General features: G+C 40.9%; 3 protein-coding genes and 2 long non-coding RNA genes across 6 annotated transcripts; 4 read left to right on the top strand and 1 right to left on the bottom strand.

The window, feature by feature from the left end:
- Window positions 1-73,547: 73,547 nt before the first annotated feature.
- On the bottom strand, window positions 73,548-151,644 carry LOC146973168 (contactin-associated protein-like 4). 2 transcript variants are annotated; one of them, XM_085799431.1, is made up of 24 exons: window positions 151,155-151,644; window positions 122,899-123,009; window positions 117,257-117,450; window positions 114,054-114,201; window positions 111,417-111,620; window positions 101,969-102,144; window positions 101,713-101,859; window positions 99,739-100,006; window positions 98,729-98,875; window positions 98,373-98,544; window positions 95,046-95,152; window positions 93,097-93,216; window positions 92,676-92,876; window positions 91,432-91,594; window positions 91,104-91,231; window positions 90,725-90,895; window positions 87,850-88,068; window positions 84,691-84,930; window positions 83,388-83,624; window positions 81,315-81,448; window positions 80,002-80,089; window positions 77,714-77,929; window positions 76,865-76,936; window positions 73,548-74,792 (listed from the first exon to the last, which is right to left on the bottom strand). In XM_085799431.1, the coding sequence occupies exons 1-24, from the start codon at window positions 151,237-151,239 to the stop codon at window positions 74,596-74,598; spliced, it is 3,945 nt and encodes a 1,314-aa protein (XP_085655557.1). In that variant the 5' UTR covers window positions 151,240-151,644; the 3' UTR covers window positions 73,548-74,595. The 2 variants fall into 2 exon arrangements, with proteins under 2 accessions (XP_085655557.1, XP_085655558.1); XM_085799432.1 differs by lacking the exon at window positions 151,155-151,644 and adding an exon at window positions 124,683-124,819 and having other exon boundaries at window positions 122,899-123,007.
- LOC146973169 (uncharacterized) lies at window positions 131,604-132,635 on the top strand. Its single transcript, XR_015037810.1, has 6 exons — window positions 131,604-131,697; window positions 131,786-131,892; window positions 132,035-132,154; window positions 132,242-132,289; window positions 132,377-132,460; window positions 132,550-132,635. It is a non-coding gene; the product is annotated as an uncharacterized LOC146973169 (long non-coding RNA).
- On the top strand, window positions 133,707-134,738 carry LOC146973170 (uncharacterized). Its single transcript, XM_085799086.1, has 4 exons — window positions 133,707-133,765; window positions 133,849-133,957; window positions 134,285-134,347; window positions 134,430-134,738. Exons 1-4 carry the CDS (start codon window positions 133,707-133,709, stop codon window positions 134,736-134,738), a joined length of 540 nt encoding a protein of 179 aa, XP_085655212.1.
- LOC146973171 (uncharacterized) lies at window positions 135,705-203,674 on the top strand. The gene is made up of 3 exons (XR_015037717.1): window positions 135,705-135,809; window positions 136,164-136,276; window positions 203,561-203,674. It is a non-coding gene; the product is annotated as an uncharacterized LOC146973171 (long non-coding RNA).
- A 4,056-nt stretch (window positions 203,675-207,730) lies between these two features.
- Window positions 207,731-210,395, top strand: ciao2b (cytosolic iron-sulfur assembly component 2B). The gene is made up of 5 exons (XM_085799422.1): window positions 207,731-207,977; window positions 209,101-209,180; window positions 209,345-209,470; window positions 209,622-209,667; window positions 209,817-210,395. The coding sequence occupies exons 1-5, from the start codon at window positions 207,851-207,853 to the stop codon at window positions 209,918-209,920; spliced, it is 483 nt and encodes a 160-aa protein (XP_085655548.1). The 5' UTR covers window positions 207,731-207,850; the 3' UTR covers window positions 209,921-210,395.
- The last annotated feature ends 37,105 nt before the right edge of the window (window positions 210,396-247,500 follow it).

Raw genomic sequence — 247,500 nt, forward strand, 5'->3', positions numbered from 1 at the left:
TTTTTAAATTTGTTGTGTACATCGAGCCAAGGCCGTAGCTACCATTGAGGACACCGAGGTCATGACCTCGGTATTTTTTTCGGGTATTAGGGAGGACAGATGGAAGGTGACTGAGTGACTCCTCTCTTGTCCAAACAATTCCGGTAGGCCTATAATGCTCTTGTTTATTGACGCCCTCACGTACGCTGGTGTTTGTTTACTGGTCGCGGGAAAAAAGGCGATTCATTCGGAAAAAGCGAGTGATACAGCGCGTCGCGGAGCCTGTGTGCATGGAGGAGAAGGCTACTGAGTGAGTCGGCTCTAGATAAACTGCTCTTTCCAACCAGTTGTTACACTGTAAAAGTTTCGTACATACGTGCACTTGAACCGCTGTATTATTTCGGGACGGAACCTCATGTATGCGTAGAAAACAGCTGTTTAATAGGGTCAATTCAGCGCCGTTTACTGTCTGTGTCCTGCACTATGCACTAGTTGAGCTACAGTAAGTGGGGGAGAGCAGAGACCTCTTTCCTGCAGATACTACTGAGGGGGCATCTACTGCACTGTCCATTCTTCCATCAACATTATGTGAAAAGCACAGTGACATGATACATTTTATGTTCACAGACAGGGGCGTCACTAAGTTTTAAGGACAGGGGGGGCTTAGCCCCCAGGAGATGCACAAGATGTGGATGTGGTGCACAAGCACAAATATTTCACAAACAAAGACTGTGAAATTGTTTCTAAAAAATCTTGGACAGATTTAACAAAGAGCATACGGTGTAAAGTTTAGGCAACCATTAGTTTTATTTCAGTCTTTTTTATTTATTTAAAGAAAGCTAAGACCGGTGAGATTACTACAGACATGTCTGGAGTAGGCTTCAGTAGAAAATGTAAATTTTTCATCTCTGCCTAGTAAGAATACTAACAAAAATCACATTAGAGTAAAATCTACCTTTGAATCATGGGATATCAGGCAAATGAATAAGTAATGTGTAGGCTAACTGTGTAAAAGTAGATGCTAAAAAAATGAACCTGAGCAATTTTGCACCTGTTTTATTATCAGAGATACGTATGTCCAGGTGGAATTTGACCTTTGGAAAACTAATTAGGCTATATTTCACTAATAGCCTGTGTAATAATATTCACTCCATCCAAATACAACTGTTTTTGGCTCATTTTGATTTCACCTAGACCTCTTCATATTTTCCCATTCAAAGAAGACCATACAACCGAAATGAAGTTTGACACCAATATTTTACTCATAAAAAATATGCATAGAAATGTGAAATACTACACAAACCAACAACCAAAATTTGCTGCAACAAGGAGCAGTCAGATGTATGTTTGTGGTAACTATAAGCATGGGCGTGGTAGTGGGGGGAAAAGTGGACCTGACTACCCAGGGCCCGAGTAGAGAGAGGGGCCCATGAAAATCCTGATTTTTTTTTTTTTTTTTTTTTGTGATGTTTTTATTTCGAATGAATTGGGCCCTCCAATTAATTGGTGTCATGATTTATTTCAAATATATTGATAACATCAAATGAGAGAATGAACTTAATGTCACAGTTCTCCCAACATATTAGACATTCTGGGGCCCCCCTCTTGGAGATGCAAAATGGTTTAGTCCGCCCAACAGCGACCGGCAACAAGTGTAAGGTCAGACAGTGCACCCAGATCAGAGACCTGTGTGCAGGGCATCATGCTGCCCAAAAAACATAAATCGGGCTATCAGAAAAAGAAAGAGAGGAAACAAAAAGAAAGACGGCAGAACGAGGGGAGGCAGCTGCTGACTGCTTTCTTTCCCAAAGGTGAACCAAGTTAGCTTGTCATGCAAAGTCCAATTAAAGTTAACATAGTCCACTCCAGACAGCTGCTGCTTATATTTGTATGCTCACGTGAAGTCTTTAGCTTAGCTAGCTGCCAACCAGGCTGCTTGCGGCTGTAAGTATAAAGACAATTACAGGCCAGTTAACGTTAGTTGTCAATATTAACCAGTTTCAGAAACAGAGAGTGGCGCAGCCGCAGCAGCTGGAGCAGCAGAAGCAGCAGTGGTCAGTCCTGGCAGCTCTTCTGAAGATGAGATTAGAGATGAGCAAAGACAAGGTGAGATCGTTGTTCAAGTATTCAAAGGCGAGCTCCCCCCTCCGACCCCCCCTTACGTTGGTATATTGGTTCGCGAGGTGGAGAGAGAGAAAGAGAGAGAGTGGTGCTGACTGGTAGAATTGCTGTCTAAATATGAGTTGTTTCCTGAAGTTTAAAGTAAGTTAGCCTTTTGGTTCAGTGTGTGTGCTATAGCATGTTGTCTACTAACACAGCAGAGCTGAAAGTGAAATCTCCGTGCTGAGATTTAATGAATGATCCATCTAGCAATATTGCTGCTGCATATAGCAACATGTAAATAACATAACCAATATCACTGTAGGCTCAAGTGCACACTAGTAATATATTAATTGAGCAATAACGCAATTTATTATTTTTGTCTGGTAAAAAAGCCTTAGCATTGCGGTGCAGTGCTGTGCTTAAAAGCTATTGTCAATGTTCAATAAATTCATGATGTTACCAAAGCCAATGAATAATCATGTTAAATAACTGTGATCTCACTATCAATCAAAAATGATTGTGATTCTGATTTTTGCCACAGATAGATAGATAGAGAGAGAAAGAGATAGGTCTGGGTGGTGAGAACATAGAAAAACAATTAGCCATTTTTCTCAATCTTGGCTGAAAAATGGCTTAAAACATTTTTGCCTCTGCAACTTATTGAGCATGATGAATACTGTGTGTGATAGCAAATAATTAGGAGCACGAGTGTCATGGATCAAAATGTTAGTACACAAACCAGATGTAGCCTAATGTTTTAGGTATTTGAGCACAAGTAGGCCAAATGCATCAATTCAGAACCACTCATCAATATAATCTGATCTGATTGTAGTTGATTGTAGTAGATTGTATAAATACACCTCCCCCCCCCCCCTTTTTTTTCTCTCATGGATAGGGGCCCACTGACATTGAGAGTGTACAGGGCCCAGAATTTGGTGCTACACCCCTGACTATAAGGAAAAGCAAACAAACTTCCTGGGCCTGTTTCAAAGTGAGGAACACAGCTGACGCTCCAGAAGGAAGTCACCCCCAAAATAGTAGGCTATAGCTATGGTAAAAAAAGAGTGCACACTTCACCCTAGAAACCTGTTCATCTTTATGTTAACAACCAGGACCTTCACATTGCATTTCAGACTTTTTTTTTTCGAGCTGGAATTAAACTTTATAATATAATATTTTTGCTACTCTGTGGCTGCTATGAGTGTGAGGAGCTAGTCTCCTGTTTGTAATAGATGGTGTGTTCTCATCAGAATTCAGTGAAGTTGGGTCTTCTCTGGATGATCACTAGTGATGATAATATCATTAAAAATGGCATTAATCTAATATGATGTGTGTAGTTTTTATCTGTCAAAGTGCACCAGATTGAAGCCTTTTGATATAAAATTGCCCCAAATTTCTGACGCCACCCCCCCGCGCACCACGACTATGACCTTGGTATTTCAAAAATCCTGGCTACGGCCCTGCATCGAGCTAAAACTAATATAGTCTAATGGGACTGTCCTGTAAAGTATGATGTTGATTTAACTGTTTGATCTTTAACCTTCCCTCACTGATAAATTGACTTGAATGAGCGCTGCAGATGCTGCAGGGGTTAATGTACGTACTATGTCAGGTGAGATGGTGAACATTTCTCTGACATACAACAAGCAAAGACGTTTTAGGTTGTTTTCACAGAGCTGAACATTGTTGCATTTGTCACTTGTTTCGTTTCTCCTTTCACACTGCCACTGCACGAAACTTTCTAAATAAGGTCATACTGTAGTTGAAAAGGGCGCTCGTAGATTGGAAAAATTTGCAGGGGAAATCCCTCCCTCCTGACCCGCAAAAACAAACAGCAAGCATAGATCACCATGTTAAATTAGCTGTTTGTTTTTTTAACTTATCAAATAATCGTGGCTCAGCAAGCCTTTAAATATAACCGTCAGGTCAGGCAGCGAGGCAGAGGACATTTTACTCTCACAATGAGAAAATGAAAAGAAAACAGCACCGGAGGAAAATACGATTGATAACGGACTATGAGGTGTTTGTGTTGCTAACGTTACAGACGCACTGTGTGTAGATGCACAGTGTATTGCGATACTTTCTACATTTGGTCCTGTGAACAAACGAAGCAGACTATCCCAGGAAACGAACCCTGGTCTGTTTAACGTGGACGAAACGACTCTTAGAAATAAGACGCTCCACTGTCTCAACAACACATAACGTTCGCAAACGCGAACTAACTAATTTTCATAATGCCAAATATGACTGTTAGCTATCATATAAAAACATAAACAGCTGACTTGCCGCTACCGACAACGTTTATGAATCCACACACACGTCCACAACACAGGGTGGGAGTAAATATCATATAATTGGCACAGCTTGTAAAGAGCCAGCTTGTCATTGTAGAGTATTTTTGATACTATTTTGAAGAACATTATAGCTAAAGGCTCCAGTGGGTTACGGCTAACAAAGCTAACAGCATCGCACCTCAAATCTAAATCACCAGCAGTAGCCCACACAGCTCAGGTGTTGCTGTAAAACTCAGCATTTCTTTACACGTTATTTTTTACCATTAGCAAACAACTCTGTACTGTTGCAACATTTTTGCAATATTACGTACGTTCATTCATTAGCTGCATTGAAACTGGACTTTATGGTTCAGCTGTGTATCAGTAGTGAGTCAGTCAGACTATGCAGTCAGAGCTGAGGGATTCGGTGAACAAATCTTCTCAGCACACCTCAGCTGGTTATAAGGATTTAAGTGGCTACATTTAATAACCACTTTTCCACTGTGCAGAGAATAAAATATTGATATTATATTATACCATATTATACTATCTCTTCTAAATATAGTAATGAATTTATGAATATTTCACTATAAATAATAAATATAGCACTATACAGGAAGTGTGATTCCTGTATAGTGAAGAGAAAGAAACAAAACAACAAGGAATGATTGTCGCTAGCGAGGAATCAGTGTGATAAATAGTCATTTTTAGTGAGGGGGGGTTGGGTCTTTTTTTTTAATGAATGAATCATGTCATGTACAGTATATATATCTGCCTTATGATTAATCATGTTACATTTTACTTAATGTTCTACTTTGACTTTGTAACTTGCTTTGCAATTAAAAACAATCAAAAAACATGAAAATCTTGTCTCAAGGGGATTTTGCTTTCATTTTTGCAGACAGAATATGTCAACAATGCAACATAAAAAGAACACACCCTAAACACAAAACTAACACACAAATTGCTACTTTCTGCTTTTTAAGAGTTTGTTTCTATTGTTGAGAGGCAGCATGGTGAAAAACATAAGGGGGGGAAATAGATTCAATAATGCTGCTGGCGGCACAGGAGAAGAAGGTGCACAGCCATCGACGGCTGCAGAGCAAACACTGAGGAAGTGATGATGACTCATGGGGGGGGTTTCTACTGGGAACAATCAGTAACTCTGTTGTTCATGTGAACACATTTTGCAACAAGACGAGCAGACACATGCAGCTGTGCACAGATAATCTTTAAATGTGTTAAAATAGGATAAATGGTGAGGAGCTCTGTAATAATAGTTAAGTAGAAAAGGAAGAAAAGTGCAGACTGCCCGTTCAGTGAGTAATCCCCTATGAAAACATGACATCACCTTTCACATGAGCGTAGGGGCAGGAAGTTGTTAGTGGGCAGTTGCGTGGTGAGGAGGAATGTCAAGCATGTTGAGACAATATTTGCATAACCCACAGACACAGTAACATTATAAACAGCCGTTCGCTGCACAGTTTGTTAAAGCAGTACATGTTAAGTTTCCGAACTGCAGACGATCCTACGTTAGACTTAGTACCTGTTTAATGTACCTTCAGTGTGTGGGAACTGATGTTAATAAAGCAGGCACGCTCTTGTTGTGTCACCCTTCCTTCCTCTCTTCCTGTAGTAGCTACTTCACAGAGCAACTATAATGTCACAGCAGAACTTTCTCATCTGTAGGAACAAAGTTGCAAAGGGACTTTCTGTCCCTGTCTGACCCTGATGACTTCACATGAACTTTAGACTAGTTGGTAAAACAGGAAGCATGCATAAAATGCTGACACAGTAACATTATAAGCAGCAGCAGGAGACGTCTGCGCAGTTTATATAGTAGATAAATAGTACATAGGTTACCTGACCACGTTTCCAGACTGGAAACAAAGAGTCAAGTCCAAATAGGCCAGTTTAAGGAACAAATTCTTCAGATGCCACAGCAACATTCAGAGATTTCTATTAGTGGGATTCAGATTCTAGTCCGCTCCTATGAGTTGCTGTATGCCATATACTGTACACTGTGCAAAATGTAATTGCCCAGATATTTCTGTCACCCTAAAAGTAAGATGAAACCTGGACAGGACGTGCTTCAGTGGGACTTTGTAAGATGTCATATCAAAAAATATCCAGATGTGAATTGCTGTTTTGTAAGAACTTAATAAGTGCATTCACTCTTACGCAGGATGTGGTTTTGGCACAGTCAGGTTGATCTGGAAACTCCTGCATGTGGCTCAACTCCAGCTGAATAGAAGCTTTGAATAGAAATTCCAATCATGTACGGTAATATGATATCCTGTTCATTTCTCACAGCCAGCCTCGTGCCTCGAGTTTTCACCACAGATGTGGTTTTACAGTGTCTTGTGTTTCCACTGCTTCAGTGTAAACCAGAAGACCACATATATAATCCACCTGCAGCCGTAGTAACACGCGGCCTATCAGTCACAGATTGTGATTAATCCACCTGCAGCCGTAACACTGATCAGTCACAGATTGTGATTAATCATTATGCACGATTGCACAAATGATTGTACTGAGTGTACAGAGGGAGAGCGTGGGAGAACATTTTCTATTAAGTGTCTATTTTTGTAGTTGTGCATGTTTGTGAGCCACCTGTGCTGTGCTCAGCCACACCCTGGACAACACGAAAGTCCCCTTCACACAAACCAGTTCCCGTTATTAACCATTGTTTTTTCTCGCTCTCCTTTTTTCCCCCCACCACCACACTGCATATCATCAAACCATATTTGGAAATTTCTTCTCCTCTGCCCTTCACTTAGATGCAAAACACATATAAATGATCACACACATACACATACATACATTAGGTGTTTATGTCCTGAAGCTGTGTTTTATTAAAGGGATAGTTCAACATTTTGGCAAATTGGCCCATTGCCATAATTGCTATAGTCATAGCAGTAGGTTCGTTACCTTTAATTGTAGGTGTAAGCTATTTTTAGTACAGCGGAGCGCAGCAGCAGGCTGCTCAGAGCTACGCTATGGAGGCTAAGGGAATTTCTTGGTTTCCCTCATTAAACTCATCAAATACAAAATCCCAAAACTCCACAGTGCTTTTGTAGACAAGTTGTGAGCTGCACAACCACCACGCTATGAGATAATGACGGAACGATACGAAACGGAGCCGTTTTCGAGGTAAATTCATACAAAACCGCTGATGCGCGTTGCGTTCAGGGACAGTTTTTCAGCAAGCAGTCTCCGTATTTACCCTGTATTTACCTCGAAAACGGCTCCGTTTCGTATCGTTCCGTCATTATCTCATAGCGTGGTGGTTGTGCAGGTCACAACTTGTCTACAAAAGCGCTGTGGAGTTTTGGGATGTTGAATTTGATGAGTTTAATGAGGGAAACCAAGAAATTCCCTTAGCCTCCATAGCGTAGCTCTGAGCAGCCAGCTGCTGCGCTCCGCCGTACTGAAAATAGCTTACACCTACAATTAAAGGTAATGAACCTACTGCTATGACTATAGCGATTATGGCAATGGGCCAATTTGCCAAAATGTTGAACTATCCCTTTAAGTGTTTAAATTTCCTCCAGTCACATACAGATAACACATTTATCAGCTGTTCCTTGAAGATCAAAACATTTGATGAGCTGATTAAATGTAATGCACTATTTTACATCCAATTCAAAGTTTGAGTTATCTCTCCACTATGCCAACAGTTTCCACTTTACCATTTACATTAACAGTTAACAAGTACCGGTAATTCTGAACTTGTGTAATACAAAGTGGTCAGACACTGTTGTGCTGAGTAATGACAAGTTTAGTGTTGATAAACGTTCTGGATGCCGATGATGAGGTCATATCTTCCGTCGTGCCGCTCAGACACTGTGTGTACATGAGGATCATGTGATTTACAGGAAGAGTTGGATTTCTAGTAAATTGGGTGGAAGTGATCTGAAGTAACCCCGCCACTCTGAACCGATGCAGAGACATGCAGCTGCAGCAGACTATTATATGTTTCATACAGAGGGGATGTGAACACAGTAGTATGCTGCTGAATCAGTGTGATCTTGCTTTTATCTGCCTCTGGGGAATCCCATTGGGCCATGAGCAAAAGAAAATGTGGTGGAAGAAGGGAGGAGGAGGGAGGAGGGGTAGATAGTGTGTGATATGTGCACACATCTAGTTTAGTAAAGCCATGGTAACAGGACACAAACACACTCTGCTACCCTGTGATCCTCCACGTAACGTTCACGTCTTGTAATCTCTGCAGAGGTGGGGGTAGGCATTTCCTCTCTCACTCGTTCTGTGTGTGTGTGTGTGTGTCTGGTGAGGAAGTGAGAGTCAACAACACACTCACACAATGCGTGGGTGGTGAGGTCGGAGTTTGTTATTTTTGACTCCGCCATTCCCTCCTTTTGTTTTCTGACTTTCTTTTATTAGGAGGATTCAAGGTTAATCAAACTTCTTCCTTCACCGTGCGCTGTGGTTTCGCGCTGCGACTCCACCTGAGCCTGTTTCAGGAGGCTGCGCCATATCGGTGGTGGGCGGCTGTAGAGAAAGAGAGAGGGGGTGGGGGGTAGATGGGCAGGGAGAGATAAGCAGCACCAGTCCTGCTCCTCCCTCCTTCTCCCTCTTTCTCTAAAGCCTCTCATTTACCGTGAAGACACCACCCACATCAACCCACATCACTTTTCTCACTTTTGTGGTCGTATGTTTTAGATAAAACAAACTGTCACTCTCAGTCTCTCTCTGTCACCCTCCATTTATAATAAGTGGTCTATGAGTTTCTGTCAATCTCTGCCTGCGATGATTTGTGCATCTTTGTGTGTGTGTGTGTGTGTGTCCATGCCCCACTTCATTTAAAAGGTGCAGGGTTCAAGGAAATCAGGTACCACATGCATGCATGTATCCGTGTCTCAGTGTGTGTGTGTGTGTTTTGATGTATTTGTGTCTTTTGTGCAAAACTGCACTTGTTTTTGGACGCATTTAAAAGATTTTTAACACAACAAGATGTCAAGACAGAGTCACAGTCTGTGTGTTTTAAGTTAACACACAAGTAATTTAGTGTCACTGCTTGTTATTCCCAATATTTTTATAGTTATTATAAAATGTTATTAAAGTTCAGTTAATTTGGATCTCCACCACCAGCAGTTTCTCTTCCTGGGGTCCACATAATAATAATCACACCACATGACAGCAGACAAGGCAAGTCAAAACTCAAGATAAAATTGCGTTGTTCCTGTAATATACACTGCATCAAAAAAACAAAACAATGTATCAACAACACTATAATAATCTCCCACATGTAGAGAAACAAAACAGTTCTCTATAAATACCTAGAAATCCAAGTGTTATGAGAGTGTTTTCACACATTTGTGAAGTGAGAACAGAACCACACATTCACAGAAACACGCACACACACTTTAAGGTCCTGTCTCACGTTCTCATGCCACTCAAACAATTCTCACGCCAAAATCAAGTGATTTGGTAAATAAATAAATAAAATAAATAAAAAGGAAGGGCTTTGGCACTCATCAGTAGGCTCTCTGATTGGTGTGTGCGATGCTTATCCGCGTGTTGATTGGACGGCTGCGATTCGAAGCCTGTGATCACAGCACAGTAGGTCAGAGAGTTGTCGATCCGCGACTCCCCAACCCAACAGTGGCACGGTGCGCACTGCGCAGTGGCAACTGGCATTTCTACACTCTACAATCACGGACTTGAAAGTTAAAGCAGAAGTAAGCAGAATGTTTGTGTTAATATAAGTCTTAAATAGTTATATCTTCCGACAGCAATCACTTATATAGAGTGTTTGGTCTGAAACACGGGTCTGTCAGTCACTCTGCTCTGCTGTAAGCCGAGGAGAAAACTTTCCTTGTATCCTACAACCTTTATCCAATGAGGAGAGAGAACGGCATAAAGGGGCGGTCCTCTCTGTGTGTGCAGCCAAGGGATGCGCGTGAATGTGGTGACGTAGGGACGAGGACCAATAGATCCATGACGAGGGCGGGGACTGCTAACTCCATCGGCTGACAGGAAGTTAGCCAAAACGACCGGATCGCTTACTTCTGCTTTAAATTAGGGACGTCGGACGCAAATTAGCCGCCTGGCTATAATCCGGCATATTTACAGCAGTATTTCTTTTAGTTATACTAATGTTCATTAATATGCACTGTCCCTATTCAAATAAATGCTATTATTATTATAAAAGCTGACCTGGGCCGACCCGCGGGTGTTGAAGCCTGGACCCGACTTGGTCCAGGCTTGGTCCGACCTGACCGAGTTATGTTTCCGTTGAAAACTAAAATCATCAAGATGCAGACTGGGTAGCCCAAAAGTACAGCCAGGTAGCTCAGTCCAGAGAGCAGAGGAGAGAGAGACAGCACAGCAACAGGTGTGTGTGTGTGTGTGTGTGTGTGAGAGAGAGAGAGAGAGATAGACAGAGAGAAAAACTACATTAAACATTACTATTATTATTATTAGGCCCGAGCGGCGAGTAGCACTCGCCCGGCGAAGGCCTATTGAAATCGCGCTGTTTTTTATTCTTATTATTCCGTCACCTAAATGCCCCAATTTGGCCCCTTTCCCGACTTCGAAAATGCGTGAACTTTTGCCCGGACGTCCGGCCTGATCCGAAATTCGATATATGTGGTGGTCGCACATGTCCGACGCGACATGGCGAAATAGCGCCCCCTACAAATTTTGAAAAGTCCCATAGACAATTTTGCTTACTTTGGCGTAGACCTACAAAATTCGGTACACATATGTACCATACCCAGATATACAAAAAAGCCTCTTAATGTCATGGTGAAATGTCAACAGGAAGTCGGCCATTTTGAATTGGTCGTTTTTGGCGCCAAATTAACTCGTCCGAAACGGTTCGCACGACACGCTCCAAATTTGATAGACAACATCTTCAGACCTAGCTGAGTACAGCTTGTGCTCCGTAGGTCAATACGTCAAAGGGCGTGGCTTCCAATGGGCGCCAAACATAGGCTCGATCGCCACCAACATTCGGTTGGCTGTCACGCCCACATGCTTTATCCTATCAACTTCAAACTTGAAGGAAATTATGGGGGTGAGTCACTGATTCGCCCGATATATCAATATCTCACTTTACTCAAAGCGCCCCCCGGTGGTAACAGGAAGTGACCATTTTTTACATTAAAATCTTTAACTCCTCCCACTAATTTCGCCCGATCTACTTCAAATTGCCTACAGGTTATCGAGATGCCATGCTGATCCAACCTTGTGCTCCATAGGTCTCTACGTCAAAGGGCGTGGCTTCTGCGGCCTTGCCAATTTTTGGCGACTTCATGTTTCCTCGCCATTTCACCTTCTAACAGCTCTAACGCCCACATACTTCATCCTATCAGCTTCATACTTGCTGAAGATGATGATGGCTCCACCCTGAACGTTCCGCTGAATGGCACGCCCACTTTACTCAATGCGCCCCCCCCGGTGGTAACAGGAAGTGACCTGGTTTACACTTAACTTGTCCGATCGACTTCAAATTTTACATATTTTATGAGCCACTGCCCCTAAACACACCTACCCACATCTGGGTTCATACAAATGCGCCCCCTGGTGGTAACAGGAAGTGACCTGTTTTACATTTACATTGTCCGATTAACTTCAAACCTGACATGTGTGATCCTGGTCAGCCCCTGATCACACCTACCCACATCTGGATTCATACAAATGCGCCCCCTGGTGGTAACAGGAAGTGACCTGTTTTACATTTACATTGTCCGATTCACATCAAACGTCAGGGGCTTGATCCCGGTCAGCTCCTGAACGCCGCTACCCGCTTCTGGCTTCGTAGCGCCATCTAGTGGACGAACCGCACGTTGCGTTTTTCCGCTCCCGCAGCGCTTTTTCGCCATTCTCGCTTCGCGCCACGGCCCCCGCACGCCTCAGGCCCCCGCAGTAGCATGGGTCGAGCGAGGGCCGATCATCGCCGCTTGCGGCTTTAATTATTATTATTATTATTATCTCACTCCAGCCCAGGACCAAAAGTTGGCAACCCTCAGCATGCTAGGTCTAGCACGTAGCTAGCATGCCGACATCATTACGAAATACCACATGATTGGCAGTTGAATGTTGTTTTACTGGAAATTTCAAACCATGTGCCTTTTGTAAAAGAGATTTTTAAAATACCGTTAAGTGAGTAGGCTGATGAAGAAGTTGTTGTAACACTGACTGGTTTGTCAGTCAGCACATTTTTTCCAGCTTGAATTACATATCACCAAGATACGAGAAATCACCCGCTGGTAACTTGTGCAACAAACTGCAGCAGAGACAGACGAGGCTGTATGGTGTTAGCAATCAGATCATGCTCATTTTATACAAAGCAGAATCACAGCCTGGTTTGGCAACCTCACAGTAGGCCTACAAATGAAGCTTAGCGAAAGTTCAGACAGGAAGACTATCTCTTTAAGCACGCCTCAAAGCCCTTTCCCTGTTTTCCCGCTATCCTCTCGCTCCACCCTTATTCTCATAATTCAACCAATCACAGTCTGCCATCCTCTTTCTCTTCCACCAATCAGTCATTAACGTCAAATTTAAAAGTTCTCTCTCTCTCTCCTGTCATCCAGCCGTCATTTCAGCAAACTCTCAGCCCACCTCCACCCCGGCACCACCTTCATCAAGATACAGACTGTCTTAAAGGGATAGTTCACCCTAGAATGATATTTCGCTCATTATCTACTCACCCTCATGTTGACTAAGGGCTGGAAGAAGTTTCAGATTCCTCCGTGGCTTCTCTGAGTTACAGGGGGTCTTGGCGTAGCAGTCCATATAACGGTTGCAAAGGGACACCGGAGCTCTTCGTAAAAAAACACACACAAAAAAACATCCAAATACCTCCATGATGCTCGTATGTAATGTCCGTCTTGTGCTGAAGCCCCAAATTGCGTAATTGTCCCGAAAAAAATTAAATAAGTCTATATTTTAATAGTAAGGGCAACATATGAAAATCTGGGAACTAAATCCTTACCAAGAAATTTCTTCACAATTGTCTTTAGGAACATGCATAATATGATGTCTTAAAATGTTGAAATTCAACTCCCGTGGGAAACCCCCTAAAAAACTACTCAAAGTTGGGGTACCCGTAACTGGATTTTTGAACATTCCGTAATGTTAAATTTGGCCGTAAGTAACTTGTGAGGGGTCAAACTAGGGGTTTTTCATGATTCTGAGTTGATCGCAAACATTAGTTTTACACCCAAAACACTCCTTGGTGGAGAAAAAAACAACCACACCCACTTTTCTTGTTCATCGGAACCCCCATCACCACCACCACCACCACCAGAAGCCATTCCTTAGCATGGCAGAGGTTGTGTCACTACTAAATACTCAATATAATATAACTTATATTCTATAGCCTTTTTTCTATAGGACATTATACACACCCTCCAGGATTTTGTGGTGTCACGATTGCAACTATTAATGCAAATTCAATCATGAATTCTTTGGCCTTGCCACTGCAACTTTTCTGCAAATTCGCTATCATAGACCGCTGTGGCTACTAGCTGTGGTCAGCTGTGGCCACAGTGTTTCCATTACTTTTTTTGCATGTGTTTTTATTACTAGTTATTGTTTTCATATAACATTAAGTTTTATGCGGATCGGGAGCGAGAGAGAAGGAAAGACATCAGGTGCACACCAGATGTCACATACCAGTAAAAACGGAAACATACACACACACACTTCTCACTATTGGGTACATGTACATTAAAATGTTGCTTTCTTCTACTTTTTATTTATTGCCATGGTAAATCGGCCTAAGTATTGTTTAGTGGTAGTTGTAGTTGGTTAGCATTAAAAGTGAGGAATTTTGGAGTTAGCTATAGTGCTAGACATGTTGAAGCCATTTACAACCTTCGACCATTGACAAACATACTACTTTTTACACCTTTGTGTTATCTCCTTTTTCTTTTAAGAACTTGAAATATGTCATGTCATTACGTTGATAACATGCATAAGAAACTTAAAAATTGTGGTAACACTTTATTTGATGCCTATCTCTATAATGCATAATTATCATGCTTATAATGGGTTATAATAATAAAAGTTATAATGCAGTTATAGCACTGTATAACTACAGTTATAAACACTCATAAATGATCATAATGCTTTATAACAATAATCATAACACACTATAAAGCATTTTATCTTGACTTATAAGGTCAGGTATTAAGTAAGGGATAATGTATAGTTCGGAGGTTGTTATGGAGAAATAAACCCCGACAGGTTGTAGGAACCCCGACGCGATTATAATATATATAATATGTTATAACTACTAGGAACTCGCTGACAATGCCCACATCGATAATGCATTAAAAATATAGTTATAATGCATTACAATTGGCTCATAGTCGTGTATAACTATCATAATAAACACTCATAAATTATCATAAGGCTTTATAACAATAAGCATAACACATTATAGAGCATTATAACTCTATTATAATACTTGACCTTAAGCCATTATAAAATGCTCTATGATGTGTTATGCTAATTGTTATAAAGTCTTATGATAATTTATGAGTATTTATAATGATGGTTATACACTTTTATAAGCCAATTATAACACATTATAACTATATTTATAATGTATTATCGACATGGGCATTGTCAGCGAGTTATAACGTATTATAATATCTGACCTTATAAGTCATCATAAAATGCTTTATAGTGTGTTATGATGATAAGCCTTATGATATTTTATGAATGTTTATAATTATAGCTATACAATGCTATAACCACATTATAACTCATTATAAGTATAGTTATAATGCATTATAGAGATAGGCATCAAAGTCTTACAAAAATGGTTGTTAGTTGGCTAACAGTAAATAATATGGTTAGTTAGCCAACTCCTATGTACGACTGAATCTGATGACCATCTGACCATTTTATTTTCCTAAATGCTAGCTGACTGCTCCATTAGCTATCAAGCTAGGAAAACATGGTGTAGGCCTAATTGTCATCGCGAGAATTTTTGCAGTTAGGTTTAGGCTATTATAATAAAGGTGATCTACTGTACTCAATAGAATACATTAGAGATCAGCTATTCCTGTGCATGACAGAGGTTTTCTTTAATGTCACAAAAAAGCGTCTACTATTACTACTGAATACTGAATATAACTTATATTCTACCTTTTTACATTATTGGACATTAATCTAGCACACACGTCAATGTCATGTCAAAAACCTGGGGGCCAGATCTGTCCTGCGATACACTTTTATATGGCCTTCAAGAAAAATATTATGTTAATAATGGCCCACCAATATAGCATTCACATTACTCACATTACAAATCCCATAATACACTACAACAGCTACCATACGGTCATGACCAAGCAATAGGCCCAAGCTGGAATGAACAAGTTTGTGACACACTGCAACATCTATCTTTTTCCATTCTTCAAAAAGAGCCTGGATGCTCGATGGAGATTGATGCTCAGTGTGTGTGCAGATTAACATGATCATGTTTGCAATCAATGTAGCACCACTGTGTATTTTTTGTGCTTTTCCTATCTTCATTTCGAACAAACTTGTTTCAGTTGTTGCTGGTATGTGAAATCTGGTGCATGTCCACTGTATTTTCTCTCTCGCTGCTTGCTACCGGTCCGCATAATAAATTACATTTATAATAACTTTTTTAATAAATTTAGCGACACCACAAAATCCTGGAGGGTGTGTATGTCTTATAGAAAAAAGGCTATAGAATATAAGTTATATTATATTGAGTATTTAGTAGTGACACAACCTCTGCAATTATAAGGAATGGCTTCTCTGCAATGCATTCTATTGGTGGTAGTGGGGGTTCCGATGAACAAGAAAAGTGGGTGTGGCTGTTTTTTTCTCCACCAAGGAGTGTTTTGGGTGTAAAACTAATGTTTGCGATCAACTCAGAATCATGAAAAACCCCTAGTTTGACCCCTCACAAGTTACTTAAGGCCAAATTTAACATTACGGAATGTTCAAAAATCCAGTTACGGGTACCCCAACTTTGAGTAGTTTTTTAGGGAGTTTCCCACAGGAGTTGAATTTCAACATTTTAAGACATCATATTACGCATGTTCCTAAAGACAATTGTGAAGAAATTTCTTGGTAAGGATTTAGTTCCCAGATTGGTCAAATGTCTGCTAAAATGCCCTTACTATAAGCTTGTTTGTAGCGGAAGCTTCTCAAAGCTCCTCTTCCTGGTCCGTCCAAATCTCGCGTGATTTGCGCCGGCGTCAGTGCGGTTACTGCGAATCACGCGAGATTTGGACGGACCAGGAAGAGGAGCTTCGAGAAGCTTCCGCTACAAACAAGCTTAAAATATAGACTTATTTAATTTTTTTCGGGACAATTACGCAATTTGGGGCTTCAGCACAAGACGGACATTACATACGAGCATCATGGAGGTATTTGGATGTTTTTTTGTGTGTGTTTTTTTACGAAGAGCTCTGGTGTCCCTTTGCAACCGTTATATGGACATGCACTGCTACGACAAGACCCCCTGTAACTCAGAGAAGGGACGGTGGACTCTGAAACTTCTTCCAGCCCTTAGTCAACATGAGGGTGAGTAGATAATGAGCGAAATATCATTCTAGGGTGAACTATCCCTTTAATCTGGATCTTCAACCGAGAAGTTCCCTCATCAGGCGACTTCAAGCTTCCCTACCACCACCAGTGTCTAGGCCCGGGGGGGATATAACTTAACAAGCTTCTCATCCCCAGATCAGTTTACTCGTCTGGTCTACACCCGTGGTCTAAGCGCCAAAGTTTATTTTGTTCACAATAAATGTAATTTCATCTTCATCTTCAAACCTGGCTCTCTCGTCGTAAATGGTCTATCCTGATTGAACTGAAAAACAGATTGGCTAACATGCATAAAACGGCAATGAAGATAATTGGTATAACAATATGAGTCAGTTATGGATCAAGAAACAATCTCCTCAGACTCCACTCCAAGAAGATACCGCAAAATGCGAAACAAACTGTCTCTAATTATCATTTGTTCCAGATTCTATTAAGCTGTTGAATAATGTTTTTTTTTTTTAAAAAACAAAAAACTAGTGCATAGAGCAACGTGCAATGATAACACACTTGACACATATTCTGGCACTTTGAATTGTGTAGTGTCTCTGTATGTCTACGTGTGTTTTATGTGATTGTATGTCTGTTTTTATGTGATTACTGATGTAGCATGATGCCCAATACAAATTTCCCTAAGGGGAAAATAAAGTTTACCATGACCTTGAACACTTGAATTGCTTTTTTATTGACATTAAATTAACAAATAGGTCTGGTCTAAACTAAACGCTAAACAAAGGCACCTGCTGAGCCACAGAGCAGAAACATCTGGAGCTGACCACAGAGTCACAGCCCACACACACACACACACACACACAGGAACAAATGGTAAGTATTAGATGCAAACTGGAGTTTCCCCCACAGTGCAAAATCTGTCCTGTAGTTTATTTAGTTTTTTTTACGAGAGTGGAGGCTCCTTCCACGGCCGGTACGATGTAAACAGGAAATCATTGTCGATACTTGAATTCTGCACCCCTCTAAACTCCCCATGGATGTATTTTTTTTTTTAATATAGCTTTTAGCATTCTTCATATTCAACCTTAATATTTTATTTACCCACTACATTTTCATATTTGTGAACATATTAACAAAGAGCTGAGGGTGGGTAGTTCCCCTGTGCCAATAACTCTTTTCTCCCCATGTGTGAGTGAGAGTGTGTGTGTGTGTGTTTAGTTTCTGTTTAGTTACTGTTTAGCACAATGCACCTGAGACTCTTCAGGGGAAGATACACAGCGCTCATTGTTGTGCAAGGATGGACTGGCACAAAATAAAACAGTGACTTGGCCCCGCCCTATTCACTGCCCCATTGTCACTGGGCCGGGCCAAGTCAAAGGACCAGGTCAAAGTCCATGCCATAATATGATTATTATTATGCTGTTCAACAATAGCTGTAGTAGGCTATTACTAGTGGCAGTATCATCAAATTTTCTCTTTTACGTTTTATGTTTCTTTCATGTGAAACTCTGAGTGAATGTCACATGACTCCCAGTAGTTTATTGTAGCACCTGCCTCTGTCAGCTCAAATTACATATCCCCAAGATGGGACTGAGAAAATACTAGATTTGCTATAGATAATAATAGCTTTCATTTGTGATTTGCTTCTGCTCCTGTCACACATAAACAGGGAATCCCTTCAGAGCAACTGAGCAACAGTGAAGATAAAAGGTGTGTTATGTCTGTGGCACGTACCCGTGTAGTGGTATGTACAAGTATGTAAACCTACAGTATGGATGCATGGCAACTCTCTCTGTCTCTCTCTCTCTAGTGTGGATTCCCCCTGGTATTCCCCCTGAGGTTTGGATTGGGAAACACTTGATGTAAAACTTGCAGGACTGCTTCAGGACTCAGCTGGTTACTGAACACTGTAACCTGATGAGCCTTGTTTGTAGTAAACTCCTGTCTTACAGTAAAGGCTGAAACCCGGGAACTATTACAATAACTAACACGATGTTTATTTCCATGCATTTATAGATTAGACTAAATTAAATCCTCAAATACCTGAGCATGGAGCATGCGGCATGCGCTATGAGATAACATCGCCCTCCATCGCCTTGTCTCTTCCTCCGAGGTCATGTGATTCCCGGAGATTTGGCACTTGTTTGTTCACCCGCCGTCCCTCTCTCTCAGTAGTAGCAGAGCTGTTGAGGACGCGCGGCGGACGCATGTAAGAGATGTGGTTCCACATATTTCCCTTGTGCCTTACACGTGAGTTCAACTTCAACTTTTTTTTACTGTATAAAGTTAATTTAGCAGCGGTTCATTTGCACCGAAACTTTTTCATCAGTGAGAGATGCAGAAGCAGAGCAGCGCGGAGGGGGGAGGCTGCAGCCTCCAGCGAAGGATGCACAGAGGGATGAAGGGATAAAGACACGGATGGGAAACCAGGCGTTAATGCGACTTTTATGAATGTTTATTACGCTTAATAATGACACATATGATGACACATGTCTGTCATGTTCCTGCACCGGTCATGTCGGTAGGAAAGCACAAGAAAACTAAATCCGCTTTACGTCGGTTCTTTATCAGTCGTTATATGGTTAAATACTAGTTTATGGAGCAACGACTGAGAAATATTTCGGCTGACCTATATGATTGGATAAATGAAGGAATTCCCGGAAACAGCTCCCTTTCATGTAGAAACACTTGTGGAGGAGCGTGTGCCGTCTGTCTGAGCCACAGGGAGACTTTGACACACGACACGAGCAATAGAAAAACGATCAGGTGGAAGGAGCCCATTGTGGTTTTGGTTTTTTTGGTTTTCTTGCAAGATGCACAAATCTATCTAGTGTAGCTATAGATTCATATAGGCTAATTTTGGCTATTAAAAGAGACAAAAGCACTTCATTAAGAAAAAGACACTGGAGTTTAGTGATGTCCCACTCATCACACACAGTGTTGTCTGATATGGGCAACACGTGCAACTTGGAAGAAAAAAACAAACAATCCATAACATTTAGCTACTTGATCGTTTTCCTATTGCATAAGGTCAGGCTGTGAGTCAGAGCGTGCGCCTTTTCCCGCTTGCAGTTCAGGTTTCTGCAGAAGAAAAGGGGGTTCTGAGAATTTCATATAGTCTCTAAGTAATAGGCTGTATACCAAATAGTTTCACAGAGAAATGGAATATGAAAGTTATTGCACAACACTAATTTGACTAGGTAGCTGTGGCAGAGTTTGAATGAGACAGAAGTTCATGTTGTAATGATTAACCCAATATTACTGAAGGATACTTATCAGTGTTTGGGGAAGGGGAATGTAATGTCTTTGAGTGCACCTGAAAAGGAATTTATCTGTCCTCAATGTTTAGTGTTTAGTGGAGACGCCTGTCAACTTGTGTGAATTATCTGTTAGTCACAGGGCAACAATGGAATCAGGAGTCCTGTTATTCAACACCTGCATCAAGAAGACTAAATGTTCTGACTATTACAATCATGCATTTTTTTTCCATCCTCAGTGACCCTTCTGGGGCTTTCTACTGGGCAAGATGACTTCGAGTGCAACATCACTCAGGCTGGGGGGCTGACGACATACAGGGTCCCGGATTTTAAACACAACCAGTGTCAATATTCGTGGTCCAATGGCACGGTAAGTCAGAGAAGCAAGAAGAAACTCAGTGTTTCCAAGTTTTGTTTTGCTTTTTCTGTGTCAAGATGCATCTTGATAACATAAACCTGTATTTAACACACACGTAGAATATGTCACATATAGGTCTGTTAATTCTTTGTTGTATCCATGTGAAGGTCACTAAAGTTGCTTTGTTTTGTCTTCAACATACTGACTTAAGGACTTTCCACTGGCAAACAGCGGACCAAAAACCGACGACAGGGTGGTGAGCAAGAATGTCACAACCCTGATCACCAGTGAGTGCGTAGAGAAGATTTTGTACCGACGCAGCTGCATCTCTGAGGTAAAAAGCAAACACAGCAACATGTAAAACTGTCTGAACAGAGGCACTGAGCTTTAGAGCTAATCTACTGAGCTCCGCATAACTGATCAATGATCCTGCGCTGTTCTTTCCACAGAAAATAGACCGTAAGGCAACCTGCAAGAGTGAGTATCTGTAAAAGTCTGCTTCAAGACTGACTTCAAGTGATTTATTTTACACACAGTGATCTGAAGTATAAATATCTTCTTTTTACAGCCAACTGCACTGATAACCCTGGCCCATCTCCACGTAGGGATACGTTTTATTTATATATATTATACAGTATTGAATGTTTCTGGAGGAGTTTGATGTTTATTTGTGAGGCGTATATGAATTTAGCGAAGGCGTGAATGATAGTGTGACTGCTTGAAAGTTGACCGGATACAACCACAGCAATGGTTCCTTCACATTCACATTCTTTTTCTTTTTAAAAAAAAAGTCTGCCAAGTAAGACAGAAAGTCCCGGTAAGAGTCACTCTTAACTTCGTGCTCCACACAGCTGAACATCTGTGATCACATCTGTAAACACTGTACTTATCTTCAAGTGTCGTTTTAGCCTACTTATTTATTTGACTTAACCCTAACCCAGTTTTAATGTAATACTTCTACTACTAATGATAATAATTATTATTAATGTAATAATCAGCTCTGACTTCACACTCACTTGCCCTCACCCCGTGCTGCTCTGCTTCAGGATGTGGTTGAATGAAGTGTTTGTGACACACACACCCGACGTGTGCTGCTCTGTTCTCTGTTTACTTTCAGGAACTATTGACCCTTCTGCTATCTTGCCAGAAAAACCCCACGCAGTCTGGCCTGGTGTTGCCATAGCCGTACCACTGGCGGTGGTGTTGATGGTGGGCGGGTTTATCCTGTATTACAGGCGCAGAGGTCGAGGTTCCAGGTATTAAATATAACCTCATTACATACAATCACAACAATTTGAGTCATCCAGAGTGTTTTTTCTTTAATGTGTGTTGTTGTGTTTGTTGTTAGAAGAAGAGCAGAAAACCCAGACCGTGCTAACTCTGTCCACGTGCTGTGAGGACTCAGAGCGACCAAACGCAGCGCCTGGATCCTGGATCCTTAGTTCCTCTGCTGTTGCTTTAAATCTGCTTCTGCACATCAGCATTTTACTTTCTCGCTCGCGTTGTTTCATCAGCTGTGTGCCTACGTGTCTCAAAGCCACCACCATCATCCCCGTTCCGAAGAAACCAGCGCCATCCTGTTTCAATGACTACCGTCCAGTTGCACTCACTCCCATTCTCATGAAGTGCTTTGAACGGTTAGTCATGGAACACATCAAGTCTGTCCTCCCCCTCTCCCTGGCAGAGGTTTTGTTAAACAAAAAAAGTTCAGACAGAATAATCAAGATTGAACTGACCAGAGGCAGTGTTTCCCATCGTCTGGGCCGCCACAGACTCTCACAAAATAATAAGAATAAGAAGAAATTTTAAACAGCGTTTCATCACCTCTCATCTCTGCCAGTCAGTCCACCTGCCGTCTCTCTCTACACGTACACGTATGCACACACACACACACACCACATGCAGGCGCGCGCACACGTACACACAGACACGGACACATGGACAGGTAGCGCTTTGCCGCTCGTAAACGGTAAATGCGCTATAATGCGCCCCCCCCCCGTCGGATAGTCCGACCACCACCATCGCTACCTCCCTACAAGTTGGTAACTCGGTTCTCTCTCTACCGCCCCCCCCCCCCCCTCCCTCCTCCCTCTTCTTCTCCCTCTTTCCCTCTCTAGTTCGTCACGTCTTTTACCGGTGCTTTTACGTCGTGTCAAAAAAAAAAAAGTAACAAGCCTGTTTTTACAATGTAAGGAGTAGAAAGTACATATTTTTGCGTATAAATGTAGGGAGTAAAAGTAAAAAGTCGTCAGAAAAATAAATACTCAAGTAAAGTACAGATACCTGAAAAATCTACTTAAGTACAGTAACGAAGTATTTGTACTTCGTTACTTGCCACCTCCGCTCCCTGGACCCCTTTCAATTTGCATATCGGTCCAAACGCTCGACTGATGATGCCATCTCCGCTGCTCTTCACCCAGCCCTCACACACCTGGACTCAAAAGACTCATACATCAGAATGCTGTTCATTGATTTCAGTTCAGCGTTCAATACAATCATCCCCCAACAGCTCATCATCAAACTGGACCGGCTCGGCCTAAACACCTCGCTGTGCAACTGGCTGCTGGACTTCCTGACTGGGAGACCCCAGGCGGTACGGGTTGGCAGCAACACATCCAGTACCACCATACTGAATACAGGGGCCCCCCAAGGATGTGTGCTGAGTCCCCTCCTCTTCACTCTGCTGACCCATGACTGCACACTGCTGCACAGCTCAAACCTCTTCATCAAGTTTATTTGTTTATTTGTTTATTTGGATCCCCATTAGCTGTTTCAATTGCAACAGCTACTCTTCCTGGGGTCCATGTTAAAAACATGCAATTCAAGTAACAATAATATTTTACATGAATACATACATGAATACAGTTTCAACACTAATTTCAGATTTACACATGCTCACACACTCACACCCACATATACAAGCACACACACAACACCTGCCTATGAAACAAGTTACCAAAAAACACTGAGGTCAAATTTCATAAAAAGAAAAATCCAAACCCGCAAAACAGGTCACAGAATTTCCAGGCCTTTACCCAAGAATAACCTTTTTAGCTGTTTTTTAAAACATTCTTTACTTGTTGCTTGAGTTATAATTAAGGGCAACTTATTCCACTCAGAAGTGGCTCTGAACATGACTGTCTTTTTCATAGCATTAGTTCTTGGTCTAGGAATCATAACATGACCCTTTTTCACCTGTCTTGTTTCATGACCATGTCTGTTTTGAACAAATGTTATTCTTGAGTAAAGGCAAGTCGGCTGTTTTAAAACACAAATATTTCTAAATAAAGTTAGAAGACTTCGTCTTAATCTGTCTTCCACTTTCAGCCAGGCTAGGTCCACATGCATTTTGTCTATGCTTTTCCTCATTGAGCACCGAAGGGCAAGACGTGCAGCTCTATTTTGCACCAACTGCAGCTTACAGAGTTCTTTACTAGCTGCACTTGACCAGACAGGTGAACAATAATCCAGATGAGAAAGTACTAAAGCTTGAATAACCTGCAATGTGGTGCTTGGACGGCAAGCACGACTGTGGTGGGCCGCATCAGTAACAACGATGAGGCTAACTACCGGAGCGAGGTGAACCGCTTGGCCTTGTGGTGCAGAAACAACAACCTCTCTCTGAACATTGAGAAGACAAAGGAGATTGTTGTTGACTTCCGAAGAGTGCACACACAACATGCCCCTCTGACCATCAATGGTGCTGCTGTGGAGAGGGTGAGCAGCACCAAGTTCCTGGGCACATACATCACAGAGGACCTCTCCTGGACCAACAACTCCTCATCACTGGCCAAGAAAGCACACCAACGTCTCTACTTCCTCCGCAAACTGAGAAGAGCCAGAGCCCTCCATCACGTTGTGGTACGGCGCCTGTTCCGTGTCCTGTCGGAAGTCCCTGCAGCGCATCGTGAGAGCAGCCGAAAAAATCATCAGTGCCCCTCGCCCTCCCTCCATGACATATATCACACCCGTCTCCTCCGCAAAGCCCTTTGCATCGCTGGTGACCCCACCCACCCATCACACAGCCTCTTCAGCCTGCTGCCATCAGGGAGGAGACTGCGGAGTCTCCGAGCCAAGACCAGTAGGCATGGAGAAAAGCTTCTTCCACCAGGCAGTCAAGATGCTGAACTCTCTCCCTACACTAACCCCCCCCTCCCCGCTCTGGCCCCTGCCCACACAACCTGAACACTGAACTACATGCACACATTCACTACATACACATTCATCTTATTCCAGTACAGTACAGTACTAAAAAAAAAAGGCAATACTTGCACAACTGTCTGTTTGCACTTGACTGCTGCTGCTACTGCTATTGTGCCTTCTATTTATTTATTTTTATTACTTGTTTGGCTTAGTTTTTTATTCATATTTATTTTAGATTGGTATTTTAGATTCACATATTGCTTTATTGTTTTTTAAAAATGTTTATTGTCTGTCTGTCTACTGTTTGCACTGAGGGTCTGAGAGTAACACAATTTCGATTCTCTTATGTCCCGTACATACTGTGGAATTGACAATAAAGCTGACTTTGACTTTGACTTTGACTTTGACTATATTATCATGTTATCTCAAGGTTGATTGGTGACTAGATGCCGGCATGTGTTTTAATGAGATCATAAAAGTCAGTCAATGTAAACATACGAAACATGTAAAACTCAAGGTTTAGCTCGGCGTCACCGTTGTATGAATTTAAATAACTGAGTTCCTGAAACAGGAAACTGAAACTAAAAAACAGTGACAGTGTAAAAGTAAAACAGAAATGAGGGAGAAATCTGAAATGTGACTAGTCGTAATACCATAAATGCAACTGTTGTTTCCTTTTGCAAAATTTATTTTTAAATTTGTTGTATCCATCGAGCTAAAGCTAATCTAATCTAATGCGACTGATCTGTAAAGAATTATGTTGATTTTAACTGTTTGATCAGATCTTTAACCTTCCCTCACTGATATATTGAGTTGAATGAGCTCTGCAGTTACAGCAGCGGTTACGTCAGAGAGGTGGTGCACACCTTTCTGACAAGTACATTACAACTAAAGGCTCAAGACCAAAATCAAAACAACACAAAATGTTTTAATTAACATTTAAATGACAGATAGAACCAGTTAGATAGTCTGGGGGTCAGATTGTAGGCCCCGACAATGGTGACCATTTTGATCAAAAGTCCTCTTGTGTGTGGGGGAGCCGACAAAGTGGAATGTGACTAAAATTGAGTTAATTAACCAACAATTAACCAAAGAAGTGAGCTGACTGAGAGCACCTAGCATAACAAAGCAGTGTGGCTACAGATCATTGATCACACAAGATTTCTGGCTTGGGATACGAGATTCTAGTGTAAATCTTTGTGTGTGGTGTGCTCACAGTGTCTCACTCTTGGATTTATTATAATACATCCATGGTCTCACTTTACCCCGCAGCATTTGTCTCACTTTACCCCAACACCCCCATTTTAGAAAAAACAACCTCTCTTAGAAATTCAGGCTAATTTTCAGCCAACATCATCACATGGTTTTATGTGTTGGTAGTTTATCATCATGTATCATATAAGTTTTTCTACCTGAATCAATTTGCTTTCGCACAACAGCTGATTAAATTGACACCAAGAAAATTTACTTTTTCATGCAAAAATTATATTTTTGTGAAAAAAACATGGTTTCCACAGCATCATGAGGTCATCTCCTTCATGACCATGGGGAAATGGAAGGGGCTTGAAAACATAATGGTCAGATGACCATAAATGTGTTACGTTTTCTAGATACAGGGGGTGTCTCACATTACCCGGTGTCTCACATTACCCCACTCTCCCCTACAATGTAATGCAAGGCTATAGGTAGTAGTCCATTAATATGCATGTTTATGTTAATTAGGTTACTTATGCATGTCCGGTCCAAATGAAATTTATTTTCTTTAGTTATGTGTCAGGGTGCTCTCATCAGAATAAGTCTGTGATGTTTGTGTTGGAGTGACGATGCCGTCTGGACGACAAGGAAACATGAAGCAGATCAAACTAAAGTTCATTCCAGGTCATTTCAACAGCATAGGGGATGTAAACAGTCTGTGCTCTGCTTCTGCTCCTGACACACATAAACAGGGAATCCCCTCACGAGCAACTGAGTAACAGTGAAGAAAATATGTAAAGTGTGTCATGTGTGTGGCTTTTGTAAACCTGCATGGCAACTTTCTCTCTCTCTCTCTCTCTCTCTCTCTCTCTCTCTCTCTCTCTCTCTCTCTAATCTCTCATTACTCTACTGGTTGCCATTAATTCTCTTTCTCTTATTTTTATTCCCTAGTTATTTGCACTTAGTATATTGTATTGTATTCAAACTACCTCTCTATCTATCTAGAAGTGCCCCCCCCCCCCTCTCTGTGTGTGGTTTGGATTCCCCCCGGAGTTTGGATTGGGAAAAACTCGGTGTAAAACTTGCAGGACTGCATCTGGGCTCAGCTGGTTTCAGTTGAACACTGTAACCTGATGAGCCTTGTTTGAACTATTACAATAACTAACACGATGTTTATTTCCATGCATTTATAGATTAGACTAAATTAAATCGTCAAATACCTGAGCATGGAGCATGCGCTATGAGATAACATCGCCCTCCATCGCCTTGTCTCCTCCTCCTCCACCTCCTCGTCCGATGCAGGTCATGTGATTCCCGGAGATTTGGCACTTGTTTGTTCACCCGCCGTCCCTCTCTCTCAGTGTTAAGAAGCGGAGCTGTTGAAGACGGAGACAAGTGCGGCGGACGCGTGCAAGAGTGGTTCCAGATGTTTCCCTTGTGCCTCGCAGGTGAGTTCAAGCTTCAACTTTTTTACTGCATGAAGTTAAGCAGCGGTTCATTCGCACCGAAACTTGTTTCATTAGTGAGAGATGCAGAAGCAGAGCAGCGCGGAGGAGGGAGGCTGCAGCCTCCAGCGAAGGATGCACAGAGGGATGAAGGGATAAAGACACGGATGGGAAACTTCTACATAGGCGTTAATGTGACTTTAATGAATGTTTATTACGCTTAATGATGACACGTGTCTGTCATGTTCCTGCTCCGGTCATGTAGGTAGTCATGCCTGCAACAAGAAAACTAAATCCTCTTTACTGTCGGTCCTTTGTCAGTCGTTATAGTAAATACTAGTTTATGGAGCTACGACTGAGAAATATTTCGGCTGACCTATATGATTGAATAAATGAAGGAATTCCCGGAAACCCCGCCCTTTCATCCCCACTCCTACTGTACAGAAGCACTTCAGGAGTCACAGGATGACAAAGAGTCTTTGACACACGAGCAATAGAAAAACGATCAGGTGAAAGTAGCCTATTGTGGTTTTTGTTTTTCTTGCAAGCTGCAGAGACTCATAGACTAGACTCTATGTTGATTGTTCTTTGTTCTTTGTGCTCTCTGCCAGCAAAAAGGCTCTTCACTAAGAAAAAGACATTCTGTGTTTCCACTGGAGTTTATTGTCTCAAACATCACACACAGTGTCTGAACTAGATATGGGTGACACCTGCAGCTTGCAAGAACAAACAAACAATCCATAACATGTATTTGATCTTTTTTCTATTGCTCATTTTAATGCCAACTAGACATACTTTAAGGTCAGGCTGTGATTCAGAGCGGGGGTTCTGAGAATTTCATATAGTCTAGTCTAAGTAATAGGCTGTATACCAAATAGTTTCACATAGAAATGGAATGAAGTTATTGCAGAACACTAATTTGACTAATAGGTAGCTGTGGCAGAGTGTGAAGGAGACAGCTCTGTGACAGCTGTGGTGTAATCATTAACTCAATATTACTGAAGAATACTTATCAGTGTTTGTTTAGAGTATAAGGGGAATGTAATGTCTTTGAGTGCACTTTAAAAGGAATTTATCTGTCCTCAATGTTTAGTGTTTAGTGGAGACGCCTGTCAACTTGTGTGAATTATCTGTTAGTCACAGGGCGGCACTGGAATTAGGAGTCCTGTTATTCAACACCTGCTTCAAGAAGACTAAATGTTCTGACTATTACAATCATGCATTTTTTTTCCATTCTCAGTGACCTTTCTGGGGCTTTCTACTGGGCAAGATGACTTTGAGTGCAACGTCACTCAGGCTGGGGGGCTGACGACATACAGGGTCCCGGATTTTAAACACAACCAGTGTCAATATTCGTGGTCTAACGCCTCGGTAAGTTAGAGAAGCAAGAAGAAATTAAGTGTTTCCAAGTTTTGTTTTGCTTTTTCCATGTCAAGATGCATCTTTATAAGATAAACCTGTTTTTAACACATACGTAGAATATGTAAAGTATCTTGCGTATCCATGTGAAGGTTGCTAAAGTTTCTTTGTTTTGTCTTCAACATACTGACTTCAGGACTTCTCACTGGCAAACAGCGGACCAAAAACCGACGGCAGGGTGGTGAGCAAGAATGAAACAACTCTGGTCACTCGTGAGTGCGTAGAGAAGATTTTGTACCGGCGCGGCTGCTTCTCTGAGGTAAAAAGCAAACACAGCAACATGTAAAACTGTCTGAACAGAGGCACTGAGCTTTAGAGCTAATGAAATACAACTCAAAATAATTTTAATCTGCTGAGCTCCACATAATTGATCAATGCTCCTGCTCTGTTCTCTGCACAGGGAGGAGAACGCCCTAAGGCAACCTGTGAGAGTGAGTATCTGTAAAAGTTTGCTTCAAGACTGACTTCAAGTGATTTATTTTACACACAGTGATCTGAAGTATGAATATCTCCTTTTTACAGCCAACTGCACTGACAGCCCTGTCCAGTCTCCACATGGTAGGGATATGTTATATCATATTATCGTTTGTTAATGTTTATTTGTGAGACCGATATGAATTTAGTGAATGAAAGTGTGACTGATTCATGTCTGTTCAGTCTCTCGTGTTTTTATCTGATCATGTTATGATGAATCAACTTCCTGTTGTTGACTGATCCTGGGTGCTTGAAAGTTGACCAGGTACAACCACAGAAATGGTTCCTTATTCACATTCGTAAAAAAAAAAAAAAAAACATTTCTGCCAAGTAAGACAGAAAGTCCCGGTAAGAGTCACTCTTAACGTCGTTCTCCACACAGCTGAACATCTGTGATCACATCTGTAAACACTGTACTTATCTTCAAGTGTCGTTTTAGCCTACTTATTTATTTGACTTAAAGCAGAAGTAAGCGATCCGGTCGTTTTGGCTAATGCTGTGTTCCAGGCAGGCTTTTGAAACCGTAAATTACAGCTTCAAGTCACAACTTACGACTTTGTAGCGTTCCAGGCAACCCACTCGTGTTTTTCCGACCTGTTTTACCTGTGAAAGTCACTATAACGGCCACTCGTAACTTCCGACCCGTGAACTCGTACCAGATCGAACTGGTACGACTTCATAGGTCGGAAAAACACGAGTTACGAGTTTCCTTGAACGCACCATAACAGTCCTCGTCCCTACGTCACCACATTCACGGCGTTCCTTGGCTGCACACACAGCCCTGCATGCCGTTCTCTCTCCTCATTGGATAAAAACTGTAGGATACGATAAATGTTTTCTCTTCGGCTCAGAGCAGAGCAGAGTGACTGACAGACCCGTGTTTCAGTCCAAACACTCTATGTAAGTGATTGCTGTCGGAAGATATAACTATTTAAGACTTATATTAACACAAATATATCACTTATTTCTGCTTTAACCCTAACCCAGTTTTAATGTAATACTACTACTACTAATGATAATAATTATTATTAATGTAATAATCAGCTCTGACTTCACACTCACTCTTGCCCTCACCCCATGCTGCTCTGCTTTCAGGATGTGGTTGAATGAAGGTTAAGTGTTTGTGACACACACAGCCGACGTGTGCTGCTCTATTCTCTGTTTACTTTAAGGAACTATTGACCCTTCTGCTATCTTGACAGAAAAACCCCACGCAGTCTGGCCTGGTGTTGCCATAGCCGTACCACTAGCGGTGGTGGTGGTGGTGGTGTTGATGGTGGGCGGGTTTATCCTGTATTACAAGCGCAGAGGTCGAGGTTCCAGGTATTAAATATAACCTCATTACATACAATCACAACAATTTGAGTCATCCAGAGTGTTTTTTCTTTAACATGTTTGTTGTTGTGTTTGTTGTTAGAGCTCCAGCAGGAACCCGAGACCGTGCTAACTCTGTCCACGTGCTGTGAGGACTCAGAGCGACCAAACGCAGCGCCTGGATCCTGGATCTAAGATTAGTTCCTTTGCTGTTGCTTAAAATCTGCTTCTACATTCCAGCATTTGACTTTCTCTCTCGCATTATTTCAGCAGCTGTGTGCCTTTATTATCATGTTATCTCAAGGTTGATTGGTGACTAGATGCCGGCATGTGTTTTAATGAGATCATAAAAGTCAGTCAATGTAAACATACAAAACATGTAAAACTCAAGGTTTAGCTCGGCGTCACCGTTGTATGAATTTAAATTACTGAGTTCCTGAAACAGGAAACTGAAACAAAAAAACAGTGACAGTGTAAAAGTAAAACAGAAATGAGGGAGAAATATGAAATACCATTCTCCAAAAGCAACTGTTGTTTCCTTTTGCAGTTTAAATTTTATTTTTAAATGTGTTGTATCCATGTGTACATCGAGCTAAAGCTAATCTAATCTAATGTGACTGATCTGTAAAGAATGATGTTGATTTTAACTGTTTGTTTAACCTTCCCTCACTGATAGATTGAGTTGAATGAGCTCTGCAGTTACAGCAGCGGTTACGTCAGAGAGGTGGTGCACATTTTTCTGACAAGTACATTACAACTAAAGGCTCCAGTGTCTTAGCAGGACTAACATATAGCTAACAGCATGCACCTACACCGACACACTGCAGGCTACATCACATCTAAATCACCAGCACTCACTGCATGTTTCATTACAGCTCAGGTGTCGCTGTAAAACGCTTCTGTTGACATAATTTTTTTGCCATGAGTTGCAACATTACTAAACATTCATTCATCAGCAGTGTAGAAACTGAGTTCCCGAAACAGGAATGTTAAACGTCACTCAGTTACAAACGGTTCAGCTGTGTATCAGTAGTGAGTCAGTCAGACTACACAGCCAGAGCTGAGGGATTCGGTGAACAGAATCTTCTCAGCACACCTCAGCAGGTTTTTTTTTTTTTGGACCAGTGAGACTTGTTGTGTACGATGATGACGAAGCCCTTAGGATAAGAGGCGAAACGTCTTCCCAGACAAATACAAGTCCAGTTGCTTACGATTCAATTTGCCCAGAAAAGATGAATGAGAATATGCATAGACACTCAGCAGGTTATGGATTTAAGAAGCTCATTTAATAATCACTTCATCATGTGTTGTTTTTACTCTATAACGGCTTAAGTTTTAAATTGCTTTCTTTTTGCTAAAAGTTCCACTCTGCAGAGAAATAAAAGTTATATTATATATTATATCATAATATATTAAATTATATTATAGTGTCACGTACAGTACATAAATATAGTATAACATGTAATCATGAATTTATAAATATAATTATTCAATATAAACAGCACTATAAATTGTCACTGGTAATAAATTGATATGGTAAAGAGTCATTTTCAGTGAGGGGGGGTTTAGTATGTTTATTTGTTTGTCCGTTTGTTTGTTTTACATCTGCCTTATGAGTAATCATGTTACATTTTTATTCCTAACCCTGTAATGTTCCACTTCTTCCTTTCGCTTTGCAATAAAATAAAAATAAAAAAAACATGAATCTCTGGTGAAAACGTCCGATTTCCTTTGAACCAACAGCAGCAGCTAGAGTCCTGACAGCTATCTTGACAACCACACTTCCCAGAACTAATGTCGGACTAGTAGCAGAATGATGGAGATTGGTGGCACTTTTTTTTCTCAACACAAAGTGACTCAAGACCAAAATCAAATACAACACAAAATGTTTTAATTAACATTTAAATGACAGATAGAACCAGTTAGATAGTCTGGGGGTCAGGTTGTAGGCCCCGACAATGGTGACCATTTTGATCAAAAGTCCTCTTGTGTGTGGGGGGAGCCGACAAAGTGGAATGTGACTAAAATTGAGTTAATTAACCAAAGAAGTGAGCTGACTGAGAGCACCTAGCATAACAAAGCAGTGTGGCTACAGATCATTGATCACACAAGATTTCTGGCTTGGGATACGAGATTCTAGTGTAAATCTTTGTGTGTGGTGTGCTCACAGTGTCTCACTCTTGGATTTATTATAATACATCCATGGTCTCACTTTACCCCACAGCATTTGTCTCACTTTACCCCAACACCCCCATTTTAGAAAAAACAACCTCTCTTAGAAATTCAGGCTAATTTTCAGCCAGCATCATCACATGGTTTTATGTGTTGGTAGTTTATCATCATGTATCATATAAGTTTTTCTACCTGAATCAATTTGCTTTCGCACAACAGCTGATTAAATTGACACCAAGAAAATTTACTTTTACATGCAAAAATTATATTTTTGTGAAAAAAACATGGTTTCCACAGCATCATGAGGTCCTCTCCTTCATGGCCATGGGGAAATGGAAGGGGCTTGAAAACATAATGGTCAGATGACCATAAATGTGTTACGTTTTCTAGATACAGGGGGTGTCTCACATTACCCCACTCTCCCCTACAATGTAATGCAAGGCTATAGGTAGTAGTCCATTAATATGCATGTTTATGTTAATTAGGTTACTTATGCATGTCCGGTCCAAATGAAATTTATTTTCTTTAGTTATGTGTCAGGGTGCTCTCATCAGAATAAGTCTGTGATGTTTGTGTTGGAGTGACGATGCCGTCTGGACGACGAGGAAACATGAAGCAGATCAAACTAAAGTTCATTCCAGGTCATTTCAACAGCATAGGGGATGTGAACAGTCTGTGCTCTGCTTCTGCTCCTGCCACACATAAACAGGGAATCCCCTCACGAGCAACTGAGTAACAGTGAAGAAAATATGTAAAGTGTGTCATGTGTGTGGCTTTTGTAAACCTGCATGGCAACTTTCTCTCTCTCTCTCTCTCTCTCTCTCTCTCTCTCTCTCTCTCTCTCTCTCTCTCTCTCTCTAATCTCTCATTACTCTACTGGTTGCCATTAATTCTCTTTCTCTTATTTTTATTCCCTAGTTATTTGCACTTAGTATATTGTATTGTATTCAAACTACCTCTCTATCTATCTAGAAGTGCCCCCCCCCCTCTGTGTGTGGTTTGGATTCCCCCCGGAGTTTGGATTGGGAAAAACTCGGTGTAAAACTTGCAGGACTGCATCTGGGCTCAGCTGGTTTCAGTTGCCTTGTTTGAACTATTACAATAACTAACACGATGTTTATTTCCATGCATTTATAGATTAGACTAAATTAAATCGTCAAATACCTGAGCATGGAGCATGCGCTATGAGATAACATCGCCCTCCATCGCCTTGTCTCCTCCTCCTCCTCCTCCTCGTCCGATGCAGGTCATGTGATTCCCGGAGAGTAACTTGGCACTTGTTTGTTCACCCGCCGTCCCTCTCTCTCAGTGTTAAGAAGCGGAGCTGTTGAAGACGGAGACAAGTGCGGCGGACGCGTGCAAGAGTGGTTCCAGATGTTTCCCTTGTGCCTCGCAGGTGAGTTCAAGCTTCAACTTTTTTACTGCATGAAGTTAAGCAGCGGTTCATTCGCACCGAAACTTGTTTCATTAGTGAGAGATGCAGAAGCAGAGCAGCGCGGAGGAGGGAGGCTGCTGCCTCCAGCGAAGGATGCACAGAGGGATGAAGGGATAAAGACACGGATGGGAAACTTCTACATAGGCGTTAATGTGACTTTAATGAATGTTTATTACGCTTAATGATGACACATGTCTGTCATGTTCCTGCTCCGGTCATGTAGGTAGTCATGCCTGCAACAAGAAAACTAAATCCTCTTTACTGTCGGTCCTTTGTCAGTCGTTATATAGTAAATACTAGTTTATGGAGCTACGACTGAGAAATATTTCGGCTGACCTATACCATTGAATAAATGAAGGAATTCCCGGAAACCCCGCCCTTTCATCCCCACTCCTACTGTACAGAAGCACTTCAGGAGTCACAGGATGACAAAGAGTCTTTGACACACGAGCAATAGAAAAACGATCAGGTGAAAGTAGCCTATTGTGGTTTTTGTTTTTCTTGCAAGCTGCAGAGACTCATAGACTAGACTCTATGTTGATGGTTCTTTGTTCTTTGTGCTCTCTGCCAGCAAAAAGGCTCTTCACTAAGAAAAAGACATTCTGTGTTTCCACTGGAGTTTATTGTCTCAAACATCACACACAGTGTCTGAACTAGATATGGGTGACACCTGCAGCTTGCAAGAACAAACAAACAATCCATAACATGCATTTGATCTTTTTTCTATTGCTCATTTTAATGCCAACTAGACATACTTTAAGGTCAGGCTGTGATTCAGAGCGGGGGTTCTGAGAATTTCATATAGTCTAGTCTAAGTAATAGGCTGTATACCAAATAGTTTCACATAGAAATGGAATGAAGTTATTGCAGAACACTAATTTGACTAATAGGTAGCTGTGGCAGTGTGAAGGAGACAGCTCTGTGACAGCTGTGGTGTAATCATTAACTCAATATTACTGAAGGATACTTATCAGTGTTTGTTTAGAGTATAAAGGGAATGTAATGTCTTTGAGTGCACTTGAAAAGGAATTTATCTGTCCTCAATGTTTAGTGTTTAGTGGAGACGCCTGTGAACTTGTGTGAATTATCTGTTAGTCACAGGGCAACAATGGAATCAGGAGTCCTGTTATTCAACACCTGCATCAAGAAGACTAAATGTTCTGACTATTACAATCATGCATTTTTTTTCCATCCTCAGTGGCCCTTCTGGGGCTTTCTACTGGGCAAGATGACTTTGAGTGCAACGTCACTCAGGCTGGGGGGCTGACGACATACAGGGTCCCGGATTTTAAACACAACCAGTGTGAATATTCGTGGTCTAACGCCTCGGTAAGTTAGAGAAGCAAGAAGAAATTCAGTGTTTCCAAGTTTTGTTTTGCTTTTTCCATGTCAAGATGCATCGTGATAAGATAAACCTGTTTTTAACACATACGTAGAATATGTAAAGTATCTTGCGTATCCATGTGAAGGTTGCTAAAGTTGCTTTGTTTTGTCTTCAACATGCTGAATGCAGAACTTTCCACTGGCAAACGACAGGCCAAAAACCGACGACAGGGTGGTGAGCAAGAATGAAACAACTCTGGTCACTCGTGAGTGCGTAGAGAAGATTTTGTACCGGCGCAGCTGCATCTCTGAGGTAAAAAGCAAACACAGCAACATGTAAAACTGTCTGAACAGAGGCACTGAGCTTTAGAGCTAATGAAACACAACTCAAAATACTTTTAATCTGCTGAGCTCCACATAATTGATCAATGCTCCTGCGCTGTTCTCTGCACAGGGAGGAGAACGCCCTAAGGCAACCTGTGAGAGTGAGTATCTGTCAAAGTTTGCTTCAAGACTGACTTCAAGTGATTTATTTTACACACAGTGATCTGAAGTATGAATATCTCCTTTTTACAGCCAACTGCACTGACAGCCCTGTCCAGTCTCCACATGGTAGGGATATGTTACATCATATTATTGTTTGTTAATGTTTATTTGTGAGACCGATATGAATTTAGTGAATGAAAGTGTGACTGATTCATGTCTGTTCAGTCTCTTGTGTTTTTATCTGATCATCAACTTTCAAGCCTGGGTGCTTGAAAGTTGACCAACCACAGAAATTGTTCCTTATTCACATTCATAAAAAAAACAAAAAACATTTCTGCCAAGTAAGACAGAAAGTCCCGGTAAGAGCAGTGTTTCCTCCAGGATTTTTTAAAAGAGTGGCGGCGAGGGTGGGGGGGGCGGGCTGCGCGGAGATGCGGGGGCATTTCGGCGTCCAATCCTCCGCGGCATGCAGCGATCATCATCATCATTTCAGCGTTTGGTCTATTTTGTGCCCGAGCCGCGAGCCATCGTGTCAATCTTGGCAGGAAGTCACACAAAGAAACACGAGAGAATCCGGTCAATTTTCAAAATAAAACACCGCGAATGACAAACACGTGAGGCCAATGTGTGTACGTTTGTAGCCTATTTAATAATCGAAACAGAGCGCGACAGATGAACACACACAGAGCTGAGATGCGAAGCGCTTGTCCCCTGGCCGCCACAGAGTCGTTAATTAATGGTATAACACTGGATGGCTGGTTGATACGTTTCGTTTTTAATGAGGAGGAAATAAAGAACTCAGCTGTGATTGAAAAGCATGAGTCGAAAGTTGTAACTGTGTAGTGGAAAGGGCTGCAAAGTAGCTACCTAATGGTAACTGGTTGTGGAAACCCTGCTTAACATTGTTTTAACATTAAAAAATTTAAATAAATAAAAAAATCATCATTCTGAAGGTGTGGCGGCTTTTATTTTGCCGTGGCGGTGCGCCACGATCAATTACATGTAGCGGAAACCCTGAAGAGTCACTGTGCTCCACACAGCTGAACATCTGTGATCACATCTGTAAACACTGTACTTATCTTCAAGTGTCGTTTTAGCCTACTTATTTATTTGACTTAACCCTAACCCAGTTTTAATGTAATACTACTACTACTAATGATAATAATTATTATTAATGTAATAATCAGCTCTGACTTCACACTCACACTCACTCTTGCCCTCACCCCGTGCTGCTCTGCTTCAGGATGTGGTTGAATGAAGTGTTTGTGACACACACAACCGACGTGTGCTGCTCTGTTCTCTGTTTATTTTAAGGAACTATTGACCCTTCTGCTATCTTGACAGAAAAACCCCACGCAGTCTGGCCTGGTGTTGCCGTAGCCGTACCGCTAGCGGTGGTGGTGGTGGTGGTGGTGTTGATGGTGGGCGGGTTTATCCTGTATTACAGGCGCAGAGGTCGAGGTTCCAGGTATTAAATATAACCTCATTACATACAATCACAACAATTTGAGTCATCCAGGGTGTTTTTTCTTTAATGTGTGTTGTTGTGTTTGTTGTTAGAGCTCCAGCAGGAACCCGAGACCGTGCTAACTCTGTCCACGTGCTGTGAGGACTCAGAGCGACCAAACGCAGCGCCTGGATCCTGGATCTAAGATTAGTTCCTCTGCTGTTGCTTAAAATCTGCTTCTACATTCCAGCATTTGACTTTCTCTCTCGCATTGTTTCATCAGCTGTGTGCCTTTATTATCATGTTATCTCAAGGTTGATTGGTGACTAGATGCCGGCGTGTGTTTTAATGAGATCATAAAAGTCAGTCAATGTAAACATACAAAACATGTAAAACTCAAGGTTTAGCTCGGCGTCACCGTTGTATGAATTTAAATAACTGAGTTCCTGAAACAGGAAACTGAAACAAAAAAACAGTGACAGTGTAAAAGTAAAACAGAAATGAGGGAGAAATATGAAATACCATTCTCCAAAAGCAACTGTTGTTTCCTTTTGCAGTTTAAATTTGATTTTTAAATTTTTAAATTTGTTGTATCCATGTGTACATCGAGCTAAAGCTAATCTAATCTAATGCGACTGATCTGTAAAGAATGATGTTGATTTTAACTGTTTGTTTAACCTTCCCTCACTGATAGATTGAGTTGAATGAGCTCTGCAGTTACAGCAGCGGTTACGTCAGAGAGGTGGTGCACACCTTTCTGACAAGTACATTACAACTAAAGGCTCCAGTGTCTTAGCAGGACTAACATATAGCTAACAGCATGCACCTACACCGACACACTGCAGGCTACATCACATCTAAATCACCAGCACTCACTGCATGTTTCATTAAAGCTCAGGTGCCGCTGTAAAACGCTTCTGTAGACATAATTTTTTTGCCATTAGTCGCAACATTACTAAACATTCATTCATCAGCAGTGTAGAAACTGAGTTCCCGAAACAGGAATGTTAAACGTCACTCAGTTACAAACAGTGCAGCTGTGTATCAGTAGTGAGTCAGTCAGACTACACAGCCAGAGCTGAGGGATTTGGTGAACAGAATCTTCTCAGCACACCTCAGTAGGTTTTTTTTTTTTTTTTTTGGACTAGTGAGACTTGTTGTGTACGATGATGATGAAGCCCCTTGGATAAGAGGCGAAACGTCTTCCCAGACAAATACAAGTCCAGTTGCTTATGATTCAATTTGCCCAGAAAAGATGAATGAGAATATCCATAGACACTCCGCAGGTTATGGATTTAAGAAGCTCATTTAATAATCACTTCATCATGTGTTGTTTTTACTCTATAACGGCTTAAGTTTTAAATTGCTTTCTTTTTGCTAAAAGTTCCACTCTGCAGAGAAATAAAAGTTATATTATATATTATATCATAATTATATTATAGTGTCACATATAGTACATAAATATAGTATAACATGTAATCATGAATTTATAAATATAATTATTCAATATAAACAGCACTATAACTTGTCACTGGTAATAAATTGATATGGTAAAGAGTCCTTTTCAGTGAGGGGGGGGTTTGGTTTGTTTATTTGTTTGTTTGTTTGTTTTACATCTGCCTTATGAGTAATCATGTTACATTTTTATTTCTCACCCTGTAATATTCCACTTCTTCCTTTCGCTTTGCAATAAAAAAAACAAAACAAAAAACATGAATCTCTGGTGAAATGTCCGATTTCCTTTGAACCAACAGTAGCAATCAAGCAACCTTACTGGTTTGCAAGGTGACAAATGGGGGATTTCTTCTCAAAACAAACAGTACCACTGTTCTGGTATGTGAACACATTGTGCAATAAGACAAGAGCAGACACTTGAATGTGTGCACATTATGTTTAAATGTTCTCATCAGGTTCACATCTGTAACATCCCAGTGAAAGTGAAATTAATAACTTTGTGCGAGCGCACAACTTCTTTCAGTGGTGACTGACTGTTGTTACGCCCCGGGCTAGGGGAACAGGGGCACAACATAAATGATGCAGAGAACGAGAGAAAAGCTGTAATTTATTATACACAGCTTTTACTCAAGAAAGAGTATTGTACAATGAGGTGGACACAGTCAAAACAGAATAAAACAGAAAACAAAATGAAGTGTCTCTTCGGGGTGAACCAAGGCCAAAATAAGAAACAAAAGGAACTGTCTTCTCAACCAGTCACTAACTTGCCCTGGGAGGAAAAAAGAAATAACAAATAAAACTACAATGCTTATGCCTAACTCACTAACTAACAAAAACAGGAGAAAAAGGGGAATTAAGAGAAATAGTTACACCCCTACTGCTTCCAAACAACTAACAAAAGAGATAATGGTAGAAAGGCTACCAGAAGTATCTCACAGTACCAATAGTGAACACTCACACACTGAGCTTTAGAGCTGATGAAACACAACTCAAAATACTTTTAATTTGCTATAACTGATCAATGATCCTGCTCTCTTCACTCCACAGAGAAGACCACATGTAACAACCTGTGAGAGTGAGTATCTGTAAAAGTTTGCTTCAAGACTGACTTCAAGTGATTTATTTTACACACAGTGATCTGATCTCACCCTGTAATATTCCACTTCTTCCTTTCGCTTTGCAATAAAAAACAAAACAAAACAAAAAAAAACATGAAACTCTGGTGAAAACGTCCAATTTCCTTTGAACCAACAGTAGCAATCGAGCAAACCTTACTGGTTTGCAAGGTGACAAATGGGGGATTTCTACTGAGAACAACCAGTACCACTGTTGTTCTGGTATGTGAACACATTGAGCAACAAAGACAAGAGCAGACACATGCATGTGTGCACACATATGTTTTAATGTGCTCATCAGGTTCATAGAACATCTGCAACATCCCAGAAGACATTTTTTATCTGGATAAAGATAAAGGATAAAGTTACACATGAACTGAGCAAGTGGTGAGAACTGAACTGAGGAAGGGTGAAGAGCTTTAATGGAGCTGGATTTTTTTTTGCAAAGCTGGATTTTTTTTGTTATTTTAAAATGAAAGTGAATGTAGTTCAGTAGAGTAGGAAACACAAAACTGCAGTGTAGTTAGATGAGTAATTTCCAAAGAAAACTTGACCTCACATGAGCTTGAACCGAGCTAAACAGGAAGTGTAAGACGGTGTGACTGCACAGTAATATACGCCGTAAATGTTTATACCTTTTTCATGACAAAAGTCTCCAGAATCCTGCATGTGCTCTGTGAACTCACTCTGTGACTTAACTCCAGCTGAACAAGGACTCTGAATAGGAATTTCAATTTCAGCTTCAATGTAAACAGTCCATATCTAATCATTTAACCTACCCGCAGCCAGGAAGGCATGAGACACTGTGGTGTTTCAACTGCTAAGTGGCACAAAACAGAAAGTAAGAGGACAAATTTAGACTGTGCAGGAAAGACAAAGGGCACAAGCATCCATGGCAACACACTTGATATTTGTCAAAACATTGTAATTCATCCACCGGCCTCAATCATTCCCAGAGGCTGTGATGAAATTGATGAATCATTGTCCAAGACTTCACAGACAGTGTGAAGAGTGTGTGGGACAAAAATGTGTGTTCTTGCCTAATTGTGCATGTTTTTGTGCCACCTGCAACCACACCCTGGACAGCAGAAAATCCCCCTTCACACACACAGAGCAGCTCTCTAACTGTTGCTCCCATCAGTTTGTATTTACTTATTTTCTAGGTATTCACACAGCTGACTGCACAACTAGGGCTCATTTCTGCAGGATGTTGCTCGATCCCATGTTCACCCACACTCCTTCACCTTGTACCTACATTACTGTCATCACCACAGTGCTTCCTCTGATGTTTCACAATGTTATGATTAATTGAGAATTCCCCATCTCTCAGTGTGTCGACGCCTTGTCAGACGAGATCAAAAACAGATTGTGTATAAGACACGGTATGGATGCATGTTTTTGTACGATTGTGTGAACATGACAAGCACGAGAAGAGCTTGTAACACCAAAGGTCAAAGGTCGAAGGTTTCTTTATTTGTCACCTGTGGGAAAGTTGTGTCTCAGATCGAGGGGAATTCTGCACATACGCAAAAGACATAAAGCCATATAGAAAAACATGTAGAAGGTCACGATGAAAACATAATAATAATAATTCATTTATTTTGTATAGCGCTTTTACAGTGACCCAAAGACGCTTTACAGATACAGTAAAATACATACATATGGCACAAAAAAAAAAAAAACCTTAAGGGTAGGGGATTACTGTAAATGCTTGGGTGAAAAGGAAAGTCTTCAGTCGGGATTTGAAGAGTACGGAAGCCGAGAACGGCCAGGTCCGTAGACATTTTTTTTATTACCGTTTTCTCGTGATAACGACTTCTTATTTCGTTATCTCGAGATAACAAAGACCGTTTTCTCGTGATCACTAATTAATTTATGGTAAAATGTGTTGACATGGTTGCATAGCAGCAGGAGGCTACTGTTCAGCTCGAGCATGGGGCAGTTAACTTTTCTACTCTAGCCTACTCACTGGTGTGATTATTGTCCACACACCAGCTGTCAACAATAACTTACCAGTAAGTTACACTTAACGTTAGTTTGTATAACGTCACTGTGCTGGGTTTATTTAAGGGGCTACCGGCCGGTGGTCCCATCTATCCTGTTTCAGCTAAGCTAACGTTAGCTACTGGCTGCTGCTGTCAGAAATCACAACCTTATCTCGAACCATCAGACACCTGTTGCCTGCGACCACTGACATGTAGGCTAATGTTAATTTGGCAAGACAGCAGTGTTCATATGGTGTTCATAAGCTTTATCTGAGCAGCAACTAGCTAACATTACCTTAGCTGAAGCTGCCATAACGCAGTCAACTCTCATGTGTTTATGCTAACCTGTAGCCCCTTAAATAAACCCAGCTCAGTAAACAAACTAACGTTAAGTGTAACTTACCGGTACTTCATTGTTGACAGCTAATCAGAGCAGACTAACGTTAGTGGCAGCTCTTGAAGCTGAAATCAGGATGATGTGCTCACATAAATCAGCTCACTGATTTGAGTTCTACACATGGTTTTGGGCAACGACACATTCTATGATTATTTCGTTATCACGAGAAAACGGTCTTTGTTATCTCGAGATAACGAAATAATAAGTCGTTATCTCGAGATAACGAAATAAATGAATTCGTTATCACGAGAAAACGGACTTTGTTATCTCGAGATAACGAAATAATAAGTCGTTATCATGAGAAAACGATAATAAAAAAAATATAATGGACGTGGCCGTTCTCGGCTTCCGTAGGGAAGTGATGGAAAGTCTCTGATGGGCTGGGGAAGGGAGTTCCCCAGCCCATGTAGTAAGAGTTAACAGGAGGTTGTATTTAAAGAGGAGCTAAACAGGATTATTCCCGTGGCTATGCTACATTTTTAACTTAACTAAAAAGGCCTGGAATAATTGTGATGGTTAACGACATGATTAGCAGAACAGAGGAAAAGCGACCAGACTAGCATAGTTCCTCTTTAAAGTGCAATATTCATACTGAACCATAAAAAATAAACAAACAAAAAAACTGCACCATCATGCACTACTATACTACTATGACTCACATGCTTGGTTAATGTGTCACACAATTATCAGTAGCTCAGAGCAGCTGTTTATTTACTGCTGCCAAGTTTATTCTTGCACAGTTGTTAAGGTAATCAGAGACTGTTTTGATAAATATGCTGGATATCGTCTCGTATAGAGACCACGTTTTACCCTGGTGCCGCCCAGCCACTGTGCATCAGGACCACGTGATTTACAGGAAGAGTTTGATTTACAGGTATTCATTATCACACCACATCAGAATAAGTCTGTGATGTTTGTGTGGTAGTGACGGTGCCAAGGAAACATGAAGCAGGTCAAACTAAAGGTCATTTCAGGTCATTTCACAGTAAACAGTCTGCTGTATGTAAACTGTCTGCTGCTGATTTGGTGCACCAAAACAGGGAGTCCCATCATGAGCAACAGAGTAACAGTGAAAAGTATGTAAGGTGTGTCATGTGTGTGATATACACGTGATTTGCACTTAGGTTATTGTATTTTTATTTAAATTACATCTATCTATCTATCTATCTATCTATCTATCTATCTATCTATCTATCTATCTATCTATCTATCTATCTATCTATCTATCTATCTATCTATCTATCTATCTATCTATCTATCTATCTATCTATCTATCTATCTATCTAAGATTAGTTCCTCTGCTGTTGCTTTAAATCTGCCTCTACATTTCAGCATTTGACTTTCTCTCTCGCGTTGTTTCAGCAGCTGTGTGACTTTATTATCATGTTATATCAAGGTTGATTGGTGATTAGATGCCGGCGTGTTTTACAGTAATCAGATCATAAAAGTCAGTCAATGTAAACATACGAAACATGTAAAACTCAAGGTTTAGCTCGGCGTCACCGTTGTATGAATTTATGTAAATAACTGAGTTCCTGAAACAGGAAACTGAAACTAAAAAACAGTGACAGTGTAAAAGTAAAACAGAAATGAGGGAGAAATCTGAAATGTGACTAGTCATAATACCATAAATGCAACTGTCGTTTCCTTTTGCAAAATTTATTTTTAAATGTGTTGTATACCTGTGTACATCGAGCTAAAACTAATCTAATCTAATGCGACTGATCTGTAAAGAATGATGTTGATTTTAACTGTTTGATCAGGTCTTTAACCTTCCCTCACTGATAGATTGAGTTGAATGAGCTCTGTGGTTGCAGCAGCGGTTACGTCAGAGAAGTGGTGCACACCTTTCTGACAAGTACATTACAACTAAAGGCTCCAGTGTTTTAGCAGGACTAACATATAGCTAACAGCATGCACCTACACCGACACACTGCAGGCTACATCACATCTAAATCACCAGCACTCACTGCATATTTCATTAAACCTCAGGTGTCACTGTAAAACGCTTCTGTAGACATTATATATTATATCATAATATATTAAATTAGATTATAGTGTCACATACATAAATGTAGTATCATGAACTTATAAATATAATTATTTAATATAAACAGCACTATACAGGAAGTTGAAACAATTGTCGCTGGTAATAAATTGATATGGTAAAGAGTCATTTTCAGTGAGGGGGGGGTTGGTATGTTTATTTGTTTGTTTGTTTTACATGAGTTATCATGTAACATTTTCATTCCTCACATGTTCCACTTTTGCTTTGCAATAAAAACATGAATCTCTGGTGAAAACGTCCGATTTCCTTTTAACCAACAGTAGCAATCGAGCAACCTTACTGGTTTGCAAGGTGACAAATGGGGGATTTCTTCTCAAAACAAGCAGTACCACTGTTGTTCTGGTATGTGAACACATTGTGCAACACGACAAGAGCAGACACATGCATGTGTGCACATTATGTTTACTGAACTGAGGAAGGGAACTCTCTTACATGCTGGATTTTTTGTTATTTTAAAATGAGAGTGAATGTAGTTAGGTAAAGGTAAAGGTAAAGGTACTTTATTGGTCACATATACAGCTAGTACAGTGAAATTCTTAGAGTAGGAAACACAAAAATGCAGCGTGCTAGTTAATGAGTCATTTCTAAAGAAAACTTGACCTCAGATTCAGATATTTTATTCATGTACTTAGCAAGAAAAGAATGTCTTTCAGATGAACAGTTATGACAGATGTACAAGGGAACCCCAAAGAAGCAGAAACTGCTTATAAATAGGGGACCCAAGCATGAGCTTGAACCCAGCTAAACAGTGTGTAACCAGGAGACGACTGCACAGTAATAGATGGGCAGTATATACCTTTTTAATGACAGAAGTCTCCAGACTGCAGACAATAATAATACACAAAGGGTTGTGTGTGGACACTGGGCAGATTTCCTCAGGGACAAGTCAAAGACCAGTTGAAAGAACAAATTCTTCAGATAAGATGCCACAGCAACATTCAGAGATTTCTATTAGTGGGATTCAGATGAGTCATGTGTACCACATGTGTTGCAGGGTATCAACCCTGTACACTGTGCAAAATGTAACTGCCCAGATATTTCTGTCACCCCATAATAGGATGAAACCTGGACAGAACCTGCTCCAATGAGGCTTTGTAAAATGTCATATCAAAAAATATCCAGATGTGAGCCACAGTTTTGCAAGAGCCTACTCTCAATCAGGATTCCTGAGATTTTGACACTGTCAACTGGTTGATCTGGAAAATCCTGCTTCGGCTGAACAAGGACTCTGAATAGGAATTTCAATCATTTAATATGATATCCTGCTAATTTCTCACAGTCAATATATCAAGATATCCTCTGAGACAGTAAACATGTACAGTAAACAGTCCATAACCTACCTGTAGCTGAGAAGGCATGAGACACTGTGCTGCTTCAACTGCTACTGTAAGTGGCACAAAACAGAAAGTAAGAAGACATTAGACTGTGCAGGAAAGACAAAGGGCACAAGCATCCATGGCAACACACTTGATATTTGTCAAAACATTGTAATTCAACCACCGGCCTCAATCATGCCCAGAGGCTGTGATGAAATTGATGAATCATTGTCCAAGACTTCAAAGACAGTGTGAAGAGTGTGTGGGACAAAAATGTGTGTTCTTGCCTAATTGTGCATGTTTTTGTGCCACCTGCAACCACACCCTTCACACTCACACAGAGCAGTTCTCTAACCGTTGTTCCCATCAGTTTGTATTTATTTATTTTCTAGGTATTCACACAGGGGTTCATTTCTGGAGCCTGTTGCTCCATCCCATGTTCACCCACACTCCTTGGTACCTACTTCACCGTTGTCACCACAGCTTCCTCTGAGGTTTCACAATGTTATGATGAATTGAGAATTCCCCATCTCTCAGTGTGTCGACGCCTTGTCAGATGAGATCAGAAACAGGTTGTGTATAAGACCATGTATGGATGCATGTTTTTGTATGATTATGTGAACATGACAAGCATGAGAAGAGCTTGTAACACCAAAGGTCAAAGGTCGAAGGTTTCTTTATTTGTCTCCTGTGAGAAAATTGTGTCTCAGATCGAGGGGAATTCTGCACATACGCAAAAGACATAAGGCCATATAGAAAAACATGTGAAGGTCACAATGAAAACAAGTAATAGGAATTAACAGGAGGTTGCAGCTATATGTATATAAAGTACAATATTCATACTGAGCCAAAAAAAAAAAACACACACAAACAAAACGCACCATTACACACTACTATGACTCACCAATGTGTCAGGTTAGTTCACACAAAGTTCACACATTATCAGTAGCATCAGCAGCTTTTCATTTACTGCAGCCACGTTTATTTATTTAGTTTAGTTTAGTTTAGTTTAATTTAATTTAGTTTAGTTTAGTTTAGTTTAGTTTAGTTTAGTTTAGTTTAGTTTAGTTCATTGAAACAGTACAGTGTACAATACCATTAGTCAACTGAAAAAAAAACAATGAAAGATGGTTGTACCAGATTTAACCCTCGGGCTAATTCTAAATCTGTAATCCCGACACTCACAATACAAAACACAATAAAATACCGATTGCAAAGAACACAACACAACAAAGCCCAGTTGTTAAGGTACTCAGAGACTGTTTTGATAACCATGCTGGATATCTTGATCAGGCCGCGCCTTCCCCTCGTGCCGCCCAGCCGCTGTGTGTTAGGACCAGATTTACCAGAAGAGTTTGATTTCCAGTAATTCATCAATCTATCTATCTATCTATCTATCTATCTATCTATCTATCTATCTATCTATCTATCTATCTATCTATCTATCTATCTATCTATCTATCTATCTATCTATCTATCTATCTATATATCTATCTATCTATCTATCTATCTACTGTATCTATCTATCTATCCATCTATCTATCTATCAAGTAAGTCATTGGGGAAGTCATCTTTCACACCATGCACACAGTTTTTGCATGGGTGCTTCAGGAGTTGTCGCTTCTTGTTACTGTATTTTTGACTCTGACGATTTCCTCTCTTTGTTTATGACTTCCTTTTAGGACTCAAGGCGAATTACTGTAATCTTCTTTCTTTCTTTCTTTCTTTCTTTCTTTCTTTCTTTCTTTCTTTCTTTCTTTCTTTCTTTCTTTCTTTCTTTCTAAATTTCAAAATTTCTACATTTCTACATTTCTACATTTCTATATTTCTCCATGCTGTGCTTTGGTGACTCCACGTGAACCTTATTGTTTGTAATGGGAGACTGTAAGATGTTGGTGGTGGCACTTTGTGGTAACTGTAGAGAAAGAATAAGAAGAAGGAGGGGTAGATGGGTGTACTGTAGATAGAGAGAGATCCTCCTCCAACCTCAATATTTCTCTAAAAGCCTCATTTACTATAAAGACACCACCCTCCCCACTCTGCTCTCTGAGAGTAGAGAGTAGATGCAATATAACTGTCACTCTCATTTTCTCTGCCATCCTGCAATTATAATAAATGCACTCTCTGTTTTTTTTCTCTGTATGTGTGTGAGATGACTGGGTTTTAGAAGTATCATATCAATGAATGAATGAATCAAAAGTAAAACTGTACATTTTTGGTATATGAAAACAGATTATAACCACCACAAGATGTCAGCACAGCTTCACAGTTGTTCTGCTTCTGTGTAACACACAGATCATTGAGTATTACTGCATGGTTTTCCTACTTTATATTTACTAGTTTGATAGTTGATTCCCATTAGCTACCAGATCAGCAGCAGTTACTCCTCCTGGGGTCCACACAAGAAAAGCACACAACAGCACACAAGACGGTCAAAAGCTCAAAATAAAATTGCATTGTTCTTGTAAAATACATAGCGTCAAAACAAGATGTGAAACTAATGTGGAGAGAGTTCATGTGGTCACAAACTCTCTACTCCGGTCCTTAAGTTTGTTTTTTATGTAATGTTATTACTGTAACAGCTGCCATGTAAACAGTGACACACACACACACACACACACACACACACACACACACACACACACACACACAACACACACACACACACACACACACACACACACACACACACACACACACACACACACACACACACACACATCGTCATCGTTCATCGACTCGCATGTTTTCACTGTGATGCCTTTCACTGGTACGTAGTTACGTAGTTTACAGCGGTAGGCTACAAGAACTTTTTACATTTTACATTTAGACTCACAGCTTACTACTACTACTACTACAGTAGATACTGCATTTACTGTATATAAAGACTTGCTATATTTACAGTATGGTACTTACTACAGCATTTTGCAGCAAGTGAGAAGCACTATACATTACAGTAATATGGGTAAATGCAGTATATCTCATGTTTACTGTACATGTGGTTTTACTCTGCACCACATAGGATTACAAGACAACCTCACAGAGGTGGAAGAGGAAGCCATTTGTGCAATGGTGACTGCAAACAATGACATGAGGTTGAGAGCGATACAAAGGATGACAATATCTTTGGGAATATTGAATCCGTTTCAATCGTTACAATTGATGCTGATGATTATGGACTGCAATATTGTTTGAAGTTGTGCACAGTTCTACCCAAAGGGTGTTTCTTATGTTTGTTGTAAATTGATGAGTGTGGTGTATTTTTCTTTTATTTATATGAGCATTTTCAGATAGTGTCACTAAGATCTGACTTTGTTGCATTACAGTAACTGTTTAGCTGAGATGCCTGATGGAAATGCTGGCTGTATTACGTAAGAGTTTTGAACATGTGACCTTTTCACCACTGCTTCTTAGCAATGGAAAAAAAAAACATGTAAGACTTTAAGCTTTAAAAGTGAACTGTCATAATGAAAACATGGGTTAGGATTAGGGTTAGGGTTAGGACTTCTCATTTTGACACTGACAGTTTCATTATGATAAATAATTACAGTATATTTTTGAGGGATGAATGATCCATTGTGAGCAAGTGACAGGCTTTTGCAGGTTACTACAGTAATTGTTTTGAGAAATGCACCAAAGCGACTGAGAAAAACTGTAATTGACTCTAGCTCAACATGTGGAGAGGGAAGTCACATGTCATATGTCAGATTTCCCATCAACATGCTAACTCTTTTGCAATTTCTGCAAAATTTCCTGAAAGAAATCCTTTCCCAATACCACACAATTGACAGTTGAATGTGTTTTTATAACTGGAATTTTCAAATCATGTCCTCATTTGCAAATTTAAAATACTCAGCAAGGAATGAAGAAGTTGGTTTGTGACTGCCAAGTGTGACGTCACTGCTGCTGACTGATGTTCAGCTTGAATTAAATATAAGATACGACGACAGGGAAATGACTAGATTTGTTTTTTATTAAAATGAAAGTGACAAACAGGTCTAAACTTCCCACTGAGTAATAAAATAAATGAATAAGACAACAGAGGCAGAAGTACAGAAGCACACACACACACACACACACACAGAGGTACCAAGGGGGAAGTACCGGGGACAAACCGGGACACAGTGGAGTTTCCCGTGCACAAACAATTTTGCACAAATGTAAAAGTTTGAAACACTGATAAATGTCTTCTGATTGACACTCATGCTGTCACGGTGAAGTGCAACACCTCACGCCTCTCCTCCTCCTCCCTGCTGCCCGTCAATCTCCTGCAGACTGCTGCGATTATCCGCCATCACTTCACCTCAGGCTGCAAAACCAATTAGTGGCCGATAGTAAAGCAGTGGCCGGCTCCCATGAGATACCGCTTATGTTTTTATACCTACAGTAAAAAAACAAAACAAAAAAAACCTCCTACCTTTATTGGTGTTTTCAAAATGCTCTTTTCTGGCCTCCTGTTGAAGTACTTTAATATTTACCCACTACATTTTCATATTTGTGAACGTATTAGCATAACAAATACTTTCTGCCAGCTCTCTAAATAAAGATGAAACCAAATAATAATAATAACGACGGCCCTCGTGAAACAGTTTGTTTGCTTTATCTGCATCCATTTGCATCCGAAATGTGCTTTATTGTTTCTTAATGAGACAGAATGTGTGTTTGTGTGTGTATGTGTGTGTTTTTGCATTTGGCTGACGGGGTGAGATTCACTGCCACGAGTGTTTTAATTGAACAAAACCCCAACACGGGCAGAAACAAAGGAAACAACACCGTCCTCTAATGTCTCTGTCTGAATGGTCTCATCAAGAGTTCCCACTCGTCTTATTGAGAGAGGAGCTGGTGATTAAAAGCCGATCTATGTCTCTGCTCAGTGGGAACATTTCAGCTACAAAGAGCTGAGCGAGGGTGGTGGAGTGGTTCACCTGCATCAATAACTCTTTTTCTTTCTTCCCCAGCTGTGTGTTTTTGTGTGTGTGTGTGTGTGTGTGTGTGTGAGTTGGTTTCTGTTTGACTGACAGGCAGAGCAGCTGAGACGCTTCAGGGGAAGATAGACGACGCTCATCGCTGTGAGATAAGGAGGCCTGGAGGTCACTCTGAAGTGTCTGCGAATAAATCACATCAGCTCGGACAATGAGGCCGCCGTATTATTTTGATAGCTCTGGACTTATGGGTGATGATAAGGTGTGTTATTATGGTGTGTGATAATAATAATGTGGCAAGAAAGAGGTCAGAGGTCAGGCTCGGCTGAAAGGACTCAGTAAAATGACACTATAACCCGGGTCATAATGAGCTACTGGAGGGTTAGATCAATACATTTTTTAAATAAACTCATGTCTGGCAAATAATTAATATCTGTGACTATGAAATCCATATAAATGCACATTAGTTGTACAAACTTTGATCCTGAATTTGTAATACTTTAGGTTTAGTCACTACAAGTGGATACTGTCCTGCAAGACTGGATATAGTTTCAGGAAAACTGTGTTTATTTAGTGCAAATCATTTACTAAGATGCTCAGTATCAATGCATTTGCAAGTTGCATCAAATCACTTTATAATGAGTACACACTATTAAGCATTAGTTAAGCATTAATAAACAGTGAATTCTTAATTTATAAAGCATTAATACTTGTTAGTATGTAGTTTATAAATAGTTAGTGCTTATCAATGATGAGTAAAACATTTTTAACTGTGTTTACAAACTACATACAGTACTAATGAGTATTCATGTGTTATAAATGATGAATGCAGTATTTAATGCTTAACTAATGCTTAATAGTGTGTAAAGTGTTACCAAAAACGTACATCCTGATTAAAGCAGAAGTAAGCGATCCGGTCGTTTTGGCTAATGCTGCGTTCCAGGCCGGCTTTTGAAACCGTAAATTACAGCTTCAAGTCACGACTTACGACTTTGTAGCGTTCCAGGCAACCCACTCGTGTTTTTCCGACCTGTTTTACCTGTGAAAGTCACTATAACGGCCACTCGTAACTTCCGACCCGTGAACTCGTACCAGATCGAACTAGTACGACTTCACAGGTCAGAAAAACACGAGTTACGTTCTGCCTTGAACGCACCATAACGTCTTGTCAGCCGGTGGAGTTAGCAACCCCCCGCCCTCGTCATGGATCTATTGGTCCTCGTCCCTACGTCACCACATTCAGGTGCGTCCCTTGGCTGCACACACAGCCCTTTATGCCGTTCTCTCTCCTCATTGGATAAAACTTGTAGGATACAAGAAAAGTTTTCTCCTCGGCTCAGAGCAGAGCAGAGTGACTGACAGACAGACCCGTGTTTCGGTCCAAACACTCTATGTAAGTGATTGCTGTCGGAAGATATAACTATTTAAGACTTATATTAACACAAAAATATTGCTTACTTCTGCTTTAAGTTCATAGAAAATGTGGTCATGGTTATATTTCCTTTTCATTTGCTGTTGCATAAACAGGATTTCAGAAAGACAGGCTTGTGTGCATGTTATGTTTAGTTTAGCATATGCATGCCTATTAAAAGACACCTGCAAGTTAAGTTACCTCTATAGGCGCGTTTCCACTGCAGGAACTTCGGGGTAATTTTATGGGGCCAGCCCCGTTGGTGCGTGTTTCCACTGCAGGAACCTCCCCCACAGGGCCATTTACAGGAACTTTTACGGGGGCCAAAGGAGTACCTACTCCAGGGTAGGTACTCCGTTCGGCCCTGAAAAGCTCCTGGGTGGGGCTCGAGGTTAACCCGGCGCTGATTGGCTAAAGCTAGAGCAGGCTCTGACGCCACCAGAAACCACCAAAACAACCGGCATTTTTAAAAGGCGGAGCAGAAGGTGAGCATTAGCCTAGCAGACACCGCTGTAAACAACAAGAAAACAGCAGGAAGATGTACACAAATGGACCGACGATGAGGTGCAGGCATTGATTGTAGTCTATGGCACCGAGGAGATTCAGAGGGGGTTTGAGTCATCGCGGCGAAATGAAAATATCAGCGCACCTCGACACACTGGGGATCCATCACGCCGTGAAACAATGCCGTGAAAAGTTAAAAAAAAAAAAAAACTCAAGCAGGATTACAATCAACCGCCATGTGCACAAACCATAGGCACAAACACAAATCAGAAACGCGCCTACTGTACCACCTCAGCTCCTTCCATCCTTCTTCGTTGTTGTTATGATTTTTGTTTGTGACCTGCCTGGGTGACGTCACGGTCGAAACTGTCGCACAGCGATTAAGCGGCGATCGAAACTCATGACGTCGCCGCGGGGTCCTACTCTGCAGTGGAAACACGGCCACTGAGAGGGCCGAGTGAGAGGACGGTTCCTGTAGAAGTTCCTACCCCCTCCCTTTACCAGGAACTCCTGCAGTGGAAACACGGCTTATATGTGTATGTATGTATATATGTGTTACTATCAGTAAACCACATCACAAACAGCTGCAACTGCCACAAACCCCACTCTATCTGTCTTCACAGTGGAACTTCAGCAAAAAAAAAAAAAAGAAGTTTCCCGGTGACCCACCCATTTCATGCTTTTGTCATGATGCTGGTAAATGAAGGCTGGCTGAATGAAGTTTACCGTCAATCATCTTAAAAAAAAAAAACAAAAAAAAACTTATGGGTGATAAAGTGTGTTATTATGGTGTGTGATAACAATAATGTGGCAAGAAAGAGGTCAGAGATCAGGCTCAGTAAAATGACACTATAACCCGGGTCATAATGAGCTACTGGAGGGTTAGATCAAAACATATTTTTTAAATAAACTCATGTCAGGTAAATAATTCCCTTGTTTTCACCTCAATAGTTGGTTATAAGTGCAAATAATTAATATCTGTGACTATGACATCCATATAAATGCACATTAGTTGTATAAACTTTGATCCTGAATTTGTAATATTTTAAGTTTAGTCACTACAAGTGGATTATGTCCTGCAAGACTGGATATATTTTCAGGAAAACTGTGTTTATTTAGTGCAACTCATTTACTAAGATGCTCAGTACCCATGCATTTGCAAGGTGCATTAAATGAAAACTTGGTAACACTTTATAATAAGTACACACTATTGAGCATTAGTTAAGCATTAATAAATGCTGCTGTCACGAACAAATTTCCCCTTGGGGATGAAATAAAGTATAATCTAATCTAATCTAAACAGTGAATTCTTAATTTATAACGCATTAATACTCATTAGTATGCAGTTTATAAATAGGTAGTGCTTGTCAATGATGAGTAAAACATTTTTATCTGTGTTTTACAAACTACATACTAATGAGTATTTATGTGTTATAAATGATGAATGCAGTATTTAATGCTTAACTAACGCTTAATAGTGTGTACATATTATAAAGTGTTACCAAAAACTTACATATATACTGATTTTATACTTTATAAAATGTGGTCATGGTTATATTTCCTAGACATTTGCTGTTGCATAAACATGATTTCAGAGAGACAGGCTTGTGTGCTTCTTATATTATTTAGTTTAGCATATGCATGTTTCTATTTAAAGACACTGTACAGATAATATACCATAACACCTTCAAATTAAGTTACCTCTATATGTGTTTATCAGTGTGTGTGTGTCCTGTTACTGTCAGTCGACATAAACCACATCACAAACAGCTGCAACCGCCACAAACCCCACTCCATCTGTCTTCACGGTGGAACTTCAGCAAAAAAAAAAAAGTTTCCCGGTGACCCACCCATTTCATGCTTTTGTCATGATGATGGTAAATGAAGGATGACTGAAAGTTTACCGGCAATCATCTTAAAAAAAAAAAAAAAAAGATAATATCAGCCCTGCTGATTTCAAAGCTGAGATTCTGTTACTTCTTCAGAAACACAACTGATTTACCACAACCCACACAGTTCCCGGCCTCAAGTTCAACAGCGCCATCCCGTGTCTATAAGCTGAACATCTATTTGATGGTTTTTACTGTAAACTGTTTGTTTTCCTCATGTGCATCAGTGCCGGGTCCCATTCGACACTTGGCTAATGCCATATTGACTTTAATCTTAGGGACATACTGTATTAACATAGTCACTCTGTTTAAAGGACACTTGAACCCACACTGATGCTGCAGTGAAGTGAGCCAACACATCAGAAAGGCTGAACTCACAACAAGCTGACACAAGTGTTTTTGCAGATGTGCGTGTGTTTGTGCCCCATTTCATGTAAATTGTGCATTTACAGGAACGCATCGACCTTTTGAGGAACTACAAGTGCACTGTGCATGTGTGTGAAGCACAGGAAGTGGGTTTGACTGACTGATTTACCCTCATAAAAGCCCCTGGTCAGGTGAACCTTGGAGGTGTGGTGTGGGTTTGCACATGCAGCTGAAACAAATTTCACAGTTTATCTGGTGCTGAACGTCACATCATTGCTCACTTTTATAAAACAATGTCATCTGTTCCCACAGATGATCACGCACGCACACACGCACAAACACATTCCTTAAGAAATACGAAATAATGATTCATCTGACCTTTGTTAATTGTCACCATGGAGATGAAAACATCCCATACCAATGTACCAATGTACTGCATGAACAACCTCACCTGTGAGTCAGGTGATTTAAAGAGAATCACAAAGTTGAATCAGCAGCACCAGTAAACATCTCTGTGGTGAACCCACAACAGAAAAGAAGAAGCGGACAGACGGCGAACGAGAGAGAGGGAGAGGTCAGAGTTGTCAGGGGAAACAAAGGGAAGAAAGAACAAACAAACTTCTCTCCGTTCACCTTTACTGTCTGTCTCTCTTCCTTCCCATCACAGCTCTTTCTTGTGAAATCATGATAAAAAAAAAAAGGGGGGGGGGGGACGCCAACGCTCGCTCAAAGCTGCCAGGAATATATTCAGCTTTTCAGCGACGTCTCAACCGGAGTTCCTCTTTAGTGTTTCCTCTGAAGGCTAAAAGACTTCAGGTCAGAATATCAAACATTTCTTCTCCTTTTTCTTCTTTTTCTTCTGTAGTATCACACTTCTCATTTCCCTGTTTTGTGAGCAGCTAACAAATGTCAACAGGATGTGAAATCACTGTAATTACAACTTATATACTTAACAGCAGTGTGTGCGTTTTGTTGTCTGGAAGGATCAAGATGCAACAGCAGCTGATTCAGCAGGAGCTGTCTGAGCTTAGAGAGAGACGTTGTGCTTACATTGTGATTAAATGTAAATAAACACGTTTGTGCTGAAAGTCACTGTTAATTTTTATGTATTAAACCAAAGCACAACTTGCCTCTGAAAAAAAGGAGCTGCCAAATTAGAGATTAGTAGCCTAACTCTTGTAGATAAAACTTTATGCACATATTTCTCTATTCAGAAAATATATTTGTCAAACTCCTTGAACTTTAATCAAATTTTAAAAGGTTTATAAACAAAAGATGGCTGCATTTCTCTGTCTTGTTACTAAAAACAACAGTGAGAACAACCGATTCATATTTCTGACTGTGAAATCCAAATTAATGCAAATTAGCTGTGCAACCTTTGATCCAGAACTTGTAATACTTGAAGTTTAACAATGGTTTAGTCCCTATAAGTGGATTCAGGCCTGCTAGACAGGGTATTTTTCAGCAATCAATGCATTTGCAACTTGCACAATATAAAAACTGATGTTTACCCTGATTACGTTTATAGAAAATATGGTGACAATCATATTTCCTGTGTATTTTCTGCTGCATAAACATAATTTCAAGGAGACAGACTTGAGTGTAGGTTATATTCAGTTTAGCATATGGATTATTTTATCTATAACAAGTTTTTACAAGTAACATAAAAGAAAATACGTTGGAATCAAGGCTGTATTTATGCATGTTTCCACATAAACCTTCAAATTAAGTTACCTCTGTAAATGTAAATGAGCATGGCTTGGTGTGTACATCACTCGGCACAAACAGCTCTGTATCCGTCTTCACGGTGGGTTACAGACGAGCTTCACCGAAGAGGAAGCATTGTGTTTCTGCAGAGCCTCCCTAACACAACATTAATCCAAACTAATAAGCTGTTCACGCACTAATATCCCCAGTGGAGGAACAGCTCTCAGCTGATTAATGGCTTTAATGGGATGCTGCTGTTTTAACTTGCCGACGTCTTTATGAGAGGTGAGACAGAAACAGATGGAAAATCACAATTGGTTGCAAAGAAAGACGAGCAAGGCATCAATTTATCCCCATCAATTACACTGATTTAGTTTCATTTATAGCCTCTCATGCCTGTGTGAGTTTAGTTTATAAACGCTGCTACAGACAATCAGAGGAAATAAGATGTGCATGCATTGAAAAAGACAGGTACAGTTGCTTCCAAGTAAGTGTGTGGGAAATGTGTATTGTGGCTTTGCATCCCGTGGCTCCATACAGTACATGCAGAGGAGTGTTCGATATTTTTAGACTGAATGACAGTGTGACACATTCTGGCTGCTGGCCACAGGTGAACATGCAAACGCGAGGCAGAGATATGACTGTAATTTAAATCGTAGCAGGACATGAAAAGGTTGATGTAAAAAAGGGTTTCACACTGAGACGGAGGGAAGAAAGAAAAGAAAAACACAGCTCAGGCTACAATCAAGACACGCTGATGGAGGCGGTAAGGACGAAGGCTGTCGTTTCGTCTGAACCTCGTGACACCAACCGGCGTTCGTTCGTCTTCTCCTGGCAGCAGAAACAACTCTCTCCTCCTCTCCAAAGAGAGGCCGTGCATCAACACAACACGATCCTGTTCACAGTGCCAAGCATTTCACACAGAGAGAAGGTCAAAAAGTGGAAATTTAGATTGTTATATTATAAAGGAAACATGCTCTTCCACTGCTGCTGATGGATTCACTCTGGTGGACGGACGACCCTGACCTCAGCGACCTCACAGTGATTGGAGTGGTGTCTAATAGTCCTCCAGGGATCCTGATTGATCACTGACAACTAACACTTACAACTCATACACAGAAACGTTACAAACTCAGCTTATGAAGACACACATCTGGCATCTTATATTACATTTCTGCTCTGTAAATTGATTTGCATCAGCATTAAAGGATAATTAACGTTTTTTTTTTACAATCTGGACCTTATTTCTAGCATAAAATACCATCATTTAGCTTCTCACCCAGATAACTTTGGTGTCATTATGAGTCGTTCCGACGAAATTAGATCCAGCGGAGAGCCGCGTATATCCGCATAATGCGAGAACACGGGGCAGCGCAATGCAGCCTCTAAATAACACATTATCTACAGAGAAACTTGTTCATTTCACCAATATTTTGTTATGATACGCTAGTGCTATTCCCCTCCGAGCCCGTGGTGGCATGTTATCAACATCCGGCATCTGTAGGTTGACCTACTGACCTCTGATCTGGATGATGTCATCTCCGACCGCTGCCCGGCTCAGTCTGATAATAATCATTCCGCTTCGGCATTCGGGTCCATTTTTAGCTCAACTAGCCGGAGCTTTAGTGAGTCCAGGTTGCGGAGAGGAAGCCTGTGGAAGCTCATTTTGTTCTGACAAGTCAGAAACACGCAGAAACGAACCGTAGCATTAGCGGTAGCAACAAGCCGCGCAGGGCAGCGGTCAGAGATGACATCATCCAGGTCAGAGGACCTACAGACCCCGGATGTTGATAACATGCCACCACGGGCTCGGAGGGGAACAGCACTAGCGTATCATAACAAAATATTGGTGAAATGAACGAGTTTCGCGGCGGATAATGTGTTATTTAGAGGCTGCGTTGCGTGTCTCGTGTTCTTGCATTATACGGATATACACGGCTCTCGGCTGGAGCTAATTTTGTCAGAACGACTTGTAATGACACCAAAGTTATCTGGGTGAGTAAATGATCGTATTTTGTGCTAGAAATAAGGTCCAGATTGTAAAAAATGGTAATTATCCTTTAAGTCCAGACACATAACCCAATGGTGCCAATTTAATGGTCCTTTTGCTTCTAATCCAATGCTTGTGTCCAAGAGGCTACAGAAGACACAATCAAAATGTTGGGTCCTAAACAGCGGAGGATCTTAAAACCTTATTGAAGCGGAAGACGATTAAGGAGACGTCAACTTCTGGACTCTGGTTCCTGTCAGTTTTTGTTTGTTTATGCTGATCACACAGAAATTTGGATTAAAATGTGATTGTGGTGGCGAGAGCAAGAATGTGAAGTCATATGTTTTATTTTTCTCTGTGTGTGGACATCTAAACCTTGAGAATCAGAGTCACCAAGGTGGAAATGATTCATCCCGGCTGACAGGATACAGATGTGTGGTCATGTGTTTCCATCTGGTGCAAATCAGTGTGTGAATATTTAATCCTTTTAATACAGGCGTGTGAAAATGCGGATGACTATCCAGCGCTTGTTGTATGTCATGTGGGAGATTTCTTACCCCTCTCTCCTGAGCTATTGATCACAACTGTACTTTAAAGCACCGATATAATGGGTCACTGGACTGCTGCTGTCAGTTCAACCACGCACACGGGAGAGATTGACAGCTATGCACCTGCTCTTAGTTGATTTTCCTCACTGGTGCAGTTTACAATGGTGATTAAAGTTAATGAAAAAGGGGATTGGAGCAATTAGCAGCGAGCAATTTGCATCGGTTTGTCTTAGCGGCCGAGCATCAGTGCAGATCGACACCTCTTCCGTGTCAGAGAGGAGAGGAGGTAAACTGTTCTTCTGTTGTTTCAGATGAGATGAAACAAGATCTACGTCATCTAATCTGAGGGAAAAAGTATTATATCCTAGGAAAACTCTCACACATGCTTGTATCATATGTTTCTGAATGTATGACTCTCAGCCTGTGTTTCCCATCAGGGATCTGTGATGTGTTTGATCAGAGGGATGTGTGAGGAGGATGAAAAGATGCGAGGAAGCACTGCAGTCAGCTCAAACACCGCCGGCCTCTGACTGACGGCCTCAGCTGCCAAATCTATTGATCTGCTGATCGGTTCTGAGAGGCAGAAGTGAGCCACACAGGCTAACAGCGGCCTTCAGGGGATTGAGCCCTCTGTCTCACTGTAGCCTACTGTAAAACTCAACTCTCTCTGCACATTAGAAATAAAAAAAAAAACTGAAACAATTAATTGGAATTCACTGGAAATTGTCGAACAGATCTGTTTTGATGGCGCTTCGGTTATATTTTCTGCGGGTGTGTTTCAACATAATTGCAATTGACTCGGAGAGATAACTACGCTCATTTCCGCTCGTATCTGCTTTAATTTGTTGCTAATTGTGGCGCTCTGTTTGGACGGCGGCGCTCTGCTCTGAAATGCTCGCCTGCTACTCGTCAGGCTGCTCAGATTCATTTGTAGTCGGAGCAGCAAAGCGACACAGTCATTGCTTCAGCAGCTGGTGCAGACATGCTCGGGAAAATGGGAAAGCGCTGATTTGATCCTCCCACTAATTGTGAATACATTTTTTATATTTGACAAAGATTGTTTGGCACAGAACAAAAAGAGTGGCTGTTATTGAAACATATGCTGTTGTGGGTTTTTTTTTTTACTGTCCCAGCCTCCGAGGGCTTTTAATTGGAGCCGTGTGCACCACTTTTTTTTCTCTTCTCGATTTCACTTCATATTAATCCTCAGGAGATACTGACTGAAACAACGGTCTCACCACAAACTGTAGAAACTTAGTCATATATATACTTGACTTGTGTATAAAGAAGATTGATGACAGGTCTCATGGAAAGTTTTGTAGCAGGTAGTCTGACTGATTTAATGTGGAAAAATACTGTAAGTGTGCCGCCTCCTTGCTTAACTATCTCTGTTTAATCATCTCAGCTTTGTCATGTGGTTTCAGATGTGCACATCAGCAACAATAATGTAAATTCTTTGAGGTTCATAACAGGTTCAGCTTTCAGGACTCGCCTGCTGGTTTTTCTTCCCTTCACACTCGGAGGTTACAGCACTGGTATATTCTAATATATACAGCTATTTTAGGCAAACTTCCTTCATACCTCTGCTCAAAGTTTACCGCTGTTCAAATCACACATGATCTTAGATCTAATAGTTGGTTGCGATTGAAGGTTCTCTTAATGAGGACGGAGTTAGGGATGAGGACCCTCTCCTACTTTGGGCCTTGGGCTTGGAATGACCTGCAAGTCAGGATGAGGATGGGATCTCTCATCCCTCTTTCCGGCTTTAAAAAAGCTCTCTCTGAACTATTAGTCACCAGTTGAACCTGTGACTCTTAGCTTTCAAATTGTATTGCACTTTTAGGGTCTCTTTTATTGTATTTACTATCATTGTCTTTTTTGCTACCTTGCTTTTGTTATGTATGTAAATGTATGATTGATTGTTTTGTAATGTTGCTCCTTCTGACCAGGACATCTTTGGAAAAGAGATTGTTGAATCTCAATGGATCCTTCCTGGATAAATAAAGGTTAAATAAAATAAAATAATTCAGAATCAGGAGTCATCATTGATTTGCAACCTTTAACCTTTGTCTTGTGTCAGCTTTCTGCTACCATCTCTTGTGTTAGGGTGAGGGTCAGTTTTGAGTGAGTTTTAGATCAGCTGTAAAAACTTTTTTTTCCATCCAGTTTATTTTGTATTTCTCTCAGTTACATTGTTAGTCTTCCTTATCCATGGAAATATAATTTTTAATATTTTTTGGTATGGGCCCCTGCAGACTTTTTGTCAGCTTCAATTTAACCTTCCTCTTGTAGCTTTCTGCTGCCATCTCTTGTTGTGTTAGGGTTAGTTTTGACCCGAGTCTTAAATCAGCTGTAAAACACACTAAAAACAATTATTTATCATCCCATCTTTTTCTCATCTCTTGGTTACATTATGATTTCAGTTTTCAACTCTAATTGTTATAACCAGGTCAAAATTGACCCTAACAACACAAATGTCATTATTTTAACCAGACCATTTTGTTTTATTTTATTTTGTTTAAATAGAGGTTCCTGACAAAGTCAAAAAGCCTTGATGCAATAAACAAATGTGGTACTTTTATGTATTAAAGACCTAAGAACGGGTCACTGGCCAATCACGACCCTAACACAAGAGAAAAGTTAAATGAAAAGTGGCTGCAGTGTGTCCGAGCTGTGACAGAGACAGCAGAGGAACAAAGTTCGAGGTGCCGGCTGCTGCCGAGGCCGACAAATCAAAAGTCAGATCATGACACTTCTGTTTACATGGAGTCAATGGATGGAAGATTACCCATGAGCCTCTGGGACCGCGCCACGGCATGCAGACGGCGTCCATGGATTTGACAAAGTGGGAAGCTCTCGGTCTGTAGCCCCGAGGGAGCAGGACGCTGCGACGGACTGAATGCTGAGTGAGATTCACAGAGTCAGACACACCTCAACACTTCACCCACTGATGGCTGAGCAGCTGCTGGTGTGTTAGTATCACATCACACCGACGAGTGCATGTAGAGGCGCTGCAGCACATTGCTCCACCTACACACTGAGCACAAAACCACAGATAAACTTGTTTAACCACAGGTTTTTATTGTGAAGTGCAATATCAACAAAAAAGCCACAGAAACTAAATGGAAAAACTGAGTGTAAGGTTTAACCCATTTACTTAATTCCTCTGCTATGTCCATTTGTTTCCTGTGGTTCACTTTATTTAAAGTAAAATTATCCATGAAGGAAACTGACCTCAAATCACCACAGATACTTTTGTCACATTGTTTATGGCATTTTAATGACATGACGTGATTTGATTTCTACTAACGGAAGCTGAGTAAATGTGAAAGTCACAGACAAAGTGGATGTTATGTGGGGAATTACTAACTTAGGTGACACTGGAATTTGCATTGAAAGTTATATTTTGCATATTTGTACTCTTTCAAAGCTGGAAAGAAATTATAAAGGTACTGTAGTAGTTCAACATTTTGTTGTATATTTGGGAGGATGATGAGGTTTTGTTAAACCTGTCCTGAAATGGCTGTCAGTGAGTGATTCAATGTTTGAAATTGATTTCAGGGAAGAGAAAATTTTGATGTAAAAGATATTCAGATAATAACTTTTTAAAGCATTAAATAAACAATGACCGCAGGGATACAGGATTATTAAAGGGACTATGAGGAGTTTCAGAAAGTGAAGTGTTTTCACACTACATTTCCCATGAGACTCTGTGCGAGTGGTGAAATTCTTGGACCGGCGCAAGACGGACGAAAGCGAAAACATTTGCCAAGAATGTTTTCATTCATCAAGAACGAAAGTCGGGGGTTAGAAGACGATCAGATACCGTCGTAGTTCCGACCATAAACGATGCCAACGAGCGCCCATGAAACCGAAACTAGGAAATGCTGGGCGAGTCGACCACAAAATAATAATATCAAAATAACTATAAAGACAAAACGGTATATTTATCGAAAATGGACCCATTAACAAGTGGGTAACGGAGATTCATCCACATTTTGTTACGCTCCTCTCGCCCATGTGTATCTGTTTACAATGAAGCCGGCGAAAAATCAATAAATGGAGCGGTGGATAACGTTACATAACATATACGATATTGTGTTTGTGTAGTCTTAACTGTCATGAAGGTACAGTACTACACTGATGTTGCAAGGTTGGTTTTCAGCCGTGAGACAGCAGGTGGAAGACAGAGATCCTCCGTTGTCACTCGTAACAAGTCACAAGTCATGTACTGTAGTTAATGATCACAATTATTCTGGAGCTTTTTAATGAAGGTAAAAATGTAGCATGCCATGGGAGAAATCCTGCTTAGTTCACCTTTAAAGTACTTATACATCAACATCTTGGTTAATTATTCAGCACTTCAAGCTTAATACTAATATGCCACCACAGCCACATTACAGTATTAGACTATTAGCATGTTAACATTTACTGTTTACCATCTGTGGACAGTATTGGACAGGCTTAACTTTTGATCAGATAGTATTGATCTTCTTTAATGCCAGTTCATCCAGTGGTCGTCAGGTTAGGTATTAGACACCAACGCTGACGTTGACATCCGGCTCTGTGTGTGTGCTCCACTCCTGAGTTTGTTCGGGAGTTTGGAGAGATGACTCAGCTTCAGCAGCAGTTTCCCCTCAGAGCCCATCTATCTGCCCAGAAAGAGTCAAAAAGGAAATGACAGCACCTCTTGAAAATGTCTAACTTTGAAAGTCACTCACATGTACTCATCATCTCGTCTGTCATGTATTAGTATTTTAAAAAACTTTCAAACAAGTAAATGCAGTGAGTGGTGCTTGTAAAGTAGCTCAAATATGTCCTGAGGCAACCCTGGTAACCTGACTCCTCATCTGCAGCAGACACATTTTCAAACAAAATGAATTTGGAGATGCCCAACCAAAAAAAAAAGAAGAAACAAATAGAACAATTGAAGCTTGGGACCAAAAACATAACCTCCTTGGAGGAAGTAATAACTGTTCAGTGTGAAAATGGCTTTATGTGATTTTCTTTTCTTTTTGGTTGTCGCAGCCAAAGAAAAAAAAAACACAAAAAACAGGAGATATCTGAAAATGTGCTGACGTTCTGTGAACGGAGGTGATTGCTCCTCCATCCTTTATCCCCCTGTGTCCAGACACACTTATTAACAAACATGACACAAAACTCATATCTGAAAGCAAAATAAAACTCTCGCTTCTAATTTCAAATGTCTGAAAGTCTATTTTGTTTTTTGCTTTTTTGTTTTTTTACCATAATGAAAAATCTCACTTGTCTCTGTAGCTGTGATGATGGATGTGTCTGCAGCTGCCATCCTTTAGCTGGGCACGAATTGATTTACACTAATTTTAATGTTAGTGTGACCGAAGTAGGAATTATGATGCCTTTAATTTTAATGGGTGGATTTACAGAGAGTTCAGAAAGTTTTCAGACACCCTCTCCTTCCTTTTTTTTTAGTTTGTTAAAGCAGAAGTAAGCGATCCGGTCGTTTTGGCTAACTTCGTTAGTTAGCAGCCCCCACCCTTGTCATGGATCTATTGGTCCTCGTCCCTACGTCACCACATTCACGCGCATCCTTTGGCTGCACACACAGCCCTTCATGCCGTTCTCTCATTGGATAAAGGTTGTAGGATACAAGGAAGTATACAAGACGTTTTCTCCTCGGCTTACAGCAGAGCAGAGTGACTGAGAGACCCGTGTTTCGGACCAAACACTCTATGTAAGTGCTGTCGGAAGATATAACTATTTAAGACTTATATTAACACAAATATTCCATTTACTTCTGCTTTAAGTTGCGGCCTCACACTTAAAATGAATGTTTTCCCTCATTGATTTGCACTCAATAACCCATGACAAAAATGAAAATTAAATTTTAGACATTTTTCAAATAGTATTTAAGTAACACTGACATAAGTCTTCAGATGTTTTGCCATGACACTTGAAATCGAATCGCATTGAGGATCCAGAGAGACATACAGTATAGGAGGCATCTGAGCTCAGACAATGAACTTCCTTTTCAAAGATGCAGGTACATGTAAATTTTTTTCCCCTTGTGCAGCAGTGTTATAAAATCTTTGCTGAGTGTGAGTTTCCTGTGTCGTATGTCTGAATCCCGTTTTCTTTTGCTTTTTTTTTTTTAAACAGTAACCTGTTAGCTGATAAAAGCGCCCTCAGTGGAAGCCCACCAGTCGTCTCCCTCTGATCTGCACCACTTTTATGTTCACATCAAGCTGTCGTGATGTTATGGAAACCCCTGCGGAGCTCTGAGCTGTAAAGAGAAATTGAAGTAAAGAAGAATAAAAATAAAATAAACGGACACACACATCCTTGTTTTAGTATACGTCTGTGTGGACCCGTCACATAAACCCTAACCCTCCATAAACCTCAACTCAAAAGTCTAAACACTCAAAAAGTCATTTAAAGGCTCAACATTTTTTATTTTTGGTCATCAAAAAGCTGTCGGACCCCATAAGTATAATTTGGATCCTGGTTTTCAGATCTCACAAATACAATAAAACAATCCCACGCAGAGTTGTTGATATAACAGGAAAAGACACAAACAGATGGCACAAGGCTAATAAAGACTCCCATCTCATGCTGAGCGCTGCAGAACACAGTTAGTATATCTTACCGCCGCCTTCTCTGGACTCTGAGGAACTGGCTGACATCATGTGGTGGCGCTTTGATCTCACCGGTTCATTGAGCTTCTTCTACCTCGGCTCCGCCACTGTTTCACCCTCTTTAATCACAACCACTGGAGACTCTGTGTAGGTGTGCACGGCTTTCATATGTTCAATCAACGTTGAACTTGCCGGTAATGATGATGCAAGTTAGTTTACCAGCAGCACATACTGTAACATCTCCTGCTAAACTTTTCCCACCACCTTCATTTACTGTATGTACGTATACACAATTGGCCAATTGGAAACAAGTTTTCTTGGTGATCTAATGCAGACTTCAGGTAACTGGCAAGTTTGGATGTCATGGGTCCAGGTGGGTCCTTGGTGCATGGCTGAGGGTGGTGACTGCTTTGTTGTGACATCACAAAGTTACAGAAGTCCTGACAGCTCATTTTAAGGCTCAGTTTCTAAATACAGGCTTGTCTGTATTGTCTGTCTACTTTGACACTTTCACAGTAGCCTATTAATAATGAACCTAGGCCTGCTTTATTGTCAAAGAAGACAGAAACCTACCTATGTTATAAGGGACCTTTAAAAAGAAAGTAAAATCGAATGTATTTAATTGGGAACCAAATGATGGAGAAAACATATTTTGAAGCTGCATTGATCATTTTGGCCACTGGGAGGCAAGGAAACGCCAAAACAACTTAAATCACACACACAAAAAAAACTGTCATCATAATAACATTATGTTTGAAGCTGATTTTTTTTTTTTAACTAAAAACATCTGTAGGTGTAGTGAGATCAATGAGACCAAAAATAACGGACCTACTGTAAGAGGTTAATAATTTGCTTGTCATGGTTCATCAATGTGAGCAACTGGTTTCAAGCTACAGAGGCTAAAGGGTTAGCATTAGCTGTCATGAAGCCTGCAGTCACACGTGTCAACCTTTCTGTTAAAGCAGAGAAGGAGGAGGAGGAGGAAGATGAGGGTGTTTGACTGACGCACTTAGGGTAAAGTTTTCCTTTTAAAAGCGCTGAAATTGTAGAAATTGCCGCTCCTCAGACGGACACCTTCCACTTATCCTACAGGATGGTTAAGTGTCCACATCGGAGCATCACACACAGGGAAACTCTGGGGCTATTTTCCCCCCTCAGACCTCAGACGTCAATAAAGACTCAGAGAAAATGTTCTTTCTCTTGATTTTCTGAAATCTGTCACTGTCCTGCAGGGTTCAAGGCTCTGGAAAACAGCAATCCATCACTGCCTCTGCTCTCTGGACACTCTGCTCTGACCTTGAGCCAAAAACAGCATTACTGATGTATTACAGCGACTGAATAATTACACAGGAGAGCAGAGGACCTTTAGCTCGGTGTCCGGCTCGTTCGTAGATGGCTATAAATATGGATAGAGAGCTGTGATTTGCTGCTAAACTGATTATTCGCAGTGAAAAGCATCATGTGGGTGGTGATTGTGATGTAGGTGTTCGAGTGGCTTCCATGTAGACCCCCCACCCCCCTCTACCTGTTTTTAATGGCTCTGCAGCTATAAACTAGGAGTAATGAAAACAGCGTGGTGTTCTTATGAAACTATGTGAAAGAGGAGAGGTAATTCACAAACATTTGGTTTGTCACATGTGAAGAGGAGAGAATTATTCATGTGGGAGTTGCTAAAATACCAAAATGTTTCAAGTGCATCATTTTCAGTTTGCAAGAATATTTAAATCCACAAGTGTGGTACTTTAATTCACAACTTTTCCACATTAAAATGACACACCTATGTTATATATTTTGTTATATAAGATGCTGTTGAGCCCCCGTAGACTAAATGTTGTAAAATGTTTCCAGCTATTTAAATTATGGTAATGCTCCCTCTTCCTTATGCAGACTGGTCAGCATTATGGTCATCAGCCAGAGGCAACTAATTAACTTTTTTTTTTTCTTGTTTATTTGGTTATTTTCACTTAAAATCATCAAATTTTCCTTTCTTCTTTTTCATTAACATAGAAAAGACAAACATTATAAAGCTCAGTTTCCAACCACTGGAGACCTTTACTGCTGAATCAATTAGTTTTCTTTTTCTTTTAGTTAAATTGTTTTATAAATTTACCAGTCTTAATCCTCTGGTCTGTTTGTTATGGAGTGGAGGAAACCTCTGGATAATTTGGCTGCTGTTAAAAACCGGATGAATGTCTGGTTATTACAGAAATAAAAAAGTTAAACAGTCTCAGTTTCCATCTACTAGGGTTTGTTATTTGTTTGTTTCAGTCAGGTATAATATTCAACTTCTGTGTGTTACATCACTTGGTTCGTAGAAACACAGCAGGCCAACATGTTTAAAAAAAGAAATCAAGTGTAACGTGTTGTTAATACACAATAACCAGCAGAGACAGTTATTACTACAGTGAAGGCTGATGAAATCTGCTCGGTAGGGAAACCAAACCGCAGTTATCAAACTAGCTGCTGGGAGCTGTCTAAAGAAATAAATGTAGGAAACTCATCTCAGCTCATATAGATCCATTTGCGAATGCATTATACACTTTTTTTTTTTTTTTAACTTAACTCCATCTTTAATTCATTACGTCTTGCTGGGTTCATACAGTACATTGTCCTCCTGCAGAGTGTTTCATTACTCAGGTCAGGACTTGACATGAACACGTCTTCAGATCCCGCTGCATCTCTCAAAAGTGATTTTGCATCTTTAAATACACTTTCGCAGTTCAATAATGTAAGGAAATATACGACTGTTCTTAGATGTCATGCTGGTGTGTAAATTATCAAACATGGAGGAAAAAGGCACATTTCCTGTTATGTTTGATCTTTGCATTCAAGGTTTTAACATAGATTTTTCTCTTATTTTTAAACAGTGCAAGAACTGATCTCTTCCCACACATAATGGCCTTGGAAAAATATAAAACAATAGACATGCAAACAAAGACACAACCCAACGGCTGAAGGCAAGCAGCTGGATAGGAAAGTAGTGGGTGATGCCACTGACTTTGGATTGGGAGGCTGGGGTTTTAATCCCAGTCAGGGCTCTACGGCCCTATGGCCAGCATGTTTCCTGGGTCAACAGAGGAAGAAGAGTTTATTATTGGGCTCGGCCGACTGGCAGCTTATAGGCCGAAGTCTGGCTTCCTTTGGGTTTGGTCTGGGTCGTGTCTCTTCTTGCAACATGACTCTGGCTCTGCATGTTAAAGAGCTGCCTGGAGAGACAACGGCCAAGCTGGTGGATGGATGGGGAGTCCCATCTCTGAGGGAGACAACGGCGGAGGGCTCGATAACATCCAGCTGGATAGATCAGTGGAATGGCATTGACTGTGGATTGGGAAGTCCCAGTCATGACTAGTATGTTACAAATGCGAGAGATACTGTATAGCAAAAAGAAGAGGTATGCTGGGCCCCTATAGTCCCCCAGAAAGCCGGACACAGTGTGGCCTTGGTTCAGTGGGTAGATGAGGAGAGAGAATGGGGAAACAGAGTAAACGACCGTCCTGGTTTTTGACAGTAAAGAAGCTGATAAACACCACAAACATCCTGGATGTTATAATCATTTCATTCAAAACACCTGTGAACTTAGAGGTTAGTTTTTATTGAGTGAGATTCAGTTGAAAACTCAAATCACGTAGAGTTACCTCGAAGCATTAGGCCTGTGGCACAAATGAAAATGTAGTCGTTTAGAAAAATGAATAAAGTAACATTTATAAAATAAATTTACTGCAGTGAGAAAAGACAAATAATGTGAAAAATTGCTGTGGAAAAATATTATTTTAATGTGGCCTCAATGGGAGGCTAGATGAAAACAGCACAGAGATGGACTCAGTGTCATCTTCAGAGAGTCTGTGATTAATGGTTGTCCTCTAGAATTGTTATTATGGCATTGCAGATTAGCCCCAACATCCTCTGGGTGTGTTCATTCTTCATCAGACAGGCTCAGTATTATCTCAATTTAAGGCGACCGAGCATCAAGTATCGTCAGTGAAACTGCATTAACCTCCCAAATATTCCCAGCAGGCCCGTGGCAGTCTGGGACCATTTAAACCGCAGTTCTCTCAAAGGGGCCACTTGAATTAACCCTCAATCAGAATGACTCATTTTAAAAGCATTATGGTTTGAGGAAAAGCAGAATCCCAACAAACCGTGTCTAAATGCAGGAGCTGCAGTTGCATCTCAGTCTGCCTTGACTTTAGGTGAGAAAACAAGCAAATGCATCTGTTTAGAAAATGCAGATGTTCAGATATAAACTTTGTTTTAGTATCAGCTGCTTGTGCAGGTGGTTGTTTGATATTATTCTAAATTAAACCATACATTTGCAATATTAAGATTTCATATAAAGGTAGGCTACATTATCTGTTAACAGGTGGATCTATGTCATTTGGATTTTAATAACTCAATAGGCCGCTGATGTAATATATTCCTTTTTACCTTGCATCTGAAATTGCATTGTAAGATTTTTCCTTTAATGGATGTACTGAATGAAATTTCTCTTGTAAAAGGAGCTATAGGCTTTTAAAAAAAGTTTTGTTATGTAGCTGAGGCTGCCATTAAAGCAGAAGTAAGCGGAATATTTGTGTTAATATAAGTCTTAAATAGTTATATCTTCCGACAGCAATCACTTATATAGAGTGTTTGGTCTGAAACACCGGTCTGTCAGTCACTCTGCTCTGCTGTAAGCCGAGGAGAAAACTTTCCTTGTATCCTACAACCTTCATCCAATGAGGAGAGAGAACGGCATAAAGGGGCGGTCCTCTCTGTGTGTGCAGCCAAGGGATGTGCGTGAATGTGGTGACGTAGGGACGAGGGCGGGGACTGCTAACTCCATCGGCTGACTAGAAGTTAGCCAAAACGACCGGATCGCTTATTACTTCTGCTTTAACAGCTGTTTATCAGTCTAGAACAGTGGTTTTCAAAGTGGGGGCCAGGGGGCCGCCAGGGGTTCCTAGGGGGTCCTCAGAAAATGAGGGAAGATGAGAACAAATGCAAATAACAAAATAAAATCTAATTATTGTATTTTGGGCATTATTATAAAATCTCATTCATGATAATATACAGTAACATATCGAAACCTTATTTGCCATGCTCATCTTTCTAATCGCCTGCCAGACAAATTATCATTCATGACATCATGACCATTAACTGTTTCAAAACGCAGTGGGTTTGCAAAGGGGGTCCCCGACCAGAAGCTAAGGAAAAGCTAAGAGGAAAAGTTTGGGAACCCCTGGTGTAGAAGATAAGGTTGGTGATCACCGTCCTAGAGCAGCGGGGATCAGGTTGGCCCCATGAGGATGATGTGGCCTGGGTTCGGACTGAGCGCATAGGCTTTCACACCGGCCTTCGCACCACCAGCCCCATCCTCCCCCAAGAGGGTTGAGAACCGTGTGGCCTGGGGCAAGGCCCGCATGAGTGGACCCATCCCCCCAGAGAGCGGTGAGGAACACATGGCCTGGGGCTCGGCCCGTGCACAGGTCTTCGTACATTGATTCCTCTATTTAATATGAGGTTTAGGTGTCAGAATAACCCGTGCATGTGATTTTTCCCCACCAAGATGGAGAAAACAGAGGTTGGAGCCAGAGCTGACAGTCATGCTGTGCTCAGTGGCTTGGTGTAGGAGGTTAACGATCACAGCGTGGCTCTCTCACTCGGTATAAAGTTGCAGGAAAAAGAAAAAAACAAAACAAGTCTGCAGCAATGACGGCTATAAAAACTGCAAAAAGGACCAAGTGTTCCTGTGATTCTGGTGTCGTGTGGCGAGCCTCACTACCACTGTGTCTTTTTCCCCGTCAACATCAGCACAGCAGCCACACAAAACAAGAAAAAAAAGTTGTCATGAGCTAAATCTGACTCAGCGGGAGTTTGGCTGCAGCCGTCCACCCTGTGGCCCGTACGCCGCTGACCCCTGACGACGACTGTCCTGTCACTGTGAAAAACAGAGGCGGTTCGCATGCTGTCAGCCGGGCTTTTTAACAGCGCCAGCCCGGCTGACACCTTTGGGGGGGGGGGGCGGCAGAATCTTGACTCTGACACCGACAGCGCAAGAAAAGTCTTTTAACATCAATAAATATCACATTCATATTCTGGATGCATTTGCCTGTGTGATTATGATGGATGCTCAGGTGAGACAGAGCCAGAGGTCTGTGCTGCCGTCGTTCATGTGACTCTAATCGGATCTTAAATCTTTAATCAGATACCAGGCCGCTTGTTAATTGCTCACACCACATAGTCGAGTGATTGTAAGGGATCCAAATATCACAAAAGCTTCTCTTTCTTTCTTCTTTTACTCCTTAGATTTCAGCTCCACCATTCAGTCAACAACCCACCAGCCTCCCACCACCATAACTTTTAAATCTTTGCAGGAACAGTATAATTTGCAGGGCAACATCTTCACCTTTCATCACATTTATCAGATGCAAAGCTTGTGTGTTTATTGCTGAAGTTCGATGCCTACACTGGCTTTTAACTAAATGTGAGATTTATCTTCAGGCCTTACCTTAAAATAATAATAATAACCATAAAAATTGAAAATAAAATAGTTAAAAAGAACAAAATGGGTCCATTCACTGTTTGGTCTCAGGCTGTGTGATGTGCATGTCTACTAACTTTAATGTGGTCTTCTAAATGCCCTTTTAAAAACATTTATTTAACCAGAACATGTCTGTGCATTAACGTCACATTTTGTTTTTGCAGAAAGGTCACAGCCAACGAGCCTCGCCGTCCCTCTGTGGGTAGTTCAGGTGCCACTCTGTTGTGACCTCGGAGTAAATTGAACTTTAAATCTTCAGTCCTACAGCAGGGTTCTTGACTATCGTCCCATGTCCTGAGACCGACCTGGGCCAAAAAGCCTTTAAAACCTTTTCTCCTCTCTGTGAGGTGACGTTGCTAACCACCGCTAACCGCCTGCATTTGTTGGCTCTAATTAAACGTAAACATTAGTTAACATTGCTACGTCTGTGCTCGTTTTCACCCCTGCTCCTCAGAGAGTCTGTTCACGTCCGTCTCATTGCCTCATAACAAGAACAAGAACAATTTCTCAGAACAAATGACATCCACATTTTTGGTGTCACTTTTCCCATTATAATCTAACTTTAATAACATTATTTATGATGGCACGCCGTCACATAATCCAGGATTTGTTGGGGGGAACATCATATTTCATAAAACTGTCTTCGCTTCAGATAAGAGAAGTGAGGATGATCTTGACTTATGATCTGAATTGTTTTCCTCTCCTGGAGCTGCAGCGTGTGTCTTTACAACCAAGTCCTCTTGTCGTTCTCCCTAATGAGGTGTTATTAGATGCACGGATGCATCCCTCTTTTGTAAATAATACCTGCTGACAACCAGCCAGCTGCTGTCATCTGGATCGTCACAGTCCTGTGCATGCGTGTGTGTGTGTGTGTGAGAGAGAGAGAAGGAGGGGTTGATGGGCCATCACGTATCAAAGCTGTGTCTGTGTGTTATCGCTCCAGCTCGGAGAGAGGCTACAGTAGGTGGGCCCTGTGACAGGAATTAGCTTGACATCTCCAGCACCTGAATGCATCACAAAGCAGCAGACGGAGAAGTTATCTCCCGTCTGCAGACAGATGCATATTAATATCCATCAGAAATGCCACCCGGCGAAGAAAAGAACCGTCCACCAGCAACTTTTAAAGTGCCAAATGTTCACTGATGTAAACACACGGTGATTAAATTTGTCGTTTCGGCTTCACGTTACAGATAAATAGTCGAGTCAGCCATTAGGTTTCTAAACATCAAATGATGTTGCTTCTGCCATGAGTTAAACGGTGTTCACCTCCGCTCCACACAGACCGGAGGCTGTCGGAGTGAGAGATGAAACATTATGTATAATGGAAGAGAAAACAGAATAAAAATGCATGATTCAATAACAATACTTCAGCTAAAAGGAAAGATAAAACCACTCGAGACGAAAAAAAAAAGATCAATCATTTTATTTTCACCGAACAGAAGTGTGTTTGTTACTAAAATATCTGTACAAATTAAACTCTAACAGCAGATCACTCAAACCTGTTGACATTACAGTAAAACTCAAGGACTGTATAGATCAATGTGTCGAGGTGATGCAGCGTCAGAGGAGAAACAGAACCGACTCCTCTCAACGCTGTTCAGTGAACAGTCCACACTGTGTGAAGCTGCTCCGACAGAAGCTGATCCATTATATCACTAGTTTGTTGAATTGTTGATTCTTTCTCAATCTTTGCAACTTCTGACTTGCTTTAACTTCTCTGGCCTTTCAGTCACATTAAAATGTCAATGGTGGAAACAAAAAGTCTGGAAATACTTTGCCGACCACAGTACAGTAACAGCATCTGTCTCATCATTACCAAACCAGAAACCAAACAAAACATACAAAGGAAAATAAATAAAGATACAAAAATCTCAAATGAGAAATGTTCAGTGTGAATAGAGACATCTAGAAACATTCCTGCAATTCATTCAATGGGCGCAAAGTAAAAAAAAAAAGGAACAAAAACTCATAAAATAAGGGCAAACATTCATTATCTGTGTCACACCAGCTCCATGAAAAATACATTGCTCACTTAACAGGCTGGGATGTCTCAACAGAACAGAAAATTGACCCATTGGTTGATATAAAGTCATCATTTTTTAGATTTACATCGTCGGGTATTTACAATTATTCTACTGACAGGATCCACGCGTTATAAATTAAACACTTTGATTTTGTGCATCTATGTACAGTCTTTACAAAAATACAACCACAGGAACAAAAACAGAACCAAAAAAAAAGCCAAAAGAAGAAACAACGAGTGTGTCTGAGTCTTCTGTTCGTATCTTCCCACCTTGTTGAGCTCTTGTTGCTACTCGGGCTCAGTTTTTTTCTTTTTTCTTTTTTTTTTGGTGTAAAGCACTGAGTCTCGACAAGGCATCGCTGTCTCTGTCTCCGTCTCCATCTCCTCAGCTCCGACACCTCGGGGGTCGGCAGCGGGTCAAACCGCCGCCCGCCTAAATAAAATATTCCTTCTGACTCTCGCTGGGACCGTTGTGGGAGCTGCTCTGGCTGCTGAACGGCAGCTCGGGGCTGTCTGCGGGTTTCACTGTTTTTATTTCCCGGCTGCGACACATCCCTGTCCTCCTGTAGAGGAACCGGCCCGTTACGGCTAACGCAGACACAGTCACAAAGATCACCACGGCTATCACACCTGGGGAGCAGAGAAACAGCAGAGGTTTAGATCTACAGTACGTGAGGGGAAGTCCACTTTAAGAAGTAAGTTAAAGCTGCTAGATTAAAGGGATAGTTCACGCCAAAATTGAAATTTCACTCATTATCTACTCACCCTCATGTCGACTAAGGCCTGGGAGAAGTTTCAGAGTTATCTGTGGCTTCTCTGAGTTACAGGGGGTCTCGGCGTAGCCGTGCATGTCCATATAATGGTTGCAAATGGATACCAACTGTCTTCGTAACAAAAAGACACACCAAAAAACATCCAAATACCTCCATGCTGCTCGTATGTAATGTCCGTCTTGTATTGAAGCCCCGAAATGCGAAATTGTCCCGAAAAAAATGTAATAAGTCTATATTCCAAGCTTGTTTTGTAGTGGAAGCTTCATGAAGCTCCTCTTCCCGGTTCGTCAAATTTGGACGAACTGGGAAGAGGAGCTTCCACTACAAAACAAGCTTGAAATATAGACTTATTTAATTTTTTCGGGACAATTTCGCATTTCGGGGCTTCAATACAAGACGGACATTACATACGAGCAGCATGGAGGTATTTGGATGTTTTTTGGTGTGTCTTTTTGTTACGAAGACAGTATCCATTTGCAACCGTTTTAAGGACATGCACTGCTACGCCGAGACCCCCCTGTAACTCAGAGAAGCCACGGAGGACTCTGAAACTTCTCCCAGCCCTTAGTCGACATGAGGGTGAGTAGATAATGAGTGAAATTTCAATTTTGGGTGAACTATCCCTTTAAGAAGCAAGTTAAAGCTGCTAGATTAAATACAATGGATCAGTGAAAAAGTACCAACCTCTCTTTAGACACTCGTCTTGCTTTCCTACTTTTACTTTTTTACACTGAACAACACATAAAAGAGTTTTTCTGCACAAAAAACACTACAACACTCAGTAAATATACAAAAAAACCAATACAATTGATTGTATAAGTGTTTACTTCTCCAAATCAATATTCAGTGGAGGTGGGCTTGACAGTAATTACAGCCCTGAGTCTGTGTATTAAGGTAAATATCAGCTTCACACATCTGGACACTTTTCAAGCTTTTTCCACCTTCTTCTTTACAAAACTAATCAAAGTCTGTAATTGCTGGTAAATGGATACTCTCATATCGACTGCAGCAGAACGACTCTGTACGTTTAATTTAGCTTCAAGTTAAAAAAAAAGAAAAAGAAAAAAGTTTCAGTTGGAGATATTCGGCTGCAGGGCACAAGCATATCACTGATTAGTTGATTGCGTTTAGAGACAGAAGTAAAGGATGGTGTTTTTCAAAATAAAAGCCTTTACGTAAATCATTTGTTTGTTTCAAGCCCCAACATCATCAGCCTTTGTGTTTTTTGTTTTCCAGAGAAATTTAAGTGCAGAAATGATCACTCATAGCCCGGACACAAAAGAAGAGTCGTATTACTTTGAAAATTGAGTTTGTTAAAAAAAAAAATCCTATTTCGATGCATTTTAATTTCAACTGTCTGGATATTTTAGGCTCCAGGTAGCAAATGACAAATCTCTGACTTTCTAATAAGCCTTGTTTTTATAATGGGATGGAGTAGAACTGGGAAAAAAACTGAATTAGAGACAAAACATTATGAAATAAAACTCCTGCTTTAAACAAAAACAACTGATAAGAAGCCAAACCAGCACGAGAAATCTTTTGATTGCTTTTGCTCCATCATTAGCAACTCATTTCCTTCAGGCTCCCGGGGCAATTTCAGCTATTAGAAGTTCTCTGCACCAATATTGGCCAATAAAAAGATGGGCACTCATTATACGTGGAGTATAAAGTCATTTTAATTCTAATTAGTTGATGTTTTACTTTGAGTGCCCAGACAAAGTTATGTAGTCTCAGGCTTTCAATTCGCTCAGCCTGTAATTCAGTGTCATGTCCTCTGCAGAGGTGTGAGAGCAATAAAATAAATCAGAGTCTTCCAGCGTCATAAACTCTTGAACATCGCATCGCCAGTTGTTTGCTTTACGGACGATTTCTGTCCCGTGATTGACGATAATGGCGCGGTGACGGCGAGACATGTTGCTGTTACAGTACCTCCAATTAGAGCTGAGTCACTCCTGATGGCGTTGACCAAAGGCTGACCCGTTCCCACGGATCCAGCCTGCCCTGCAGCACCGAGAGAGAGGGAGAGAGAGGGAGGGGAAATAGGCAGGAGAGATAAGAAGACACATGTACACGGGGGAATAAAAAGAGTGATGAGAAACAAATAGAAGAAATGAAGTCAAACAGAAGAGAATAAAAGAAAGAAAGAGCCGGGCGGGGAGGTCATCAGTGACATGACAAATAGAAATGGAAGAACTGCAGAGAGAGACGCTCGGTGCAGGAAATGTGGAGGGAAGCAGGAATCATCATATAGAGTCGTGCCATCAGTCAGAGCAGATAAGGCATATTGGAAACAATAGTGCAGTTCACTATTATCTGCATGACTGACCACAAAAGGGAAAAGACACGGTCAATTGCTTCATCTAGTAGCCGTTAACCCAGAGTTGTTACATTATGATGAGCCCAGAGGTTCGATCACAGAGCAGAGAGCTGGACATCACTGTGTACGATAACCCTCAATGATAGTTATTAATTTTAGCCTCTCCTGAGAAAATGGCTGCTCTAATAGCAGTCTTACACCTGCAATGTGGGTTAACTGAGTGTTTAAGCCTGTGGGTGAGAGTTTTCCAGTAGAAGCAGCAGCTGACTGACATTTGAGAGGCAGAGTGGTTATGAGACTTTGTAGCAACGATACTGACAGAAGGTCGCACATTACAGTATAAACTATGAATGTTAAGAGAAATGTTTTATCCCCTCTACAACGAGACGATCTATTGTGCAGAGAAAGAGGAAGCTGATATGCTCGGCTTAAAATGTAAAAGACAAACTTTCCCCTCTGACCTGATTGGTGATGTGTGGTTTCTGGTGCAGAGGGATTGGCTGAAGTGGAGCCGCACACGGACTGGACCAGGGGGCCGGTGATGACGACGGGGCTGGTGTCCGGGTGGAGCAGAGCTGCTTTCAGAGGGCTGATGGAGTTAAAGAGGACCGAGGACAGGCAGCCTGTGAAGCCCAGAGAGGCGAGCCGAGCCAGGTCCGGATCCAGCTCGCCAGAGTCTGGAGAGAACAGAGGAGAGAGGTGTTGTTAAAGGGATAGTTCAACATTTTGGCAAATTGGCCCATTGCCATAATCCCTATAGTCATAGCAGTAGGTTTGTTACCTTTAATTGTTGGTGCAAGCTATTTTTAGAACGGCGGAGCAGAGCTGTGAGCTGCTCAGAGCTGCGCTACGGAGGCTAATGGGATTTCTTGGTTTCCCTCATCAAACTCATCAAATACACAATCCAACAACTCCAAAACGCTCTGGTGGACAAGTTGTGACTTGCACATTCACCACGCTATGAGATTATAACATACGACAGAGTTGTTTTAGAGGTAAATTCATGCAAAACCGCTGATGCGCGTTCCTATTGGAGGCAGTTTTTCAGCAAGCAGTCTCTGCATTTACCTCAAAAACAACTCTGTCTCGTCACGTTCCGTTATTATCTCATAGCGTGGTGAATGTGCAGGTCACAACTTGTCCACCAGAGCATTTGGGAGTTGTTGGATTGTGTATTTGATGAGTTTGATGAAGGAAACCAAGAAATCCCATTAGCCTCCATAGTGTAGCTCTGAGCAGCTCGCGGCTCTGCTCCGCTGTTCTAAAAATAGCTTGCACCAACAATTAAAGGTAACAAACCTACTGCTATGACTATAGGGATTATGGCAATGAGCCAGTTTGCCAAAATGTTGAACTATCCCCTTAAGAAGTAGGAATAAAAATCATTTGCACATGCACTTTCCCTGGTTATAACGTTTCCCATGAAACTCTGTCTAACTGGGTCTGTTTTTACTTTAACATCAGTGGGTAAATCAAAAATTGCTGACGAGGAAGTGTGTGACTTTTTATAGTGGTTTTGCTGCACTTGGGTCAGGAAGTCCCATAGCCTCTCATCTTATTAACAACCTATTTCTTTGTCCGTCTCCGAGGACTCAAGAAGAACATAACTGGGTCATGACAAAGCAAGTTACAGCGCTGACGTGTCTCTGTTACACGTCTGATCTGTTTAACAGTTGCACCACAGAGACAGAAGACAGAGCAGAGCAGATGTGTTCTGGTATGCTGTTTTTTTAAGGCTGAGAAACTCCCAAGTTTTAGCTGAAGTTCTGAAGTTCAGTTCATGCAATTGCTAAATCATCACTATCTGATTTGTTTCTTGCTTTTTTATCCTTCGAACAGTCTGAGCCTTGTTTCTGTCCATATTTGACCAAACTTCATTGTTCAATACTGTGACACACCCTATTGAAAGCACAATAGCAATGTGTACTGTACTGCCACAGCTGTCCAGAGCAGATAATATTGAATACCATGGAGGCAACCACAACCTCCCACGAGGTATACTGTGCTCTGTTTGGAGAGTTGTTGTGCACGAACAACAGAGAGGAAACCTTCTTGTTGGCAGCATCAGCAGCAGGGAATTATTGACACATTAGATTGTGTGGTAAACACAACACAACAGTATACAATATGCTTTTATATAATGAGCAGTGAGCTGAATGCGTCCGTGCAGAGCCCTAAAAGTCTGGTGCAGGTGAGGCCCGGTAACACCTGCTGGAGGCTGTGTCTTTAATATTGATAAAGTAGCTTCATAAATCTCTAACTGTGTGTTATTAAGCTGCTTTGTCAAGAGGTCTGACAGTGCTAATGGTGCTTAACCATCGTTGCAGGCTTTAATTCCAGTCCTGTTGTTTGCATCATGATGATTATCATTGTAGGGTATGTTTACATCCCACTGACGCAGTCGGTGTATAATCAGACCTGTTGCTGAGCAGCTGGTATTTCTATTTCCAGGTGTCTCATTTAATGGCATACCTATGTTTATGTGTAATTTCTTATAATGAATCAAGGATGTGTTGAACGATCATTTTAGCATGTTATTAAGAGTGTTTATGTCTGAACTGTGGTGACTTTAATAATGTAATGTGCTGAGAGAGTATTTCAGTCTCTGTTTTCTACCTGCTCCATCCTACATGACATTAATACCATTAATACCCTCCTCCAGCGTCATGAGGTAAAGTTTCCAGTGCCTCGTAGAAAATCTCTGCAGCTTTAAAGGCCTCTCCTCTGGGTTTTTGTAGCCGTCACTCACCGTGCACTCTGCCGAGAACCAGCGACCTGATGCCATTGAATTCTACATCGGATGTCAGGTTGAAGTCCTCTTTGGTGTTCTGATCAATCTGAAATGAAAAAAAAAAAAAATCACCAGTAGAAGGAATATAAACTTCACCCAACTAAAAATATTAGTAGCTAACACGGCAAAGGACCTTATTATTACAAATACAATGTAAAAGGAAAAGGATGCAATAGACCAGTGATTCCCAAGCACGTCACTGGTAGAAACATTTATTCATTTATTTCCAAAGTGATAAGTAAATATTGCCAGTCATTTCATAAGCCTACTAAGATGGTACTGTACTTGCGTGCCACAACTCATGTGGAGACACATGCTGCCAAGGCTACGCCAAACATTGATAAATGAGTCAAACATCCAGTTACTGTTGCTGCGGACTTAGGGGAGAGGGTTCAGGGGAGCTGAACGTGACATGTTATGAACGTTACAAGAGTTTGACAGGACAAAGACCGGTTGACTTTTATCTATTATGTATTTTATTTTGAAGGCAGACAGATTCTTATTTATTTTTTATGTGCAATTTGAGAACAAAAATGAAGGAGGATTATTATTTAAAATACAATAGATTGTAAGCGTAAAATGCCGTTGTACAAATTAAAGAGAGAAAAAATTGTTTAAATTTCATAATCAGTTGTGTTATGTTTTATATGACCACTTCTGGAGAACACATTCTGCATGAGTGAGGAGGGTGTTACTCATGGTATGAAAAATAGGCTCCAGAAGTACACAAGACAGAAATTCAATAGACTAAGATAACAGAAATCCTGGAGATTGCACAACCAGGACAGAATCAGGATTGGCTGAATGTTTAGTCACCAGTGCTGTAATGTTTGTTTTGTTTTGTCAAGTCATGGATGGAGTGATGAATTGAGTTATGACTTTGTTCCTTGGAAAGTGAGTCAGAGCAACAGCTATGTTTCATCAGTGTGGGTAAAACTTATGTTTGAACAAACATCATGACTTTGAAAACAGTTGCCCCAAGGTTACACTTAAACTTACGGGAAACCCAACTGAGCCGGCAGAGGGAGTGCTGTTCTGAACAAATGAGGAAAAAAAAAACATGGAGAGTTTTGACTGCAGCTCCCACTTTATTATCTGCGATTCCTGCAGCTCGTCCCTGTCGTCTCCCTGTTGCTTCTCCTGCTGGTTATTGAAGTCGACTCACAAAGTGGCTGCTGAGAGCACGGGCCCGACTTGTGCTTTAAATACAGGAGAGTAGTGCAATCGTTTATGTGTATCTGTGTGTGTGTGTCTGTGTGTGTGTGTGTTACCTGCACAGAGACAGCATCTGCTATTCTGCTGATAGAAACAGCGTGTAGCTGTCCATTGGAGAGGTTTCTCACTTTGCTCCTCAGGATTTCTGCGTCTTTGCCGCTGTCCAGTTTGAATCGTACCTCCAGCTTGTCTGAGCACACGAAAAAACAAACAGAAAACAGATCAATCAAGAGAACTGCATCAGGGACAAATGATGCTGTTTGGCACACAGACGTGTATTAAAGTGGCAATGAGTCGCCGGGAAAGTATTCTTTTCTTTTTTTTTTTTTAGAATATCAAAGTGCTTAGTCCTGGTTGTTTGTTGCAGTGTTCGCACATTTATTGTATTAAAATCATATTATCGTCTCCACAGTGATTAATCTAGGAAAATAAACAAAATCCATGCTTGACAAATGAGTTTTTACTAATGACAATTTATCATTTCCCACCACAAGTTACTTCAGTTCATGTAAGCCTAATGAGCCCTTGATTATGAAAACGACTCGGTGGGGGAAATGTGAACATGACAGTATTTGTTATCCAGAAAACCTGCAGCAGGCTTATTCATTTGCTTGTTTACAGGTCAGTCTTGTGTCGTCCAAAATGGCCGACATGTTGTAAAACAGGTCGAAACTTTTCACTATTCTGCACATCTAGAATAAACATTTCAGTTTTATTGTAAATGCTTAAGAAAAACACTGAATTACATGTATCAGAAACAGACCCGTTGAAATTCTCTGCAGATATTCTCTATCTGTCCTCGTACCCATCATCTTCATTAATTGAAATGTATTTCAGTAAGTATTAATATGTATCAAGAGAGGTCTGGATGCTCCAAAGCAACTGCAGCTGAATAATAAAGTGCATTAAATTCAATATTCAGAAAATTATGGCCAACTGTTGCTGCTGCTGCTGCCTCACAGAGCCCTGTTCATTTTGAGGATTTTCATGGTGCTCCATGTGAACAAAGTTGTTGGACTTTCCTGGATATATATTTTCTTCAGTAGATGATGATTTGTAGAAGTTGATGAGCATATCTTGAATAACTGAGTGTGTGTAGGCCACCGAGTAATCTGAATTATATGTATTCAGGAGACACAGAAGGAGTGAGAGGAGAAAGAAAGTTCTTAGGCCATGCATTATTCATATTTTTCTCAAGCCCTGATAATTATTTCTAACACTTAATGCTTACCTTTTTTTTTGTTTTACCACATTTATTAGAGGAGAGGAGACATGGGGGAAGTGAGAGGCAGTCTCACAGTGACCACAATTAACAAGTCACAGGAGGTGACTACAAAGCTGAAAGAGTCGGGCGGCTGCAGTGATTGTCAGCGAGTTTGTAGGTGGTGAAAAGTTTGATGTCGGAAATTTTCACCTTTCAAACAGTTGTTAACACCATCAGATTCACACACGCCTCTGTTTCCCAACTAAAGCCTTTCAGTTTCAAAAACAAGAGTTACATCCAGTGAATCTGTAAAGGTGGATTTGTTTATAGTCATTCAGATAACACCGGTTTTATTGTAATGTGGCAGCTGAACAAGTTGATGCTATACAGACTATAATGTCCAACGTAGGCTCCACTATCGTCTTTTAACTGAGAGCTCAAGATCAAGGCAGGACTAAATGACTTTAAACCAAACTGTTTATTAAACACTTCACATTGTGGTCACATTAAGATCTGCAGATCGCTTGTTATTAGACATTTCTACTTCAACACAACCGTTAAATTGTGAGTTTGTTGGAATAGCTTTTTAATTGTTGCAATTTCCAACAGTTTAGTTTCAGAAAAAGAGGCTGCAGTGCAAATCATTATTTTTGGCAGACTGTGATATGAACCATGATCATTTTAAAATTTTATTTTCACCGAAATAAATTATTTATTTTTATTAAATAAAGTAATGCCCCTGCGATTTGGAGATTGCACTTTTTCATGTTGAAAATCAGTAGTTCAGCTACTATTTATTGGACATATTAGTGATCTGAGTATACTTCCTAAATGAGTAAGTGTATATTTATATATTCAGATGCCTGTGTGTAAGCAGGCAGGTAAAATAGGTTTTGAAGTTTTTATGGTTCATGTAAGCGCTCACCGTGCTTGTTGAGCAGCAGAGCCAGGTACTCTCTGTGGGAGGAGCCAACGTAGAGGAGGAGAGCTGGACTCTGGCTGGTCCTGAAGCTCAGCGAGATGTTTTCTGCTCTCAGGGTCACGTCAGAGTGAAGGGAGGAGGACGCAGCTGCAGCACTGTTGCTCCTGTTTGGCTCGTTCGCCTCCTGCTCCTTGAAGATGTAGCTGATGGAGGTTCCTGATTTTAAACTGGCTGAAACCTCTGCAAGAAGACAATGTTAAAGAAAATCATTTCGCTTGATAAACGAGGCCTTTTTAAGGTTTTATCCTGTGCTTTCACAGAGAATTTGCATGTAGGTTTGCATTAAGTATGACAAACTAACAGCTCATATCTCACAGTGGGACTGAAGGAGATTCATGCAGCACTGACAACACCTAATTAGTAAAATGGTGAATAGGCAGCCATAGAAAAAAAAGAAAGAAAAAAAAACAGCTGACAGGTGAAAGGAAAAATACAAAAATCTGGCTGCTAATTCTGACACAGTCGTGACCGGAGTTGTGACTTCAACTGCAGATGTAACTGTGGGGCTCCAACACACAATACAGCAGGGGTTGTTAATTATTGAACACACATGAGGCTGCATGACTGTGCCAACACCATGACTCACGCGACGACTGAAAAAAACAAGACTGTGTGGTCTATAAGAAAACATATTTGCGCCATGCAGAACTTTTTTTTAAACAGGAACGCCCAAATCGGTCTTTGTGCAGAGGCTTTACACAATTATATTAATCTTTTCAAAAGGACCAAAACGGTGCACCGCAGGAGACGGTCATAGCTTTTAATTGCAGCTTGTTAACATTAGTGTCCTCCTTTGGTGTAGGAAAACAGACAGCAAATATTTGGAGAGTCAAATTTATCACCCAACCACAGATTGTATAAGAAGCCTCAGGACAGAAGCCTCTGACAGGATAAAGATGATCGGCGACTGTGTACAATAAGGATTTGCTGTGTTGAGTACAGAGCAGCACAGTGTGCACCTGGACTCTACTTTATTTGTGACCTCCTTTCAGTATGTATGGTCTCTCAAAGTGTGTGTGTGTGTTTTATTTATAGACCACTTTCAGGTGCTGCAGTGTAACAGCGTCTTAGGAGCATCAGTCACTGTTGCTGAATGGCTCTGTCGACATTCTTGCTCAGGTTTGCGTTGTTTGACCGAGAGGCTAATTATTAAACACTCGGAAACTTGCAGTGCGCCTGTAGTTTCACGATAGCCCCCAGGCAACCGAAAAAAGGCAGATTAAGGTGACGGAGCCTGCTGCGTTACCTCTGTCACAGAAGGCTCCAGTGTAAGCAGACGGGCCGCAGTTACAGGAAAAGCTGCTGGTTCTCTCCACACAGAGTCCCTGGTTCTGGCAGAGGGAGCCGTAGCTGCTGCAGTGGCCTGGACACCCGGCCTGAACGCCGGGGGTGATCTTGGCTCTCTCCTCCAGGTCCAGAGTGACGCCATTCAGCTGCAGGGAGCGGATGCAGCCCCGAAAGCCCTTCTGCCTGGAGGCCGTGCCTCCTGGAGACACACACCGAGGTAAAACTTCAGAGTTTGTTCTGTTCTTTCATTTTTCTCAGTATAATCTATCCTGAATTCATCCTTAAAGGGATAGTTCAACATTTTGGCAAATTGGCCCATTGCCGTAACCAAGAAATCCCATTAGCCTCCGTAGTGTAGCTCTGAGCAGCTCGCGGCTCTGCTCTGCCGTTCTAAAAATAGCTTGCACCAACAAATTAAGGTAACGAACCTACTCCTAAAACTATAGGGATTATGGCAATGACAAACTATCCCTTTAAGCTATTAAAATGCACAAGGTGACATGTTAAAATTGCTTGGCCAACAGTTCCATAATAAAAGATATTAAAGTCACAGTGACATAAAACATGGAAAAGCAGTAAATCCCCATATAGATTGCTGCAGATTCATTTTCTTTTAGTAAACACATTGATTCATATAAACTACTAAACATCATCATTTGGCAGCACTCATACTGTGCTCTCTCTCTGCATCAGACCTTACTTCAGTTTTGAGGGCAAAGGATCTGGCTGACACAAAAAGGTTTAATTTTTGAAAATTCAAGTGGCAATAATTGACATTTTATGCACCGTTAGCCTATTCAGTACCACAATTTTGACAATTTAAAGTCATTTTAGCCACTTTTATGTTCTCTCTCACAGAATTTCACCGATAAGCGGGTGAAAAAGAGCTTGAAACGTTTTGATCTCTGGACAATATAACTATAATGAAACCGTTGGTAATGTTGTGGGTTAAAGCATGTCATTATAAGACCATGGCAGTTACATATTCCTTAATGGATCTTTACGGCATTTTCCATTCAACCTGTCATTATAATGTGTATTTAATTCATCACAATGAGGATCTTTGGTGATGGTGATGCAGCTTGACTATTAGCCTCACTACATGTCAACGACAATGTCCTCTGTAACAGCTGGAGTCTGCTCATACAACACAGAAATGAAAGAAAGGGAAATCACACGATGTCTGTGATCAAACTGGACGGTGACACTGACTGATCTCTGATTTCATTATTAACAGCTGAGCAACGTTTGAACCTCCACAAACAATGCTTCGTCACCATGCTCATACCGAATTTTATTTATTTTTTATTTTTTTTACCAGTGATGAGGTGATGAAATGCAGCGAAACACAAACTGGCAGGCGAAAAAATTCAAGGAGTTTTTAGGAGCTGTCTGTCTGCCAGCTGAGCGCCATGCTGATTGTTGATATCTGGGAAGTTGGCGAGCTGTCAGTCTCTCTGACAGTCTGCTCGTCCTGCTGGCTGACTGTGCCTATGACAGGAAAACATTTTTTTTTTCCTGCTTTCCCTTCACCGGCAGAATTTAAACTCAAGAAGTTATTGTTTTCTGACTTCTTGCATTACAACCTCCAACTGTCCTCGGAGTTCAGGCTCCGCAACATTATAATTGTCTCAGCATGCCAAACTGGCAACCTCTAGACTGTTATGATGAGATAAACAGCTTTCCAGGACTGCGAGGTGATGATGAGGCTCATATCAGGGCCCAGAGTTTCATCAGGAGCTGTCAGGGACAAACTACCTTAAGAAATGGACTGGATTCAAACACTGTACCAAGGTGACTGCAAGGAAACTGACCAGTACAAATCATCGTCATGAGGACATTTCCAGCAATTTGTGGAGATTTTATCTGATTCTTTAAATTGTGTAACAAGGATATAAGCTGATTGAAGTGGCTTAAATCTGTCCGTTTCAATTACCAGAGACAGCACAGCAGTATGGTCCCTGTACACTGTGAACCAGGATGGGAAGCAGCCCTATAGAGGGGATGTGTGGATAGTTACTATGACTATCGGCTTATTTCAGGAAGAGCACAGGAGACAAAGATGTATAATCACCAGTTTCCCTAGGGTCAGTGAAAATGTACTATACAAGCATCGTTTTGTATTGTATTGTGGATGTGTGAACAAAGTGAATAAAAGAAAGAAAGTGAGAGCAAATGACTCAGAGAGGGCTGTGGAAGTTAGTGGGGATTTCTAGAGCTGCTGGATTGAAATAATGTCAGTAAAACCAATTATCTTGTATGAATATTGTGCTCTTTTTTTGCTAATTTCAGTACAAGGGAAACAAAACCTAACACTGGCATTGAGTGTCCACATGCTAGAGACAACTCTGGATGTGTAAAGAAATGAATTTTGATGCTGAGCTCTAAAATGTTTCCTCTAGACTGGAAGGTAAAGCTGTTAATGCTCATGTTGACTGTGAAGCAATAATAATGATTAAAAAAAATGTACAAAAAGTATGTTGAATACCACAGTTTCTCATAATTTCTCTGTCAAAGTTTTGAAATGTAAAACGTATGGATTTTCATGCACACTAAAAAAAATCAATGTGAATGCATTTGACTGAAGGTCTAGCTCCATTTTAAAACTTTACCAGCTCACTAACAGATCTAACAAATTCACTGATATCTCAAATGAAAACTCATGTGGCTTTTTTACAATAAAAGTAGCTGGTTATCTTGTTTTTTTTACTCAGCCATTATTTGCATGTAGCTAATTCTGCAGGATGGGAAGACGCCCTATAGTGGGGAAGGTGGATTTTTTGACTCTACTGTATGCGTTCACAGGAGGAGCAGGAGAGACAAAGATGTAAAACTCACCTCCCTGGGGTCAATAAATGATGATTATGTGTGTGTGTGTGTGAGTGTGTGAAAGAGAGAGGGACAGTACATAAAAGAAAGAAAGAGGAAGAGAGTATTGTGACAAGGGGGAAGTGAAAGGAAATGTGTCCAGAGCTGCTGGAGAAAAATAATGACTGTAAAAGAACAAAGACTTTGTCTGAATATTGTACAGTTTTTGTCTTAAAAAGGCAAAGCTTTGCATTTCAATCACACACACACACACACATACACACACACACACACACACACACACACTCACCTATGAATAACTGGCTGTTGAGCTGCAGGTGGATGTGTCCATCAGCAGGAGCCTCCCGCGTGGCGGCGGGGAGCTCATTGAGGCGAAGCGACGCCTCTTTAACGTTGCGCTCGGCTCGAATGCGATGCCACCTGTTGTCATTCAGTGGGAAGTCGGCTTTGACGGCTACCTCCAACGGGCCGTTACCCACGTCGAAGGAGAAGAGGACCTCGGTGGAAGCTGCATCGGGGAGGAAAAAAAGGAAAAACAAAATCAAGACGTACTGTAAAGTAGCCAACAACAACATCCTTCCTTCTCCACACCCATTCATCTTGTCTTCTCTTTCTCCCTGCAGCCTGCTTCCACCTGTGCATGCCAGGTGTTGGCCAGCAGCGCTCACACACAGGTGCACTCAAGGCATAAATATAATGTAGTATGCACACAAGCTCCTGCAGCAATTCACACAGTAGTATATAATTGAATTGTTGTAGCTGCTGTTCTCATCCTCCTCCTCCAGATCACAAGCTGGTTTAATCTGCATTTGTGAAGCAAACTCCTCAGCATTTAATTTCCAAAAAAGAAACATAGAAAGGAGAGAACAGAGGGAAATATGTACTTTAATAATATCACTAATGATGTCGCCTTATTTGCATGACAGAGATCTGTGCACATTGCCCTGCTGGGCTCCTGTTGAACCTGTGAGGTTTTCTCATTAATATTCAGACTACAAAGCGTCCTTTATGTTCACAAACTCTCTCTCTAGTCGTGCGTTTTTTTTATTTCTTAGCCTCTGACCAAAGACCACTCTGGAGCAGCTCTTATTCCCTGTAAGAGTTTCACCATCTGTTGGTGGAGGAAGATGAAGTGATTCTGCTGAAGGAGTGCACAGCCGGTTGACACGTGAGCTTCACTGACACTTTGAAAAGAAAAAAAAAACCAAACTATTTTCAGGATAAAGTAATGTGATGCAAACTCCTGACATAGCCGCTGTCACTCTGCAGTTGTCCCAGCAACCAGATACAATTACTGCTGGACATCTAAACTGCTGTAGTGGTGACAACAACCAGCTACAAACAAATCTCTACTTAAGGTGGTTTTCACATCAAGATCACAGCTGCTGTCCGTGTGTTTACATGCTTTGTTAACCTCATTACTGTCGGCTTCCTGCAGGAACCTCACCCTTTATTCTAACGGCCACGTTTTTGCTGGCGATATGGAAATGAATGAACGCTAAAGTTAAAGCACAGTGGGAAACCTCGGTCTGAGTTTTAAGTACAGCTATTCAACAAGGCAAACAGATAATAAACTACACACAAGTGCAACAATACAAATACGATAAACCACACAACACATCATAATTATCTTCATTGCACATGGGAAGAAGCAGTTTTTCGTTTTGTTTCTGCTGAATCTGAGGAGCTCTAAATCTCCAGCCTGAGGGAACGGCTTCAAGCTCAGACTGAAGAGCGTGATTGATGCTTTCCGATATACTGTAGATCGAGGGGGCAAGTGTGGGGCATCTGTCACCTTAGCAACCACCTATACAAGAGAGAGGTAGCTTTGTGTACAGGGACAGCAACACCAGACAATGGACAATGGTCCTTGGATGACATCTACTTGGTGTTCAAGTAGATTGGGTGCAGAGCCAGATTACACAGGGAAGGCAGAACAATGTTTCAGATTTTCATTTCATTTATTTGTTTATTTTTAACGGGACTCTGCATATTCATGAACATACAATATGTAAATATGCCAGATTTAGCTCTGAAGCTAATTTCCATCTGCAGTTCCGTGGTTCACACTAAAACAACATTCCTTAAGACATGAAAATGGCGATTTTGGGAGCGTGATGAAGAGAATCAGCTGCAGCGGTGGTGGTGAAAACGTATGTTTCATGAGCCACAATTTGAAAACTTTACTGTGCATAAAATGTTAGAAAAGATTTTTTGGGGGAATACAATGCAGACTGTTGAATGTGTAGCAAAGTTAGTAGATTGAAAATACATTTGTGACCACTGAATTGAGACAAATCCTAAGAGACATTTAATTACTTGTGGATTATAAGTCTTGAGGATAATTTCTCTCCATACGAAGAGAATTTACTTCTCTGTCATGTGTGTGTTTCGCTAGGTTTTTTGACAAGGGTCTTACACAGACGTACATGCAGGAAAGACTTGGAAGAGGGAAACGTATTACTGTGCACAGCACTGTGACTGAAGTAATGGAGTTACTGTCTTCATTTTGTTCTTTCAGTCCAAAGCTACAGCTTGGTGCGATATATTACTAACAACAAAAAATATATATATGGTGCCACTGGTTCGGAGGAAAGGATCAGATGTCTGGCTGCAGCGTTAAACCTAGTTTCTTCTGTGGATATATTATATAGTCTGTCATAAAGAGTTACCTGTACTTCTGTTTCTATCGAGACAAGCTACGATGGTAGATTAATTTTAATAAGTCACATAAAATCATACAACACTTAATCAAGAGCTGAGAGACAGCTACAACAGCCCACACTACAGTATGTGAACGACAATGGAGTGTTTCAGTACGATGATATTTCAACACCGGTACAATATAATGATACAGAGAACTATAAACTCTGGTGGTTATAAAGGAAATGTACTGCATCGGACTGGAACAATGACACTGCAGTGATTTCCCAGAGGAAGAAAAATAAATGGTGGGGTTGCAGGAGAGTTATATATATATATTTTTTTTTAGGGTATGGACTGGACTGGAGGCCCTTGAGGTGGAGCTCCATCCAGGTCCCATCACCCCCCCAGCTGAGTTTGGTCCACGTGAAACTTTAGCTACCAGGATGATCCTTCGTGCTCAGGCGGTACGTTTTAAGTGCAACCCGGATTAGACGGCAGATCTGAGAGGCTTTACTTACAGCTCAGTTCGATCCGAATGAAGTCTTTGATGCCAAGGTTTTCCAGGAAGACGCCGGAGGATGATGTGGTTTTAAAGAGGAAGGAAATGTCTGCGCTCAGCTCTCCCTGGAATGTGGGAAAGTGGAGGTACGACGTCTCCTTGTCAAAAAACGCAGCGTTCCAGACATTTTCTGCAAAATAAAAAAATAAAAAAACATCCTTAATGTGGTTTTAACAGCAGAAAATTAGAGCAGCAGGAGAAATGAGCTTGCAGAAAATTGCAATCCATCAACGCTGCTGACACTTGGCCAGAGTTGTATGTACCCATGATAATGTAACAGACCTTCAATTGAAAAACATGTGCACAGGGTGACATTGGTGGCTCTGGACTGGACTTACTGTCTCCATGGCAACGCAGGGGTCCAACCTTGTAGGCGCTCTCTGAGCCAGGCCTTTGGACGTCACCCAGCACCAGAGATCGGACAGGGAGGTTCTCCTTGTGGGTCAACAGGCCGGAGTCGTTAGCCCTGGATTGGTGGAGTGACAACAGAGAAACAAAGAAAATGCATCAAACATCATGAAGTCACATCAGAAAAGTGGTATTTTAGATGTTTACTGAGAATACCGAGCATTATAAACATGATCTTTACCCACAAGGGCATTTCACTTAGTAAACTATAGTGTTCAGAGTCAAATCATGTTGTCCTGTAAATAACCAGTACTGTACCATCCAGTGTGGTCAGCGTCACAGTTGCAGTGGTGTTTGGGGTCCACACAGTTCTCCTCTCGTCCACAGGCACACTGCTGGCTGCCTGGTGAGGCCCCGCCCCAGTAGGTTTGCACCTGTCCGTCACCTGGGCCTCCCACCCACCAGCTGAGTGGAGAGCCGTCTGAAAGACACACACAGATTTTGTCTCTGAACATTTTTGAACTATGAACTATGCAGGTCCAGTTGCTTTTCCACTGTTTTGCTGACCCTTCTCTCAGCCATGTGCATTTGTTTGCAACGAAGCCAGCGAGAAAGCAATCCATGGAGCTGTGGATGATCTTATTTATCATATATGCATTGCGATGTGTATATTTGTGTTGTCTCATCTGTCATAAGGATGAGATTACAGGTTCTGGGGCACGTTTGTGTCGCCAACCCGGTGTCCAAGGTTGATTTTAAGCCAAGAGACGCTAGGTGGAAGGCAGAGAGCCTCCATTCTCCCCATAACAAGTCACAAGTAATTTATTTAACCATCACAATTACTCCGAAGCTGTTTAATTAAGATAAACATGTGGCAGAGTTGCGCTAAAGATCCTGCATAGTTCCTCTTTAATTTAGTTGTGCAGTTGTAATGGTGAATGTGTGAATGTAAAGGTGTTCATAAATGGCCATTAGTCCTATTTGTCCCGCCTCCTACTGTACCACGAGTTTCTGCACGAGTTTACACAATTAAGGAAAACAAATTTGATTGGGCGTTATCGAGCAGGCGGGATATTCAATGTTTGGGGCGGGACCGGGCGGGACACAGTGTTTCACTCTCTTGCAGCTGCACACTAGATAACAACTCTCTCAAAACTCAAAACCACTACTCGCTGTCAAAGCTTGGTTTTTCTCAGACATTTGATTTACGGATGACAGATCCTGATATCATTGGCTGATGAATCATGAGCAAAGTGACGCATACTGTACTTCGCACGCCTGCATTATCCATATCCAATGCGGAAAAAAAACTACCCCACTTTCATGATTTTGCGAATTTTGCACAAAGTTTGGGCTACATCGTCTGACAGATGAGTTATTAAACAAATTTTAAGACCCATAGTGGGATTGAATTCAATTCAATTTTCTTTTCTGAATAATAATAATAATAAATAATAATTAAGGGAAAAATCCCACATAGTTCCTCTTTAAATGGAAAATGCTGAATTATGGGTTAATTGTGCTTCTACTGTATGTGTTGTCAGAGAACATCAACACCCCACCTGGTGCGTGGAAAAGACGTGACTTCCTGCAGCGGTAGGTCAGCTCCTGTTCGCAGTGCTCTGATTGGCTGATGATAGCCGCCAGCTGCTTTTCTTCAGATGCGTATTCAAAGTGAACCGAGTGCTGACTCTTCCCCATCGACGGTCGAACTCTGGTCAGCTCTGTGTTGTTGTGCTGAATCACCACCCACGTCTTGTCCTCTGGTGTCGAGAGAGAGAAGAAAGACAAAGAGTGTATTCTTAATTTATCCATTTCAATCTGTGTGTGTGTGTGTGTAGGAAATTCAGTTTGAAGACGCGTCACTCAGCTCGGGGGGGGGACTGACAGGCAGAGACAGGTGAGATAAAAGACACTATGGACATGAGAGCGTCTCCGTGGTGTGTTTTGATGTGTGTATGTTTTGATGTGTGTGTCAGCTACCTGTCATGTTGCAGTATATTAGCTGTGGTCTGATGGGTCCGCTGCCATCCACATCAATGTAATAATAGCCCGATGTGTTCCCTTTGTGTTTGTATGCCTCGCAGGACTGCTCGTATATCGCTGAGGAGAGAGGGACAAACATCACAATCATCATCGCCATCATCATCATTATTACTATCAATAACGCAGCCATTTAGGTTATCTTCACTTTTTTTTTTCCTTCAGATGTTTTTATGAGCAGTTTATTGTCATATGGATCCATCCACGCAGGTTTTAAGTCTTCACTCTCTTTTTGTTAAAGAAGGGATTAAAAGACAATGGACAAAGAAAAAGCCTAAAGCTCCTGCGCTGCTCATTGTCATTTTGTTTCTCTTTCAAAATGTGATCACACTCGGCTCTTTTCTGCAGGTTAACTGCGACTGCAAATTGCTGTTTGTTGAAAACGGTTTTGGAACTTCAGTATTTTGTTCACAAGTAGAAATGATAACTTTTTTTTTTTTTCCCCAAAGCTTCTTCTCACAATAAAGCCACAACATGTTCCACAGTTATTACTCCAAATAACACTGAACTAAATGAAAGGAAATCTGTAGTTTAGTCTTGTGTATACATGTATTTTTAAGCAGCTATCAAACACACACATCTTATCATCTCGACAGTGTAGCTCTTGTGCAGGTATGCAGGACAAATCAGATGAATACACACTTCATTGTGATAACAACACTGCAGGAAGTCGCTGCTCCACAGAGCGGAGTTTGACACTTTATCCCTGTGAAACCGCGGTGTGATTTTTCACAGTTTGGTGTTTCTACCAATTAAACATACGAGACATAACGTGTTAATTAAAGGTGCTGTTAGGTGGACGCTGTTAGTTTTGGGCCGAGCCATCTGTTTCAAGCCTGTGTCTCATCTTTCATGCTGAACTACGTAAGCTGCCGGGTTCGGCTTCATATTGATGCGGCTCAGCTGACTTATGGCAAGAAAGCGAATAATTATATTTTGCTATACTCTTCCTCTAAAGGAGGTCTTTGACTTTCTCCAGGAGTCTTGCTAAAAGTAATTAAAGCAGAGGTTCTGTTTTTAGAGCCAACTCGGTAAAACACCCAAGCTCCTCTGAAGTGCTGAGATTTGCAGTCAGGACCTCTCTCACATGGCTGCTAAATATTTCTGAGACTGATGCTTATCTGATGAATTGTAATTGGAAAATAAGTTAAATGGTTTGGAACACATCACTCTAGACCACAAAAGTGTGTAATAATCAAATTCATATAAGTCAGCAGCTCCCTCTGCGCTCATTGCTTATTGCTTATTGTGGGAACCACTGAGCGACTTATTGATCTTTCTTGCTCCGTTTTTGATTAAATTTTGATTAATTTCAGCTTTGACACGTCTGAATACTGTAGTAAATGGTGCAAACATCTTGTCTGTAATTTATAGTTTGGGCACAGGGTCGCAGAAGGAGCACTTTACTGGGTCTAAATACAAAATACTTTACTGCACACATAAACCCAAAGGAAGCAGATGGTGAAAAATGTGAAAAAGGAACATATATATGTCCAAAATGCCCTAGCTGAAATTGTGAAACTAATGAAAACAGGCATGCTCTTTGTTGTTTTAAGCTCTTTTCATCTTCCTCCCTTGTTCCTACTCCTCCTCCTCTAAATCCCTCTCTTTGTGTTGATTGGTTTTCCTCTGGACTGAGACTCCTCAGCGCCCACACAATGATGATTGCAGCAAAGGTGTTTGATCTCAGCCTGACCTTCTGCTTCAACGGCGTCTGCAGGGACCTGACATTAAAAGCAGCAGGTTGTCTCATTACAGGAAACAGGTGAACACGAGTGCAAACATACACTCAGAGACACACTCACATACACACACACGCACACACACAGAATCCATATTGTGTTTCTGACCTCTGAGGAACAATAATTGCCAAAGTATCAGGCCCTTACAGCTGTGACAGGTTGCTCCGCTGTAGCTGGTGCTGGAGCAGTTGCAGTGAAAGGTGCTCCACGACTGAGTGCAGCTGCCTCCATGTTCACAGTGGTTCGGGGCACACCTGAGAGACGGGGACAGGAAGGACAGACGTCTTTTATAGTAACTGTGTGTTGTGTTCGTCCCCTGGAGATATTACAGTAACACATTCTTGCGGCTACTGCAACATGAACGTTATTCAAAGATCAAGTTACTGAGAAAAATCTGTGATTGTGAAGGGAACACAGACTCTAATACTCAATAATACAGCAAAGATTAAAAACACAGAGCTTCATGGCGGCCCTTAGATTTAAATGTATGGAGGTGAAACAATTACGTTAAGGTTAAAGTAAAAGTAAAAAATAAGGTTTTCTGCCTTAGCTGCGGCTTTAACCCAGTAAATGTCCTAAAAATCACCCTCTGCCTTCTCCTACAGTAAACACCTTGCTTTTTATTACACCTGTTTACAGCCTACCTTACCTTAATGAAACTATATATCACCCATTGGGAGGCTGTGGCAACAACATGGCACAAAGTCATGAATTAAGCCAGATAAGACTTTGTTTATCAGCGCTGTTTTTCTTTTTGTTGATAACAATAAAACAATGATAAAGTTCTTTGATTATAGCACCAACTACGCACACTCACATACTCACATTTCTGAATCTTTAGCAACAATTGACAGCATTAATATTGTATATTGACTGGAAAAATCTTGGCAGGAGGTGTAAATAGAAGAAAACGGTCTTCCTTTCTCTCCCCCCCTCTCTCTCTACGACAGCTGTCATGGTGCGTTGGGAGCACGGCACCGAATCCCCTTGAGTGCATATATTCAACCACGTGTGAGTGAAACGTTCAGAAACATATTTCCAAATTATTTCCTGTTGAAGTGAGGGCGCTCACTTCAATGGGGAAATGTTCCTGTCATCTGAAGCGACGGAACAAAGCTCTGAAGTCAATGCTCAAGTTGTTTTTATTCTTTCATAGATGGTTGTAAGGATACTAATTAGAAAATAATCCAGTTGTTTTTTATATCCAACTATAAATTGTGGTATTCAAAAATAATATACAGTATAAGCCGTCTCTGCTGCACCTAACTGAGATTTTTTTTTTTCTTCTGAATGTCAGCCATGTCTCAGAACGAAGCTGGAGGTGGCAAGCAAAACAAGAAAGGGAGGAGGAGGAGGAAGAGGAGGGTAAGAAAAAAGGGAGAGTGAAAGGAAAGAGACAAAATGATGGAGAAAAAAAAAACTGCAGGGAGGGAGAAATCCAGGAAGGGGAACTGAGGTTGAGAGAGGGATCGTAGCAGAGGAAGGAGGAAGGCAGCAACAAAGCGGATGAAGGTTGGGATGAATGGAGCTCAGCAGCGACTGGGTAAACATATTAGGAAGGGGAAATGAGGTCAGTGACTGCAGAGAGACTGAGAGAGTAAGAGAGAGGGAGTGCAGCATGTATGTTTAATCTTTTAGTTGGTGGGAAATTCACTGCTGGAAAACGGCCTTACTCAGCATGCTTGTCAGATGGTGAAGTTTGTTTTTTTTAGCACCACAATTCCTGCCTTCTTTTTTTTTTAATGAAAAGTAAGTTTGGATGGAGGCAGGTGCAGTAATTTGTATTTACTCCACTGCTTTGTGCTTTTTAAATATATGCATTATGTATTCTGGCAGACCTCTGCTACCTTGTTGCACTGATAAATTCTGCATATGTATGATCAGTCAAGCAGCACATAATTCAGGAGCGTGTACTGTGGGTTGAAGGTAAAGGGTTGGAGAGGTGTAAATCAATTTTTCAACTTGACATTTTATTGAAACAAAAGCTGCTGTGTGGATAATATGTATGCCATTTACCATATGGGCTCTAATGATTTGGAAAAAGGTCTAATGTCATGTTCTGGGAGCAATGTGTTATAGCTCACACACACACAACAACACTGAACTGACACACTGGCGCTTGACTTGACATTTTCTGCATTACAGAGTGAGAAAAGAGACATATTAGAGGCCATGGTTTTGATGGGAAGGAAATGTCCAGAGTATTGATTCTGTCCAGTGGTTGTAATGGATTTTACACACCCACACATATTGATATGCTTCAACACGATATAGATAACAAAAAATATAAAAAAATAAATCTATTCGTAGGTTTTTCTCTGCTGCTGAACATGATGCCAGCAGTGGGTTACTGAGACAAAAGCTTTGGTGAATAATGTGCCTTGACAAGAGCTTCAGCCATTGCTGCGTTTACAAGACAAGAGGTTACAATACGCCCTCTGAGCAGCGCGACCGTGACTGGAGGCTGCAGTGAGTCGTGATCGGAAAGTGACAAGATGTGAGGGGGGGAAAAAAAGAGGTGGTATACACATGGGTTAACACTGGTGTTGTTTTCCACCTCTTGGTGTGTAAAGAAACTAAGTTTGATGCGGAAGGATGAGTTTCTTTTGGACTGAGCTGCTAATTCTAACAATAGCTATGTAGCAATAAGACATTTAGGGATCATGACTATAGTTCAGAAGATACAAAACAATAAATCCTGCTTCACACATTGCAGTGCAAACAACACTTTCAATTTACTTGAATTGATTGGGCACAGTCGCTCAAAAAAAGAAAAAAAAAGAAAGAATCATTGAGACAACAACAATCTGAACAGACACGGGGGCGCAAACCAGGAAAATTAGAAATCTTATTCAATCATGGCAATTTTCTCAGTCCACTAACAATAACTTTGAGACATAATATCCCAGATTTTTTATTTTTTGCAAACCCACACACTGAGACACAGTGGCAGTCAGGGCCGAGCAAATAAAAGAGCAGGGAACAAGGTGACAACTTGGCAGAAAGAAAAAAGGTTTTCCCTCTCTGCTCATTTCACACTGGTCTCTGCTGAACAATAACTCTAAATGGTGTGTGTGTGTGTGTGTGTGTGTGTGTGTGTGTGTGCGAGGTGCATGTCTCCTGAATGGTGTGTCCTCTCCACAACAGACCCTCACAAGTTCACTGCCTGTCACAAATAAAGAACCAGAGAAGGTGAAAACACATTGAGGTCCAGTGAAAAGAAGCTATGACGCTAAATGACAATGAAAAATACACAGGCTTTTTTCAGTGAGGAAACATTTTGAGAGACACTGAGACTGGGAGACTGTTCTATATCCAATCCACGTCTGTCAAATAATCCTTATGAGAGAGATTAACAGGATTTACAAAGAGAGAGTCAACAAAAACAAACATCTGAACATGATCAAATCCTCTTTTCTGATAACGTGTCAGTCCGTGCTTTATAAATCTCACCAAAAACAAAACTATGCTCACCTGTCGATGATGCCACACATGTCGACCTGCAGGTGACTGTAGTTTCCGATCAGTCTCTCCTGCACCTTGATCAAATCCACCTCTTGGTTGTCTACGATCAGCAGACGCATGCAGCCCTGGAAAGCTTTGAAAGGGTTCACACACTCCTGGCCGCTGCCTTCAGCAGGACAACCTGAACAGAGGAGGAAAAACCAACAACAATGCAGAGGAAAACCATGATGTTCAACCTGAAAGACTGATTTGCACAACCCAAGTGTCTTCTTATTATTTCATTTATTATAATATATGATCAGAAAGTCTCAAGAACAGAGACCTCAGCTCATGTGTATGTGTTTATATGTCCGTCCGTCTCTCACCACCGTAGAAGAGTTGACCTGTGGTAATGAGAAACGAGGGACTGGCGTGAGCAGTGGCTCCTTCGTCTCCGTCCACTGCGATGGTCAGACGTCCTCGTCTGGAGATCAGCACCACAGAGTGCCACTGGCCGTCATTCAGACCTGAACCTGAAGACACACACACACACAGACACACGTCTTTATCTTGATTTGAATTCAATCCTTCAGTATGTTGCTTGTAAACATTTTGCGTCTCCATCTGCAGTGAATCTGAGTTACTCAAAGGTCAGGCTCAGTAACAAAAGAGAGACTTTTCTGGAGCTGGTGGGGACTGTCAACATATACATCCAACTCTAATGGCTGAAGTCGATCGCCACCAGATTGTTCTAGGTTTCAGAAATTTTGATTCAAAAAGAAGGAAGAAGACACAACACTCATAAAAGAATAAAGAAAAAAGAAAAAAGTCAAGAGGTGCTCGGCTGTAGAGAAACTCAGTACTTGGCTACTACTACTTAGCTACAACCTGTAGCCAAGTAGTATTCTGTACTGATGTTTTGTGGATGTTCTTAGAAAATATTTATTAGTCTCAGGCACTTTATTGTAAGTTTGTTCTCTGTGCAATATGTATCTTATTTCTTATTCTATTTGATGTACAGTATCTCTGTTTGGATTCTGCCTGTTGCTTGTCCTGATGCCAGACAGCTGTGAGGATGTGATGCTGGGCACTCAGCAGTCTAACAGATACACACTGAAGAAGACAGCCGTCGAAACCGGTCTGTGTGTTTACAGTAGTTGCCTGTACCTGTGAGTAATTAAAGTTACACGAAGTTACTCTGAGTGTTGCTGGCTTTTTTTTGTATTTACTCTAGAAATTTTGATGCCAACAACAAGTGATTTTATTTCAGCATTTTCGTCTCTTGAAATCGGTGCAACTCTGTTTCGCCCTGTCATCATTTGAGCAGTAATGTTACAGCAGAAGAGCTGGGGTGGGTAAATAACAGTCTATGTTGGAGGTCAGTGGTCAGGCTGACCTGCGGCGAGCTCCAGCGGCGCCCTGCCGGCTTTGTGGATCTGAAGATGGAGCGTAGCTTTGCTCAGGTACAGCCAGACCGCACCCCCTTGGCTCGGGAGATCAAAGGTCAGCAGCAACCCCGCCTTGTTCCAGGTCCGAAACTGAAGCCCCACTGACATGTCCGTTAATGATGGTTCGGTCATCCTCGGCAACCAGAGGAAGCTCTGGGGGCTGGTGAACGTCACGGCGACAAAAACGGGTTCAGCGCAGGAAAAGGTCACATTGCCCTGAGATAGATGGAGAAGAGGAGAGAGGGGGGAAAAAGATATGGGAGAGAAAGAAATTATTATAGCCAAAGAGGGAAAACACGATAACGTATGAATATAAATTAATTTCCAAGGCTGTGTGGCGGTGCCCTCATGCACAGAGATCTCATCAGCAAGTCTCCTTAAAGAGCATGAGAGCATTACCATAATGATAATAGCCAGGCTTAGAATAAGCAGCAGCAGCTCAAACTGAATGCACCAATGTCACCCAACAGCTACGTAAGGTCATAGAGGAAGTACAGACAAGCAGACAGAGCGACAGACAGAAAAAAAGTGAGGAGGAGCGACTGAGGAATAAGACAGACTGGGAACAGTTGGCCTTAAGTGGTAACTGCAGTCAGTCCATTGCTTAGGGCGGTGATATGTTACATCCCAGGTGCCCAACTGGGAATACTGGGTTTCTATTTTCAGTGGAGTATGCAACACACACAGACACATGATCATATCTAAAAGCTCTTTGCGGGGTAGTTAAAGTGATAAACAGTAAAGCAGACTGAAGAGGAGAGTGCCGCTGGGGTTCAGCCGAGTCCACGTGCACACCATCGCATGCACCCAAGCACACCGACAGAGACACATGCCTTCTCATTAAGAGCATTTACAGTGAAGGGGATTTTATTGAGGAGACACTTCCCCTCATTTACGATGCAGCTCAGCAACAGCAAAAGAAAATGTGTATTCAATAAATATCTGGTATTGTAAGCTGTCACACACAGTTAGGTGACAAAAATAACAAAAGGAGGAGACAAAGAACACAATGCAGGCAAGTCCTGACACTGACACTACTCATCTTGTGACAGGAGGCTTCAGAGTGTATTATTGTGTTTATCAAAGTGAAACTAAGTACGCTGTGTTGAAGTCACTGTCCATCTATCCATCAGTTTTACAAGTGGTTGAATAAATTCCATTAATGTCTAGTGTTATCTGTTACTGCAGCTTCAAACACAAGTATAGTTACCTGCAATGTTAAGTCTACAATATCTTGCACAGTCATTTGGACTTGTTGACCCACTGTCTGTCAGCAGGGAATGAATATTTTTCACAGCCAGTGGGTGAAATTTACCCAAGCATACGTTCCTATCGCTACTCCACTGTAATTTAAATATTACACTTCTTACTGTTGCTACTTTTATTTTACGACTTTAGTTATTAGTTAGGCATTAAGATTATTACCACAGAATGAATCAACTAATAAATTCCAATGAGTTTTTATAGATCAACAGAAGGTAATTAAACTAAACCCTCTCTTTACCAGCTGCAACATTAAAATTATGCTTACAGTACATATTCCTGCATCACTCAACTTGAATGGTTGTACTGCAGTATTCCTACTTTTACTTATGTAAAACATCTGAGTACTCGTCCATGGTCATGGTCATGGACATAGTGCAGTGTTATAGTGGTTGGTAAATGTTCTTTTACATATTTGCTGGAATAAAATCTACTCTACAGTTGTTGTCGCCAATGGATTCGAGCTAAAATATAAACGAGATGAGTCTCATTTCAGGGCCCCATGTTACTTATTCCATTTACCAGCTCTTTAATAGATGCCCCAGAGGACAAAACCATCAAAAGACATTATGTTCAGGGTCACCATGGTGCAAATGTGGTGACATACAAACATGAACACACACAGCAGCTTTTCAGCAGCAGACTGTGAGCCAGGTTACCTTCACAGAGACCCGCTGGTCTCTCTGTTTGGCGAGGTTTACCAGGTTCAGTCCGTTGTAAACAGGGTTTTCCAAACAGCCGTGGAAATTTCTGTTTGACCCGATTGACCACAGAGAGCCGCGGCTTTGGTCTGCTCCCACACTCATCTTTACGGGGGGAAAACACAAAACACACAGACAAAAAACACACAAAGATTTGTAAAAGAAAATAATAAAATATGTGTTTTCTGTCACCTCCACTCACACATCAACACACCTGCTCGTGGTCCCAGTGGGTGAATCGTGGTGGAATCTGCACCCACAGCGTGCTTTTGTCCACAGTGAGGTTCAGGTGGCTGCTGTGATGCTCCACGGCGACCTGGTGCCAGTGTTGGTCGTCTAACAAGCTGCCCAGAGACAGGACGTGCCGGCTCTCAGGTGAAGAGCTCCTGTCTGCAACGTGGCAAGGAAGACAACAGAGATGAAGATGTGGTGATAGTAGATAAAGAGCAGAAAGAGGAGAGACTGAAGGGAAAAGTTGATCTCTTAGAATAAGATTCTGCTCCGATTTGTCTTTAGTTTGGATTGAAGGAAATTAACCGGTATAGCAGTTACAGTCCCAGTTTTCTGTTGTGGATGACATCTCAGAGCAAATCTACATTGACAACTGAGAAAAAGCCAGACGACAGGAGATGATAACACGTAATTAACACTAAAAGGAGGAGAGAAAGATGTAGACAGGCAGAGAAAACAACAGAGGAAATACTGCCGGTGTTCTGCACTCCCTTAAGTCTTGGCGGAGCGCAGAGTTGTTGTCGAGACAAAGAGGTGAAGACAGAGCTAAATGCGGTCGGTCATTGAATATGAATTAGGTATCGTTTGAAAGGAGGCAACGTTGTCTACGTGGGAAAAGAGAGAATGAGTGGAAGAGAAAGAGGGATAGACAGAGTTCGAGTCGAATGTGTTCAGTCATCAATCACCATTGATCTATCAGACGGATACTTGGCATGGCAGAGAGAAAGAGAGAGAAGAGAGAGGGAAGAAGACAAGAGGAAAGAGTGGACTGTACTCAATCATCATTGATCAGCAGACTGATGTTTACACAGAGAGAATGAGTGAGGGGAACACAGAAATTAAGGTTGAGTGTATTCAGTCATCATTTACACACATCAGCAGCTAATTCACAGCAGCTATTATTATCTGAATGAAACAAAATAGCATGGAAATCTTTATTAAAATGACAAAGCACCTATACCGAGACAGACGAAAATGTTCACCAGCAGACTAGTGTTTTGCCACAACATCAGCTCCTAACAACCTTTTTTACTTCATCAATATTTAAACAACGGAAGCACAATCTGGGACTGAAGCCTTTGCCCAGAATCAAATAGATAAACCAGAGAGGAAATAAGAAATAGGAAATCAGTAAAAAAAAAAAAAAAAAAACTTGGATTGAATCAATTTATTTCAGTGGAGTGAAAAGTGAATTTCCTTGCTGATGTGTTTGACTTTGATTAACTTTGACAGGATGCTGACTAACTGCAGTGTGACAGAGGACCAGTATTAGTTTTGTCTTGCCATTCCTATTTTATACAGCCTTACCAAAAAAATAACTTTCCTATCCATTTTGATATGAATAATACCGTACAAGACAGCATGAAATCCAAGTAAGTAACACAGATTTTGCTGTGAACATGCACCGAGTGGAGTTAAGCCAACAGGAAGATGCCTGATGTTGCATTAATTTCTTTTATACTCAAAGTTATTGAAGGTTCTCTGTCAATGTGACGCAATGCACAGACGTGACCATGGTTTGAAACTAACCATCCCTCTGATCTGCAGCAGTCGTTTCTGTGCAACAAAGGCAGCGAGGAAAAACCACTGGACATTAGTAAACACCTGAGGTTTCCATGTGTAAAAAAAAAAAAAAAAAAAAATCAACTTTTCAAATGTTTTATTTACTTGTTGGACCTCCAGGATACACACAAAGTGTTTCTGGTATAAGAAAAACCCTGAATGTAAACATAACTTCAGTTCATAACCGGGCACCTTTAAATATTTAAGAAGGACAAGGTTATAAAAACAAGGAGGTTGTAATAAGTTTCAGATTACTTCACAGCCGACAGACCGACACAAAGTCAAAACTCTAGAGCTTTAGGTTTTTTTTTGTTTAAACTCCCGTTAGCGTTTTTTAGTGTTGAAGATCCATTATCCACAAGGTTAATAAGGTTTGTTCTGCGAGTGCCCTCCGTGTCTTCAGTGCTTCACAAAACTTTTGGGTTGTTTCCCTCGGTGGTCTCCCGAATCACCAACGGTTCACAAAGGTCATCCTTCTCTCTGCAAGTATCCCCGGGATTCATTGAGCTTTCTTGGAGGAACTCTGTGAACTTCTCCCGTTTTATGACCTGAGGAGCTGCTGAAAGTTTCTCACATCCTTTTTTTTTACTTTTTACAGTGTGGGCTCGTCGTGTGTTAGATCATTCCAGACAGCTCCCCACGGCAATATCACCTAATCATCTTCTGTCTGCTTCTGAATTACAGCTCTTCGCTGCGACTCTAAATCTAATTTTGTCGGAAGACATTGACAGGTCTTATCAGATGACAGACTGCTGTAATTGTGTCAGCATTTTCATTTTATTCTGTTCAGTTTAAATGACTGAGACGGAGCGCACAATCAGTCAACACAGGTGTAATGTGTAACCTGCTCTCGATGAATGCTCAGGGAGGACATTTCTGAAATCTTGTATATTTGAAGATGTTCGAAAAACCAAATGAAAGACATTTGAGGTAATAGGATTTAGATTAAGTTTTTTCCTTTGGTAAGCCTTTTGACGGGGCAATTGTGAGTTACATTTAAACTCTTTATTCTGCTACAAAACTGCATTTCGTAACTTCCTTTTCCTTTTCATCGTTATAGCTGTGATTGTCCACAAAGTCCATCAACACAATGAGCAAATACCAAAAACTTCAGCACCAATCAGCGATCTCTAAACACATTCACCATTACAACTGCACAACTATATTAAAGAGGAACTATGCAGGATTTATAGCTCAACTCTGCTACATGTTTAAGTTAATTAAACAGTTTGGGAGTTATTGTGATGGTTTAATTAATTACATGTAACTTGTTACAGGGAGAATGGAGGCTCTCTGTCTTCCACCTAACGTCTCTTGGCTGAAAACCAACCTTGCAAGTCCAAAAGCCTCCAACCTTAGCTCTTGTCTTGGTGGCTCCATGACACAAACGCGCCCCGTGGACGGATAAGACGACACAAATATACCTGTTGTAACATGTATAATATGATATGTAACATTGTTATGTACCGCCCTACCTATTCATTTCTCAATGGCTTTGTTGTAAACAAATGCACATGGCCGAGGGGAGGGTTAGCAAAACAGCGGAAAAGCGACCAGACTTGTATAGTTCTCCTTTAAAGTTTGATGTGAGGTGTTTGACAAGCGGCTCAACGCGGGACCATTTGAGCCTCACAGGTTACGTTGCTAATCAGTTTGACATTGTGAGTCATCACCTCGATGCTCCCACGGCGAGTCAGCTGACGGGCTGCAACATCAAACACCACTGGCTCTGCCTGACGCGAGTGTGCGTCGCTTCTCGGATGAAGGCTAAGCTTGTTGATTTACAAGCCTGTCAGACTCTACATAACTGAGAGACCTTCTATAAATCACTATGGATAGAGCGGAGTAACAGGGCAGGTCGATACTGTGGTATTGAACACAGCCCGCCGTTCACCGTGACAACTGAGCTGACAGACTGTATCCAGAATGAGTCATCGTCTGCGTCCAACAGGCGTCTGTTTTCTCAGCTACAGTACACACAACAGCGACAACTACACGACAGGATTAATTTGAATATTTTTTCCACCTGCAACAGTGCTGAAAATAAGAAAAATCTCAGTTCTGTGAGATATACTGCTAATCCTTAAAGGGTTGGATGGGGTAGGGTACAGCAGTCAATCCCAGCTGACACCGGGTGAAAGGCTACCCACCCCGGCCTCGAAAGATCTCTAGTCTATTGCAGAGCAGGGCTGACATATAGACACAAACAACCATTCATGCTGAACCCCGAGCAGTCCAGACAGGCATGGCGAGAACATGCAAACTCCACACAGAAAGCTACAAAACCCACAGCCTTCTTGCTGCGAGGCAACAGTGCAACACTGTGCCACTGCCAACTTTAAGAAAAACCAACCACGATTAAAATAAACCAGAGCAGAGCAGAACTGTACTTTTGACACATTTCTGCTGTTCTGATGCTGTGTCTTACAGTCAAGTTACTATATGATGGAGGCTCCAGCAGGAGCTGAGCCTCCAGCCCATGCAGTTTTAATACAACCACAAATCAATCTTCTCTATTTCAGCAGCTTCTACATGAAACTGTGAGCTTCAGAGGCAGCGCCTGTCAGCTCCTCGGGGATAAACCTGAGCCCTCTCCTTCAGGTCATGAGTTAACCTCATGGACACACTCCAGAGGTCCAGCTTTCAAATTTACTCTGTGTGCTGTAAACCTGCTCAGAAATGAAAACACATGACCTCGACACCCCAAGAGTTCATTTACAGTACCTGTCTGTTTTCTCTGTTTCTTCTTTTTGAGTCACGTTGCAGGCATATATGTGTGTAAACTGTGTACAGGCCATTTCTTTGCCTTGTGCAGAGAAATTTCCCATTTGAGATTAGCTTTTAAATTGAGTTTAAGCTGTAACATATGCATGAGTGTCAGCAAGGCAACTCTGTACTTCAGCAAACTGCAGAGCAAGGACTTCACCTGTGTGTCATTATACATAATTTATATCCGGACTGCTTTTTATTTTTTTCATTTTTTTTTATCTTATACTGGGGGGAAAAAATCCCTTCGTTTGATTCTGTCTGCCTTTATGACACCTCTCTCATAATTCACCTTGAAAACGCTCAACCAGAAGGTACAAGATTAGTGAGTATTGATCTATGGTCTATTTACTTTAACACGATATTAAAAAAACAAAACAAAAATTAATTATGAAACAGTTAGCTGCTGAAGAACTATCACTTGATGTTTAGATGAATGTATAGTCACAGGGAATTGGGATGCATTTGGAGCAAGTGCATGCATCTTAATAAGCTGGTGCATTCATTCAAACAGTTTGGACAGCTCCTGGCAAACATGGTGGAACTAAGTGTCTTCTGTTAAGTGCTGCTGAAGCTGCTTAGTGTACACAGGGGAACAAAACCCTCATAAAGGGTTGTTATGCCAGCGGTGCCAGGCTCGTGCACACAAATTGGAATCTAATGCAAGTAAAGGTGCAAATCAGTTAATTACCTTTGTTTTAAAAGTTTAACTTTCTACAGACCGGCCTGGGATTAGCAAAAAAAAAAACACTGCAACTTTAGTGCCACAGATAAATGCACTGGAGCAACACAACACTGCAGGTAACTCCTCTGTGTGTGAGTAAGAAGGGAGAGACATAAAACCCAAATGATTTAATTAAGTATGCACATTGAAAATAAAGTTATACAGTATAATGCTTTCATCTCTTTACCTGCAGTGATTTTTATTGTTTGGTCGGTTACGGCTGCAAACACAGACTCCTCATTGGGAGCTTGATGCAAATATATTCCTGCTCTTAACAGTGATCAGTTATAAGTTCTTTGGCATCTTGGACAAATGTAGGACAGACTGATGTTTATTCATATGTGCACGATGTGACGGATGAAGCAGAGGAGCTGAACTCGGCACCTCCGTACCCCAAATCCATCACTGTGTGAAGGAACCAGTTTCAGGCTGTGAGAAAACAGCAGTGAGAGAAGTTAGCCTTCAGGGTTTTCTGGCAGAACGCCAGAAACACTTTTAGTCAGAGGATTTTATAAAGACTGACAAGGTCTACTTTCTGAGGATGAACGGGTCAAACACAGGGCTTTCATCCAGACCGGGGCTCATGTCCCATTTGACTTTTCTACCTTGGTAACTTATTATTTAGATTTTCTTTTTAAACTTTTATTTACAGTTTCTGTTTCACCTTTTCTCAGTGATATTTTGGTTTGGTTGGGGCTCCAAACCTGATTGGTCTGGCCATGTTTCTAGTGAACAAAATTGGAGGCAAAGTTTTTTTGACACATGCAAAGACGTATTGATGTATTAACTGATGCATTTTGAACTGCGGTTGACTGCATGGGTGGAGTGCAAGAGGAAGTGAGAGATATTGTACTTCCTTATCGTCAGTGAGTTTCACAGCTGAAACAGATATTATGTTTTGCACGGGCGGCTGAGCTCTGTTTTCTTTTTTTTTTTTTTAGACCAGACAACCACATCCCGTGTCTGATCGGTTCATTCACAGGAAGTGGGCGTTGTCGAGGTTTTTCAAACCACAGAACGAAGTGCAACTCTAAACATTGGTTGCTCTTTAACATTTCCACACTAGATATAAGTTTACATTGTCTTTTGATGCAAGAAATCAAATCTAAGTAATATTTTATGACAATCTGTAGGGTGGTGAGATCCAAAGTTGAACATATTTTGCTAGGGCAAAACGTTTGTGTCTCTGTTTGACTGAGAACAACTGACCTGTGAGAAGAAAATAATTTGAAAATAATAAATAAAAAAACCTGCAAGGACATCACATCTTAACTGAACTTAACAATGTTTACAGATTTCTCTCTGGTAATGGAAACAGTGTTGGTGTCCTAATTTAAACAGTTAGCTACTAGTAGAAGAAGAAGATCGGATAGAAGATAGGATAAATGTGTCAAACCGGGTTAAGTCACAGTTTGGTTTGGTTCAGGCTCCAAACCTTCTTGTGCACAGAGGTATTGCGGTAACTGATGACTAACTTGATGATCAGAATCAGAAGAAAGAAGTAAAACCAGACACGTCCTGTGTTTGACCTGTTCTTTCTCGGAAAGTGGTGCTTGTCAGTCATTTTCCAAACCACAGACTAGTGTCACTCCCAAATATGCCAGTCTGTTCACAGTCTTTTGATGCAAGAAATCAAATCTAAGTAATCTCTTATGAGAATCTGTAGGATGGTGAAAGCAGGTGTATGAGTTGAACAAACTGAAACCCTGTTTGAGCAAAACTTTTAAAAACACTCTGTTGCCGGCAAGCACATACTGTAGCTGTACAATTTTAAGCAGCTACTTTAGGAAGGAGATCAAATAAACTACATCTCCTTCTAAAGTTATTTGACTAAAAACACTGCACACGTGAGATAATTAGTGCAACCCTGTTGTGACAGAGGTGGTTCCCGGCCGCCGCTGTGAGGTTTTAATGACACGTAACATGGTGACGCTCTGCAGTGTTTGCAAAAGTCGTGCAAAGTTTATAAATAGCCTCCACCGATTTAATGTCAACATGCATAATGGTTAAAAAGTCAGCACTTTTTCTTCTTTCATGTGTCAGTTTTCAAAGGGAAGACACAAAAAACAGCTTAGAAATGCATTTTCCCATTTTGAATTATATGAACCTACACATACACACAAACTCTTACCAACATGTGATTAAATGCTGTTGTGTTATGATCATCTGACTGATTTGCATCACATTTAAGTCTAAATTCCTGAAGGTCCAACTTTGGTACTAATTGGTTTATTTCAATAGAAACTTAATATGCCTCTAAATGTATATGTCTTTGCCATTGCCTTTGCCTTTGCATCATGCACGGGAATCACTGTCGATCATCAACTGTACGTGTTTTGTTCAAGTTGAGACCTATTTTATGTCCACACAGCCCGGCAGTGGAATTTGTTGGTATATATGAAATCCGATCTGACATTTACAAAACAGGAAAAGAGCTGGATGAAACACTGAACATACAGCTCGCACAAATAACAGACAGATTTGTGTGCCACACGATATGCATTATTAATTCCTGCTCACAGAAACACAAATATATGTTCTGATGTCTCGTGGCATGGTCCTTTGTAATCTATTGAAGGCAGATACACAAAGATAATGACAGCAATGATAATAATGATGGTTCTCATATAATCAGGAGAGAAGGAAGAAGACAAGGAAGAACAAAATGAAGAGAGAAACATTGCAGTGGGAGGTAAATAACCCAGATTGTTGTTATTAGATGGAAAGGAAACCAGAAAATCAATATGCTACAATGTTAATATTAATAAAAAGAAAATTAAGTGAGCATTGGAAAGGAGATGGAGGGAGGAGAGAATAACAAAGAATAAAGATGGGAAGAGAGGAGGAAAATGGGTTTTAAAAAGGGTGAAAAGGGAGAAATGAGGTATGGAGGGTGGAAGATGAAAGGAGGAGAAAGGAATAAGAACAACTAGGCTAGGCTATATGTTTTAAATTGAACTAAACCTATTTAAGTTCACTTACTGGCTTTGCTTTTGTTGTTTACTGGGGAATAACCACGATAAACTATAGGGGAATGCAATTTAACAAATAAGGAGTATATGAATAAATAACTCTGTTTGAAAAAGACAAAATATAAGACGAAAGGCAAGAAGAATTGGAAAGACACATTCAAAGGATGGTGATAAACTACAAATACAGAGCCATAAAATCAGAGAGGAGGAAGAAGAATGTGAGAGCAGAGGCCAGAAAGGCAGCGAGAACGGTGACTATACAGCTGCAAATTAAGTCGAGGGGGAAAAACGGAAAGAAATAGAGCACAGGCCAAATAAAATTCACTCAGCCAACAGAATATATAAAGATTATATTTTAAATTTATGCTGAGGACTGGGGCATCCAGTTATATACTGTGTGAACCAGGAAGTGACCATCGACTGCTGTTCTGTGACACATGACAACAAAGCCTTTGAGCTGAAGTGGTTATCTAATTATTCTCTGAATATTAATTATTCCACTACATTAATCAGCAGCAGGAAAAAAAAACACAATGTCTGAAAGAGGATGAAGTCATGCAAAAGAAAAAGAACAAGTGATGAGTATTAACTTCCATGGAGAGGGAGAACTAGATGAAAGAGCAGTCAGCAGATATTACAGTATGAACTCAAGTCCATTGAATGGTGCAAACACCAAAGACTTCCCATGATGCCAATGAATACATGCAATCCTCCTCCATCCACACCTCCTGCATGTAATGCAGAGTGCAGACCGAGATGACCCTGAGGGCAAATAAGTAACCCATCAGGGGTCTTTTGTCAAATGTCTGAAAGCCCACTCAGAGGTCAAGAGAGGATATTATACAACTGATTTCAAAAAAGGTTGAGGAGTGCTGACGAGTCACCTGAATGCAATGTGTACTGTATAAAAGCAGAGGAATGCCCCTTTAATTCCCTGCAAATACAGCACATACAGTAGCATAAGTAGATGGCATCAGCATAAGAGCAGAAACTTGTGGTCAGCAAACACCAAGCTACTTAGCTCTCTGCCACTAAACTGCAGTGAGAGCAGTAAAAACAACCACCTCATAGTTTATTGAGACGTCATGCCAGACTCACAACCACCAGACTAATCACAACAAAGAAATGTTATGTTATCACAATCAGTGAATGGTCGCATGCTCCCCTGCCTCTCAGCAGAGACTAAAGAGTAATGTTTGATATGGCTGATGTTATAATCACTGAACATTTTCTACAAAGCACACATTTGTACATAAATAACACATTTCTAAATGAATAAAAGAAAAGTCCACTTGGCTCGTTTAATTAAAAAAAAAAAAAAAGGCATCTGTTTAATAATGTAACGCAGCATCAGTATGACTTTGAGTGCTTATGACATTGCATGTGCGATGTTTTCAGCACTTTACCTTTGCGGAGGACGAGGAGCAGCTTTCCTTTCTCTAGCTCCAGGGTGAGGCTGTGCTCGCTCTGTCCCTCTGCATGAAGCAGCGTCCCACAATTCCTCAGGGTTTTGAACTTGAGGGAGATGCTTTCCCTGGTCGGCTGCCTCGGCCTGGTTCTCAGCCTGTAGAGGAGGCTGCTGTGACCGTCGAAGCTCACCACGTCAGAGTCTGAATACAAAAACGACAGAACCACACAGTATTAACTTTAAACAATAGATATTATACATAGTCAGAATGTCCTGCTTGTAGACTTTTCAATTAAATGAAGAGTTTACTTCTGGTGCAAACGAATGAATCTCCTGACAGAGAAATATCAAAGACTGACAGAAAAAAAAATTTCAATTTCATATTTTTAAGAGTGTGATGACAAATGTGCATACGCACAGATTTGAGAAGGGACTGTGGGAAATGTTTTGATGACTGATATAAAAGAAAAAAAGCAATGATGAGAACACAACTTAAAATCAAATATCCGTCAAGATTCAGTTTTTGAATAATAAACATCACTCTCGCCTTGCTCCGGTGCAGAAAATGTTGCTTCATAGATGCAACTTGGACAAGAACGTTAATCAACACAACAGCTCCATTCAACAGAGTAAAAGCCTGATGTAGATAAATGGTGAAGCTCTGAACAGATCACAGGAGGTGAACAGTCATGCATGTTCACAGGAGCTAAGACTCTTTCATGTCCTTGAAGATCTGCAGTTATGTTCTCAAATATTTCTCCAAAAGAAAAAAAACCCATCTCCCTCCAGAGGAGCTGTCAGTGTATTATTCAGAGACGACGGAGTGAGGTCCAACTCTGATTTCATCATAAATAATTTCTCTACATCTTCACCTCATAATAAACAAACAAAGATGCCTCTCCTCTGAATAAATGACAGAAAGCCGCTACGACACAGAGTAGTTAAAGAGTTGGACTGATTAATAAAAGAAAACCTTTTCAACTTTTTCAACTTGTATATTTTTGTGCATATTACTTGGTGCTGTGATGGATTCACTTGGTGGATACATTTATAACAACTCTCCATAAACATCTTGAGAATGGATTAAAAAAGTTTTCCGAAACTTCAACGAAACTGTGCAATCTAATGGACTGAATGAGTTTTTGCATTTTGCATTTCCTTTATCTGTCTGCATTCTCATCTACTTTGTTATTCTGGTTTAAAAAAAAAAAAGATTGAACATGTGGAGTTGTGTTATATTGAAGTTTGGACTTAATTTAATTTCTGTCCAGAGCTGAGAACCAAATTAGGTTTTCCCAGAAGAATATGAAGTGAGTGAGTGAGTGCACATGAACTAAAATGCAGACAGTTGACAGTTGATAGCGATGCTGGTCTTTGAGCTAAATGTCTGGACATGAGAAGCAGATTACAGACCATCAGAGCATCTTTCATATCAGTCTAAAAAAAAAAGAAAAAAAAAAAGATACACTACTGTCGCCCATCTTGGTGGTGAGTGTTGCTGTGCTGACACCACAAATCTGCTGCCTACAGTGTCGCTATTGAAGCATCAAATTAGAAATGTCAGCTAAGACGCAACAATTATTATATTCAGAGCTTTTGGACCTGAAGCGCCGACAGCGATGCAGGAAACAGCAAAAATCCCCCAAATTTTAATCATTCAAAAGTCAAAGTCAAAGAAGTTATTTTCCCACTTTTTCATCACCTTTTAGAAGTATCACCAACATCCTAAGAGATTAATTCAATCCCATTTCCCTGAACTGTTAACACATATACAGTATTTGTGCAAATAGCACTTTCAAAGATAATTGGTTCTTGCACAAAGGTTATAAAAACAATGTCTTTTCATCATTATGTTTCATGCATTGAGTGTCATAACTTGTTTTTCTTTTCTAAATGTGAGATATTTTCATGCTAATTGAATTAAATTGTTTTACCTGTGCAGTGTGTCGTGCCTCAAGTTGAAATTATAAAACAAAACAACTGCAAAACAGCTTCGATGTTGACAGAGGATGCAAAAAAAGAGATGATGGAGGAACATCTTGTGAATAAACAATGAAATTCTAATGTGTTCTTATATTGTTGACCAAGCACCCACACCTCACTGTTAACACTTCCCCTGACCAGAAGGCTCGAAAAGATAAACACCAGAAAAGAGGAGTCTTTGGGTAATCCAGTGATGCTGCACGTCACCCTCCTCCTGCTTGTGTCAGCCTCGGTGACTGATAAAAATGCCAAATGATATGGATGGATGAGAGATGACAAATTGATTTATTAAAATAAAGCAATGTGAATGCCAACTCCAATTATGGAAATGCCATCATGTATCACCAGTGGTGCTTGACTAATTATGTAATCCTGAAAGCATCTAAACTGTTTGACATAGTCATAAAACTGTGGGAAAATAGCATTGTTGTGGGATGAACAACAAATCAACAGGAATGAAATGAAAACAGACACAAGCTCATAGAAGATAATCCAAAACACCCACTGGGATGGAAATAAAACAAAACAAAACACTGGGCTAATTCCAGTTTTGCTATAATGCTAACTAATCTGTATTTTTCTAAGTATCCAATATAGTTTGGTTTATGCCTGTGAGTGGGGGATTAAAAAAGAAAACAAAGGCAGAACTGACTGTAAGGACATCCATAGGTCTCCAGCCTGAGTCCGATCCGACCGTTGGGATTCCAGTCCAGGGGGAGGAGGCGGACGTAGCGAGCGATCACCGGATGCTGGAGCTTATGCTGCACCACACTGTCTGCGTTGCTGTTACCTGGGAAAGCCTGAAGGAAAACACATTAGCAGCAGCAGAGTCACCTCCTTTTTCTGGCTTTCTATCCATGCATCTGTCCGTCATTAGCTTGTGAGGCAGCACCGCGAAGATAACGGTGAAATTTCTCCCTCTGGATCTTCATTGTAGTCGAGCTTATGACTAAATACGCGAACATGTTCTTTCATCTGTTCACTGAAGTTGAACCGCAATCCCCAAGGTCTCTGTGGGAAGTGATGCGTTTGGCTTTCCTCTTAATGAAGGGAATATGGTGGAGATAGGGCCATGCTCCCAGTGAATGCTTTCTCAATCAGGTAGAAAATTAGATTTGTGAAGCGCTAGGTGTAGTTTTATATGTATTAAACCTTTAGGTAAACACCTGGTCTGTGGAGAACAACATTTATTAAGCTCACACTCTTTCTGGATATTTTTTCTTTTACCTTTACTATGGATTTGATCTAAAGCCTTTCTTCAGATCTTTCTATATAAACCAGATAGCCTTTCTCTTTGAGTCCCTGGTGGTTTTAGGCAATTCTGCTTCTTTTCACAGTTACAAAGAAGTAAAATAATCTAAACTAAACATAATAAAACAACATTTTTGTTTGATTTGCAGTCTCTGTAACTAATCTTTTCCCCTGAATGAACTCTACTTCTACATTTTCTTTCCCTTTCTTTGCTCTAAAACCTTAATCTATGTGGTGGCTCATTATCTTGTTTTTAATTTAGATGCAAATAAACTCATCCAACAATTAAAGTGCAGACTTTCTGCACTGGTAGGAAGGAAAGTGCCTGAAGGACGGCACTGAGACCGATGACTCTCTTAAGATGGAGGATGTTGACTCACTCATTTGCTCCAGCCTGCTGTGCTGTAGCCCTCCCTGACCTCTGACCTCTCCACTGTGGTGGGAAAAGATAAGCATTTCAGTTTGGTACTGTGATGATAAATGAGCCTGGAAGTTATCAACAATGCACATGTTTTGTATCCCTATTTTTAAAATGTTCTGACAACTTGGAACAGCCGAGCTTGTCCTAACCTCGACAAAATGTCCATTTCCTTCAGAGGAGGATACAAAAAAAAAACAGTTTCTCATAAAGTTGAGACACATGGCTTTTGAAATACGACCTCAGTCGGAGAGGTATTAAATCCTCCACAGAGAAACTTTAATTACAGAGAGAGAGAGGGAGAAGGAACATAAGACAGCAGTTGCAGGTTTGGGAGAAAGTCTGAGAAAAAGAGTAGAGAGTCAGATACAATATGACAGTACACTTTCTTACAGTATAGTGCCCCAAAGATACAAGAAATATCAGGTTTGTTTAACCTCATTAGGATTTTAGAAAAAGCAAAACTGCTAAGTCCATTTGAATCATATAGATCAGCTTGAAGAGGCAAATCCACATAAGCTTCAACTTTCGTGAACTTTGATATGAGATAGTGCAGCACTGCTGATCTCTGAGGTAAAGAGAAGAAGCTCCTGTAGCTTATTAGCTCTGTTGCAACCAATCGCTTTCATTAGCCTCCTCTGCAAGAGTGTGAACTGCTCCACAAAAGAGAAGTGGTTTGAAATGGACAAAAAATACAGGAAAGTGAAATCTGGTGTGCGTCCTCCACTTAAAGCAACTATCACAGTTTAAGTTTGGAAAACATCACATTGCTAATTATTAGGACTATAAATTATCTCCTTGATTTCACTGTGCGGAGGTGTTTTAACACTTCCTGCAACTTACGCAAACAAGTGTCATCTAATTCTGATTCAGGTGCTGCTAAAAATGGGTGCTGGTGCATAGACACATGTGGCATCTTCTACCTCATTTGTATGAGGAGGAAAAATAAAACAGGGATCAGTGAGGGTAAATATATCCAATATGTATAATCTCAAATTTCACACCTACTTTCTACCTCCAGTTTCCAGCTGTTCTCATTGAACCCATATCTGCTTTTCAGGATGATGCTCATTATCAGAATCTGCACCTTCTCCTGTCCTAGGGAAACCTGTGATGTCCCTCCAATCCCTTTACCTCCATTGACACTTAAGGATGCTATATCCCCTGGTGAGAAGAGGATATACTTCCAACAACATTTGCCCTTTTCACATCCTTTGTAGCGGACATGAAGAGAGAAAGAGGAGAGGAGAGGAGATGAGAGAGGAGGAGAAAATTAGCGGACGAGAGCATTACTCAGCCTCACTAACTCTGGCCCCTGAGCTTACAGGAAAGAGCGGTCCTGGAGGAGTTGTGACCGACGAAGCAGCTCAGCAGTCAACTCTGTTCCCCGAAAGCCATAATAAACTAGGCTGGCTAATATGTGGAGCTTCACAGAGACTTTTGAGGCATGCGGCGGATTTATCCCGATTTATGCTGAGTGTGAAATCAACAAGCTTTTAAGCTGTGAAAAGCCCCTTTCTGTTCTTTCTCAGAAAAAGTCTTAGCCTGACATTACTTTTACCCTCGCTGTGAGAGTCTTACGTCTCATCAACTTTAAACTGAAGCTGTTTGTCACAGTGCCACTGTAATAGGGAGAATTTTCCGCATGTGTCAGGGGCTGGGAGGTAATGCTGCTTCGACTGCCTCTTCCTACCGTCAAAATATAATGCATTTAACACAATGGGTGAGAGGGTTCCCACAGGAATAAAATAACATGTAAGCAGAATCGTATGTGTAAAAGAGATGCTAATTCCTTTAGATTTGGTGGATTTGAATAAATCGGAGGGTTTTCCTTGACATACAGCTGGTGGGGCCGTCTGTACAGTGAAAGATCTTGTTTGGAAATATACAGAGTGATGATTTTTTTCTTGTCAATTCTACTTCTGTTGTGTCGAGCTGCGCCCACAGTGTCACACATGCTTTCACAACTCCCTGGCACACGCAGATATCAGTGGGCTAACGTTATTAAATTGAGCTGTCTCTTCTACGACGAGTCAAAATACAAGGCCAATTGTCTCTGCTGGCTGCATCTGACAGAACAGCAGCCAAAAAAAACGCCGTCCAACTAACGCTAATGAATCAATAGCACTGATTGTTTGTTACATCTACAACACAGCTGCCAGTTTTATCTTACATGGCACACTCACCCCTATATTGTCCTCCTGTCGATACTGTTTCCAGTTGTGTCCTGTGTCGCTGAACATCAGCAGGTAGGCCGTCAGCCAATCGGAGCTGCCATAGCGACCTTGCGTGGCAATGGCGGTGATTTGCGTCCGGCCGCCCAGGTCGACTTCCAGCCACTGGTACTTGTCTGAACTCAGGGGAGACCAACCTCCAGCGCCTGGTGCAGGGAGACAGAAACACCTTTGAACCCACAAACAACAAAGTGCTGACTTTTATTTCTTAACATAACATAAAAAAAAAAAAAAATCATATTTGGGTGCTTTGAATAAAAAAAAACTGGATTGGAATGAACAAACACTGATAATAATTGTAGAGCACTTTTCTCAGGAAAGTTAAGCGTGCAAGAAAATCAAAGGGGAATAAAAAAAAATTAATTAAAACATATGATCTGCTGAATCCTTTAAAATACTATCACCGCATTAACAAGGATGAAAAAAAAAGTTTTCAGACATGCAAATCCATAGTTTTTCAACTGCTTCTTAAAAGAAGACAAATCTTACTATCTAATGTCTTTCATCAGACACAAACTTTTCCATAGTTTAAAAGCCCTGAGCACAAAGGCTTTATCAACGTCTTTCTTTGATGTTCAATTTGGAACCGTCAAAAGGGTTTAATCTGTAGCTTAAGGACTGTTCTGCACATAATATAAACTGCAGCTGAGGCATTTATGGCGGACAGTGCCAACCTTATACAATATTAAAAGTGGCCAGCTCATAGCAGACCTTCATATAATCTGAGTACCGGAGCACAGGACCATAAAATGAAGATGTGTTGAATAATTAAAACACCGAAAGCTCCGTGTGTGTGTGTGTGTATTTATGTGCATGTCAAAGTGCTGAGTCATATCAAAGTGACATTTCGCTGCAAGAACACCTTCCTATATGATTACATTACGGCTTCTACCTTTGTGAGGATGTTCGTGACCCTAAGTAATTTCGTGACGGTGATAGGAACATTTATGGCTCTTATTTTACCTTCTCCGTCTCTAAATTTTATTAATTCCATTAACTTCTCTAATTTCCCACAGTTTAGGCACCCAACCTTATCGGTATCGTGAGGGTTTTTTTGTCCACTAGTAGCAGAATGTTTTAGTAGGTGGGTCCTTGTTTGTATCTATCATGGACATGCATGTGCATTAGCATGTGGGCAACGTGACTCACATCCTGCCCTTGCTTTCGCACTGTTTTGCTGATTGACACTTGATGATGCCAGCAAACTTAGCAGGAGACCACTAAAAGCAAGTAGAGGACTCTGAGTGGGGGAAAAATGGCCGTGAATAATGGTGGAGTGAGTATTCAAAAAAAAACAAACAGTCTATTGAAAAAGAAATGCACAACATATTTGTTTGACCTCGAAGATACAAGTCAAGTTATGGTTCACAAACACAATTCATAACAGAATTTTTAATTGTTTGCAAGAAACCGCCACAGGGCATCTCAAACTAGTCCCCGGGCTTCCCTGCACAATCTTCTGAGCTGCTGTCCTTAACAATTGTTATTTAAATGCCTCACCATTAACATCTAACCCATGGAGAAATGCTGAATCTTATCTCCATGAACACCATTTGCCTTCACTTCCACTATGGCTGCCATTGATGGAGCGGAGAGTCTGGGTCCAGGGAAACAATAAGTTGACGCTAAAACTTCGTCTCAACTAATAAAATGCCTGGAGAAGAACTATGGGAACCATCATAACAAAGATAAATGTACTATATGTATGACAATAAGTCTTGACAGGCCATAAAAGTTAAGATGTTATGATGATTTTAATCACTTTTGGGTGACTTTCCAGACATATTCAATAATTTCACCCCCTGATCCGTCTCATCCTTTTATCATTGTAATTTCTTGTTTGGTGACAGCCATAGATTAGAAGAAGGAAAATACCAATGTCTATGACAAAAGCTTCTTTTAGAAATTATTCTTGAATCTGGGCTCTCTGTCAGCTTCTACAATTGGTATCAGCAGGGTTCGAGGTTGCGCAAGAGCCTTCGGCATAACATAAAGAGAAATAACCTGGTGATTGCATAAGCCTTTGTATCTTCTCAGAGTCTGAGCAAGAAGTTTCACTTTTTTGCCAAAAGGCCGAGTGCAAGAATCAGACCTTCAGTGTCATGGGGAAAAACTTTTACTTACTTCACAAGCAAGGATCTATAGAGATAGAGACTCATAGTCATTAGATGATGTTGTTTACCCTAAGGCAGATGTCAGATTACACAACTGAGAGTCTGAACCTCAAAGTTGTACCTTAAAGTCTCTGTCGGGCCAGAATTAAATAGTCTTCATCTAGTAAATTGTCAACAGGCAGTAGAAAACAATATGCACAATAATGAGACTGACAGTTTTTGTGAATATTTGATTATTTCTTTGACTTGGTACATACAGTAGCTTGTTGAACGGCGGCTGAGATAAATCAATGCAATGCAACTCAAGGGCATACATGCTAATAGACAAAACATGTGCAAATTAAGAAAGAGACACTCATCAATTTGACATCAGCAAATACAGAAATGTACCGCAAGCTGCTGAGATGAGTGTGGGGACACAAAAAATTGATGTGGTTGTTGTTCAATACTCTGTCTTCTTCTTTTCTTTTTTTTTAAACAATACACAAACAACAAGGGGAAAAAACTTTTCATTTCAGCTCATTTTCCAGAAACACTTGTGAGGAGGTGACTCCAATAACTTCACAGGTCACAAAAGCATTGAACAACCAAGGCAGAGGTCAAGGAGTCAAAATAATCTCCCTTCAAAACAACGTCTCCTTGACCTCGATGGAAAATGTCAAGAGGTCAAGGGAAGATGTGAAGGAGAATTCAGAATGACAACCACGCTGCAGTGAAAATCCAACAGCACTTTTTTTTACCGCCATTATTATTTGTAACACAAGGATAATATGTAATGCAGTGATTTTGGAAATGGATTCACATTGTTCTGAAGAAGATTATTAAGATAATATGCTGGCTCTATGTGAGACATCTAACCAGATGAAGATGTTTTCTTTATTTGCATGTGTGCTCTGAAGTTGCAGGACAGTGTTGAGCTCTCTCAGCTACAACCAATGATTTTCAATGCATATTTAGTCTCACTGAATTCTCTACATGTTTTCCTGAAAAGTCTTTTCTCATTTTGTGGGCCATTTATTTACTGCTGGCAGTGCTGGAGCAGAGGCAGCAATTGCAATAAAAAAGGGATTTCTTTTTTCTTTTTTTGACAAAGCACTCTAATCACAATTTATATATGATTACAGCATTTGCCAAATTAGTCTGATTGCAATGCCTTTTTCTGGAAAAAATATGGCTATGATTTATATCATAGTCAGACGTTTCATCCTACACATGAGGGCTTACATTTCTGATTCAAATAAGTAACTTGAGTCATGCTGTACAAAGCACATACACTGTTTTAATTCAGTTTTAAAAGAGTAAAAAAGAAGCATGCATCTTTTAAGCTTTCAATGAGGAATCAATAATTGATCAAGGACAGTCCACTCCAGACTATCAGTTGAGGAATCTGGGGAAATTTGCACTCCATCAATTGTCAATGTCACAGGTTAATGTGCAGGCTAATAGTTCAACGAGACTGCAGAGTGCTGAGAGGAAGCTTGGTGTTTCCCTTGAACGAAGCAGTGCGTTGCGTTGAGCTGTGCGAGTCTCTGCTCATTTTGCTTGTAAATTAACTCTGAATGAAGTAATTCCTCAGAGATTGACTGTAGAGGATGAGGAGTATTAGCAGCAGCTGGAGGAGGCGTAAATGAGCAGCGGTCTGATTTCTACAAAGAACAGCTGGGATTCAGCAGTCAGAGCACTTTTTTTTTGCATTTTTTACAGCAATTAAGCATTTTGTTACATTGTGGATTCCTTTTAAAGTGTGTGTGCTGTTGCTTTGAAAACTGAATTCGATTTACTGGTCGGTCCAATTCAGTTCTAAGGCAGAGAATTAATAAGGCATTGTAACCTGCGAGGTGGTATTGTTAGCAAGAAATCATTGATGAGGCTCAGTAATGAGCTAAAGCCTCACCAATTTGAAACGGAGGAGACTGAGGTTTTGTTTCAGAGAACAATCTTAGCTCAAACGTTACATCTGATAAGCAGGTTGTTGCACCGGCTCTCTATCACACCCCATGCATGTTTAACTTTGCATTTGTATCAGCTGCATGTTTGTGTGCGTATACTATGCATAAATCCATACAACAACACACCTTTAACTTCTGAGTGATGCTGACAGAGTACCAACGGTGTTACCATCATCTTTTCTTTGTGCGTGTGCCAGATAAAACATGCACAAAATCAGAAGCACATCTTCAATTTCCATCTTGTTTCATTACTTCCTCTCTTTACTTCTCTATTTTTGAACTGGGGGGGGGGGGACAACTCATCCTTTGCCATTCTGATGCATCTGATCTTTCTTTAGAAGCATCTGATACTCCTTTACACAGATCAAACTCAGATCGGTAAACAGACAGAGCAGGTTGACTGAAGCGAGGGAACACAGCGGGTGTGTTTGCTCACAGCTTTTGCCATCAAACACACCAAGGAAACAGCATCCTGCTGGCTGTGCTTCCTGCAGTCTCCCAGGTGGTGAAAATCATTCAGATCCTCTGTCGCGTCGAAGACAAAGATATCACAGCGCTTCCATCCGATACGTGTCTCTGGCATTAGTGGAAAGCAGCCAACTCTTCATGCCAGAGTGCACAAAAAAGAGTGCTATTTCTCACACCTCTGTGTATCAGCACATAAGTTTGTGTTTTTTTCACAACTTGTCAACTTACTTGTCAGTTATTTCTGTGACAAACACAAGCCTTTTGCCGAGTATGTGATGCTCTCGTCTAATATATTCACCTTAAAAACAGCACAAAAAGGAGGCAAATAGGCAGTGTGCTCTCCTCTCTCTGCACAACCGGTGAAAACACAGGAGATAAAAGAAAAGAAAGAACGAGAAGAAAGGAAGACAAGGATGCGGCAATAATTTATTGATGTTAAACTGCTAAATTTTATATGTGAATACTGGGGAGTATTGCTGAGGTAGACATGGAATAGTTGAAAGATCCCACTGTGGCCTCGCTGACATGTAAGAACGAGGAGTCATGTGTTTCTTATGAATAGTAACATCTATTCCCTGGGTGATCAGTGAAGCCAATTCTTAATTTACCTTAAAGCGGAAAATCTGAACATCAGTATGTCGTCAAACATCGTATGGCGTGTTGGCATCCTGCTGTTAAGATGTGGAGCAACCTGGTTCAAGGTCAGCTATCATTGCAGTGTCTCTAAGTAATTCATGAGCATAACTCACAACTGCACTAGTGAAGTATCTGCAGTGAGGAGCATTGGCTAACCATTTAATTAGAAGTTTGTATGGAAAGCATTGTTATATAGTTCAATATATATAATTTTGATAAGTAAAATCACCAATATTGTGTAAAATGTGATCCGGTATTAAAAAGATTTGCCAATAAACAAATAATTTGAGGGGTGTATCCCCCTGCCATAATAAATGTGCTGGTGTTGTAAATGTGTTGTGTTTTATAGTACCTCACAACACGGATTTATGGACTAAAAACTATAGATATAACACGATAACAGTTTGCTGTAGTTATTGTTACTCACCTTCTCTCCGGTTCAGCTTGGCAAAACCTGGCCCGTGGCTGCTGGACAGCTGTGAGGAGCTCCTGAACGAGGATGGCAGCAGATTCGACACCAGCGGACTGTGACACGCCTCTGTAAAGCGCAGACAAGGAGGAACAGCTGATTAAAAATCAGGACATAATTTGCAGAAAATGAGACGCTGCTGCTGAAAACTGTGCTCCTTCGCTGCACAACGAGTTGCCTCACAATGAGAATGGCCCTCTTCAATTTCAGCTCTGAAAATGAGAATGTCTGAGATTCCTGGAGCCTAATCCTCCATTATCAGGTCTTATATTAGCCTTGTGTAAACAGCTTTTTCAACTATAATGAGAAACTGCTGCAGAGTTAATGCATTGTGTCCTAACTGCCGGAGGAGAGGAGGCACATTAATGAGACAACCTGGCCACTGGTGGAGTGGATCAGTGACATCAGAGGAGGCTTTTCATACCTCTTACACACGGATGGTTAATGATTTTGCAGTATACCATACTGTATCTGTGCCCTCTTTTGAACTGATTTACTGACACAACTGCACATATCCAAAATACAAACCAGATATGTGTAGTCTTCAAAAAATATATATACATTTGTGAGCATCATGTTTGATTTATCAAATAAATGAATTATTCTTGTAATCCACTACAGTGCCAACTTGAACAAGCCAGTCGAGTCTTCAGCTGAATCTTGCCATTGATAACAGATGCTTAACTGAGAGCTGAGACATCTCTTGGTGAGATTATATAAATGAAAGATCTGATGCTGTCTTTATCTTGTTTAGTTGAGATTTAATCAAACTTGGCCTCACTGCTTTGATCCCATTTTTGCCCATCGAGGGGGACTTACAGAAAGTCTGCCTTAATGAGACTTGGCTTTTATCTGGCTTTTGTTCATTGTTGTGTTTTCTTTGCACAATGCTATGAGTAATAAATCATTGTTACAGTAATAGCTATGGATGGACTATAAAAAGTTGTTCACAGATGCTTTGAAAACCTGAAACAGCAATGTTTCAATTAGAAAGTGATATGTTTAACATTTGTTTATACTTGGAAAATCAAAGTCCAAGTGCTTGTCCAAGTGCTTGATGCTATGAAAAAGAAAAATAGTCAGAGGCATTATGCAATGACAAGCAAAGCATAGCCTACAGTAAGATTGGCCAGTAGCCAAATACATCTAAATTTGCTGTAATGACAAAATAAAACAACATATAAAGCTTATGAAAACTGAAATTAGTAGCCTAACAGCTTGAGTACCCTGCTGTAATTCTGAGTCCTTGTTAAAATTTTAATATCCTGGTCTGCAAGCCTTCAGTAGGTCAACATCTGAGCATTTTATCTTCAAACAAAACACACTATTCAGGGAAACAACTGAGGATACTAAAGAGAAAAGTTGTCACTGAGGATTTTCATTTGTTGTCATAAGCCAATAACGTAACATTATTAAAAACAGGTCTTCAATTTTTAGTATAGGGAAGCAGAGGGTTGGCAGGAAAATTTGGGGGAGGAAGTCAAAGCATGGTAAGTCAAAGAACAGATTTGTTTACATTATTTTAACCACATACTGTAAAGGTTTACACCTTCACCAAAGGAAACTTCACACTCTGCAACATCTGTAACATCAAACCCCAGCGAGACAGTTACCGTACACAACCATAGTACACAACTTAAAAACTAACCTAAACTGGTAAGAAAAAAAGGAATAAAGTTATAAACTACTCAAGTTATATTTCCGTTTCTTGACTTAACGTTAGCTTTTGTTTCATCTGTCACTTACTGTATTTAACACGGCTTTTTGCGAGCGGTTGGTTGCTCCGTGGTCCACAGAGCTTGGCTGGATACTACATCAACTCAGACCTCGAGTTTTACTGAATAAACCGTAAAATAAAATATAATATAAAAAACGGACGTGCAGAGAGACGTCAGACCACCGGAAGTAGTTACACTTGACCTGCTAAATTCACGAGCTTGCTTCTTCTCAGCTCTTTGCTAGTTTTGTGTTAGCCTTTTTTCTTTTCTTTTTTTTACAGTCTATGGTGTTAGCATAGCAACGTACGTGTAGCAACCTCGTAGCAACGAACGCGTAGCAACCATAGACTGTAGCAACGAAGCGACCTCTCATGGTAGCATGGTTTGGGTTTCTTTCGAGAGGCACCTGGCTGCAGGCCTCCGCTGTGAGGTCGCTTCCGGTGCAGGCTCCACTGTCAGGACGCCTCCACTGTCAGGACGGGAAGTACGGACTTTTTTGGGGGGCGGGGCGGGGCGGGGCAGGGGGGAGTGAGGAAGTTTAATGTCGATTGCATCCGCCATTTAAACCGAGTGACACCAGCGTGTCAGTCAATGTCCAGAGGAGCGCCCAGCCCCCCTGTAATCCTCTCAGCAGGCACGCCGATTTTTCCCAGTGGCCACCCGTGGTACTGCAACAAAAAATCCCATGGGGCCCAAAAAGGATTTTTCCCATAGACCGCAATAGTAAAAGAGAAGCCTGTAAAACTGTTCACAGGACACCTCCGGCTGTAACCTCCGTTAATTACTAATCTTTGTATTCTATATTTTTAAGTCATGGACTTTTTATCCGTCAAAATGTTTTCTAACGGCCAGAAAAGCCACAGAAAAGTCTCATTTCTGGCTGTGACGTCACGGCTGTGTCCGTGCACCAGCAGTGCGCGGTCGTGTGTGTCTCGGGACCGAGGATGCCTGAAACTAATGAGACGCTGTCCGGTGCTAAAATCACTCAGAAAAGTGGAAAACACGGCTCAAAGGTGAGTTTTTGTTTGGTCACATCAACTTTATGATATTAATGTCTGTTATTAGTCTCTTGTCAACTCGTATTCTTAAACGTAACGTTTTAATTGATGAGATCGCCTCGTAATGACTGCATTTACTGACGTGAAACCGGACTGTTTTACATTACTGCTCCTGTAAAACTCATATTTTTCAGTAATTTTAGCTTGATAAGTCATTTATGCTGTCTGTATGTGTCTGTGTGTGTCAAATGATGTCTGTATGTGTCTGTATTTGTGTGTGTCAACAGTGTCTCATCGCGGCTGATGTCCAACACCTGTTGCTCCGTTCACAACGTTCACGTTAATTTATTTTACGGCTTAATTAATGCCACGGTGGTAAAATGTAAACCGAGACATCTCCTCCATGGTCGGTGTGTGTCGTGGTGTCCTGACGGTGCAGCTGCTCCCCGTCTTCCACCGGGGCCGGAGGAAGAACCATGGACGTCCTCCTCCTCCTCCTCCTCCTCACCATCCTCCTCCTCACCGTCGTCAGTGTGTGTTTGTTCAGTGTCAGTATGCTAAATGATCACTTAAACTTATAATCATATTATTAAATTGTTCGGAAAAAAACAAACATGCTTGTGACATTTTTCTTCTTCTACCAAATCCAACATCAACTGTGTCTGGGGCATCGTGTTTAATTCAAATGTCTGGTTCTGTAACAGCTGTATTTAGTGGACACTGATATTCTGCGTGTTGTGGAAATATTGTAAGGCTAAACTGTTGAATTACAAAGAGTCTCATCCACCTGAAGGCTTAATGATGATGATGATGATGATGAAACTATGAACACAGCCAGTACAGACAATTATTAAAAGGAAGATGCATTTGCCAAAGAGCTCTAACTTTCTTTAATCACAGTGTGGTTGATAAAAACAAAACACGTGTGACTAAGTTTATAATACCTCCACCAACGTCCTGTAACAACTGGTGAACTGTGCAGCAAGTTAAATATATAAAAAAGGTAAGAGTAAAGCCCTCATTACATTATTTGAGGTGTTCTGTGGTCATCTCTGTCATGTTTAACAAAAATACAGTTAATTATGATTTATTTTCCATTGTGATTTAAGCTTACAGGTTCGGACTAACTTGTTTTCAGTGTAACATCGTATATTAATTAACTGTCAAAACGATTTAACGATCATATAAACGACCGTAGTAAACCTACGATCGGCCGTCTTACATTTTAAATCATTATCTTTGTTTTAAAGTCCGTGTGAGTCTGTAAAAGTCTTAATACTCATTCCTTAAATCCACAAGTAACACATACATGAACGCGCAGCGCCAAAACTAGAACGGCGGTTGCTCGTTCTCATTGCCCCGGGGCATGATGGGAGACCGCAGAGCATCATGGGGGGTGACTCAACTGCGCATGCTCTATGGGCCCGATAACGCGGAAGTAAACCCGGAAGTCAGAAACTTTTTCGGCGTATGCGCCAGGCGAGCAACTTTCATTGAAATGAACGGCGGCCATTTTCCGGTCCGGTATCCAGTTAATATAATACATCCATGGGAGCGCCGGTGAGTTGCTGATTTTGCGTACACAGAGTAAGTAAATACATGATTTCTTGTGTTCTTCATCAATATCGGTGCCGTAAAATAGTAACGTTATAGAAGTCATTAATGATGCAAATTACTGGATGTTACATGTCGGTTTGTGTTGTCGTTTTGAAGTTAGATAACGCCAAAGTTAGCTTTCTCCAATGGCGGTTAGCATCAACACCGTAAGTTCTCAGGGACCCTTTTTTTTAATGTGTCATGTGTTTTGTGTTTTTGATACTTGAGTACATTTTGCTTCTAACATAACTTACTAGATTAAGTGTCTTGTTATAGCCACTGTCACTTAACTACGTTTTTGAATGCTGGACATTAACCCGCACTGCAGCATTTTCTTGGTCATTATTAATTCTTCTACAGAAGTAAGGCCTCATTTACACTACCTGGTGCAAGTGGCCATTTTACCTGTAAGCAAATACAATCTAAGTTTGCAGGCTGTATTAATTAATTTGAATTGAAGTTCACGTACTATCATTCAAACACATGATGCATTCTATATCCTTTTTAGATGCATCATTCAATCATCCTGCGTGATGAAAAGCCTGCAGTGGAACGCTGCACAACATGCTGCAGTCAGTTTCACTGCCCCCTTTGCCCCAAAGGCATGTTCAAGCCAAGCCAACCAGCCAGACTTCAGCGGCATTTGGAGGCTCATATTAAAAATGCTATTGCATTTCAAGGTAATGCCATTGCATTTTAGATTAAACATACACATGTGTGCACACACACACACACACACACACACACACACACACACACACACACACACACACACACACACACACACACACACACACACGTATGTGTGCGTGCGTTCATGTGCCTTTTTTGACATTGTCTAATTATAAACATTTTCTGGACTTACTCTTAGATAAGAAGATCTGCCGCTGCAATTTGAACTGCAGGAATGGGGGACATTATCATTGTCCAATATGTGACAAAACTGTTGTTAGAAGGACAGACATGCAAGCACACTTAAAGTCTTGTCCCATACAACCATCTTCCACCTCAGCTGCTGCCCAGTCCAAACAGAGTCAGGATTCATCCTTGCCCTCCCTGCAACCAAGTTCGTCTGCTGCATCCATTCCTCTGCTTCCACCAACCATAATATCCCCATCTCCAGACCTTCTTGTGCAACAGGATACAACCACATGTACCATTCCCTCTGCCCAATCAATTCAAACATCTACCATCCACCCCTCAGCAGACCCACATATGACATCATCTTCTCCTTTGGTTTCCTCTTCTGTTGTACATACCACCCAAGAGACTCAAGGTCCAAAATCCAAACTGAAACAGGTCCAATGTCCCCTCTGTTCAGTTATTTGTTTGAAGAGAAACTTGGCCAAACACATCCAGAGGAAGCACCCCAAGAAACCGAAGGATGTAACAGAAAGTGATAATTTAAGGAGTGTCTGTGTGGATGCCAAAAATGGGATCTCTGCAGTCCAAAAAGGAGGACATGGCTTTTCAATCCCCATACATGTACAGAGCAAAACCTGGGGTCGAGTACACAAGGTTCAGTGTGAGTTGGAAGAATGCAAGCAGTATTCCAAAATGGCATCACGAAGTGGATTAATTTTTACACACTGTGAACACATCCGCTCTTTGCAATACAGTACAGACATAGCCACTGAAGAATGCCTTAGAGAAGATATTTTATCAGAGATGGTGCGCTTAAAATTTTTTGGTGACGCAAAAAAGTCAACCTGTATTAAAAGGCAAGAAAATGCACAGGCAGCACATGTCCCTCTCTGTGTTCAGGTGTCATTTGAGGAAAGCTCAAAGCACTTTTGTTTTTCAGTCCATGAGCCAACTTTACACTATTACAGTCGCCTCGGGAGGATATTTGTAACATACAATTCATCAGCAAACACATGGCATTGCCCTTGTGCCAAACCAAGGATGTCATGTGTCCACAAAAACATAAGCAAATGGCATTTATTTCAAACCAACCCCGATGTGTTCAGAACAGAGGAAACCAGCACCAGTACACCAAAAAAGCACCCAGATACTGTCTATCCACCATCAGCAGAAGTCTTCAAACGACTTGTAGAGTATATATACGGACATAAAAAACTTCCAGCTAACCTGCCAGATGACGTTATAAAACCAAAAGCACTCACAGACTATGTCACAGAGTTGCAGCCAGCAGAGACAGTTTGTGCACTCTGTCCAGGACCTGTAAATCTTGAAGAGTCATCAAGAATCTCCAGAAAGGCCAGGATAATCACCATGAATGGTGTAATTGAAAGTAAGTAATTTGTGTTTTGTCTGCTATTATGGCAGTTTGTAGAGAATGTAACAATGCTAATGATATATTCATGATTTATTTACACCAGATGTATCGACCTATTTCCGGCGATGTCCAGTGTGTCACATAACCTATAGGTACCAGGAATGGCAAGACGGTCTACATAACTTTGATGACCATACAATATTGACCCTGGAACTTTGTGTATACCTGAGACTTAACCTACAGGTATGTACAGTATATTTTTTATGACAAATACTTAAATATGTGTGTGGGTATATTTGTCTTCATAAATCTTACGTAACATGTTTTTTTTGTTTTGTTTTTGCCTCTTCTATAGAACAACGTCTCAGTATCCAAGGTAGTAAATGCAATTGAAGGCCTAAGAAAGGTGACAATTCCTGACAGAGATGCAGTTCTGCATGCATACTGCCACTTTGAGGCATTGACAAGCCATGACTACTCCTTTTCTTGTGTTTGCTGTGGCTACTATCCTCCAGTAGTTGTTATGGACTTACACAAAAAAGGAGTGTTCAACTTCCCTGGTAAGTCACAGTGTCTTGTGTGTTGGGTGGGAGTTATATCATAGTATTTTCAAAACTAGTTAAATTAATTACTGTTTTTCAGTGAGTGACATTAAAGATGCCCCAGAGAACTTCACTGGTGAAGTCACCATTGAAGAGTTCTGGGACTCTGTACAGCTGGAGATGATTTCCCGTGGCTTTGTCCAAAGTATGTACATATTAATGTTTCCTTAAATTAGTAATTACCCTAACTTAATGATGCAATGCACTGTAGCATATTAAGAATGTAACGTGTACTTTTCACAGGTCGTGCAAAGAACAGCTTCAGTGTAAGACCTAGTTATGAATACTGGGGCCCATGGATAGGAAGGAACACACGTAAATCGGAGATGGCATTAAACACAGAATTTGAAAAAGCATCCTCTGCCAAGTCCTCCACTGAAGCTGAAGTCAGTATGGTGTCAGAGGACCGGCTGGTGGATGAGCTCATGAAGCAGAAGGTAGAGTTGTTGTGTATGCATGTATGTTTGTTTGATTTGCATTGTGCAGTAACATCTTACTTTTATTTCTTGTCTGTATTTCAAAAGGTTTCAACTGTGCGTAAACTGTGCAAGGCCTGTAATTTGGATGCAAAGGGATCGCGGATGGATCTGATTCTTAGACTTAGGCAAGAGATGAAGACACGACACTCATACGACAAGATATTCCAGAAAATCTGGGGAGCATCTGGTAAGGGTCACATTTAACTGCACAATAAATACCTACGATGAGCTACTTGCTCATTTATTATTAATTTTTTTTTCTTCTTCAATTTTCCATTGAAGGTGGGTGGTCAGTGATTCTCTGCCCACATGGTGTGGTGTACAGTTTAAAGTTTAACCTGCGTGCAGAGTCTCCACGAGATTTTGCTGATCTCCTTCTATCCTGGAAACATCTGCCAAATGTCGCAGTTTATGACTTTGCTCGGGGTCTGGCAACTCATGTCAACCTACGTTGTCCAACTGTGATACCTTTCCAACCACATGAAGGGAGATTGGCTGCATCGACACCACAGAACATCACAGCAGCTCAGCAGAACAAACTCAAGATCTCCCTACCATGGCTGACTGAAATGTTGCAGAATCCTGATAAAGATGGGCATCCATGCACTGGCTCCCCAGACCACTATGTCTTGTATGACAAATTCCATGAGGCCAATACCAAAGACCCACAGGAAGTGTTGAGGAGGATCAACCTGGTTCCAGAACTTCAGGGTTCATTGAATAGCCAAGTGGCCGAACAACTTTTTTCATGTATGCGCAAAAACAACTACTTCCTCAATAACATGGCATCCTCAACACACGTTTTTTTGATGAGAAACCTAATACATCACAGAAACAACAAAACGAATGTACAGCTTTTAGAAAAGCAACTACAGAGAGGACGTGAGTCGCATCGTTTGCAAGACATCACACTGGACAAATTTGGACAAGCAGTATTTGGTAAAAAGTATTTTAAAGACATATGTTTTGTTTCTTTGTGGTAATTGGAAATATAATGCTTATGTTGCCTGATAATGATTTCTTAAACCTCAGGACCCCCAGCACCTGATATGCCTACACAGCATCATCCTGCAGTAGCTGGAACATCTCAGCAGCTCCATGTGCTCCCCACTGACCCAAACACAGGTAGGTGTTTTTTTTTTTTGGTTGTTTTTTTTAAAATCAACACAAAATAGTATTGGCAAGATTTTATGTTAATTCCTTTTTTTGATAGACACTAATGCCTGTGGACCACATTGTGAAACGATCACAAAAAGTGAGAATGTGAGACCATGCCGATCATCATGGTCCTTCAAGCTTCATCCTGCCCAAGAGCAGCTGGTATGTGTTCTTGAAAAAAACAGCTGTGTGATATATTAGACAGATACGTGCTTCTCATCTTGACGCCCTACCACCCATGTTCCTATGTTTATAAATTTAAATATGCTTGCTATGATTTTTTTTTTTCTTCTTCAACAATCAGCTTAAATACGTATTGGACACTGACAACCAAGCGGGCGAGCTCATTGTAAAAACAAGAAAAAGTTGCCTGACCCGAGCTGACTTCTGGGGGCTTGGATTGAACAAGGAAATGGAATCAACCGTGAGTTAACATTTGAACCCATTTTAATTGTGAGCTAATCATGTTTGTATGTCACTGCCAAGTTTTTGTTTTTTGTTTGGTTTGCAGATAGGAAATGCGTGCTTTGAAGTTATTGAGAAAATTGCTCAATCACAGGTATAAAACATAAATATTGTTTTCGTAGTATACTTTTCCTTTTTATATTTTATGGATATTTGCTCACATTTGAAATGTATTACACAGGGGAAAACCATTTTTGTTGCTGACCTCTATATTGTACCAACCTGGCGAAAACCAACATTGTGTGATCCACTTGCAAGCTTACCTGTAAGTGCAACTTATCCTACTGAATTTTATTCAGATTATATTTCTTGTGTATTTTACCTGTTTGCTTTTGAACTTTTCCTTTGTATTAGAATGATGCTTCAATCAGAGATGCCATTGTCATTCCTGTGTGGAAACCTGGGCATTTCCTGCTCTCTGTAAGTAGTGATGCTTACTGTCACAGGTGGTTTGCATGTCACAGAAAATTTATATCAAATATTAACAAAAGTATCTTCATTTTCTATTGCAGTGCTGTTGTTGTATTGTGTTGTGCTGCACTTTCACACAATGTTGAGTTCAAATGTCACTAACTACAATTACAGGTTTTGAAACCAGTACAGAGAGAAATAGTCTTTCTTGACTCCAAATGTGCTGAAGCACCATTAGGATTTGGTGATAAGGAGATGAGGGAGCTGATGAGGTCACTAACAAAAACTTTTTTTGTGTGTGCTTTTTGGAGTTCATGTTCCAAAGCTGTTCTAAAGAGTTCCATATTTAGTTTTTTAACCAGGTCATGTTCAGATCTGTGTGACAGCCTTTTTATGGTGCAACATAAGTACAATTGTAGTTTTGTGTATCAAATCATGCTTATAAATCTTATATTAGTTTTACAGATTTACCAACATTAACGTATTTCATACAATTGAGTCAAGAAACTGGCACCATAAAAAAGCCTTTTGAAATAATGTGTGGAGTGTGACTGCATGGAAAGGGATGCATGGATGGTCTGTCTGAATCGGAACCAGTGATGCATGTGAAAAGAGCCCATATTTATCATTATATTATTTACTATTATTTATCTTTTTAATGCAACTGTTTTAGAAACCTTTCCCAGTCACTAAATCCTGGCAACTGGACAGAGAAAACTGGATTACAAATTCAGGTAAGAGTATAAAGTATGTATATATTAATAGTTGAATACTTAAATACTGTAAAACAATAATTACATAATTGACTTCTTTCTGATATCTAGGGTTTTCCACGACAACCATACGGGATTGACTGTGGCATCTTCATGTTGATGGTATTAATTATTTGTGCAATTCTGTGTGCGTTACAGATATCAGCATTAAACTAAAATTACTATGTTTTATTCCTAGAATGCCTTTTACACCACACTGGATGCTCCCTATGACTTTTCCATTGTAAGTTCATTCATGGAATCAAAGTAAGCTCAAAATTACAACAACAAAACATTTATGACATGGTGTGAGGCTTTTGTTTTTTTATCTTCACTTTTCAGATGGACATGCCACTTTTGCGACAGTGGTGGTGTATCATCCTTATGGAAAACTTTGACCTTGGAAGGTGAGACTGCAAAGATTTTGATATTGACTTGAAATTGTTGCAAGAAATGTTTTATTTATTTCTATTGTTTAATCATTTTTGAGCCATGGAAAGCTGTTCGCCCACTGGACAGATGCATCAAAAGCCCTCCTGCGAGGTGAGGTGCCACCAGTGTTTAGGCTGATGAAAAGGAAGGTGGATGACATAACTGAGGTCAGATTTAAATTTTGTTTGAGTTCCATCTGAGTTTTTCTTTTGTTTCAGGTCAGAAACCAGCATTTCTATTTCCCTATTTTTTTTTACCAATCTTTTTTCCAATTTTACTGCAATTGTGGGGTCGCTTTAAAGAACATGCCATTCACAAGTTGAGGTTAGACCTTCTGTCTGCAGTTTAAAAATAAAGTGTCTAGATCATGCATGATTGGATGATTGCATGATCTCTAATATGTCGAGGAGGGCACTGCTGGATCTTTTCTTTTTTTCTTTTTGGAGCTTGTGTTTTGAATATTACAACTGATCATTTTGCCTATATATTTTCAGGATGAAGAGCAGCAGGCTGAGGTCTCAGTCAGACCTGCCGACAAGGACACACCAGTGGAATGGGTAAGCTTTTTCACAGTATCTATTGGTCAGATACTGTTGGTGCAGCAGCTATGGTACAGACATCTTTCTGTCTTTTCCATAGGACTCGGTTGAAGATCGTATTCTCCATGATTGCAGACATGCAGCAGAGTGGGTTGAGGCCAATGAACAATTGTTCTCTGCCAAAGTGGGCCTGCCTGATATTCTGTGCATGGGGGAGGAGAACCAGGCTGAGGCTGCTCTGCAGTATGGGAGGATTTGGACAGAACAACTGGACGACGATGAGAAGGAATCCATCCTGGAGCCCTTCAAATTTACATTTTTCTCCCCTGAGGACATGTGGACATTTTGTGAAGAAATTATGGACAAAAGAAACTGTATGGCCTACTGTGAATGTCACACAGATGAGTGACTTGTGTTCTGGAAATAAAGGGCTACAGAACATTGATCATGTTGTGACTTGGTGTTTTTTTAATGTTTTTTCTCTTTGATCACTTAATAATTCACTTGGATTATACTGTAGATATCAAGAGGGTTGTATCTAGTGGTACTTAGGTGTTCCAGCAGCACAAGAACATTAGCATAGACATAGAACCAAACTATTTGAAACTATTCGAAATGTATGGTGGTTATGAATAAAAATACAGAATGATACAACAGAAAAACAAATTGAAGAAAAAAAAGTAAAACAGCAGTGCAATAAAGTCAAAGTTAAATGATATTGAAAAGCCAGTGAAGTAATAGTACACAATAAAACTTATAGGCCTATGACAGCTTATGAGATGTTGGCTTATGAATATGAGTAATAACTTAAATTTGTGCACTGACCTATGTTATTCCTGCCCTACATTGTTTTCATTGATCAACTATTTTGGCCTCTTTTCAAGATCCTAAGCTTTATAGTAGGCCACAAAGACAATTGAGCCCCGATTATCACCCACCGTTTGTTTTTCATAATGATAAGTTGTACAGTTAAGCAGCAGTGTATGCTATAGAGTCTACATAATATGGCAATCATTAATGAGAATTGTTTTGAAAAAGACAAAGGCTAATGCTTCAATTGTCCATATCAAAAGATTTATTTTATATATACTATAGCAATTGATCGATTTTACATCATATTTTTACTAATTCATGCTTTTGTGAGGAGAGCGATTCAACCGGAAGTGTACTTGCGATTTTATTTTGAAACGTATCCCGTGCATTTCCTGTCCTGATAGTGACGGTGGCTTGTGAGTAGCCTGCCGCGGTAGCGGCCTCACAGTGGAGGCGGCTTGAGAGTGGAGCCTGCACCGGAAGCGACCTCACAGTGGAGGTCTGCAGCCAGGACCTCTTGTTTCTTTCTGGTTTCTTTCAGTTGCCACTGCTTAAAATGTAAGTTGTATCGTAATATTTGCCATGTTACTGAAAGAGAGTAACTATTTTAGCTCAGAATAGCAAAACGATTGCTCACTCAGTTGTTGAAATTTTATGGAAACATCATGTAAGTTTGGTTTTACTGAGATAACGTTAGGGTGCGTAGGTTTAATATTTAACAGGCTAACGTTACGTAGCTAACTTAACGTAAATAGGATTTCTTGTTGTTCACCCAAATATTTTCTAATATAGAATTATTTTATGGGATATTTGTATGTGTGTACAGTATGTGTCAAACATTAACCTTATTTTTGTTAGAACAAAATAACATTGGAAGTTGAACTAGAGAGTAACAATTAGGCCTATATTTTGGAATTGTATCCTCACTCAAATTGATGTTGTACAGCATAACTTCAATAAATATGAGAATGAAATTTAATGAAAAGAAAAACAGACAATAACAGCCTGTTTGTAAATGCAGTGCAAGTGAAGAGGATCCAACAAGTCCAGCAGATGATCAGACTTCCAGCTCCATTTCCAGCAACCTGAACGTACATGGTCAGTGAAACAGACGGATGAACTATCTACCTTGGGGTAGGGTTGTGCCAGTCTTTTGGATTGGCACCGACTTGAACACACATCATACACACAGTTCACTCTGACTCATCAGACTCTGACAGATCAGTGCTCTATCTGATCTGCACGAACACAGTTGACTCTGACACATTCTGGACTGACTGCAAATCTACTTGAACTGTGGGAAATCCCAAACAAGGGTGGTTTTCTTATGTTTGAAATAATTTCATACTATTATATTGTTTGGTGCTCACCAGAGTGGCGTTTACTCACACAGCAGTTGGTGCTGCTCACATGAAATTGCAACTGCCAATATTTTTATGAAAGAAAAATTTTGTTCTGCCCCCAAACCATTTAAAATCAGGGCCAGTCTGTTAACCCAGTCTATTTTGTGTCACCAGGGCTGTGCAAGTTTTCTTTCTCCCTTTTGAAATTGATTTATGTTTCTCAAGTTCACCCTCTTCCTCTTACAGCTGTACGTGCACATTAACAACACATTGGGCCAACTTTAGACATCCCTCTGAGCCAGTGTCCACTAGGGTCAGAGTGACATGAATTTTAGTCATCATAGTGTGTGAGGCTCTGTGTGGATACACGGTCACAATTTCAGCTGCAGTACAAGGGCACTGTGGACTAGAAAGTAGTACAATAAAAAAAAAAAAAAGATGTTCGTGGTGAAGGAACGCAAAGTTTGACGCACTCAACTACTTGACCAGCCAAAAATGGGGTTAGGATTCTGTTTGTTACACTAATATAAGTACCACAGGAATGATAAAAGCAGTAAACATGATTTTGCAATAAGAGAACCTGTTCTCTTTCACTGTGCACATGAGAAATTATCTTTTTATGAAAAGATAATCTCCCGTAAAACCATGACCTTATTCTGGTGCAGTGGCTGACAGAAAGAGGCGAGTTATGTTGAAAGTAGTGCTGCAACATGCTCCTGTAATGAACTTATGTTACTGTAGCTGCTGAGATGCGCAACGCGAGCAACTATCTAGGAAATTACACACATACTACCCGACGCCGAGCTGTGCATAATCATGTGTGGAAACGCAAATATTATGCAGTGGATAGTCAACTGCCCTTGGTTTGAATTGTTGGCTCCATTTAGCTTTTTCTCTGAGATATTTTTAAGCACTCTTAACATTTTCGCATTCAGCCTGCCAGTTTTAACACACTCTTAACATGCTGCAGAAGCATTTCAGAGGCGCGCAGAGGACTGAGTGTTATGGTTGCTAATGGAGTGTTAGGCCAACAGCCCTTGGCCTAAACACAGATATTGTGAATCATTAGTCTTCCCCACCTTGTCAGCTTTCACATTCAAAGCTCTGCAGGTTGGAAAGCATTAAGGACAGAAAAAATGCTCTGAGGACTCTCAGTATTTGGAACATGCATGACATGTGTTTTAAACATTACTCATCCAGAGGAGTGAGCTCCAGCAGTATACTCTTGTTTATCTTCTCATTCCCTTCCCATATCTCTCCATCCGTATCATCTGCTTCATAATCTCACTGAAATAGCAGTCCCCTCAGAGTTTACAGTTAAATCAAGCTGATGAGCATCTTCCTCCACTTCAATAAACAACAACAATGAGACAATTTACAGGTTCACAGTTCCTTCAGAGTCATGGACAGCCATGAGCGTAATCATCACACCTCAACCAAAAAAGGTTGTTTCAAACTAGCACAACCTCAGTCCACATTTTGAACAAGAGCTGCTCATTGTACATTTGCTCTGCCAAGGTGACTAGATTTATACAGTACGTGTATATATACAGCAATGAATTGTGGCTTGTTTCCTGCTGCCAATGCATCATTTAAGTCAGATTTAATAAGACGAGGATGAGGGTAAGAGTGAAGGAGCAGCATCAATAGTGTATGTCCTGTACATTTACCTTATATTTTTGGTATTTGGATGACGTCATCCAGAGTGACATTTTGAACAAAACCCTCATACTCAGGGGTGAAGAACTTCCTGATGTTGCATGCAGTAATAATAATACAGGGATCTATAATTAAGACCATGAAAGCAGTCACGGGTACAGTAACTGAAATAATTAATCTGTGAACCATGCCTCCCACTCCTCAAGACCTTTGTGGACCCAGGAGAGTCTTGTACATCTTGTGCTGCAGTGTGTTATGTTGAATTTAATTTCCTCACATTGGTTTTGAAGCAGAAGGCTACCAGACTGGTGGCTCGTTCAGCTCAGGTTGTCGGTGATAATTATTTAAGTGATGAAGAGAAAATAGAAACCGAAATGTTCTCTGCACCAGCACTTTGACGGAGGATATTTTAGACGTATGTTGCCTGACGTTAATGGGGCCTCTGAATTGACCTGGTGCCATTTATCAGAGTGTATTTCATCAGACAGGTCTGGCTGTTTTCGCTCTGAGCTGCCTGCCTTCCTCCCAGCATGCCTCTCTGGCAAGGACTGTTTGTCTAACAGCTGCTGAGCTGTGAGGATTACTACATGAATGCTGAAAAACAATGTTTCCAGCCTGTAATCTGCCAGTCTTAAATGTACCTGTGCATGTTGATATTTTTGTCGGTTGTGTGTTGGTACAGTATGTGCACGGTAATTGGTTACGAATTATTACCCGGTTAACCTATAGGATTAAAAAATGGCACGTTAGAGCACAGTCTAGCGTCGGATCAAACTATATAATCATGCCATGGTTCGGGTTTTTCGTAGTGTTAAACAGTTTGGGATAAAACAACATGGTTTTCTGCTGTGTAAAAGCATTTTTGGATCGAGCCTCGGACTTTCAAACCTTTTACAAGAATCTGTGGTGGTTCCCTTGGGGTAAGCCGTAGGGAGGGAGACGATAGGTATCATCAAGTCTGCTAGAAAATACAAACATTCTGAAACCTTCCAAGTTATTTCCTGAGACGATGCGAGGCAGAGAGGAGCGTTGTCGCCAAAATGTAGTGTGGACTAATAAATAAGAACCGCTAATGACTGAAAAAAAAAAAGTTTTCCTCTCCGCGTCATTATATTTTTGATTAAAGTAGAGTAAGACCAGGTTAGGTTACTCACTCAAAATGCCCATGCCTAGTTGTGTGTTGGTGTTGGCAACAGCTGTAGCCACAGGCGTTTTTTATGTTATCAGGTTGTCTGCCCAACCATCCCAATATCATGAAGGAGATACCTTGGTAACACCTTAAGGGAATTTGGTGCAAATGCTCACTTGGACTCAAGGATTAAGTGATTAAAGTTTAGTGATAAAAGGTCAAAAGTAAAGGTCGACATGGCCGTATTTCCTGTAGCTTGATCTGGTGGAGGTCACTGAGGTGTGCAACCACAAGGCAGAACAGTAGTTCTAGTTGTGAATTAAGGATTTCTGTAGCTTGGCTTTTCAGACAATGGCAGTCAGTAACTCAATATATCATTTGCATAAAATATACAGTACATAACTGAACACACATATCGTACACAGAAAATAACTAAACTGCCCTTAGAGCAAATTCCAACGTACCAATATAGGTGTGTTTGTAAACTCCCTGATTACAAGCAGCAAAACACTCAGAGAAACCAAAACCAAAAAGGAAAAAAGTCCAGCTCAAGTTCCTGATGGTGTGGTACACAGATTTAAAATCCACAGAGCTTCTGGTCTGTGCGGCCGGGAACTCTCTGTAGTGTCCTCCCCTGCTGGGAGGCTCTGACCTGATCTGTATGGTGGAGAATCTTAACAAACGTGTCAGCACTCCATGCAGGAAAATTGTAAGCAACAAGGGAAGGCATCAAGTGCGCTTGTGTTCACTGATGCATGTCCTACTCAATGTGTACTCACTGGCTCACCCACATTTAATTTAGGACAAGGGCATTCAAAAACATAAGTAGCACCTTGAGAAGCACAACCACCTTTTATAGATTTAAGTTTAAGCATCTGGCAGCGTGCCTAGTCTACCCTCCCCCTCTTCTCTTTTAGAGGAGCGATAACATTTAAACTTCCTGCAGTTTACTTCAGATCCACGGCAACATCAGAAACTCCAGCTTCATTCCAGCTTTTTTCCCCCCCTCATTTCCCCTATATTGCGCAGATTATTCTACCATTTTGATCACCAAATCGGAGGCTCTCTTTTGGAAATCTCTTCTACTCTGAAATTGCCAGGTTTAACTTTCATCCCATCTACACAGGCAGAAAACTGAAACCCCCATGGCTGCAATGCTGGAAAGGTTAGAGAATCTGGCTGGTGAAGAGAAAGTCACAGACTTTAATCACCAGCCTGGCAGGAAAAGTACAGCAGATATTGTGCCCTTGAACAAGCTATTTGAAAACTTTTCCAGCAAACTAGTGTTGGAATAAAAAGGAACAAAACGACTGGAAGAGCAATGCATTATCTGAAAGACATTAAATCATTTTTATAACAGTGCATCCAGTGCATTTATTGGTATAATGTCTCCAAAAACTGCTGGTATAGCTACTGGTTAGTGAGATTAACAAGAATATGATTTTATGTCACAGCAGGTGACTAATGCTCATTTCATACTCATTTTACGTTTTGTCATTTCAGCCAAGAAACTCCTCAGGCTCTCCCCATTAAGTCCAATCACAGCAGAAAACATTGTCCAGCCCCTTGGTGAGAAAAAGTGAGATAGTGGGTTCAACAAGAGGAGCCTAATTATTTCAGATTCACTGCAACAGCAGAAGAACACTTGCTCTTCACAGTGATGATGACTGCATCTCTTTACCCGTGCTGTTGCCATCCTGAGGCCAGCTGGTTCTTTGTACAACACAGATTTTTTTTTACAACAACCCATCACGTGTGCTCATTTAACTTTAACTGGCACTGCAGTAGCCTAAATTATACATAAACATCGAAGACAGACGGTATGTGTGTGTATGTGTGTGTGTGTGAGGGAGTGCCCGTGCAGGTCAGTGACACGTGACCACTTCACTGCCAACGCCACTGCTGCACTCACAGTTCATTGCGTTACAGCTTCTGCCCCGATGAGTTGTTGAAACAATCACCTGTTGGAAAGTTTTCCACAAGTTTCACACAAACACATTTCCGAAGTGGTGACTGAAGCTGTGTGTGTGTATGTGTGTGTGTCTTTGTGTGTGAAGGACAGACTCCAGTGCTTCAACCTGCAATCTCAAGTTCACACCCTGAGTCGGCTATGTCTGCTTCACTGATCTTCAAAACTTAGATTAAATACTGTGAAATCTTACACTCCCTTAGCTTAGGTGCTTGCAATACATTTATGTGAATTATAGCTGGATGTTTATTTTCTCTTTTTTTTAGAATCAGCATGTAAAAATATACTACTGACCACCTAGTTTATGATGAAATTAATTAGGAATCAGGACACCACTTTAAGAAACTGCCAAATATTCTCACTACCGTACAAGTTATGTTGTACGATTCTAGCTGCAGTCTGTGTTTTGATGTGTTTGAGCTCAGCACAACACTTCAATAAATATGCAGAGCTTTGCTTGTGCATATTTCACAATGTTTCCTTCCACGGAGCAACAAGAAATTAACGTGTAATGATGGTGGCAGTGATATTTTTTATTGACATAGTCATAAAGCTGAGCAGATGTTGCTGAAAAATCATCTTTATCACATTTAACGTGATCTGCATTAGTTTTTCTACTACTGCAAAACACGACCCAGACGATGGAACACGTTATGGTTATCGTCAATGTGTTAACGATTTTTCTCTCATTTGTGATGTGACAAATAGATGTTTTTCTCAGTATTGTATTGGGGGAAATCGTTAACTTGTTAACAGCTGTGACATTCACCTGGTATGCATGAGACTACAGACTTTAAAGATCCTTCATTGTTACATAGTGCAGTATTTAGAGATTTACTGCCATCAACAGTCAATAACTAGACTCAATATTATCAATATATTTACAATGTGGGGCCTCATTAGGGAAGGGTTTTCTCACCTCTAACCTGTGGTTTTGTCACTGCGACGGCTCTTTTATATATAAGTGTGTGAATTTGAAAACAGTCATTAATTATACATTCAGTACAGAAGTAGAAATTGATTTTTGATGCTTTTTTAGAATTGTCTTTTGAGTAGATAGATACCACATTATCCTCTCTCTCTCTGTTGAGGTCACAGTCTCCGCTTTTAATTGTTGCCTGTGAGCCTCTGTGAGGCTGCTAGTTCTCATTGTAAAAAAAGTCTTTGTGTTGTAACAGTAATAACCTTAATGTGTGTCTAACTATGCCGCTCTGGGTCATTGGATTGGAGGGAACTGGGCCTGGAAAGTCCTTGAAAAGTCTGGTCAGCGAGTCGCCGCCAGCTGCAGGGCTGCAGTTTTGTAAAACGACTCTGATCCAAAGTACCATAAAATTCAGGTGAAGTGGGAAAAAGTTTTAGAAATGGTTTGGCACTGGAGGAACTGCAGGTGTGCTCCACTCTTCCACCTCATTAACTGAGTCGTTAAATTGCTCGTCAGATGCCTTATCTCTGTTGCATCTTAAAGTTTTGGCATGGACTGAGCTTTGTCCTGCCTGCGGTGTTTCAATGTCAGCTACCATATTTAACAGCAGTGACATTTCTTATCCACTCACATTTACCTAGACAATACATTTGATCTAATTACCCCTTGTGGCTGCCTGGAGAGAGAGAGAGATAGAGCATCTGGTCATTTACAGTCTAAAGAAATGTGGAGGCAGCTCGGGTATGTAGGTGTTTTGTTAAATTATGCCCAGTATACTCCACAAGAAGAAGTAGATTCCTGCAAATACAGAATATCGTATTAGCTGAATTGTGAAAGCACCATCTCGGCTCGGCTCCTCTTGAAATGAATGTTAGGAACAGTATTCAACAGTCAGCAGCCTCCATTAGAGCTACATTAAGTTAATGTATTACACCCAAGACAGTGGCAATGAATAACAAGTCATTCACTGTGGCACAATGTGTTGCAGGATAAATGTAAACAGCAGCGAGCACAGAGGGAAAACGTCCATCAGTCAGAAACAGCTGTAGCATGAGAGGTATGGAGTGTCCTCCTCTTCATCACAGTTTATTTCCTCCTCTTCAGCTTCATCATCGTCCTCATCTTTCTCTTTTTTTTCCTAATCATCATCATCATGATCATTAACATTATCATAATCTTATTCTTCCACATGTTCTTATCCTCATCATCATTAGCTACGTTTTTTTTCTTCACCACATTGATCATCATCGTCCTCCTCTGTGTTTGCTCTTTCTTTCTCATCATTTTCTTCATCATTTTATTTTTAGTCATCATCCTCTTCTCCACTTTTATCTTCATCATCCATCCTGTACTACATCTTCAGTCGTAACATCTTCATCATCATTATCACGTTCAGAATCACAATTATCTTCTTATTCTTTTCATCTGCTCCACCTGCATCATAATCACCCTCTTCTTCACCTTCTTCTTCCTCTTCTTCATCCTATTTCTTCTCGTTTTCAGGCATTTTTTCTTCCTCTACATCCTCTTCATCTTCTTCTTCCTCCTCTTCAACATCTTCTTCGTCATCCTCCTTCTCTTTTTCATCTCCTACTCCATTATCTTCCTCTTCCTGTTCTTTTCCCTCTTCTTCTTCCTGTTGATCCTCTTCTCCTTCCTTCACGTCAACCTCTTGATCTTCTTCTTCCTCTTCATCTCCATCATCTTCCTCCTCCTGTTCTTCACCCTCTTCTTTCTCCTCTTTATCCTCTTCACCGACTACACTCCTCTTCCTCTTCATTTTCTTCTTCATCAACCTCATCCTCTTTTTCATCTCATACTCTTTACCCTCTTCTTCTTCCTCCCCTTCTTCATCTTCTTCTACATCCTCCTTTCCATCAACCTCATCCTCTTTTTCATCTCCTCCATCGTCCTCCTCCTGTTCTTCACCCTCCTCTTTTCCCCCTTCATCCTCCTCTTCATTTTTCTTCATCTTCCTCCTCTTCAACATCTTCTTTATCTTCATCTTCGTCATCCTCCTTCTCTTTTTCATCTCCTACTCCATTATCTTCCTCTTCCTGTTCTTTTCCCTCTTCTTCCTCCTGTTGATGCTCTTCTTCTTCCTTCTCTTCAACCTCTTGATCTTCTTCTTCCTCGTCATTTTCCTCCTCCTCTTCCTCTTCATTTTCTTTTTCATCATCCTCTCTTTTTCATCTCATAATCTTTACCCTCTTCTTCTTCCTCCTCTTCTTCTGCATCTTCTACTTTCCATCAACCTCATCCTCTTTTTCACCTCCTTCATCTTCCTCCTCCTGTTCTTCACCCTCTTCGTTTTCCTCTTCACCATTCTCATCATCTCAACCATCGCTCCTATGACTACACTTCTCTTCATCATTCTCTTCCTCTTTTCATCTCACACCCTTCTTCTTCATCCTCCTTTCCATCAACCTCATCCTCTTTTTCATCTCCTTCATCTTCCTCCTCCTGTTCTTCACCCTCTTCTTTTTCCTCCTCATCATCTCAACCGTCTCTCCTCTGACTACATTACATTAGAGAGGAGCGTATCCACGGTAATGATGATTCTCCTGCATCTTCATCATCGGTGTTGGTGGTTTCTCTGTGATCCTTCATGAGGTGCTGCTCAGTGCGTCTGCAGTGATTCTTGTGTCTCCTGTCAGTCCAAACCTGGACCCACGATGAGTGACGGCGTCCTCTGACCTTAGCGCGGTTTGACAGATTCTTGAACCGACTACAAGTCATCTAAGGTTATGACAGGACCATGTGATAAACGAGTGTGTGTGTAGTGAGCCGGAGCTCCAGTGGGACTGGCCTTGAGCTCATATCAATGCATCACAAACTCAGATGGATGGACTGCAGGCCTCTGTCAGTTTTATCACTTAACTACTTGTCCCTGGGTTAATAAATCTAGATTCCTGACTGATGGCTCCAAGTTTACCCCGATGGCCGCCGCCGCCGTAACGTAGCCTTGACTTCATTGGATCGCATTTATGGCTCTCCGTCTCTGAACACACATTTTCATAAATGACACTAAAGAAGAAATATGAGAGGGGCTTCCCCCCTCAGCTTCCTCTCACTTTCCTCATCTCCGCTGTCACAAACTCCACTGTCTCATGAATCATAAATGACAGTGGGATCTTTGCAGGGAAATGCGTGACTCATCCAGACTAATTAGATTATATTCACATGTTTATCTTCCTCCTCGCAAGACATCAAGTTCATTGAAAAATAGCACATTGTCATTGTCCCTGAAATCAGCAGCACAGTCAATTTTTTTTTCCATCACCATTGTCATTTATTTATTAATTTCACATTTTTTAAATGCAATTTTTTCCACCACAATATAAAATGTGATGTCAAATAATGTGATGAGAGCTTGGGAGCCACTGTGCTTTTGTAATTATAGTTGAATAATACACAAACTCAAAGGTTTTTCCCTCATTGTTATTACCACATGTTGATACAGGACAGCTTTCAGCTGCTGTATGGATCTAACAAAGAGGTCATGCCACTTAAAGGCAGGGTTGAGAGCCTATTCTGGAGCATTTTTTTTACACAATTGTTTAAAATCCTCTTCGTACTCCAATTGCAACCAATTAATTGATGCTTTTTCACAAAAATGAAAAAAGGTCAGTCACCTGTGCTACCGACAAAATCCAATCATCCAATCATCTTGATCTGTTCAAGTTAATTGGATCATTATGTGTCAATCAAACTGCCATCTCTGTCCCTCCCTCCCTCCACATACCGCTCTTGGTGTGCTAATCGTATGCACGATCAGAGTCTTCAACGAGTTACAATGCGGAAAAGACAACGGCAGCGATACAATTAATGTTCCACAGTGAAGTCTGTTAGGTGGCGATGTAGCTCTAAGCTGGATGTTGGATGGTTTATTATGATGTCAGGTGTTTTCTTTAACGTGATTGAGCCACGAGAAAAAGCTGGCAGAACGTTAGCGATGCTGCACAGTGACACCCGACAGTATCGCGGAAAGCAGCGTCACTCACATCGGGGTTTTGCAGCTTCACTTCGATGTGAACCCAGTGCTGAACGAGTGTTGCGTGTTCCTGCGCTCTGGAGGCGTGGCTTCAGAGAGATGTCTGAGGAAAGGGGCTTGAACTCAAAATGTGGCCTGCTAGAACTGTTTTTCCAGGATCTCCAACCCTACTGTACCTTTAAAACCATAGTAAAAGTGTGTCTTACATTTATCCCATTGCTGTATATAACCTAATGCACCAGATTCGACAGCCCAGCCTTCATTATTAGCTAACAGTGCCCACTTCTCCAACCAGCTCACTGACAGGACCCCCACCTCCTCTGCCTCGTCTCTCCAGGCGCAGCACCTCATGACACATTCAGTTTTCAACTCGAGAACCTCTCTACTCGAAGACTGTGAGACGGTGAGTGGTGAGTCATTCGTTATCTAAACAGAACATGTGCGCACGAGCACATTATCCACACTTATAGGCATTTTGTGCACGCACAAACAACCACCACCGTGCTGCCTGGCATTCCCTCGCATCACACTCACTTGTGGCTACTTGCTTCCTATCTCAAGATGCACACACACAAGCACATGCGTCTGCACACACTCAGGGACACATGCACAGCCACACAGGTTAGGGGAGCGGCAGCACTATCAGTCATTAGGCTGTGATTAGAACAAACACTCCACTGACTCCAAATCAGCTGAGAGAAGAGATAACAATCCCTCGGGGGTCTTATGTAAGCACACTGGAGAGACAGAGAGACAATTTAACATCATGCGCCTCCTGTGTGTCTCCAGCTGTGTGTGTGTGTGTGTGTGTTTTTTTTCCTTTCTTTTTTTATCAGACAGACACAGCGTCCTGGAACCACACTTTACCTCATCACAAGCACTCTCTGTATGTTAGCCGTGACGAGCGCTCCTGCCTATTACCTCCTCCAAGGAGGTAATGTTTTTTTCGCTGTGTCTGTTTATTTGTCAGCAGGATTGCACAGAAAGTACTGGACTGATTTTCACCAAACTTGGGCGACGGACAAATCCGTTAAATCCAGAGGCAGAGGATTGTTGTTTGACAGTGGCATTGGCTCACAAGTAGATGCTGCATGCATTTGCATAGAGATGTTTTTGCAGTGTGCAGGTAATTAGAGGAGATATGACAAGTTCTTGTGCGCTGGACTTAATAGATCCACACTGTATGTGAGGGCCAATTATGCATTCACAATTGTACGCCTTTGTAGAGTAAATGCAAACAGAGTGCATATGTTAAGTAGGAAGTCTGTGGAAGGAGAATGAGGGAAACTTTTACACCCATCATAAAAATCATTAATTAAGAGCCCTTGTCTGACTTTACTGCCCCCTCATGGTTGTATCAAAAGAACAGTCTGGTAAGAACTAAAAGTACATACAGTACTGTCTCCAAAACCACCCTCCACTCACTATGTTGTACAATGTGTCCAGATTTATTGGCCACATTCAGACATACATTTCCACAAGCGAACAAAATGTCACTACTTTTTTTTACTAACAATCCCATAATGCAGTGCAGTGTATATTAGAGATTAATGCATTATAATTAATTCGAAAACTGTTAATGGTGATTATTGAGATTTCACCCTGAAATTTTGCCTTTTAAAATGCAGATACGTCTGAGCCTCTTGTGTGCAAGAAAATTCTGATTATCATTGTAAATGAGATCATTGTGACTCCCTGTTTAAACCAAGTATGTATCAGTTTGCTGACCTCATGCAACTTTGAGTATGACCCCGTCCAACTGCAGCCTGAGCTAAGGCTTAATCAGCCAGAATAAGTGGGAACATCTACATAGGTGTAGCAGACATTTACATAATGGATGAAAAATAACTTTTTCATCCACTATAAGACCAAATCAGAACTTGTGGTTTTTCCCTCATTGAACCTGCCGTAGATTTCCTAAAATCGCTGTTGGCAAATCAGTGCAATCTTTCAATAAGTGATGCTGCATTTACCTCGGTCTTCTAATGAGACATCAACCATATCGCCACCATCTCCTCCCTCCACCTGCTCCGCTCTGAGCTGCTGCTGCTGCTGCTGCTGGCTTTACATGCTCAGTCCTGCTCAGCTCTCTCTGCTCTGATGCTCCACAGCCGTAACTTCATTAAACCGCATTTCTATGCAGCATATCATTCCCTCTGTGAGCTCAGCGATCGTGGACAAATCCCACCGCTAAACTGCAACCGAGCTCTGTGTCACACACGCAATCACCTGAAGGCAGTCACAGGTGCCGACTGAGCCACTGCTTCAGTGTATCAGGACAAAATGACACAAAGTGAACCGAGCAGCACAAATTAGCTCTATTTGTTGCTGTGTTCGCATTTAAATATACAATATAGTATATCTACTGTTTAACTCATCACTTTTAGATTGATGAATAAGTAATTACATTGAGTCATGTGATGGGAGGCAGGTGATACAGTGTCTGCAGGAAAAGGTATCAATAGATAATGAACCTGTGAGTTGCACTAACTGTTCCTTCATTACCATCCACATTTAATTAGCTCCTCAGCTTGCTGACTCAACCACTCTGCACATCTGTACAGTATCTATTGCAGGGACATCAGCGCTCCTTTAAAAGGTAGAATATATGCAACGTTCTGCATATTTTATCTGCAGCACAGAAAAGACAGTGTTTGTTGATCCTCTCTAATGACTCCACAGTGGCTTTTGCCAAGTGCTGGAAGTTCTGGCTCTCACCTGCAGCAACAGTATTATATGACTTTCCATCATGATATAGATGTGTCTGTTGAGTATCTAATGCAGGTATCTCTAGTGTGATACCCCTGTTCATAATCAAGCAAGCAGCAAAGGCTCAGACCATTTATTTAGTTTCAACAAACACATGACACTTTTTTTCCTATATTTTGATTTTGATCTGAAGCATCTGACCTGTATCTTCAGCAGGTAAACAGCTGTTCCTGATAAAGTGCTCAATACGTGTAAATCATCCACAATCCACAAAGGATTTATGTAATTTACAAAAACATTGCTGCCACCCATGCGTAATATAATGCAAGTTATATAATCATACGTCTTTTTTTGTTGACATTTACCTTTATTTAACTAATGTCTAAAGAGTCGTATGCAGCTCTAACTCCACATGAACTGAAACGCTCTTTCTTTCTTTCTTCTTCCTTGAGGACTCTTCTTGGAGAAACAATACTGTCCGTGGTAGATTTGTCAGTTAATCAGTGGGCTCAAACATCCTGTCAAACACTGGCCTCCAACCACACCACCCACCACTTCCCCTAAATAAGCACACGGCCGTCTCAGTGAGCGAGCGGGGGTCACTGCGACCGGCTGCAGAAGCAGCAACAGAAACATCTGCCCTCTTGTGACGTTTCTTTTTTCTTTCTTTTTTTTTTTACCTCCTTTGTTCACTCTGACAAATAGCTGGAGTCAGACCTTGCCTGTAGCACTGGCTCAGCACTAGCACAAAGTCAAATAAAATCTGGAGAGAGGTCTGGGCATCTGAGATTATTAAATGGATGATGTAGTGTATGTTTGCTCTCTTAAGAGGAGGAAAAAGGGTTTCGAGCAATACTTATTGATTTGAGAGAGACAGCGGCGTTTTCTTTTCTTTTTGGTTATGGCTTGTGAAAGGCACTCTGCTGAGTCCTAACCATTTCCTTCAGGGCAAAGAAATCTCTTCATCTCTCTTATTTTACCCTTTCAAAGCCCATAATGCCAGTGTGTGTCTCTCTCCAGCAGCTGTTGTCTGTCGAGGGGAATATGAGCCTGATGAGGTAATATCTACCATCTATCTGTCCCCCCACTCTCCTCACCCTGACTCACTTAGTGGTGTTTTATTTTCTCAACTATTCAATGAATATTATTTGCCCACAGATGTTGACTCCAAAATTCAATTGAGCACAGCATCAGTCTCATCCTGGATAAACATTTATCCTCTGACAGCCACTTTATGAGGCTGTGTTAGCAGCATTTCCACTGTTTTGACAGTGTTTGGCACATGCAAACGGCTCCAATGTAAAATGATCTCTCTGTTGACATTTCCATCAACACAGTGTACGATGCAGGATACCAAATGTGCCATCAATCATGTATGAGCTTTTCGGGCGGCTAGTTTTTTTTTTTCATTCTTCATTTTCAATTGCAGTTGAAGTGATGACAGTTTTTATACATAATTATACATGTTCCACATTCTTTCAAATCCCCGGTAAAGTTCATTATGCAGGGAAATTAGTGGAAAAATATGAAGAGGAAAATAATATTGAAAGTACGAAACATCCCTCCATGAAAGAATATGAGGAAAAAAGAGGAGTTGTTTTGATTATGAATTTTTAAAAAATCATCTTTTTAGCCCAGAGTTTGATTTCTTAACCCACTGGACATTTTCTGTGCACAACAACCATCAGCATCAAAGAGAAAAAATAATAAAAATACAACATGAAATAAGAATAAAATCATGAAACTACTCCAAACTTCTCCAGTACTGATTCCCCTCCTTCACCTCCAAACACTTTATATTGCAGCCACTGACTTCTGCAGCCTGTGCAGCTCCATTGGAGCAGGTGGGGCTCTGAGTGCCTTGCTCGAGGGCAACCTTTTAAATAGGCTCAGGAGGGAGAAATGTTTTTCATTCAGCTTCCCCACACACATGCTCTTCTACACCGGCTCCCTCTGCTTCATTAAAGTGCAGCGTGTGGGAAATCTCTGCATAAATGTATGAAAAGAAATCAATGAACACATGTTGTTGAGCATGTTTCCTCAATCCGGATGCTGTTGGAAAAAAAAGGCTCATTTGCATTAGTTAATTCACAACATGCTCAACTAAACACTGAGTGAATTTTTGCATGAGCTCAGGAACTTCACACTTGTTCCTGCTGCACATGAGCTCCACTTTCTTTTTAAACATTTAAAATGAACATAAACTGAGCAGCAGCGGCTCCACAACTCCACATCAGATCCCCGCTGTCACACAGAGTACAAAAAAAAAAAATCCGACCACACTCACCTCCTCTCGTTTCCCCGCACGAGCTGAAAACTATCAGGGCGACTTGTGTAATAATTCCCAGGACTTTGTTACTCCAGAGATCCATGATGAAGTGGAAGGATGCTGCAGAAAAAGCCCGCCAAGTGCAGGAGGGAGACGGTGTGCCTCTCCTCTCCTCTTTACTCCCACCCCACCGCCGCCGCCGCCACCACCTCCTCCTCCACACTCTCACACTCTCCAGATCCCTGATGAATTTTTTTTTTTTTTTTGCACTTCTGGGTCCGCAGCACTCAGCAGCATCCGCCTGGTCCACAGCGATGACAGCGGAGGCAAGAGGCTGCTTTCTGTTTGGCTGCACTCTGCAGAGTGAGGGGATAGAGGAGGGAGAAGGAGAGCGAGAGAAGGAGAGAGAGAAGGGGGGGGGGGGGTGAGAGAGGCACGAGGAGAGGGGCTTTCACTTCTGTCACTGCTCGAGTGAAAGGTACTTTAGTCATTAAAAGGTCTTGATCCTCCAGAAAACCCACTGCAGGCTACACTCTTCTGCCCCGACAATGTTTGAGAAAGAGTCATCTCAGGTCCCATTAGGCTCCGAGCTGCTGCTCACAGTCTGTTTGTCATCATGTAATCCAGCAGTTCAGGTCCGGTGGTCAAGGAAAAGATCCCCAGCGCACACCGGCTTAGTCATAGCAAAGCAATTGAAAGTAGCCCACAGAGAGAGGGACAGAGGAATTAAAATGACTACCCCAAATATAATTAAAGATTTAGCCCCATGTACTGAAGCTTTATCTCATCTTATATATTAATTTACAGGTTTAGAACAAATTAAATAAAACTTCCATCTCATCCTATTGAAGAAGAAACCGGTTCCTTTATTCAACCATGTAAAAGTGCGATTAAAATCTCTTTCAAGAATAAAGCCTATAGTGGCAGTGAATCACAGACACTGCTAAGACACACTGTTAAAGTACAAAGACAATGTGCAGTTAAGAAACTATGTGTGGTCGTTTTTCTGCTGTTTTGCTAACCCTCCTCCTGGCCATGTGCATTTGTTTACAACAAAGCCACCGAGAAATCAACCAATAGAGTGGTAGATACAGTAACCTTACATATGATATACAATATTACGACGTGTATATTTTTGTTGTTTAATCCGTCATATGCAAGAGATTATGGGGCGCGTTGGGATATCTTGCCAAGTTGTTTTTCAGCCAAGAGAATGTGACACACACGTCAAAGGCATAGCGCCTCCATTCTCCCTCGTAACAAGTTATGCCATTTATTAAACTATCACAGTCACTTCAAAACGGTTTAATTATGTAGCATAGTTAAGCTACAAATCCTTCACAGTTCCTCTTTAAGTTGGACATCCAAGTATTCTGATTTTCCAAAACAATTTAGATAAATTGGAAACAAACTCGATCACTCAGAGTGCTATTAAATAAGAGCTTTACACCTGACTAGAATTTACTCGTATGGTTTTAACATCCATGATCCAAATAGAAAGTTCATTTGTGTTTAACAGGTTTTAAAAACATTGTCAAGGCTATAAATGTAAAAGATGAGGAGAAGCAGATTTATTCTTCTGTTATGAGAAAAAGTAACAATTTATCATAACTACACACTGTTAAGGATTAAGGATTACTAATTCATCATTTATAAAACATTCTTCCTACACTGATACTAATTCACACACAAAACATAAATGTTATACTCTGGATTGATAAGATCATCTAATGAAGATCATCACTATTCTAAATATTTAAGTAAATCTATCTTGTTTATCATTTACTTACACTTTATAAATGATCTATGAACCACTGACATCTCCTAAATAACTGACTGGTAATTGATATAAGATCTAATTTATAAAATGGTTCATTAAATGGTGGATAATAATGTCCGTAAACCTCCACCAGTGAAAGTCTGCAGTCCGACATGATCCACTCTCCACCCACAGAAAGTTATAAATTAAAATTTAGGAGTGAAATCTCTTTCACAGCAGCGGAGGAGCAGTGTCTCCAGAGGAAGCTGGATCAATCGTCGGTCTCACCCCCGTTTTTTAAAAAAAAATATATATATATATATATATATATATATATATATATATATATATATATATATTTTAGCACAACTCCACTATAAATTCAGGAGGCTTTATTGCTATACGAGAGGAGAATTCAAAGCATTTAGTGTTGCAAACTGACACCAACACGCCTCAGCTAACCTTTTGACGGCCGACATCTCTTTCAGTAGTTATGGTCTGATCTATAAATATATCATTGTGAAGACAGATGGGATGTCTGTATTGGAGAGGTGTTACAATGTCTCTTTATTGATCTGTGATTCCTGCAGCGCCGCCTTCCTCTTCATGTCTCTTCTTCACACTCAATTATGACCAATCCTGTCCCATTCAAGTGTCTTATCTTTTCATTATTGATCAGTCTGCCTTTTACTTCGTCGATCAAGTCAATCCATTTGGTTTGCCTGTCGTTATTTACATCATTTCAAGGTGCTGTCCTCAAATAGCATCAGTTTTATATCATGTGTTCGACAAAGAGACGAATCAAATCTGCAGCTGTGAGTGGGTGATATCAGCAAGTTTTAGCTCAAAGAAACGCCTGAAACAATAATTCAGATACGTTTGCCAATTAACTTTCTGTTATTGACTCGTTTAATTGCATCTTTATATCAATTACTGTAGTACTGTACTGTACTGTTTTTATTCCCTTTCTGTGATGAAGACAGACTCTTGTTTGCTTACATTTTTGACGGTTTTTGTTGTTACAGTATAAGATCTTGACATAAATTTATGATATCTTATCTGTAGATGTCATTCTGCGACATTTGGGCATTTAAGTAAGTAAAAATACAAATGAATTCAATTATATTTCTTGGCTCTAAGTGTAATCACATGTGGGAGTATAATCAAACCAAAAATGCATTTGATCAGTATTTTTAAAATGCACAAAAGATATTCAGACTACTAAACTAAACTAGAATACAATTTAAAAGCCAAGAAACAAACAAATTAGAATTGAAACTGGAAGGGAATAAGAAAATATCTGTCAGAGAAATATAACTTTTTTCTCTTTCCTAACTTGAGTTGTGTCATCCAAAAACCAGAACTTGTGTATACTGTACCTGTGGGGTCCGATGGGTTGATGTGCTGCTCCCCACTAGTTTAAATGGCTGTTTGGAGGTTTAGGGTTGGTTGTCTGGTTTGGTGTGCAGCTGTGATGACTCAGTTTAAAAGGGCAAGGAAACATATTATGTGTGTGCATGTGAAAATCTGACACAGTCACAGTCGTCTGTCATTTGAAACCCACCACACAATGTGAAGGTGAGAGAAGTAATTTCTCCGTCTAAATTGGGTTTTCACACTCTTATTTGAATGCTGGGCAAATGCGTCTCCGTTCTGGTGAGCGAAGAAAAGAGAATGTACCGCAGCCTTTATTAGGACTATCACAGCTAATATTACCAGTGTGTTCCCGGTTCATGTGACTGTGCTTGTTTCATCTGCCACGATGACTTATACCGTACGGCGGCGTGGTGGTGATGATGGTAGAGAGGCTTTTCAGAGGCAGAGATGTGGACGGCATGTGAATGAGGGAGCCTTGTGTGTGGAGGGACGGAGAGGAGAGGAGGGGGGGGCAGAGATACCAGCTAATCCTGCCTGCATCGCACTGGCACCAGAGTTTTTGTTTTAAACACTTTGGAAACTGTGAGAGGAGCTTTGGGGGAAAGTGTGTGTGTTTTGTTCATCTGTTTGGAAGATTTAGAGGAAGCAACGACAAAAAAAGACCCAACAACACTGAGCTGTTGGACTTACAGCACGCTCCTCGTGTCAGTGCCGACATTTGAATGAACTGTTTACTCTTCCAAAAGGTTTCTTCTTGCTTACCCTTTGTCTAAGTGATAAGAAGATTGTCAATACTACAGTAGATTAGCGCTCGGTGCTGCCAGTGAATATTTACATGGACAACATTTACTCGGCATTCGCAAATAATTCTGTGTCATCAACCGCTTCACTGTCTAAATAGAGATGTGGAGCTGAAACCAGCCAGTTAACTCAGTGGTGTTGTTCGCTATTGTATCTTTGCCTAAGGGGGTTGATAAATAGGGGCTTCTTTGCTTTATCGCTGTGCTATTACATGAAGTCTGTTAATGTCAGTGACCCAGCTGTCAAATTGAGTGTCAACATTCATGATACAGAGAGGATGAATCCTTTCACCAAGTGTTGTGATGAGTCCAATACTTACCTATATCACTAACAGCATTCCCATCAGCCTCTGTTGTACTTTTTTGTGTGGGTTCAATGTCAATTCATGTTAGCTGCTTGTATGGCTGTTGTATTTGGTGTGGGTGTTCATGCAAACCCACTGATGCATGTTCCTGTCTGGGGCAGTTTTTCAGAAAGCAGTCTCTGCATTTGCCTCTAAAACAACTCTGTCTGGTAACGTTCTGTTATTATCTCATAGCGTGGTGAATGTGCAAGTCACAACTTGTCCACCAGAGCGTTTTGGAGTTGCTGGATTGTGTATTTGATGAGTTCGATGAGGGAAACCAAGAAATCCCATGAGTCTCCATAGTGTAGCTCTGAGCAGCACCATGTGCCATAGAAATAAAGTTATTATTATAAGTTACAGTTTAAAAAAAAGATTATTTGCAATTTCTTTGTGAGAAGAAGCATCAAATTATGAATTGCATCTCTGACCAGCTAAACTCATGATGACAATTTCTTCCTGAGAGTTTACTTCTGCTTTTCTGAATGGAGCATAATGTTGCTGAGGAGACGAAAGTAGGGTAGGGTAGAAATTGCCCTGTTGCCCTGTTCCACACTATTAATGTCTACATGAAAAACAAATATAGATACAAGAGAGTTCCTTGAACAATCTCACATCTACATTCTTTTCTTGCAACCTTTTAACATAAACATTGTTTTCAATAAAAAGTTTCAACAAAAAGTTTTGGAAAGTCACAGAAAATCCAGCTGTGATGTCAAAGGACTTTCACACAAGTACTAGACTCAGTCCTTATGTAATATAGATTTTGGGTTGACTATTATGAATAATTTAACTTTTATTTTAAACACCTGGCTTTGGTTTACTTTGTCCATTTTGCATCCAATTAGCTTGTTGACAGCTGAACAGCTGACGAAGTCATTTGACTGAAACAACTTGACTTTACTTTGACATTGTGTGTTTTTTTCCTTCCCTTTTTTTCCACTCTGGACTTGGTCACTCTGCTCTGCAGCTGTATTGAGCCCGTCTGCAGCCTCCTGCCAGGCCTCGTTTTGTATAACTCATTTTTATTTTGCATACCAAATGAGACCGGCCAATGACTGATGCACTCCCACTCTACTTTATATTCACAACACCTGCTGGAGGCTGTGTAGGGCTTTAGCTTTGGCCAGCCAACTGGTCGACTGAAAGAGAAAAGAGTTTTCTTTTTTTGTTTCTTTTTTCTAAGAGATTAGAGTGAATGTTTTCAACTTGTTGAAAAGGAGGAAAACTAAATATGGAGAATTTGTTCTGTCTCCTCCACCATGAGTCAGTCCATTCCTCATTGTGAGAAAATGTCATCATGTTGTTGATCCTCAGACACCTGAGCAATATGTCACTGTCACTCCTTCAGGCCAGAGTTTCCTGTTGTCATTAATACTATGAATACCTGCCTCTCTCACACCAGCACAGTAACGTCTGTTAAACCTGTCAGCATGCATCATCATTCATCATTCATTCATCATTTAGCTGCAAAGATAAGAATAAAACTTTAATATTTGTTTTATGGTTATTGACATGCATGAATATTTTCCTGAAAAAAAGAATATTTTTTCACATCATGTAATTCTAGGTAAATCAAAGTCTGTGGAGCCGTAGTCTATAGATCTGATCCTGTGCAGAGGCCTGACCCACAGTTTTTATGCCTTTTGCTAAATCTCGCCATAGCACAGGCTTAAAGTGGGTTTGAGCTATTATTAATTTCTGCATCCACATTGTTTTGGGAGAGCATCGGTTGGAGCTCCTCCAAACAAAGACGAAGGTCTCCTGGCTTAATCGTCCGTACCACAAATGAGCAGTTGCACTTGTTTTTGAGGAATATATCTGATTATTTCATGAAAAGCCGAAGGTGAGAGACCTGCTGTGACCTTCGAGGAGTATTTCCATAAGAAACTTCCACCGAGTATTGAATATCTGTGCTTCATGTGAAATATTAATAAGTAGAAACGAGTCCACTGTCTGGGTCAGTTTTAGAAGAATTCATCAACCCTGTCAAGTCAGCTAGGATTCGTACCCTCTGACTGTTTGCTTCTCCATGATAAAACAGCTAAGGCTCATGGGTATCTCCATTAAGTACACTGAACAAAAGTAGAAGTGCAACACTTTTGTTTTTGCCCAAGGTCTTCAACCTTTTGTTGCAATAGGAGGTTTAAGACTTACTCTTAAATGTTCTCTCAGACACATCTCAGACATACAGCACGATGCTGATTACGCCGCATGAGTTCTGTTCAGGTCAGGCCACTTTAAAATGCCGGTTATATGTCGTAACCACGCTGTGCAACACTTTTCACTTTTGTGTTGCAGTGTAATACTGAACTGATTTCTGTACATGACTGAAGTTCCTCTGAATGCTGCAGTTTTAGCCTCAGTAATCATGATCATCAATCTGCATCTTGATGTGCCACACCTGACAGGTGGAGGGACGATAAGAGAAACAACGTCTTAGATGTTTGAGTGTCCTATTCTTGTGTTATACTACACACATTTTAGAAACTCGACCTTTAAACAAGCTGTGAGGACTTTTGTTACTTTGTGATGTCATAACGAAGCAGGTTTTTCCTCAAGCCCCGCCCACTGAGACCCACCGTCTTTACTTCAGATGTGATGTGTTTTTATTTTATCACCCAGAAAACAGTTGTTATTGCTGAAGCTCCAGAGAGAGGGGGTTCAAGGTTCAGGGGAACCTGTATTATCCCCGAGGGACAATGTGTTGCACAGCCGGTAGTAAATACAACATTACTGTATGGAGTTATCACACTACACCAGCCTACACACAAACAAATCTGCACAGAAGGAAACGAGTTACACAAAACTGTTCAAAATCTATTCTATTCAAGAAAGAAATAAGTATGAGAAAGGAAATGTAAAACTACTGCAAGATGTTTTTTTGGTTCTTAGAGCCACAAATATATGATTTCTCAGACAAAAAAAACCTACAGCATCATTAAATTGTCGAAGAAACTGTAGAGTTTTATGTCGAGAAACATCGCATATGTCATTACAAGAAGACTGCAGTGGGAATTAAAGGTGGTAAAAAATACTTTTGGGCGTCTCAGTAATTTGATTAGCTAGTATGTGAAAAATGAAAGTTGTTATTCAAGACTCCCCCCCCTTTGTTTTTAGTGGCGATAGATACACTTTTTTTTTTTTTTTTTACTTCTTCCACCTCTTAAAATGCTAAAAAGAAAGAGGAAATGAGATGCTAGTGTTCAGGCTTTGGTCACCTTGAATATGAATGAAAGATTATCCAGCAACATGCAGACTGACTTGTTTACGAGAGGTCTCTGCACAGCACGGGCTTGCTTTGTTTATTGGGCCGCCTGAAGCATTACCCTCCCAGAAAACTGCACCCTCATGCAGTTTGGAAGCAGGACTTTTTTCTTTTTTTTTTCTTTTTCAATTAATTGCACAGCCTGCACCCTAAAGAATATGACAAACAACAGAGCTGCTCTACATAAAGACTTCTGGTTTATGTGCAGCTTCGCCTTGTGCTGCTCATTTCGCAGAAGTGGCTTCGTTTCCATTATCGACGCCAGTTTTTTTTTTTTTTTTTTTCCCTCTATTATTGACCCCGAGAAATGTTTGTTTTCTTTGTACTACAGCCAACCTCCACACAATTACCTCGAATACAATCTCCACATGAATAATGTTGAGAAACATCAATGAAACGGAGTGATTGTGACTCTTGCTCCCTGCCTTTTTAAAAATCCATCAATGAAAAACGCTGCACATGATTACTGGAGCAACAATTTGGAAAATTTCAGTGCCTGCATAGCAAGAGTTGGTATGCAATGAAGAGTTGGAGCTCACTTTCTCCTCAATCTGTCTTGAAAAGTTGCATTTCACACTTTAAGGTTAGCAGTGCAGACAGCAGCAGTGTTGTGGACTGGATGGAGTTGATCAAAAACACAGTGAAACCAGAGAAGCTGTGGATGGATTTCATGCCAACACCAGTTCCCTGGAGATATGAGCTGTGGCTGTGTCGCATTCAAGTCATCTCTGGCTGTTACCAGTGAAGTTATTATCTCTGTATCTCTCTCTGACTTTCAAACGTGGATTGGCCGCGCTCAAAAAATATCACAGATTTCTGGTGTTTGCCTCTCGCGTCAACAAACGGGGCTCGGCGGGGTTGTTTCTCAGCCTCAGCGTGGTCACTACGCCTTTTGCTGTCAAAGCTCCCAAACTGTGCAGCTCTCTTTAAATAAAATCCAACTTCCTTTAAAACATCAAAACATATCAAAACTTTTCTGAAAATGTTCCTTTTCCCTGTGTTTTATCTGATTATGATTGATTCAGCTGTTTACATAGATTGTTATTTGAGCTAACCCGATCTATAGATAACTTGTACAGATGCATTTAATCAGAATAACAGTGTGAAAGTCTTGACTACATCATGCTATTTGTCTTCCTCAGTAGCGATTGTACCTCTGTGGCTCCATGGAGGAAATAAAGTATTCAGGTTCAATCATTTATGTCAAGCACAAACTGTCCCTGTGCAATTGATTTCAATTATTTCAATTATTGATTCAGGTCAGTTTTATTCTATTAAACCAATTATAATCTGAAAAGGCTCCAACAACACTCTGCTTTTACTCCTCCCCCTGTAAACTTGTAACTTTTTCTCAGAAATCATATCTACAAATAATATCATATAACAAACACATGAGACAATGTTTATTTTCTGCCAATTAGAATCAATAATGGATGGTTTTGTTGATCATATTCAATGCTGATAAGTGCAATCAAAACATATCAGCATATGTTTTAGAAAATAAACTGTAATATTTATGTTTTCATTTCCCAATATTAGTACATTTAGTAGATTTTTCCTCTGCAACCAATTATTTTAATTGTGAATGGTTATATAGAAAGATCTGTTTCATTAGCCTTGATAAAAAAAAAAAAAAAGTATTCAAGTGAATCTCTCCAAAGATCTTGTTTTTATTTCCTTCAGAATCTGCTCAGGAGCATTGTGGGTAGATTAGTTGCAGTTGTTTTCAAACTGTGCGGTGAACTTGAACCAGACACAGCAGCTTGTGAGATGTAAACAACTAAGGATATAACCAGTTGTTTGCGGCCTGGATGCATGAAAACTGTTAACTCAGTCGTGACTCTTTAACTAAAGTGACTGCATGACTAGCTAAATGGCTCTCAGCCCGGCGGAGTGTCTGACTGCCTTTTACATTTCCCTCCAGACAGATGACAGCTGATTTTCTTCTTGGTGGCTTTGACCCGGCTGGGCAGCGGGGGTGAATGATTGTGTGTTCTTTGGTGTTCTGGGAGCACTTAGGCAGCGCTCGCCGCTTTCCTTTTTTTTTTTCTCTCTCTCTCTGGTGGTGCTGCAGGGTATTGACAGGGTTGTGGAGCGTGATATTAGGTGCAGGTCTTCGCGCCAGGATGCCTCAGAGCCTTAACGATCTCGAAGCATCGCTGACCGGCCGGCAGTGACTGACGGGAGTCGCTCAGCTGGAAGAAAACGTTGCTCTGGGCTACGACTTCCACTCGTTGGACAACGGGAGGAGAGTCGGAGGGTAAAGCTGCCTTCAGAGGATCGAGACACATGCAGCTCTGTGCGGTTTGATGAGTATGAACTACATGTCCCTTATTGCTCAACACTGAAATGGGACGAGTCATCCTGCCTAAAGGAACGGAAAAAACATGTTAGTGAAGTGAAGGGCGGTGGAGCAGGTCGTCCACTAAACAGAGGGTCAGCAGTTTGATTCCAGCTCATCCAGACTTCAGGTCGAAGTGTCCTGAGGTGTCTGTCTGAGTGTGTGTGCTAGAGTGATGTGTGTGTGAATCTGTGAAACAGTTTGAGCTTATGCAGCCAGATGTGCAGACGATGAACCAAATATGATAAAATGCATAAAACAAATGAGACTGGATGAGACTATAGTTTCAGGTTAGGTCACTGTTTATCTAGAGTCATATGGAATAGAAATATATGTGTCAATATTTGTCATAATTGCTTTGTGAAGTCTTAAAATAATGACTGAAAAAGAGCGTTTTCTGAGGTCAGTGACCTTTGACACCCAAAGGCTTGTCAGTTCATCCTCGTGTTCAAGTCAATGTTTGCTCTGAGATTCACTGGAGGAATCTATACTGTAGGGTCAAATCCTGTTTTTTGTTTGTTTTGAAAAATCTGTTTATTGGCATTTTTTAGTTAAAGAGGAACTATGTAAGTCTGGTCGCTTTTCCGCTGTTTCACTAACCCTCCTCCCGGCCATGTGCATTTGTTTACAACAAAGCCAGCGAGAAATTAATCAATAGAGTGGTACATAACGTAATATATCATATAGGATGTTACGACATGTATTTATGTAGTTTTATCTGTCATAAACAAGAGATTACCGGCTATGGCTGGCATTTGTGTGGCGGTGCCTCAGAGATGAGAGCTGGGACACCAGGGCGGCGGCTCTGATCTTGAAAGGTTGGTTTTCAGCCAAGAGACACTAGGTGGAAGGCAGAGAGCCTCCATTCTCCCTGTTACAAGTTTATTAAACCATCACAATTACTCCAAAGCTGTTTAATTAAGGTAAAAATGTAGCATTGTGAAATCCTGCATAGTTCCTCTTTTAACACACGCACAAATTGAATGAATGTGTAAGAAATCCTTCCATTCCCTCCCTCACCACCCCATGTTCCCAGATCCTCTAAAGGAATAGAAAATACAAAAGAGTGAGTCTTGTAATAAAAAGAAATAGAACAAGGTAAAATAACTTTTTGAGCTTTTTGAGGTCATCTCTATCCTTTACCTTTGACCAACCAAATCTAATCACTTTGTCCACACGAACTTTTTCACCAAATTTAAAGACGTTCTCTTACAGTATATCACCTTCACAAGGCCCAAAGTAGGTTTTGTGAGCTCAGCATGATTTCAACCTTTGACCCCCCCCCCCCCCCAAAAAAAATCGAATTAGTTCATCCTTGAATCCTCGAGAATATTTGGGACAAATCTGAAGAGGTTTTGTTACAGTATAACCGAGACATCACGTCCACCAGAAAAAGGACACAGAGACAGAAAGCCATGAAAACAATAAGCCTCTGGCTCTGGCTGCCAACAGAGAGGTATAAAAATAATCGTGCTGAAAAAAAACCTACAAGATGAGTTTACAAAAACACAGTGATGTCTTTTTAATATTTTATGCTCAAAAGCAGGATTTAGGGTTACAAACTTACATTTGTATATTTATGCATGAGACTCTGGAAACTGATAATTTAATGCATTAGTTTTTCAAATGCTCCACTCTGAGTTCAGACCAGAATGAAATGTTAAAGCATGTAAGACTGCTCTTACTTTTAGTTTTTTATTTCTTTTTTTTTCTTTTTCCTGATTCGTTTTAAAAACCCAGAGAGAGTGTGCAGACAAAATGTCTCAAAAAATCTGATTGATACACATGAGATTGATCTGCTGCTTTTTGGGACACCGTGATTGATTTACTTTGCATTTTAAAACAGTTAGGAGATCTGCTTTTTCAGCCAGTGAAACCCAGGACACCTTCAGCAGCTCCAGCACTTCCTGGTCAGATTTGATGTGTCTATTCTAGCTATATCCTCACACACTCAGTGGTCTCTTTACTCCTCTGTGGTGTGTCAGCGCTACATTTTTATAAAACACACGTCAAACAGATGTGATTATTTCCCCCAAACACGAACACAGAATCGAATCGTCCCCCAGCGAAACAGTTTTAAAGATTGATATCTCTCGGTCGGACCAGTATCTCTGTTAACAACATTACACTCTGTCAGTAAATCAGTTGCAGCGCGGACCTCTGACCCTTGTAGTGGGGTTATTCTGTGTGTAATCATTCTGTGAGTTCGACCCCATGGATTTCTGTCTTCTTCCTTTCCTCGTCCTCAGGTACAGCAGTACTATAAATACCACACCTCTCTGGCTGTTATTCCATTTCTCTGTGAGCACTGCGCTAAATTTATGGAGGCAGTAAAGATCTCTGTGCGGCTGCTCTGCTGATTTCTCCAGACAGCATGTATCTCTGCAGCCGAGGCTCGGGACGCCGTGATCAGGAACAGGGGGGAATTTATAACGGAGGCAGCGATAACCTCTGCTCTCCCGCCCTCCCTCCATCCATATCCACGCTAACGATTTTCTCTCTGTCTGCCTCGGCCCTTTGATGTCGCCTTTTTCTCGGTTGTTTCCACGACGCCCATCTTCCCTGTCTCTGGCAGTGGCAACACCAGTCAAGAAAAAAGCATCAATCTGGAGAAAATGCCCCATTTTTATTGAAAGTTGAAATGCAGGAGTAATCTTTTTTTTATCCACGTTGAGATATTTAGCTCTCGTGTGTGTGTGTGGTGTGAAGAAAAATCATAATTCTTGCAACTCAAGTCAATTTACAATGAATATTTCTACACTTTTTTTTTTCCATTGGGCTTCAAATGTTAAATGTCCCATAATTTACACTTTCTCCTGTCGAGGTGTTGATCCATAAGAAGATCCATATAACACCACCGCAGTGTAGTTTTACATCTCCTGTCTCTCAGGCTTCTCTCTGCAGCTCTGGTAACAACAGGTTTGTGAGCCAATCAGGAGAGAGGAGGCTCTTAGCTTCATCTTATATCATACTGTATATGATATCTGTAAATCGTGTTGAGTTATTGTTGGTTGGTTTTATCTAATTGGTCATAAAAGATGGTCACCCACTGAAATGAAGACGTAGCTCACGAAAGATCAAAGAAAATGAAAGCTGTCAAAGTAATCATCATTTACAGTGAAACTAAACATGTCAGCAAAAACAACAAATACCTCAGAAACAGGGTTAGGTTTAAAAAAAAATTGATTTTCCGATTCATATCGATGTTCAGATCCGATATCGAATCATAAAATCCTTTGATCGAGGTTGAGGTTGGATAGTTCCATCTTTGTACAATTTGCAGCATTAGTTCTGTGTCCTTAAATCTCTTTCATAACCAAGCAATATTGGTATTAAAACTGAAATATCTCTAAATGAATCAATATCAAATCAAATCAGAATCAGAATCAGAATCAGTAAATCAGTAGCGATGCCCAGCCTTGCTCAGAAATAACCTCTGTAATGATAATCATCAATCTGTTGTGCTCAGCCCTGCTGACAGGGGGACAACAGCTCCGTTTCTCTCATTAAAGTCCTATATAAAATGTAAATCCCCTGCACAAAACTTAATCTAACGCCTCACATTTCTTCCTCCCAGTCCACAAAATCCACAAACCCTCCCTTGTTAATGCAGCATTTTGATTCTCCAAAAGCTGCTGCCTTATGAGGCTCTGCTTCGGTCCTCTGAAACGAGATCCATCTGCAGATTTGCACCTTTAATCAGCGGGGCGGTTTGATGTGCCCACTCCGCTGGCAGTTTTTATTGTGGTAAACAGGCCGGGGTGCGGAGGGGACAAATTAATAGAGAGCCCAACAACGGTACAGGCTGGTATAATGGAGCTCTTTGTGCATCAGTGGCTCCAGGTTCACGGGGTTAATGAGGTATTACAGTGATGGCAAGTGAGCTGCCACAGGAGAGAAGAGTCAAAGGGATGAGGAGAAAAGTAGGGAGGGAGGGAGAAAGGGAAGGAGAGGTGTGAAAGTAGGAGACACTTGAAACCTAAAAACCTCTGAACAGACGAGAGGAGAAAGTCTGACATTGATAACTCTCTTCATTACTCATCCATCTCTCTCTCTCTCTCTGTGCTCTTATACATTATATTACAAAACACTCACTTTAGACTCACATAATTGCTTTAATGGACCAGTTCAAATGTTTCTCACCGTTTACATTGTTTTTTCTCCCACAGTGTAATTCAGGTGGAAGTGAATGCATAAGTATTTGAATTACAATGGTTTTAATGAGCTTTCTATTTCTGGACAAACTTGCGAGACATACTGTACAGCCTCCCACTGTTGCACACAGGGGTCACATTACATGATGAACATGCCAATATCCATATGTGCTGTTTTATTCAGAATATTTTCACTGCTTCATCTTCCCGTTAAGAGGACGTCAAGTTTAGGTACGTAAACAAAGAGCACTACACAGACGGATGTGTGGTTGCATCTTGAATCTAAAATCTATTAAAGGGACAACGAGGAGTTTCTATTTGGTTATAAAAAAGTCTCACGTTAATGTGGATGAATCTACGCTACCCACACTTGTTAATGGGCCCATTTTCGATAAATATATCGTTTTGTCTCTATCGTTATTTTGTTATTATTAGTGGTGGCGGAAATGCTGGTCGAGCCGAGTTATGAGAATAACGCCGCAGAATCGCCGTTTATGGTCGGAACTACGACGGTATGTGATCGTCTTTGAACCTCTGACTTTAATTCTTGAAAAATGAAAACATGAGTCCGTCTTGCACGGGTCAAAGAATTTTACGGTGCGCGCAGAGGCTCATAAATGTAGTGTGAAAACGCTTCGCTTTTCCAAAACTCCTCGTTGTCCCTTTAAGTGAATTGAAAAAATTGTAAATCTGGATTAATATCTAGTATATGTATAAATCTATATGTGAGATGTGCAAGAAGAATCTGTGTGTACCTGTTCATATACACTGTAACTGCTGCAAAACTACGTCTTTTATTTCTTGAGATTCAACCTGAAAGTTTTGGGTTGCATATGTTAAATACAAAGTGCATTTAATGTAACTGCTCTGGGTCCATTCATAATGTTTTTGAATTTTGAATTTACAGCATCTGAGAATCTCTTTCACATCCAGACAAATAGACGTTGTAAGTGAAACATCTCTTGTGAATCAGAAAACTGGATTAACTGGGAGTTTGGCAAAGTCGGATCATATAACCACAGTTTGATTTCACTGTTATATTGTTAGACTGGCATATGTTGACCTTAAGCGAGATAAGTTTTCAAAGTTTTTCAAAGCTGCCGTGCGTCACTTAGTGACAGAATAATACGTCTTGAAAGTCACAGGCCAGACACACAAGGATTAATTTCACACCTGCAGTTTGTTTCCTTTGTTCAGACCCAAGAAGAAAACAGTCCATGCAGAGCTTTGTGTGAACGAATCCAAACGCTGCCACTTGTAATTAATGAGATTTGATTTCTTCCTTCAGGAAAGAAAACTCCACAAGGTTCAAACCTTCAGCCTCACTTTAATTAGATCAGTGGCTCTAAAAGTGGTTTTTTTTTTTGTTGTTGTTCTCAAACACATATATGACAGTTCCGTACTTGACATTGCGTTTCTGACTCACGGTTGCACTGAAGGTCGTCACGCAGGGCAATTTTTCATCGGTGCTGAAATTAATTTTAACCGTCTGACTCTATCTCTGTCTCTCTCTTTCTGTTTGGAGGAAGGAGACGATCAATCAGATAAGTTAACTTTTCCTTTTGTCTCCAGGGGAAAAAGATCTGCAGAAATGAAGCGAGGGGGGAAAAAAACTTAAGTTTTGCTGAATGAGACATTGCAGTGTCATTTTATGTGGCTTCTGCACCGACGTTCTGAGGATGGATTGTTTTTTGTTAATTAGATTCAATGTTACGAGCCTGCTTTCAGTGTCAAAACTTAGATGTTGGAGTTTTGGACCTGATACAGATATGGTGCTACAAATTCAGATTTTCTTCATGTACATAACATACCGTACTTTGTTTTTGCAATGATTCTTCAAATATGGTTCAAACAACCTATACCCTCAGACATATACAGTATATATTAGATCAAAAATATTTTACTGTTTAACAATAAATTACTTTTATTGTTCAAAATGGCTGCAATGCTGGAAAATGTAAGGAAAAAAGAAAAAAGATAACTACAAAAAGTCCTATAATGAATAATGACACCCTATCTTCTCATAGGCCCCTATCAGTGCATGGTTGTCTGGAGAAAATCTGTATGACATAAAACCACAAACTGAATGAACACAACACTAACATTGTTTTTCTCTAGTGGATCAACCAATGATCTTCAAATCAAACCCAGACAGTTTGCAATTCACTTGCAAAGTTTTGAAGGCACAAAATGTTGACATTGGTTCTTATTTACCAACACAGACACTAATACTGATATGAATTAGAGAAGCTTGAATCAGCAGATTAACCTTAGAAAGTCCAGACACCTCCCAAATAAACTCTGAATCCTAGTTGTTGTGAAATAATGACCATAAATCATTAATAATCAGCTTCTTACTCTCATTTATTAATGTTAAAGTTAACATCACACTATAGGAAAGGTAGAAATGGCTCTTTGAAATCAAATTTCTTTGAAGTGGATTAATCTGTCACTGTTGCTTTTGCACTATTAATGACTACTTTTACCTGTGCGTGTATGTGTGTAGAGGACATTTTGGAGGTCCCACATTGTTCATGCTGTAAGTCACATCACAATTTTAGCCTTTGAGTGTGTTGCTCCTGCAGATTCATTTATTAATGCATTAATAACCTACCTAATGCACAGTTCCCTCTTCAATGCAGCATGAAAAAAAAACCTCCTATTGGTCCAAAGTGCAGCTGCCAGAACTCTTACAGGAGTTAGACCGTCAGAACTGTGTGTACCGGCCTCGGGATAGACCGGCTCTTGTCTCCTCTGGTTGGCTGCACTTTTCCTGTCTTTTCTCCAGGAAGTCGTAGGGTGGAGCTGAGACCTTGTCACAGGTTCAGTGCACCTGAATGGGCTGTGCTCACAAATCTATAAATCAGTCCTGCAGGTCCCGCGGTGACTCACCTCGTATACTTCACATCCATTCGCTCGCACGCGTTGCTTCATTATAACTGACCTGCTCACAGATGTAACCTTATTTGTATTACATGTATAAATTCGAAAACATTATGGTTTTTTCAAATAAATTCAGTGAATATTTCAAGAAGCACGCGTGGTCAAGCACCTCAGAGCCGGGTTGTGATCTGTCCTCACTTCACCGACTCCCTATTTCATTCAGGTCAGAGCACAAGCAGCTCGCTCTCACCTACAAAACTCTGCTATTCTTCCACCTTGGAAACAATATGTCTTTATAGAACTTTGTGTGTGTGTGTGTGTATATATATAGAGAAAAAGTATATGCCCTTCAAGAACCTCTGTATAGAAATATAAATCATGTTGGAGGTTGTGTATTTGACTGATTAAAGCTATGGCCACACACTCACAGCCAACTGAACACACACACACAGACACACACACACTAAACCAAATAACATTTTATACACGGTGTTGGGCTGAAAGATTTATAGCCCATAGGAACCAGGTACTGACACTCCACTGGACTTGAACTGCTTCAATTAAAAGAACAAAAATGGAAAATGGGAGGAGAGCAAAAACATTTGGTATAAAAACAGGTTGATTAGGTAAATAAATTACTAAATGATTATATATACACTTAATGAAAACATTGGGAATAAATGACAGTGTAGTAGTCAATACTAATTTAGTTGTTATGCATCTTTTCATCTCAAAGTAGTCAGTCTTATCTGATAGTTGACATTGTGAGATCTAATAACACCAACTAACTAAATCAGAATTGTGTTATGTATGTAGCCTATATATCGTTATATAAAAATTAAAGGGCATATACTGTATGGTATTAAATCATCATCAAAAAGTAATCAAATGTAATACAAGCTATGTTACTTTGGTCAAATTAAATCAATTAACAGGGTGACTTCTAATCTGCAACCTTGTGTAACGTGTTGTAACTTACGTAGTATAATGTGCCTCCCAACATGTTATGTATGCATACAGTATACATACATACATACATATAAGTTTTGACAACCAGTGTAAGTTGTTAGTGGAGTCCTTGGAAGTTCTGAGGGTGTATGCTGAGTCCTTATTACTCACTGAAGTCAGAAGTTCACCACTCGGAGACTTTTCTAAGAAGTCCAGCTCATAAGTGTCTGACCAAGAGCCCTGGGCTGTTAGGAAACTGTTCTGAAGATTGAGGCTTTGGGTTCAGTCCATGGTGGATTTTTAAGTCCGGACAAGTGTCCAAGTTTGTGTTTGTGCCCAGCCAGGTCCCCTGTCGAGTCGACAACTCTTAGAAGGAAAGTAAAGAGGCATACTGTACGTCTGAGCTTGCATGTATGTGTTTGCATTCATAAACCTGTGTGTGTGTGTACACTCAATTATGTCCTTCAGTTTAATTGCAGTTTGTGTTTTTTTCCATCTCTTAACATTTCTGCCAAAAACCAACATGTACTTGAAACACTTAGGAGGAGACGAACACAAATGACTGAAAATTGGCTCCAAACAGCGGCGACATGAAAGTATTAAATCATCAACAAACCTCAAATTGGGTCCTTCATGTCCATTTAATGATAATCAAGAAGTGGGTGACAAAGCCCGGGCAGATGAAAGGACCGCATTCAGCTCGGGCCATGCAGCGAGCAGCCAGTCTAATGTATTCCTGTCCCTTTGTAAAATTTGTCATTTGTTGCATTTCAGTTTGTCGCTTGCGAGCTCTGATAAGGGAAATTAAAAAGAGAGGCTTGGATCTTCTCCAAGTTTTTAAAAAACGATTTTCCCCCCTCTCCTCGTCCTTCGTTTTGGAAGGTCTCGCGCACTCAGACTCACACTCCACACAACAGTTTTTTTTTTCTTTTTTCTTTTTTGAGTAGCTACCGATTTCATTTCGCTTCAATAAATGCAACCGCACTAGCTTGTACCGGTCTGACCATCCTCATATGACTTCCTTCACCAACAACAACGTGTCTTGTCTGTGTCTCTTTGCAGAACTGCTGCTGCGCTGGTCTTTTGTTTTGGCACCATTCAGGGCGAAAACTCTCAAGTTGTTTGTGTCTGTAAATCCAGGGAGATCAGCACTCCCAGAAATACAATAAGCCCGTCTGGCACCAACAGTCACACCATGCCCCAAAATCACTTGGATCACAGTTTATTCCCCCCACCCACATTCTGGTGTTTGATGTAAACATTACCTGAAGCTCCCCGACCTGTATCTGCAGCTACACGGCGATTGGATCGTCGCATGAATAGGCAGGTGCACAGGTGGTGTGGTTGCGTGCTTTGAGAGCAGGTTTATGTTGGTAATGAGCAGCAGTGATGTAGAACAGAGCACCATTATAACTGGTTATGGAGAGGGCGCCACAAAAACGCTATTCATCTCAGTAGCTCAAATATTCCTGGAGTTAACCTTTAAGAGCTCTTACATATCAGACGATAACAGTCAAAGAGGAGCGAAGCATCTAAAGGACGTTTCTGGGACTGCCTCTGGTTCGCAATCAGAAAAAAAAAACAGCCTCTAAATGTTCTTCAAAGCCTTTTCACTTTCAGAGTGCAGCTGCTTCACGCTGCCATTTGGTATTCTGTTTATGACTGTGGAAACAGAAACTGTGTCATTTGAGCTGCACAATCAAAGCCGATCCCAGAGCTTTGATTACATTTTAAAAACAAAAATTACAGTTCTCGTCAGGCCGACGGAGGAGCTGCCCTGTCTAATCGAGATTTAGCTCCTTTTGTTCACTCAAAGGAGTCTGTGATTGTGAAAGTTTACCTGTCATCAGCTACTTACAAACACACACACACACATACACACACATCCAGCCAATCAGTATTCGCAGCTGCCATCTGCACTGCTCCATTAGTGGACTATGAAATGGAAGTTAACAGATTCATATCATGAAATATGACCAGCAAAGGCCAAGTATGATAGAGCTACACTGTAAAAGCTACAGTACATCTAATGTTTTGTCATAAATAAAAGTTTGATGAAGCTGGGATTCAGAGACAGTTCTGCTAACTGCCTTTTAATTATCACAGTCTGTAATAATCATGAAATTGATGGACTTTTTTAGGAACGTTGTTTGCATCTTGACATATATTTAATCTGAAACTCATCTGGAATTCCTCTTTTTTGAGTTGAAAAATTACTTTCTTTTCATCTTTTTGCCTTTTTATACATGTGTCTCCCTCTGTGGAAAAAGAAACAATGACTTTATGAAGATACGTTTGTAATTCAGACTCTTCAAACAATGTCTCTCTCTCTCTAAAACACTGGAAGTTATAATATTAGTGATTTTTGAAGTATAAGGTCTCAAAAGTTTGACACAATCTAAACTCACAGCATTTTAAAGCTAAACAAACTCAAATTCTCACTGAACTTTTCGAACGTTTTTGCTCTGAATGTTTCTGGGTTGTTTTTTTTACAGTGTGTGATGAGGCACAATGCTGCAACCACTCAGTGTAACTTTATCTGACTTGCTCCCATCTGTGCTCTGTATCTGCACCGATTTGCTTGTCCCTGATGTAAATATTTCAAACTGCAATGGGGGGGGAAAAAATTGGAGTAATTGAACAGCAGCGAATCGTGAAGCAGCTGCAGCAACAAAACTGAGCAACTGCTTTACATTAAGACTTCAAATAACATGGCTGTTTTGTTTTAGCAACTGCAAATCATTTGTATGCACATACAAATGGTGACATCACACTGAGCCACATGCTCGTTAGAACTGAGTTTATTCATGTCAGTAACTCAATTCAGAATGTGAAACTAATACATTATACAGATCCATTACACACAGAATGAAACATTTCATGTTGTTATTAATTTAATTTCTTTTAACTGTAATGATTATGGCTACATTTAATGAAGACCTAAAATTCAGTATCTCATAAAATTTCAATATTACAAAAGACCAATTTTAAGAAAGCATTTTTAATATGGAAATATTGGCCTTTTGAAAAGTATGTCTACAGTATATGCACTCAATACTTGTTTGGGGCTATTTGTTTTGAACGGAAATGGACTTTTCCATGATATAATTTATTGAGATACACCATAAAGACCACTGTATATTTGCATATTTCTGGTTTCGTACCTGCAAATAGTTTTAGTCATGATGAATCTACACATCTGGCCCCAGATGTTTTTACAGTTGTGCGTCACTCCAGCTTCAGGCCTGCTGCTGTTTCAGGGCAGATGACTGCTCGGTGATCGACAGGAGGGATGTCGGCTACTGAGGTCAAGTGTAGCAGGACTCACGTGTTCAGATGTTCAAGGCAAAGAGTTGCATAAAAGTGCTTTGATCATAGTAATGTACTTCAAACTCGTTTTCCTCCTGGGAGTTCAAAGGTCAAGGTTAGAGTAGAACAGCACCACCAGAGCTGCTGGTATCGTACTCAAAGACACTTCAGCAGTGTGTGTGTGTGTGTGTGTGTGTGTGTGTGAGAGTGAAACCTCTGTCCTCTGCCGAGCTCCAGCTGACTCTGGTTGACTTTAAGGTTTGATTTCTTGCTGCTGAATTAATAACTGGATGTTCCCCAGTGCACGTTGCAGAACTTTCATCATCCTTTAGATCTATATTCAAAGCTCTTTCACATGGGTCGAGTATAGAATGAAGATAAAATGAGATAAAGCGTCGGTTTCAGGGGGACTCCTGCCTTATTATCACATCAACGTCCTTCTGTTTGGCTACAGTACGTGTCGAGTATGTGTGGTGGAAATCGCAAATATGGATTTGCTTTCATTGTGGAAAAAATAGGTTTTTAAAGAAATTAAAAACAGGCTTTGATTCATTAAACCTCTTTATAATTCATCTTAGATCTGTTTTTAATTTAATATTCAGCAAAATTAAACAGTCACTGCTCAGTATCAATAACACGACTCGACAAATTGATACTGATTTTTTCAGATCTCATGCATCTACTGTAACTAGCTTAATACATTTCAGTGAAGCCATTACGACACAGGGTGCCATGGAAGTTTATTTAATTTAGTTTCCCCAGTTGAGTAAAGGAGATGTTCTCTCTTTATTCCTCCCAGCAGTTGAGTCAGTCAGCCAACAAAACAATACAATTTTACGTTGTTGCCAACTGGAGCACATTATATATATATAATAACTTTATTTATATAGCACCTTTAAAAACACAAGTTTACAAAGTGCTTCACAAAACAATGTAGAAGAGACAAGTCACAAAAACCGCCATTAAACCATAAGAGGTGGACCACCCAAGCGATACAGAAACACAGGCAACACAAGAACCCAACAACAAATTGAGACCTGGGGGACTCAAATTAGCGTGCAGGATGCAGTTAAGGGGGTATACATGATAAAAACAAATAAAATGAGATACAATAAGATAAGAAAAGAAGGGATAAAAGGGTTAAAACCGAAGAAAGTGTAAAGTAAAACAAAGAGAATCTGAGTAAAACTGTAAGATAAAACAGTTCATAGGATGACATCACATAAAAGCAAAGTAAGTCTGTAAAAGTGGGTTTTAAGCAGTGATTTAAAGGCTGACTCATAGTTGATCAGCAACCAGAAGAATGAAAAGACAGATGGAGAGCTGATAAACTGCTGCCTCCTTTTAACCTCTGGTTGTGGTGTGGTGCTGGTGAACAGCTCCTCCAGCTCCTTCAGCACCTCCAGTGTGGACAGCTCCTGTGTCAGCGACTGTGGAGCTTCCCACATGTTTCCCTGCTTTCAGTTCACTCCTCACAGTGTTTGATTGTTTTCATTAAACTAAAACACACTCTGGGAACACATTATTTTGGCCCCATGCTGTCATGGGGTCGGATGTGGGCTGAGAGGTTAAAATCTATCCTGTTCTACTTTTCTCCACCTCCTCCTCCTCTTTCACAAACCCCTGCATTCGCAATTCAGACGTCACCACCACACAATGATCGTCTTTGGATCTTTGGATGCCGTTCTTTAAACACCTCTACATTTCTGTCTTTACAAACGTCTATACTTCATGTATGATGCTTCACATTAGTTCAGATGAATTAGCAACTATCAAAAAGTTGTTATTCAGTTCAAATCTGGACAACTAATCACTTGCAGATAAGGAGGAACAATCGGGAAGGTTACGGCTCTGTAATGCAAAGTTAAAATTCACGTTTAACTTTCTAAAGCATTCATTTAAATTAAACGATAACATCCACTTATCACCCAGCTCCTATTCTATTTCGGTTTGTGTGTTCTAATTGAAACAAGCCTCACTGTTACAGAGTGATGTGATATATGTTGGATTTTGACACGTTCCCTTCATGTGCATATTTTAGCTCACCCTCCTTCTCACACTTCTTTACTATATATAACTTAAAGAAGTCTTTGCCACACACTTGTTGTCACCTGTCATCCTTTCTCTTCTCCCTCAGAGACCTGTAATAACTGGCAGCTCAGCTCAACTGTTAATGGTAGCTACTGTTCACAGAATTACGATCATAAATATGACTATGAAAATATTAACTTCCTAATTATCGTATCAGGATGTGGGGGAGCAGCTGGCTGATTGTGTTTCGATGCCTGCTCCTTGACTGCGCCCCGCACATCTGATGCCGTTTAATTAATGATTTGAGAAGTGTTGAGGTGTTAAGAGGAGCGTAGGAGCGATGTACGGGTTGAGGAGCGGAGCGGCTTTTTCTCTCCACCTGCTTTTCCATATGCTCCGCATCTCGCTGCCTCCGTCACTCCTTGTCTTTTGTCCTGCTCTCTCTGTTTTCCATCTGTCTCTCAGCATACAGTACATCCCACTCCCTCGCTTTGCCCGACACACACACACTCACACATACACACATCTCAAGCAGCGGGAGATTGGTTAAGGTCTCGGCAGGCTCTTTTCTGTAGGAGCTAAGAGGATATGTGGAGAAGAAGAGAGTGTTGTTTCGTCTCATTAAAAAGCAGCAGTGGTGTCCTCTTGTATCAGGGCAGTGTCAACAACAGCGATGCTATCTGAGAGTCGGGCTGGATGAAGCAGCAGCAGCAGCAGCAGCAGCAGCTCTGCACAGTCACAGGAACAGACGATTAGCGGCCAAGCGGCTGAATCGGACCTTATCAGTGTGCAGGCGTGGAGCGTTAAAGAGGCCTCCGCTGTTGGAGGTAATAACTGTCTGACTCAGTGTCTGAGGACGCACATGTTGAATTAGTGTCACGCATTGTTGTCACATTCACGCTGAGCCTCTCACTCTTTAAACAGGAAAACTTTGAAGCCCAGATTACAAGCATGATAACTGTCTATACACACAGCAAGAAGAGTTGGAGATGAGAAGGATGATGAAATATTTTTACAATCCTTGTGTTTTCAGAGTTGGTTGGTGGTTCAGTCAGGATTTTGTTTACATTCAACCACTGATGTGTTTGCTTGGTGTATATCCAATAATAAATACACTTCCAGGGGATGAACTCCACATTATATATTGCCGTTTTATATCTCAACTTTTATTCATTATATTAGATTGATGTGAAATTTTCTACCAACCTTCATGGTAACTATTGAATGGATTGCAATTAAATTTTGGAGCAGATGTCCGTATGACCCTCAGGATGAATTGTGGTGCCATCATTAGGGCTAAAAATCTGTTCATCCAGTACTTTGGTTTATGATTAAACACTTAGGCCCAATCTTATTGTTCATTCATACCCAATATGGGACTGTCGTGCAAATCAGTAAAAGTAATGTTAGCAAACATAGCAAACAGCAAGCTAGTTGTGAGTTTGTTTTAAAACTTTTCTATGATGAACGTGATTGTGATATGGATGCAAGTAAAAAATAAAAATAAAATAAAAACTATTGCCACAATTTAAAACTGTATGTGCCCTTTTGGTTTCTTGTGCAGCCAACTAGCAGTGTATTCTGGGAAATTTGTGATACCCCTTCATTTGTAGTGAGATCCTGAAAGATGTTCATATGAAGGGCTGTGTATAATAAAATCCAAAACGGAGGGAGAGGGCTAAGGAGTAGATTTATGGATTATGGTAGTTAACTACATCTTCAAAACTGACCTGTCTGTGTGTGTTTAAACTGCCTGGAGCTGCAGTATTTATATTACTGTTACGAATCCCAGCAGGTTACTTTCAAATACTTGTATTTGCCTTATGGCCTGTTTGCTGTGTGACTAGGACTTGATGTCAGTGTGGTGTGAGGTCACTGGGCGGACTGGGGGGCCGTATCCTCCAACCAAAGAGGATAGATACTGTAGCTCCAAAAGGTTTGGAGTGGCAACTCTAACAGCTACTACATTCTGGGAGATGCTCCAACCCCCCGTGGCCATAAACTTGAGAAGAGGTGAATGAGTTATTTACACTTCTATATTACAAAAGTCTGTTTAGTTTCATGACAGTATGAAGCAGATTTAAAGTTAAACACTAGAACGATTATTCATAACAAGCAGAGTGCGTATGAGCAGCCAGGTGTGCGCTGCCACCGCTCTGCCAGCTGCAAAGTAATATCAAGAGGAAAAGATAAACATTATTCTTCAGGTCAGGGTGATACGTCGTTAAAATTCCTGCATTTGCATCATGTAAATTTTTAACTCATTTGCATCTTCGAACCAACCCGAGAGCCGAGCTGCTCTTTTCAGTTCTGGGCTATGCTTTCCTCATTATATTCAATATTTCACACTCTATTCGATTACGTGCACGAGAAACGTCTCACTGAATGTTTCCTGGCCGGTTCTTCTGTTGCCAGGTGCTGAATTTATATTTAAGACACCACGGATTTAAAATGGATGACACATATGGTCCGCTCTTATACACACACTTACAGAGCACAAACAAAGCTAAACCCATAAACATCCTAATCTCACAAGTGTCAGCCCGGGTTCTGGACACTTTAGGCCTGGATCTGTCTCTGCTCTGCCCCGGTTTGGCCCCGTGTGTCTGGCTGGCAGCGTGTGAAGAGCAGCCATCTGTTTGGGAGGAGAGCTCGTCCTTTGGCCCGGCTCTTTGTCAGAAATAAAACATCCACTGTTTTTGTTCTTTTTTTCTTTTTTTTCCCCCCACGCACACATTTTTTTTTTCTAATAACTCACTGAAGCATCGTTAAAAAATGCACATTGTACATTTAGAATATCATGAGAAATTATTGGTAAGAATCATGATAAAATTAATAAAAGACTGAAATTTACTGGACCATAATATTGCTATTCCCTCAGTTTTCAGTCTTTATACACGTTCCTTGCTTTGGCTGCACATTTACCAAACACAAGAGAGTGGTGTTAGTCTTCTCGTCCAGTGTGGGGGCAAGGAAAGGAAATCAGGAGATTTAACACCAGTGATTCCCAAGCTGTAGGCTGAAAGTGGGCAGACAAGTTGGATGCAAATTTTGGCAAAACAAAATGTTATTATAGAAAAATGAAAAATATGACATGTTTTTTTAAAGGAGCTGTATGTAAGACTGTTGCCAAAACAGTTGCAGCACTGTGCAGTCAAATTCAACATACTGCAGTGCGTTGTTTCACCTCCTCACCTAATAGAACAAAATGAACCGGATAAAGCTGTGTACTGTACATGCACTGGGAAAACAGATTATTGCGCAAAAAGCTCAGTGTGTCCAGGAGAAAATTATCCACTCAACTTGTTCTCTGCTTTCAGTCTCCTAGGGAGAGAGTCATAGCGAAATCTTTTAATGTTGGTAACCTCAGACATAATCCACAATGTTCGCAGCTCAGTGGTAATTGGCAACCTGGATGCTGAAATGCCACTGACTTTGTGATTGAGAGAGAGTGATGGATGGCAAAACAGATCAAAACACAAAAATCAAAACATAAAAATTATTTTAAATGCGAATATTCTTGCTGTACTATTGTTGTCAGTTAGATCAGTATTTCAGATTCCTTAGTCACTGGTGACATTTAGGTTGATTTTATGATTACTTGCCATACATTTCTTACATATTGCTCCTTTAAATATTTCTCATTGAAATAACGAGAGATATCCACTGTTGCTCCCGGATTTGGTCTTATGTGGTTTACTTCTTCAGCTCTCTTTGCTGCTCCTTGTGTGCCATGTTTTCACCAACCTTGCACATCTATGTACGGTATGTGTGGTGAATGTGCAGGTCACAACTTGTCCACTAGAGCATTTTGGAGTTGTGGGATTGTGTATTTGATAAATTTAATGAGGGAAACCAAGAAATCCCATTAGCCTCCGTAGCGTAGCTCTGAGCAGCTTGCGGCTCTGCTCCGCCGTTCTAAAAATAGCTTGCACCGACAATTAAAGGTAACGAACCTACTCCAAAAACTATAGGGATTATGGCAATGGGCCAATTTGCCAAAATGTTGAACTATCCCTTTAAAGGACAATTCCAGGCGAATTCAACTCGGGGGTGTATTTTCATATCAATTTAGGTCTAAAAGAATGAATCGCTCCTGTTTTGCGGTAGCTGCGTCTGTCCCCGCATCGGCACGGCAGCAATGAATGGGAGTGGATGTAAGTTCCGCTGTTTAGGCTGTTTCCAGCCCTCAAAGCCGCAATTTTTTTCCACAGACAGCATCAGATGGCGACTCAAACATGCACCGAGAAGTTTATTTACTTCAAGCAAGCCGACATGTTTGTAAAACTAGATCTAATTCAAAGTCTCCCGGAGTCTCGCACGAGCCCGAAGTTGCAGTGCTGCTGTAGGCGCAGTAGGAGCTACCGCTTGTGTCATAAACACAGGAATATCAACTCTTTACTTGCTTGAAGTGTACATTTTTTTCCACAGACAGCGTCAGGTGGCGACTCAAAGATGCGCCGAGAAGTTTTTTTTACTTGAAGCAAGTAAAGAGTTGATATTCCTGTGTTTATGACACAAACGGTAGCTTTTCCCACTGCTCCTGAACACACCGAGCACGGCAACTGGGTCTCGCGCGAGACTCCGGGAGACTTTGAATTAGATCTAGTTTTACAAACATGTCGGCTTGCTTGAAGTAAATAAACTTCTCGGTGCATGTTTGAGTAGCCATCTGACGCTGTCTGTGGAAAAAAATTGCGGCTTTGAGGGATGGAAACAGCCTAAACAGCGGAACTTACATCCACTCCCATTCATTGCTGCCGTGGCGATGCGGGAACAGACGCAGCTACCGCAAAACAGGAACGATTAAACTGAAAATCTTCAGATTCATTCTTTTAGACCTAAAATGATATGAAAATACACCCCTGAGTTGAATTCGCCTGGAATTGTCCTTTAAGTGTGGATGGAGACTGTTTCTTAGAGAGTTAAAAATAAAAGTGTGATCGCAAAGTGAGATTTTCATGAGTTGGAAAAGTTTGAGAACCACTCTTTACACTTTGTCTTGTTCTACCACTTAATAAAAAACAGTTACGGTACAGCACAGTGAAGCAAGAGAGCTGCAGCTGCAAGTCCAAACCATTAGCAAATATGCTAAATAGTGTATATTTGTGTTTAAAAGCAGCACAGTTATTAAGTTGAAGTACAGTAATTTGATGTCCTGCTTCAAAACCCCCACTTGATCAAAGTATCTCAGCTCAGACACTTTTCCACAGCAGAGTCACCCTCTCTCTCAGGCTGAGGAGGGAATTAGGATGTCTATATAACAAAATAAATATCCACTCTTACCTCATTATAATGACGCTCAGTCAACAGCAGTTTAAGGTTGTGAGTGCAAAATTGATTCCTGCTAAATCATCTCATAATTAATGGAGGTAAGCGTGTTGCATTAAGTTACAGAGGGAGAGGCCGACCTGGATGGAGCAGCGCTGGGTTTGTTTACAGAAACACGGGGATGACAGCGCTCTGCCTGCTGTGTACCGCATGAACACACTCTCACAAATCCTCTGCTGTCAGCTACAGTCACTGTAAATAAAAAAACTTGCATTAAGTCGCTGTGAAAGCACGTCAACTTTAAACAAAAAATAAATTACCGGCAAAATATGCTGACATTTCATCTTGTGTTCGCTCGGTGACAGCCTGTCACGTCGCTCTGATCAAAGGAAAGTGACCGCAAAGTTGTTTTTTTTGGAGACATCTATAAAAGCTTTGTTTTAAAGTCTCAGAACTAAACTTAACTTGACTAGAAAATCTAGCACAAGGAAACTTTGAACTGGTGCAGACAGAGAATATAGATCTTTACATTCACCTGCTGCAGTCGGTGGTGGTACAGATGCTGAAGGCAAAAAACATGCGATGAGATGTTAGTAACTTTGGCTTCTTTGCATAAATAATTAGTTGAGAATTGGAACCAGAGTTTTTTTTTATGAGAAATTAGTCGATGAGCAGAATCTAAATCTAAACGACGCCCCACTAGACTCTCTCGGGAAAACACAGCGTGTACAATCAATATTATCTAGTTCACACTGCAACACAGCAACGTAACATTCAAATAATTCATGTCCCCCTGAATTTCAGAGGAGTTTCATTAAATCTTGAATAAAAAAATAAAAAAACTTATGCTGGATTTTTCTGTCTGTTGAAGCCGAGGAAGTTTAATGGAGGACTTTGCTGTTGTTGAAACTCCACAAATGCTTGAAAATGCTGTGTGTATATATTCAGCATTTAAGCACTACTGTGGCTTCATTAGCTGCCATTAATTTCCCTAATTACAGATTTAACAGGGCCGCCCATTATTGCAGCATGCATTTCGCAGAAGTGCCAGGTTTTATCTAATTCTAATAATCTTGCCCTCAGCCTGAGCAGTTTTACTCTATAAAAGGTTATTATGATTTGGGTCATTGAAAACCTTTCACGGGGCCCTTAGCAGTAATTATGAATTCTTTATTCTGAGCGGCTTAAAGTCACAAAGGCATGAAGCAGCTCTGCCCTCTACACTAAGCCTGAACAATCTGAATGGAAGTTATTCAACGCAGAGGATGTTTCTGTTTAAATCCCACTGATGAAGGTGCAGTTTATTAAAAAAGGATTTAAAGCTCAGAGGAGCAGAGGAGGAGGCGTCCGCCAGAGACTTGGAGGGAATTCTGTGTGCTTACGTGTGGAGCAATTGTTTGTTCGTGTGTCTTCATAAAATAAGAGCAGAAATTTAATTAAAGAATAAATCCTGCTCGGGTCAGATGGATATCATTTAGACCCTGCTTTGATTTTGAGGCCAAGACCTGTTGTCGCCTTGAGTGTGTGGAATGAATAATGTATGTTTGCTTCTACAACTTCACCCTTTTAGTCATTAGAAAAGCTGCTCTGGCAGGTGGATTCTTGGAATAGTCTGTAAATAAAGACGGAGGAGTGAGCTACTCCACTGCCGCCATCTTGGCAGTGTCTGACTCCGCCTTAAACCCTTGGCTAATCCAAAAATGTGCAAAGTGGAGGCAGGACAGGCTTACCCACCTGTTACTCAAAACACCCAGGCCCTCAATTATGTAATGTACAATTGTTTTGAAAGAGGAAATTGGCCATTTTAGACTAATAACATATCCAGGTGGTGCAACGATTAATCAACGTACTCATCAAAAATCAATAACAAAATTGGTCGCCAACAAATTCAATAGTTGATAATTAGTTGGTAACGCCATTGGCTGTGTTTTGAATGGGGGGTTGGTTCAGATGTAGCATCTTTTGCGCACACAAACCCATAACTTTCAATGTAGTAGATGTGCATCATGTGCACTCACAACCCAATGTGACGACGTAGCAGCACACATTTGGTGCGCACACAGCTACTCCAACCCACTTCTCCCGCCGATGTTGTGTCAGATGCCGGTTCCCCCTCGGACTGTGTCTCCCCTACTGTTTCCCACGGAGCTCTGCCCCGTTTTGTAAGTAGAAGGAAGTCTGTATGTGGAAAGAGTCGCCTCCGAGATGTAGAATGTGTATTATAGAGGAGAAACACACATTTCACAGCTGACTTGTATCATCAGAACAGACATGTCCTGTGATTTTCAGCCTGCTGTCATGTTTGATAGAGGGGTGACGATACCTACCTGACAGTACTCTTGAGTTGTTTAAATACAGATAATAGCCATTGAGTAATCGTACACTTCATAATCCAATTAGTTGATGAATCGTTTCAGTAATCAATTGATAGATCAACTATCAAAATAGTCTTTAATTGCAGCCCTAAACATATCTTGAATTGTACTGTAAACATGTTTGTTTTCGCTGTAAAGTTGGACATTTTAACATGAGAGTCTATGGGGATTGACTCAGTGTTGGATCCAGACTCTAGTGGTCATTTAAAAAACTGCAGGTGTTGTGACGCAGCTCGGGCTCAGAGGTTGATGCACCAACATGTTATGACAGGAGAACAAATGGCAAAATGACTCTTGATGTCGGGACATACTGTACTGTATATTGTTTGTCATATTGACTGAGCTCATCATATGTCAGGAGGATGTAACACTGTAACACTGTGGATAAGGATAATAATAGAGATGACGTCTGAAAATGTGTTCTGGTCTTTAGACTCGTCCCGTCTTTGCTGCTTCACTGTGCTCATCTCGTGTTTGCATTTATCATCAGCGCCTCATTCCCTGTGATCATCTGAAACCAAGCCAGGCAGCAGAGAGAGAGAGAGAGAGAGTCGACCAGCAGATACTAGGTCTTTATGTTGATTCTTTCTGTTTGACTGCTTAAACAGACTCCAGATTTTTTTTTCCCTCCCCTCCTGGGTGTTATCAGCAGCAGACAGCAACCAAAGACACACTGTGTAATGAGTCTAATAATCTGAGAATTTACACTGTTTGCATCGCAGGTTTTATGTCACTATAACTATCTCGCTCCCCCCAAACTCCCTCTCTTCCTGTTTCTTTGTGTGTTCACAAAAGGAGCAGATTAGTTCCACATTTGTATGGATTTTTATTGGCTCTTGTGTCCCCATGCATCAAAAAAGTAGTTTTAATATACAGTAGCTTTTCTTGCTGTTTGAAGATTCAGTTCATCTCATGATGAGAACAAAATGCATCCAGTAATACAATACAAACATGCAGGGATGAATGGGAGAGAAACCATATGAATACACTGCCAATCAAATTCTCAGAGTGTATGTGTGTATGCATGTAAATTGTGTTTCTATAACTTCACTTTAACCCACATTTTTCCCATTACTAATCATTTCAAATCACATTTCCCGACTCTTTTGCAGAGGGGGGAAAAAAAGCGAAATGAGATTTACCTAAAATACACATTCAGACTGTGACCGGGTGCCAGGTGCTCTCTGCTTGGCAGCCGCAGTGTGGTAAAGCAGAACCAGCTATCCTAGACTAATCCCATCTAAAATAGCTTCACTTTAGCAGCGCTGCCTGTCCTCGCGGCCGCCGTTAACATGGCGTACGTGAAGCGAATTGATTTTTCCAACCTGATTAAACTCGGCCAGCCCGAGATCAGCGCTGCCGATCGACTGCTCAGTGATTCCTCAGACCGACAGAGTCTGCTGGCTGAGATTGTCGAGGTGTGTTGTGTTGGCCCGAGCTCAATTAAACGTGGATTTAGTAAAAGGCGAGCAGAGAGAGTACACGTCCCCTCCATTTTTATACTCACTGTATCATGTTTCTTTCTACGAACGAACATCCTGATGATCAATAAGTGCTGTTTCAAAAATCCCTATGGGAACCAAACTACACGTGCATTTCACAGAGTCTGTTAATGTGGTCATAGTCAGTGCACAACACATTCGCACTACAAATGAGCACACACTTGGAGACACACACATGAGAAGGGAAATTGAGAAAGAGATAGAGAGAGGGAGAGGGTGATCATGCAGACAATTATGCAGAAAACACGTCTGCTGTTGAAATCATCACCTGGTGAGAGGAGCTGAGTGCAGACATGTGAACAAGCGTCTGTGAGGGTGAACAATCACACACACACACACATACACACACATACATATACACACACAGCACCAGACTTTGCAGATATGTGGCAGTAATTCAGCACCAGACGCTGTTGGATTAACAGGTTTTTACTTTCTAATGAATCTCAACTTTAATTGCTGGGAAAGCAAAAAAACAAACAAAATTTGAATAAAAATCATCCAGATGAATCACATGCAACAGATTGTTCTGTAAAGGATCCTGTTTCCTGCTTTATTTTCTTTCCAAAATTAATGAAACTTTGCAGAAAGGCGTAAACTCCTGCTGATAATTACTGACAGAAGTAACCACATTTTGACAGAAAACTTTATTTTTAATCCCACAAAGATCTGTTTGTCACTTTAGAGAGAGAGATTTAGTTGAGCTCATGAATATTGTTGAAATGTGAATAAACTCCCAGCGATACAGTGCTGTGCATTTTGTTTATGTCATGACGTTACTTGACACCAAACACCAGCGCAGCTCTGATGCCGTCCAGCTGGTTTATTGTTTATTTACGCTGGCGTTCAGTGTTGGATAATTAGATTCATCTTCGCTGACTGGTTGAATGCGATTCAATGTGTTTAATTGGATTCGTTACAGATCTAATTAATACAGAACTGATTCTGAATTTGCATTTAATTGTACTGTCACAGTCGGAAACTGGCTGCCGTGTGTGTGTGTGTGTGTTTGAGGACAAAGTCATTGAAACTTCACTTGTTGACTCAGCTCACAGATTCTCAGTGTGTCACGCACGATGTCGGCTTTTTTTTTTTTGTGGAGACAATAAAAGGTGTAAAAACAGCTTCTTGACGCCTTTATGCTAATCTGCTGTAATATCTGATTAGCATTCGTCCTTGGTGGAGACCAGTGAACCCTCAAGCTTGTTGGTTATAGAGTGAGAGGATTACTGTCTGCCATCAGGGGGTGTAAACACACACACACACACACGCACGCACTGATTCTGATTACAGAAAACACACAGCTCACACATACACAGATAAAACATCAACTCTCTCTCTCTTCTACAAACACACATTGTTGTTCTTCTGTGCTGCACTTGTGGACACACACACCTTTAAACAAGACGCCACACACTTGCTACACTTAGTCCAGATGTCAATCCAGAGTAACACAACTGGAAACACATGCATACATTTCCATTCATGTGCACTGAGCATGTGCAAGCCAGTGTAAACAGTAGGCAAAGTATCTACTGTGCAATGATTGTAGACAAACCAGGAGCAGTTTTGGGGATGAAACGATGTTAGCGAGGTCAGTATTAATAATAATAATCATTTTATTCCTAATGCATGCCCAATTTCATCAAAAAAGATCTCAAAGTGCTACAGAGTTAAAAGCAAAGTATAAAAAGCACACAATAAAAAACAAAATAAAAGCAAAATTAGTGTCACATATATTAGTTAACTCGTTATCCTTCACCTCTGCCAATTAATGATGATAAAGACCCAATCAGAAAGCGACTTTCTGTGTTTCCACATCGTCAGACTAACCCCAAACATCAGAGTTTTCAAACCAATCAGGATCGGCCGTGTTTTCGAAAGTCTCAGTTTTCAGCACCTAAAAATTCTGCAGCAGGCAGCTGACACAGCAGAGGACATTTTAAAAGGAAAGCATAGTAGTGTGGTCGTAGCCACAGGGAACATACTGTAAATACAACATCATAGTTATTAACAAGTGAATCAGAGCAGGCTGTGATCAGGGTGAGATGAGTCAGATCAGGACCAAAAAAACGCCCACACTAATGTTTCTAATTAAATTTAAAAAAAGAAAGAAAAAAAACAGCAGAGCTTTGTTTGCTTTGTTGTGTCACAGACGGCGCTTCAACTGTGCAATATTCAGAGTGGTGTGTGTGTTGTTTTGTGTTCCTGTTCATGTTACCTCGTCTCTCCTTTAATGAGTGGGTTGTTGGACGGTGGACAGTGACTCAGCTTTGCCGGGCGCTGAGTCGAAGGTCAGGTTTTAATCTCACGCTGAACACAGATTCACTAATTAACATGAGAAATGTCAAACGAGGCGACTGAACATCAGTGTTGTCCTGGCTGCAGTTAAATGTGTAATCAGGACCATATTGCGCCATATTGAAATTCACTCATTTAAACTGTGGTTATATAACAAGTGATGTCATAAATGTTCACATTCAATTTCAATTGTCGTTTAATGCGATGTGGACAGTTAACCTGAAAATCAACTAATCCGTACCCAGCTATTTCAAAATAGAAGTTTCAGTTTTTCACTGAAATCAAGACTTGCTGTGTGATGACAAAACAAAAGGAAACATCAAACCTCTTTGACTGTGACGTGTCTGTCAGATCCTCCCACCCCACACATCTTCTCTAATTAGTTATCCTGCTTTCATCTGTTGTCATCTGTGTCATTTGTCGCGTTCCCTCGAGGTATCGGGATGCGCACGTGGCTGCATCTCTTCTCGTTGTCTTGTCGTCTTGTCATGTTTGCAGCAGAGGAAACTGGCTTTTCATTGTAGCAATGAAATTAACAACACAATCCAATAATGGATTTAATGTTGTGAAGTTGGAGAGTTTTTTTTGGCTTGTGCGTCAAATAATCAGTGTAAAAGTGGAAGAAAAGCCTTTTTTGATCAGAAGATTGGCCTTTCTGGATAAATCTCATAAACTCAGGAACATGCCATTCCCCCGTCACTCATCAAGCCAAAATGTCACAGAAAATTGGTACCTTTGCTCCGTGTGCGGCGAGAATTCGTATGAGCCTATGAAATGTTTGGCGCCCAGTAAACGTCTGTTCGTCGCCTCACAGAGCTCAGACATTCAGGTTTTATTTGCTTCATTCATGGCAGCTTCAGATGACTGGATGACTTTCAGAGGAACAGACACATCACACAACAGGTAGTGAGACGGTTGTGACGGGGGATCTAAGGATTTTTTTTAAGCTTGTAGAGATAATTTCCCATATTTGGCAAGTTGGCAGAGAGTTGGGGGGGAAATGCATTAATGAACTTGTGAACATTTAAAACTGCAGCTCCAAATTATCCTAATTTAAAGGTTTGAAGTTTTAAGCTGAATGCACAATGTTTCCTTTAGACGACTGAATAACTTAGAAAGAGAGAAACAGTAGAAAAACGTACAAATACTGTAGCTCCTTTGAATCTGAAGTTTGACTTTTAAATATTATTTGACTTCTTGCCAAGAGTTGGATTGATCAGATTATTGATACTTGGATGCTTGGATGTCATCTCAGGTTATAGTGAGCTGCAAGGGGAAACCACTAATCTCTCTGTCAACTGTAAAACTCTTTTTTGCGCAAGTTAAATGAATAAGATGCAGTTTTTATGAACTTAACAGGTGCTGGTAAGTAGATTCAGATGGAGCCAAGCTAGCTGTTAAACTTTCAAACTAACCATGTCGTGGATGTACAGCCTCGTGTCTTGTCTAAATCTGCAGCGACCTTTAGGCACCATTAAGAGTCCAACAAGATTTTTATTTCGATATTTTTGTCATTCATGTGAACAGCAGTTTCAGGCCAAAGAAAGACTCTGGGGGAAACTTCCATAACAAACATGCAACAACTGTAGGTGAGCGGCGGCTTTCATTGGGATGAGTAGCACCATGTTTACAACGCTCAGGGCCAAGCTGAGCTTCCTAGGCTGCATGAATGTATCAGAATGAATCAGTAATGCTGAACTTCATCAACAGGTATCATCACGATATCCTTGAGGAAGATATTCATTTTTCAACAAGGGATGTTTGGGTGCACTGCAAGGCAGCAAGGTCACAGAAAAGGCCCGTGGTCAGTTATTTAACTAGATATAGTAATTCATAAATTCTTCAGTATACCCCCTCTGAGTGACTAGCAAGGGCAAAATATACCATAGGTGAACAATACTTCTGCCATGCAGCCGCTATTATGTTATGTTATTTTATCTATCGTATTCAAAGTCTATCTCTCACACAGCCCTCGGATCAAGACCCCCTGATCCTTTGCTACACTATGACGGCAGTCTTTAAAACTAGTAGTAGTACTGCTGTAGAGCTGAAGAATAGAAAGAAGAGGAGAAGGAGGAAACAGGAAGTCAGCTGTTGTTCCAGTGCTATTTAGCTAAAAAAGTACGCTGTCATCTCTGCAGGGCAACTTCAAGCCCTCAGGGCATAGGCGGCGCTAGGGCAGAAGGAATGGGGAAGCTACGGGACAAAAAAAAGAAAGAAAAAGAAAAAAAAGTCTTTACCCAGGCAGATATACTGTAGCCTATATAGTTTTGATGTTCATCAAACTGAGATGCAGCAGAATGATTCCTTTCATTCTCTACTTGTTTTTTTTTTGTTGTTTTTTTTTTGCTTTTGTAGTGGCCCATAATTAACCTAATCAATGTTCTTACCCTAAGCAGCACGCCACGGGGCGTTTGTGTCATATTTTTCAACTATTTCTTCAGGTTTAAATCCTCTTAGTTGTCGCTCTCGATGTACAGAAGCAACAGAGTTGACAGTATCTGCTGTGCCATTGTCCTCATCCAGTTGCGCAACTCCTGTGAGAATGTGCGCTCACACAGGTGTCCAGAGGTAGGCCGGTGACTGGAGGAGGGAGGCAGCAGGTGTCCGGGCGGTCGGGGCTGCTGTCTGGACGTAACTTAGGCCAGTGACTGGAGGAGGGTGTGCGCAGGTGTTCGGGGGGGCGCGGCTGTCCGGAGGTAGACCGGTGACTCGCGGGCAGTGGCCGGTATCCGGGGGGGGGCAGCCGGTGTCATCATGGAGGCCAGTGGCAGGAGAGAAGGCGGCAGCCGGTCGTGGAAGCATCGTGGTCGGCTTCATTGCTGCTGCTTCATGGGACTCTCGGACTCGTCAATTTTGATATTCAAAAACCTTCTAATGTCCGTTTTACCGGGCTTTTTTCTTTTAATTTCGCTGGACTGTCAGTGACTACAGTAGCATAGCGAGGCAAAGGGGTAAGCTTCTACGCTGCGCGTTGTAGCTACGCCGTGTGTACTTAATGACGCAGGTAACCAGTCATATACCACTGAAATAAAAAATAAATAAACCATCGACATAGATAATACTTTAAAAATGTGTGTTTTAATGTATTTCCCACCTCTTTCTAAAATATAATTTAAAAACAACAACGAAAAAAAAAACATTATTTTATTTTTTCATTTTATTTCATTTTCTGTGACAATCTAGGGGAAGCTAAGCTTCCCTTAGCCTATTGATAGCGCCGCCTATGCCTCAGGGGTTTCCTCTAAGGTTTTAGATCTTGCTGTGGTGATGAGAATCAACTAAGCCAACTATTAAGTTATGACGTGGTGTTAAGAGGACGCATTTCTCTCTAACATGGTGACACAACAAAGTTCGTCCATGGTTTCCTAGGAGCACATTTGCCTTCAATGGTCTAATGAAGAAATACCTGCATGATGGAGATGCCAATTTGTTTGGAAAGATGTAAAATTCAAAGTGACTTTTCAACTTTTTGGCTTGTTCATTGCTCTTCTCACCACTGAAACTGGACATTCAAAGATGAAACATGAGGTTAAAGAGGAACTATGCAGGATTTTAGCTTAACTATGCTACATTTTTACCTTACCGTAATTGTGGTGGTTAAATAGATTACATACAACCTGTTGCAGGGAGAATGGAGGCTCTCTGCCTTCCACCTAGCGTCTCTTGGCTGAAAAACAACTTTGCAAGATCAGCGCCGCCGCCCCGATGTCCCAGCTCTCGTCTCTGTTATGTACTGCTCTATTGATTGATTTCTCACTGGCTTAGTTGTGAACAAATGCACATGGCCGAAGGGAGGGTTAGCAACACATCGGAAAAGCGACCAGACTTGCATAGTTCCCCTTTTTTCAGTAACAATATCGATAACAGTAAGCACAGTCCTAGATTTCCTTTTGACACTGTAGCTAAAACGTGTTGTGAGAGTAATAATCCACTCTGTTGTAAATTGTCTTTTGACTTGACTGGGCACACCTGCTTCCCTTGGCAGCACCCTGTCTTTGTCTGGTTGGTTATGGCCTTGTTAGTTTGGGTTTTAACAGCGTGTATCACTTCCCACTCATCAGTCAGACGCTCATCCATCTGCTGAGACACTGATAACACTAATTAATGTTGTGGCCTCAAAGCTTGGTCTGGACAAATGTGTTTGAGGTTTGAACTCTTGTTAAAGAGACTACAAAGTAAACATCTGATTCATGTCTGTCGTAAACTGTGAACAGAAACCATTTCTAAAAGTCCCAAAAGCCTTTTTTTTTAATTTTTTTTTTAAAGATGTTCTTTAGCTTTTATATTTGTGTACAAAAACACAGCTACATCATGGGTTAAACACAAAGGCTGCTGCTTCGAGCTAAACACAAAGAGACACAGCAGCAGATCTGCTTTCATGTTCGGCTGAAAGGTGTTGAGGCAAGGTTAGAGGAGCCAGAGCAGATCCTCTTCCCCTGCTCTCCAACCACAGTCGGATATACAGTATGTGCCAAGGAGAAGGCAACCTATGATACACGAAACACTGTCTCACGCGTGTTCTCATCACCCCGGGTCACATCCTGATTATCGCACAGACGCTGACAGGGAAGAAATTCAGATGAGGATCTTTTCAGAGGAGGATGTAGGAGGAAAAAGAAGAGACACTGGCAGTCGGGCATTTTGCAGTTTGTTGTATTCACTATTTGGCGGAAGGAAAAAAGAGAAAGATACAAAACAAGCATTACTGGCTGATATACAGTCAGAGTGAGTCTGCTTTGTGTTGATCCTGCGGGTGTTTTTGCTTTTACGCTTGTAAACGAGTCTTAGGAGCCTGTACCTTTAGGGAGGGAGCGAAAGCTTCAAAGATAAAAAATCATGCAAAAGCTCAGAGACATTTTCCGAACAAGAGCTAACACAAGCTAACGTAGATGCTTTGAAAGCATCAGGGGTAGAAGGCAAATGGAAAAAAAAGAAAAGAAGAAAGAAAGCAGCTGTAAAAACCTACAAAGCAAAGGGAGCTATTATTAGAGAGAGACCTCTGGATGTCGGTCTTTATTTGTCCTGCAAACATGGCAGCTCAAACAGGAACGACAATCCCAACATTGTCATCTCTACGGTCTACTAGATTTTCAGGATGGAGGCAGTCCAGGACCTGAACAGTACATGCCAACACGACCGACAAAATCTGCAGGTTCACTGACTTTACACAGGTGGCTTATATGAAATCAATGAAACATAAATAGAGGAAATTGTCGACATATCTGTCACGTGTCCCCAGTGACATTTGCATACGAATATTGATACATGGAAGTTAAAATAGAGCCGGATCACATATCATAAGCAAATTTCCTTTATGTTTTTCTGCCGTAGCTTTAACCATAAAACATAGAGACCCTAACATCCTATTATTACTGTATTATCATTATGACCTATAGTTATATTTTGTTGCCAGGCGACATCTAGTGGTTGAAGTTATTACTACAGGAGCAAAGAGAAAAGTGTGGTCACATATAAAGAGAAGACAGGAATGTGACACACGAAAGCTTTTGTTTGATTCCTCTTTGAAACCAGATGCTTTGTAACCATGACAACAAACAAAGACGATGGCTAATGTTTAGGGGGAACTCATCTAATCCAGAATCAAATCTTTTCCTAAGCCTATAACCAACCAAGGCATGACCATTATTAATAAGGTAACCATGGTGACAAGAGTAGACACAGTGCTGTCTGTACAGTATGCGTGTGTTATGGCTGTTACCATGACAGCCAAGGCCAGGTAGGATTAGGTACTCCTACTATGTGGTGGTCCAGGTTGCAGGACTGGTTGGATTTGTAGTTAAACTCCAGTCTAGTGATCAATAACCCGATGACCTGATGAGTCATGTGCTGCTGCTGCTGAGGAGAGAGTCGCCGTCTTCTGCTGCTGCTCCGCTGTTTGATTAACGCTGTGGCTGCAAACTCTCAGATCACAGGGAGCACAATGTTTCCCTCTCATTTTTTTTCTCCCAGTGATTAGTGAAGTAAATGCAAGTCGTGCGCAAGCTCACAACGAGTTTGAGTCCCGGGGAAGCTCCGCAGGATGCCTGTCTGACTCATTAGACTGGAGTGGATGGAGGATTGCTGCTTTAAGCCTGCTGCAGTATTTTTGCTTCCTTCAGCACTACAGTCTGGTCTTTAGAGTAACAAATGTTAAAATTTGCACACAGACTGGTTGAGTTCATACTAAACACCCTGGGTTTGGTCTCTTTATCCCTGTTTTTCTGCTGCTGCCTGGGATACACAACACATCACTTACTGTGTGTAAGACATTTTCTAGGAACCTGCAGATGTGTATGAGAAAAGTCCTAAATCTTTACTTTCACATTCTCATTACCTACAGTGCACTGTGGGATTTACTAACTGCTGAACAGCCGGAAAGCAAAGTGAGGCCAGCCCTGCTGAAGAGCAGTCTGACTCTTGCACACGCACAAGCAAACGCTCCCTGTAAACACAGGTGGAATAAATAAAACAAAATGCTCGGCCCTTTGTTCTAATAGAGTCCATAAATAGGACAAAAGAGTCCATAAATACAGGAGAGCGCTCCGTGAGGCAGAACAGCTTCCCAGGGGTTTTATTCAGCCGGTGCTGCTCGTCTTCCGCCCGGTCCCGCTTCAGCCCGGTGTGATTCCCATTATTGGCTGGAGAGGCTGCTCGGCTCTTAAAGCCTGCAGTCACTCAGGCCTATCTTAATAGAGATCTCCCTCTCACACTGAACAATCTATTGAATCTCATCACCTTGGCAGCAAATGCCAGCAGAAAACAAAAGATGGTGCAGAGTAAATACCTGTAGTGTGAGAGGAGGCAGCATCGGCCAAAGATTCAGTTTTACAGAATATTGCATCTGAAGCAAGGTTTTATTAAAGTCACCTGGTCAGTTTCAAGACATGGTTTAGACTATTTCAACTTCAAAATATGTAAAAATTCAAATATGAGAATCAAATGAATTCCTACGCATGTCTTAAATTATCGGTTACTGATGTGAGATTGGCCACAGAAATTAACTGGATTGAACAGTGGCTTTAATAAGGAAAGAAATTACACGCAGGGAGCCGATTAAATCCTTTATTCAAATTAAATTAATTTCATGATTGATAATAAAAGTCAATTTAATATCCAACAATGTAAATTTCAATAAAAAAGTCAGTGTGGATCAGTGTGTCCTCTGTACTGAGCCGATCAAAGAGATGAAGTTATACTGGATCCTGTGTGTACTTCTACTTTCTAAAGTTGTCAGTCTAGAAGCGTTTAACCTTTTCTTTGTTTTGCTGGTTAGATATTTATTTGATCTTTATGAATCAAACCGTGCTAAACCTTAAAAAATGCTTTGTTATTTCAAACTGCAAAATATCCCGACCGCCTGTGTCTCTTTCCTCCTCTCCAGCTCAGTTCTTTGTTTTATAAAAGCATTAAAGTCAATAAACAAAACTGTATTGTCTTCAGTAGAAATTGGAAACCTTCTCTTTATTATCATTTTAATCACCTTTTGAAGATTTGAGTGCATTATTTACTGTAATGTGATCACAGCCACCCACTAATGGCCGATTGTTAGGTGACAATAACAGCTCTGAGGTTTTTTCCCTTCATGTGGAAACAGTAAATACCTGCATCAGGTGAGAGGTGTAGGTGTGAGACAGTGGGACATGACCAGTTGTTTTAAACAGCAGACGAGTGCAGTACAACTCCCCCCACCCCACCCAGATCACTACTCATGGAATATTAATGTGATATTTTATTGATCCCACATTCCAGCTGAGTTGTCCTCATTTGAAATGCCAGCAGCCTCTAAATTGACTGGAAATCCAAACACCAGTGTCAGTGAATGTTTCACCCCAAACAAGAAATCTACAACTAAAACGTAGGATCTCTGAAGTAAGGTTGTTTTTTTTTTTGTCCTCACACTATTTTTCATCACCCTCTTTGCTTCCTGCACTGAGAAATGTCTGATAGTTCGTTTCGCAGCCACAATCCTCTGTTACCGTTGTAGAGGGATAAGAAGGTGATTTTCTTCTAAAAAATTCAACGTGCTGCTTTGTTCCTGTTCTCCTCAGCCTCTGCTGCTCCGACCGTCAGGGCAGTAAACTCTGAAACCCTCATAACTCACAGCGCGACACCAGAGCTCGCCTCAAAAAAATAAAAAAGAAACCAACTTCCCTTCTCACGGCAACTCATTTTAGAGGAAAATAGGTCAGAGCCCAGCTGGAAGTTTCCATTGACCCGGAAAACAGGACTGGATAGATGGATGGATAGATAGATGGATAGTGGACAGATGGATAGGTAGATGTATAGATGATGGTTGGACCAATAGATGGATGGATGGATGGATAGATTGACAGATGGATAGGTAGGTGGAAGATGGATGGATAGGTAGACGGATAGATGATGGATGGATGGACCAATTGATGGATCAGACCAACAGATAGATTGATAGGTGGATGCATGGATGGATGCATGGATGGATAGATAGATAGATAGATAGATAGATAGATAGATAGATAGATAGATAGATAGATAGATAGATAGATAGATAGATAGATAGATAGATAGATAGATAGATAGATAGATAGATAGATAGATAGATAGATAGATAGATGGATGGATGATGGTTGGACCAACAGATGGATGGATAGGTGGAAATATCAATGTATAGGTTAGATGATGAATGGATGGATGGACCGATAGATAGACAGACAAACTGATTGATTGATGGATGGATGGATGGATGGATGGATGGATGGATGGATGGATGGATGGATGGATGGATGGATGGACGGACGGACGGCGGACGGACAGACAGACAGATGGATAGATGTATAGACGATGGTTGGACCATTGGATAGATAGATCAGTTGTTTGCAGTGGAGCTGAATGTGAATGTGACTGGGAGCAGTGAGCGACCGCCCTGACAGACCATAATTACAGTAAAAGGTCAACAGAGACTCAATCTGCTCTAACGACGAGACGGGAGCCGTTGGCCGAGCCCAGAGACAGAGAGTCGGCTGCTGCTGCTCATTACCAGGCAGTTAAACCACAGCGTTTACTCTTTACAACCTGTTTGTTCTTCACTGCTGTTACAGACCGGAGCCTCTTTAGGCTGATCGTGTTACCTGGTCCTGGATCTGCCCTCCAGGCTGCACCACGGTGGGTTTCTGTTGGGTTGTGCTCTTCAGCTGTGTCCCAGTTCCCCTCCATACTGTCTTTGAACTATATACGACTCGTCACTCTGTTGTTATTTTAGATACATCCATAAACACCCTTGGGTAACTTTGGGCTCTGTAACTTAACCAGCATCCATAAAAACTCACAACACTATATAAAAAAAAGTAGATACGATAGATAGATAGATAGATAGATAGATAGATAGATAGATAGATAGATAGATAGATAGATAGATAGATAGATAGATAGATAGATAGATAGATAGATAGATAGATAGATAGATAGATAGATAGATAGATAGATAGATAGATAGATAGATAGATAGATGACGGACGGATGGATGGATGGACAGACAGATGATGGTTGAACCAATAGATAGATAGATGGATGGATGGATTAACAGATGGATAGGGAGATGGATGGATGGATGGACCAATAAACCAACGGATGCAAAGACAGATGGATAGGTGGATGCATAGACAATGGATGGATGGACAGATGGATGGTGGACAGTCAGACAGACAATGGACTAACCCTGGATGGATGGACCAACCAATAGATGGATGGATGGATGGATGGACAGATGGACGGGACAGTCAGACAGACCCTGGACTAACCCTGGATGGATGGACCAGTAGATAGATAGACGGACCAGTAGATAGATAGACAGGAAAAGACAGGAAAAGATGTACAGAATTGGTCATAATTATTAATCTGATTGATTACACTTTTCTAAATGCTAATTCTGTTTCTTTTTACTTTGCACAGTTAACAAGTTTGCACCAGTGGCGTTCCTCTAAGGTTATCAGCAGGTCAAATGAAAATAAAGTTCATGCAGATAAAGAAAAAGTAATTAAAAAGCTGATTCATCCCCATTTGCACATTCATTTTTCACAGCTGTGATTAGCTCCAGTGTTTCCATCTCATTACAAATCACATGTGTGAATAGACTTCTCTCACCTCCATTGTAATGAATTATCCCACTGTTTTATTATACTATACTTTAGCACTTTTGCAATGTGAATGTGCTACATTCCCAAAGAATTAATATTGTGGCACTGCCTTTAACTGATGAATCAGAGGTAACGCTGACCAACCAGGGCTGCTACTACATCCTGCTCTTACTGCTGCTGCAGGAAAAATAAAAAATGCATGAGCTGATGATTTCTGTCTGTGGAGACCGACGCCGTGGTCGTTTGAACAGTATTTTGTGTGAGTGAGTGGAGGTGAAGTCCGGACATGATGAGAACAGATTAATAATTATTATTTTAATGCCCTGCTGTTAAAAGAAGTCGTAATGTTCATTATACATGAACCAACTCCATGAGGTCCACATGCACCTGTGTACAAACATGGAGTGCACAGGATAGAGACTGAGCACACTCACATGCTGTGGAGCATCAATGTTTTATTTGCACAGTTGTATTGTTTTCTCGTGCTAAAAATCCACCCCAGCTTGAAGCTTCAAACAACAAAGTGATTCTGTGTCTCGGCGTAAAACTGCCCATAAAAGATTCATTTGAACAAAGCTGGAGCGTTGTAGTATTTCCTGACATAATAATAAGACAAACAACGTATTTTAGCAGATTATTTGTTGAGGAACCTGAAAACTAAAGGTAAAGCTCTTTATAACACAAAACTCTGCTCCGAATTGAGAGGAGCAGTATAACCACTGGAAAAAAGAAGACGGATGGAGTTAAGGAAAGATTTATTTTAAAGTGCATGATCACACATCTAACCTTATAGTAAAATGGTGCTTGTGAATGCAAAGTATTCGGTTGGTTGGTTGGTTTACTTTATTAATCCCTCTGAAGGGAAATTGATTGTCACTCTGTACGCACAACATCCAACACACAAGACTACAACATGACAAGCATTGACAACTCAGGCAGTACAATAAGTGCAATGCAATGCATTACTCAGCATAGCACACAACAGAAAACAACAATAATTAACAACAATGTTCATTAAAAAACTTCACTGCCCCAGATACAAAAGACCTCCTGAATCTTTCTGAGGAACATCTCGGCATCACCAGTCTGTTGCTAAAAGAACTCTTCAGTTCATGGAAGAAAACATAGAGTGGGTGGTCCTTATTGTGCAGAATGCACCAGAGTTTCCTCCCCACCCTCTTCTCCATGACCACCTCTAAGGAGTCAGGAGGCAAACCAATGATAGAACCTGCTTTTTTGATCACTTTGTTAATCCTGTGTCTGTCCTCAGACTTCAACCCCCACCCCCAGCAGACAACAGCATAAAAAAGCACACTAGCTAAAATACTATGAAAAAACACATTCAAGAGTGGCCTGCTAACATCAAATGATCTTAGCTTCCTGAGGAAAAACAGCCTGGACTGGGCCTTTGTGAAAATAGCACAGGTGTTCTCTTTCCAGTCCAGCCTATTATCCACACGGATGCCAAGGTACTTGTAGTGGGGGACAACCTCAATAGCCACATCCTTGATAATTACCGGAGTGATTGGTGTCTTTTTCCTTCTAAAATCAATTACAAGTTCTTGTTTAAGTTTAAAATGAGGTGGTTATCATCACACCATTTGACAAAGCTGTCTATTTCTCTTAAGTAGGATGTGTACTTGTCTCCAGTGATGTAACCTACAAGTGCAGAGTCATCAGAAAATTTTTGTAGATGACAGTCAGACAACAAGCTTGATCTACAGTCTGATGTGTACAAAGTAAATAAAAATGGAGACAAAACAGTACCTTGTGGTGCCCCTGTGTTTGTCAAAATAGCTTTAGATACCTCGTTACCCATTTTCACAAACTGGGGTCTACAAGTGAGGTAGTCCATAACCCATTGGGCAGTACAGCTATTCATATTCCAATCAAGTAATTTCTTAACTAAAATGTGCGGCTGAATAGTATTAAAAGCATTCCAGAAATCAAAAAATAAAATTCTTACAGATGTACCAGCTTTCTCCAGGTGACTGTACACTCTGTGTAGCATATAAAGTAAGGCATCATCCACACCGACTCCTTTCTTATACGCAAACTGTAGTGGATCCTGGTATGCAGAAACCTGCTTACTAAGATGCCCACTGTGAATGAATTTGTTTTCCTTTCAGAAATAGTATTTACACACATGGCTTTTCCAATAATCTCCACCAGCACCTCTAAAAACTCTCTAATTAGTAGGTCAGCATTATATCTCATGAGAAACAAAGTCTTAAAATACTGCTTTTCAATGTTTTCCAAGCTCTATATGCGGACCTTTAGCTGCTATTATGACATCATGGTGTCTGTGTACATTTAGCTTTTTGGCTGACCCATGTGCACGGAGACGTCATTGACTGGTGACCAATGAGACTTTGTATTGCCACGATTAAAATAACACATTTTTCTACTACAAACATTATATGACATGGGTCTACAGTAGTCATTCTTAGACTATGTGGAAAAGACGATTAACCTGAGGGGTTACAAGTGAGTAAATCAACTGTGATTGATCTAGTATGTAATTTAAACAACAAAATATATTGTTATTGAGGAAAAAACATTTATTTAAATCACAGCTACTAATCATAATGTCAGTAATCACAAAGGAGATTACATCAGAATGTGTTGTTTTTGTAAAACAGCTGATTAACCTATAACACTCATTAATCAGCTCTGCCTCTTTGCAGCATCTGGCACATCTGCAGACAACAGGTAATTAGTAACCGAGAGAGTCTATTACATTTCAAAAGTATCTCTCCCATCACTGGATTTAAACACGTGAAGGTCTGACACATTCTCTGAGCTCACATGTTGGTTTCTGTGTTTTTTTTGTGTGTGAGGTTGAGTCGATATGAAACACTTTCTACCTCCACGCTCCCATGTGTCACTGTCTGCACGCGCTGTACCACAATGTTAAGATCCTCCAGCTCTGAACTCTGAAACCCTCCCTCTCTCCCTCTCTCTCTCTCTGTGCCGGTGTGTTCTCTCCCTTATCTCTCCACAAACAGCAGGTGCATTCATCACAGTCTATCTTACACAAATTTGATTGAAAGAGAGAAAAACAAGCAGCACCCCCCGGTGTCGAGCCGTCCTCAGGTTCACTGGTTGGCTGGCTGCTGAGTAAGCTCGGCTGTCTTTCTGTTTGCCTGTCAGCTTGTTGTTTTGGGGTTGTTTTTTTTATCTGTCTCCATTGTTTCTCTGCTTTTAGAACATAAACATGCTGCTCAGTCAATTTCTTTACACTTTGCACCATTTCCACAAACAAAAACATGAAAGACTGTATCTGAAAAGTGCTGTAATCGCTTAGAAACTCTATATTCTGGCTTTTAAGTCTGGATGTTTGCCAGAATCAGGGTGTGAACTGAGGTCTTCACAATTCAATGTGAGTCTCTCTCACCACCAGGCAGTCTGGTTTTTCATAGCTCCCTCATACTGGGAGATCTGACAGGAGGTGACTCTTCAAAAGGTTTTACATTTATAGCTTTTAAAAGATAATTCCACATAGCCGTGGCTGTTTAAGAGGGCTTTTTTTTTTTAATAAAAAAAAGAGGCTTTACAAAATAAAACTAACCAAAATGCCCGGCTGGGAGAAATTAAAAGACCAGCCAAAGCAAAAAGGCTCTGAAACGTTGCTGCATAAAGAAAACCAGACATCAAAAAGTGTCCATTTTGCAATCTTCCACCAGCAGATCTTTTCTTTTTTTTATATGTGTGAATCCCACACACAAGAGCCGTCGAGATGTTTAGCGGTCAATCTGAAGCAAACACAAGGGAACAGAGCAGGGGGGGAAAAGCCAAAGCATTGATCCATCTTCCCAAACATCTGAAATATTTCCACAAAAATAATAAAATAAAATAGAAAATAAAGCCAACTCATCCTCTGTTCTTGCCAGCATGGATTTGAGCATTAACTGATGCAGCTCTGCCTGGAAATTCATGACCTCCACGGGCTCAGCCCACACCAAACTTCAAAACTGTGATCAAGCTAAGCTTTGCAGATCGTGTTGAGAATTTAATGAGCGAGGATCTGAACCAGATACACAGACCACACAGGACAGTGTGGAGGGGAAAAAAACAAGCTTTCCTCCAGCTCTGGCTCTTTTTTTTTTTATCCCAAATATTTCATGTGCAGGAAACTCTTTTTTTCAAAACTCTTCCCAAGGATCAAATCACACTTTAGATAAGGGATTACTTTTTCCTTCTGCTTGATAAAAGTATTTACATTCCAAGTTAAAAAATAATATTTTATAGGATATGTATACCACCTTGTGAAGATTTGCACCATGTTTAAGTGAATTATTTGATATTTTTAACATCTAATCCGATTTATTTTAATGGGAAATGCTGTGCTTTTTATTTCTCTAAAAATCCATTTGGCAACGATGCAAAATAAATATTTATATGACATGTACAGTCCCCTTATGAATTGTGATCCAGTCCTGAACTGTAGATTGAACTAGGACTGCAGATAAAGACTATTTTCATGAGAGGTAAACATTGTTAAATGCTCATATTCAAGTTACAGTGAGAGAAAAGCAGCGAAAAGAGAATATTTAGCATGCTTGCTTGATAAAACTAACCTCTAATTCATTGACAGGATGTCTCTTTGAACCATGGTGATAATCTTCACATGGCAGCTATATCACTACTATTGCTGTACTTCACCGTATTTCAGGTGCTTATTAAACTCTGCTGGAAAGAAAGAAAGAATCAGGTCAGGTGAGAGAGTCTGACCAAGCAGGGAGGAGGATGAAATGAATAACAGGACTTCCCCATAGGAGACCAGAGACTGACTGACCTGTGTGAAATCAAAAGATGAGACATAATTACTTTCAAACTTACTTGACTGATTATTATCTTGTTCATTTTCACAGTCTTGCTAGGTCTGGGCCACTTGGTATGTTTAAGAAAAGGTCTTGATTTGAGGTAAAGTGGTCAACTTAAACTCAATTTTGTGTAATGAGTGCTTTTATAAGTATATACGACATCACTAAATATCAAAAGTTATTCTTTAATGTGGTATTTCTGCTTGAGTTAAGACCCGACTCTGGTTCTGGCGCTTTATCTTAGAAATTATTATAGCATGGCCTTAATCTATATAATATAGTGTTAATGTTGATGTTCTGTGTCATGTTGACAGTGTAGGATTTACTACTTTAAACATGAATGCGGATGAAGACATGTTCAATAATAGCCTTATGTAAAATGGCAGACAGCAGAGTGACAGTGTTGGAGTTCATTCACAACCTCCTTTTCTCCCCAATAGACTCCAACAGAGAACATTACATGAGTTGAATGAGTGTGTGCCTGAGTGTGAAGCTCTGTGGGCGTGTGAATATGCGCGTGTGTGATTGATGGATAATGTTGCCGGTGCTGGAGTGCAGAGATCTGTGGCAGTAAATTATTACATGTTGCTATCAGGGAGCTGTCGTGTTGCTCACTCCTTTGTGAAGGCTCATTTCCCCTCAGCAGCGTCTGAGCGGCCGCAGCCTGTGTGACTGTCATTAAATAAACTGAGAGTGGAGCTGGTGAGGAGGAGCGAGACCACCAGTCAGACGGGAGATCTGCAACTGAGACCACGAGTTTGTAAAATTCAATCGAGATAAATGAAACATCTGAGATGTCCACACGCGCAGACACCGACTGACTGTAAAAGGCTTAATGGTTTTATAAGTGTCATCAGCGGCAGAGGAGGTGTATCCCCTGCCGCCGTTTGCCAAAACAACATCAAAGCGAATACACACACCACACACACATCGTAAAATCAGCCTCTATGCCGACGACACACTGCTCTTCTTACAAAACCCACACTTGTCACCACAAGAAACAATTAAACTCACAGAGGTTTTATCTGATATTTGTTCAGTTAAATCTTTTCAATTGCCAAACTGACCCAGTTTATATTAGAGACAGGGACATGAAGCTTAGCAAAGCCCTTTCCCTGTTTTCCCGCTATCCTCTCGCTCCACCCTTATTCTCATAATTCAACCAATCACAGTATGCCATCCTCTTTCTCTTCCACCAATCAGTCATTAGCGTCAAATTTAAAAGTCCTCTCTCTCTCCTGTCATCCAGCCGTCATTTCAGCAAACTCTCAGCCCACCTCCACCCCGGCACCACCTTCATCAAGATACAGACTGTCTTAATCTGGATCTTCAACCGAGAAGTTCCCTCATCAGGCGACTTCAAGCTTCTAGGCCCGGGGGGATATAACTTCTTCAGATGCAAGCTTCTCATCCCCAGATCAGTTTACTCAGCTGGTCTACACCCCGTGGTCTAAGCGCCAAAGTTTATTTTGTTCACAAATGTAATTTCATCTTCATCTTCAAACCTGGCTCTCTCGTCGTAAATGGTCTATCCTGATTGAAATGCTTTTATTTAATTTTGAATAAATCTTATGCTCAGCAAAGTTGGAAAATTACTGTGAAATAGTTCTGTTGTTACTGTTTAAAAGAGTAAGAATAGAAGGAAAGAGCTGGACCTGGAGTATACATTCATTTCCAAGTTTAATTGGCACCAGTTCAACTTTTTAGGCAATTGTGGGCCTATATCTGGCGGCAGTGTCCTTCTTATCTTATTTTATGTTTTATGTACCCAACTGTCTTATCGTTTGTTTCACAGTCCTATGTCTTAAGTGTGAATCTCTCGCAATTGTTTTCCAATGTAAATTTGACTGAAAATGGCAAATAAATGACTCTGACTTCTTCTAAATGAATACATGTTCGGGCTATAGACTGTATATAGTCTCAGCTCCGGCTCTTTCCTTGGGTCAGTTCTTAACAGCTGCGCTGGGTTTGGGTCGAATACATTATGCAAATCACTCAGGATGGACCACAGGCTTCCTTTTTTCTTGGGCCATGTGGGGTCCGAGGCTTAAACACATGTGGGAATGACCCCCATTTTAATTTTCAGGCCCGTTAAGAACTCTAGCATGAATTAAACAGCTTAGAAACGGGGGCTTTGAGAGGTTTTGTGCATTCACAAGAACTTGCAGAAAATAGAAATTGACCCGGCTTCTAATTGAAAGCCAGAACCGGCCCAGGATAGGAGATGGGCATCTGTTTGAGATTCAGCTTTTATTTGAATATTTACGGTACATAATTGCAATGAAGCTGATTTTGAGCAGTTCCTGAAATTTGTAATGGTAATCTATTGACTTGTAATAACCACAGCCTTGTTTAACATGTTTATAGTTATGATTAGGTGCTTTATATGCTTATCATTCATGTCAACCACCTCCATGTCTATCTGAAACATTTATGTTTGAAAGCTTGAGAAAATAAATAGATCTAATTTCATGACTTTCATAAACTTACAAACTTACAACATGCCAAATACATAAATTGAAATTATATCCTTATTACATGAATCCTGTTGCAATTAAAACTCTGGGAAAAGTGTTTATCCTGTGGAAATTTTGTTGCACACAAACATAATTTCCAGGAAACCGGGCTGATCTTTCTGAACTGAGACTGATTTTCTCACACTCCTGACTGAAGTGTGTCTCATCAGCCTTCTTCACATTCAGCTCAGTGTGTGACGACAACCTCGACCATTATGTAAGATAACAAATGCCTGAACAATCAACCTGCTTCATGCCCCTCTGTTTACCCCTCTCTCTCTTTCTCTCCCTCTGTGTCTCCCTGCAGACTCGCTCCTGAAGACAAATAACGACATCATTAATTAACTCTCACTCAGTTTCCCATCGAACCCCAACACCTGGAGTAGAAACACCAAATGAAAAACAGTCAGGTAAGTCACAGTGTTTTGGTAAATGAGACACTTCACTTCTGAAGCGTCGGTGAGAATTTTGTTGTTAATTTGTACCTTTGAAACACTTTAAGGTGATTAAAGCATCAACCAGCCTTTACACATAGAAATAAACACCAACAATAGATTTAAATGAAGCAACAAAGTGACTGCTTGGATAGAAAATGTGAAGATTTGTAAAGTGCTGCAATTATACAAAACACAGTTATTAGCCTCTCAATTGCACATTAGGACCACGCTGGATGGCTGGCAGCTCTGTGCACTGCTTGTTCATATTTGCAGGTTAGATTTCAGGATTGTTGGATTTCTCTTAATTATATATTGGTCACTTAAGACAGAAATGATCAATGAAGGGTCAATGTTTCCTCGTGCAGCAGGTGAAATGGTCATGTCTACAGTACAACAACAGGTCTTTTTTTCTCTATTTATGGTGCAAAATGCATGAACATGGGTTATGGTTTATGCTCAACTTATTCTAAATTGTCCATCTTTGTTCGGCCCATATTCCTGCCTTAAAGAGGAACTATGCAAGTCTGGTTGCTTTCCCGCTGTTTTGCTAACCTTCCCCCCAGCCATGTGCATTTGTTTACAATGAAAGTGGCAAGAAATCAATCAATAGACCGTTACATAACGTTATATATCATATACAGTACCATGTTAAGATGTGTATATTTGTGTAGTTTAATATGTCATAAATAAGAGATTACAGGTTATGGGGTGCTTTTGTGTTGCAGTGTGCAGAGACAAGAGCTGGGACACCGGGTCGGAGGCCCTAAGTTCGCATCTCACACATAGAAGGCAGAGAGCCTCCATTCTCCCTCATGACACGTCACCATCACAATTACTCCAAAGCTGTTTCATTAAAGTAAAAATGTAGCAAAGTTAAGCTACAAATCCTGCATAGTTCCTCTTTAAACAAGCAAGCAAACAAAAACAACCTCTTTATTTGTATTTCTCAGCCATCTGCTTAACTTTGACCTCATGATTGAATATTCAGTCCAGTAAATCATAAATGATGGAGAGTATCTTTCTTTCTGCAAATCTCTCTGAGGATCCACAGTCTCTCAAACAAAATACAGGATAATACATCCCCCGCTCTTCTCTACTGGCCATAAAGCTATAGGCTACAGTACAAAAAGCTGTGCTCCCTCTGGACTCAATTATACACCCAGTAACAAATCTTAAACAATCTAAAACTGACAGATTGAAATGTGTGTTTTTCTCGATAATTGGTTGCAGCATTGTCATCACTTCAGAAAAGCTGAAAAAAACAGTGAAGTTGCCGCCATGCTAAAGTCAAGTCAGTCATTTCCATACTGTGGCCTCGGAGCTACATTTGCATACAGACACATGCAGGACTGTGTGTGTGTGTGTTTGTCTTAGTCTCATTTCTGTTGAGTTTCTGTTCAAAAAGCTTGAAGACTCTCTCCTCCTGAGTGAACAAGTATTTGAATTCAGTTTTTTTACCCTGTTTAAACACAACATGAACCAAATTCATGCAATTTTCTACATCTCAAGGACCCCGAATCCTCAGTGTGTGCTGTGATTTCATCCAGAATGAGAAAAGTTTGGGCTCCTCTGCTAATCAAAGGTGGAGCCAGGTGCTGTTTTGGATATTATATGAGAAGCTAAGCTAAGAACAGAAGTGCAGGAGCTCTAGTGTGACTGTGACTGCAGCCTTTTTCTGACCGTGTTTAATTAGTCAGACTCCATCACATCAGTTCTGATGATGTGCATTAGAAGCAAACAGACCCTATAAATGTAAAACTAAGACCGTGTTAAGTTATTGACTCTATAAACCAGCCTTATTTGCAGTGGTGTGCACACAAATATGTGCTTAAGTGCCCTCTTGGGAGCCAAAATGCATGCTAAAGTGTTCTCTTCAGTGGCAAGGATGAGCTGTATGTGCCCTTTTTTTTCTTTTGTAAAAAAAAAGTCTGCGCACGCCACTGCTTGTCTGTGTTGATGGATTAATGCTAAAGACATCAAATTCAAATGGTCACAGCTGTAGGAAAATATTCTGCTATTGTTTCTCCGAGTTGCTGCCCTGCTGCGTGCGTTTTATAATACAGGTGGCGTAACCGGTTGTCAGCGGCTTTGCGGCCTCATTACATGCACATCAGGTGTTCGGCTCTGGGCCCGTCAGCAGCAGTCGAAGATTAAGATCTGGTTCTATATAAATATGGGACCTGCAGTGCACAGAAACACTAAGAACAAACCAGAATTAATCATCTAATACACACAGTGTGTGGCAGCTGCAGGCCAGGACAGTGGGGCTGGTACATGTGTCAACCACACTGGTTTATCTCCAATGTTAAGAATTTTAAAATGCCTTGCAGAGAGGTTGAAGTGAAAACCTGTCTGAATACTAACCAGCCACAAACGGCGTTCATTTCCCACAAATATTGTGACTTCAAGCAGGACGCTGAATTGTTTTGTTCTTTTCCACCAGATGAAATTTTATACCAAGGAAACTTCAGCAGGGTCTTGACAATCTGCTCTCACTTGTCTTTGTGGGTGTGCACAGCATTAATCAGAGATATTTAACTCCTGTGTTTGTGCTTTATCTGTAATCCTTCAACGAACCAAGAGAAAAAAAGAAACACTATTCCTACGCAAAGAAACGTGACTGTGGTTAATAATTTAAAAAAGAGTTTGTGGATCTTGAACATTGCCCAGATTTCCATAACTAGTAAAATATTTTTGCCCTTTTCTTCTGCTGCTGCCCTTCTGTGTGACATTTATATTACAAAGTGTCATGTCGGTGTCAGAAGTGTAATGCAACCTCATTATATTCACTTTTCTTTCTTCTTTTTTTTAAAAAAAGGTGAACATATTCAAACGAAGCTTTTCATATCGACCGGTCTGCCGCATTTTCCACTGACTTCAGCAGCTCGTTAAGATTCAGTCTCTGTGAAATCAGCACCTCAGATGTGACCACAGGCGCATCTCATCAGATGATGTGATTATCTCAATAATATTGCACAAGCGAAGAACGTTAAAGAATGTAATGTTTTTATTTCTTTAAAGGGTTTTCGTTAAATTAGTCTCTGCTGAAAACTGAAACGCCCTGATTTCAGCAAAACTGGCATCTATTACTGGTACGATATGAGCTCATTTGCTCCCAACTTTAACCATGATTAATTACCAACTATAAAGGAGTTAGATATAGTGAATTTCATCCTTCTGCATTTCCCACTGATCCATTATCCATAGAGATGAAAAGCAGAGTCCGAGTCATTTAACGCCATAGTTACAGTGTGAATGAGTTGTAGCCTATGTTGTGTTTGATTGAGTTTCTTACACACAATCAAAAGACTTTTAAAATGACTCATTATGACTTTTACCTGTCATTAGACACACGGAAACTTGTAGCCTGTGCAAGTTACTTTTTGTAGTTCAGGCCAGACAGAATAGATGAGACTAATGGTGTTTCAGTTTTAAAGCTAAAATGAGCAGATCCTGCCACCTGCTGGACAAACGGTGAGTCACAACCAGACAGTAAAGGAACATTTAATTTCCACACAGTTTGATCAACACCTGTCTTTCTAATACATTATCAACACAAACTACATATTATATCCATAATCAATAGAGGATTTACTGCAGAACTGTTATAATAGATTGGATCAATTTTAGCAAAGATTATGTGACTACACTGTCAACAGTAGGCTGTGTGCATGTGCTACTGAGAAATAAATGTAGTGGGGTAAAAAGTACAATGTTTTAAGTTTTACGCTGAAATATAGTTGTATATAATATAGTTATAGTTGTATAGTTGTAAGTAAAGAACAAACACCTCAAGTATTTACTTCAAAATGTAGGCCTACTTTGAATGTAATAGTTGTGCTTCTACTATCCAGCCCTAATTTAAAGCTATAGCTTAAAAACCTATACGAAAAATTCAATCTCTATTCACGATGATAATAGTTAGTCACAGTAGCCTATATTTGTGTTTTTATAAGTGGTGCTTTTTTTGTTAGTTTTTTTCTTGGTGCGCTGTCTCTTTAAGACAGGCTTTATACTCTATTTGGGCTCCGTCGCTTTCCGTAGTTTCCGGCCGGTGTTTGCGGAGTGTGTTTGGTTTGTTTCTGCGCAGCGAGCTGCAGTTTCAGACACTGATATTTTACTGTTTTAACGAGGATTAAAACCCAAACCAAAGCGTGAAGATGTCCGGGGGAACCCGCCTGGAGAACGCCAACCCTGTGATCTTCCAGCGGTCCGGGGACAGGCTGATGACGGCGGCCGACGAGGATGAAGACGTCCACGACCCCATCGACGACAGAGAGATTTTCGATATCCTGTTGATGTTGTTGTTGTTGTTGTCTTCCGCTGGTTTTTTACTAGTTTTTAGATCTGATTGTTATGTTTATAGTCTATAAAATGTAGTTTATGTAATATTCAGACACGCAGCATGTATTTTCTCTGACGTTACAGGTTGTTGCATCATGTCCGAGCTGACCTCAAACGTAGAGAAACAGTTATAAGAGACTTTTCCTATACTATTATGTTACATGTGTCTCAGGCTGATGAGATTAAACAGTGGGATAATTATTTAGCTCTTTATTTAGTAGGTAAGATAGAGTATGTATATGTTACAAATTATATTAAAAAAAAGTTATTCATATATATTGGCAATAAAACAGGAGTAGGCTAAGTTAAGTGATCTCGAGGTCATTGAATCAAGTCAACTGGACTTGTTTTTTGTTTTTGAATACGTTTCGCCCCTTATCCAAGTGGCTTCATCAGTTCCTGTAGACTAGACTGGCTATGGTCTGAACAATGGTGAATGACTCAGGCTTTTTCAGACTAACCAGTCTAGTCCAGTTGACTTGATTCAATTTCCTAGAGATGTCAAATGAGAATTTGCATGGACACAATAAGTGTAATTTTATTGCTTTAAGAACAGTGAGTGTAACATAAGAGTTTTACCATTATTTTTACAGTATTGATGACGTAATTGTTTATTGTTTAATATGGATGCCCATGAGTTGACGCCTTGGCCACAACTAATCTTCCAGGGGTCCAGTAGGCCTACATTAAAATGGAAAACAAACATTGTTAACATCATAAGATTACACAGAAGTACTTTTGCAAAGAAAGAAAGACAAAGCTGCTGGTTTGCAAGTACATACTATACATTACAATTATGACACTGCACTGGTGTCTGAGCACCAATATATTCATATGATGTAAAAGAAAAGAAAGAAACTACACTACTACAAAAAGTAAGAACAGCTCAAAATAGTATCTGTATTGTTCACATCACATGGTCAGCAGCAATAAGATGATCCTTGAGAAGTTTTTTAAATGACAGTATGTTTTGTGTGTTGGCTATATGGGAAGACTGTGTAATGACAGGGTCATACTGTAGTTCAGGACTTGTTTCTGTTGTCTTGAATTCTTTAACTGAAGTTACATCTGATCAGATCCATCAACGACCCCGAGCATCCTCTGTCTCTGGAAGAACTCAACGTGGTGGAGCAGATCAGAGTCAATGTAAGGACCGGACTCTCTGTAACTGAGTTGGTTTGTTTTTTTTTAGATTTACCACAGAGTAAATGGAGAGAAGGAAATCTTATTGGCAGTTTTTAATTAGGGAAGTAAAATACATTGAGTCTTGTTTTATTAAGTCTCTTTCTATCTGCTTGTCTTACTCTCAGGTTAATGATGCAGAAAACTTTGTGGGTATCGAGTTCACTCCCACAATCCCTCACTGCAGCATGGCAACGCTCATCGGCCTGTCCATCAAAGTCAAGCTGCTGCGCTCCCTGCCCAACAGGTTCAAAGTACGTGTGTGTGTGTGTTGTTCACTATAGAAACACACATTCAACATCATTTGATTCTTACTTAAAATCTGACTCTTACTGAAACTGGTCTAAATGTTAAACATGTAGCGTTACTGGTGGTTACTAGTGTTTTGTCTTTTCCTCCACTCAGATCGACGTCCACATCACTCCTGGGACTCACGCATCAGAGGAAGCAGGTAGTTTGTTTTTTCCATTTTCTTCAAATAACTGTTTGTATCCATGACCTACAGTATAAAAGCTGAACTGTGCTATCAGTCACTGCTCGTTGAATGTGAGGAATTTGTTACGTGACTTGTGTCTTATTTCTGTTGTTTACATTGTGCAGTGAACAAACAGCTGGCAGACAAGGAGAGAGTGGCAGCAGCTCTGGAGAACTCCTCCCTGCTGGAGGTCGTCAACCAGTGTCTGACCACCACCAGGAGCGTCTGAGCAGCCAATCAGCTTCCTTCCTTTCCTTCCTGTCTTCTTCTTTCAGCCTCTGGCGTTTGTAGCAGAACAGCCTAAACATGTTTGAGCCTCTCTCTGACGCTGCTACTGAGCCGTGTGTCCGTTTGAGTGGCTGCAGCAGGTTGACAGTCAGGATAATACAAGTCCACATCTGGATATAAGGAGAGGGTAACACTGTTCTCCACTTGAAGACAGTAATCTAATCTGTTTATCATGACCCAGACTAGTCTGGAGAAAGCAGAGGAATTATTCTCTTATCTGGCTTTTAGGGACGTCCACTATGAAAACACGCTGAAGCTTCTTCATACAGGGTAATTCCTGTTTTGTATTATCACATTTACACTGGAACATATGCAGTGAATCATCAGTAGAATAATTGTGCACAGTCTGCATAAAAAATGACCAATGTATATATGTCTTTGAAATTTTATTAAAAGTTCACATATCAAAAATGAAATTATGAAATGATTTGCCTTTTTGTTATTGTTCTATTGTTATTGTTCTTTTTCATCCAAGAAACAAAATATTTTCATCGGATGCTAAAATAAGAATAAGAATAACTTTATTAACCCCCAAAGGGAAAATCAGAAAGTTCGTAGTTTTGATTGTAACTGGTTAAAACAGTATACCTGAGAAGATACATTTAAAGTCTGAAATACAAAGTTTATTATGTTAAAAACCAAAACTATGTTTTATCTGTTCACTTCATCTAATTCAGCTGTTTTGAGGTAAAGTTGAAATCTTTGTCTGATCCTGATTCACAGTCTCTTTTCACAAATACAAATTCTTTACACATGTACAATTAAATAGAACATGATAAAAGTGTAATAAATTCATTCTTAACACCACTTTCTCACTGTTAGTCTCTAAAGACACAATAAAAACATTAATAATCCACAGTGACACTGATCAGTTGCTCTTTCAGCTGAAGAAAAATCTTCTTTTTCTTCTGTGGTCACATGCAGCTCTGTCTGTGCAGCGTTTTGTCACATCTGGACTGACAGCATCTGTCCACAAGATGGTGCTGTTGTACCTCAGTTCTACTCCCTTTACACATTTAATGCTAAAGAAGCTGCCAGTTTTTCCTTATATTCTGTATAAGTACATTAAAAACATAAAAGACTTCATTATAATAACATATTATTGTATTCATTGTTCTTATAGTCGCTACGATCAAGTGCATGTACATGATGTTTTGTTGCAGAGTCGTTCCGAGGTAATAATCTTAGAAGTATTTTCACTTAAAACTTAAAGTTCAAATATTTAAAGTTGTGGTTTAAGTGGTTTCACATTGTTTTGTTCTTTCCCCCTCACCCTCTGTTGTTTCATACAGTGATCATTTCTTTGTTCACAACTGCAGTTCTCAGAAAACCTTCCTGTCAAAGTTCACACGTAGCTACTTTTCCTCCACATCCTCCCAGGTACAGTCTCCCCCACCCACCCACCCTATGTGTGTGTATTTATGTGTGTATGTGTGTGTGTAGTCTGAGAGAGAAAGACTACAGTATGAACACACAAAGAAAGGTCTTTGTGTTAAAATCCACTCTCACAATAGATTACACCTGTTGAAGGTCAATGGTAGAATTGAGGATATCCCAGCATGCACAGCGCAGAAGAGGCAGAGATTATTATTAAACCATGTGTCTGGGATATGTATGTTTGTTTGATACACAGATTTAAGTAAGTCAGATGATATTTAGATTTTAAAACACTGTGTTATACAGAGTGACATTTAACTCTGATATTATGGTAATGTCTGTGTGTCTGCAATGTGTGTGTGTCCAGTTTTCCACCGGGCTCCTGAGTGTGTTGGCGTGGGATGAATAGTGGCAGTGTTCAGTCGGAGTGGGGCTGAGTAAACAGTCATCACAAGCTTGGCCGTCGCCCGCTGCACAAAGCAGCACAGTTCTGCTCCACTCTTTGTGCGACCAACCGACCAGCGCTGGTTCACTGAACGACGACCAGATATCCGGAGAGGTTTGTCATTTTAATTAAAAAACAATACTGACATGGTGCAGCACATCTGTTAAAATGTTCTCCAGCTGTTCCTACGGCAGCCTGTCGAAGGTCATATTATCAAAATGATTTGTGATTTCTCCAGGTTTTTTCTTTCCTGTTTCTTAAAGCAGAAGTAAGCGGAATATTTGTGTTAATATAAGTCTTAAATAGTTATATCTTCCGACAGCAATCACTTATATAGAGTGTTTGGTCTGAAACACGGGTCTGTCAGTCACTCTGCTCTGCTGTAAGCCGAGGAGAAAACTTTCCTTGTATCCTACAACCTTTATCCAATGAGGAGAGAGAGCGGCATAAAGGGGCGGTCCTCTCTGTGTGTGCAGCCAAGGGATGCGCGTGAATGTGGTGACGTAGGGACGAGGGCGGGGACTGCTAACTCCATCGGCTGACAAGAAGTTAGCCAAAACGACCAGATTGCTACTTCTGCTTTAAAGTTTATGTTTTTCCAACATCTGTCTTGTGTTTACCCAGAAAAGGCAGGTGAGAACGAACAAATGAGTCATTTTTAATAGCTATAAAATAATACTTTAATGGTTCTGTTGTCTGATTTTGTAAAAAAAAAAAAAAAAAAAGTAATGCACAAGTCTTGCAGTACTTGAAAACCTGTGGGACCTTTCATCCACAACACCTTTACAAAGAAGCAGCATGATCAAAGCTTGAGGAGGAGGAGGCCTGTGTTTGGAGGAAATCCCCCTCCACCCTAGCTAATGTCACACACTCTCTCTACCCTACGTTTATGCGATTACATGGAAATACTGTACATGTAGCAGCACACACTCACTCATTAAGCACCTGCGCTGAAAACCCCAACAGGCACAGACTCACACATTCAGCCGTCCACAGGAACAAACAGTGATGTGGATGTGGAGCGGCTGTGCATGTCGTCTGCTCACCTCCCACTTCACAGCAGCAGCAGCACACTTCACAACCTGTTTGTTTTTTTTGTTTTTTTGGAGAGGGATACTCCACCCTCTCGTCAACAAGCCCTGCTCATTAAAGTTCCCCCAAACCACTTCTGTTGCACAGCCTGCTCTTTGAATGGGTGGCTGATTGCAGCCTAAATATAAGGCTCAGACAAACATGGCTCCTGCCCTGAAGTAAGGCGTAATGGGATGCAGTGATGTTGTTTGTCCTGTGTGCTCCATGTTATTTTTTTTAATATATAATCCAGGGAACAAGTTGTTTGGTGCAGTATTTTTGGACAAATGCAGAAAAACCTTGAACGCCTACTGTACACGTCTGCTTCAGAATCACATCCATGTGTAATGTCCAGGTTCATCTCATCGTATATGTCTTGTTTGTCAAAAAAAATAGAGGAAATAATATACTTTTTTGTCAAAATTTTCTAATATTCATTCCCCATCTTCACATATTCAACTCAGACACTATATAGAGAGGAAATGTGACACCCCACACCTATCCGTATCAATGTAAGTGATATTGTGATATGCTAAAGTAGATGCATACAAAGGGGGAAGCGAAACCTGGTGGGTGAATATCCACGCTTTATACTGTACGGGCACCTCTGCTCTTCACAGCTTTAGTTGGGCCATTTAAGTTTTTAAAGAGGTTTTAATGCTCCACCCAAAAATTATATTTCACACGGGCACAGCAGTTTGATTGAAGCTTATGTTTACAGATTGGGAAGGTCCTTAAATGCTGCATGTAGCCTACACTCAAGACTTGCTTTTATTAACTTATTTATTGTGGTCTTGTAAAAAAATAAATAAATAAATAAATCCTTCCCAGATGAACAACACAGTGAATATTTGACAGAAAAATACACACATTTCCTTGTTGTAAGGTAAAAAAAAAATAGACCTGATTTGTTGTGTTTTTACAGTAAAACTTCTAAAATGTGAATTAAAAACTCACAATTTAAGGTTCTGTAGGTTTTTAAATTGAAATGTTAAAACACTAAGATATGTAATAAAGAGGCATCCTGTCCTCTCTGATCACATCTCTATATCTTCGGCCATGTTTTTTTCTCTATCCTTATCTTTGTAGACACTTCCTGTCTTCCTGTTTTATTTTGATAACACTCCTTTCGTCTCAACTTCACTTCCTGTCCTCGTATGTTTCCCGCGGTTGGGCGGTTGTAAACCCCGCCCTCAGCAAATGTGCTGCATCCTCTTTATGGCTGCACCCATAGACTGTAAAAAGTAGCCTATATAATGATAGAATATAAAAAGATGAAATGATGTACCGGTAATCCACCTGTATCCTGTTATCAGAGAAATAGACGTGGCCAGATGATGTGCTCAACATGGATTTAAAGAAAATGTTTTCCTCCCTCTATGGACGCCATCTTGGCTTGGTCATGAAAGAGTAGGGATCCGCCGCGTAGAAAAAAAAAAAAAGAGAAAGGAAGACGTGAAAAAGTGTCGGTGAAAGTGTGTCGCTGAAAAGAAAAAAACCAACGGTAAGAAGAAATGGAAGCCTTCGGTGTTCCTACCCCCAAAATGGATTGGGACTCGACCGATTTACCGGATGGATGGCGGAGATTTCGACAACACGTCGAGCTCATGTTTACCGGACCACTTAAAGCAAAGTCAGAAGAGGAGAAATGCAGCTTTCTTCTGCTGTGGATCGGTGATAAAGGACGCGACATCAGCAACACTTGGACACTAACGGCTGACGAGGCGAAGACGTTAAAGACGTACTACGACAGATTCACGGAGTACCTCACCCCTAAAGCAAACCCCATCTTTGCCAGGTACAAGTTCCATGAGAAGACACAAGGAAGCAGTGAGTCTTTTGAACATTTTGTGACTGAACTGAAGTTGCTTGTGAAGGACTGTGGCTACGCAAACAGTGATGAAATGGTCAGGGACCGTATAGTGTTCGCCACCAACTCACCTAGAGTGCGAGAGAAGTTGCTTAGCAACGGACCGGAGCTGACGCTGGAGAAAGCAATAGACATAGCGCGCTCCCATGAACTATCACAAGCACAGTTAAAGGCTATGGCAAATGAATGTCAAGTGCATGCAGTCCACCACAAGGGCCATCGCCACGGGCCATCGCACCGGGCAAAGCACTTCATTTAAACTTTAAACAGTAGACACAAGTCTTGTGTATTGTCGTATTACTCCACGTTTTGATAGGTCATATAGTTTTTGATCAATCCCTGATCAATGACCATGATCATTTTTGGAGAAATTATGAGATTATAATGGGTGTGTATTGATAGCTTTCAGTGACGTCACTTCCCAGGGACCTGGCGGTCAAAAGCAACATTCCAAAGTGGCCCCGCAATGGACTTTCTATGGACAAACAACCAAATAATGACTTTTATCATCTGCCAGCAGCCGAGAAAGAAAGATATAAAAACAGCTTTGAAGTTTTGGGCACTTGTGACCCATATTCAACACCAGCTGCTGTATACCAGCTGTTTAAAATGACCAGTTCCCTGCCGAAGCTCGAGTTGGGCGATGTTTACATTTACCTGGTGGAGAATCCATCATCCTCCACCGCTTGCAACCAATATTTCCGGTGTTATGGCTCAACTGGTGTCTGATTAAAAGCCCCATTTTGTAGTTTTTTGATCTTAAAATAATGTTTCTGAACTTGTTGAAGTGGTAGAAATGTACCTGTAACTTTCCTGTGCGGGAACACCGTCCTGGTACCGCAGCTCCGCTGAGCTCCACAGTCTGAGCTCCAGCCCACTGAGCCCAGGCTCCCTGCTCCTCTCACCCACAAACCAGAGCCCTTAGCTGGGCTGCACGGTGACCAGCTGCCCCCCCTTTACCCCCCGGAGCTTTGCTACGCACCGCTACCGACGGCAACGATGACGGCGGTCCGATAGCAGCGGGACCGGCGGCGGCGGCGGCGGCGGCGATGGTAACCCGGCGGGACCGCCCGCCACCGGACACGGCAACAGCACCGCCCGCGGCGGCAGCGACACGGTAACGGGGGTCGGGACCGACCGCGGCGCGGCGAGGACGATGTTGTTATTGTATTTTCAGAGTGTTTTCCATTTAGTCTAGATGGAAACAGGGGTCCACGAGCACGGACTGATTTTTTTTCCCCACCTGTTTTTTGTTAATCTTTAAAGTGTCTATTTTAAGATTCTGACAGGTAACAGGATGAAAAAATGTCCCATGGTGTTTATTTTTAACCCTTTACTGCCCCTATCCCAAATTCGAGGCTGAAAAAACTGAAAATTAAATTGGCATAGCTCTTTAAGTAAACAACTCACAGAGACAAATTAACACGTTTTTCTACACAATTTGGGGCCAAGGAATTCAATAGAACAGTTATTTTTACGTTTTTAACACATCCTGACTTGATTTTGGGGCAAAAATATCAAAAATTAGCTGAAAATTCCTATATTTTCTCCTATACCAAAATCCTTTGCACTGAATGAAAACATTTAGAGATTTTTCTTAATCTTTAAAGTGTCTACTTTAAGACTCTGACAGGTACCAGGGTGAAAAAATGCCCCATGGTGTTTATTTTTAACCCTTTACTACACCTATCCCAAATTCGAGGCTGAAAAAACTGAAAATGAAATCGGCATAGCTCTTTCAGTAAACAACTCACAGGGACAAATTAACAAATTTTCTACACAATTTGGGGCCAAGGAATTCAATAGAATAGTTATTTTTACGTTTTTAACACATCCTGACTTGATTTTGGGACAAAAATATCAAAAATTAGCTGAAAATTCTAAAATCGTATGTATATTTTCCCCTATACCAAAATCCTGTGCACTGAATGAAAACATTTTGAGATCTTTCTTAATCTTTAAAGTGTCTACTTTAAGACTGACAGGTACCAGGATGAAAAGATGTCCCATGGTGTTTATTTTTAACACTTTACTGCCCCTATCCCAAATCAAACCTGAAAACACTGAAAAAGAAATCAGCATATCTCTTGAAGTAAACAACAGAGAGAGACAAATTAACACATTTTTCTACACAATTTTGAAACTGGGAATTCAACAAATTAGTTATTTTTAAGTTTTTAAACACATCTTTGATTTTGGGACAAAAAGTAGCTGAAAATTCTAAAATCGTATGTATATTTTCCCCTATACCAAAATCCTGTGCACTGAATGAAAACATTTCTTAATCTTTTAAGTGTCTACTTTAAGACTCTGACAGGTACCAGGATGAAGAAATGTCCCATGGGGTTTATTTTTAACACTTTACTGCACCTATCCCAAATCAAACCTGAAAACACTGAAAAAGAAATTACGGTAGCAAAGCTCTTGAGGTTAACCAGGGTTGCCATAGGTTAGCTCCCAATAGTGGGAGGGACCTGGCACTGCTCGTGTACAGGTCCCGCCCACCCCTGGCTACGAAGAATTCAAGGAAGAAAACACCCCCAGAGTAGAGAATGGGAGACCTGATATACAACTATGGTGCTGACCGCTTCGGAACAGACAAGAAGAAGAAAACATCAACCACCCTGATGAAGTCCAGGAGACAGGAGGAGATTGAACGGCTTATCAAGGAGAGGAGGCAGCTGAAAAAACAATGAAGGGTCCAGAGGAGGAGCTACAAGCAGAAATCATTAACCGACTGTCATCGTTGAGGAGAGCTGAGAACTTGAGAAGGAGGTGTAAAACGAAGGAGCAGGGAAGATCAAACTTCTTCAAGGACCCCTTCAAGTTTGTAAAGAGTCTTTTCATAAAGAACAAAAGTGGCAAACTCAAAACAGCGATGGAAGATCTCGAAGCTTACCTAAATACCACACGGACAGCCAGCGGTCTAGTCAGACAACTCTTCCACTCGATATGCCACCAATACATCCCCCTGAACATCAGCTGGACATCAGCCCTCCCAAGTGGAAGTGGAGAGGATTGTACATTGAGCAAGAGCTGCATCCTCTCCTGGGCCCAATGGAGTCCCGTACCGGCTTTATAAGAACGCACCAGAGGTACTACACTTTCTCTGGAGGTTGATGAAGGTGGTTTGGGAGAAACAAGCTATCACAACTGCGTGGTGGAGGGCAGGAGGCATCCTAATCCCCAAGGAAAAGGACTCTGCGGATATCAGCCAGTTTCGCCAAATCAGCCTCTTCAATGACCACGACAAAATCTTCTTCAGCATAGTGGCTCATAGGCTGACTGTCTACCTGGACAGGAACCACTACATCAATACCTCATTGCAGAAGGCAGGCATCCCAGGCTTCTCAGGTTGCTTGGAGCACACAAACATGAGACACCAAATCCAAGCCGCCAGAAAGGATGAAAAAGATATCAATGTTGTGTTCTTGGACCTCGCCAATGCCTTTGAATCTGTTCCTCACAGTCTCCTCTGGGCAGAATTTCACTTTTACCGCGTCTCAGAAGCAATCACCAGCCTCATCAAATCCTACTTCCAACACGTGCAGCTATATGGCTTACAACAGACGAGTACACTACAGCATGGCAACGTCTGGAAAGAGGGCTAATGGCAATGCACCATCTCGCCTCTGGCCTTCACGATGGCAGTGGAGGTCATCATTCGAGCCTCCCGGTGGGTATTAGTTGGGCTCAAACTCAAAACTGGTCTTCGTCTCCCTCCGATCAGAGCGTATATGGATGATATGACCATACTCACCACAACCAAGGCACACGGTTGCTGAACAAGCTGCAGGAGAACATCCAGTGGGCCCGGATGGAAATAAAGTCGAGCAAATCCAGGAGCATTTCAGTTGTCAAGGGAAAGCTGTCAGACACAGGTTTTACGTTGACAAAGAGCCTAAACCAACAATGCCAGAGAAGCCAGTAAAGAGTCTTGGACGTTGGTAATTGGTATGATGCCACCCTCAAGGACACAGAGCAAGTGGACCAGCTTAGGCAGGAAACCATAAGTGGCCTTGAGCGTATCAACAAGACCATGCTCCCAGGTAGGATGAAGGGCTACTACCCAGGCTGATGTGGCCTCTGACCATCTACGAGGTCCCAATCTCAGCGGTCGAAAAGCTAGAGAGGTTGATTAGCTCATTCTCCAAAAGTGGGTGGGACTCCCAAGATCATCGGGCTGTATCGTAGAGGCATACTCAATCTTCCTGTGTCCAGTCTCGCAGAGGAGTTCAAGTGCTCTAAAGTAAGGTTGGAATGACACTTAGGGAATCCCATGACCCTTGCGTAGCCCAAACAGCTCCTTCTCTTGCAACTGGAAGGAAATGGACCCCGAAGTCAGATATCAGTGCACATCGTTGGCCTTGTGCAACAGGGGAGGGGAGGCCTTGACCTTGGACAGAGCAGACCATCCTGGCACAAGGAAGCTCCAGCTCAATGTGGTGCTCTGGTTGTTGAGGAGGTGTGGTGACAAGAGCAGGCGTCAAGATAATAATAAGGGATTACATTACATTGAGTTGAGGAGGAAATTCTCCTGGAGGGAGCTGCTGGGCACGGAAGCATTTCACACCAGTTTCATCTTACGAGGACCGTATGATGTCCTTCCTTCCCCCTCTAACCTAAACCAGTGGTACAGAGAAGACCCCACCTGCCCCCTCTGTCCATCCCCTGCAAACCTTAAGCATATTTTGGTTGGCTGCAAAAAAAGGTGAACGAGACTGGAAGTTGGTCGCAGATCTAAATCAAAGGTTCTGCTTCCCATCTGAGATTGTCACAACAAACCAACCCTAACCCTCCTCTGGTCTTCCTAAGTACACAGAACTGGTAGCCGATGTGGAACGGCTCAGCTGCCCTGTGGAAGTCGGCTGCAGAGGCTTCGTGGGCAAGTCAACCATCAGGCTACTTAAGGACCTTGGGATTCGAGGCCAAGCCCAATGCCAGACCATCAAAGCCCTCTAAGGAGCAGCAGAGCATGGAAGCCGATGGCTGTGGGCAAAGAGGCGTGACACCTCCTGGACCCATAAGTAACACCAGTGGCCTAGAAGCGTTGAAAGCAGAGGGGGCCACACCTGGGACATCGTCACCACTCAAACCTCAGGATGACAAGCTTAATCTAGGGATAGTTTCATCTAGTCCTAAAACAGAACTCATCTGTGTGGGTTGTTAACTTCAAGATGTTACCGTGATTTCTTTTTCAGTTTTTTCAGGTTTGATTTGGGATAGGTGTAGTAATGGGTTAAAAATAAACCCCACAGGACGTTTTTTCATCCTTGTACCAAAATCTTAAAGTGGACACTTTAAAGATTGAGAAAAATCTCAATGTTTTCATCCAGTGTAAAGGATTTTGGTATTGTGGAAAATATACATGCGATTTTAGAATTTTCAGCTAATTATTCATATTTTTGTCCCAAAATCAAGTCAAGATGTGTTTAAAAACTTAAAAATAACCAATTTGTTGAATTCCCAGTTTCAAAATTGTGTAGAAAAATGTGTTAATTTGTCTCTCTCTGTTGTTTACTTCAAGAGATATGCTGATTTCTTTTTCAGTGTTTTCAGGTTTGATTTGGGATAGGGGCAGTAAAGTGTTAAAAATAAACACCATGGGACATCTTTTCATCCTGGTACCTGTCAGTCTTAAAGTAGACACTTTAAAGATTAAGAAAGATCTCAAAATGTTTTCATTCAGTGCACAGGATTTTGGTATAGGGGAAAATATACATACAATTTTAGAATTTTCAGCTAATTTTTGATATTTTTGTCCCAAAATCAAGTCAGGATGTGTTAAAAACGTAAAAATAACTATTCTATTGAATTCCTTGGCCCCAAATTGTGTAGAAAATTTGTAAATTTGTCCCTGTGAGTTGTTTACTGAAAGAGCTATGCCAATTTCATTTTCAGTTTTTTCAGCCTCGAATTTGGGATAGGTGTATTAAGGGTTAAAAATAAACACCATGGGGCATTTTTTCACCCTGGTACCTGTCAGACTCTTAAAGTAGACACTTTAAAGATTAAGAAAAATCTCTAAATGTTTTCATTCAGTGCAAAGGATTTTGGTATAGGGGAAAATATACATACGATTTTAGAATTTTCAGCTAATTTTTGATATTTTTGCCCCAAAATCAAGTCAGGATGTGTTAAAAACTTAAAAATAACTATTCTATTGAATTCCTTGGCCCCAAATTGTGTAGAAAAACGTGTTAATTTGTCTCTGTGAGTTGTTTACTTAAAGAGCTATGCCAATTTAATTTTCAGTTTTTTCAGCCTCGAATTTGGGATAGGGGAGGTAAAGGGTTAAAAATAAACACCATGGGACATTTTTTCATCCTGTTACCTGTCAGAATCTTAAAATAGACACTTTAAAGATTAAGAAAAAACAGGTGGGGGAAAAAAATCAGTCCGTGCTCGTAGACCCCTGTTTCCATCTAGACTAATTACTTCGTAACTTTAACATGACAGGCTTTGTCATAGTGTGCAGTGTTGTGCAGAGTGAGAGTAGTGTGGCGCTGACTGACTGTAGATTGCCTGAACAGGTTCACTCACAGAAGCATATTCGCTGCAGGAACATGTGAACTGCGGCTTGATTTGTGAATTTGTGACAAATCTGCGGACGGAAGTGCAGCACAGCTGTTGTTCGGTACGGTAACCAGTTAAATCAGACACCAGTTGGGCCATAACACCGGTATTTTTGAAGCAGCAGGGAGCAGTGTGTGTTTTTCTGCCTTGTCCTAAGCCGCAGACAGCGGGGAAGTGGATTGTTTTGACCGCCAGGGGGGCGTTCCATACGGGCCGTGACGTCACATGAAAGCTATCAATTGCACGGAATGTTCGTGTCAGAGCGCGTGACATCATCGGTTAGAGTGAGAGAGAGTGAAAAAACATTCTGGATTTTTTTCTGGATAAACTGTCAGCACGGCCACAAATTAAACTCTAGACACATGATTTCCTCACCATTTGTAGCCACACTTGTCGTGTCTCATATGATGTGCTCAAAACAGCAGACAGACTTACAGAATTTTATTACGGAGCCTCTTTGTGCAGCTAGACCCGCTCCAGTGGCTCATTGACTTCAATACAAAAGTAGGAGCTGATTTTTTGAGAAAAGCAGAAATGACCCCCTTTTCTAACCTGCGATTCTGAGAAAAGTTTTTGCCCTAGGTTAATGCACATCAAAATGCTCAGGAAGGTCTCCTTGCCCAGGTGGTCATGATCACATTCTGATAAGAGGTACGGTTCTCTTTTTCTGGGCTGTTGTTCGGATGCTGCACCAAGCTCAAATCTCTCTGCTCTGCTCTGCTCTGTGTGCAGTTGCCAGCTGTAGCGGCCAGCTCGTTATCAACGTCTATAAATAGAACAGGTGCAGGTGCAGCCTGGCCGCTCGTTAAGATGTTTTTAAACACAGCCCCACACACACACATGATAAACCAGACTGACAGAGGATGTCCATAGGAAATGAATTCAGTCAGTCACGCACAAACACAGGCATGCACACTCACACAGACAGACACACACAGACGCTCACACACAGTCACACATGCACACATACACAAACAGACAAACAGACACAACACAACACTGTTCCACACAGTAAAATGTAAGCAGTTAAAGTCGCCATGGTAACTTCTGAGGGCAGGCTGCCACACAGGTGTAATCAATCAGATCATTAGGGAGGGAGGAGTTTTGTGGCGCTTATCGCACAGCTAAATCAGACTGACACAGGATGCAGCTCATAACATGTGTCAAGTCAGTCACACACACACACACACAGACTCTAGAACCAGCTTCATGTGATTACAGTTACAGACACACACACACATCAAAACACACAGGTAACATACTGTACAAATGCGCGCAGAAGCGCGCACTCCTCTCCCACACTCTAACACACACAGGTAACTTCATGTGATTACACACACACACGCACACAGTTAACCTAATGTGGTTACAGCTCCTCCATATCAGTGCTTATAGAAAGATGATCATGTGTCTGTCTGATCAGCTCTGTCTTGACCTTAAAATCGTGGGTTTGATTCCCATGTTGACAGAGATGGCAAAACCGGCAGTAGCCCCGTGGCCCATTCAAAATTTCCCCAGAGGAAATTTTCTAGTTTTGTTGTGTTTTACTGGATTTTTGATTTCAGTAAACCTTTATTTGTGTATTGAGTTGTGTCTTTGAATTCTCATCTGCTGGTTGATTTATTTAGATAATCTCTCATATTTTTCTTTTTTTAAAAACAACAACAGTGGAATACAATGAGAGTGTAGCTGTGTAGAAGAACATTTGGAGGACTGGCCAATGAACATGTGGCCCTTTGTAGCTATTGTACAGATGGTCTGGTTTATGGAGAATCTATGCTGTGCAACTTATAACTTTACTTTCATTTTAAGGCCGGTGGTTTTGTTAGGTTAGTTGTACCATTAGCTGTTGAACTGACACAATATTCAAATCAAAAAGTGGCTCTGTGTCGTGTTTGATTTCGTTACCAGTGCAAAATGAATTGCGGGATATGTCGGCCCATGACTGATGATTTTCTCAGCCACATTTGAAGCAGACAGTGCAATGCAGTCATCAAATGCAGCCTGTAAAGGACTAAACATAATGTGCTTTACACTTGATAGCGAATAATGTCTTATCCGCGTTCCCTGTTCTCTCTTCACTGTAGCTATCTAAACAGGTGTCACATTGATATAACACCAGTGGGAAGTAATCATATTTAGCATCAGTATTATTCAAAATATTTGAAATGTACTGTTTTGTAATCAGATCCTGTATAGTTGACAGCAGTGCTTGTGTTTCCTGCCCACAGGCAGCATGGACAGCGCTCTCAAGTTTATTCATTTACAGCCTCAAGATATGATGATCTGTATCTGTATTTGCTCTGCTCTGCGTGCCAGGCCTTATTATAATCGTAATGTTCATGCACGAGCTCAGCTGCAGGGAGTTCACAGGCATCACGTGGTGTAAATGTTGTATTGAAATACACTTGTAAGAGGAGATGCACGGTCCATCTGACCTTCCACCAGCTCACTGTACAGTAACTGTACGAAGACACAACTGTAGTCACAGATATTACGTTTCCATCATGGCTCTATTCATGACAGGGTGGAAATACTTATTGAATGACATTATGTGTACATCAAGGCAGGGCAAAGAAATCCAGACTGTTTGAAAGGTGTGTGTGTATGTGTGTGTGTGTGTGTGTGTGTGTGTGTGTGTGTGTGTGTGTGTGTGTGTGTGTGTGTGTGTGACGTGAGGTTACTGATTACACAGTACAGCCATTGTCCTGTATTCTTATCTGCGATAGTAAATGCATTCCAGGAATTCCTTTCGTTTTCAATTTCTGGTTTATCTCTGCCTTCAATGGCGGTTTTTCCCACTTTTCCCACAATGCCTTTTGACACCTCCAACAGAACAAATACAGTCCTGGAGGATGGAGCCTCTAGTCGATGATTACACATAAGAAAGTGATAGTGATAACAAAAGGGAGAGTGTTTTGGTTTGCAGCTAGGGGACGACTGAGAACAGACTGCAGGTTGCGTTTTACCTTTCCACACACAGTAGTATGTGTTTCTTAACATACTGCAGTCCTTATAATGTCTTTATCTTCTCCGTTCTCTCTCTCTCTCTCTGTTTAACCACTGCTCAACTAACAGGATATATGACAAGTATGTCAGGGTGTGTTTTATAGCAACAGAAGGTCAGGCAGAGTTGAGCAGTTTAACAGTTTCTGTGTTAACCAAAAATGCTGAGACTGATACGCTAAGTACGCTATGTTAAATGCATATTTTAAACTCTTACACTGAATATTTAAACTGACAGGCTCTGGACCTCTCTTCTGATTGGTTGGCTGATTGTTTTCTAAGTTATTCAATGTCAGGTGAAACACTCTGAGAAACCAAATCCTGCAATGGTTGGATGGTCGGTCCAGGTCCAGTTGAGAGTGATGACTGCTTTGTTGTGACATCACAAAGTTACAGGAAGTCCTGACGGCTCATTTTAAGGCTGAGTTTCTGAATAAAAGCTGTGTGCATTTCTCTGTGGACTGAGGTTTTGACACTTGGGTCTTGGGTGAGTGAGTCTGGGTGATGATGAAGTTATTTCACTGAACTAACCAAAATTATTTAAATTAGCAAAGTGAGTCATAACTTTTGTTTCTGGACTCTGATGGAGCTGATTGGAGCTTGGAAATGCAACAAATGCAGTGTAGCTGCAGCTTTCCTGTTGGTTTGTTGGTTTGGTCTTACTACTGTATAACCTACATTTACAGGTGCAGGTCTCCAACTCCTCACACCACGTATGACCACAACATCTCTGAGAGCCACGTCCGACGAAACCAATCTACCACTCTCGGTGGAAAAAGGAAAGTAGTCTGTGCAAGATTCTTGTTTCGTGAACGTTTAGCACGTAGCACTTAACTTCACAAGGGTTTCTTTCCTGTTTGAAGAGTATTTTTTGGCTCTTAAACATCTTGATAAAGAAATCTGCCTGTCAACCTTAGGAAGAGGCAGGGGTCGTTCTTTTACTGCATAAACAAACTGCTTCAGGGGAAACAGTGATAATCCCGAAGAGGAACACAACACGCATGAGTAGAAAGACTATTTAAATGGCTATAACATCCTGTGAACACTCATGGGAGCAAATGCATCTGTGTGCAAATACTGAACACCACAAATACTTATTTTTCAAATGAGACCAGTAATATCTTGGTTTATTATCTGACATTGAGTCAAGTTTTCATTATGTTGAGTAGCATGTTGTCTCTACCTCCACTGGCTCCTGAACTGACGCAGCGAGCTTGTGATAAGCAGCAGATAATGTGTGCTGTATGTGCTCATAACCCTTGTCAGTTATTGCAGTTCACAGACTGTGCTTTTTTATTTCCCTGCAGCATGTTTTGTCCGATACGACTGTCCCCAGGAAATATCAATCTAAACTGTTCTCAACACAAACATCTGCCGAACAGGAAGTGATGCAACCATCCTCCAGAAAGCTACAGGAGGGCTCTGCAGAATGAAAATATAGATGCACGTAAGCTGCTTTTCATCTATCTGTAGGGTTATTTTACTAAGTGTCTGTGTCTGTCCAGAGACAGTAGCTACAACAACAGGTGAGATGTGGAGCACCAAACAATATTTGCTCAGATTCATTTTTATTTTTTATTACCACCACTAAAAGACTGTTGGTCTGAATCTACGTAGGGATTATGTTGTTGTTTTCAGCATTATATAATGACTAATTGTTATTTGTATATCCCCTTTAATACAATCTAATGTGATTCAAAGTGCTTTACATAGTGAAAATGGAAAATATGTCTTCTTGACATATCCATGTTTGTCTTACCCTTAAGAAAACCATCATGGAAAACTGTTACATATAACAAAAAAAAAAAGATAAAAATTTCCAATACTTAAAATGTTAAAAACAATCAGCGAAGATATGATTATCAAATAGGGTCACAATGACAGACAGGAGGCCTATAGTATCTGAGGAGGGAGAAGAAGGAACGACAGACAAATATTAGGAACTGAGTCAGACCAGGACTCACTCAGTAATCATGGGTCAATAATCAGACAGATATTTCAGACATTTCTGTGGTTTTACACATAGATAAGTCTCAACGCAACAAAGACCAAGTCTCCAAAATAAGCACTGGCTCAATTTAAGCTCAACACACACACACACACACACACCCTGTTCCAGTTCTGAATCCGTCACAAGTCAGAAAAACAACTCTTTTGTTAGCTTTTATTATTGTTGTTAGCATTGTTAGCTAATACCAGGCCATGATAGTTTGGGTATGAAAGCAACATAACATGTCGACAGGTAGAAGTTGCACAACACTATTGACTACTACAACTAATTTAATAATAAAAAACAGCACTAAGTGGCTGATAAACAGTGTAATGTTCAGCTTTTATTCACTGTTGATGCACAGAGCGGCCATATTGGATCGCTGGCTCCAGTGTTTCTAAAACTTTCTCCAAGGTCTCAAGTTGAAATCCCACCTTCAGTGTGCGTTTATGGAGACATACATTAGCCAGTGAGAACTCAGAAAAGATTTACTCACATTTTCTGTCCAAATCAGACTTCAGAAGTTCTTTTTTTTTAATTAGTGCAAAATAGTGTGAAGACATACAATCACATAGTAGGCTACAGAGGTGCAACATGGGTGATTAACAAACAACAGTACAATACTAACAAGATGCCAAATAGGCAAACGGAGAGGAGACGAGAACAAAACAAAAACAAGACAAAAAATAAAAGGAAATAAAATGAAATAATAAAATAAAGAATAAAAGGTTGGTTAAGATTTTTTCTAGATAGGTAGTAGTAATGTATCCCCAACCTTTAGACCTCCAGCTTGCCCCTGAGGGCCAAGACCCCCAGGGTGACTTCAGAAGTTCAAAAGTAAATCGTCTTTGTATCTGTTGATTGGTAAACTTTCTTTTTGTATTTTTGTTAAAAGTCTTGATTTACCCAGAATTCACTGTGCCTCAGTCTGGTTTAAGTCGGACTAATCTGCTTTGTGCAGCAGATAGACTCAGTGTGAATGTGTCAGAGTCTTTGTGACGCTGGTGGATGATGCCGATGGACGGATGCAAATATTTTTCTACCGCCCTGAACGTCTGTGGGAGTGAAAGCAAACGCAGCAAAGCATGTAGCGTTCACTTCATCTTCATGGTCTGTTGAGTCATTAATTTGTTTGTGTGTAACTTCAGCTCCAAATCTGTTCAGACAAATGAAAACTGAGGACAAAGGCGTCTCTGTGGCTGTGGTCAGAGAGAGGGAGAGAGACGGAGAGGGAGAGGCAGCGCTATAATACGGCTGCAGTGATTCCCCTTCCCTTTTACAGGCATCACAGCGTCTTCCAAACAAGCGCGGGGTCAGATTCAGATGTATCAGGAGAGAGTTCCTCTTTCCTCTGGGTTTGTGCTCATACTTTTCTCCATGCGAATGTTTGTTCTGTGCAGCTTCTGTTTACATATCTTGAATTCAGCCCCCAGTCCTCAAACGGCCCCTCGTAACGCCACGCATGAGAGCAGCGTGCAGTGTTTATCCTCGGCTTTCCCCGAGCCCAAAACAAGACCATGTGAAAGTCATGAGCTCTATTTATAGTAACAACTATTCAGAAATCAGTGATGATAATAATAACCCCGGTATAAATTCTTCCCTTCTCTTTGATCGTTAGCATGAGAACAAAACCAACAATTTTTTCATCTGATATTTTATTTTCTGGTCAAATTAAAAACATAGCCTATACGGTAAGTTTTCTTATTCTTCAACAGATGCAGCCCCCGAGTAAAGACACAAACACTTTAATTTAGCTTCACTGGTGTTTACTACGACATATTTTCAAGCTTCATCCTCACTTAGTCTGAGAACACAACGAGAGTTTCCCTTCATTAAACCATCAACAAGCAGCTGCAGGGTCACTTACTGTATATGTGGACTCTCTCTCCCCCTCCCTCCCTCTCTCCCTCTCCGTGTGGTGGGGGCAGTGACTCTGTGGAGTCTCTGCTCGTCGCCACAAGACTTAATGACAGGAAGCTACTCGTCCTGGGAGGGAAATAGTCGGACACATATGATATCAATCTTCTCTTATACCTCTCAGCATGAAGACGGTGAATAAGCACTTTTCTTTCATCTCCATCTCATGCAGTTTCTCTTTGGACACAATTACAGAGTAGATCAGACCCACTTATCTTACTCAATTATCTACTTTATTCACTTTCAGTGTCTTTTTTGTCTTTTATTGTGAAGCGTTAATGATGAATAATGAGTAAATGTTTTTAAAGGGATAGTTCAACATTTTGGCAAACTAGCCCATTGCCATAATCGCTATAGTCATAGCAGTAGGTTTGTTATCTTTATTTGTCGGTGCAAGCTGTTTTTAAAACGGCAGAGCAGAGCGGCGAACTGCTCAGAGCTACACTACGGAGGCTCATGGGATTTCTTGGTTTCCCTCATCAAACTCATCAAAAGCACAATCCAACAACTCCAAAACGCTCTGGTGGACAAGTTGTGACCTGCACATTCACCACGCTATGAGATAATAACACAACGTTACGAGACAGAGTTGTTTTAGAGGTAAATGCAGAGACTGCTTGCTGAAAAACTGTCCCCCGACGGGAACACGTGAATGTTGTTTTGCATGAATTTACCTCTAAAACAACTCTGTCGTGTAGCGTAGCTCTGAGCATCTCACGGCTATGCTCCGCCATTCTAAAAATAGCTTGCACCGACAATGGGCTCTATGCACAGCTCCACCACTTCCTGAATTTAAGGCAGGTCCTTCATTTCCTGTCTTACATTATTGGACAAACTGATTAATCCAGGTGTGTCTGAGTAGTCACAATGGTCAGACACACCTGGATTAATCAGTTTGTCCAATAATGTAAGACAGGAAATGAAGGACCTGCCTTAAATTCAGGAAGTGGTGGAGCTGTGCATAGAGCCCATTAAAGGTGACAAACCTACTCCTAAAACTATAGGGATTATGGCAATGGGCCAATTTGCCAAAATGTTGAACTATCCCTTTAATACATACTGGGCAGGTTTATTTGTATAGCACATTTCATACACTAGGGCAATTCAAAGTGCTTTACAGAACAATAACATATTAGTATTAAGAAAAGGATACAGATTTTCAATAAATAAGTACAGACAAGTATAGAAGGTAAAAAATAATTGATAAATAAATGATTTACAACTTAAAAGTAATTTAAAATCAAGTTTAGAAATACAATAATAGTCACTTCAGGGTGTACATAAGTAATGTTTCTAGTTAGTTTTTTTGTAATCTAGGCTGATTTAGCCACTGTGTCAGCTCCAGTGGTGGAAACACCATCTCCTCTAGAGGCCGTGCTGGATGTTCAGGGAGCTCTGATACCGTGATCTTTGAAGTTACACACTGTATCTCCTCCCGTGATGTCCCTCCATTCACACACACTCTGTCCGGTCAACACCCACGGCAGCGTTGATAACAGTCTGAGGAAGTGGCTAATTAAAGGCGATGGCTGCTTGATCTGAACTTGCTTTTTTGCGTAGATGTTTTTTGAAGTGTGCGTTTATGCATCTGAAACACTTTTGGCCGCTTGTGGAGCCTTTTAGTTTGTACAGTAGCTACATGTGCACGTGGACGTGATTTCGCCTGCAGCTCTGTTTGTGTTTGTGGCTCCTCCTGACAAAAGGACCTTGATGTTGTTCCAGCGGTGCTCTGCGGCGTGGTCCGGTCCTGCTGCAGCTCTCATCTCTTCCTCTAATCTCCAAAACACAACCTGACCGTTCTGTTCCTGCTCTGATTAGACGGCCTGGCTCCTCGCTGTGCGTCGCTGGCAGAGCCACAAAGTCTGCTCCGACGCACAGCCACACTGGACGCCTTATTAATCTGTAGCGTACAGTACATCTGTGGAGCCTGCCTCGTGTCATCCTGTCTTTACTGACCATCAGAAAGAATTTCCTTAGATGCATTAGAGCAGGCATGCTTTTAATTTAATTAGTGCCACTTTAAGCTTCCAACGCTTCCTGTTGATTATTAGTCAGCTTTCTTTCTTCAGAGCTTACAAGATAAACTTCCGTGGCTTTGATGTGTCCTGGTCCCTCTGGATAATCCACAGGCTCGGCTGTGCACCGTTTTCACTGAGGCCGGTTTCCTTAGTAGCAACTGTGCAACCAGGGACCAGGACTTTGTCTCTGGAGAGACTATGAAATTTCATTTTTCTATAAAAACAAAACAAAACATCCCATTAAGATTTCCACATTAAAGGGATAGTTCACCCAAAATTCAAATTTCACTCATCATCTACTCACCCTCATGTCGACTAAGGGCTGGGAGAAGTTTCAGAGTTATCCGTGGCTTCTCTGAGTTACAGGGGGTCTCGGAGTAGCACTGCATGTCCATAATGGTTGCAAATGGATACCAATTGTCTTTGTAACAAAAAGACACACCAAAAAACAGCCAAATACCTCCATGCAGCTTGTATGTAATGTCCGTCTTGTATTGAAGCCCCGAAATGCGAAATTGTCCCCAAAAAAATTAAATAAGTCTATATTTCAAGCTTGTTTGTAGCGGAAGCTCCTCTTCCCAGTTCGTCTAAATTTTTAATTTTCTTTTTTCAAAGTATATTTTTTGCCTTTATTTGATAGCACAGTGAGATAGACAGGAAAGGGGGAGGCAGAGAGAAGGGGAATGACATGCAGGAAATGTCTGCCCAACACGGGATTCGAACCGGGGACGCCTGCGTTGAGGACTGTAGCCTCTACATGGAATGGCCGCCTTAACCACTGCGCCACACACCGCCCCCCAGTTCGTCCAAATTTGACGAATATATACACTTATTTCATTTTTTTCGGGACAATTTCGTATTTCGGGGCTTCAATACAAGACGGACATTACATACGAGCAGCATGGAGGTATTTGGATGTTTTTTGGTGTCTCTTTTTGTTACAAAGACAGTTGGTATCCATTTGCAACCGTTATATGGACATGCACTGCTACACCGAGACCCCCTGTAACTCATTATGTAAGCCACGGATAACTCTGAAACTTCTCCCAGCCCTTAAGCCTGCCACACACATAAAGATAATCGGGCTGATTTTGCCCCGATTTTCCCCCTTCCGACCACGGACAGACACCGCCCGATTATCTTAAGGTCTTAAGATTATCTTATAAGATTCTCTTGTAGTGTGTGGTGTGTTAAGAGTCAAAATTCCCCCGACAATCGGCTCGGAAAACGTTCGGCGCCGATAATCGTAAATATTAAACATGTTCAATATTTACGATTATCGGGGCCGACTTCGGTGGCCGTTTCAATCAAAAGTCATCTTGTGTGTGGAGAGCCGGTGTTGTGCGGAGAAGTGTCTGCTTGCCAAGCTCTGCTGGCCGAGCTCTGCATGCTGCTGCTCGCGGCAACAAGCCACTTCTCCACACAACACCGGCAACCTCACAGAGAGCCACGGTGCAGCCCTGGCATTACATGAGGTTCACACAGACATTCACGCACACACGGGAGATTTCCTGATAGCCGATAGCAAAGACAGTAGCGCTCGTAGCCGGCAACAGCCGGCAATACAGCAGCCATGTTTAAACGATCATGTGACCGCCGCTCACAGCCCGTCATGTGACAGCGCACGGCTCCCTATTGGACAGCCGCTTGACTGCTCGGTGTCCGGAGCCACAGACACACACAGATGGGATCGTTGTAAAGGCTGAAGTGTCCCGCTTTCATTAAAAAAAAAATTAAGTCGCTCTCATTGTCCATTCCGGAAATAGACCCGAAAGAGTAGCTACAACGACACCCCTGGTATCGCTGCTGATGCCGGATTGTTTTCTGACCAGAGGTCAAGATTCTGAAAAATCTTAATGTGTGTGGTGAGCTGTGTTTGGAATATCGCAGCACACCACACACAATACGATCAAAACTGTTCAATCACAGATTTTTTATCTTCATGTGTGGGGTCTCTCACAGATAATAAATCGGTTGAGATTTATAAAATCTTTATGTGTGTGGCAGGCTTTAGTCGACATGAGGGTGAGTAGATAATGAGTGAAATTTGAATTTTGGGTGAACTATCCCTTTAATCTCCAGGATCAGCTGATAAAAGAAGCAATTACGGGGAGAAAAAAAAAAACTGTACACAAAGAACATCAAAAATCATGTGATGCCGCACGTCACATGTGTCATAATACAGCACAATGTAAAAACTTGGCATGGCAGTGATAGCATGACTGACAGTTGAGTCACCAGAGCTAATGAGCCATGTGAGATGGATTAACAACCAAACCAAAAGAAAAAACACATATTGCATGATGAAGGGGCTGCAGGAGCAATGATTTTGTTGGTGGTGTCCAGCTGATTATGTGGTGGGTCAGATATCACCCTCGTCCATCCTGGCTGCCACCGTGTTCATCCACATCTGGCTTCACCATCCCTTCATCATCTCAGCTAAGAACAACCTCCATGTGCTCACAACAACCTTCTTTACCTCATCTTCTTACTGTACACTCATTCAATTCAGTCGCTAGTGTTTCCTTCACAGCCTCTTCCGTCCCACATGTTTGTGTTTGTGAGTCACTTTGTATAAAAGTGAATCAGATTGATGTCATTCATAAAAGTCAGACTTAACTTGGAGTTAACATCCTTTCTCTTTTGTGTGTCACACTTGAAAGGAAGTGAACGTGCAAAGCGAAGCATGCTTCTTACAGGCAGCAGTTACTGTAACTTTAGTTTTTTGCTCTGAGTAAAAACCAGAATGAAAAAGAAAAAGGTTTTCAGCTTCACTGTGTGTCTCCTCCTTTAGGGTGAGTCCCCTTCTTCAACTGCCATCAAAGTACAGTGTATACTCCACTTTTCTGGTGGTTTCCTTTTCCTGAGAAACAGAGTCAGCGAGGTTTTACTGAAATCTTTTTTGAAGCTCATTGTTCTCTGGTGGAGGAGGAACTGCATCAGGAGGCAAATTATTTGAACACTGTGTCTCAAACGCCTCATTGATTTTGTTCCAGTAAAAGGCCATGTGTTTTTTTTGAGGGGAAATTATTTTTAATTAAAGCAAAAAGTGAAAATTTGCACAAAGACAAAAAAAATTACAGTATTTGTTCCACTCAAGCGATTTCTTGAGAACACTCACACACAATTTCCTGTATAACACACTGAAATAAACAGGAACCACTGAGCTGCAAATACTCACACAAATCTCACAATTAGTGAAATCACACAACTGAGAACTACAGTACACCATGAAGTGATTTGTTGCACTGCAAGCAAAACTAGTTCAAAACCGTGTATATGGTTGAAGCATTTACAGTAAAATCTTAATTTTATAACTGCAACGCCTGACAAAATCACAAAATGCACAAATGAAAGACAAACTTATCTTTACAAGTTTTCTACTTTCTACTTTTCAACTACTTTTGTCTCTCACAGCCTCCATATGTAATGTAATGTAATGATATCACTTTATTTTTCGTAATGGAGGTGAAGCTCAGTGTATTGGAAGTGCTCCTCTGCTTCCTTGGAGTCAGTGATACTCAGTGTCATAGGTCCCGCCAGAAATACTGGAAGCACATTCATTAATTAAATAATTCATGATAACAAACCACCCAATGATATAGCTTCACTAAATGTCTTTGTGCTGATGTCTAAAGGGATACTTCACCCAAAATTGGTAATTCGCCAATTTTCAACTCAACGTCAACATGCCAATGAAGGGTTTGGAGAACTTTCGGCGTCATCAAAACGCTTTTGGAGTTCCAGGGGGGGTCCGGCTGGCAACGGATTTTCATATAATGGCGGCGGATAGAGTTCACTTTTGAATCGTCCAAAACACACACTATGAAACATCCAGATACCTCCATACTGCTCGTCTGTACTGACCCAAGTGTCCTGAAGCCACCACATGAAAAAGTTGTTGGGAAAAATTGATTTGATCTCTGTTTTTATCCTTGTTGTAGCAGTAGCTCCCAGTGGCTGCGCGAGATGCACAAGATTTGCTGCGAGATGTTCTTCCGTGTTTACATCAGACATCCAATGGTTTACAACGACGAACAGAAATCAAATTAAAATTTTCCGAACAACTTTTTCATGTGGCGGCTTCAGGACACTTGGGTCAGTACAGACGAGCAGTATGGAGGTATCTGGATGTTTCATAGTGTGTGTTTTGGATTCAAAAGTGAGCACAATCCATTATATGAAAACCCGATGCCATCCGGACCCCCCCTGGAACTCCAAAAGCGTTTTGATGACTCTGAAAGTTCTCCAAACCCTTCCTTGGCATGACGGTGAGTAGAAAATTGGTGAAGTATCGATTTTGGGTGAAGTATCCCTTTAATTGCTGCCATCACTCGTTCTCTCACCTGCAGGTTGATTTCATCATCGTTCCAGGTGCTCGCCCCCATGCCCAGTCCTCGGCCTCCGTGACCTCCGTGTCAGCAGCAGCAGCACGGTGAAGGGCGGCGGTGCCTCGGCAGCAGGATACATTAGCACGTGGGCATTTTACTGCACAGCATTATGACTGGTGATGAAGAAGTCTGGCTTCTCTCTGATATTATCCATGTTCCCTAGAGTCAGCACTTTGTTGAAGAGCATCCACAGCCTTCCTGCTTACACCGGTTTCATCTTTCTGATTTGTTATCGGGCAGATATAGTTACAAAAGGTCACAAAGAGGGTATGTGGACCAGGTGATAACTGTATTTGACTTCAAGAGTTTCTTTTAAATACTTTTCTCTCCCTTTTTTTATTTATTTTTTACTTTGCTTTTATCGTTTCCTGTGAATAACACATTCTTTGAGGTTACTAAACATTTTTTTTCCAGTTTCTCTTTCGATAAGTACGTCTGCTTGACAATACATTCCTTAAAAAAAGCCATTATTTATCAGGGCATCACTTGGAGAACAGCAGCATTAAGCACATTAGAGTTAAAAAAGAAAAAAGAAAAAGAAAAAAGCTTTCAGGAAATGCATTGTAGCCTATCTACAATCAGCACTGTCCAAACACAGGGAACAAGGATCTGGCATCTGCCCAGGCGTGATGGTGAGAAACAAAGGTGAAGAGTGTAACTGAGGGAAACAGGGAACATAAAGCAGCACGTAAGGTGTTTCCCAGTTCAGTGTTTCGACCGATCCTCCAGGTCAGGTCAATAGGGCAATTATTAAAACCCCAGGACTTAAAGCAGAAGTAAGTGATATATTTGTGTTAATATAAGTCTTAAATAGTTATATCTTCCGACAGCAATCACTTACATAGAGTGTTTGGACTGAAACACGGGTCTGTCAGTCACTCTGCTCTGCTCTGAGCCGAGGAGAAAACATTTATCGTATCCTACAGTTTTTATCCAATGAGGAGAGAGAACGGCATGCAGCCAAGGAACGCCGTGAATGTGGCGACGTAGGGACGAGGACTGTTATGGTGCGTTCAAGGAAACTCGTATTTTTCCGACCGTGAAGTGGTACCAGTTCGATCTGGTACAAGTTCACCGGTCGGAAGTTACGAGTGGCCGTTATAGTGACTTTCACCGGTAAAACAGGTCGGAAAAACACGAGTGGGTTGCCTGGAACGCTACAAAGTCGTAAGTTGTGACTTAAAGCTGTAATTTACGATTTCAAAAGCCTGCCTGGAACGCAGCATTAGTGAAAACGACCGGACCACTTACTTCTGCTTTAAAACACGATGTTTAATTCAGGCGATAAATTAAGTTAAAATATTCCTGTATTCATCCCACAATGTGTCCAGTATTGCAGCAGCAGACATCAATCAAAAGAATACAGAGTTGCACTTTGCGATGCAACGATAAGGACTTACTGTTATTTCAGCTCTTTGGACAACAGTGACAGACTCCCACTAACCCTCCATGTCTCAGAAATTAGCGTGAAAAATATCAAAAGATGAGCTCTGATATAATATCCACTCTGTGAGGGAATATTTTTGTTGAAATCTGAAGCTACAGTATCAATTTATCAGTTTACTTAATGATAATAGAAAAAGTTGGCTAGCTTCAGTGAGGCTGGAGTCAGCTTCAGCACCTGTTGCAGTGTCAGTCCTCACATTCTTCCTGAGTTGCTGAGCATGTCCATGTTTTCGTGGTTAAAGTCAAACTCGTTCTTGAGCAGTTTTAACAACAGTATTTGGTTTTAAACGACCTTCAGGCCTGAAAAGAAAAACAAAACAAAAAAAAACAGCAGAACCGACAGGAGCTCGGGCACAGACCGGTCGGTCCGGTCTTTAACGTTTAGTCAAAGCAGATGTGTTCAGAGCCACGGTGTGTGTTTCCCTCACACAGCAGAGTACACAGACTGTGGAGTGTGATTTAACACGGCCGTGGCAGCAGCGCTATTCATGAGCCGTGAGCCGTACGACGACATCACCTCCACTGTGTGTCAAGCAAACACACACTGACTGACACACACACACACACACACACCCGTCAGTTGGGAAAATGAACAGTGTAAACTTTTTTGCTTGAGCGAATGTGACAAGTCTGAGTGCTGATACGCACAAGCTGCAGCTGAGTTACAGTAATTACTGCAAAAACAGAGCACAGGGACACGTCTGTGCTCGTTTTTCTGCATTGAAATCTGCACAATTAAGGCAAATCCCTATACGTGTGTGTGTGTAGTGTACTTGTAAATACTACATTGTGAGGACCAATACTATTTTCCCACAAAGTGAGGACATTTCTGGAAAACGACATTTCCAATTGCATTTAGAGGGTTACATTGGTGGTTTGAGAGTTAGAATCTGGTGTTTATTTTCTATACAGATCCTATGAAGTTTGACAAAGTTAGACGTTTTTTGTCGACGCGCTCTCAACGCTACGAGTTCAAATCTGTTCAACTTTTAGAACAGCGCAGCGCTTGTCAGTGTCACTTTTCCCACTTTGTCCAATCAAAATACAAGAAGGGGCCGGACATACGTTACCAACAATAACACAATCGCTCATTGTTGTGTTTACATTAAAAAGGAAGGAACACGGAAGTGTCACAGGACTCAGCCCCTTAGGTTGATGTCAGGGTTGAGCAGTTGGTAGTGATGGTTGTTGAAGAGTGTCCGCACAAAGATATAAGTACAAGAGTGTGTGTATGTTCTTGTATTTACTAAATACAGAAATTTGTGTGTTTTTCTGCTATTATTGTAGAGTTAAAATGTCGATTTAGTCTATTCAGAGTTGTTTTATGGGTTGTTTACATTGTCTACTTTACATTTGAGTGAGATTTAATTGATGTTTTTATGATTTTAATGAGGAATGATCCTGGATTTCCAGGTTTTAGACTGTTAACACTGAGTGTTTTTACAACATGGGGCTAATTTTCATATTTTGAATACAACTTTATATTTTATGATAACATTTGCCTACCAAATGACTTTTTCACATGACCTGTTCAGTTTAACCCCTCTGTGGTTTTGGTAGGTTTAGGGTCGGAGATGGCCAGCGCTACAAAAATAAGAACCAGGTTGGAAAAAAAAATAACCGAAGCGAGTTGGACGGTAAATATAGAACGAGGTGTCAGCGAAACCTAATCACCCTCACCACAGACACACTCGTGTATTCAGATTTTGTGCACGGTTAGCGGCTGCATGTCTCTGTCACACACACACACACACTGGGGACTAAGTGTGTGTGTGTGTGTGTGTGTGTGTGTGTGTGTGTGTGTGTGTGTGTGTGTGTGTGGTAGCTGCACCTGAGCTCAGGTGTCCCAGGAGCAGGAGGCGGAGTGGATTTGCTTTGTTGTCATGTTCCCATGTGAGCGTGTATCACAGACAACGGCAGCAACACAGACACACATGAATTCACTCGACACAACGCACCAGAGCTAAACTCCACCCCGACTGTCTGTAACGGTCCTCAAATTAAATAACAAATAAAATCATGTTTTGTTTTCTTTTTGTTTTATGTTCTTTCTTTTTTTTGTCATTTTCTAACAAATTAATTTTTTTACTGATTCAATACTTTTGTCATCAATCATATAAAACAAACATCGTATCCTGTGTTACAGATACAATGTCTATACATTATGATATGATTCAATATAGTCAATTTAAATAATGCAATATGAAAATATACTCATATGTAAGTAATCACTGTAAATTGTTTGGGGAAAAAGTACATTTTAGATTCCACAATTTCAATTACCCCTATGTGCATGTATTATATGTACATATATTGAACTTTTGAATATGAAATAAAACTATATAGCATGTAAAGATTGCACATAAAGCATAAGAAATCTCAACTATTTTATATAATGGCATATATAATATATATACTGTATCAGGTCTATGTTTTTGTATGTTTGCTTACATTGTTGAAGTGAATGTAGTAGGCCTATATCCATCCCAAAACCTTATGTTGATAATTACAGTGGCTTCCAGTGTATCCACAGAGTGTTTATATGTGTGATAACAATCCTCTTAAAGGTGATTTATGTAGCAACATCATCTTAAATATATGAATATACTGTAAAAGTCAAATATCACAGTTCTGCAAAGTGTTTTGGATTAATTTAACTTGTATAAAAATGTTTTCATGTCATTTGCAGACAGGGGAAATCATCAGTGTCTCTGTGTCTCTGCCTCCAAACTACATTCCAGCTACATGTGTGAAAACCGTGGGGGGAGGCCTCATCACGGATAATTGCAGAGCGGTCAGGACAGCGGGGAGACCACAGATGCAAACAGCGGCGCTGAGTGCGACGGTCACAGTAGGTGGTTTGGTGGGTGGTACTAGTGTCTGAGGAATTTCCTTTCACGAGGACGAATCCTGCTGACGACAGAGGTCAGAGATTTACGTGTGTGTTTATGCAGAGAAACAGTGAAGTGTGGACAAATGAAATGAATAAACAGAGCGAACGTCTCCTACATCCACAAATCAGTGTTTATATACATCAGATAAACATATTGAACCCACTCAATTTGATTCTCTACATATACAGAGTCTGTGTTCAAGTTAAAAATGATCCTCTGCTGCCTGTCATTGTTTTAGTTTAGTTTTAAACTCACACTTCCTGTTTTATTTTGACTAGCACGAACTCTCCCGCTCGTTTCAGATTCACTTCCTGTGTCTTCATGTGTGTTTCCTGCCACTGTCCTAATACACTCCCTTAATGTTTCTCCTGCGGCCTGAACCCTGGACCTTCACACACTTAATTGACGTCATCTGGCGAGTGATTCATTGTAAGAGAGGCTGCTCCGAATGGTGTAAAGAGGTTAATATGAAGGCTGTCATGTAAAATTATGTTAGTTCATTTTGTGCTTTCTTGTTCACCATACTTCTATCATGTGATTTTTTTTCTTTTTTTTTTCTTTTCTCATTTATTTTATTGTTTTTTTTAATGCTTCTTTAATATAACCCTCATTTCAGGCCCCACTTTATACAATTTTAGGCCTAATTTTGGGGTTTCATATAATGACGAAAGCCACAATGTGTTTTGTTTTCCCAGATGATCACTTTCAGTTTTTTTTAACATTAGTTCACATAAGCAGTAATTTAATCCTGCTCTGTGAACAGAGGATTTCAATGACGAAGCTGCTCAGCGATATAAAATGACACCGGGCCATTTCCTGTGAATCCTGCACAGGATTCAAACACACACAACAAACAAACTGTACACCACCAGATACTTCAACTGCAACCATTTTATTTTCCCCACATCGACTGGGTTTTTGAAGGTGATGCGTTGTGCTGTCTGACTGGAGACTGCAAACTGAATTGCCCTATTTGGGATAAAGTTGTTTGAATTGAATTGTTGTTGTTCTGTTGCGTTTGATCACTGACTGAAGACAAAGTGTCAGTGATGTCCGTCTGCTCGGCAACAACGCAACAATTAGTCACCTGACGCTGACACAGTAGACCCGCGTTAACCCTGGAGGAGTAACAAAGTCACTATGGAAACGGTCTCCTCGTCCGCATCACTACACAAAACAGAAAGCGATGCAAACACTCACAGCCTCTTACATGTCTAAAAGGCCTGACAGACACACAGCAACACACACACATACAGACACACACATACATTTTCCTATTCAAATCAACTTGACTGTGATAAAAGAAAACGCTCAGGAATATTTACATGTATTATGCACAATATTGTTGCTGCCTACAACCGTCAACAGACATTGTCCTGTGCTGTTGTAGTTTAACTCCTCGTGTGCTGCAAGATTTAAAGCACATTCACAATTCATTTTCATATGTGGCTTTATTTCGTGCATGCAACTTCCAGTTTGTGAAGCCCACAATAAGTCTGCATCACGTCTGCTCAATGAGGCGCGATGCACCGTGTTGTTTCCTCTGATGTGTCCGTCAGTGTCCGTCTGCGTAACGTGAGACCGGGCATCATTTACAGCATCAGATTCACTGAAGAGTCTCGTTTCAATTCTGCAGAATAAAAAAGGATCTTAGAGGATGAGTCACTGCTGTCGGCTGAAGTATGGAGTGATGGTTACAGTATGACAAGACGCCTCAGTATTGAAACACAGTGGAGAGAGAGAAACAGAGCTGGAAAAATATATATTATGTTCAATCTCGTGGTTTTTCAGCCTCTAGCTCCTCAGTTTGAGCATATACTTAATGTCACTCTTAAAGGATAGTTCAACATTTTGGTAAATTGGCCCATTGCCATAATCACTATAGTTTCAGGAGTAGGTTTGTTACCTTTAATTGTCGGTGCAAGCTATTTTTAGAACGGCAGAGCAGAGCCGCGAGCTGCTCAGAGCTACACTACTGAGGCTGTCCACCAGAGCGTTTTGGAGTTGTTGGATTGTGTATTTGATGAGTTTGATGAGGGGAAACCAAGAAATCCCATTAGCATCCGTAGCGTAGCTCTGAGCAGCTCGCGGCTCTGCTCTGCCGTTCTAAAAATAGCTTGCACCGACGATTAAAGATAACGAACCTACTCCTAAAACTATAGGGATTATGGCAATGGGCCAATTTACCAAAATGTTGAACTATCCCTTTAAAGCTTTAAAGCAGGATATGTTTACTCAAAAAATATGATAATAATGGTATAATACAGAAATATAGATGATATAGAAATATTGTGTCATTCCACTGTTGGTCGTGTTAAAGTGGTTTCACCGTTTGCATCATGGTTTATATTTATTTGAGGAATGACATAATTATAACATCATTATCACATTTTGTGTCTCAGCACCCTAGTTGAGGTGTGGTTAGGAAATAATGAGACCAGCTTTATGTGTAAGCTGAACCTGTGTTGAACCTCATTATTTAACAGTGTGAACTACAACAGCTGCTGCAGGTGTTGCTCCGTGGGGAAGTCCATGCCACAACTCAGATAGTAAAAGTGGCAGATGCTCTAACAGTGTGAGATAGTGCTGCTGATAATTCACTTTTATCGCTCTGTCTGACTCACATTGGGCCGTCGGTGCAGCGGAAACAGATTCATGTCAAACCTGCGACTACATTTCCCACAATGCATCTCTGAGTACTAACAGTCAGAATACCTGACAGTGTTGGTAAACAAGCATGCGATTGTTTCCATTTCCGACCTTGTGGTGTTCGGCCTTGACCGGTGGCTCCTCAAGTGACATCTGCGTCACGTGAGGAGATCACATGACTTTCTCAAAAAAAACCCTGAATGAAAAAAAAGGAGTTTCTCTCTTTTGTTCCCTTTTCATTTCTGCTTGTGTCGTGTCGTGCTGCACCTGAACAAACCATGTGGTTTTCAACAAAGATGACTCGTGCAACAATCGCAGGGAAGGGAAGACACACTCACACGGCAGCGTTTTGACACACGCAGCATTTCAAAACCGAAGTCATGAGAGTTTTCCACACATCAGGGGATCTGGTCCCATGACCTTGTGGGTCAGATGTGAAACAATCATTTATTTTTAAATATTGGCTCTCAGCTTGAAAGGCTCGAGAGTGAGACAACGCAGACTTATGGGAAACACAGAAATGGATCTCTGATGATCTGCGGTGTGAATGAAATACTGATGTGGCAGCAGATACTGAACATCCTGTTTACACTCAGAACCAATGAGAGCAGTTCAACGAGTTCTTACTTCTCATAATGTAATGATCTCACTTCATTAAAGCCAAATAATCAATCATTCATAATATTATATTATTATTATTATGATGATAGTTAAAATCATCCTGACACTGGATGCACAACAATCACTTAGTTTTCAGATATTCACTCTCATGATCTAGTCTTTCTCTCTCTAGAACAGTGGTGGACAGTAACGGAGTAAATTTACTTGAGTACTGTACTTCAGTACATATCCAGAGGATTTATGCTTTACTTGAGTATTAGATTTCTTTGGTACTTATTACTCTTACTTGAATACATTTTCCAAGACAAAATTTAATTTCTAGGAAGGCTGAAAAGTACTTGTTACTTTCAGGTCTGCTCTTTTTTTTTTCTTTTTACTATTGGACACAAGCTATGTTTGTTAAAGAAGGAAACCCTAACCCTAACCCCTAAAAGCAAGGACATCAGTGCAGGTGGTTTCAAAGAGTTAAAAGGTCCTTAAAGCAGAAGTAAGCGGAATTTTTGTGTTAGTATAAGTCGTAAATAGTTATATCTTCCGACGGCAATCACTTACATAGAGTGTTTGGTCCGAAACACGGGTCTGTCAGTCACTCTGCTCTGCTCTGAGCCGAGGAGAAAACTTTTCTTGTATCCTACAAATTTTATCCAATGAGGAGAGAGAACGGCATAAAGGGGCGGTCCTCTCTGTGTGTACAGCCAAGGGATGCGCGTGAATGTGGTGACGTAGAGACGAGGACCAATAGATCCATGACGAGGGCGGGGACTGCTAACTCCATCGGCTGATAAGTTATGGTGCGTTCAAGGCAGCCCGTAACTCGTGTTTTTCCGACCTGTGAAGTCGTACCAGTTCGATCTGGTACGACTTCACAGGTCGGAAGTTACGAGTGGCCGTTATAGTGACTTTCACAGGTAAAACAGGTCGGAAAAACACGAGTGGGTTGCCTGGAACGCTACAAAGTCGTAAGTCGTGACTTGAAGCTGTAATTTACAGTTTCAAAAGCCTGCCTGGAACGCAGCATTAGCCAAAACGACCGGATCGCTTACTTCTGCTTTAAATTAATTTAGAAAAAATTATAGTAATTCATTGATGTGAAAAATAATTACTCTTACTTACTGTAAAAGCATGTACTTTTGGATACTTAAGTACCTTTAAAAGCAAGTTCTTTTCTACTCTTACTCGACTAACATGTCAACTGAGCCACTTTTACTTGTAACAGAGTAAATTTTGACCAGTAGTATTTGTACTCTTACTCAAGTACTGGGGTCGAGTAGTCTGTGTCCATCTCTGCTCTAGAAACACTTCCACTTACTTCCTCTACAACTCACCAGTCTGGTCATTGATGTGTTTTTTATCGTCTTGTCTATGGGCAGACAGTCTTCTGATCTGACCGCACCAATCCATGGGGGAAAAAAAGAAGAAGAAGGGGGAAAAAAAGAGGCTTGTGTCGTGTGGATTGTGTTAGAGGAGCAAGCAGACGGGCACCCGGGCTCCAAAGTCACAGGACCCGAGGACGTCGCTGCCAGGGTCTGAGCGAGGAGCCACAAAGCTGCTATTGTTGCCGCCAGAGGAACCTCGAGCAGACAAATGACAAAGGGAAAAGTCAACGAGGACGACTGCTGTTTATCTTTCAATCCATAACTTTTCCAAAGAGAATTTAATTAGTTTGCACGTGTTGTTTTTCTTTACATGCGCATATGCATACAGTGCATTTGAGGTCGTTGACACAGCAGCTGGAGGGGAAACTGTAGAGTTGACTGACATAAATACAGACTATAGAAAGTGAATATTCACATCTGCTGTGATATAAAACTATAGGAGCACCTCTTTAAGATAATAAACTTGATAAACGGCCTAAACCAACTCATCATAATGTGACTTTATGACACTGAACCTGTTGACTTACTATCTGTGGTTGGAAGTTTCCTGCTAAAAGATGCTATACCAGACGGTTTGTAAGTGTTATACATTAGATTTATGCCTTTTTACAGACAGTTTTTATTCAACACATTGTAAAATATTGATTACGTTTTTGATTTATAATCAAATGTGTCCTGTCTGATTACAGGAAAACCTGCAGAGAAGGCGACCTCTGACCTGTCAGACAACAACAGGTAACGTGTTGTTCACACTCAACTGTGTGAAGGTTTATTTCTGCTGTTTGTCACGCACTGACTGTTATCTTCGGCTTTTCCCCATGACCGTGACCTGATGCACATACAAGTGTCTTTTTCTCTGGGCGGCTGCTTTTCACATGAAGACGACAGGATGCATCTTGATGTGTGCGTGTGCGCGTGTGTGTGTGTGTCAGGGGTGGAGGGGTGTCTGCGACCACATGATGAGCGGTCTAGTTGCCCGTCTGACACAGAATCACAACGTCTCAGCTGCCTGGAGACGTAGGGGAGTTTCCAGTGGTGGTGGTGGTGGTGCGTTTGCCCCCCGGCCTTCATGTCACAGCAGGTTGTTGCGGTGGAGATGACCTCTGTTGTGCTGCTTGGAAAATGTTAAAACTACTGTACCAGGCGCCTTCATATGGGCTCCTTAAAGTGTTGAATATGAACAAAAAAAGACATGATATGAACCATTGTGTTAATTGGTGAGGGAAAATTGAATCTAAGAAATCTGAAGTTGGCGTATTTAAGAGTCTTAGAATATCTTTTTATGTCTTCTTTAAATCTAAAGCACGAGACAAAGGGCGACAGAGAGAATCGAAATATTTTCATAATTAAAAAATTAAATCAAAACTCAAATACAATCTCACTGGAATCTCGTTTTATTTGCAGCGTTATGGTGAAACCGGTCCAGTGTCCTGCAGCATGGTAGTCGCATCATTAAAACATCAGGTACCTAAAGATAATTTGAGTGACTGACTCATCCCGATACTAATGATGGAGGAAATAACTCAATCTGAAACTTAGGTCAGAGTGGTGTTTAAAACACCCCCGTTACGAAACAAGAAATTGAAGAGAAATTGTGTCAAAAATCAATTAAAAAGTAGGTAATAATAATTTATACTTATATTAGTCATCTATTCTACTATATATAAACTGTATATATCCATGTCTGCAGCACCTTTTCCCTGTTATTTGAGGCTACAACACAGATTACACTAATGCTCAGATATTTGCCTGAGCTCCTTAAAATAGCTCAGTTAAACGCTTCTATAAGTTTCATTTACCAGAAACGGTGTTGTGTTTTCTGTCCAGGAAGTGAGCGTTCAGTCTCTTAATGATGTCAGTTAAGTTTCTCAGTAGCTGTTGCTCGGTTTCGACAGGAAGTGACTCACCTCTTCCCTTCCTCCCGCATGTTTAACGTTGGCACAGACAAATTTCACTGACTGCACCAAGGTTGAACTTTTTTACATTGTTATCACATGTTGTCACAATAACTGTTTTATTTTGTAAACAAAAGGTTTTGGCTCACACACACACACACACACACTACCACACACACTCTGTGATGACAGCAGTCAGACATATCTTTGCTGTAGCTCTGATCTCACTGTGCCAATGTGATTTTTTGTTAAGCATCAGTAAGTTATGGTTTGACACCTCTAACCACGGTAAACCACCCCCACTAACCACTGTGCCCCTTTAAAGATGAGCTGCTCTCAGATAATCAGATAACTGTCTGACCTGTGCCGACCCCTGCCCCTTCATAGAGACAGTTGAACAATCACATTTTATCATGTCCAACCTCACAGAGTGTGATAGTGTGCAGGTGTTGAGACTGAGACTGACTTAAGTCTTCCTTCAACTAAAACAGTTGTGCAAAAGACCCTTAAGAATTTAAGAGTCTCTCTCTGTAGATTAGTATTAAACCTAAGGAATCACTAAACATCAGTTAAGGTGTTGCACAAAATACATTTAGTCGAGATTTTCCTTTAAGTCCCAGTTGAGGTCGCCTTTATCTAAAACTGTTGCACAAAACAACTTCAAGTCTTCTCAAATGTTTAGTTTTCTTTCTGAGGAAAAATGAGTCTTAGTCCCTCTTACTCACTGTGTGTGTTTGTGTGTGTGTGTGTGTGTGTGTGTGTGTGTGTGTGTGTGTGTGTGTGTGTGTGTGTGTGTGTGTGTAGGGGGTCGAGCTTCAACGATTTCAACTGTAAAAGACCAACAAAATATTTCAAAATGTGGTTCAGTGTTGCTGCAATTAATATTTCCCAATTTTTTTCCCAATCATCAATGACTTACTGGAAGCTGTATAATTGTGTGTGTCCATGTGTGTGTGTGTGTGTATTATGTTGTGCGAGGCTGTAATCTCCCACATCATTTAGGGTCGAGCAGCATCATGCTCATTAAATATACAGACGAATGAAGCTGAACCTGAGAAGCTGCAGCGTGACGACTGAGCCATGAACGCCTCGTCAAAAGATCTGTCCAGATCTAGAGGAAAAATATTAATTCACTACAAAATGTAAGAACGTATGAGTTAATCCATTTTTTAGCAACATTTAAGATATTTGAAATTCATTTCCATCTCAGTTTCCAGAATCTGCTGGAGCCTCTGTGGCTGAAACATCCTCATTGTGGCGTGGGAAATCTCTCAATGCAGCACAAAAAACCCAAATGAAAGTTAAGGTTTGTCGAAATCTTCTCATCTGACTCATCAGAGCTTCCTGTCGTGCTCTGACCCTTCGGCTCTTCTTCTCCTGCACCTCATTAACAGCAGTAGCGTGTTTAGTTGGTGGATTAAATCTGATACAGGAGCAGCTGGGTGGCAGCGGTGGCTACAAGTGCCAACATGTGCTCGTCAGACACCCTCGGGTGATCACGTGCACGAACAAACGACGCCTCACTGACCACCTGAGACTCCGGGAGGAGGAAGAGGAGGAGGGAAGAGACACCTGAGTCCTGGCTGTCTGCCGGTCTCTTCACACCTCTGCTATCCTGTGTCGTGAACGCTGTTAGCCTCAGTAGCAGCGACTGGTGGTGGATCTGCTCTGATGTACGTGAAGCATAAGGGATAGTTCAAGTTCAACATTTTGGCAAATTGGCCCATAGCCATAATCCCTATAGTCATAGCAGTAGGTTCGTTACCTTTAATTGTCGGTGCAAGCTATTTTTAGAACGGCGGAGCAGAGCCGCGAGCTGCTCAGAGCTACGCTACGGAGGCTAATGGGATTTCTTGGTTTCCCTCATCAAACTCATCAAATACACAATCCAACAACTCCACAACACTCTGGTGGACAAGTTGTGACCTGCACATTCACCACGCTGTGAGATAATAACAGAACGTTATGAGACAGAGTTG

The sequence above is a fragment of the Trachurus japonicus genome, chromosome 15 (assembly GCF_045865225.1).
Source record: "Trachurus japonicus isolate A0001 chromosome 15, Traja_1.0".
In the NCBI taxonomy this organism is placed as follows: domain Eukaryota; kingdom Metazoa; phylum Chordata; class Actinopteri; order Carangiformes; family Carangidae; genus Trachurus; species Trachurus japonicus.

Bases quoted from the DNA above. Each gene is read 5' to 3' on its own strand.
- ciao2b (XM_085799422.1), top strand. From the start codon at position 207,851: ATGTCCGGGGGAACCCGCCTGGAGAACGCCAACCCTGTGATCTTCCAG. The intron at 209,181-209,344 runs GTAAGGACCGGA...TCTTACTCTCAG, and splicing joins TGGAGCAGATCAGAGTCAAT to GTTAATGATGCAGAAAACTT. The intron at 209,471-209,621 runs GTACGTGTGTGT...TCCTCCACTCAG, and splicing joins CCCTGCCCAACAGGTTCAAA to ATCGACGTCCACATCACTCC.
- LOC146973168 (XM_085799431.1), bottom strand. From the start codon at position 151,239: ATGGATCTCTGGAGTAACAAAGTCCTGGGAATTATTACACAAGTCGCC. The intron at 92,877-93,096 runs GTAGCTGACACA...TCTCGACACCAG, and splicing joins AATATACTGCAACATGACAG to AGGACAAGACGTGGGTGGTG. The intron at 84,931-87,849 runs GTGAGTGTGTGT...GTGTGTCTCCAG, and splicing joins CAACAGCCAGTTATTCATAG to GAGGCACGGCCTCCAGGCAG.
- LOC146973170 (XM_085799086.1), top strand. From the start codon at position 133,707: ATGCCACTTTTGCGACAGTGGTGGTGTATCATCCTTATGGAAAACTTT. The intron at 133,766-133,848 runs GTGAGACTGCAA...ATCATTTTTGAG, and splicing joins GAAAACTTTGACCTTGGAAG to CCATGGAAAGCTGTTCGCCC. The intron at 134,348-134,429 runs GTAAGCTTTTTC...TCTTTTCCATAG, and splicing joins AGGACACACCAGTGGAATGG to GACTCGGTTGAAGATCGTAT.